The following is a 288,358-nucleotide window of genomic DNA, read 5'->3' on the forward strand; positions in this document are numbered from 1 at the left end:
GATTCCACTGACTGCCTCTTCTTGCTTTGCCTCAACAACTGTTTGGAGCAAATCAGGCAGGAGAGGTCAGTGAAATCAGGCCTCAGGGGTGATGTTTGCCACTGAGGCATGACTCCGCTGAGATCTTCTGCCTCTTTTTAACAAACTCTGCCTCCGAGACATGACTTCGCTGAGATCCTCTGTCTCCTTTCCCCAAATGCTACCATTGAAGGTTGATTCCACTGACTTCCCTGCCAACCTCACCAGAAACAGTTGTTGAGAAGAAGTAGGCAAGGGAGTCATATCTCAGCAGGGTTTAGTTTACACTCCCACTGAAGTATGACTCCCCTGTCTTCTTTTGCCTGCTTCTCCTCAACAACTGTTTGGAGAGAAACAGGCAGGGGAAATCAGTAGAGTCATATTGCCTCAGTGGTGGTATTTTGGAAACAAGTTGGGATGGACAGAGTGAGAGACTACTGGTGCTGGTAAAGTAGTGTGGTGACATTGGTGAATGAGTCTCCAGTGTTACCACCACACTACTAGCAGCACCAGTCCAGTAGTCTCTCTCACTCTGTCCAATTCATGACCTATTTAATGATCCAGAAATCACTTCCATTTTCTTAAACTGTAGAAAAAGGTCTCTAAAGCCTAGAACATAAGACCATGAGTTGCCATACTGGGTCATACCAAAGGTCCATCAAGCCCAGTATCCTGTTTCCAGCAGTGGCCAATCCAGGCTACAAGTACCTGGCAGGATCCCAAAAGGTAGATTCCATGCTGCTTACCCCAGGGATAAACAGTGGAATTCCCTAAGTCCACTTCCTCCAGGAACTTGTTCGAACATTTTTTAAACCCAGCTACAGTACAGCATTTACCCTATCCTCTGGCAATGAGTTCCACAGCTTAATTATGAATTGAGTAAAAAAAAATATTTTTCCTATTTATTTTAAATGTCCTATTTAGTAATTTCTTTGCATGTCCCTTAGTCTTTGTACTTTATGAAAGAATAAACCAATTCACATTTACAGATTCCACACCACTCATTATTTTATAGGCCTCTATCATATCTCCTGTCAGCCATCTCTTTTCCAAGCTACAGAGCCTTAACCATTTTCTTTTGGCTGCCTTTCTCTGTACCTTTTCTATTTCTACTAGGGAAAGAATTTATAAACCTGTGGTTATAGTAATTTACTATAACTAGTATTTTTTGATGATAACCGTATCTTCATTTTGTATTGTGTATGTATGATAGTCAACAACTAAAGGAGGAGTATAATATGTTAAAGCTGCTGCCACCTATTTACAGCATGATAAAAATTGTTCTTTTAGAAAATTTGTTATAGGATATGCTCGAGTTTTTCTCTCTCTACCAAATGTTGGCAATCTGGCCCAGTCCTGTTAGGCATGAGAACCAATAGGGCAGATTTTAAAACATGCGCACAAATGTACACCCAATTTTATAACATGCGCTCGCAGCCGCACGCATGTTATAAAATCAGGGGACGGCCGAGCCCTCGGGGAGCCCCGTTGGCTTTCCCCGTTCCCTCCCCCCACCATCCCCTCCCTGTCCCGGCCCCCAGCCCTAAAGAAACCACCCCGTACCTTTGTTTTGGAAGTTACGTCAACTTGTGCGAGCTGGTCAACTGCCACTGTGCCGGAGTCCTCTGCCACGCCTCCCGGATTGCCACGGACCACCCAGCCATGCCCCACCACACCCCTGGATTGTCTGCCCCGCCCATTTAGAAAAGCCCTGGGACATACCATTGTCCTGGGGCTTTACGCGTGCCACCAGGCCTTTTGAAAATAGGCCCGGCGCACGTAGGTCTTTGAAAATCTGCCCCAATGTGTGTAACAAGAACCCCCTTCCTCCCCTCCAGGAGAAACACTTACATGTGAAGTAGAAAATAATTCATCACTCTTCAATGGTTGCATGCAAGGAATACTATACTTGGGAGGCTGGGATAGAAAAAAATAAACAATATATACGTGATTACATACAATAGACAGAGAGGAAAGGAAGCATATTCAGACTGACTAATACATGTTACTTGCCATCTAAATAATCCTTACATCCCCAACTCCTTCCCAAGCAGGTTTAGTTGACACATCCAGAGACTGTGAACCCCTTGCTGTCAGCTTAGAGGATGATCTTTTGCTATCAGAACATAAGAACACAAGATTTGCTATAGTGGATCAGACTAAAGATCCATGAAGCCCAGTATCTTCTTTCCAACAATGGCCAATTCAGGTCACAAATACCTGGCAGGATATCAAAAAGAATAGATTCCATGCTTATCCCAATGATAAGCAGCGGATTTCACCAAATCCACCTTAATAATGATTTATGGACTGTTCTTCCAGGAACTTGTCCAAACCTTTTTAGTTTCAAATTTTTTTTATTGCATTTCAAGAACCACAGCATAGAATACAAACAATCGCCAAAAGATGCGTGATCTCTGCACATCACAGGGCTCAATGCAATAAGTCTCAAAGTACAGCTTTTTAACTTTTAAAGTTTCCTGTAGCCACCCCCCCCCCCCCCACTATCTCCCACCCCACCCCCATCAATACCTCATTAAACAAAGATACAGCTTTGCCAATTAAAATCAAACCATCCTTGCACTTTCATCACCATAGTAGCCATGTCTTCAGTTCAGGCCAATTTAGAATTAAACTTGAGCTTTACCACACAGACTGTAAAAAAGCATCCCGCCTCTGCAGAAAACTTCAGCTTTTCTTGGTTCCATCAATTTTTTTGACATATTTTTCCATTACACAGACTTGATGTATCAATTTTTTCAATTGAGCTTCTGGTACTGTCCACGTTTGTCATATACATTTTTCCCCAACAATATTATTTCCCTACACCATAATCTTATATGAGTATTTTAAAGGTGTAGCCAGTGAAGTCATCCCACAATAATTCAGGTGAATCTAATTGGAGATAAACACCCTTAAGCTCTAATATATAACCTTGAGCCTTTTTCCAAAAGTGTTGTATATATACTCACGACCAGAATTGTTGAGATTACTTACCTGATAATCTCCTTTTCCTTAGTGTAGACAGATGGACTCAGAACGAATGGGTATAGTACGCTCGTGCTAGCAGTTGGAGACGGATCTGACGTCAGCACGGGTATATATACCCCCACAGGAAGCGTAGCAACTTAGTAATCTTCCTTGCAAAAGCTGTTATGGATGTGTGTACTGACGCTCAGTGAAATAGTGAAACAGGATTCCCCTGACCCATTGATAGTAGCTGGAGACCGCCAGCATTCCCAACCGGAAGGCGTTGACACCTGGTAGAGTGTACGCTCTTATGGAAACAGATGACATGGCTTACCTTGAATCGGTGAAACCCATGTGCACAGGCAGCTGGGCGGGATGCTGAGTCCATCTGTCTACACTAAGGAAAAGGAGATTATCAGGTAAGTAATCTCAACATTTCCTGGCGTGTAGCCAGATGGACTCAGAACGAATGGGATGTACAAAAGCTTTACTCCCAGCCTGGGCGGGAGGCTGCCTGAGGACCATGTAGTACCACCCTCGCAAATGCTCAGTCCTCCCTGGCCTGGATATCCAGATGGTAGAACCTGGAAAAGGTATGGAGGGAGGACCACGTCGCCGCTTTACAGATTTCTGCAGGCTCTGGTAGAATGAGCCTTGACTTGTAGAGGCGGAGACTTCCCAGCCTCCACGTAAGCTGCTCTGATAACTTCTTTAATCCAGCAGGCGATGGTGGGCCGAGAGGCCGCTTCCCCTTGTCGTTTCCCACTGTGCAGGACGAATAGATGGTCCGTCCTTCGTACATCTTGTGTCACTTCCAGATATCTGGGCAGCAGTCTGCCTATGTCGAGATGGCGTAGCAAACGCCCTTCTTCAGATTTCTTCAAACCCGCCGTGGTAGGCAAGGATATAGTTTGGTTAAGGTGAAACTGTGAGACCACTTTAGGTAGAAAGGAGGGAACCGTCCGAAGATGGATAGCCTCAGGAGTGATTCTGAGAAAGGGATCACGGCAGGACAGTGCTTGTAGTTCTGAGATGCGGCGTGCTGAGCACACCGCCAGCAAGAACACCATCTTCAAGGTTAGAGAATGGAGAGACAGACCCCGAAGGGTTCTGAAGGTGGATCCCGCGAGGAAATCCAAAACAAGGTTGAGGTTCCACAAAGGCACTGGCCACTTCAGTGGCGGACGAATGTGCTTAACTCCTTTCAGGAAGCGAGACACATCTGGATGCGTGGCAATGGTCTTGCCATCCTTCCTGGGACCATAGCAAGACAGCGCAGCCAACTGAACCTTGATGGAGCTGAGGGAGAGGCCCTTCTGAAGTCCATCTTGCAGGAAATCCAACACAATAGGGATTGTGGTTGCATGTGGATTGGTGCCATGAGTGTCGCACCATGCTTCGAATACTCTCCAGATCCTTACGTAGATGAGGGATGTGGAAAACTTGCGAGCTCAGAGGAGTGTATCTATCACGGGCTCCGAGTAACCTCTTTTCTTCAGTCTAGCCCTCTCAATGGCCAGACCGTAAGAGAGAATTGAGCTGGATCCTCATGAAGGATGGGACCTTGACGTAGAAGGTCCCAGAGAGGAGGCAGGGGAAGAGGTTCCCCTGTCCGCGTACCAGGGTCTTCTCGGCCAGTCTGGTGCCACTAGAAGAACTAGGCCCCGGTGTTTCTGAATCTTGTGGATGATGGCGCCCAGCAGAGGCCACTGAGGAAAGGCGTATAGCAGAGTCCCTGGAGGCCATGGCTGAACCAGGGCATCGATTCTGTGTGAGAATGGGTTGCGCTTGCGGCTGAAGTATCTGGGTACTTGAGCGTTGGACTTGTCCACCAGTAAATCCATGTCCGGAATCCCCCAGTGATCCACAATCATCTGGAAGGCTGTGGGTGACAGCTGCCACTCTCCCGGATTTAGGCTTTCTCTGCTGAGGAAGTCTGCCGTGGTGTTGTCCTTCCCGGCAATGTGGACGGCGGAGATGTCCTGAAGATTCGCTTCTGCCCAAGCCATCAGTGGGGCGATCTCCAGAGATACTTGATGGCTTCTGGTTCCGCCCTGACGGTTGATGTATGCCACTGTGGTGGCATTGTCGGACATCACTCTGACTGCTCTGTTCTTCAGTCTGTGAGCAAATCGAAGGCATGCCAATAGGACTGCCCGGGCCTCTAGACGGTTGATGTTCCACGCTGACTCTTCTCTGTTCCACCGCCCTTGTGCGGCGAGTTCTTCGCAGTGTGCTCCCCAGCCGCTCAGGCTGGCATCTGTGGTGAGCAGAGTCCACGTGGGTGATGACATCTTCAACCCCCTGCTCATGTGGTTGGACTGCAACCACCACCGCAATTGGGTCCGTACTCTGGCTGGCAGAGGAAGGTGCGTGGAATAGTTCCGCAAGCGGGGGCTCCAGCGAGAGAGTAGGGAGTATTGTAATGGTCTCATATGGGCCCTTGCCCAAGGTACCACTTCCAGGGTGGATGCCATGAGGCCGAGAACCTGCAGGTAATCCCAAGCAATGGGCCGACTGGCTCCCATCAAGTACCGGATACGCATCTGAAGTTTTAACCTTCTCTTGGTAGTGAGACTGACTGTATCTGCCTGGGTGTCGAACTGTACTCCCAGGTATTCCAGCGACTGGGAAGGCTGTAGGCAGCTCTTGCTGAGGTTGATTACCCAGCCCAAGCTTTCCAGAAGGGCGATCACTCTGTCGGTTGTCCGATGGCTCTCCGCTCGTGATTTTGCCCTGATCAGCCAGTCGTCTAGGTAGGGATGGACAAGGATTCCTTCCCGTCTGAGTGCCGCTGCTACCACTACGATCACCTTGGTGAAGGTCTACGGTGATGTGGCCAACCCGAAGGGCAGAGCCTGGAATTGAAAGTGGCGTCCTAGAACCTTGAAGCGTAGGTAGCGCTGATGATCCGGATGGATCGGGATATGCAGGTAGGCTTCTGACAAGTCTAAGGCCGTGAGGAATTCTCCTGGCTGTACTGCGGTCTTGACGGAGCGCAGAGTTTCCATGCGAAATCTCGGGACCCTTAAGTATTGATTGACTGATTTGAGGTCCAGTATGGGCCGAAAGGTGCCCCCTTTCTTGGGTACCATGAAATAAATGGAATAGTGTCCAGAATTCACTTCCCAGGCAGGTACTGGGATGATGGCTTTCAAGGACAGGAGCCTCGCCAGGGTAGCTTCCAATGCTGCCTTCTTGTGTGTGGGACAGGAAGATTCCACAAACTTGTCCGGAGGGAGATGATGAAAGTCCAGATAATACCCCTCTCGGATGATGGCGAGGACTCACTGGTCCGACGTAATCTCGACCCATCTGGGGTAGAAGAGAGTTAACCTGCCCCCTATGGCTCCGTCCCCCAGATGGATCGGCGGATTCTCATTGTGAGGCATGGCCGGGACCGGAGCCCGGGCCTGCTCCCCTCTTGCGCTGCTTGGTCCGAAAGGACTGGTTCCTGGCTTGAGGACGAGGTGCCTGGTAGCGACTCCTGTAGGGAATGAAGCACTGGGAGCTTCTACCCCTGGAGGGCCTTGGAAAGGCGCGCTGGTTCCTTCTGAACCGATCTTCTGGCAGTCGAGGTACTGGAGAAGCGCCCCATGTGCTGGCCAGTTTATCAAGGTCGCTGCCAAACAGGAAAGAGCCCTTAAAGGGCAATCTGGTGAGGCGTGTCTTTGAAGGCGCATCGGCTGACCATTTCCGGATCCAGAGCTGCCTCCTGGCAGCTACGGAGGATGAAATTCCCTTGGCTGTTGTTCGGACTAGGTCTGATGCAGCATCCGTGAGGAACGAGAGAGCAGACTCCATGTCTGCTGCTGGAGCCTTGTTCCTGACCTGTGACAAACAGGCACGCGTCACCACTGTGCAGCAGGTTGCGATCCGCAAAGATAAATGGTTCCCAGAACATCTCCTGCTTCACACTCCGACAAGACCCACAAGAACTCATCACCAGGCTAAACTCCAAATACCCTCTCCTAAACTCATGAAGCATACCACCTTTAGAGAACGATCTTTCATCATCGCAGGAACCGCCCACTGGAACAAAATGCCTTCCCAACTACGCCAGGAACCCTGCCACAAAAAATTCAAACACAATCTTAAAACATGGCTATTCAAACTAGCGTACCCTGACTAACGAACTAACTCTCTCCAAAGATACGTCTTGACCGCCTGACTGATCCGCGACCTCTCCTTTGCTCTCCCTTCCCCCACCCCTGTAGGTATTCTCCTCTTCCTCCCCTCCATCTATTACTTCCCTTTGCTAATTATCTTCACTGCCTTGTTTTAACTCCCTTGTTAAAACTAACATGTACATATGTATATTATTCCTGTATATAATTCCTGTATTATCTTCTCCTGCCCCTGTTAACCCTCTCCCTGTTAATGTTAATATTGTAAAGCTGGTTGCTAAGTTATGTTATATTGTGAACCGAGGTGATGTTTTTCAAACGTGCCTCGGTATATAAGAAACCTTACATACATACATACATACATACATACATACATACATACATAAATAAATAAATAAATAAATAAATAAATAAATAAAGCTGCCACCTCAAAAGTCTGTTTCAGAATGGTGTCCAGTCGCCGGTCATGAGGCTCCTTGAGGGCCGCCCCCCCTTCAACTGGAATGGTAGTGCGCTTGACCACAGCGCTAATCAAGGCGTCCACCTGAGGGCACGCCAGCAGCTCCTGGATAGCCGGCGCCAGTGGGTACATGCCCGTCAGGGCCCGACCCCCTTTGAATGCGGCCGCTGGTGCAGCCCATTCTAAATCTATCAATTGTTGTGCTGCTTGCAAGAATGGAAAATGGTGGGCTGTAGGACGAAGACCTTCCGGCAGGAGGTTCTGCGCAGAGGGCACCGTAGCGCTGGGACCTGTAATATCCAATTCCGCCAGGCACTGAGACACCAGATCCGAGAGATCCTCCTTAGGGAAGAACCGCCTCATGGTTCTATATGGCTCAATCCCTGGGGGAAGTTCCCCCTCGTCCGGGAGTTCGGACTCGTCCGGTGAAACCTCCTGGTCTGACTGGTCTGGACTGTCCAGCGGCGGGAGGTCCCGCTCACGATAAGGGCGTGAGGATCCAGGAACAGGATCCGCTGGAGCCACCACTGCAGCGGCAGCCGCAGCGGCCGCCACAGTCGCAGGCACCGCAGAAACAGCAGGAACAACAGGAACAACTGGAACCGCAGGGCCTGGATGGGAAGCCGTTTGCATCTGTACAAAGGCATGAATCCCCTTAAAGAGATCCACCCAGGAAATTGAAGCAGCCTCTAATCGCCGGGGTACAAGATCCCCCAGGATTCCCGATTGGTCGAGACTGACCGCTAAATCCGGGGTAGCCCCTGGGGAACTGTCAGCAAATCGTGGCTGAGACTGGTCCTGGCCCGAGGGTCCCACGGCCTCCTCACATTGGGCACATAGGGAGTCTGGCTCTTCACTGTGCGTGGCTCGAAGCTGGCATGCAGAGCAGAGGCCGAGGGCTTTAATGCCAGAGGCAGGAGGCGCCCCCGCTGAAGACGCTGAGGCGTTCTGTTCCATTGAAAAGAATGCGCTGAATGAAAAGCGTCAACAATATGCGCTTAGCACAACAGGCGCTTAATAATATGCGGCAGCAATATGCGCTTAATACAACAGGCGCACAATAATAATATGCGGCAGCAATATGCGCTTAGCACAACAGGCGCTTAATAATATGCGGCAGCAATATGCGCTTAATACAACAGGCGCACAATAATAATATGCGGCAGCAATATGCGCTTAGCACAACAGGCGCTTAATAATATGCGGCAGCAATATGCGCTTAATACAACAGGCGCACAATAATAATATGCGGCAGCAATATGCGCTTAATACAACAGGCGCACAATAATAATATGCGGCAGCAATATGCGCTTAATACAACAGGCGCACAATAATAATATGCGACAGCAATATGCACTTAATACAACAGGTGCTCAATAACAATAAGCGGCAGCTATATACGCTTAATACAACAGGCGCTCAGCCATATGCGGCTAACAATATACGCTCAATGATATGCAATATGCTCTCAGCAATATGCGGTCATGAATACACGCTCAATTGTATGCAATATGCTCCTAGCAATATGCGGTTAGCAATACACGCTCAATTGTATGCAATATGCTCTCAGCAATAAGCGGTTAGCAATACACGCTCAATGTTATTCAATATGCTCTCAGCAATAAGCGGTTAGCAATACACGCTCAATGTTATTCAATATGCGCTTAGCAATATGCGGTTAGCAATACACGCTCAATGTTATTCAATATGCTCTCAGCAATAAGCGGGTAGCAATATACGCACAATGAGGAATAGAATAGGCGCAGGTCTATGACTAAGCGCATATCACGGGCACTCAATACCTGAACAAGGCCACAAAATGGCGCCCTTCACGGCGTGCCACGCCGCCGATCCTCGGTTCCTCGGAGACCAAAAGTAAGAGATGTATGCCTTACCTGATCCTCGGCGCTTCCCGGCTGGAACCCGGGCGGTCTCCGGCTGCGGGGGGAGAGGGGAAATACCTTCACCGCCGCGTTTGAGGATATGCACCCACTGCCTCGTCCACGCCGGGACCGAGGCGCCTCGTATGCCTCACCCGAACCTCGCCTGGGGGCTACGTCCCTGCCGCGATTCGGCCACCGGACCGAGGACTTAAACCTCCGGGGGATCATGGAAATCACCCCGGGAAACTCTACTGGGGGAGGGAGCGTAGGGTATCACCGCAGGAGTGCGGGGCTCGATGCTGTAGAAGTTTTAGTAAAAAGAAAGTAGAAAGTAGAAAATAGAAAGTAGATTTGGAAAACACGCTCAGCGAGCGTGCAGGCTCTCCAAACTGCTTTGGAGACGGAAATTACTAAGTTGCTATGCTTCCTGTGGGGGTATATATACCCGTGCTGATGTCAGATCCGTCTCCAACTGCTAGCACGAGCATACTATACCCATTCGTTCTGAGTCCATCTGGCTACACGCCAGGAAATGATGACTTTATGTACTTGCGGCTTCTCAACATTTTTGACATTTGTCAGAAGCTGCTAAACCCAAACAATGTGCTTGTTTCAATGAAATATAAAATCTATACAAAACTTAAACTGAGTTTCTTTCAAGCTAATATTAATAGTGAGTTTTCGCAATCTGGAGAAACATTTAGCATAGTAAAGAAAAGAAAGTGCAACTCCTAGCTCTTGAGTCCATTCCAACCCGGGGTAACCATCTTTTTTTTTTTAGTGTTTTATACCAAAAGGATATAGTATGGTGGAAGAGGATCCTTCAAATCAAATACCTCTGAGAGGAATTCCCACACTAAATTATTTACTCCAGGCAGGTCCAGCGAATGAACATAGTGTCTCGCCTGCAAATATACTTAGAATTGTGTTAGGATTTGTAGATATATGGGCCCTCGGCTGAGGTGAGAGATGGTAACGCCCACAGGGAGGAGCCCTGTGAGCCTCACCGTTGGGAGGCGAGGTCTCAGCGGACGTCAGACCCAGGGGTTCCTGCCCTGATGTGCTTAAGACTGGCCCGTGTGCGCACGTCTAAGGGATTCAGTCTATGAAGTTGTTTCCATTTTCTATAAGGGAAACAGGATTTATAAAAGAATGAAAGGTGCTACATTTATTTACTGATTTCAGTATTTTCATAAGGCAGGAGCTTGTCTAATGTGGGCAGCCAGGACCATCTCTTCCCTCCGCCCTCGCCCTTCACAAATTAACCACACAATAAATACAGCACAACCAAATTGGAATCAACAGGGATCACGTGATGTGGTGAGCGGGGTCGGTCACGTCTGCCTCCGCTCCGAACGGCTCATCCTGCTTCTGACCTCTAAAACCTGCTAAAACCCCGGACATCGACCTCACCTTGGTTGAGTGACATTTTCGCATGTCTATTACATCTTTTATGGCCAAATCGCCGTCAAACATGGCACCAAAACTGGCGAAACGGGACAAGGAACACCCTAAGGCAGCGGAACCTAAAATGGTGCCCGGAACACCAACCATGGCGTCCGGAGGGATCCCTCCGGTGAACGCACTATCTCCCTCTTCTGTGACGGCAATCCAAGAAGCGGTACTAGCGGCTCTCGAGGGGAAGCTAACGGGGATCTCCGACCAAATTGCGGGGCTACGGGACTCCTTTCAGGAGTATGCCCCTCGTCTGTCGCAGGTCGAGGAAAGGACGTCCTCCCTGGAAGACGCGGTCATAGAGCTGCAAAAGACAGTACGTACCTTAGAAACGCAGCTTCAGGAGCAAACAGACAAATCGGAGGACCTCGAAAACCGGGCCCGTAGGTCTAATATTCGTTTTCTGGGTATTCCGGAGACCCTGGAGGATAATGCGCTACGCCCCACCTTGTTAAAATGGCTGCCGGAGGTTTTAGGCCTGCCGGCGCTGCAAGGGCCTCTGGAAATAGAGCGGGTGCATCGTATAGGAGCCAGGGGTCCGACTCAAACGAGGCCTCGTGTCGTTATAGCTAAAATCCTGAACTTCCATCATAAAGAGCTTATTATGCAGGCAGCTCGGAAAACTGAGAATTTACAGTTTCAAGGCACCCCAGTACGGCTGGCCCCAGATTATTCTGCGAAGGTGGCTGCCTACGAAGAGCCTACGCACCTATCTGCAGCACTCTAATCGCTAGAAACATTCGTTTTGGAATGCAGTTCCCAGCGAAACTACGCATCAATCACGCAGGGAAGTGGCAAACATATAACAGTGTTGAAGAGGCCTCAAAATTTTTGGACTCTTTAAACAAATGACATGCAGTGCATTAATGCTCTGTTATGGGGTTTATTCCTGTGTGTTGTTTACCTGATTAGAGAGGTTGGAGGCAGGCTCTGAGCCGAACGATCACTCATTTGGATCTTCGTTCAGTACAAGTGACTGAACGCTTTTGGGTATGGTGAAGGGAAAGGGGGGAAGGGGGGGGTGGGGGCTTTGGTAACTCGGGAATAGTGGGATTTTTTGTTCATACTTCTCTTTTATGTCTTTTTCTAGTGTTTTCCTCATTGGGAAATGGTTGGGAGTTAGGGATGCTGGTTGGCTGGGAGCCAGTTCCCTACCCTAAATTGGTACCGTTTTACCCTTTAAATTGTTTTGCTAGAGCTAATGGGTAGTAAATGTAGGCTCATTTCGTGGAACGTAGCTGGACTGGGTACTCCCATAAAAAGGAAGAAAATTTTCCAGCATTTGCAAAGGTTGCGGGTCAATATTGCTTGCTTGCAGGAAACACACCTCTCCGAGCCTGAAAGTAAAAAACTGTGTAGGGAGTGGGCCTCGGCTTGTTACTTTTCGGAAGCCTGCGGGAAAAAGAGAGGGGTGGCCATTTTAATACACAAAAATACCCCCTTCACATTACACCAACAACTTAAAGACCCGGAGGGCAGGTACGTTGTGGTGGTAGGCAATCTTGCAGGGAAGGAGGTGACTATATGTAACCTTTATGCCCCCAACGTGCCTGACCAAGGTTTTCTCAACCATTTATCCCAGCTCCTATTGACAAACGCACGGGGGGAGTTACTATTGATGGGAGATTTCAATAGCATTGCCAGCAGTGCTTTGGATAAATCACAGTTGCCCGCTAGTTATAAACCCACCTCTGAATCCAGTATCCGACTCCTTTGCAAGCGTCTAGATCTTATTGACATCTGGCGTACCTTACATCCAGAGGTGCGGGAATACACTCATGTTTCTAGAGCGTATGGTACCATGTCAAGAATTGATTACATTCTTACCCCTGCCACCCTTTTTTCAAGTGTCGCAGAGGCGGACATAGGTTCCATTATTATTGCTGATCATGCCCCGATTTGGGTAGACTTGTGGCTGTCTGCATCGCGCTCTGGTCATAGGTTTTGGAGGTTTCCGGGTCAGCTGAAGGAGGACAAGGACTTCCACAGCTATTTAAAGGAGAAGTGGGAGGAATATGCCAAGCACAATGCACAACATTATAGTGACCCCTCTTTATTCTGGGAGACGAGTAAGGCCGTTCTCAGGGGGAAATCATAGCTTACTCTGCTTTAAAAAGGAGGAAACTAAACGCAGCTATCTTGCAGTTAGACACTAAGCTTCAGGCTGCAAAGCTGGCGTTGGCTGGGAATCCCTCGGGTGCACATCGGGAGGCTTATGCGGCCTGTCTCAATGCGTTAAATGCCCTTTTACATGTAAGAGCCCAGCGCTCTTTAAAGGCTTCGGAGCACTTCTTCTTTCGGTATGGCAACAAATCCAGTAAGCTGCTTGCTCGGTTGGTTGCTGCCAAACGGAAGAAAACCTTTATTGGCAGTCTCCACTCCTCAGCTGGGACTCCTTCCCATACAAGCAAGGATATTTGTGAAATTTTTCGCCTATTCTATGGCAGCCTATACAGTGAGGATAGACTGGGGGGGAAAGCCGATGAGAATCAATTTTTTGAGGGGCTCCAACTCCCACAAATTACTTCTTTACAAAAGGAGATGTTAAGCCGACCTATCTCGGCCGGAGAGGTACGTGGAGTAATTAAAACTTGTAAAAATCACAAATCACCGGGACCGGATGGACTGACATCCGAATATTATAAAATTCTCAGCCCTTCCATTGTAGATACTATGGTGTCCTTTTTTAACCATGCCTGGGATACCCAACATTTCCCTGCGAAATTTAATAGGGCGTATATTACAGTATTACCCAAGCCGGGTAAGGACTTGCTTCAGGTGTCATCTTATCGTCCCATATCCCTATTGAATACTGACCTAAAGATCTATGCCCGCATATTAGCAATTCGCCTGAACTCTGTCCTGCCTGCGATAATATCCCCTTACCAGGCGGGTTTTGTGAGTGGCCGGAATGCGAGTGCCCATGTCATTAGGCTTCTCGCCGCCATTGAAGCATCACACACCTGTCAGGTTGAGTCACTGGCTGTGGGGTTCGACTCAGAGAAGGCGTTTGACAGAGTCTCTTGGGATTATATGTTTTCTGTTCTCGCTCGCTTTGGCCTCCCAGACCGCCTCATCACTGCCATCTCTATATTGTATGAGGACCCGATTTCCCAGATTGTGGTCAATGACTCTCTCTCCGATGGGTTTCAGATAAAAAGAGGGGTCCGACAGGGCTGTCCGCTCTCCCCCATACTGTATATTCTGTCTTTAGACCCTTTACTCCGTAAGCTAGCGGACTCACCGGTTATACACGGCATGCCACTTAAACAGACCTCTTTTAAACTAGCGGCTTTCGCTGATGATATGCTGGTCTTTCTTAGTAACCCATCTGTGTCCCTGCCCCATGTGTTACATATTCAGTCCACATTTGGCAAATTTGCGGGTTTAAAAGTAAACGTAGACAAGTCTGAAGCTCTGGATGTGCTGGGAACGCTACAAGCCAAATGGTTGGGAGTTTTCCCGCTGAAATGGGTCTCGACCTCATTAAAATATCTGGGGGTTTATATACCAGCTCTCCCTAGTCAAACCTACATGTTAAATGTTACACCTCTTAAAGTGAAACTCCTTAAAAACCTATCAGCTTGGCAGGGTTTGCCTTTATCTTTGTCTGGGAAAATCTTGTTACTTAAGATGATGGAAATTTCAAAATGGTTATATCTGTTTCATATGTTACCGCTCTGGTTAAAAAAACGTGACATTTCTGACATTCACAAAGGAATTGTTTCCTATTTGTGGAATGGTAAACGAGCCCGCATCCCATTACAGGTACTTATGGCTTCTAGACTGGAGGGTGGTCTGAACTGTCCAGATTTGGAAAGCTACAATCATGCTTGTCTACTGCGCCATGTCAAGGACTGGGTTTGTGACTCGTCGACTAACTCTCCCTTGGACTTCTATAAATGTTGGCTATCTCCACATGCTCCTAGTGCGGTCCTCCAGATGCCAGATGCCCAACTTCCCACGTCTGTTGTGCGCAGTATAGTCATCCGTCCTATAAAGCTGGCATGGAAACATCTTTGTCGTCAGCTGAGAATCTCGTCTGGCCCTCATGCAGGGCTTCCTATCAGAGGCTGCTTGCTGTTCCCCCCAGGGATGACCTATTTTCTCTTCCAACAGTGGTCCCAGATGGGTCTGCGGTTCATGCACCAGCTCTTTGATGCTACTGAGAACCCGCCGCGACTGCACAGTTTTCAGGACTTACAATCTCTATTCCATCTGCCTGCAGCGGACTTCTTTGGATTTCTCCAAATCAGACATTTCATACAAGAGCAACAAAGACTTCACCCGGAATTCCTCTCCCATTACATTTCGGTGCGAACTTTTATGCTTGGGGAAGATGGCAAACGCAACTCATGCTCTCAATTTTATGCAGCGCTGACTGGCCTACATTCTGGACATGTCCTAGATCGAGTAGCTCAACGATGGAATTTGGTACTTTCCTGCAATACTGCCAATTCTGTTTTTAAGAAATGCTTCTTGAGACTACCAGGTTCTGTTGAAAATGTTTTATTGCGTGACAAAGCCTACAAATTTCTTCACCAGGCATTTTATTCGCAACAACAAGCTTTCTACGTGGGCGCCACTCCACATAAGAATTGTTGTAGATGTGGACAACAAAACCCGGACTTTCTTCACTGTTTCTGGGCATGCCCTTGCCTGCAGTTATTTTGGGGGCACTTACAGCACCAGCTAGAGGGACTCTGGGACTGACTCTTTAAAGCTTTAGACCAATACCACTTACTATCAATAACAATCTTGCTATGTTTTTCCTGTAATGCTTTTCCCAGGCTCTCTATGTATTTACTTTGTCCTATTGTTAGCCAATTCTCCCATGAGGTTTTCTTGGTCTCAGATTCATGATTGTTTTCCTTGTTACCAAAGTCTATGGGGAGGGAAGGGGGGGGTTGGGTTGGACTGGAATGGAATGGGTTCTGGGGACAAAACTAAAATCGAGCGGCAATCGAGACCTTGTACGGTATTTATTCTTTGCCAATTTCTGATGTTCTGTGCGCAGTATCTGTGAATTTATCATGTTTTGTTGTGTTGACTGTTGCTGAATAAAAATTATTACACAAAAAAAAAAATTGGAATCAACAAGGCCGCAGCTTTATTTTTACAATCCAGCAGTGCCCGAGCCAAACTGTATCACCCCCCCCCCCCAAATTAGGAACTCCATAGAGACCATCCGCCACCTCCCAGCAAGATGATCGCCACTAGGTCACCAGCCTAGCAATTCCAGCAATGGTCAACACACACAACTCCTGCCGCCGTCCAGCAAGGGGCTGAAACCCTTGACCCCCGCCACCATCCAGCAAGGAGTCATGTGGGAACAACTGAACCCAGCTGTGCCCTTTTGTGACTTCCACTTGGCACCTGCCAAGCTGTACCATCAACCAGCACAAGGCTGCCCCCCCCAAAATAGGCTTGGGCCACCCGCCACAGGTTCAGGTTAGAAACCAACCCTGCGACCCCCCAAAGATGCAGCCCCGGATTCGAATTACAACAGCTCCTCCAAGGCCTCTTGAAATGTATTCAGGAATAAATCCATACCTATAAAGGACAAATGGACTCCATCCTGTCCAAAAAACCTCGGTAACATCTCCTATGACCATGCATGTCTGATGGGGAAACCCCCCACCCATCGTAACCAAGAGCCAATCTGCTGATTGGCCTTCCCCCGACTATTGCGCCATCTTACTTTACCCATTTCAGCAGGCCTTGCAATTATATCAGACCAACAAATCGTGGTACTTGGTGACCAAATAGAAATCAACATTAGGTCCTTGTGAACCATACTAATAAATTTACGACCCGAACCTTTACCCCAGTCATTTCCCCCAAGGTGGATGATCAAGATCCTGGGCTGCCCAAAACTTTCCAGAGCCCAACGTAAACAGGGGATCAGCTCATTCCACATCATCCCACTGAGTCCAATCCAATGAACACATATCCCTTTCCCATGCAAGTCCAAATGCACTCCATATGGGCGACTGCAGGCATGTCGAAATGCTCGGGCAATAAAGGAATGTCCTAGAATCCAGACCTCCTGACTCGAGCATGTACCACCTGCAAAGAGAGTAAAATTAGTATCATGTCTACTGCTCACCCTGCCCCAACTGGATATAGCCCTTGAAGACCACAGACTGCCATTTGCCAATCGAACAAATCATATCTCCAGGCAAACCAGACCTGGCAGCTGAGGTTGCCGCACCAATTCTGAAAGAGTGCGTACCAAAGTTCTTAACCTCTAAACCCAGATCTGTTAAACAAGCTTTCAGTACCGCAGCGAACTGAAACTTGGTCAGAGGTCTGAGGTCCTGATGAATCAGGAAATGATGACCGCCTGCCGGACGAAGACAGGAATATATCTGCGAGTTATGCACCGGGCAGATCACCAAGCCACTGACAGCCAGAAGCGTCACTGAATTGCCCCGTCCCGCTTGGTCAGTTTTGGGCTTAGGAATATATAATATTACATAATCAGGACCCAATGTTACATGTTTATTAAGCAACCCCGAGAATTCAGCTTCCTTCATGGCTCTGTCTACCAGTTCACCAATGCGAAAGGCCCCAAAGAAAACCAGGACGAAAGCTGCCTGGAACAGCGAACTCTCGTAAGAGGATGTACAGATCCTGGACAAAGTATTCCAAAGTTGAATCAACAGGTCATGAGTAATAGGTAAACGTCCATCAGTGCTAGGTGTTAGAGTTCTCAACCAACCAAGTAACACCCGATGAATTACGAATCTCCCCATTGGGAACCCCCAACCGTGAGCCAGCATGAAGGAAGAATAGCCCGCTAACTGCCTGGTCACTACCGATTTAGATATCCCCTCCTCTCTCGCTTTCTCAATAAACTGCAACACATGTCAGAGAACGAACCCCAGCGCCAGCCCATGGACCAAAGGAACGATACCACCTTACAGGAACCATTCATTCATACATTTATTTATTTATTTACGATTTTTATATACCGACGTTCATTTCAAAAAGAGATATCACATCGGTTTACAATAAGGTACAATAGGTAATTCACTATCCCCTAAAAGGGCTTACAATCTAACATTTTTGTGCCTGAGGCTAAATAAAACCATCAAAATCAAAGTTCTTAACAATTAAGCAAATGGTATAACAAGGCGCATATTAAAGAAATAACACAAAGGGTTGCACAAAGGGGAGTGCCTTTCAAACTGCCCGGCTCCGTTTGTGATGATGTCAGGGGAGGGGGCGGGTCTCAGAAGCATATAGCTCGTCCAGCTAGATGTGGCTAACGACGCCCGCAGCAATCTCCATGCCCCGGGGAACCAAAACTCCAGAGGAAAGATGGGACTACAGCCCCGACAGGGTCCGCCTCCGGTGCAAGCTGGTGAAACAAATCCCATTTAGCACGAGAAAGCCTGTTTCTTACTCCAGGTACATGTCGAGCCCAGATAGTGATGTTTAAAGACAAGCATCACAGGATTAGTTCCCGCAGCAAATCAGATATAATCAGGCACTTGGCAGAATGCTTATTTATCACCTCCACTACACCTAAATTGTCGAACCAAAATATAACTTTCTTGTTACTGAGTCTCAACCCCCATAAGCATACCGCCACTACTATTAGGGAATAATTCCAAAAAGGTAATGTTCTTAATAACAAAGGTAGCTGTCCAGTCCTTGGACCAAGGAGCAGCGCACCAGGATCCCTGAAAATAAACCCTGAATCCGACTGAACCCGCCGCATCTGTAAACAATTCCAGATCATGATTCGACATACCCTTAGCTTGCCAAAAGGAGTTCCCATTGAAATCCCACAAGAATCGATCCCAAATCACCAAATCCTCCCTCATGCTTTCAGAAATCCGGATATGATGGTAACTCTTAAGTACACCTCGCATGGCAAAAGAAAATCGACTCTTCCCATTGGAATGACATGACAAGCGAAGCTCAGGCTTCCCACCAAAGCCTGAAGCTCCTGCAGAGTCACTTTAGGACGTCCCAACAAGCCCTGCACCATCTTCCTTAAATTAGCAACTTTATCCTCAGGCAGCCGAGAAACCATCTCAACCGAGTCTAGTTCCACTCCCAAAAACACTAAATTCGTAACAGGGCCTACTGTCTTATTTTCAGCAATAGGAATTCCCAAGCAATCAGCCACCACATGAAAGCATTGCAGCAGCCGAATCATGCACAATAAAGCTCTGGAATTTGTTGCCAGAGGATGTGATTAGTGCAGTTAGTGTAGCTGGGTTCAAAAAAGGTTTGGATAAATTCTTGGAGGAGAAGTCCATTAATGGCTATTAATCAATTATACTTAGGGAATAGCCACTGCTATTAATTGCATCAGTAGCATGGGTTCTTCTTAGTGTTTGGGTAATTGCCAGGTTCTTGTGGCCTGGCTTTGGCCTCTGTTGGAAACAGTATACTGGGCTTGATGGACCCTTGGTCTGACCCAGCATGGCAATTTCTTATGTTCTTATGTTCTTAACCCTTTTGCCCCACTAGGAGGAAATCATCCAGGTAATGAACAATGCATGGAGAACTCGAGCACTGCTCTACCATCCAGTGGACAAAGGAACTAAAAGCTTTGAAATACGTGCACGTAATCGAGCAGCCCATAGGCATACATTTGTCGAAATAGAATTCATGATTGAAGCGAAAACCAAATAAATGAAAATTATCTGGGTGAAGTGGCAACAGTCTGAATGCAGACTCGATGTCCACTTTGGCCATCAGCGCTCCCTCACCCTGCCTTCGGACCAACCAAATAGCGGATTCAAAGGATGCATATTGCACAGAACAAAGCTCCCTTGGGATAAAATCATTCACGGAATTCCCCTCTGGGTAGGACAAGTTATGAATCAACCTGAACTTCCCGGCCTCCTTTTTCGGGATGACCACTAGGGGTGACAGTACAAGGTTCGGGAAAGGAGGCTCCGAGAAGGGGCCCGCAATCCGACAAAGAGCAATTTCAGCTATCAGTTTATGCTTCACTATGTGCGGCATACGGCGGACTGATGGGCAATTGCACCCTCCCCCAACCCCGCTAGGACTGCAGAAAGGAATATAAAAACCCCATTGAAATCCCCTATATAACATGAGGCCCAGGTCGACAACCGGATACTTTTGCAACCATGACCACAGCACTTCAACTTTGATTGGCGTTGGAGCCCTACTAAGCCCGTCACTTACCAACTCCCTTGCCTGGGGGTCTGGCTGCAGGTCCCTCGCGCTTGACACACTTGGTAACTGGGTGACTGGAACCATAGTGGGAGCAAATGTGCTTGAATTTGCAATCAGGGAACACACATCCAGAGCAGTTGAATCACCAGCACACATCTGGAATGTTGCTCGCTGCTCGTCCCACACCTCCCAGTGTGGGACTTGCTCGAAAGGGCCAATTACCCACACTTGGAAGGTTACTTCCCAAAGCCACAGAACCTTCACCCTTCATTTGAGTTAGCCACAGCCCTACATCCCGCGTACCCCACAATACCATTTTGTTCTCTTCCATAGAGTCCCTAAAACGCTCATCATAATTGAGCCAGGACCACCCCTCATATTCTCTGCTGGCTGCCAGGATGGCGTCCGCGTAAGCCAACAAAGGACCATATTGTGATGGGTCGTGATGCCCACCACACTTGCCAGCCAAAGGAACGACCTGATCCAATTATGAATGTTACGCGACACTGTCTTTTGAGTACCATAATGACGGTCGCTATGCCTCTTTCTCCGTTTCTCACGTCTCTTACTCCTCCTCCCCTCTAGCAAGTTAAATACATCTATGTATTTGCACCACTGAATCTTTTTCCTAAGGGATCTGGGAACATCCTCCCAAAGTTCCGTGCATGTTACTAGCGCTGGCGCCCCCCATCACCATGCTGGCCCTTGCCTGGGGAGCGCTCCGAGGTCGAGGAAGAACTAGAGCTGTTAGAGGATGTATGGGAAGATGTTGACGAACTGGATGAACTAGAGCTGCTGGTTTTAAGAACATAAGAACATAAGAATATGCCATACTGGGTCAGACCAAGGGTCCATCAAGCCCAGCATCCTGTTTCCAATAGTGGCCAATCCAGGTCATAAGAACCTGGCAAGTACCCAAAAATTAAGCCTATTCCATGTTAAACTCTTTTTTTTTATGCTTAGACTTTGACCGCTTTTTCGCTGCTTTGCTGACTGTAGTCACAGACCTACCACCCTCCGCTATACTATCTTTCTCGCTCGCTGTAACTGTGCTCCTAGCTTCAGTGCTAATCTTCTCAACCCGTGCCACCTCACCAGCCTGCCCTAATATGGACTGTTCACCCTGTCCCACTAGCTCCTCCCCTCGAGCAACTTCGGTCGTCGCACTCTCACTCCTGGCAACCCCTGCTGACGAGAGCTCCCTAGCTCCAATCCCGCTAGGAGGTAACCCACCAGCCTGCTCCGCTGACGAGCTTGGTCTCGGAGTCACGACCACGGGTTCTGGAGTCGGACCTGGAGTGTTGCGCCACTCTTCTTGCCTCGACATACCTGGCTCGCCTCCTCCGCTGCCCGACCCTGTAACGGCAAACCAGAAACAGCAGCAAACGGACCAGCACTTCCTGCATCTCCATCGGCACCGTGTCCCTCCCAACCATGCGGGTAAAACCCACCCGGGAGAGGTCTCGAGCCAGGATGCCAACCCCATGGCCCAACATTACCTCCTGCTGGATCCTCAAATTCAGGACCAAAAGGCCAGCTCGAAGGAGGAATACCCCAATTCCCCGCATTAACTTGCCGGCTGTGGTAACCAGGGCTGTACCTGGGTGGGAAGTTGCCTTCCCATTGTGTGAACCCGAAAGGATTGGGATCCTCCCAGGGAGCCCTCTCCATAGTGGCAGGTCCTGCAAATCCTGGTCTGTTACCAGCAAGAGGAGATGCAGCCGCAACATTTCCACGGTAGACTGAACTCCCTGCTCTCTCGAATTCTCATGCCACCGAACAGCTTTGCCACGACCCCCACCATTCCGGACCCCAAAAATTAGGAAGGGGAAAAGGTGCCCCCCCCTCACCCAGAGGACCCCTACCAATCTGCCTATTGTCTGCTTGGGGGAGTGAAGCCTCGACCCCCCCCCCTCCTCAGCTGCCACTCGGGCTCTGGATTGTGTGGCAGTACTCTTTTTTTTTTACTATTCCCACCCTTCGGTCCAGCACTCTCTTCCGCTGCCACCCTACGGGAAGCGGCCTGGCGTACAGGTGCTTTTGCCTTATCCAGTGCCTTGGCACGCGATGCAGCAGGCACACTCACCCGGCAAAGCTGACCGTCCTCTTGAGGTTCAGCTGGCTCAGGCTCAATCAATCTCGGGGAATCACCCACATCCTCCGTCGCTACCGCAGCCTCCTCAGATTCCATCACGCGATGCGACACTGGACCGTCCGCTGCAAGGCTCGCTGCCCCACGCTAGGATCATTCTCTTCTCACAGTCCTTTATATATATATATATATATATTTTTTTTTTTTTTTTCTGAACAGTCCAATAGTGCTAGCAATTCAACTTGTAATATTAGCTCCTCTTTCTTTTTTTCTTTTTAAACACCATGATTTCCCTGTTACTTTGTCACTCCACAGCCCCGTCACAGCAAGTCTAACTTTCACCCCTATACAGCCCACACAGGCTATACCCCCCACTCCTGCAAAGCTTAAGGCAATTTTAAAACCAGCCCCCCTCTGCCTTACCCGGCCGACCAATTACCACAGCAACTCTTAAAAACTCTCTAACGCCGGTCGAGATGGCAGAAAAAGAGGCAAGGGGAAGGGAGAGCACGGCAGAACCAACTCTTGACTCCTCCCCTTGCTGCCACCTCATCAGCTGACCACCAATAGGAGCACGAAGCTCCCAAATTCAAAAATTAATTCCGGCTGGTTACCAGAGGGAGCCAGGCAGTGGGTGCGTGCAAAGCAACGCTCCGTCCAGGGCGCCGACTCATATCTCCTCCCCCGACCACCCCGTGACGTCAGCTCTCGCACCGGGAGAGAGCCTAGCGCAACATTAGTGTGTGCCAGCGTGCACAAGGCCCGCTCGCCCGGACAAAACCCTTCCTGGGGGCCCCTCAGCCAGACAGGTTTTTTGGATAACAGCAATGAATGTGCATGAGATTTACATACACTGCCTCCATTGCATGGAAATGTATCCCATGCATTCATATTCATTACAGATATCCTGAAAATCTGATTGGTTGGGGTCCTTCAGGACAGGTTTGGTAACCACTGCCATAAGGAATCAAATACAAGATCAATCCTGATGGAGTTCACAGATACCTTGTAGAAAACTTAGTAATAAATTACAGTAAAATGGAGAAATAAATTCAGATACCAACGCATAAGCCTGCCACCTGTATATTCTGACGACTAAGCACAATTAAAAAAACTTCCAAACATTCTCTTCACTTTATCAGAAGCTTGTTGAAGAATGTATACTTTTAAAAAATAACTTAATGAGAAACAAACCTGCTTATCTTGATTTGAGCATATGAATGTGGTCCCTATGCCACAGGGAGGTGTATAGAAGCTGATTTTGTTAGCAGGAGCACAAGTGAAGGAAAGGTTTCCTTATGCAGGGAGGTCTGTATGCTAGCAATCTTTTAATCTCTAAGTAAACATCTGCTGGAAGTACACAGGAGGTGCAGGGGGCAAGAGGTCAAACTGTAAGCAGCAGAGGAATCTCCCAGTGCCCTGGGTCATCTTCTGTGCCAAGGGTGTCACTCACCTCTCTGACAGACAAGGGGGTGCATCCCCTCAAGGGCCTGGTAATGAGGAGAGATACTGGTAATAAAAAGCCCTGGCTCTCCTGAATCAGGGGCTGTTTGAGATTTCACTGAAAGAAACTGGTTGGAGCTGAGATCCGTTCCAGGGATCCCAGAAGGGAGCAGCCAGGAGTGAGGCTGGGGATTTTCCACCTAAATCGTTTAGATGCCTAAGGAAAAAATGTGAGAGACTGCTCAGAAGCTGCAGGTTACAGCTGGATTTACTAGGGTAAGGACTCTGCTGGATTAGGACCCTACACTGAGGCACAGAATGCCCACCTTGGGCTTGGAGAATCTTGAAGACTCTTCTGATGGGTTTACCCTGTAGCTGTAAAGAAGTCCCAGTGAGTAACCATCCATCTGGTGGAGGAGTGGAAGAAAATACTAGCCTGGTTTTGCAAGAGGGGACAAAGGAGGGAGAGGTAACAAAGTTACTGGAGACCTTGTGCTGCTCCACCAAGAAACCATCATAAGGGGAGTTTGTGAAGAGAGGACTAAAGCTTTCTGTGAACTGTGATTTCTTTTAAGTTGTCCTTCTACCTGCATGTATTTGACTGTCACTATGTTTAATGCTGAAGGCTCGGAATTAAACTCTTTTTTCTTTGGAGCACAGTTAGAGACTGGAGAGTGTTTCATTTCTCGGCCAGGCACCGGCCCTGCAGGAAAACCTGCCCTCCGCTCTCAGTCCTGGAGAACTGTTTCCCCATCTGGGGATTGTGAATACCAAGCACCAGGAGAATGGGATGGTGGCCCTCACGAAAAGGGGGGTTTACAATAGCCTATTGGATTCTTATTGCAGCATTCAAACTCAGACTCGATCCATATTTCACCAGTATAACTGCATCAAGGAGATTTCATAGAAAAAAAGGCTTATATTCTCAAATTAAATGTTTGGCGGGGCGTGCTAGTCGTGCGCCGGCAAACGTAATCAGGGGGCAAGTTGCGCGGCAGCGGCGGACGTGACGGGGGAGTGTTGCGCGCGAGGGGAGGGAGAAGCAGCGTGAGAGTAAATGGGAACGCAGCGATTTAAATTGCAGCGCACCCATTGGCTGGGGGAAGATAGGCTTATCGGGAGGCAGTAACGGCTGGAGGGCAGTTGGATGCGACGATCGGAGGAGCAGGGCACGCGGAGTTCGGCGTGTTCGGCATCATGTTTGTGAATCTTAGTGAGTCTGTCATCGGGGTTGTAGTTAGGAATTAAACAGCAGGTAACAGGCTGTTAGGTGCTTTTCTCAGCCTGCGTTTCACGTTAGCATGAGGCGAAGCAGGGAGCCTAAAGGGCAGCCGAGGGTTCTCACTTGCCCGGAGTTAGCTGGCCCTCCCCCTTCCTGTAGTAGTGGTGCCTTCCTCAGCGGTCCCCGGCTCTCCCATGCCCCCTCCCACATCCCCCGTCGAGTCGGGTGAAAGCGGGCCCAAGGTCGAGGATTCCCCTCCCCCCTTCCCCTGAACAAGATTGCCAAGAGATTTCTCTCCTGGCTGGGGATAGTTTTTCTGCTCCTCCACCTGTTTTTTCATTGGAGCCATGTTTTTCCCCCTGAGGCCACCCTCCCCCCCCCCCCCCCCCGGTCCCCCTCCTGCTGGGCTTAATGCGGGCGCGGTTGCACGCAGCCGGAGCAAAGGCAAGTCCCCCGCCGCCAGGCCGCGTAAGGCAAGTCGGCCCATGAGTAGCTCCTCAGCCCCAGTTGCCCCTCCTTCTGGAGTGCAGAGGGCGTTCATGAGAGGGCCTTTTCAAGCTGGATGGTTGGGGGATGCGAGCCGGAGAAGTCCAGTGCGCAGGGAGACGCTGAGGGCTCCCATGAAAGCGAATGTGGAAGGGTGTGTGCCTACGAGTGTTCGGAAAGAAGGCGGAAGCGGATCCAGGAGTAGAGCTGCAGCGCGGAGGGTGCATACGGAGGATGAGGCACCCATTCAGAGAACCAGCACGATTATTGTTAGGCAAACGGGAAAGCCCCCTCCTTTCCCATATGGGTTAAGGGGTTATTGGAGATGGCATGAAGAACAGGGGTGTCCAGTTTGGTATGAGGATGTCTCTTGGGATGAGGGAGTGTTGTTTGGAGCTGGGGTGGGTAGGCGAAGGAGGGAGGGGGCTGGGTATGAGGGGCTGAGAGATGGGAGGGAGTCTGGGAGAGGGTCCAATGGGCGGAAGGAGGGTGGAACGGCAGGGTATTATCAGACGTCGGGTGCTGCGGTGTAACGCGTTGGATCCCTATAGGACATGGTGTGCCTGAGGTGGCGAGGAGAACAGTTACAACGGATCGAGCAAGTATATAACAGGCTAATAAAGACGGTAGAAAGACAAGGGTTAGACAGGACTAATCGAACTCGGACTCCAGTTCTACATCGTCCTCGTCCACTTCTTCGTGTGAGTTAGCTGGGAGGGGTAATGCGACGATAGGACAGGGCTCGCAGCAGGACATGGGGCATCCTGCCCTGGCATCTTTGTCAGAATTGTGGGAAGGGGTGCCTAGGAAGATATAGTCCTTGATAGGATCACTGATCTTTGCTTGTACAGTCATCCCGATGGGTAGAGCTTTTATTTGGCGTTTGTCCGCGTCAACAGCAGGAGTGCGGGCTAAGCATCATTATATTAGGGTGACGAAGGGGATCAAGGAGGAACTGAGGATATGGGGGAATTTTTTGGAAACTTTTAACGGGGTGCGTATTATACCTGAGCTAGAGACTTCAAATGGGGACTTGGAATTATTCTCAGATGCAGCCGTTGCGTCGGGTTTTGGAATATATTTTCAAGGGAGGTGGTGCGCTGGGTAGAAAGGGGCATGACTCGGAATATTACATTTCTGGAATTATTTCCCATAGTGGTAGCCCTTGAGATTTGGGGGGAGCAACTTAGCAATAGGAGAGTGATTTCTTGGTGCGACAATATGGGAGTCATCCAAGTAATTAATAAGTTATCGGCAAAATGTTTTAAGGATGGCAGCATTGGTGCGAGAGCTAGTGAGCTTGCGTTTAAGAAGGAATGTTACGATTAGAGCCAAACATGTCCCTGGGGTTCAGAATGTCTTTGCAGATGCTCTGTCTCGTTTCAAGTGGGACGTATTTCGGAAGCTGGCGTCTCATGTGGATACGAAGGGAGAGAGTTGTTCGGAACACCTTTGGAAGTTTGGATGGAGGCTGAATGGAAACTAATTCGGCAGTCGGTTGCTCTGCTACTTGGAATGTATACGTAGCAGGATGCAGGGTGGTGGCACATTTTCTGCAAGGACAGGGATGGAGGGGAGGACCAGCGGGGGAGCGTCTGATTGTGCATTTTATAGCGGAGGCGAAGGAACGGGGATATTCTAGATCTGCTGTTAAGTCACAGTTAACGGGATTCACATTCTTTCAAAAATTGAAAGGATGGGGAAACCCAATGGCGAGCTTCGTAGTGAAACGGGTTATGGGAGGATGGCAGTGGGAGAAGGCGGGGGAAGGGGATAAAAGAAAACCCCTAAGGTATTCCGAGTTGATCGAAATAGCTGAGCATTTGGGATCGGTATGTTGGTCAGGATACGAAGTGGTTTTATTTCAGGTGGCTTTTTCTTTGACTTTTTTCAGAGCTACCAGAATAAGCGAGTTGGTAGCGTTCTCTAAGTGCAATGCACGAAGAAAGCAGAACCAGCTGCGAGACAAAGAAAAAAACAGCTGAGCGGGGAGCCCCAGAGGAGAAGTGCAGGAGATCGAAGCCTGCTCTCTCCTTAATCGCTAAAACCAATTCAAAACCCTTCTACATCTTTTTTATTTGTATTATTTGTATTATTTTTTTGAGTTTATTAATAATTATCTCCTCTTTTTTTTTTCTTAACAGGGAAATGAGCATCTCTGAAGAATCACCCGAGGTATGGACGTCCCGGGGCAAGGCAGAAGGCTGAGGGGGAGTGACTGGCACCATCAGTATCTCCCCAGGTAAGAAGGTCACCGGGAAGGGAGCCTAGGCTGAACAAGTCAAGGGGCAAAGCCCCCCTAGGCACCTCAAGAGCGAGGGAGACAGGGCTGTCTCCTTGACACAGTCAAAACAGGAATTCAAAGAAAGATCCTTTTTTTTTTTTTTTTTAAATCAAATCAAATTCAGTCAATACTTGCTTGAGCTTGCCCCACGAGAAAAGAAACAATGAAGAAAACCCCGTAGGGCAGGGGTGGGCAATTCCAGTCCTCGAGGGCCACAAACCTGTCGAGGTTTTAGTATATCCTGATGAATATGCATGACATAGATTTGCATACAACTGAGGCAGAGTGCATGCAAATCTCTCTCATGCATATTCATTAGGGATTTCCTGAAAACCAGACTGGTTTGTGGCCCTCGAGGACCGGAACTGCCCACCCCTGCCGTAGGGGAAGGGCAAGCTAACAGGGAACCACAGGGTGAGCTGCCTGGCATTTGCTGGAGACAGACAAATACTGAAGGGCTGCAGGGTAGGCTCTGTCCTGATATAGGATACCCTTTCAGTTTTGGTCTGTCTCCATCTGCTGGACAGGAGGCTCAACCCATGGTCTGGATTGATCCGGGTACGTACAGGGAACAGAATATTTAAAGATATGTCCGAGAGTCGGGGGATCCTTTTTGGTCCACGAAGATGGATTCCCGTTAACTAATTTTCAGTTCACGAGAATTTTAAAAAAGGTCATTAAAGCGTTAGGTTGGGATGTAGAGCATCATAGTTCGCATTCCTTTCGTATCGGCGCAGCCACGACGGAGGCTGGTCGAAGGGCGAGATAAAAGTAATTGGTAGATGGAAGTCCAATGCTTTCATGTCTTACGTACGAAGATAATGGGGATGGGGGATGGTGGACCAGATTTAATCAAATTTTCTTCTTTTACAGAGCACAGGGGGCAAGGCAGCAGCAAGGATGTGTCTGGGTTGTGGGCCATTCTTTTGTTTACTGGGCACACGACAGAGCAATCGGAAGACCTTACGGGGAGCACCTGCAGTTGGAGCAACAGCAATGGCGGATTCAGTGGTGGGGAAGAAGGGGAATGCGTTGGTTTGAATTGTCTCTCTTGCAAGAGCGGGCGGTGGAATGGAGCATACCGAATATTGTATTACTTCACCTGGGGGGTAATGACATTGGGAAGGGGACCTGTAGGGCACTAATTTCTAACATGCGGAAGGATATGGCCAGGGTGATGGGGCTGTGGCCGCACATAAAGGTCGGGTGGTCAGATATAATTATTAGGTGGAAATACAGGGAGGAGTTGATTTGGAAAAACGGGGTTAAAAAATTAAACAAGCAAATTGGTAGGTGGGTCGTACAAGAAGGAGGGTTCTGGGTGCGGCATGAATGGTCATGGGAGGTTGGGACGGGGTTATTCAGAAGAGACGGGGTTCATTTGTCAGATGTGGGAATTGATTTATTTAATAACGACTTGCAAAAGGGACTTGAAAAAGTGATTATGCAATAAAGGACTGCAGTGGGGGAACAAGGGTGTTTAAGGTCACCCTTGTTTGTGGCGGTAAACCTGAGCCCAAGTTATGTTGTAATAATATATTTTTAAAGGAGATTGAAGGGGAAGGAGAGTCCCATGTAGTTGGGTGGGCTGCTACACAGGACGGCTGGTGAGCGAGGGGCTAAGCTCAAGGCCGAAGCTTACCCACGGTGGGACGAGGCGGGGTAAGCAAAAGTGTGTGTGTGTGTGTGTGTGTGTGTGTGTGTGTGGGGGGGGGGGGGGTCCTATTCCTTAGGCCTTACCACTGGAAAGTGGTGGTTGAGGTAGAATAGGAGGCAAATAAAGAAAAGGGGAGGGGGGTGTTGGATTGTTAATTGTAAGGGCTCAGGTAATAATAATAATAAACTGCGGCCTTTTATAATGCCATTGTCTTTGTGTTTATTGGTACAAGGGAAGGGAGCCAAGCGATGATCTCGCATCCATGTATTAATGTTTGGCGGGGCGTGCTAGTCGTGTGCTGCCAAAAGCAATCAGGGGAAGAGTGGCGCGGCAGCAGGCATGACAGGGGGAAGTGGGAGTGTTGCTCGCGAGGGGAGGGAGAAGCAGCACGAGAGCAAATGGGAACGCAGCGATTTAAGTCGCAGCGCATCCATTGGCTGGGGGAAGGTAGGCTTGTTGGGAGGCAGTAACGGCTGGGGGGCAGTCGGATGCGGCGATCTGAGTTTGGCGTCCCTCCCGCCCACCCGAACGATTGTGTACCTGTAAGGTTGTGGTTTCTTTTGTAGTGCAATATGTTGCAGTGGAGGCGGTAAACCCGAGCCCAAGTTATGTTGTAATAACGTATTGTTAAAGGAGATGGGGGGGGGGGGGGGGGGGGGAAAGAAGAGTCCCGTGTAGTTGGGTGGGCTGCTACACAGGATGGCCGGTGAGCAAGGGGCTAAGCTCAAGGCCAAAGCTTACCCATGGTGGGACGAGGCAGGGTAAACAAAGGTGGGGGGTGGGGGGGGGGGAGGGGGTCCTATTCCTTAGACCTTACCATTGGAAAGTGGTGGTTGAGGTGGAATAGGAGGCAAATAAAGAAAAGGGGAGGGGGGTGTTGAATTGTTAATTGTAAGGGCTCGTGTAATAATAAAGGAGGCCCGCCTCTTGAGGCATGGGCCGTATAACTGGGCAGACGTGCGGCAGGCAAGAGGGAGGGGGGAGGGGGGCACAGCCTAGGTGCGGAGAGGGGCGGACAATGGGATTAGGGGCCAGTTCAAACCTGGGCATGAGCCAATGAGACAAGGAAGGCGGCGTCTCCGAGCTCGGGTACTTAGAGGTAGGGCGGGGTGGGGGGAGCACATTTGCAGCCTGGAAGCGGGAGGGCAGCCTGGAAGCGAGAGCAACAGGCTGACCTCAGCACGGCTGTGCTGTAACAGGCTGACCTCAGCATGGCTGTGCTACAACAGTTTTGCTTTTACTTTCACTTTGCCTCCAGCACGGCCGTGCTGTAAGAGGAGCAGATCAGCTAAAGGAGCAGGAACGATTTCTTTGATTACATCATTGGGTAAAGTACATAGATTTTGTGGCTTATAGGCAAAATGTTGAGAATATTAATGGTAATTGTGTGTTGCTAAGGTCTGGAAGGTATGCTCACCCCCCCCCCCCCCCCCCCCTTTTTGCATTGAACTGGCTCTGCATTACCAGTACTTTATTTATTTATTTATTTATTTATTTATTTTTTATTTATTATTTTTATTATGCATGGCTGCTTCTGCCTGGAATGTTATTTTATTTAAGGAAATGCCTTAGCACATGGCTGGTTTATATATATTTTAACTAATATATATTTAGTGAAATGCCAAGGGCTCACGGCCACACTTTACCTGTTATTATATATATATATATTTTATGAATTCATGGCTGGCTTTCAGCACAATGCTTGCTCTGCATGTTGCTGTATTTATTGAAAGGGCAGCGAGTGCAGGGCTGTTTATCTTTCACTTGTAGCCTCTTAGAAACGCCATTGAAGGGGTCTACACTTGGTGAATGCATAGGTGGTTAGAGCACATGGCTGGCAGCAGGCTTGGTAGCTCAGTGGTTAGAGCACTGATCTTGTAGGCTTACTTTACTTTAAAATCGATGTTTTCTATGTATTGCTTTACCCCCCGCTCTCTAAATTGCTAGGAAGTGGGCAGGCTTCATGTCTACCATGCTACCTCAACATCCTGTGGATGTGCTTTGTTATACCTAAGTAATCTTACAATTAAAAAGTAGCCAGCATTCCGTAGTTGGGAATTCTGATGATATGTCTGTGGGACAGCGGTATGGCATTTGAGTGCTCAGCCAGGTTAACAGGATGGTTTTTATATTAATCCTAAAGGTGATATTTAGCATTCGGTTACCATTTAAAGGGACAGCTGTCCCATGTGCACGTTTATACTGAATTATAAGGGGTACAGGACCCTCAGCTTGATAGATATGATTTAGGCTGCGCTATGCAGCTCTATTCAAAGTAAATTAAAATATTAATGAAAGGTTGGCTTACATCTTAGCATGGTATTGTGGTTCTCATGGGAAGGGCTTGCCAGCAGAGGTCAGCACATGGCAGCGGCCATTTTGGGAGTTTAGCACATGGCAGCGGCCATTTTGGGAGTTTAGCACATGGCAGCGGCCATTTTGGAGGTCAGCACATGGACTTTCAGGATTTTCTTTTTTTTTTTTTTTTTATTACTTTCCTTTTACTCCCCAGGCCCCCCCCCCCCCATGCGCTGGCACTCCCGCCTCCCCCCAGAGTCCGGCCCGCCCCTCGCCCCCCCCTCCACCTTCCTCAGCTGCCCCCACCCCCCATCCTGTTCCCGTCCAGCCCCCCCAAACTTGCCGGGCCCAAACGTGCGCCCAGCCCCAGCCCTCCCCCCCCCCTGGCTCCTTGCACCCCTCCCCCACCCCCCCCCCCTCAGCAGGTGTGCGCACACCCACATTTGGCTACCTATTCATATGCCCCCCCCCCCCAAAACTGTGCGAGATCTAACCATTAATATGTCTACACAGCATGGCTACCACTCAGTTTGCTATGGCTTTTGCCCCGTCCGCACTTATGCCGGACCAGGCTCAGGCTCTAACCAAGCGAGCACGTCGGAAGCCAAGCAAATTGCAGGAAAACTTTGCGGCAACGCCAGAAGTCGAAATACGTAAGACCAAGACACAGAGGAATAAGAAGAGGAAATCCGCAAGCACACGACAACCGCGTAGCATCAGCCATTTGGGCTGCTATGTGCCGGAGCAGCCCCCTCCACGGGGCATGACCCCTGCAGCACCGACCCCTGCAGCACCGCCACGAGAGAACTTCGGCAATGTTACCGAACGACAGCTGCGTCAGCTCATGGACCAAACCTGGTCAGCGGCTGCTATCCATGGCACGGACAGGGTGAAGGCAATGCTGGATGCCTTAACGCATACCACTAGCCCATCCCCTGGCTCAGTGCCCATCGGTCCACAGCACGGTGCAGCGGGCAGCTCCAACAGTTCAGCTGGCAACACCCAGCCACCAGCACGTCAACAGACAGCTCATGGACAACACGGGCAACCGCAAGAAGGACAGAACTGTGAGTACCCTGATTTAAACCGGGGCCAGGGTAATGTGCAGGTACCCCCAACACAGCCCAGTTACCCACCACCAAGGAATGGCAGCGAAGTGTGGCTGGGGCCACAAAGCGCTCCTACTGACAATTTCGCTGCTATGAAAGCTATTTTCGATAACTGGCATGGGCAGGGTAATGCTAACACTAGCCCAACACAGGAAACAGGGCAGTCAGGACGACCCATGGGGGATATTTTACTTGTGACACCAACCCCAGCCCCAGCTACAGCTGTTGGAACACCAACCACAGCTACAGCGGTTGGAACAACGGTGGGTCAGCTGGGGACCAATGGGCACAATACCACTGGTAGCTCAGCCACGAACGGCAATAACGCTGCACAATACACATGTACAGTGGGCTCACTAACCGCGCATGTGTCAGAGGCGTTAAAAGAGAAAATATGGCGCAGCGAATATGTAGATATATTCGAGCTGCTCAGGAAAGAAGGGGAGGGTTCCGATCCCAAATGCCACGAAGCGTGCAAACTCTCAGCTAGGGAGAAACCCTGCATCGCTAAGACGCTAGCTAATTGGTCAGCAGGATTCAGAATTCTGTCATCCATCATAGGTCAAAAATTTCCTGAAAAATGTTGCTCCTTAATTGCTTACCAGGACGTCATTTGTGGTGCTTATCGCACGTATGGCGGTACGGCTTGGTTGGAGTATGGTGCAGGAGGTTGTCCCTGGCTTCGCTGGCAATGCATACCAGCCGAGTACATGGTTAACTCCTCGCCAACATACTTTTACGGGAAGATTTCCATTTCGGCAAGGTCAGCCCTTTCGTCAAGGGCAAAGGTGGGGGCAAGCCACTAGATTTAGGGGTGGGGGGACTCCCAGCGGTAGGCTGTTCAACTCTGGTTTTTGCAGATTCGCTGCTGCCTGCAAATTCAGACACGCCTGCATGGGATGCGGTGCAGGCCACCCTCAAACAAAATGCTCAAGGGGAGGAACCATCCCCCACACAGAGCAACAATAAATTCATTAGAGCACCTACCCCCATTAAGATACATAGCTTGCAGGTCTGTTTAAAGGGTTATCAGCCCAAGGAGGCCAGATGGCTATACGAAGGGTTTTCCCAAGGTTTTCATATACCTTTCATGGGGCCAGAAACCGCCACAGAGGCTAAGAATCTCTTATCTGCGAGGAATAATGAAGAGGTCATTGCACTAAAGATCAAAAAAGAAAGCGACATGGGTAGGTTGGAAGGCCCATTCAAGGACAAACCTCTACCTCATTTTAGGATTTCCCCTCTGGGGGTGGTTCACAAAAAAGAGCCAGGGGAATTCCGAATGATTCACCATTTATCCTTCCCAGAGGGTGGGTCAGTGAATGATTACTTGGACCCCGAAGCATGCTCGGTTGCCTACGCCTCATTTGACCAGGCATTAGACATGGTGAGGCATTGGGGGCAAGGGGCATGGTTGGCAAAAGCCGACATTGAATCAGCCTTCCGCTTGCTTCCAATACATCCAAGCTGCTTCCATCTGTTGGGGTTTCAATTCCGAGGTAAATATTACTTCGATAAATGCCTCCCGATGGGCTGCTCTATATCTTGCGCCTACTTTGAGAGGTTTAGCACATTTGTGCAATGGGCTGTAGAGCAGGACATCGGGAAAGGGAAAATCATACACTATTTGGATGATTTTCTGTTTACCGGCCATAGGGACACACAGGCCTGTGCGCAAGCCCTCGAAGCATTCACCCGGAAAACTGACGAATTAGGCATTCCGCTAGCTAAGCACAAATCAGAAGGACCGTCACACAAATTGTCATTTCTCGGTATCGAAATTGATACTCTGCAAATGGTCACACGCCTACCGCCCGCAAAAATAGCAGCGTTACGGGCCAACATATCTACTACCGAACAATCACGCTAAAACAAATGCAGTCACTCATTGGTCACCTCAATTTCGCTTGCAAGATCATGCCCATGGGTCGCCCCTTCATGAGAAGATTGTCCCAAGCCACAGCAGGATTCGCAGGAGCCATCATTTCATTAGAATCACCAAGGAGCTCAGGGAGGACCTCATAGTATGGAAGACATTCCTAGGGGAATATAATGGGCGGACAGTTTGGAGGGACCCGATCATGACCAATAGGGAGCTGCAGCTCTACACCGACGCAGCGGGGAGCGCTGGATTTGGGGCCTATCTGGCTGGGAAATGGTGCGCGGAACGATGGCCAGTACAGTGGGAAGCCATGGGTTTACTCAGACATCACTTTTCTCGAATTGTTCCCCATTGTTGCAACAATACACATGTGGAAAGCATGTTTCCACAACAGAAGAGTGGTTTTTTGGTCAGACAACATGGCGGTTGTACAGGCGAAAAATTCTCTCACCGCTCACTCCCCTAGGGTCATTAGGCTATTGCGGGATTTAGTACTGCTCTGCCTGCGCATTAACCTGGTCTTTAAGGCTAAGTACGTTCCGGGGGAAGCTAACGGCATCGCTGATGCATTGTCTCGTTGTCAGTGGTCTCGTTTCAGATTCCTGGCCCCGGAAGCAGAGCATCACCCTTATCACGTCCCTCCGAGGATTTGGGAATTAGGGTGCCCGGAATCGCCTCCATATTGAGATCGGCTCTGGCAGAGTACGGGGAGAGCATATGCACGCGGCTGGAGCCTGTTCCAAAAATTTTGCCAATCAAATAACACGCAAGTTCAAGGGACAATGACAGAGAGAAATGTAATGACAGAGAGAAATGTAACAGAGTTCTTGCTCTACCTCAAGAACTCGGGAGTATCAAGAGCACAGGCAGGGCAACATGTAGCTGCTATTGTTTTCGTCTCCAAACTATGGGGGATAGGCTCAATTAGCAACTCCTTTCTCATAAAAAAGATATTAGAGGGTTGGCGGAGACAAGAACCAGTTAGAAGGGACGCCAGAAAGCCTATCACACCAATGCTGCTACAAGCACTGGTAAAGGAGCTCCCCAGCCTAGTTTGGGACAATTATGAGGTAAAGCTATGGACCGTGGCTTTTTCACTAATGTTCTTTGGTGCATTTAGAAACAGCGAGCTTATCCCGAGGGCAAAGGTGACCACCAGGGCATCGGATGGGGGTCTCCTGATAGAAAACATAAGGCTGTTTAATGAGACAGTACAGATCTTTCTCAGGCGAGCAAAAACTGATCAACGGGCAGTAGGTCGCTGGATTACATTATACCCTGCTCATACGGGGGTGATATGCCCCGTAAGGGCTGCAACAGAATACCTCAAAGTACGCCCGCTGGGGGGAGGGCCCTTTCTAAAACACAAAGATGGCAACGCGCTATCGCGTTACCAGTTTGTCAGTATGCTACGCAAAGGCTTGGAAAAGATAGGGGAAGACACGGGAGCTTATCACACACATTCATTCCGAATAGGCGCAGCATCCTTCGCCAGCAACGATTTAAGCGAAGATCAAATTAAGGCGCCAGGGCGGTGGAAATCCGGTAAATTCAAAACATACATACGACCCAATAACCAGACACCCCAATGAACAGTCTCACTGAGAAACATAAAAAGCATATAGTTACCGTCCTGTTGCACATAACCGTTTTATTTTGTCTATCATAGACTCGCCAGCGGGGAGCGCGAAAGTGATATGGATCATGGGGCACTCGTACATTTATTGGGCGCACATTAGAACCAAGAGAAAGACCTCCAGCGAGCAGATGGGCATACCTCGTAGCAAGGCCAGCTTATTCTGGCTTGGTAAACGAGGGATGAGGGGTCCAACTAATGCCTTGCATCCTCCAATACGCCAGGCAACTACCACAGCCTGATATCATCTGTCAATTGGGCGGTAACGATTTGGTCGCAGTCAAAAACATTGACTTAATAATCACGATCAAGAAGGACTTGACTGCAATTAAGGCTATATGGCCAGCCGTGGTATTGGTATGGTCCCACATTATCCCCCGATTGGTATGGAGGGACGCGAGGTCGCATAAATCCATCGCAAAAGCAGGCGCAAATTGAATAAAGAAGTGGGGACGTGGTTGAGAGCTATAGGGGGATATGTCATCAAGCATGATGATATTTCGCTCTCATGTTCAGGCATTATAGGCCGGATGGGGTTCACTTATCAGACGTTGGGGTAGATATCTTCATCCTGCACTACAAACGGCCACAGCAGCTTTAATTAATTAGTGGGGGTAGAAAACAAGTAAGGTTTTACTGTTTCCTACTTTGGCGGGTGCCCTCACCGGAGCATAAGGGGATGTATCGCTGCATAGAGGGGAAGTTTTTGGTGTTGGGGGAGGGGGAAGGGGAGGAGCACAGCACCAAGGACTTTGCATAGGGGGAAAGCGGGGGCATGGATATAACTAAGCATGGCGGAGACCGAGATAATGGCCGGTCTGGGGGTGGCCCAATGAAGGCCTGGCATAAGCAATAACCGCGGCCCGCAAGGCCAGCATGGCGGAGACCGAGATAATGGCCGGTCTGGGGGTGGCCCAATGAAGGCCTGGCATAAGCAATAATCGCGGCCCGCAAGGCCAGGGGTGGGAGGAGGCGGCAGAATACTGCACGGAGCGGCAGTAGCCACGGAGGCGTTCACGGAGCGGGATGCCAGTGGCGGGTGTTCCCCTTCACGGAGCGGAAGGCGGGATTGGCATTCACGGAGCGGGGTGCCAATGGTATACCACCTTCACGGAGCGGAAGGATGGAGGGCTGCCGTCTCCAAAAAAGCATTGGGGTGGGAAGAACAAGCAAGGTACCGGTGAGGGCGTGGCATTTAGCTAATGCCAATTGATTAAGCTGCTGCAATATAAAGTAATAAGGTTATAATGTAAAATGCTGGCTGTGGCCGTTTCTTCCACTTAATAAAAGTTATCTTGGCTTACCTACTCTGTTGTCGCGTGGTCAAGGGTGGGAGGGGCGGTCGTCCGTGAGCTACGGCGTGCCAGAGTTAAGGAGGCCCGCCTCTTGAGGCATGGGCCGTATAACTGGGCAGACGTGCGGCAGGCAAGAGGGAGGGGGGAGGGGGGCACAGCCTAGGTGCGGAGAGGGGCGGACAATGGGATTAGGGGCCAGTTCAAACCTGGGCATGAGCCAATGAGACAAGGAAGGCGGCGTCTCCGAGCTCGGGTACTTAGAGGTAGGGCGGGGTGGGGGGAGCACATTTGCAGCCTGGAAGCGAGAGCAACCCTCCCACCACCCCACAGCGCAAGGGGATACTGGGATTGGGGGGATAAGTTGTCACAGCCATAACAAAAGGAACAGCGGGTGCCCTCACCGGAGCATAAGGGGATGTATCTCTGCATAGAGGGGAAGTTTTTGGTGTTGGGGGAGGGGGAAGGGGAGGAGCACAGCACCAAGGACTTTGCATAGGGGGAAAGCGGGGGCATGGATATAACTAAGCATGGCGGAGACCGAGATAATGGCCGGTCTGGGGGTGGCCCAATGAAGGCCTGGCATAAGCAATAATCGCGGCCCGCAAGGCCAGGGGTGGGAGGAGGCGGCAGAATACTGCACGGAGCGGCAGTAGCCACGGAGGCGTTCACGGAGCGGGATGCCAGTGGCGGGTGTTCCCCTTCACGGAGCGGAAGGCGGGATTGGCATTCACGGAGCGGGGTGCCAATGGTATACCACCTTCACGGAGCGGAAGGATGGAGGGCTGCCGTCTCCAAAAAAGCATTGGGGTGGGAAGAACAAGGGCGTGGCATTTAGCTAATGCCAATTGATTAAGCTGCTGCAATATAAAGTAATAAGGTTATAATGTAAAATGCTGGCTGTGGCCGTTTCTTCCACTTAATAAAAGTTATCTTGGCTTACCTACTCTGTTGTCGCGTGGTCAAGGGTGGGAGGGGCGGTCGTCCGTGAGCTACGGCGTGCCAGAGTTATAAACTGCTGCCTTTTATGCCATTAAGTCTTTGTGTTTACTGGTACAAGGGAAGGGAGCCAAGCGATGATCTCGCATCCAGGTATTAGTTAAGACTTTATATTTACATTAAGCTATTTTTTAAGTATATATTCTTCAACAGATTTCTGATAAAGCGAACTGAATATGTTTGGAGGTTTTTTTTTTCTAATTATTATGCCTAGTCACCAAAGTATACAAGCAGCAGACTTGCGGTTTTGCATCTTAAGTATTTTCTTCCGTTTGTATTATGAAGTTTTGCACAGGGTGTCTCTGAATTTCTTTAGGGCTGCTCTTGCGTTTCTGATTCCATTCAGTTGTGCAATGCCTTTACCTGTTTGTTATATATTATTGGATTAATTCCATAAGGCCAAAGTGTTATAAACACAAAACATTAAGAAGGCATAGCCTTGCAACGTGGAAACATGTTAAAAAAATTAATTAATAATAATAAAAAGCCATGCACGTTGGTGGCAACACGATGATCATTGCTTGGCCGCGGCCTCCGCGCTGGTTGCTACTCGCCAGGTCATTGCATTGGGCACATGCGTATAGCCGCAGTCTCCCCGAGCCGAGGGTTTCCACAGGCGCGCGCGCCTCTTGTTCCTCTATGACGCCGCGAGGCGACGCTTCCTCGGCAGGTGGCGCTACCGGAACGAAGATTGCCGCACCGCCTCCTTTCCGCCTCGTCGGTGGCAGAGGAGGCTGTGGGGTTCCCGGCGGCTTCGCGCTCCTTTTCCATCTTTCATTCTACTCTTCGTTGCTGGCGATAGGGGAAAGAGTCGCCGCCGAAGACAGGCGAGGAGCGTCCATGCTGCCCCGGAGCTCCTGAAGGAGGAGGAGGCGGCGGCAGAGGCGTGTGGACTCCGCCGAGATCGCCAGTACAGCGCAGGGACGGGCGGAGGTAAGTGCCCGGCGGCTGCCGGGCTAAACCCCCACTTCCGAGGGCTAGCGGGGAGCCGCTGGGGCTGATTGGCAGAGCACAAGCGGAAAACAGAACCTGGCTTGGCAGCCCCGCACTCCGCCATCGCCTTCTGCCGAAACGGGCGAGAATTGACAGTTTTTGAAGTGTGATGGAAATGTGCCTCAGTCCTTCTCTCATCGGACTGAAGTTCAGTTTGGGAGTTCGTCCCTTGTTGCACGGATGAAAATTGCCAAAGGGGGGCAGGGTGGTTTAATTAGGTTTAAAGTACTAGAGTAGTTTCCCTGTTAGCCCACGTGGCGACTGACCAAAAGGTCAATAAAGTAATTGCTGATACCTTTTTATAAAAAAAAAAAAAATTGCACTCCGTACATATCCGGTCCATGCAGAACGGTTTTACGTGGTAAAGGAAAAGGCTCCCGTTCTCTCTCAAAGCTGACTAGGGAACACAACTTGCTCATACTTACTTATTGAAGTGCTTACGAGGTTTTTGTTTTTTTTTTGCTTTTGGAACTGGAAAGAAATACTTTCCAAAGTAGATTTTTCCTAAAATATGCATGCAAGTGCACAGACATAGCTTGTTGTTTTCGGTTTGGCTATGCACCTTTTTAATCTAGCACATTGACTAATAGCACTGAAAACATATTATAGACTGGCACAGGGGCTCCATTTCTGTATAAACCTATTAATTTTCGTGCATGCTTTGCTCCATCTTTTATGTCAAAACAGCTTCATGCCCTGCCCTTTATTGTTTGCTGAGTAGTTTTATGATTAGCACTGATAGTCCTGTACAAATCACTGCAAATAATTGCACAGCTGTGAATCCTTTGCCTTTCTCTTCTTAACACCTCACTGCTTTCTAAATGCCATGCATGTGCTGTGCATAATGTGACCATATTTATGATCATAAAGTGGTGATCTTGATGATCACTAGGGGATAGGAATGTGCAGCTGAAAATGTTTCATGACTTTTTTTTTTAATGCAAAAATTGAATAATGTTTGCTAATCACACATCCTATGCTTTCTTTTTTAGTTCTTATTCCCGCCCCCCCCCCCCCAAAAAAAAAAAAAATCTGCACTAAACAAAATACACATTTTGTGTGTTTTGGAAATATGCTTACTGAATAAGGTCTACATATGCAAGGGTTGAGAATACCTTTTAGACATGTGACATAATACTAGTTTTATACTGCACTGGCTAATCCTAGCTCTAGATGTACCTAGAGAGAATATGAACTATCTGTTGTGTTGCATGGATACTATTTGACCTGTTGCCAGTCACTTGTTCTCATAAGTACAATAATGTGAGAATATATATTTGAGTCCAAATTAGGAAAAAACCCAGACTGTAATTTATATAATATGCAAATCATTATCTTGATTATTAAACATTTGTAACTTTTTCACTTGTATACTGTACTTTTAATGTTTGCAGAAACCTAAACATGACAGTATTACTTTTTCTGACTATATTAGCATTAGCATGCCATAGTGGTCTATTTCTACCCTTGGGTTTTACTTAAAATCAGTGTAACTTGTGAAAATTGCATAACAGTAGAACTGGATGTAGTTAGGGAGGAATGAAGTGTTCTAAATATCTGACTTGTTTTACTTTTTTTTTTTTTTCTTTTTTTCCCCCTTGAGCGTTATCTAAAGGTTAATTGTTAGATGCAGTTTACTGCCTTAGCCCTCTGGAACATCTTCTGTCCGATCTATGACTTGACTCCACTGATTTGTTTTGTTCCTGATTATATATTTGACCAGAGGTTTGTGTACTCCAGGCAAGCACATTGAGCAAATAGCACCAATGTGTGGAGTGTGGATCCAGAATGACCTGGCCATCATTAAACTGAAAAACAAAAGTTTGTTAATCTATAATTAAAAGTTTTATATAATGTATAAATGTGTACACATAGGACAGTCTGAAACAGTTGTTGCTGTCATGCCAGAAAGCTATCATGAGGGACTTGGCATGAAAACCCTATAGTTGAGACAATGATTTTAAAGGATCCTTTTTATCCATTTCACTTGATTGATGGAGATGATGTGATAAAAGATTTTAATAAAAGGCTGGCAAAATAAGAGTAAGATGCTATGTGAGTTCTATCTGCTACCAGGGCCTTAGCATCCATTGTGCACAGTAGTGCACAGGCACCACCAACTTTAAAAAGGAATATGCTGTGCACCACAGACTTTCATCACTGTCATTAGTCCCACCATCCTCTGTGCTTCCAAGTTCCATTGGTCCCCCGTCTCAACCGGCACCTCTTAAGTCACTGCACTGAAACTTAAATACGAGCATCTCCTCCTCCTCCCTCCTGCAGCTCCACAATGAAAATATCTCTTGTTTGAAGCAAAAGGCAGTGTGTCTGTGGAGGTCTGCATGGTTCAGACCTCTGCTGTGAGAACTATGCAGCCCTGTGCAGTTCTAACAGTAGATGTTGAACCATGGGTGGGGGCAACCATAGATACAGATTTGCATGGTTCAAGCAAGGAATGTTTTCACTGTGGGGCTACAGGAGGTGGGAGATGCCCATATTAATCTGCAGCATGACAACTTAGAGGTGTTGGTTGGGGCAGGGGAGAGAAGGGACAGTGCAGGGAAAGAATGGAACTGAGGGAGAGAGCAGGGGAAAACGGGAAGCAGGGATGGGGGGGGGGAGACAGAAGAAGAGTAGGAATCAGGGACTGAGGGGTGGTGCAGGGGATGAAATGGAAGGCAAGGACTAAGGGGTAGATCAAGAGGAGAAGGGAATGGGGAGAGCATGGGAAAAATTGGATTTGGCAGCTCAGGGAGAGCAGGGACTTCTGTATAGGGGCAGGATTAAGAGCTGGAACTCAGAGTGGGGGGGGGGGGGCAGCAGGGACTTGGAAATTGGGTGGATACTACTGAGGGGTGTTTGGCTGGGGGGAGAATGAGTGACTTATGATATGGGGTAAGAGAGGGGCTGAAGGGTGGGGAAGGATTGAGAGGTGGTGTGAATGGCCTGGAGGACTGGAGAGAGGGTGAGAGGCAGTGGACAAGGATTGGGGGTTGCGAAAGGAGGTGAGGAAAAGGATGGGTCTGTGAAGGGGTTGATAGAGGGTGGGAATGGGGCTAGGGTTTGGTTGTGATGAAAGTTAATAGGAAGCCAGTAGGAAGTAAGAAACAGAAGAATGGGCTGGAGGCCAGGAAAGGAGCAGGGGCTGGTGAGGGAATGAGAGGCACACGAAGGTAGATGAGAACAGGGTGACTACAGAGTGTGGTGGGAGTAGGTGAAAGACAAAGGGGAATAGGATGCTGGAAAGGGAGTGAGAGTCAGGGGAATGGGAGGGCTAGAGAGGGGTTTGGTTAGGAGATGGAAAACTGGTAGATAGGTGAAACGAGGGAGAATGAGAACTGAAGGTTAGAGAGGGGAGAAGAGGGATGACATTTAATTATGAATGGATAGAAAGACGAAGAGAGAAATGGAGAAAAAGATACACAGGAAGGTTCTATGTCTGAGACAGATGTAGGGAAGGAAGGGAAGAAGACATGAGGAAAGGAGAAATGAGAGACCAGGACCAACTCAATTACAAAAATAAAATGCCCAGACAGCAAAGGTAGAACATATTTTATTTTCAGTTTTTAGAAAGTAGAATATGACAGCTTTGAGACTGCGTATTTCTTATATCTTTGCATTTTGCTCAGTTCAGGAAGAACTGCATTTCTGTTTTTTTTTCTCTGGCGTTCTGCATGCGGAGTCTGACTTCTCAGGGTTTCCATTTTAGTTTTTGTCTGCAATTTTCTGTTCTTAATTTGTGGTCTCTCATTTTGTATTAGGTAAGGGTCAGTTTGTATTTTGTGTGTGTGAATGAGATGAGCGATTCTGCTAGCATGTAGTGCCTGGCTTGTTCACTTTTTCCAGTAGAAAGTATACTGGTGTTCTAGGGTCTATAGTAAAATATACAATGCTGCCTCCTCCCAGGTACAGGTGCTACTGAGACCTGGGAGATAATTTGTTATGGTTTGCCATGTTTTCTATATTAGTTCTGTGTATCTATTTTGAAGTTTTGTGTTGCTTTATAAAGTTTCTAGCAGTAGGTGTGTTAGTGTGGCTATTACTGAAGTAACACCAGAATTTCAATGGTGAGTTGGTGAGGGCCTGTCTCAGAGAGTGTATCCCTTTTGGGTACCGTAGTAGGGGTTTGGGGATGGGGGCCATCTCATCCTATCCTTGCCTCAGGCAGCAGATTGTCTTAAGCGTTCCTGTCTGCTGGCACCAGCTACCAATGAAATAAAGCTCTGCTCCTGCTCTGGGCTGCAGACAGTCTGCACTACCTCCCAGAGACTGACGTGGTCATCAGAGGCTGGCTCAATATTGCACAATATTGCCTTTGGTGATATCAGACTGTGGTGGCAGCTTGAGGGTCGGTCACATGGTAGCAGCAAAGTTTTCTGATATACCACAAGCTTCAGCAGTCACCCCATGCCCCTGCTAGGCATATGAAAGATGCAATTATGGTAGAGTGTACCTGAGCTATTGACCCTTATGTATAATGACTATTTGTGCTGATATGTATCAATACTTAAGAAAATGTTTTTCATGGCTCTTTCAAACGAAAATATCAAAAGTGGCATCAGACACAAGTCATTAGTTTCTTCTTTTTGTGGTGGTGGCAACTCCATTGGGATTGACATAGTTTCCAGCTGTCCCGCAGTACGTCTAGTATAGCTGTTTGATAAAGTGACCCTGTTTTCCCCTTTTTGTGTGCAGGACCAGGCTAGATACATGGTCTACCTTAAATCCCATAGATGACGAGAATTCTGTGGGTGTAACACTGCTGGACAGGGAGAGTCCTGAGGGTGGGACCAGCTGGAGCAGGTTAAGAGTGTAAGACCAGCTGGGTTGAGGAGGCCCAAGGTCTCCAGTAGCAAGGAGCTCCTGACAGTCTCTGAAGGTTGCAAGTACACTGTTCTGAGGAAGGCAGTCGACTGTTCTGTGAAAGCACTGTGTATGAGAATAAAGCTTGAAAATTGATTTCTGCTCCAGCCTAGGTGATTTGCTTGGTCACCCTCATGAGTTTTTAAAGAGTATGAAATTTCAAGTTCAATTGTAGTAGTAAACAAATAAGTGTAGACTTGCATGGCAAGTTAGAAGTGTGTTATTGATACCATAGAAAAAGGAGCTGCGTATTGCAGCCATGCATTTCTACACTTTTTTATTTTTTTAATGTTTATTTTGCTTAGATGAATTTGTTTGCTTTTTTTTAAATTTGATTTTTACCTTTTTTTTTCCCTTTCTCTCATACCCCACCCTAGAGCCTTTCACCACTTATTCCCCCATCTGATCTGCTTGTCATCACCCTCTCCAGCTCCTTCCTCCACTGCCACTTATGAGACTGGGAGAAGCAGAGTGGCGGTGCATTGGGCTGCTTATTTACTTACTTAATACTTTTTTATACCGACATTCATGACAGGTCATCAAAACTTAGAGAATAGGAAAATTATATTGAACAAGGGGTAAAAACTTGGAAGAAGAAGGGTAAAGAAGCTGGCATAAGCTTCTTTAGGAGCCTCAGGGGAGGGTCCCAAGTGAAAAGAATGTAGGTAAGATAGAAACAAGAGTCATAAAACCAGTGTTAACTTGAAATAGCAACGCTAAGGTATTCAGGGTACGTCTCCTTTGTTACTCAGGATCCGACTGGTGCTTTGAACTGTGGCAAATGCCACTCCTTCCATGTAGTTCAAAGCGGCAGTCGGAGCCTGGGAGGCAGAGGAAATGGCTGATGCACAGCTGTTCTTCTTCTGGTCTTCTGAGCAGCGGTAAGAGAATCTAGCAGATGGTTCGATATGATTATTCTGTTGCTGGTGTTTGGCCAAGCAGGGTGACATCTGCTGGGCTTGCTCCGGTGATGGTCTTCCATCTTACCACTTACGTTTTTGCTTTGTGCGCCTGCCCTGCTAATCCCTGCCTGTGATATCAGCAGTCACGGGCAGACAGACAAATTGAAAACATAAGTGCCCTCTTATGAAACACAGTAAAAACGTGCACTCACTAGACCAGTTCACTTTGAGATAAAGGAGGCAAGAGGAGTCGTGGAGGAAATTCAGTTATCATTTTCTGGTACATATGATAGTGTCACTGATGTGGTGGTGGCTGTGCAACTAACTAGGTGCCACCAATAAGGTGAGTTGAAAGAAATGAGACCCATCTTGTTCGTGTTGCCTGTATTAATGTTTGGCATCCCCACTGCCTAATAGGATGACCAGCACTTGGATTCTGCTTTCAGCACTTCACAAGAGACACCAGTGGTGGCTATTAAACATGCAGCAACTGCTTTCTAAACACGTGAGGTCACTCATGCCTTTCATTCCTAGCTACAGCATGAGCCCCAGTGTGTGAGAACTAACAGCATGGATAGGTGAGCCCCACCTTCTGCAGTATGTACACTGCACACAGTGCCACCCCCCCCCCCCCCTCCAAGCTACCTCCTTTGAGTCCTTGCAGCCTGTCCCCAGGCTGAGTGAGCTAGGCAGAGCATGCGCTGAACGCTGGATGTGTCTCACTATGACTTTTGGGAGCAGCAATAGAGGAGCTCTGGCAGCCACATGCAAGAACCAAGGTGACTCATCAAGCCAGTTTCTCATATTACATTGAGTTCTACTTGTGTTCTGCATGGAGAGGGATCTGGAGTCCAACATCGGGGAGGTCTGTGATAGCGAAGATCTGAGGGGATGATAAGAGAGAAATTCTGCACGCGAAGTGAGGAGCTGAGGGTAGGGAAGGAGCATGAATCTGCAGATAGAGGATTGGAGAGAACAGCAGCATCTGAATGCAGAGGAGCTGGAGTTAGGGCTGGGGTAGGTGGGTAATATGCAATGTTACGACAGTTGAGAGTGAATAGAATGAAGTTTAGAGCAGGAGAACTGTATAGCGAGGAAGGAGCACCATGGCAGGATTTTTTTTTTGTACAACAGTGGAGCCAGCTTGTGGCTGAAGTCCAAGGAAGTGTTGTGAAAAATGTGTTGAAGCAATGGGTAACCCACAAATACAACTTTGGACTTCATCCTCCAGTGCCAGCGAAACCATGAAAATTTATTTTTATTTTATTTATTTTGTGTTTTTCTATACTGGCATTCGCGATAGGTATCACATCATGCCGGTTTACAATTAACAAAGGGGTGTCAAAAAAGATACAATAAAAAAACGTTAACAGGTGCTGAACTAAACGTTGCAGTTACAATAAACAGGGAAATACACAACTGGGAGCAGAGAAAAGACAATAGGAATTTAAGAGAGAACAAAATTTACAAAATTTTGGTATTTACTAAGTTATGGAATTTTGCAATGTTATTGTTTACCGTGTTATGGTAAAGTCTGAGAGTGTTACTGGTGAGTTAAGGTTCAGTTGGGGGCTAGAAAGGCTTTCTTAAATAACCATGTTTTGAGTCTAGGAACAAAACTAGCCACATTGTGTATGAATGTGTCTCTCTCTGTCTGTAAAACATTGTTTAAAGTTGGTAGTGTGGGTCAGCCACCAGAACCTCCTATGGCACAGGCGCATTATTTAATTTTAAAATCCCCTAGAATGCTACTCCATTGAGTTTCCACTCCGACTCTTCCTTTATTTTATAGTTTGGAAGAGAGATTGTTGTGGCATTCAGTTCTTCCCTAGCTCTTCTTGACAAGCGATCTATGAACCAGAAGGAGTAGATTTTTGTTAAGATAGAGTTCCCTGCTCCTGTTGTTACCAGAAGAATAAAACAGTTGTCCCACCCATCTACACTTTAAGAACATAAGAAATTGCCATATTGGGTCAGACCAAGGGTCCATCAAGCCCAGCATCCTGTTTCCAACAGTGGCCAATCCAGGCTAAGTAGATCCCATGCAACTGATGCCAGTAATATCAGTGGCTATTCCCTTTAATCTCTCATGCTGCAGAATAGTGATATGTGTGTTTTTTTTTTTTTTGCAGCATGAGAACCCGCACATGCTGTCTGCAAGGAAACCATAAAATATGCTTACATTTAATTGAGGTGGATATACTTCTCATTGAATGAGATACACTTAAATCATAAGACTCATAGACAACTAACAATGATGTGATATTGCACTTAATTATACATCTGAAATATAGATTTCTGAGATATTGCCAACCTGCACCAAAGAATTTCAAACCAAGGTACAGAAAATAAAATGAGTCTGCAAAGAAATGGTTGGGCCTGAGCTACAAATAGAGCCTTGTTTTGTAATAGTTTAAAGATGGAAGCTAGTAACTTTTAATTTTACTGGGCCTCAGTTCCATTTTCATGGTTTAGGCCCTGTTTGGGTTATTTATACCCGCCCCCTCCATAAATGCTAATCCAGACCCCATAGACCTATCTTCACAATTTATTCTACCAGACCCTGTAGCCCTCAGGTAAGATCATAGTCTGGACCTATAGGATGGGTCACCTACTAATGCAAACTCTTAACTCCCTTTCCCCTTGACTCAACTCCAACCCCGAGGCCATTCACTCACCTTCACCCAAAACAACAAGTAGTCAGTATTTAGCCAATATAGATCCACAACAAAGCAGAAAAAATTTAGGAAATAGAAAAATACACCAAAAACAATAGTAACCATAAAATACATAACAAAAAGCTCGGAAGTCCTCTGCAGCCCACTACAATTTGTGTGGTCGACAATAAAAATAAAATTCTGAAATCAGTTTGTGTATAGCGAAAAGCATATAGATCAGATAGTAAAGTCTAGCACTCCTGCAGAAAGAACTGTCTGCATTGCCACAATCCAGACAAGATGTAGCACTGGGGTGAACTGTGTCCAACATAAATGATGCCTAAATGGAAGTAAGTAAAATCCTAAATCGTTCAAGGAAGATATCATATCATATACCCTATCCAGGATATTGAGTTTCATCTATGCATAGCACAGGTTATCAATATTTATAAAAAGGAAAATAAGTACTGCACTGATTTTAAATTTGTTGTTAACTAGGAGCTCAACAAAATTAAGATGAAGGTAGTAGTCTAGCAGCAAGAGGGGGGCATTCCAGTCTTTGGCATTGAGTGTCACACACATGATTTTTTACCTGCTGGGGGGAGACTGTATATGTGCACCCGGTGCAAAGAGCTCCTGGGTCTGATCTCTGGAGGCTAGAGTGGCAGAACTGGAGGAGCTGAGGCAGGTAGAGAGGTACATTGATGAGACCTTCAGGGGCATAGTAGCCAAGTCTCAAATCCAGTCTGGCAGCCCCGATGCTGCCTTGGATCAAAAAAGGTATCCTGGTTGGAGAACATCACCCTGGTGTAGTAGGAAATGATCCTGTAACAAGGACCTGCTCTCCAGGTGATGTGTTGTCTTCTTGCACTGAGGACAAGTCTCCCAGGGCTACTGCCCAGGAGGGAAGAATTAGGTCTGCCATCATAGCTGATGATTCGATTATTAGAAATGTAGATAGATGGGTGGATGTGAAGACTGCCTGGTAACTTGCCTGCCTGGTGTGAAGGTGGTGGGCCTCACATGTCACCTAGATAGGATTATAAACAATGCTGGGGAGGAGCCAGCTGTCGTGATACATGTGGGCACCAACGACATACGGAAATGTGGGAGGGAGGTTCTGGAAGCCAAATTTAGGATTTTAGGTAGAAAGCTGAAATTCAGAACCTCCAGGGTGGCATTCTCTGAAATGCTTCCTGTTCCACATGCAGGTTACCAGAGGCAGGCAGAGCTCTGGAGTCTATAATGCGCAGATGAGATGATGGTGTAGGGAAGAGGGAATGAGTTTTGTAAGGAACTGGACAACTTTTTGGGGAAGGGGGAGACTTTTCTGAAAGGACAGGCTCCACCTTAACCGGAATGGAACCAGACTGCTGACACCAACATTTAGAAAGGAGATAGAGCAGCTTTTAAACTAGAACAGTGGGAAAAGCCGACAGGCATTCAGCAATGCATGGGTTGGAGGAATGTTTATCCCAGGACAAGCAGGATGCTAGTCCTCCCATATGGGTGACGGAGCCCTAATGTGGAAAACTTTCTGTCAAAGTTTCTAGAAACTTTTGACTGGCACTCTGAGCCCACTGAGCATGCCCAGCATGCCATGATATTCTCAGCCACAGGGGTCTCCCTTCAGTCTTCGTTTTTCCGCGCTGCTTTTGACATCGCGGAGCAGGAGCCTGTGTGTTTTCTCACATACTGTCTGACTAAAAATCAGATTAAAAAACAATTATTTCTCTCCCATATCGGGGTCTCCCGTGTTACCACCGGCCGGTGAGTACTTTTTCTCTCATTTTACTCTCTTGAGTAAAAATATTTTTTCTTCTCATTTTCATCGGCTGTCGAAGAAAAATATGGCCACGGGATTTAAAAAATGTCCCAACTGTAATCGGACTATGTCCATTACAGACCCACACCTCGAGTGTGTCCTTTGTTTAGGTCAAACACACGATGTAACATCATGTCCCAAGTGTGCTGAAATGACCGCGAAGGGCCGAAAGGCCCGACAAGAAAAGATGGAACATTTGTTCCATCTACAACTTTAGCCTTCCCCATCGACGTCTACTTAATCATCTCCGGTCGGAGTTTCAAAATGTTTAATCATCAAAAAACGTCGTCCGGAAGGCTTGGGGGATCGTTAATCGCCGACCCCATCCGTGGCATCGACTAGGTCAGCAGCAGAACATCGACCCAAAGCATCGCCATCGGCACAGTCATCCATCGATCCCAGAGGTGCTTCTCTCCCCAGAGAAATCAACTGCAAAACGGCCTCGCCTTCAAGAAATACCGAAGCCTTCGACGCCGAGGCCTTCACCTCTTCTCGATGCGCCAACCATCGAACCTCCACAGGGCTCTGTGGAAGGACCAACAACACCTCCACCGCCACCACGTGTAGCTGCTCTGCCTGCACCAGCTATCATGGAGGAATTGACAGATTTTATCCGTCAAGCAGTGCTCCAAGCTTTGCAGGACCATTGACCACCGATGCCCTCGATGCCGGTGCCTGCACCGATGCCGGTACCAATACCGAAGCCACTGCCTGCACCGGCACCAAAGTAGCCGTCGTTGCCGATGCCCGGCCCGATGCCGGAACCAGTCCAGTCAATACCGACGCCAGTGCCTGGGGCTCCAGCACAGCCAGAATTAGCGTTGTTTCAACTTCTAATGAACAGATTTGACACAATTGTCGGTGCTCTACCACCGAAACCGATTCCAGCCAAACCACATGAAGAAGTCCCTGGACGGATACCGTTTGATGATCCATAGCCAGGTCCTTCAGGGCTTTTTCAACCACCAAGGTCTTCTCCCACTTCTCCATGTAGAGAAGACCCATACGATTCCTGGGAGGACAAACATTCGGATACTTCTGAGTTTTATGTCTGACCCTTCTCCGGAGGAAGGAAGGAAGAAATCCCCACCGGAAGATTTATCCTTCACTAATTTTGTTAAGGATATGGCAGACACCATACCATTTACCTTGGTATCTGAAGAGGACTCAAGACAGCAAACTTTGGAAGTCCTGCAGTTCGTGGACCCTCCAAAAGAAGTCTTGGCCATCCCTGTCCACAAAGTACTGTTAGAATTACAGCATAGACTCTGGGAGCATCCATGCTCAGTACCATCCATTAACAAGAGAGTGGACACCACTTATTTAGTTCAGAATGTCCTTGGATACCAAAACTCTCAACTGCCACATCAATCAGTTGTTGTCGCGTCTGCACAGAAGAAGTCTAAGAGAATAAGTCGTCATTCTTCCACTCCTCCTGGGAAGGATCACAGATTCCTGGACTCCTTGGGCAGGACAGTGTATCAGGAAACCATGCTCAATTCAAGAATTGCGTCATATCAGCTATATATGACGCAATACCAGAGGAATCTGTGGAAAAGATGCAAGAGCTTTCCAATTCCCTTCCTCAGCAATACCAAGAAGCAGCTCAATCCATAATACACAAAGGGCTTGAGGCTGGTAAGCACAAAGTCCGACCTGCTTACGACAATTTTGAAACTGCTTCCAGAGAGTAGCGGCCTCCGGAATAAGTGCACGTCACTGGGCATGGTTGAAGGCCTCGGACCTCAGGCCTGAGGTCCAGGAAAAACTGGTTGATTTGCCATGCGTAGGTGACACCCTCTTTGGCTCAAAAGTGCAGGATGCTGTGGCCCAGTTGAAAGAACATAGGGAAACCTTGTGCCAACTGTCGTCAGTTCTGCAAGATTCTGCTGCATCATCATCTCGACGTCCTCCAAGGAAGGAATCTAGAAGGCCTTTCTACAACCAGAGGCGTTATTACTCTCCAGCATCAAGAGGCAGATCTTCTCGTCCGCAGCAAAGATCTCATCCCAGACAACCTAGAGCTGCTAGGCCTCAACCTCCACCGCAGACGGGACCGGCTGCAGGTTTTTGAGGCCATCACCAGAGACCAAAGCCATCTCCACAACCCAACACTGGTCCTGCCAGTAGGAGGCTGAGTTTCCTCCTTTTACAACCATTGGCTACAGATGATAACAGACCAGTGGGTACTCTCAATAATATCTCGAGGTTACAAACTCAATTTGTCTCATTTCCAAGAGATTCTCCTCCAAGACCTCTTCCACTAAGTGAAAATCACATAACTCAACTATAAGCAGAATTATCCACCCTTCTGAGAGCCAGAGCCGTAGAGCCGGTGCCCCGGACTCAGCAGGGCAGAGGATTCTACTCCCGTTATTTCCTCATTCCAAAGAAAACAGGAGGCCTACGTCCCATCCTAGACCTCAGAAATCCCAACAAATTTCTGAAGAAAGAAAAGTTCAGGATGGTTTCTCTAGGCACTATGCTTCCACTTCTTCAAACAGGAGATTGGCTTTGTTCTCTGGATCTACAAGACGCTTACGCTCACATTCCAATATTCCCTCCTCATCGCAAGTATCTGCGCTTCATGGTGGGTCATCAGCATTTCCAGTACAAAGTACTACCATTCGGACTTGCCTCAGCTCCCAGAGTATTCACAAAATGCCTGGCAGTAATAGCATCACACTTGCACAAGGAAAGTGTCCACGTCTTCCCTTATCTGGGCGACTGGCTCATCAGAAGTCAATCTCAACAAGGAGCACTAACTTCTCTCAACCGAACAATTGCTGTACTTCACTCCATGGGGTTTCTCATCAATTATCAAAAGTCCCATCTCATTCCGTCTCACCTGCTTCAATTCATCGGAGCAGAATTGGACACCATCCTCTCAAAAACCTTTCTACCCGACGATTGGGCAGAGACACTTTCCCTATTGGCAAACTCGCTACACTCAAAGAAAAAGCAACAGCTCATCAATTTCTGACCTTACTAGCCCACATGGCCTCCACAGTTCATGTCACTCCTATGGCAAGACTAGCCGTGAGAGTAACCCAATTTACTTTATGATCACAATGGATCCAAGCCTCGGGATTGGAGGTGTGGCACTTTATGTCCGGGATGGCACAGAGTCCAACAGGAATAAACATCCTTCATGAGACTAAATACAAAATTGAATCTTTATGGGTAGAAATCCCTTGTGTGTCAGGGAAGACTATAGTGATAGGGGTATACTACCGTCCACCTGGTCAAGATGGTGAGATGGACAGTGAAATGCTAAGAGAAATTAGGGAAGCTAACCAAATTGGTAGTGCAGTAATAATGGGAGACTTCAATTACCCCAATATAGACTGGGTAAATGTATCATCGGGTCACACTAGAGAGATAACGTTCCTGGATGGAATAAATGATAGCTTTATGGAGCAATTGGTTCAGGAACCGACGAGAGAGGGAGCAATTTTAGATCTAATTCTCAGTGGAGCACAGGACTTGGTGAGAGATGTAACGGTGGTGGGGCCACTTGGCAATAGTGATCATAATATCATCAAATTTGATTTAATGACTGGAAAAGGAACAGTGTGCAAATCCAAGGCTCTCGTGCTAAACTTTCAAAAGGGAAACTTTGATAAAATGAGAAAAATTGTTAGAAAAAAACTGAAAGGAGCAGCTACAAAAGTAAAAAAAAATGTCCAAGAGGCGTGGTCATTGTTAAAAAATACCATTCTAGAAGCACAGTCCAGATGTATTCCACACATTAAGAAAGGTGGAAAGAAGGCAAAACAATTACCAGCATGGTTAAAAGGGGAGGTGAAAGCTATTTTAGCCAAAAGATCTTCATTCAAAAATTGGAAGAAGGATCCAACAGAAGAGAATAGGATAAAGCATAAACATTGGCAAGTTAAATGTAGGACATTGATAAGACAGGCTAAGAGAGAATTTGAAAAGAAGTTGGCTGTAGAGGCAAAAACTCATAGTAAAAACTTTTAAAAATATATCCGAAGCAGAAAGCCTGTGAGGGAGTTAGTTGGACCGTTAGATGATCGAGGGGTTAAAGGGGCACTTAGAGAAGATAAGGCCATCGCGGAAAGATTAAATGATTTCTTTGCTTCGGTGTTTACTGAAGAGGATGTTGGGGAGGTACCCGTAATGGAGAAGGTTTTCATGGGTAATGATTCAGATGGACTGAATCAAATCACGGTGAACCTAGAAGATGTGGTAGGCCTGATTGACAACCTGAAGAGTAGTAAATCACCTGGACCGGATGGTATACACCCCAGAGTTCTGAAGGAACTAAAAAAATGAAATTTCAGACCTAATAGTAAAAATTTGTAACCTATCATTAAAATCATCCATTGTACCTGAAGACTGGAGGATAGCAAATGTAACCCCAATATTTAAAAAGGGCTCCAGGGGAGATCCAGGAAATTACAGACCAGTTAGCCTGACTTCAGTGCCAGGAAAAATAGTGGAAAGTGTTCTAAACATCAAAATCACAGAACATATAGAAAGACATGGTTTAATGGAACAAAGTCAGCATGGCTTTACCCAGGGCAAGTCTTGCCTCACAAATCTGCTTCACTTTTTTGAAGGAGTTAATAAACATGTGGATAAAGGTGAACCGGTAGATATAGTATACTTGGATTTTCAGAAGGCGTTTGACAAAGTTCCTCATGAGAGGCTTCTAGGAAAAGTAAAAAGTCATGGGATAGGTGGCGATGTCCTTTCATGGATTGCAAACTGGCTAAAAGACAGGAAACAGAGAGTAGGATTAAATGGACAATTTTCTCAGTGGAAGGGAGTGGACAGTGGTGTGCCTCAGGGATCTGTATTGGGACCCTTACTTTTCAATATATTTATAAATGATCTGGAAAGAAATACGAGTGAGATATGTTCTTCTGTTGTTTTCCATCAGGTACTGTTCCTTTTCTCCTCTTCCTGTTTTTCCCTCTCTTCTCTCACCCCTTCTCTCTTACTATCTGCTCCCTCTCCCCCCACCCTGGTTTTTTGTAATTTCCTCCTTCAGTTACATTGTAAACCGGCATGATGTACCCACGAATGTCAATATATAAAAGCTAATAAATAAAATAAATGATAGACTTTCAGATACTTTAAAGGTTTTAATGATTCATAGTCAACATCAAACCTTTTGCAATGGAAAAAAATCAGAACTAGGGGTCACAATTTGAAGCACCAGGGAGGAAGTCTCAGAACCAATGTTAGGAAATATTTCTTCACGGAGAGGGTGGTGGATGCCTGGAATGCCCTTCCGGAGGAAGTGGTGAAGACTAAAACTGTGAAAGATTTCAAAGCGGCATGGGATAAACACTGTGGATTCATAAAGGCTAGAGGATGGGAATGAAGAGTAGAACCATGGGGGTGACTTGCTGGAATGTTAACTACTACCTGGTGATTACTACCCTTACTCAAAAAAAAAAATCCCTTGCACGGTTAATGCAATCCCAACATTGCTCTCTGCTTCAACGGCAAAGGTAAATGTGGAAAAGAGAATTTGCATTCAGATAACAATCAAAAAGGACTGAACTTCACAATCTGGGTAAATAAATAAATGTGGGGGTAGCTTGCTTATTACGGCGGTTACTACCCTAAACCAATTAAGCCTGATACATCACTTTGAATGCATACACAGCGTTGCTATCTGCTTCAACGGTAGGGGGAAGTGAGGAAAACAGGATTTACATTCAGACATCATCCAACAAGGCATTGATCTGTGCAATCTGGGTAAACAAGCATCGGGGTAACTTGCTTGATGCGGCGGTTACAACCCTTAACCATGAGCCTTATGCTTACCTTTGATGCAACTCCAACATTACTCTCCTCATCAATGACAGGGGATGGCAGGAAATTTGAATCAAACAGTTACCAACAAGAGCCTTGAAGTTGGTGGTTGGTGAAACAGATAAGTATGGGAAAATAAGAGTGGAAGCTTGCTGGGCAGACTAGATGGGCTGATTGGTCTTTTTCTGCCGTCATTTCTAGGTTTCTGTGTTACTGATGGTGTACTTAAGTTTTGCAGCCTGGTCAGTCCAAAGGGCCGGGAGTGATCTCTTTCCTTTGCTGAAAGCCTTTTTTTGGCAATAAGAGAGGCTTAAAATAGAAGAAATAGGTGAATAAGAGTAGGTCGTCATGGGCACTATCTCACCCTTCATCTACACAGGTCAGGGCTTAACTGGAATTCTTCATGTCTTTATTGAACCAAGAAAAGGTATGTATTAGTGACTTAAGCATGTTTCCCACTTCATTCTGTTTTTACCAGAAATATAACCTCATTTAGCTGTGTGTGTGGGGGCTTAACATTACACAGAAAATACCATTAAAGGGCCAGCCCTGTGATCTATGCTGCTTGTAAGGGGAGGGCCTTCAGTAGCTAACAGTGTCTTCCCTGCTTATTAGTTTTAAACATAGCAATATCTCTTCACACTTACTGTAAGTTAATTACAGTAAGCTAAGATAAAACATTTATCCAGTGGGCCAACATTGTGTCTCTTTCTTTATAACTATCAGGCATACTTTCCTTCTAAGAAAAGTAAAATGTTATGGGATTGGCGGTGATATCCTTTCGTGGATTACAAAGTAGTGTAATGACAGGGAACAGTGAGTAGGATTAAATGGACAATTTTCTCAGTGGGAACGGGTATACAGTGGAGTGCCTCAAGGATCTGTTCTAGGACCTGTGCTTTTCAATATATTTATAAATGATCTGGAAAGGAATACGACGAGTGAGGTATTTGCAGATGATACAAAATTATTCATAGTAGTTAAATCACAAGCAGATTGTGATAAATTGCAGGAGGACCTTGTGAGACTGGAAAATTGGGCATCTAAATGGCAGATGAAATTTAATGTGGATAAGTACAAGGTGATGCATATACAGGCCGATAAAGTAAAGCGCGGCCGCGGTTACCCTGTTTGTAACCCGCTTTGGACGCACAATTTGGACGCGTAAGGCGAACCCGCGATTCAGTATCCAGTTTTACGCATCCTTACCGCTTGCCAAAATGGACGCGTATCCGTCTCCGCCCGCCGCATGTATATGATATGTTAATGATCGATTTAGCTATTCCCTCTGATACAGCAACATGCACCCAGATTATCGCCTTTTTAACTAGCTTATTTGCCGCGTCTTTAACCTGCATATTTACCGCCTACCCTGGAGTTGTGTGGTAATTATGTTCCAAACTGCCAGTGTGCTGCCTGCAGCAGCTGCTTGGTTTGATTCGCCACGCACCCCGTCGCCAGCACAAACTGGTTGATCATGACTTGGTGCCACAGCTCCTCCATAAGAATTTGCCATACTGGGTCAGTATGGCGAAGGAAAAGTGGAGGAGGGGGGGCGGGGGGAAGAACCGAGCAGGAAGGCAGCAAACAATAAACGCGCAGAGGCGAACGGCGGCCGCCAGTACCGGAGACAGAGTGGGGGTGCAGGGGGGGGTGGAGTTGAACACCCGGCTGGACGTCCAAGCCATGACCTGAATGTCCAAGGTCACTGGTGGATCTGAGTTGGTGGCTGGAGGGGAGGCTCTGGACCTGGACTGTAAAACAAAACAAAAAAAAACAATCTCGGGCTTTTTTTTTTTTTTTTTGAGGTGTGATGCGCATTCTGAGGGGCTGAGGAGCGGGCTGGCCAGCCCGCCCCTCGACTTGACCATGCTGCTGTGCTGCGCCAGCCCAGCGCGGGAGGAGAGCCCATGGCGGGGGAGAGAGAGCCGTAGTGCGATCGCTTCTGGCGGAGGGAGGGAAGGGGGCCGTGGCGGGCGGAGGATCGCAACTCTGAACTAACTTCTCCCGGGAATGAAGCCCCTCTGCTGAGCTTCCCGCCGGCGCCTGGATTAAGGACTCCCTCTCCCAACCTGTCCATGGGGGTCTTCTGGAATGGGCTCCTCTGGCAACCCGGAGCCCATCCTGCCCGACTTCGAGGACGTGTGCTGGCACAAGTCGCTGCCCCGGCCAGTGCAGCCGCTGCTACCGCCCCCCCCATCCCGACCGAGTTTCGGCCACGCTGCACAAGTTCCAGCTCCCCTACCAGGTGACTCCGTGCAGGGAGAGCGGACCCAGCCAGGGGAGAGGAGGTTGGAAGCCTTGAACCTGGAACTGGAGATGGAGCTGGAGCTGCACATGAAAGAGAATTTCGGTGAGTAACTATTGTGTGGTACTTGCTTCAGTGCGGACAAACATTCATGGACCTTCCCGCTGCCTTGAGTGCCCGGCTGGACGTCCAAGCCGCGCGCTCAAGGCAGCGGGGTCTGTAGGAAAGAACCATCCACTTACCTGGTGGAATGACATTTCAAATGACATTTGAAATGACAGATACCAGCGCACCCTGGATACTGTATAGATGCTGTATACAGTAAGATGGATTGCGCATGCCTACTGCTTCATTGACACGCTTTGGACGCCACTTGGATTTGCGTCTAATTTGAATACTGAATCGAGCGGTATGTGAACCAAAATATGCGCGCGGCAAATGAGGGTGCGCCCGGCACTGCCGTACTCTTTCTTACGCGTCCTTACTGTATCGGCCCAATAGGGAAAAATAACCCTTGCTGTACTTACACAATGTTAGGTTCCATATTGGGAGCTACTGCCCAGGAAAGAGATCTAGGTGTACTGGTGGATAATACTTTGAAATCGTTGGCTCAGTGTGCTGGGGCAGTCAAAACAGCTAACAAAATGTTAGGAATTATTAGGATGGGAATGGAGAATAAAACGGAGGATGTCTTAATGCCTCTGTATCGCTCTATGTTGAGACCTCATCTTGAGCATTGTGTGCAATTCTAGTCACCTCATCTCAAGAAAGATATAGTTGCGATGGAGAAGATACAGAAAAGGACAACCAAAATGATAAAGGGGATGGAACTATTCCGCTATGAGGAAAGGCTAAAGAGGTTAGGGCTGTTCATCTTGGAGAAGAGACGGCTGAGGGGGGATGTATTAAAATCATGAGAGGTCTAGAACGGATAAAAGTGAATTGGTTATTTACTCTTTCGGATAATAGAAGGAGTAGGGGGCACTCCATGAAGTTAGCATGTAGCACATTTAAAACTAATCAGAGAAAATTCTTTTTCACTCAATGCACAATTAAACTCTGGAACGTGTTGTGGTTAGTACAGTTAGTGTAGCTGGGTTTAAAAAAAAGGATTGGATAAGTTCTTGGAGGAGAAATCCATTACCTGCTATTAATCAAGTTGCTATTACTAGCATTAGTAGCATGGGATATACTTAAGTGTTTGGGTACTTGTCAGGAACTTGTAGCCTAGATTGGCCACTGTTGGAAACAGGATGCTGGGCTTGATGGACCCTTGGTCTGACCCAGTATGGCAAATTCTTATGTTCTTAATTGTTGCTGGGAAGAATAATTCAGGTTAGGGCATTTGTTCTTTTACAAGTCAAATTAGTGATGTAGTATGAGAAGAGGATATTTATCGATAACTCGTTATATCTTCTTGCATGATAGGTAAAACAAAAATCCAGATAAACTTTATTAGCCTGGTGGCTTTTCACAGGAATGCAGTTTTTAGTTCATTTTCTTCACAATCCTCCAGTCTAATAGTGTTGTGCTTGGAGGTGGACCCTTGTCCTGGAGCTGTGGAGAACGGCTCCCTGGTAGGGACCAGGAAGCACCTGCCCCTAGGGGGTGGAGCACAGGAGGAGACAGGCTAGGATGAGCTTCACCACTGGAAGCCCAAGGATCATACAAGAGGATAAATACACAGTATAGTGATAGTAGTAAAGTACAGTCCACCTGGTCAAAATGATGAGATGGATGATGAAATGCTAAGAGAAATCAGGGAAGCTAACAAATTTGGCAGTGCAGTAATAAATCGGAGATTTCAGTTATCCCATCAGGACATGCTAGAGATGAAAAGTTCCTGGGTGGAATAAAGGACTGCTTCATGGAGCAATTGGTTTAGGAACCAATGAGAGAGGGAGTTATTTTAGACCTAATTCTTAGTGGAACGCAGGATTTGGTGAGTTAATGGTGGTGGGGGAACTTGGCAATAGTAATCATAACATGATCACATTTAAACTAGTGACTGAAAGAGGGACAACATGTAAAATCTATAACTCTAACACTAAATTTTCAAAAGGGGAACTTTGATAAAATGAGGAAAATAGGAAAACCTCAAAGGTGTAGTAGTTGCAAAGGTTAAATTTCCAACAGGCGAGGACATTGTTTAAAAATACCATCTTAGAAGCGCAATCTAGATGTATTCCATGCATTAAAAGTGGAAGGAAGGCCAAACCATTACTGGCATGGTTAAAAGGTGAAGTGAAAGAGGCTATTTTAGCTTAAAAAAACAAAAACATCCTTCAGAAATTGAAAGAATACATCAGAAGAAAATAGCTGAGTGTAAAACATTGATAAGACAGGCTAAGAAAGAAGTTGAAATGATGTTGGCCATTCAAGTAAAAACTCATAATAAAAACTTTAAAAAATATATCTGAAGCAGGAAACCTGCGAGGGAATCTGTTGGACCATTAGATGATTGAGAGGTTAAAGGGGCTCTTAGGGAAGATAAGGTCATCGCGGAAAGGCTGATTGAATTATTTTCTTCTGTGTTTAATAATGAGGATGTTGAGATACCGGTTCCAGAGACGGTTTTCAGGGGTGATGATTCGAATGAACTGAACCAAATCACGGTGAACCTGGAAGATATAGTAGGCCAGATTGACAGACTAAAGAGTAGCAAATCACTTGGACTGGATGGTATGAACCTCAGGGTTCTAAAAACTCAAAAACTGAATTTCAGATCTATAAGTAAATATTTGTAACTTATCATTAAAATCATCTATTATACCTGAAAACTGGAGAGTGGCCAACATAACCCCAGTATTTAAAAAGGGCTCTAGGGGAGATCTGGGAAACTATAGACTGGTAGGCCTGAGTTTAGTGCCTGGAAAAATAGTGGAAACTATTCTAAAGATCAAAATCACAGAACATATAGAAAAACATGGTTTAATGGACACAGCTATCATGGAGTCATCTAAGGGATGTTTTGCCTCACAAATCTATATTTTTTTTTAGAAGGGTTACTAAACATGGATAAAAGTAAACCAGTAGATATAGTATATTTGGATTTTCAGAAGGCCTTTGACAAAGTCCCTCATGAGAGGCTTCTAAGAAAACTAAAATTCATGGGATGGGAGGCGCTGTCCTTTCATGGATTGCAAATTGGTTAAAAGACAGGAAACATAGAATAGGATTAAATGGCCAATTTTCTCAGTGGAAAGAGATGAACAGTGGTGTGCTTCAGGGATCTGTACTTGGACTGGTGCATTTTAATATTTATAAATGATCTGGAAAAGGATACAATGAGTGAGGTGATCAAATTTACAGATGACACAAAATTATTGAGAGTAGTTAAATCATCTGCGGTTTGTGATAAATTGGAGGATGACCTTGTGAGACTGGAAAATTGGGCATCCAAATTGCAGATTAAATTTAATGTGGACAAGTGCAAAGTGATGCATATAGGAAAAAATAACCCATGCTGTAGTTACATGATGTTAGGTTCCATATTAGAAGCTACCACCCAGGAAAAAGATCTAGGCGTCATAGTGGATAATACATTGAAATCGTTGGCTCAGTGTGCTGCAGTGGTCAAAAAAGCAAACAGAATGTTAGGAATTATTAGGAAGGGAATGGTTAATAAAATGGAAAGTGTCATAATGTCTCTATATCGTTCCATGGTGAAGACTGAAACTTGAGTATTGTGTACAATTCTGGTCACCGCATCTCAAAAGAGATATAGTTGCACTAGAGAAGGTACAGAGAAAGGGTGACCAAAATGTTAAAGGGGATGGAATGGCTCCCCAATGAGGAAGGGCTAATGAGGTTAAGGCTGTTAAGCTTGGAGAAGAGACAGCTGAGGGGAATATAATAGAGAGATATATAAAATCATGAGAGGACTAGAACGGGTAAATATGAATATCTTATTTACTTTTTCAGATAATAAGATTAGGGAGTACTCCATGAAGTTAGCAAGTAGCAAATTTAAAACAAATTGTAGAAAAATATTTTTCACTCTGTGCCCAATTAAGCTCAGGAATTTGTTGCCAGAGGATGTGGTTAGGGTAATTTAGTGTATCTGGGTTTAAAAAAGGTTTGGATAAGTCAATTTAGGGAATAGCCACTGCTATTACTGGCATTAGTAGCATGGGATCTACTTAATGTCTGGGTATTTTCCAGATCCTTGTAACCTGGATTGGCCACTTTTGGAAACAGGATGCTGGACTTGATGGACCCTCGGTGTGACCCAGTATGGCAACTTATTTCTTATGCTCTTATATATGTCCTTTGTTTTTAATATTTTGTTTTAATTTATTTTGTTTTTAGGAAATGTTCACATTTGAAGATGGAACCATGAAGAGAAAGTAGAGAAGAAAATAATGCTTTTCCGTAACAGATTTTTGTTTTTGTTGGCCTTGGCTGCCCTGTTAGCCTTCTTGAGCCTAAGTCTTCAGTTCTGTAAGTACATCACACTTGTGTGTGTTTGTGTGTGTGTGTGTGTGTGTTGACAGTGGGAGGAGGTATTACACTGTTCTATGGAGAAAAAAATGAAAATTAAAACTAATATGATTGCAGGTGTGTTGCCTGCAATCATCAGTGGCACTGTTCATCAAGTATGTGGTTTTATGAGTGAAAATAAATAAGTAAATAAAAATTGTGACATTTTATAACAGAAAGAGAGTATACAGAGAGAAAATCAACATCAGATTTGATTTTTTTCAAGGGTTTTTTTTTTGTCATAATTTGTGGGATTCTGTCACTGATAAATGAGATACTTTGGGCTTCATGAGTAGCCAGGGTATACATATAGTATAGTATGACAGTGCTTCTTTTAGGAAGCTCTATAGTGCTATTGACCCTTTCATAAAATCTTTGTTTTTCTTTCAAATTATTTGTATAAGATCCTGTCTTCATGTTGCTGAGAGAAATTGAATTTTTCAAAATGTATCGAGTATTTGTTCTTTGAATCTTATGTAAAATACAAAAACAAGGACAGGTGTGTATTTCAAGAGAGAATAGTGAACTATCTACAGTCCGGAGAATTACTGGACCTGAGGCAGCATGGATTCACCAGGGGAAGATCCTGTCAGACAAATCTGATTGACTTTTTTGACTGGGTAACCAAGGAATTGGATCGAGGAAGAGCACTCAATGTCATCTACTTAGATTTCAGCAAAGCTTTTGATACGGTTCCGCATAGGAGACTGGTGAATAAAACGAGAAGCTTAGGAGTGAGTGCCGAGGTGGTGACCTAGATTGCAAACTGGTTGACGGACAGAAGACAATGTGTGATGGTAAATGGAACTTTCTCTGAAGAGAGAGAGCGGTTTTAAGTGGTGTACCGCAAGGATCGGTGTTGGGACCGGTCCTGTTCAATATCTTTGTGAGCGACATTGCGGATGGGTTAGAAGGTAAGATTTGTCTTTTTGCGGACAACACTAAGATCTGCAACAGAGTGGACACGCTGGAAGGAGTGGAGAGAATGAGACGGGATTTAAGGAAACTGGAAGAGTGGTCGAAGATATGGCAGCTGAGATTCAATGCTAAGAAGTGCAAAGTCATGCATATGGGGAGTGGAAATCCTAATGAACTATATTCGATGGGGGGGGAAAGGCTGATGTGCACGGAGCAGGAGAGAGACCTTGGGTTAATAGTGTCTAATGATATGAAGTCTGCGAAACAATGCGACAAGGCGATAGCAAAAGCCAGAAGAATGCTAGGCTGCATAGAGAGAGGAATATCGAGTAAGAAAAGGGAAGTGATTATCCCCTTGTACAGGTCCTTGGTGAGGCCTCACCTGGAGTACTGTGTTCAGTTCTGGAGACCGTATCTACAAAGAGACAGAGACAAGATTGAAGCGGTGCAGAGAAGGGCAACCAGAAAGGTGGAGGGTCTTCATCGGATGTCGTACGAGGAGAGATTGAAGAATCTAAATATGTACACCCTGGAGGAAAGGAGGAGCAGGGGTGATATGATTCAGACTTTCAGATACTTGAAAAACTTTAATGATCCAAAGACAACGACAAACCTTTTCCGTCAGAAAAAAATCAGCAGAACCAGAGGTCACGAGCTGAGGCTCCAAGGAGGAAGACTAAGAACCAATGTCAGGAAGTATTTCTTCACGGAGAGAGTGGTGGATGCCTGGAATGCCCTTCCAGAGGAAGTGGTGAAGTCCAAAACTGCGAAGGACTTCAAAGGGGGGCGTGGGATAAACACTGTGGATCCATCAGGTCTAGAGGAAGCATATAAAGAGGAGGCAGCAAAACACTGCACGGAGCGGCAGTAGCCACAGAGGCATTCACGAAGCGGGATGCCAGTGGTTGGTGTTCCACCTTCACGGAGCGGAAGGATGGAGGGCTGCCATCTCCAAATTAAAAAAAGAAAAAAACAAAAAAACAGGGATGGGTTCATGGGCTATAGGTATTACCAATTATTAGGCTTATTCAATTACCAATTATTAGGCATTTCAATATTAGATGATAGTTAATGTGACTTTCAAGGCATACTTCACTTTCAATGCATATCCAGCATAGCTCTCTGCTACAATGGCAGGGGAGAAGAAAAACTAATACTCCACGCATATCCAGCATTGCTCTCTGCTTCAACGGCAGAGAGCTATGCCGTTGAAGCAGAGAGCAATGCTGGATATGCCTGTTTTTATTTATTGATTCATATTTATAACTTGCATATTCGATGAATGTGAACAAAACAGGAAACAGCTATAAAAACAAATCTAATTAAATATCTTAAAATGGATAAATATAATACAAATTAAAAACAAAAACTATATAAAATTGTAAAATTAAAATAAGTAAAAATCAGGTAAATATAAAATAAATTTACAAAATTGGGCATATACATAAGTTATTAAAAACAAACAGGGAACTAAAAGGTCCATAGAGACACAACTACACACCAGTAATCTAAAAGGCCCTTAGTGCCAGATATCTATTTAGAAGATTAAAAAAAAAAATCCAAATCAATCAATAAAAGCCTGTGTAAGAAACAACATTTTTTAATCAACTTTCTAAATGCTACAAGATTATTTTCTAATCTGACCTCAGTTGGGAGTAAATTTGATAAATTTGGGGCTGCACATATTTAAAAAAAAAAAAAAAAACCAACAAAAAAAACTCATTCCTTTTATCTAGATAATCGTATTTAGACAGACAATATAAAATGGGTTTCTTTAGCAGAATGCAGTGTTCTAGTTGGAATGTAACTGATTAAACAAGGATTCTTACCAGCATGGTCCTTGGTTTCTCAGCAATCATATGGCCCTTAATCTGTTGATTTTCGATAATAGTCCAAGATCAAGGCCCCTATCAACCCAGACGAATTCTTCTGTATCTGTTGAGCGTAATGTAATGACAAGAGCAGAGTTTGTGCTGACTTTTTGGTATTGTCTAATTTATTATGTATTTTACCTGCCTAGCATGGTAAACAGGTGAGCTATAATATACAAAGTAGGAACAGTAAGACTAATTCAGAATCAATGTGTATGTAAAACCCTAGTTTTATTAGCACAATTAATTGGTTAATTAGAATCAGGTGCTTATATAATTGGATGATATCTCTGCATAGTACATTCATGTAGATTCTGGCCAATACAATGGCCCAGGTTTATTGTTGACTCTTTCTGCATTGAGTATAGCACAGATAATACCTGTCTCCGCCCACCGTGCAGGCCATACCTTAGACCTTTTTAATTCCTGAGACCATGTTAAATACAAGTCTTTAATCTCAGCCCTGCATGTAGAACTTTTATCCTGGTCAGATCATTATTTATGTACTTTTAATTTTTGCTGTAGTATTGCAAGGGAGGGGGGGTATAGCAGGGCTTCTTTACTTAATGAGAAGATAGTGTAAAGGTGAGGTATATAACTGATATGATTTACTGATGAATGGCAGAGGGCTCAGCCCAACTTAAATTATACCACTGCCTTAGCCTTGGTTGACTCCTTTGTCCATGGCCCTTGCTGAGGTGGTACAGAAAGTTGTCCCACTCAGTGACAATGTCATAACAGTGGGTATATCCGTGGGTACTCTGGTTTAACAGAGAACTGATGAAGAAAAAGCATCTAATGCACCAGGCGAAAAGGCATTGGACAAATTCCTAAACGATCAGCATAAAGCTGACCAAATACAGGCAAGGACCAATTATTTTGTGGCCCAGAAGGAGGGTTACTTTCAGACAAAGATTCAGTCCTTTCTAAACATGCCACTTATTTTCTATTGTTAATGGTTTATGCAAATCTGCTAGGACCTCTAGTATTTGTTGACTTCTGTGGTAATAAAGTACTGGATCTTGTTAGCATACCTGAGATCTGAGTTACCACACAGACAGTTCGAGTTCTTGTAGCTGAGAGGAGTTTCAACCTGTTTCTAAAGTGGAAGTCATTGAGATTATGAAGAAGGTAAAGTCTTCGGCTCTCTTATGGATGACTGTCCTTTTTGGATTTTAAAAAAGTTGGACTTGAAAAAGTTGTGAATAATCAACTTTCAGAACATCTAGACTCAAGCAATCTTCTTTTCCCTTCTCAACATGAATTCAGAAGATACTATAGCACAGAAACCTTATTAGTTGCGTTTATATGATACCAGTCTGAGAGGAACGGATAATGGACAAACTTACTTTTTGATGATGCTGGCCATCTCTTCAGCATTTGACACAGTAAATCATTCAGCCTTACTAGATAGACTGAAGGAAATAGGCTTACAAGAAATTACTCTCTGCTGTTTAAATCCTATCTGGAAAATAGGTCATTCAAAATTAGGATAAACAATGCTGAATAAGATCTTTTTAATCTTCCCTATGGTGTACCTCAAGGATCTTCACTTTCTGCTACGCCTTTTAATATTTATATGTTCCCACTATGCAAGCTTTTATCTGGACTTAATCTTATTTATTTTATCTATGCTAACGAAGTGCAGATTTTAATTCCTATTGAAAACTCTATTATTTCCACTTTAAAAATCTGGGATATTTATTTAGGTGCGATTAAAAAAAGTTTTATATGAAATGAATTTAATGCTTAATGACAAAGAAAAAGTGAAATTTTATATATCTGCCCAAAATTAAGTCCATTGAAAGAACTAAAAAATTTGGAAGCTGCAAAAACATACTCTATCACTTTTGATGTTAGAGATCTGGGGATAACAGTATTTACTCTTTTGGATAATAGACTAGGGGGCACTCCATGAAGTTAGCATGTGGCACATTTAAAACTAATCAGAGAAAGTTCTTTTTCACTCAATGCACAAACTCTGGAATTTGTTGCCAGAAGATGTGGTTAGTGCAGTTAGTATAGCTGTGTTTAAAAAAGGATTGGATAAGTTCTTGGAGGAGAAGTCCATTACCTGCTATTAATTAAGTTGACTTAGAAAATAGCCACTGCTATTACTAACAACAGTAGCATGGATTAGACTTAGTTTTTGGGTACTTGCCAGGTTCTTATGGCCTGGATTGGCCACTGTTGGAAACAGGATGCTAGGCTTGATGGACCCTTGGTCTGACCCAGTATGGCGTGTTCTTATTGCTATTATGGCAGTTGTTGACCAAAGTTATTTCAGTCTGTACTGCAATCCCTGCTTTTCAAGCAAATGGACTATTGCAACAGTTTATAGTTGAGCCTTCCTAAATGTTATACAAGAGCTCTACAGCTACTACAAAATCATGTCTAGAATTTGGACGGTGGGGGTGGGGGGAGCATATTGATCATATTATGCTAGTTCTGTACAACCTCAGACTTCCTTTTCAGTGGAGAACTCAGTTCAAAATTCTAGTAATTATTTTTCAGCTTTTGCATAATGACTGTTCATGCTTGCTCATGAATTGTTACAAGATATATTCCTATTAAATACCTGACATTTTTAAAAAAATGTTTACAATTACTTATAATTAAAAAAGTCAGGTATTTAATAGGAGATGGCATGTTTGTGGGCTTAGACAATGAAGGTTTTCTTTATCTGGAACAGAGCAAGATCTAACAATAATGATTAAAATGGCAGTTTATTGGAATATTCTTTAAAATAAGTCGACAAAAAGCTAATGAACTATTCAGAACTGGTGTTTGGATACAGAATTCACAAATTAATATCCCCTGAGAAAGCACTATATATGGGTGAAACAAAGGCCTTTGTTGGGTCTAGAAAACTGTGTTTTAGTTTCACCAGAGTTGTCGTGTGAAGGGATTATTCACAGTTGAGAAAGTTGTGTTACAGATTCACTGAATTCTTGAAGAAACAGCATACATCCCAATTTATTGCTTATATATTGGAACTCTTGGGTATACTGTGATTGGAACCATTGCATACACTGTGAATTTATTGTGTATATACTGTTTACATAGGTTCCATTTAAGCATCCATGTTTACAACTTAGAAGTGCAAAAAGTTTCTTCTGATTGAAGAAATTATTATATTTCAGGCTATTATATGTAATCTGCTGTTTTTATATTATGTATGGATTTTGTGAATGTGAATGAATGTGGTGTGACACACACTAAGGGGTAGCATGTTATAAAATACAGGGTCGGCGCGCAGCCATCCTCTGTTCCCTCCGGCCTCCCCCCCCCCAACCTTTATTTTAAAAATTACGCCTTTTATTACGGTAATTAATCAGCAATTGTAGCTTGTGATCTGTCTAATATTTGGGTACTTGCCAGGTATTTGTGACTTGGATTGGCCACTGTTGGAAATAGGATTCTGGGATTGATGGACCATTGGTCTGACCCAATATGGCATTTCTTATGATGTTAATTTGCTGCTGGCAGCCTAGAAGAAGTTAGAGAAACCACTGAAAGACTGTTCACCAACACCAAAATATGACAACCGATTTAGGAGGACTAATAGTGTCAAAGGGAGACAAGATGTTAAGCAGGATTAGAATAACTGACCCGCCCCAACCAGTTGCTTTTAAAAGCACGTCAAATAAAAAGGCTAGACATGTTTCTGTATTTTGATGTTTACTAAAATCACACTGATAAGGACTCAAAATTTGATGGTCATCTGGACTAGTTTTGCCTTTTCAATAACTTTTCTGATGGAACAAAAATTGGAGATGGTCCTAAAACTTGAAAAACTATAAAATTAAAGATCGATTTTCTCAAGAAATGGGTATACAAAAGGATGCTTCAGGCCATCAGGCATTATGCCTTCTTGCAAAGAAAGGTTTACAATTTTACACAATACCTCTCAAAAATATTCTTAAGACCATATAAAATTTATTTATTTTATTTAGTGATTTTTATATACCGGCATTCATGTAAAAACATATCACGTCAGTTTACATCATACGGCAAATGATAATTAACACATTTGCATTTAAAACAAAAATAAAATCTAAAACATATCCATTTCATTTAAAAGCTAAAATAAGACTAAAACTATATTTCAAAATACATCTTAAATCTATACAATAAAAGAAATAAATACAAACAGAGTCAATCATTGTTGTTAAAAGCTTGGTTAAAAAGCCATGTTTTGACTCCTTTCTTAAAAACTTTGAGATTAGTTTCCATCCTCAAGTATGGTGATAAGGTGTTCCATAAATTGGGTCCGGCAATGGATAATGCTCTCTCTTGAACCAAGTTCATATGTGCAGGTTTCAATGTCAGGATCGGTAGTAACCCAGTATTAGCGGATCTGGTTACTCATGCTGGTATGTGAAAATGTAGTGCTGCGTTGAGCCAAACAACCTTCTCATTGTAGAGATTTATGTATTAACAAGCCGTTAAGCCCGTTAAAACGGGCTACATCCCTCTGTCTCTCACCTCCCCCTCATTCTCCCTCCCCTCCACCCCCTACCTCCCTCCCTCTCACCCACTCCTCCCACTCCTCCCTCTCCTCCCACTCAGTCCCTCCCTCCCCCTCTCTCCCTCCCTCTCACTCTCCCTCAGTCCCACTCCCTCCCTCCCTCATTCTCTCTCCCCTCCACCCCCTACCTCCCCTCCCTCTCACCCACTCCTCCCACTCAGTCCCTCCCTCCCCCCTCTCTCCCTCCCTCTCACTCTCCCTCAGTCCCACTCCCTCCCTCCCTCCCTCCTTCTCTCAGTCCCACTCACTCTCCCTCAGTCCCACTCCCTCCCCCTCTCCCTCTATTTCCCTCCCCTCACTCAGTCCCCCCTCTCCTTCCGTCCCACTCCCTCCCTCTCTCCCTCTCACTCAGTCCCACTCCCTCCTCTCTCCTCCCCTCTCACTCAGTCCCTCTCTCTCTCTGTCAGTCCCTCCTTCTCTCTCTCCTCCCTCGCTGCCACCCGCCGCCACCGGACACCACCGCCACCCAACGCCGCCGCCGCTGGACGCCGCTACCACCGGACGCTGCCGCTGCCTCCCGCCGCCGCAGCTACCACCGGACGCCGCCACCACCCAACGCCGCCGCCGCCGCTGGATGCCGCTGCCACCCGCCGCCGCTACCACCGGACGCTGCCACCCAACACCGCCGCCGCTGCCACTGGACACCGCCATTGTGTTTTCTTTTTTTCTGACGCTGGCTCAGACCGACGTGCTCGCCCGCACATGCGCGGTAGAGCTGGTCTCTACTGCGCATTTGCGGCACGTCGGTCAAGCTTCGTTTATTAGTATAGATGAAAGTGCTTTGTGCTGTGATCTTTATCCAATAGGGAGCCAATGAAGCTCTTTCAGCACGGGAGTGATGTGCTCAAATTTCTATGTATTAGTCAATAACCTAGCGGCAGAGTTCTGCAAGAGCTGTAATGGTCTTGTGGTGCTAACAGGAAGGCCCAGAAGAAGAGTGTTACAATAGTCTAATTTCATGAAAATCAGAGCTTGTAAAACCGTCCTAAAATCATTGGGATATAAAAGATGTTTAACTCGCTTTTAAAATATTCAAATTAAAATATCCTTCTCTAACTATGTTATTAATCCATTTTTTAAGACTTACTTCACAATCTAGTGATTCACATTAACCCATTCTAGATCTCTCATGATTTTAAACACCTCTATCATATTCCCCCTCAGCCGTCTCTTCTCCAAGCTAGAAAGTCCTAACCTCTTTAGTCTTTCCTCATAGGGGAACTGTTCCATTCCTTTATCATTTTGGTTGCCCTTCTCTGTACCTTCTCTATCGCAACTATATCTTTTTTAATATGGGGCGACCAGAATTGTACACAGTATTCAAGGTGCGGGTTCACCATGGAGCGATACAGAGGCATTATGACATTTTCCGTTTTATTCACCATTCCCTTTCTAATAAATCCCAACATTCTGTTTGCTTTTTTGACTACCGCAGCACACTGAACCGACTATTTCAATGTGTTATCCACTAGATCTCTTTCTTGGGTGGTAGCTCCTAATATGGAACCTAACATTGTGTAACTATAGCATGGGTTATTTTTCCTTATATGCATCACTGTTGCGCCTGTCAGTCGCAGTCGGCTGCGACCTCTGATGCTCACCTCTTTTTTTTTTTTTTTTTCCTGCACCAGCTACTCTTGGAAGATTGGCAGTCTCTGTCTGCAAATTCCGCCTTCCCCGGCGTCCCTGGGACAGTGTGGACGATCCTGTTGGCCATCTTGAATCAGGGATTACCTAGGGCACGCGCGCTCCAGGCCTCTCTTAAACACGTCATGGCGGGAACCTCACGGACGTCCCCTCCGAATGACGCCACCCACCAGTGTATTTAAGCTATTCGGACTTTGCTTCCTACGAGTTAGCTGAATTCCACTCCGATCGGAGATACTTCGCTATTCGCTACTCTGAACTTGTTCCTGCTCTCTGGACCTTGAACGCTTTAGGTACCCGCTCTTCGGGGGCCTTGTCGTGTTCTGGCTATCCGCTCCTTGGAGGACCTTCCTGCCTGGAGAAACCATCTACTCAGATTGGGACTCAGTCTTGTTCAGCCTTGTGAGTACGCTACTCTTTAGCTACTATTTTGCTGACGGAATCTCCGGTGTACCCCGTGCCTTGGGCCATTACCTTGCTCACCTCAGCATTCCTGCTTCTGCACTTTGGAGTAAATAATTCCATCTACTCTGCTCTACTGACCTCCTGCACTTCGTTACTTTCATCTGTGTTGATTCTCAATGTACCCCGCGCTGTGGGCCACTATCGGATCTATCCCTGAGAAGTGTTCGTGGGAGGAGGAGTTCCCTGGCGTATCCCGCTCCGCGGGCCACTACCAGGGATCATCAGTGAACCACATTACTACTCTGGACTGTGTCTTTATTCCCATCTATGTTCCAGTCTAATAAAATATCATTATTAACTGTCTGTCTTAGCTGAGACCACGCTTATCGTGGTGAGTCCCCACAGGGCTCTTCCCTGAAATTTGTAGGATTACTGATTGGTGGGACATGAGATGGATGTACAGTATCAGTTTTATCAATATTCAAGACTAGTCTATTAGCTGACAACCACTTTCTGATCTGAAACAAACAGAAGGATCATTTTTGAAAAGCGGATTCCATAGTTGAAGAGACTGGAAAAAAATTATATTTTCGTCATAACACAAAGAAATGTCAAGATGTTATAGAACTGAGCAAAGTGGAGCCAAATAAATGTTAAAAAGAGTAGCCCCCGGACCACCCCGCATCTTTTTTCCAAGCCCCGGGACATATGCACGACCCGGGGGTTGCGCGCGTCTCTGGGCCTATGCAAAATAGGCTCGGCGCGCAGGAGCAGGTTTTAAAGGGTTATGCGTGTAACCCTGTAAAAATCCACCCCTAAGTGTTCTGATACTCAATCCCCGCTTGGTACTCTACACATTTTATGGCTAATTCAGCCTGTTTGACGAAGGAGAAAACAAGTCTTACTGTAAATGGGATTCTCTGTAGACAGTAGGATGTATTATCCATGCTTAATACCCACATGCCTTCCTGGAGAGTCAACTACTCAGCTAAAGCTAAGATGTGCAAAAGACTAAGGGGCTAACGAGGCAGTGCATGCATGGGAACTCCTGCACATGTTCAGTAGTAAAACTTTATTAAGCTAGGTTGATATGTCCATTTGACAGCGTCAGATGGCATCACCCATGTGTCATAACAAATTTATCCTGCTGTTTATAGAGAATTCCATTTATAATAAGCAAACTTGCTTTTTCATCTGAAAAAGCTATCCAGAGCAGCTTATTATACATCCAGAATATGCAATTTCAGAAACTTGCACAAAATTAGAGTATAAAATACAATAAGCATGTTAAAATGCAATAAGCATACAAAATAAAACAGCAAAGCAAGAACATAACTAATAATCAAGTTTAAGCTGCCATTACCCAAAAACTGCTATTTAAAGTCACCAGAATTTTTGAAGGGGCACATAGTTTTTTTTATTGTACTTATATTAACTGGAGCCAATTATTTAAATCCTTATTATAGAAATAAGGGATTTAGAGGGCTCTCAAAATCCTTTGAGATTTGTTGCAATCAAAAAGAGGAGTTCAGTTATGTTTACATAACATGACTATCGATCTGTTAATACCTACATTCTCTCCCAAGAAGCAGGATATGATATAACCTTGTGCTAATATTTGGTTTTGGGTTGGCATATTTGAGTGCAGTAATGCCTTTTTCCAGTGTATGTTTGAATTGCCTGGTGTGTGTTTATAGGAATAAAAGAGACTTCTGTCTTCTAAAAGCAAAGTAATTAAGAATTCTTTGCAAAGTTAAAATATGCAGTATGGGTGTTTCTGTCCTGTGTGCTTAGAATTCATTTCTGAGGACATAAGAAATTTTGGTAGTCTTGCTATCCTTTCGATCAGAAGTCATGCTCTTGCTCGTTCTACTTTTAGGTAAATATTCTTAACTTTGATTTTATTGTTATTAATATGTATTGCATATACGGTGGACTTCAGTATTAAATACTAAATTTACGCAAAATTGTTAAGAAATATATATAAAAAATAAAATCATTATTTTGTGCATTTTATAAATCATAAGTACTTTCATTAATGGCATTCATTTAATCTTGTTATAAAATGTTCTACATCAGATCATAAAGGTTGTCAAAACTGGTATCCATATATCTAGCCTCTATCCTGTCTAACAATGGAAAGCAATGGGTACTTAGAAGTATGTAAGAAGCACAATGTGTAGATATGTTCATTTATTTTCATAACTTCTTGGAACAGTGGACTATTGTTTATGCCTCTTCATTTTTTTTTAATAACTGGAGTTTGAATGCAGATCATATTTATGGAGTATTACTGTTATTGTGGGAAATGTAGACAGTTATTAAAATAAAATGTATTATTAATAGCCCTTCCTTGAAATAAATTGTGTTGATCTTTAATGTAATTCATGAATCATATTACAAAAACAAGGGAATAAATTAAGTAATTCAGAAGACCAGTTAGAAATCAAACTTGAGAAAACATTTATTCTCATAGGACATATGGGTGACATCATCAGGATGGAACCCAGTCACAGAACACTTTTGTCAAAGTTTCCAGAACTTTGACTGGCACCTACTAGGCATGCCCAGCATAGCATCAACCCTGCAGCCAGCAGGGGTCCCTCTTCAGTCTTCTTTTTTCTGCGCAGCAGTAGCCATGTGGGTTAAGGAGCTCTTCCTGACAGGAATTTTCCTCACGGAACTTTGTTAAAAAAATTTCAAAACATTTTACCCCACAGGGATCCCCTTATCGATTTCTTTGGTCCGCGGTTGAACGGGAAGTTTTTTTTGCCCGTTTGTGGTCAATTCCTGTCGAGTTTTTCCCTTGGGGCCTACCGGCCTTTGACCGCACCGCAACTAAATTTTGGCGAAGCCATGGCATCGGGTTTCTGTCCGTGTCCCGACTGCACTAGAACAATGTCCATCACTGACCCTCACATGGTCTGTGTGATGTGCTTGTGGTCCGGCCACGATGTCCTTACTTGCACCAAATGTGCTCAAATGACACCAAAAGTTCGCAAGGCTCGACTCGATAAGATGGGTCTTCTCTTTCGGCCAAAAACCCCGACTCCATCGATAGCTTAGACGTCGTCTGACCCAATGCCATCTACGTCGCGCCAGCACCGGGAATCCGCTGCTATCCGACCGGCTTCAACGACTCCATTGGTGTCGACCCCCCCCCCCCCCCTCTGTTCCTTCTCTGGAAAAACACCTGGGGGAACATCGAGAAAAACATCGACACCTTCATCGTAAAGCTCAGGCCATCGATACTGGTAAACCCTTGACATCGATGTCGTCTGAGCCTCCAACAAAGAAGCCCCATAGAAAAAAAAGGCTTCGTCCTCTTCTGTCTCTGGAACACCGAGGCGTTCCCCACCTGGAGAGGTGCCAGGTTCCGCGATTCCACCTTCACTGGTGGGACCCTCCGGCTGCGCCAGTGCTACCTCCCACTCCAGAACCAGGTATTCATGCCCTAGGTTTCTGTGAGAAATTGGATCGGATGATCCAAGAGGCCATCAGCAAAGCACTCCAGGGCTTCCAATTTCCATCGGTACCGGTTCCTCCTCCGGTACCCGATCCGATACCTATGGCGCTGGCACCGCTATTGGCTAGAATGGACAAGTTAATCGGTGCTCTTCCACCGGTGGAACCGAGGGACCAGACTCCTTCCTCGCCAATTCCCTTGTCATCGGAGGAAGATGAAGAAACACCGCTCTTCATTCCACCATCGGGAGTGCCGCCACTGCCACATCCATCGATGTCACAGATTCCATCGGTGCCTTTGTCAATGCCGCCATCGATGCCCTCGATGCCTCCATTGATGCCTTTGATTCCTCCTTCGGGACCATCAATTCCTAGGCCAGGGTCTTCAGGAATAACCCCGTTACTTCCTTCTGATGACCATTTGGGAGCTGGTGATGACCCTTATAATCCTTGGACCGACGATTCGTCCTAGGATTCTGATGATCTAACTTCCCAGCCCTCCCCTCCTGATGAAAGGAAGCGTTCTCCTCCAGAGGACCTGCCCTTTATTAATTTTGTAAAGGAGATGTCTGAAACAGTCCCATTCCAGCTTCAGATAGAAGAAGACTCTAGATACCAGATGCTAGAGCTTCTACAATTTCTTGATGCTCCAAAGGAAACCATGTCCATCCCTATTCATGACATCCTTTTGAAGAGAAACTGGGAGCACCCTGGCTCGATGGCACCTGTTAACTGAAAAGCAGATGCCACCTACTTAGTTCAGTCAGCCCCTGATTTCCCAAGAACTCAATTAGATCATCACTCAGTGGTTGTAGAGTCAGCCCAGAAGAGGGCCAGACACTCCAAACCTCATTCATCCATTCCCCCAGGAAAAAATTAGAAGTTCCTGGATGCGTTTGGAAGACGGGTATTCCTTGAATCAATGCTTATCTCTCGCATTGCATCCTACCAACTCTACATGACCCAATATAATAGGGCCTTGTTCACGAAGATTCAAGACTTTGCTGAGGCCTTACCTCTGCAGTTCCAGGACCAACTTCATGACCTAGCACAAAAGGGCTTAGATGCTGGCAAACATGAAGTACGATCAGCGTATGACATCTTTGACACCGCTTCCAGGGTGTCGGCAGCTGGTATCAGTGCAAGGAGATGGGCCTGGCTGAAATCTTCAGACCTCAGACCAAGGGTACAAGAAATTGGCTGATTTGCCCTGTGCAGGGGATAATCTTCTCAGTGAAAAGATTCAAGAAGCAGTGGCGCAGCTTAAGGACCACCAAGAGACTCTGCACCAGCTCTCTTTACTGCCTTCTGATCCCTCTTCTTTATCCAAAAGATCTTTTAAGAGGGATTCTAAGAAACAATTCTACCAGCAGAGGAGATACTATCCCCCAGCATCCAGGGGTCGGCCTTCTAAGCCTTACCAAAAAGGCCAACCTAGGCAGCCTAGAGGGCAGAAATCACAGCCAGCCAATCAACCAGGTCCAGCAGCAGGTTTTTGACTCCTTTTTAGAGAGCAGTACCCAGCTTCCACTTCCGACCATTCCGGTCGGCGGCCGGTTGTTCCACTTCTCCAGCCTATGGCACACAGTCACCACAGATCAGTGGGTACTTGCAGTAGTGTCCAAAGGTTACCACCTCAACTTTCTCTCTCTCCCACCGGATTCCCCCCCTCGGCTGACATGGGGAACATCCGATCATTCACCACTCTTGGAGCAGGCAGTCTCCCTCCTTCTCCAGTCCCGAGCAATAGAACCAGTGCCCCTCTCAGAACAGGGGCAAGGGTTTATTCCAGGTATTTCCTGATACCAAAAAAGTCAGGTGGGGTGCGCCCAATATTGGATCTTAGCACTCTGAACAAATACCTACAAAGAGAAAAGTTCAAGATGGTGACCTTGGATTCTCTACTTCCCCTTCTTCAAAGGGGGGAGACTGGCTCTGCTCTCTAGACCTTCAGGACGCCTACATGCACATTTCAATCACTCCATCACATCGCAGATTCCTGCGATTTCTAGTAGGCCCAAAACACTTCCAATAATAGTGTTACCTTTCGGCTTTGCATCTGCCCCACACCTCTTCACCAAGTGCTCGTAGTGGTAGCTGCCTACCTCAGGTGTCAGAGTGTTCACGTCTACCCCTATCTGGACGTTTGGTTGATCAGGGCTCCCTCTCGGCAAGGTGCACTGACTTCCCTTCGCCTCACTTTGCATTCCCTGATCTCCCTGGGTTTTCTCATAAACTATCAAAAATCCAGACTAGTTCCTTCGCAAACTATCGTTCATAGGGGCCGACTTGGTCACTCTAAGAGTGAAAACTTTCCTATCTCAGGATCGAGCTCTCACTCTCGCTTCTCTGGCCTTTCGACTGCAGTCTCGACAACATTCAACTGCACGTCATTTCCTGATAGATTTGGGTCATATGGCCTCCACAGTGCATGTCACTCCCATGGCTCGCCTCGCCAGGAGAGTAATGCAGTGGACTCTAAGATCACAGTGGACTCAGTCTTCTCAGCCAATGTCCTCCACAATCCGCATCACCAAACAGCTCCATCTATCGCTAGCTTGGTGGGCAAACCAATCTAATCTAGTACAAGGCCTCCCATTTCAGATTCCAGAACCTCAAATAACCTTGATAACAGATGCCTCCAACCTCGGCTGGGGAGCACATGTAGCAAGCCTGCAAACTCAGGGTATCTGTTCTCCAGAGGAAGCCAAACACCAGATAAATTTCCTGGAGCTTCATGCAATCAGATATGCTCTCAGGGCTTTTCAGGATCACCTCTCCAACCAGGTCATCCTGATTCAAACAGAGAACCAGGTGGCCATGTGGTACATCAACAAGCAAGGGGGAATGGGCTCCTACCTCCTGTGTCAGGAAGCTGCACAGATATGGGCGGAGGCCCTTACCCACTCGATGTACCTCAGGGCCATCTACTTGCCGGGAGTGGACAATGTGTTGGTGGACAAGCTGAGTCGCACTTTTCAACCGCACGAGTGGTCCCTCAACCACACTGTAGTGGACTCAATATTCCAACGTTAGGGTTACCCTCACATAGACTTCTTTCCGTCAATTCACAACTGCAAGTAGGGAACTTCTGCTCTCTCACTCGCAGCTAAGACCGCCAGCCCAGAGATGCTTTCTCCCTCTCGTGGGCCAGCGGTCTCCTTTATGCATACCTTCCACTTCCACTCATTTCAAAGACTCTCATGAACATGAGAAGGGACAGTGATCTAATTATTCTCATAGCCCCTCATTGGCCGTACCAGGTCTGGTTTCCAATTCTCCACGACCTATCGGTACACCAGCACATTCCTCTAGGGAAGGACCCACTTCTGATCACTCGGAACAACGGCTGCCTTTGTCACCCCAACCTCCAGGCCCTCTCCCCGACTGCCTGGATGTTGAAAGGTTAATATTTCAACCTCTTAACCTTTCAGAGCCGGTTTCCCGTGTCCTAGTAGCTTCACAAAAGCCTTCCATGAGGCAGTCTTATCGTTATAAATGGAACAGGTTTACGGGATGGTGTACTTCCATGTCCATCGATCCCTTCACTTGTCCCACTCTGAAATTTCTGGACTATCTCTGGCACCTGTCAGTCAGGCCTCAAAACTTCTATCAGGGTGCATGTCAGTGCGGTAGCTGCCATCCATAAAAGTGTGGGGAATGTACCCATTTCAGTACAATCCCTTGTCACACGCTTTTTGAAGGGCTTGCTTCACCTTAAACCTCCACTGTGCCCTCCGGCCCTTTCTTGGGACCTCAATATGGTTTTGGGGCGGCTCATGAAATCGCCATTTGAGCCTCTCCAATCCTGTGATCTCCGCTATCTCGCTTGGAAAGTGATTTTTCTGTTGGCGATCACATCGGCTCGCAGAGTTAGTGCGTTACAGGCCTTAATCACCTACCCGCCTTACACTAAACTTCTGCATGACAAGGTAGTACTCCAAACTCACCCTAAATTTTTGCCTAAGGTAGTATCAGAGTTTCATATCAATCAATCCATTATACCACCCACTTTCTTTCTCAGGCTCCACTTAAACCCAGGAGAACAGGCCCTGCATACCCTTGACTGTAAACGTGCTCTAGCTTTTTATCTAGACCGTACAGCTGCCCACAGGAAGGGCACTCAATTGAGCAACCCTGTGGGTAAGCAGACTCTCCTCCTAGTTAGCGGACTGTATTTCCTTTTGTTATCAACAGGCAGGCATTCCGCTTCAAGACCGTGTTAAAGCACACTCTGTCAGAGCCATGGCAACATCAGTAGCGCACCTACGCTAGGTGCCGCTTGCTGACATCTGTAAGGCTGCTACCTGGAGCTCTCTCCACACCTTCGCAGCCCATTATTGTTTATACAAGGATGGCAGACAAGATTCCAACTTCGGCCAGTCTGTGCTACGCAACTTATTTGCGAACTGAGGTACCAACATCCTTCCGCCAACCCGGTAGGGTTCAGGATGCCCTCTACCAAATTCCACTCCAGTTCTTGTGCCTGTTGCACGCCTTTGGGTACATTTGGTGCATTGCTCAGGCATCCTCAGCTTGGTACTCACCCATATGTGAGGGCTAGCATCCTGCTTGACCAGTGAGAAAGCAGAGTTGCTTACCTGTAACAGGTGTTCTCACAGGATAGCAGGATGTTAGTCCTCATGAAACCCGCCCGCCACCCCGCGGAGTTGGGTTCGCTTACGATTATTTTATTTTTCGCATATACTTTTACTATAAGACGAGACTGAAGGGGGGGGGACCCCTGCTGGCTGCAGGGTTGATGCTATGCTGGGCATGCCCAGTAGGTGCCAGTCAAAGTTCTGTAAACTTTGACAAAAGTGTTCTGTGATTGGGCTCCATCCTGATAATGTCACCCATATGTGAGGACTAACATCCTGCTGTCCTGGGAGAACACCTGTTACAGGTAAGCAGCTCTGCTTTTTAAAAGAATAATAGGGTGTTGCTTTCATAATTAGATTAGTAAATGCTATTCATTGCTATATTCACGTCTGGTTTGCTGCACATACAAGGCATTACATTAATAAGCTATTCAAGGCATAAGGGCCTCATTTTCCAAGGAGTTACCGCATGTGATAATTCCGCAAACCGCGCTAACAGCAGTTAACGCGATTTGCTAATGCAAATTTTTAATTTCGTATTCAGGTAGCGCGGCTCCTAACGTGGCCAATAACTACACCTCTTTCATTTGCGTCACGTTGCGTGCTACAGGTCGGTAAAGGTTCATCGCGGTTCATGATGTCTCCTGACAGGCCTGTTTCAGTATGATGCAGGGGGGGGGGGGGGGGGAGAGAGAGAGAATGAATGTGAACATGAAAAGATGCAAATATTTGGCTGCACACCCCTAATTACTTTTGATTGGCTTAACATTCAGAAGTAACCAAATTGCATGCATGCTTGAACGTTGAATAATCATTCTAAGAAAACTTCTGTCTTCATTTAAATAAGTGTATGAATGGGTAAAAAATAATTGCATCTTCCATGGAGTCTCTGTCATTAATCTAATTAAAGTTCTTATAATAGATTTCATTTCATTTATTGGCATTTATATACCGTGACTTCCAAAATAGCTTGTGCTTATACAAATAGAAATAAATCTTATGGTTTTACTTAATTATTAAATATAGCCATTGGTTATAATTTAAATTGTTTTCTTGCTAGATATGACTGTTCCAAAATGTGTGATCTTTGGATTATGATTCATTAATTTCCTGAATAGGGATACACAATTCAGTTGGATTTTTCAGATCCAATCTTGTGATTCACACAATGTTTTGTGATTTGATTCATTTTTGGGAGCTTTTGTCTAATTTACTGAGTAGCAAGTGTTTTGGACTTATTTAAAGCTGATATGAGTACAAGACAGGATGTCATTAATACTGCTCATTCTGACTTGTACCATTTTTTTTCTCTGTTCAGGAAATGTAACCTGAAGTTCAAGATCTGTGACTTTCTCAGTCAATAATCCTTGATTGTTTTTGATTTGTATAATCTTATCCATTGATTTTATAATTTGTAGCTCATGGTTTGAGGGGGATGTTCTGATCAACTAAATATTATTTGACTTACCTCTTTTGCTTATGACTGAACATTTTTAATGAGGGTTTTAATGTAAAAAAAAAAAAAAAAAAAGACCAAGGCAGGAGGAAGCAACTTAGTCTTAACAGATTGATGTCTTTTCTGATTTTATATGAAAAAGTGAGAGAACAGTTATTTCCCTGAAGCTGAGCATTTCACTAATCTACATACGTGGGTCATATGATTATGCTGAACCTCAGATGAACATGAATATTCTAGAGCTTCTGAAAAAAGCAAAAGCCTTACATTACAAATGCCTGGTAAATTTCTCACTGCAGAAGCCCCATGGTTCTCCTCAGTTCATTTGTTTGCTAAGAACTGCAGCTCTACAGATCTTCTGAAGAAAACTCCTTTTCCTGAATTTCTTCCAAAAATCATCCTACTCTTTTTTTTTTTTTTGTCCTTTCTTAGTTGCATATTTTATTCAGTGATCCTACTGTGCCAGCCTCATGTTTTCTTGACATAGCTGAAGTGTTTCTCTCTTCATACCCTCTCTTGATTTTGGCTTATTTTACTCGCCATGCATGAGAGAGAAGCCAAGAGCTTCAAGTTGTGTCCCAAATGCAAGCAGATGTTCATTTCTGACCATCCCCAAGTTTATACAAGTCTTTGGGAGAAGACAATATTAATTCCGGCTATTACGAGTATGCAATAATTTCACCCAGAGTACTTTGGGTCCAGAAGGATAGTCTCTGAACATCTCTTACTGGTGAACTAAAGTCCAGCTCTTCAAAGCAGATGTTGAAGGCACAAAACAAAGACCATGGAGCCACACTGACTGCTGACATCGAAGAGACAGGCATCCTCTTCAGCTCAAGAACAGTGGCGAGAAATCTTACTCCAGTACTCAAGAGAAATCTCTCTCCCCGCCATTGACAGAGACCAGGGTTCTGAGCATTCAAGTAGGGAGCTGAAGAGAACTAGAGGTTGTACATCATCTGAAGCAGCTTAGTCTGTGCTTCTTGGGCACAGACAATGCCACCCCAGTCTCTATAGGTCCAGTCCAAAATGTTTTATAGTGAGATTCAGAGTCATGGAAAACATTAATGTTCCTTCAAGGTTAACCATGATCTAATTTCCTAGGACCCAATCATCTTTCACAATAAGGATGTGCCCCTAAAAACATTTTTTGTATGTTCCCAAAATTTGTTTTGTGTATTTCAAATGAAAAAGTTCATTTATTCATTTCATTCATTTGTTTCCTTTTAAAGTCAATGGGGGATTTTGAGCTCCAAAGTTAGGGTTTTCCCAATTAATTTTAATGGAACTTGCCAGTAGTAGATATCAGGAGTGGGAAGAACATTTCAAAACAACAAGACTGTGTCAGAGTGGCATCAAAAGTGTCATGAATAACCCAAGGCATCATGACAGGGCATAGTAGCCCAAAGAGAGGTAGCCAGGGTACCAAAGGCACCACGAGAGAAGCAAAGCAGCAGCAAGAGTGGTAAGAATACCCCAAGGCTAAAATAAATGGGTAAATGCAGCAGTGAAATGAAGACCCCAGTGCACTAAAAGGAGCACAGTGGCCTGAAAACCCCAAAGCACTATGAGATGTGCAACACAACCACACAGTGACAAGAATACCCCAAAACTCCAAATGAGGGGCAATAGGGTACCTATAAAAGTGGTGTGAAAACACCAAGGCACTTAGAAATGAGTAATGGGAACTGACAACGATGATATGTACTACAAGGCACCTAAAGAAAACAGAGGGTTCCAAGAATAGCGGCATGAGCACCATAGGCCACCTAAAGAGGAATAAAGGGTACCAACTATAGTGTCATGAACATCACAAGGTACAGTGAGAGGATGAGACAGCAGCAATAATGGCATAAACACCCCAAGGCCTAGTGCACAGGAAATGGCAAACAGCAGAATCCCCAACTTTTCCATAGCTACTAGCTGTTCTATCTCCTCTGATTCTGAGAAGCCCAGAGATAATTCCTCTTAAAGAAGTATTTATTTTATATTTATTTATTTTATTTGTGGTTTTTCTATACTGGACTTTGTAGGATAACATTTCTTGCAGGATCTGCTGCAGACCTTTCTCAGGAAGTATCAGGAGTGCTGTGCTGCTTTTGGCTGTTCCACTGCCCGTGCCAATGCCCCACTCCACTAATTCTGCCTGCTGCCGCCCTGCTTTTTAGAAACAGAACTAACAGTAGAATCAGCTTGCACAATTGCTTCTTGCTTGACATTGCCTATGCATGTGATTTCCCCCTGAGGAAAATAACTCTTAAGCTTGGACTAGGGCATGCTTTTAGTACGGCTAGCACTACTGGGATTTTCACTTTTAGGTTCCTTTCCAGAAGGAGGCAAAGCTTTTCTTCTCCCTCTGCCTTTGTTTTCACTGTGCCACCCTCTTCCTCCCAATCACTGTTGCATGATAGAAATTTGACATAGTCACTAAGAGTGTCTACTACCAATGGAAAGGGTTTCTCTTTTTACAAGTACTTACTATTAGTGTCTATCTGTTCACACATACTGCTTGTACCTGGTAGTTGTGGTACTGGGTTTTTTTTTCCTCCAGGGCCAAGGTTTAAGATTTTAGCACCCATAAGTAGAATGCCATAGTTGTACCCCTTTGAAGCTGTAAGGGCACATTACTCCTAAAGTAAGAAAAACCAGGCTCTTCTTTGGCTTAAGTATTTGATGCTTTTAAAATTTGGTGCCCTAGACCAGGGGTCCCCAACCACTGGTCTGTGGACCAGGACCGGGCCGTTGGGGGGTTTTTGCCGGTCCGCGGCGCCGCCAAGCACCGGCAGGTGTCGCATGCTCCTGGTCTCTCCCGCTGCTCTTCCTTCCCTGCTGCCGTTGCCACCGGGCTATCAGCACGTTCAAGCCCAGTGGGAACGGCAGCGGTGCTAGAAGAAGCTGTTGCACCCGTGGCTGGCCTTTTCTTCTTCCCGCGCATGCCCCCCCCCCCCCCCGTGACCTGGAACAGGAAGTGATACACAGAGCGGTGCGCGCGAAAGAGAGAGGCCGTGTCGCGTGGAAAAGTAGCAGCGGCAGCAGCGGCCCCCGAGCAATCAAAGCAGATGGTAATCGGGAAAGGAGACAGCAGCATGAGCCTCCCGTGGCCGATGGGATTCTTCTTTCTTGGCCTGCGGGGGCTGGAGGAGGAGGCTGCTGCATCTACCATTTGTGCTGGAGGGGGGTGGGGGGAGGAAGTGAGTGAGAGAAAGAGAGAGAAGCAGCCAGCCTGCCTGTGTGTGATTGAGAGCATGTGTGTGATTGAGAGAAACTGGTCAGAGAGCTGATATGTGTGTGTATATGTGAGAGACAATGAAAGTGATTGCTCAGGGAGAAGACTGTGTATGTGAGAGTGTGAGGCATTAGTCAGGGAGGTGACTGTGTGTGTGTGAGAGAGAGAAATAGTATGGAAGTGAGAAATCTGGGTATGTAAGAAAGCATGGGCATAAGAAGCCTGGTGTTGTGGGGTGTGTGTGTGAGTGAGTGAGTGTGAGAGAGAGAAAGAAAGCATGGGAGTGAGAAGCCTGTGTGTGTGTGTGCATGCATGAGAGAGAGACTGGTTGGTAAGGTGATGGTGTGTGTGAGAGAAAGAGACTGGTGTGTGTGAATGTGAGAGAGAGAATGTGATTCAGGGAATGAGAAGCCTGTGCACGTGGAGAGTGAGCATGGAAATGAGAGGACTGGTGTATGTGTAACAGAGAGAAAGTGATTATGGGAATGAGAAGCCTGTGCATGTGAAGAGTGAGCATGGGAGTAAGAAACCTGGGTGTGTGTGTGAGACACACCATGGGAGTGAGAAGCCTGTATATCTGAAAGAGAACATGGGAGTGGGAAGCCTGTGTGTGTGTGTGTGAGAGAGAAAGAAAGTGATTATGGGAATGAAAAGCCTGTGCATGTGGAGAGAACAAGTATGGGAGTGAGAGACTGGTGAGTGTGTGTGAGACAGAGAAAGTGATTATGAGAGTGAGAAGCCCATATATGTAAGTAGAACACGGGAGTGGGAAGCCTGTGTGTGTGTATGGCATGAGAGAAACTGTTCAGGAAGGTGACTGGTGTGTGTGTCCAAAGACTGGGAGATGATTGGTGTGTGAGAGACAGAAACTAGTCATGGGAGCATGACTGGTATGGTGTGTGTGTGTGTGAGAGCCATGGGCACTAAGGAAGAGGACCATGAGTATAGAGCTTAGCTTCTACTGCTGTTTCTGGTGTGTGCCACGGCCTGCATGGAAGGGGAGTAGGAGAGCTGCTGGAGGGGGGGTAAGTTTATTTTTCTTGATTGACTGCCATTTTAATTATGTGATGTCTGCTTTTTTGAAATATTTTATTAGTGTTTGGAGAATGTTTAATAGTTTTTATGAGTTTTTAATTGTTGGATGTTATTCTGTTCATAGCTGTTTTGAAACATTTATTCTGCTTATTAGTATAGTTTTACAATTATTTCTGTGTGGGGGTCTATAGCTGCTTGCTAGTTCTGTTTTCCTAATAAGAGGTGTATTGGTTTTTAGGACCTGATTTAATATTTGTAGTGTTGCCTTTTCATAGATAGGGTTGCTCCTGTTTTGAGTGTATTCCATAATACAGGTGTAACTGTGTGCGGATTAGTTTGTGCATTACTACAGATCCTGGGAGTATGTTGGTCGGTTCTGTGTCTGTTACCGAGATGAGATATTTTACTAGCATGTAAGCATTTGTATCAGTCTTATTTGTTGTGTTTTCTCAAGAGGACATGCATTGATGGTAAACTGCTGTCTTTTCATAAGTAGGGCTATTGAGCCTGGAAGTAGAAGGAATTTGAGTTGCTGTTATTGAGATGAAACCAGAACCAGAATATCTTTTTTGTAGGGTGAGTTGTATGGGGAATGTCATAATTCTGCTTTACATCCATTATTGTAGGTCAGGGGGGTTTCCTGTGGATGCAAACTGTACTCTTACATCCAGCCCCGTGACTATCATGGGTCAGTGTGTCATGCACGTGAGAACCTATGGTGAGATGAGTCACATTCACATTATAAATGTCATAATTAAATAAGTATGCACTAAAATGCAACCCCCTCCATAGCCCCACCCCGCCCTGCTGGGCCATGGAAAAATGGTCTTGCTTGAAGCTGGTCCCTGGTGCAAAAAAGGTTGGGGACCACTACCCTAGACAGTTGCCTACATTGTCTATTCCTAAGTCTGGGTCTGGCCACCACATACACAGAGTTTACAAATATTCCCACTCCAGCATATAACTAAGAAAAACAAAATTTCAAGTCTGACTCCTTTGCTTTGTTTTCCTAGTCAGTACACACACTGCAGTGCATGTGTATACTTTAAAAATATCTGTGTTAGTTCACTGACTTGCACCAACTACAGAGAGCTCACACTGAGTTTTCCTTTTCCTATTGCAGTATTACAGTTGCTGTAAAACAGATAAAAGATTAGACATGCAGTAACAAAGTTTGTCTGACCATAAGAAACAGCACAGAGCTAGAATCCACGTCACATTTCAATTCTTCTTGTCCATGCTTTTCTCAGTATTTTTTCCTCAATGCTTCTTTAGCTGTAAACTCTAATGAGTTCAAAATGGTGTTGCCTGCCTAACCTGAGCTAACTTTAATTTTCGGGGGGAAAAAGAGGAAATCACTGGCATTCCATGCAGATGCCAGCTAAGATAGGCTGGTTTAAAAAAAAAAAAGTTTCACTGAATAGTTCCTGATTTGTTCTTTCTTTTGCTCTCCTGGCTGCAGTCAGTCTAGAGTAAAGTGTGACATTACTGGTTGTTAAATACTGCTGTTTGTGTTGAGAAGAATAAAACCCCTGCAGTTTTGCTTGTACCTTACTCTTTAATAGGAAATAAGATGAATGCAAAGTTTTTTTTTTTGTTAATTTTTGGAGCACTGGCCATTTGAATTCATTTTCCATGAACCAAAATGAATCTGCCTGATTTGGTTCAGATTCCTTATTTGTTTTAAACAAATGCTTATCCCTACTTGGCAACAGGACTCAAGTCTTCCTTGTCATCAACAAAGAAACTCTTTTATCTTATCTTTACATATATGCCCTGCCATTTTAGGCCAAAATAGTAATTCACAGTTCCATACTGCCTCACAGTCAAAATGAGGGACACGTTTCAGACTGGCTTCAGAGGAGTTGGACAGAATCCTAGTCTGTTTATTTTGGGAAAGAGCTTGAGGTTTTTTCAAAAACCATTGGCCCATTGTAACTCAGACATCAGAGTTCTAGGGATCATGAAAAAAGATAAAACCTCAACCTCTTTCCAAAAAGAAACAGACTTGGAAAACTTGAGTCTTGTTGCCAAGTACGGATATACGTTTGTTTAAAACAAATCAGGCAAATTCATTTTGGTTCATGGAAAATTAATTCAAATAGCCAGCGCTCCAAAAATTAACAAAACTTCTGCATTCATTGTTATTTCCCATTAAAGACTATGGGGTAAATTTTAAAAGGTTGCGTGCGGGCGTACATGTGCGTGTGCTACTCGGCGCGTGCACATGTACACCCGATTTTATAACATGAGCGAGCAGGAGCGCGCATGTTATAAAATCCTGGGTCAGCGCGCGCAAGGGGGTGCACAGTTATGCACCTTGCGCGTGCTGAGCCGCGCTACCTTTCCCCCCTAGCCCTACTCTAATCCCCCCTACCTTTATTTTACCTTTTGCGCCTGCCGGCCAACACATTGACAAATATAGCCGCTGTGCCAGGAGCCTGACCCCGCCCTGGACTACCCCACCCCTTTAGTAAAGCCCCCGGGACTTACACGCGTCGCCGGGCCTTTTGAAAATAGGCCTGGCGCGCATAAGGCCGGTTACGCGTGTAACCTTTTTAAAATCCAGCCCATGTGTATGTATATGTGTGTATGTATGTTTCTCACAGGACAAACAGGATGGTAGTCCTCCCATATGGGTGACATCGCAGGATGGAACCCAATCATGGAACACTTTTGTCAAAGTTTCTAGAACTTTGACTGGCCCCTACTGGGCATGCCTAGCATGACACCAACCCTGCAGCCAGCAGGGCTCCCTCTTCAGTCTTCTTTTTTCCATGCAGCAGTAGCCATGCGGTTAAGGAGCTCTGCAAGGATTCCTGACAGGAATTTCTCACGGAATTATTTAAAATTAAATTGCCCCACAGGGGTCCCTCGGTTAACTTTTTCAGTCTGCGGTACTCTGTTAAGTTTTTACCTGTTTTCCATCGATTACCGTTGAGTTTGATCCTTGCGGCCTACTGGACGTCGACCGTACCACAGCTCGATTTTTCTACGGCCATGGCGTCGAGCTGTGGTACGGTCTGTGTCTGGACTGTACTCGTACTATGTCCATTACAGACCTGCATAAAGTCTGTGTAATGTGTCTTGTACGAGAGCATGATATCTTGACCTGCACCAAATTTGCCCTAATGACACCAAAAGGTCGCAAGGCCAGAATGGAGAAGATGGGACTTCTCTTCCGTGCTCAAACCCTGACTCAGTCCATTGCATCGACGTCATCTGAACCGGCACCATTAACGTCGTGCCAGCATTGTCCTACGACCGGTAACCACCCGACGTCAATCACTTCCCGGCCTTCAACACCCTCTTCTCCCCCTCAGGATGGAGGGGATCATAAGGAGAAACATTGTCATCGGCATCGAAAGTCTCGGACCATCAAGGCATCGAAACCATCTATGCCGCCATCATCCAAGCCGCCGCCAAAGAAACCCCGTCCAGAAAAGGCACCGACCTTTTCGGCGACCGGGTCACAGAGGCAATCCTCACCCGACAGGGCGTCGGGAGCCGCGACTCCGCCTTTAATGGTGGTCCCTCCGGCTATGCTTCTGCCTCCTTCTTCTGTTCCAGAGCCCCGGGGCTGCTTGCTACAGGTCTCTGAGAAGAACTGGACCGGATGGTTCAGGAGGCCATCGACAAGGCGATGCATTGACTCCAGGTTCCCCCGGCACCGATATCTGTGCAGATAGTGGAACCGAGCACCGACCCGATTCCAGCAGCATTGGCACTGCTGCTATCGAGGATGGAAGCACTTTTTGCTGCTTTTCCACCAGTGGACCCCGGGTCATCGATGGCTCCGGTGCCCTCCCCACTGACTTTATCATCGGGAGGAGAAACACCGTTCCGCATTCCTCCATCGGGTGTTCTGCCTCAGCCATCGAGATCGATACTGATACCTCCATCGGCGCCATCGAGCCATCCACCGATGCCATCGATGCCTGCGCCAGGGCTTTCATTACTTTCATTGGTCCCGGTTATTCCTCCGATGCCTTCGGAGCCTACACCGGGACCTTCAGTTTTCCAACTACCCAGTCCCTTTGCAGTTCCTAGAGCGACAGGTGCTGATCCTTATGATACCTGGACTGATGATTCTTCACCAGACACCGATGACTTGCCCTCACCACCTTCACCCACTGAAAATAGAAAGCGTTCTCCTCCAGAGGACCTTTCTTTCATAAATTTTGTGAAGGACATGTCTGAATTGGTCCCCTTCCAGTTACTGATGGAACAGGACGACAGACATCAGATGATTGAGTTGCTTCAATTCCTGGACCCGCCCAAGGAAATCACCTCCATCCCCTTCCATCAAGTTCTTCTTGACCTTCTCAAAAAGAACTGGGAGCATCCTGGCTCCATTGCACCAGTCCACAGGAAAACTGACTCTACCTACTTGGTGCAGTCAGCTCCAGGTTTTCAAAAGCCTCAATTGATCACCAGTCTGTGGTGGTTGAATCTGCGCAAAAGAAAGCAAAAAGGTCCAAAACTTATACTTCCTTTCCCCCTGGCAAGGAACAAAAGTTTTTGGATACCATTGGTCGCCGAGTCTTTCAAGGATCAATGCTGATCCTCCGAATTGCTGCTTACCAACTATATATGACCCAATATAATAGTCATTTTTAAGCAACTACAAGACTTGACAAACTCCATGCCTCAGTCACTTGCAGAAAAGTTCCACACCCTACTTAATAAGGGTTTGGAGGCAGGCAAACATGAGATTAGATCATGTTACGATATCTTTGACACTGCAACCAGATTATCTGCAGCCGCTATTTCAGCAAGACGATGGGCTTGGCTCAAGTCTTCAGACCTTCGTTCAGAAGTGCAAGAGTGGTTGTCCAACCTCCCCTGCATAGGAGACAATCTCTTTGGTGAGCAGATTCAAAAGACAGTGGCTGAATTAAAGGACCATCATGAGACTCTCAGACAGCTCTTTCTGTTTCCTTCGGATTATCCTTCTAAACAGCCTTTCTGGAAGGACTCTAAAAAGTCTTTTTATAGACCAAAGAAGTCCTACCCGCCAGCAGCTAAATGACGTTCTGCGAGACCATTCCTCAAATCACAGTCTCGTCAAACCCGAAAGCAAAAGCCACAGACAGCCCCCCCAGCCGGGCCCTGCTTCTGGTTTTTGATTCTCGCATAGAGAGCAGCAACCAGATTCCATTACCAAATGTTCCAGTGGGAGGCCGCTTGTGCCATTTCAACAACATATGGCAATCAGTTACCTCGGACCACTGGGTCTTAGCAATAATTGCTCAAGGCTATCATCTCAACTTTCTCTCCATCCCGCTGGATTCCCCACCTCTAATGATGTGGGAAATATCTGGCCATTCATTGCACCTGGAGCAAGAGGCCTCCCTCCTACTCCAATCCAGAGTATTAGAACCAGTACCATTGCCTCAGCAAGACCTTGGATTCTATTCCCGGTACTTTCTAATCCCCAAAAGATCGGGAGGCGTTCGTCCAGTTTTGGATCTACGAGCCCTCAACAAGTACCTCCAGAGAGAAAAGTTCAAGATGGTACTCTTGGGCTCCCTGCTTCCTCTTCTTCAAAGAGGAGACTGGCTCTGCTCTCTCAACCTCCAGGACGCATACACTCATATTGCGATAACTCCATCGCAAATTCCTGAGGTTTCTCGTAGGCCCCAAGCACTATCAATACAGAGTGTTTCCATTCGGCCTAGCATCTGCACCAAGAGTCTTTACAAAATGCCTCATCGTGGTTGCCGCCTTCCTCAGGACTCAAGGTGTTCATGTCTACCCCTATCTGGATGACTGGTTAATCAGGGCTTTGACTCAGCAATCCGCTTTGTCATCCCTACATCTCACCTTACACACTCTTAATTTCACTCTGATTTCTCGTCAATTACGACAGATCCTCCTTAGTCCCATCTCAAACCTTATCGTTCATTGGGGCAGACTTGGACACCTTACAGGCAAAAGCTTTCCTGCCTCGACAACGAGCCCTCACTCTCGTGTCTCTGGCACAACAGCTGCAGTCTCAACGCTCCTCGATGACTGCACACTGCTTTCTCATCCTCCTGGGACACATGGCGTCCTCAGTTCAGGACACCCCAATGGCCCGCTTGGCCATGAGTCATGCAGTGAACTCTAAGGTCACAATGGACTCAATCCATTCATCCCCTGTCGACCATTGTCCATGTAACCGACTGACTCAGTCTGTCTCTCGCCTGGTGGAAAAATCAGATCAATCTCCTCCAGGGCTTGCCCTTCCAGACTCCAGACCCTCGAATAACTCACCACCGATGCTTCCAACCTCGGCTGGGGAGCCCACATGGCCGATCTGCAGACACAAAGATCTTGGTCTCCAGAGGAAGCCAGACACCAAATAAATTTCCTGGAGCGGCGAGCAATCAGATATGCTCTCAGGGTATTTCAGCATCGCCTCTCCAATCAAGTCATCCTGATCCAGACAGACAACCAGGTGGCCATGTGGTACATCAACAAACAGGGAGGGATGGGCTCCTACCTTCTATGTCAGGAAGCTGCACAGATATGGGCAGAGGCCCTCTCCCACTCGATGTACCTCAGGGCCACCTACTTGCCGGGAGTGGACAATGTGTTGGCAGACAAGCTGAGTCGCACCTTTCAACTGCACGAGTGGTCTCTCAACCCCTCAGTAGCGAACTCGATCTTCCACCAATGGGGTTATCCTCAAATATAGACCTCTTTGCGTCTCCTCAAAATCGCAAAGTAGCCAACTTCTGCTCTCTCACTCGCAGCCAACACTATCAGCCAAGAGACGCGTTCTCCCTCTCATGGGCAACCGGTCTCCTATACGCATTCCCTCCACTTCCACTTCTCTCGAATACTCTCGTGAAGTTACGTCAGGACAAGGGAACCATGATCCTGATAGCACCCCACTGGCCGCGCCAAGTGTGGTTTCCAATCCTTCAGGATATCTCCATTCGCAGGCACATTCCTTTGAGAAAGGACCCGCTTCTAATCACTCAAAACGACAGGTGCCTACGCCACCCCAATCGTCAAACCTTGTCCCTGACGGCATGGATGTTGAAAGGTTAATCCTTCAGCCACTTAACCTTTCTAAACCAGTTACCTGTGTCCTGATTGCTTCACGGAAGCCTTCCACGAGAAAATCATATTCTTACAAATGGAACAGGTTTACGTCATGGTGCTCTTCTCAATCCCTTGACCCCTTTACTTGTCCAATCACGAAGTTTCTGGACTATCTCTGGCACTTGTCAGTCAGGTCTAAAAAATTTCCTCCATCAGAATGCATGTCAGTGCGGTTGCCGCCTTCCATAAAGGTGTTGGGGATGTTCCTATTTCAGTACAACCCCTTGTAACACATTTTTTGAAGGGCTTGCTTCACCTCAAGCCTCCTCTGTGTCCTCCGGCCCCTTCTTGGGACCTCAACCTAGTTTTGGGTCGGCTCATGAAACCACCATTTGAGCCTCTTCAATCCTGTGACTTTCGATATCTCACATGGAAAGTGATTTTCATTTTGGCAATCACTCCCGCTCGCAGAGTTAGTGAATTACAGGCTCTAGGTACTTACCCGTCTTACACTAAACTTCTGCAGGACTGGGCAGTACTCCGCACTCACCCTAAATTCCTACCTAAGATAGTTTCGGAGTTTCATCTCAATCAATCCATTATACTACCTACCTTTTTTCCCAGGCCCCATTCCAATACAGGAGAGCAGGCTCTGCATACCCTTGACTGCAAATGGGCTCTAGCGTTCTACCTAGACTGTACAGCTGCCCACAGGAAAAGCACTCAATTGTTTGTCTCTTTCCATCCTATCAAATTGAGGCAGCCTGTGGGTAAGCAGACTCTCTCCTCCTGGTTAGCGGACTGCATATCCTTTTGCTATCAGCAAGCAGGCATTCCGCTTCAAGACCGTGTTAAAGCACACTCTGTGAGGCCTTGGCGACTTCAGTAGCACACCTACGATCGGTGCCGCTTCCTGACATTTGCAGGGCTGCCACCTGGAGTTCTCTCCATACCTTTACAGCCCTCTATTGCTTGGACAAAGCCGGAAGACAAGATTCCATCTTCGGCCAGTCTGTCTTGTGCAACCTATTTACAACGAGATGTACTAACACCCTTCCACCTGCCCAGTGGGGTTCAGGTTCCCCTCGGCCAAATTTCCTCCTAGTGCCTTGCACGCCTGGGTACATTTGGTGCATACACTGACATCCTCAGCTCGGTACTCACCCATATGTGAGGACTACCATCCTGCTTGTCCTGTGAGAAAGCAAATGTTGCTTACCTGTAACAGGTGTTCTCACAGGACAGCAGGATGTTAGTCCTCACGATTTTGCTTTTCCAAAAAGCTATGAAATAATTCATATCTGTTCAATGTTAGTCACGTGACCCACTTTTGACTGGTGCACATATGTCTTCAGAGAACCTTGGTAAGCATCTTTGTTTTATTTAGACAATTGAACAAATAGATGTTTTCCTGAAGTTAATATTTATTTGTTTGTATGTTTGTATATCTCCTAGTGCACTTGATTCCAGTCAACCCTGTTAAGGAGAATGGCACGAATAGTAAGAACCGAAAAAGAATAATGCCAGATCCACTGACAGAACCACCAGCAGTAGACCCGATCTATGAAGCTCAAGTCTACTGCAATACTCCTAGAACAAAAGAACATAGTTTGGAAGGTAGGTTGAATAACTGCAATTGATACTGCTATTTTCAGTATTTTTTCATAAAGTTAGAGATATCCATGGAAGTAATTTATTGTATGTGCAACATTATTTTAAGTAATCATCTATTTAATAGTATTTCAGAAATATAAATTGCGGGTAGAGTTACTCATTGTATATGTAATTTTCAGTCTTGTGGCAGTGCTTGCAGTTGGGGCCTGTATACTGATTTTCAAAGGGAAACTCCCTGTAAAGTTTCTTTTCAAAAATTACCTGGCCAACTGGTGCCCTGAGGATCTCTAATTCCGAAGATGCAAAGTATGAGGTTAAAATTGCAAAAAGCAGGCACAGGGATTTCAAAATCCCCGTGCTTGCCTTGCCAGCCTGTTAACCACATCCCCAACACAACCTCTATTCCACATAGATCCTTTGAGGAAAGCAGTGTTGATAAGAGTCACTGAACTTAGCATAATCGATTTGGATTAGTCATGTCTCAAATATCACATCCCACGCAGTATAAATCTGTGAGAACCCCATCATTGTGAGGTAATTTGCAATACTGTTTCAAATATAGCCGTACCCAATTAAACAATTTCAATAATAATAAATAACATTAAAGCTTTTAATTGATGAAAGATGGGTAATGAGGTGTGTATTTTTTAAGAAGTGCAAAATATATAGAAAGTGTAGTATTATAATAAAATTGAAAGGGTATTTTTTGAAGCTATTTATTGGAAAATTACCTTCATCTGCTTGCTAAAAGTACATAAGGGTTGCCAATTGGCTCCAGATTTTCAGGGCAGTTGATTCAGTCCTGGTTTTACCTCATTGCAGGGATTTGTAGCCTTGCTTTTTTAAAAACTGCAATAAGGAAATCAGAACTACAATTCCCTGCATGCAATTGGGTAAAACCAGGACTGGATCAACCTGTTCTGAAAATCTGGAGTCAGCTGGCAACCCTAAGTATACATGCTCTCATCCTGGGTTTGGTCAGCGGATTAAAACAATACATAGTCTTAACATTCTCTGTCAACATACAGGCATGAATATGGGTAGATATCTCACGGCACTGATGCAAACTTAACTCTTACAGTTTAGCAAAAGTCTTACTAAGTATGTGGGAAAGTTACTGCATGCATGCTGCCTTATAAGCCCCTCAGTCGTTCTTCATCCAAGCTATCGATTAGATGTATTCCTTATGTATGTTTTGGCCTTATTACTGATCTTGTTTTCTGCCTTGATTCATGTTTGTGATTAATTTTTTTCCATTGCTTCTCAGCAGCTCTCAGTAGAATGTTTCAGTTGTTAATTTAAAAAAATAATTAAAAATATGGAGAAATCCAAGGTTCAAGAAGCCTGCGGTTAGTGGGTTTAAGGCCTGCATTTGTGGATACTATGTATGTCCATCAGAGAAAAAAATCCCATCTGTTATTGCTGCCTGGGACTGAATAATAATTCTTCCAACTGTTATACCTGTTGCTATATGTCCATGAGGATGCAGTAATACTGTATCTGAGGAAGGCGCCATTGAGTAAGACAATGAAGCCTTAGCACAGGATGGGACAGTGGAACTATTCCTCCTATCGGAATGAGGCCTGCTCAGATTCTCGGCACCAGAAGAAGCCAAGGCAGGATTTCACTTCCTCTATTTCCTGCAACTCGGGAAAGGTTTCTCTCCATGGCATGGCTCTTGGATCTTCCATATATCAAGGATTGAGTAAGGTATCTAAGATGGGACCAGATGAAGTGCTAATAATAGCCCCTAAGAGATATGAGAGATCCCCTCTGGGATTGTCTCCCTCAGTGCCAACAAAGCCAGTGCCATCCACGCAGGGTTTCAAAGCATGGACCCTTCCTTGATGCTGAGATGGGAGATATTTTAGGAACAGCTGCCTTTGTTTTACATGACATGGAAATTTGTATGGTGCTGAATCATACAGGACACTGTCCATCTCATGGATGGAGAGCGTGCACTCTAAAGCATAGTCAACCTTCACAGTGCAGAATGCTAAGGCTCCTATGATCTCATCAGAGTAGAGAGCCTTGGCGTGCAAACTCAAAGACAGAGCTGTGGCGCTGAATATGGTTCTACTGACACAGATGATCAGATTTGGCACCAGTTAGCGAGAGGCATCTGCAACCAGTGCGAAGTGAGTCAGATCCCATAGCTTCTACAGTTACAACCAGTGTTGCTCTGAGCTCCTTCTAAACACTGCCACCTTCAGCAGTCTTTAGTGAGGATGAGCCAATCTGGGTTTCTGAAGGGGATGAAGTTCCTCCAACACTGGTACGAAAGGACCCTTAATCAGTGGAAGCCCAGCACTTGGAGCTAGTGAAAAATGTTCTTGCCTCCAAGCTCTAGTTTCCTATTCACCATTCCTGCTTTTTTTCTTTTCTAGAGTTGTTCTTGGAATATATTCAAAGTTCCAAAAGTAGAATATGCGTCCTACATTAACCAAGCTATTGTGCTACTTATTTTCTTTCTGAGGCCGCATGCACACAAAGGAGAAGAGATTCTTTGTTCATTGGACTGTGAGACAGCCCTAGTGTATTACTCTTAGAGAACTCAACTTCACGGTCATGCTTCTCATCTGTCTGACCTTTAATCCCAATAAGGCCAGCTGTCTAACTAGCTAAGGACTGTATAATGCATTGTTGCATGCTGACTGATAGATAAATTATAGATTTTCTCAAAGCTCATCAAGTGAAAGCCATGTGATTTCAGTGACTCATCTTAGGGCCATTTCCATTGAGACATATGCAAAGCTGCTGCTAGGTCACTAATCCACAACTTTTATGTTCCACTAGTGTCTTGGCAACATGCCCTAAAAGAGACAAATTTTGGATAAACAGTTCTGCGCAGCTTTCACCCAGTAGTCCACTCTCCACTGGTGAGGTCCGGGTTGTCTAAACACTAGTTGCTCTGCAATGCAAACCTCAGCTTGGGAATCACCATGCATTATGACTAATTCATGCCTGTTTATCACAGAGAAAGTAAGCTTGCTTATTTGTAAAACTGGGTTCTGACAGGACAAGCAAGATGGTAGTCCTCATATGGGGTGACATCATCAGGATAGAGTCCAATCATGGAACACATTTGTCAAAGTTTCTAGAACTTTGACTGGCACTACTGAGCATGCCCAGCATGCCACCAACCCTGCATCCAGCAGGGGTCCCCCTTCAGTCTCTCTTTTTTTTTCCACGCAGCTTTCGTCACGTGGAATTAGGAGCTCTCTCACACATTCCTGACAGGAATTTTTCTTCAGGAATTTGTTTCAAATTTTGCAAAAGTTTTCACCCCATCCGGGGTCCCTCTTCGCTGTTGATAACCACAATTGTAGGGTAAGTTTTTACCTTGTCTTCGGTCGGTTCCCGTCGGTTACCAGTTATAGGCCTGACCGACACCGACCGCGCGCGGCCTAAATTTGATGGCAATGATGGCGACGGGTTTTCATCGATGCCCTGATTCTCCTAGGACAATGTCTATCACAGACCCTCACCACGTTTGTGTTCTTTGCCTGGGCCCTACCCATGACGTGGACTCGTGTACCAACTGTGCCCAAATGACTCCTAAGGGATGCGGGCTCGGTTGGAGAAAATGGCTTTATTTCATACAATATTCAACAACCAACCTCGTTTCCTTAGTACTATAATTCTACAACCTCCAAGAAATCAAGGAAACCTCTTGATTTGTGGTTTTTGTGTGGTTGCTATCTATGGATCAGCCACTTGTCTTAGCTGGCCCATTAGGATAGCTTCCGTGTTTTATTCTTTAATTTTCTTAACAAGCAATTTTCTTTTTTTGTTTTTTAAATTCTCTTTAAAACTACGTACTTCTGTTCTCCCGATATGCGGTGCGACCCCTCATTTATTGTTATCTTTCTTAAAAAGATTAACTTATCTTTTAGCTGCTCAATTGCTGCTGCTATTCATGGGACCACCTCCGCATAGTCTCCCAAAGCCATCAATGCCGATATCTGTTCTCATGCCAACTCCGGAACTGATGCCACCGATGCTTGCTCCGATCCTCAACAAACTAGATATCCTTATCAGTGCTCTGCCATCAACACCGGGGAAAACACCGATACCGCTCGGTCCATCATGCCCATCTATCTCTCCTCAGACGACAAAAGTCCTTCGATGCCAGACCCGGTTCCAGGGCCTTCTGGAGCATTTCCACCGAGGCATCCACCGAGGTCACTGACTCCTTCGGCGCCCCTTCGTCCTTTGCCGATTCAAGCCCCGATGCCACCGATGCCTCGACCTCCGGCTGTTGAAAGTCCCTTACTGCCAACTGGGCCACAGATGGATGCGGGGGATCAACCTTACCAGCCATGGTCCGATGACTTCCGATTCCCAGGAAAACAACAGGAATTAGATGCCACAGTCTTTTTCAAAACTTTATTGCAGTGGAGACGTATATATTTCTTAAAGCCAGACTCTGGCCAAGTTTCACCGTCTATGGAACGGCTGCCTCAGGGGCTTAGATGTATTTGGACTCAGGTTGATAAAACTGTGATCTTGTGTGAAACTCGTCTTTCCAAGTACAATACGCTGTATCATTGATGCTTTTTATTTCATGTGCACTTCGTGGAGACAGGGATTCGGAAAGAGACATGCAAGCTGTTCTAGTCGCAGTACATGATTAATGCGTTGTCTGAATTGGGAATCCAACAGACGTATCGCATTCACAAGACTATGAAGTCTCATGAAGCTATGTTGGGACAAGGGTCTCATGATTCTCATAGCCCCCTACTGGCCGCATCAGGTGTGGTTTCCCATCCTTCGCGACCTCTCAATCCGCCAACAAATTTGCCTAGGCACAGACCCGTCTCTGATATCTCAAAAGAACGGACAACTGCGCCATCCCAACCTCCAGGCCTTGTCGCTGACAGCTTGGATGTTGAGAGGCTAATCTTACAGCCTCTCAATCTCTCGGACTCTGTATCCCAGGTCCTGGTAGCTTCACGAAAGCCTTCTACTAGAAGGTCTTATCACTCTAAATGGAACCGGTTTTCATTATGTTGCACTTCAAAGGACTTAGATCCCTTTACCTGTCCCACAATAACGTTTCTAGATTACCTCTGGCACCTCTGGGAGTCGGGTCTACAAACTTCCTCCATTAGAGTGCATGTCAGTGCACTCTCTATTTCGACACAACCCTTAGTAGTGCGCTTTATGAAGGGCTTGCTGCACTTCAAGCCCCCTCGCTGTCCTCCAGCCCCTGCTTGGGACCTTAATGTGGTATTAGCGCGATTCATGAAACCTCAGTTTTGAGCCTCTGCACTCCTGCGAGTTACAGCATCTCACTTGGAAGGTGCTCTTCCTTCTTGCTTTGACGTCCGCTCGCAGGATTAGTGAGCTGCAGGCGCTGGTTACTTTACCCCCCTTACACAAAATTTCTTCTTCATTGGGTGGTCCTTCACACTCATCCTAAATTTCTACTGAAAGTAGCCTCTGAGTTCCATTTAAATCAATCCATAGTTTTGCCTACTTTTTTTCTGAAACCCCACCCTCTTCCAGGTGAGTGGACTCTGCATTCCTTGGACTGCAAGTGTGCGCTAGCATTTTATTTGGAACTCATGGAAGGCCATAGGAAATCCACCCAGCTATTTGTTTCCTTTGATAAAATTAAACTTGGAAACCTGGTGGGAAAGCAGACCCTGTCCTCCTGGCTGGTGGACTATATTTCCTTCTGCTACCAGCAAGCAGGCCTTCTGCTCCAGGGACGCGTTAAAGCGCACTCCATTACAGCAATGGCAACGTTGGTAGCACACCTTCATTCTGTACCTCTTGCTGACATCTGCAAAGCATCTACTTGGAGTTATCTCCATTCTTTCTCAGTTCATTATTGGCTGGACAAAGCTGGCACCCAAGATTCTATCTTTGGCCAGTCTGTTCTGCGCATAAGAACATTAGAAATTGCCATGCTGGGTCAGACCAAGGGTCCATCAAGCCCAGCATCCTGTTTCTAACAGAGGCTGAACCTGGCAATTATCCAAACACTAAGAAGATCCCATGCTACTGATGCAATTAACAGCAGTGGCTATTCCCTAAGTAAACTTGATTAATAGCTGTTAGTGGACTTCTCCTCCAAGAACTAATCCAAATCTTTTTTGAACCCAGCAACACTAACTGCACTAACCACATCCTGTGGCAACAAATTCCAGAGTTTTGTTGTGCATTGAGTGAAAAAGAATTTTCTCCGATTAGTCTTAAATGTGCTACTTGCTAACTTCAAGGAATGCCCCTAGTCCTTCTATTATTCGAAAGTGTAAATAACCGATTCATATCTACTCGTTCAAGAACTCTTATGATCTTAAAGACCTCTATCATATCCCCCCTCTGCTGTCTCTTCTCCAAGCTGAACAGCCCTAATCTCTTCAGCCTTTCCTTATAGAGGAGCTGTTCCATCCCCTTTATCATTTTGGTTGCCCTTCTCTGTACCTTCTCCATCGCAACTATATTTTTTTGAGATGCGGCGACCAGAATTGTACACAGAATTCAAGGTGCGGTCTCACCATGGAGCGATATAGAGAGGCATTATGACATTTTCTGTTTTATTAACCATTCCCTCCCTAATAATTCCTAACATTTTGACTGCTGCAGCACACTGAGCCGACTATTTTAAAGTATTATCCACTATGATGCCTAGAACTTTTTCCTGGGTGGAAGCTCCTAATATGGAATCTAACATCATGTAACTACAGCAAGGGTTATTTTTCCCTATATGCAACACCTTGCACTTCTCCACATTAAATTTCATCTGCCATTTGGATACCCAATCTTCCAGTCTTGCAAGGTCCTCCTGTAATGTATCACAATCTGCTTGTGATTTAACTACTCTGAATAATTTTGTATCATCCGCAAATTTGATAACCTCACTTGTCGTATTCCTTTCCAAGTCACTTATATATATATTAAAAAGCACCGGTCCAAGTACAGATCCCTGAGGCACTCCACTGTTTATCCTTTTCCACTGAGAAAATTGACCATTTAATCCTACTCTCTGTTTCCTGTCTTTTAACCAGTTTGTAATCCACGAAAGGACATCGCCTCCTATCCCATGACTTTTTACTTTTCTTAGAAGCCTCTCATGAGGGACTTTGTCAAACGCCTTCTGAAAATCCAAATACATTACATCCACCGGTTCATCTTTATCCACATGTTTATTAACCCCTTCAAAAAAAGGAAGCAGATTTGTTAGGCAAGACTTCCCTTGGGTAAATCCATGTTGACTGTATTCCATTAAACCCTGACTTTCTATATGCTCTACGATTTTGATCTTGAGAATAGTTTCCACTATTTTTCCTGGCACTGAAGTCAGGCTGACTGGTCTATAATTACCCGGATCGCCCCTGGAGCCTTTTTTAAATATTGGGGTAATATTGGCCACCCTCCAGGCTTCAGGTACAATGGATGATTTTAATGATAGATTACAAATTTTAAGAAATAGATCAGAAATTTCATTTTTTAATTCCTTCAGTACTCGAGGATGCATACCATCCGGTCCAGGTGATTTGCTACTCTTTAGTTCGTCAATCTGGCCTACTATATCTTCCGGGTTCACAGTGATTTTGTTCAGTTCGTCTGACTCATCACCCCTGAAAACCATCTCTGGAACTGGTATCTCTCCAACATCTTCATTAGTAAACACGGAAGCAAAGAATTCATTTAGTCTTTCTGCAATGACCTTATCTTCTCTAAGAGCCTCTTTAACCCCTCAGTCATCTAATGGCAATTTATTCTCAGCTTAATACCCAACTTCCTTCCAACGGCCTGCTGGGAATTCCAGGCTGCCTGCTTATCCAAAGCCACCCCTGTTGTTGTGCCTGTTGCATGTCTTTAGGTGCTTTTGGTACATTGGTTGGGCATCCTCAGCTCGCTACTCACCCATATGTGAGGACTACCATCCTGCTTGTCCTGTGAGAAAGCAGAGTTGCTTACCTGTAACAGGTGTTCTCACAGGACAGCAGGATGTTAGTCCTCACGGAACCCACCCGCCACCCCATGGAGTTGGGTACGCTTGCGATTTTTTTATTTTATTTTTCGCACGTACTTTTTACTATATATGAGACTGAAGGGGGACCCCTGCTGGATGCAGAATTGATAGCATGCTGGGCATGCTCAGTAGTGCCAGTCAAAGTTCTAGACACTTTGACAAAAGTGTTCTGTGATTGGGCTCCATCCTGATGATGTCACCCATATGTGAGGACTATCATCCTGCTGTCCTGTGAGAACACTTGTTACAGGTAAGCAACTCTGCTTTCTCCATAGACAGCATGATGAATCAGCCATACTTAATATTTGCCTCTCTCCCTGTAGAGTTCACTACTTTGCTAAAGTTAAGCTCTAGAAGAAACAGAGACCATGGGACTGAGCAATGATCTCCCAGGCTTGGAGACATAAATATAGCCCAACTCCAGCCTTTCTTAAAACACTATCTTTATTCAGCTTCACAAACAGTAGACTGTCTTTCCCTTCAGACAAGTGTACGTCAGTTACTCCCAGTTCAGTATTGCTTCCGTCAGTACTCACAGCTCAGCTTCGGCACAGCTTAGTGTTTGGACAGTATTAATTACAGAGCTGCCTTCCTCCTGGAGACCGGGGCCTGGTCTGACTATTCCCTCCTGGGTCCCAGCTGTTATTCCTCCACTGCTGGGCTTTGCCCACAGAGCTCTCTCTCTCAAGTGGAATTAAATGGGACCAAGCACCTAGCCTGGTCCTGTATTGGTTTAAGGGGGAATATAGGGGCACTGCCTCATGGGCTTGCAAAGCAGTATACTCACGCAGGAACTCCTGTGCTTGCTCAGTAAGATTTTTACTGAGCTTTGAGAGCTGGGTTCTTGTTTGTCTTGTCAGATGATGTCACTGCACTTGTTATGGCTGATTCATCCTGCTGTCTATGCAGAACCCTGTTTACAGGTAAACAAACTTGCTTTTTTAAAATGATGCACAGTATTTTACCCTTCCTTGACTACCTACAAAAATAGCAGGTGCAAAGTACACAGACACTTTTAAGAAGTACTTTACTCTGGCTAGTTTTCTAAGAGAAACTTCTCAGGTTGTTTCTGTTTGACAATTAGCTGCAAAGTACACACAGTAAAAGTACCCGCATACTTTGCAATTGTGCATGCCAGTGAAAATGTCCCCTTTGAAAGTAAATATTACTGCTGTAGTGGCAAATGTAATTAACTCAAGCTATATAATGTGGATACATGATTTTTTTTTATGTTATAATTGCCATTGTCTTCAGTGCTAAGGTAAGAATTACACATATTGGGGCGGATTTTAAGAGCCCTGCTCGCCTAAATCCGCCCAAATCCGGGCGGATTTAGGCGAGCAGGGCCCTGCGCGCCTGTGAGCCTATTTTACATAGGCCTACCGGCGCGCGCAGAGCCCCGGGACTCGCGTAAGTCCCGGGGTTTTCGGAGGGGGGTGTGTCGGGGGCGGGACCGAGCGCAGCGCCGTTTTGGGGGCGTGTCGGGAGCGTTTCGGGGGCGGGTCCGGGGGCGTGGTTACGGCCCGGGGCAGTCCGGGGGCGTGGCCATGCCCTCCGGACCCGCCTCCAGGTCTCGTCCCGGCGCGCTAGCGGCCCGCTGGCGCGTGGGAATTTACGCCTCCCTCTGGGAGGCGTAAATCCCCCAACAAAGGTAAGGATGGGGTTTAGACAGGGCCGGGCGGGTGGGTTAGGTAGGGGAAGGGAGGGGAAGGTGAGGGGAGGGCAAAAGAAAGTTCCCTCCGAGGCCGCTCCGATTTCGGAGTGGCCTCGGAGGGAACGGAGGTAGGCTGCGCGGCTCGGCGCGCGCCGGCTATACAGAATCCATAGCCTTGCGCGCGCCGATCCCGGATTTTAGCGGATACGCACGGCTCCGCGCGTATCTACTAAAATCCCGCGTACTTTTGCTGGCGCCTGATGCGCCAGCAAAAGTATGCCTATTCGCGCGGTCTGAAAATCTACCTCATTGTGTAAGGATGCCCATAGTATATTATTGGAATTGTGTTTTATCAAGTAATGCTTGATAAGTGATAGACTTGTCATTAAGATAGGTCACTGGTCAGTTCTGAAAAATAGATGTATTCCATGTGATTAATATAAATTAACTATGGGGTCCATATTCAGCCACTATGTGTCTGTGCTAGTTAGTCGGTTATACATAACTGGCTAACTAGCAGTGTGCATTTGGCAGTGCAGCTATGTATAACCAACCAACTATGGGACAGCCCCAGGGCCCCACCAAAATTAGCCGGATAAGTTAACCAGCTAACTCTGAATATCAGATAACTGTGAATATCAGAGTTATCCGACTAACGCTGCTTCTCCCAAGAATATCTCCCACCTTGCCCCTGGAATGTACCTGATTTATCTGGCTAAACTTGAGCTGGGGTAATTAGTTATCCAGCTAGAATTTAGTTGGATACTGGCTGAATATAGCCCGGGTAAGCCATTTAGATGGATAACGATAATGTTATTCATTTAAATTGTGTTTAAATATGGACCTCACTGTGAACACTTTAAACTCATATTAGATGATTTTTTTTGATTATATAATTTTATTAGAAAATTAGAAAAGAGCCTGACAATGTAAAATGGCTCCTATTTGTTTAATTTTTCCTTTACCTCTAATTTAGGTCATGCACCTCATAATTTTAAACTGATGTCTGTTCATGTGCTGATCCGTCATGGTGATAGATATCCACTTTATGCCGTTCCCAAAATGAAAAGACCAGACATTGACTGCACCTTGTTATCTGACAGGTATGTTTTGATTTTATTATGTTGATTTTAATTTAAATTGGTGTACAGTTCAAAGACAAGCTATTTCTTCTTCCTTTCCTATGTTAACTCTTTTAGATCATATATCTTTGTTTGTTATAGTATAACCATGTTTCTGTCCTTTGTGTATTGCTTTTCCCTGTTTAGTTCCCTCTCCTTAGATTATTTCATTTATTACTCTCAGCTGTCATCTTATAAAATCATGTCTGTCCATTCCACTTTCTTTCCTAAGTAGTGTTGGCCCCTAATACCTTTTGAATCATTCATTTAATTTCATTCAGATTTATGCCATAGGTAGTAGGTCATCCAGTGACCCCTTGTCCACAGTTATTGTGTTCCTGGACTCCCTTTACACACTCATGCTCTCTTTCTCCAAATCACTTTTGTTTTTTTGTTTGTTTGTTTTTAACAGTTTATTATAGGGAAACAGGCAAGTTCAGTTATTATTTAAGGGATTTCAGAGCGCTATCAGGCCGATGCAATATCGGTGCACATAAAACGGGTGCTCATGATTGAGCGGCCACTCTCCTAACGTGTGTAGATCCACCTCTCCCAGGCACCCAATTTAACTTTTAAATGGATGCCGCAGTAAAACTGAGGCGCTAGGGACTCACAATTTCCCCTAGTGCCTCCTTTTTACCGCTTGTCTCAACTCATACAAAGAGTCTCATAGAAACATAGAAATGATGGCAGAAAAAGGCCAGTCAACCCATCCAGTCTGCCCAGCAAGCTCTCACACTTATTTTCCCATACTTATTTGTTTAACCAACCACCAAGTTCAGGACCCTTGTTGGTAACTGTTTGATTCGAATTTCCTGCCACTCCCTGCCATTGATGCAGAGAGTAATGTTGGAGTTGCATCAAAGGTAAGCATAAGGCTTAATGGTTAAGGGTAGTAACCGCCGCATCAAGCAAGTTACCCTGAGTCTTGTTTACCCAGACCGCACAGATCAATGCCTTGTTGGCTGTTGTCTGAATGTAAATCCTCTTTTCCACATTTATACCTGTCGTTTAAGCAGAGAGCAATGCTGTATATGCATTCAAAGTCCTGTATCAGGCTTAATTGGTTTAGGGTAGTAACAGGCGTAATAAGCAAGTTACCCCCACGCTTATTTGTTTACCCAGATTGTGAAGTTCAGTCCTTGTTGGTTGTCTGAATGCAAATCCTTTTTTCCACATTTCCCTTTGCCATTGAAGCAGAGAGCAATGTTGGAGTTGCATTAACCGTGCGAAGGCTTATTGAGTAAGAGTAGTAATCACCAGGTAGTAGCCTTCATTCCAGCAAGCCACCCCCATGGCTCTTCTCTTCATTCCCATCCTCTAGCCTTTATGGATCCACAGTGTTTAACCCATGTCCCTTTGAAATCCTTCACAGTTTTAGTCTTCACCATTTCCTCCGGAAGGGCATTCCAGGCATCCACCACCCTCTCCGTGAAGAAATACTTCCTGACATTGGTTCTGAGTCTTCTTCCCTGGCGTTTCAAATTGTGACCCCTAGTTCTACTGATTTTCTTCCAATGGAAAAGATTTGTTGATGACCATGGATCATTAAAACCTTTCAAGTATCTGAAAGTATGTATCATATCACCCCTGCTCCTCCTGTCCTCCAGGGTATACATATTTAGATTCTTCAATCTCTCCTCATAAGTCATTTTATGAAGACCATCCACCTTTTTGGTCGGCCTTCTCTGGACCGCCTCCATCCTGTCTCTATCCCTTTCGAGATACTGTCTCCAGAACTGAACACAGTACTCCTGGTGAGGCTTCACCAAGGCCCCGTACAAGGGGATCATCACTTCCTTTCTCTTACTAAATATTCCTCTCTCTATGCAGCCCAGCATTCTTCTGGCTTTAGCTATCGCCTTGTCACATTGTTTTGCCGACTTTAGATCATTAGACACTATCACCCCAAGGTCTCTCTCCTGCTCCATGCACATCAGCCCTTCACCCCCCATCAAATACAGTTCTTTTGGATTTCCACACCCCATATGTATGACTCTGCACTTCTTGGCATTGAATCTCAGCTGCTATATCTTCGACCACTTTTAATAAATCAAGCCTTAAGTCTCATAACTCAAGGCTTGATTTAATAAGCAATTTGCCATAGACATAGAATGAGAAAAAAGCCTTAGTAAAGCAGGCCTTTAGTTTGTAGGGGCTTAGGATACAGACAGTTTGACTGATCAAAATAGGACTCCTTGCTATCACATACTAAGCAAGGCCTCCTTAAGTACTATGGAGCACCTGGTTCTGCTATACAGGGGTTACACATATATTAAATATAGCAACATTCTACTCTAGCGAACCCCATCAGCTCCACTACACTGACCATCGATGACTTTGCACCAACAGTTATGTTATCTGTCTGATAACCTGCCTGCTCCTACCCACTGCATCTGTCATCAGTGTCATAGACAGGTGCACAGATAGACAAATCAAAAGCATAAGTACTTTTCTTTGTTTTTTTTTAAATGCACTAAAAGAATTTGAAATATTAGTGAGATTAGAGGGCATTGAGTTGTCATTAAGCAATTTTAGCTACCCTGGCCTGGTTAGTAGTAATAACCATATGCAAACTTCTGTTCCAGAGAAGTAAGCTAGGTATCCTAAGAACATAACAAGTTGCCATACTGAATCAGAGGATCCATCAAGCCAGGCATCCTGTTTCCAACAGTGGCCAAATCCAGGTTATAAGTCCTGGCAAACACCCAAACATTAAATGGATCCTGTGCTACTAATGCCAGTAATAGCCTCGGCTATTCCCTAAGTCAACTTGATTATTAGCAGTTTATGGACTTCTCCAGGAACATATCCAAAACTTTTTAAAAACCAGCTACACTAACTGCTCTAACCGCATCCTCTGTCAATGAATTCCAGAGCTTAATTGTGCGTTGTGTGAAAACGAATTCCTGAACAGATCAGTCCAGAAAAGTGGGTTGTGTATCCCTTACCAGCAGGTGGAGTCAGAACAATTAGAACTTTGGGCACTGCTACATAACGAGAGTGCCACCTGCAGTCACTCAGTATTGACCTGTACCCAAGCCCATGCTAACAGAACTAAATAATGAAGGGTAGCACCAAACCAAATTTCTGGACTACCACTTCGTCTCCAGCGGGTGATACAGATGCACACCTGCAGTCTTTAGTTATATTTTTTATTTAGCTGTATGCCTTCCCGCCCTGGCCCCTCATAGGTCGGCTTCTCCGTCGCATAGAGCGGCACCCGTGAAGAGTGATTCTGGTGGCGCCAGATGACCACATTGACCGTGGTTCGCGGATCTGGTACACTTGGCTCTAGAGGGTCCACTTCAGCTGGCACATCTAATGCATCTTCCCCGTCAGGGGCCCATATTTTCGGATCGGGAGGATTGCTTTTCTGTCGCGGCTTGGCTTTTGAGAGGCGACGTTTACGCTTGAGGGGTTATTCAGAACAAGTCATTTCCACCCTCCTAAAGGCGAGACGTCCAGCCACCTCTATGGGCCTATGTGAGAGCTTGGAAGCTTTTTGAGACGTGGTGTCATCAGCGTTCCTGCGTTTCTATAGAGGTGAATGTTTCTCATGTGCTTGACTTTCTGCGACAGGGCCTCACTAAGGACTTGGCATTCAATTCCCTTCGTGTACAAGTTGCAGCTCTAGGTGCTTTGCGGGGAAACTTTGACGGCTGTTCGCTAGCAGCGCATCTGGACATTGCTCGGTTTCTTAAGGGGGTCAAACATTTGCGCCCTCCCGTCCGTTTGGTGTGCGGATTGCAGTTTGAATTTAGTCCTGCGAGTTCTATTTGGCGCTGCTTTCGAGCCTCTTCGTGGAGTTTCCCTGAAAGATCTGACTTTGAAATCAGTGTTTTTGGTGGCCATTTGCTCGGCCCGTCGGATCTCAGAGTTGCAGACGCTGTCTTGTAGGGATCCTTTTCTTCGGATTTATGATGATCGGGTATTGTTACGTACTGGTCTGTCCTTTGTCCCTAACTAAGGTGGTTTCAGCTTTTCATGTCAATCAAACTGTGGAGCTTCCGGGGTTCCCTAACTGGTCCCGGGAGTCTTCTCAGAACAGAGACCTTCATCTTTTGGATGTGCGGCACACCTTATTGCGTTATCTGTAGGTTACCAATGACTTCAGACGTTCTGATCAATTGTTCGTTCTCTTTGATGGCCCAAAGAAGGGGGACAAAACGTCAAAGGCGATCATATCTTGGTAGATTAAGGAAGCCATTTGCACGGCATATATAGCCCGAGGGCGTCGGATGCCTTTGGGTCTCAGAGCTCATTTCACTAAGGCTCAGGTTACCTCCTGGGCAAAGTGTCAGTTACTGTCACCTCAGGAGATCTGTAGGGCGGCGGTGTGGTCGTCTATTCATACTTGTATGAAACATTACCGATTGGACGTTAAGGTTTCTGATGAACCATTCTTCGCGGAGTGTGTGCTTCGTGCGGGTCTTTTGGGTTCCCGCCCAGTGTAGGGTGGCTTGGGTACATCCCACTTTTCTGGACTGATCTGGGTATGTTCAGGAAATGAAATTTGGTTCTTACCTGCTAATTTTCGTTCCTGTAATAACACAGATCAGTCCAGAGGCCCACCCCTTTCTTCAGATACCGAAAGACTGTCTTGGTCAGAACCTGCTTAAGTTTTTTATTGTTGAAGCTTCTTTTTTGCAGACATGATTCATGGAGCAGTTTTAGCAGTTGTTCGGTCTGGTTTTTTGCCAGCGACGAAGTGGTAGTCCGGAAATTTGGTTGGGCGCTACCCTTTGTTATTTAGTTCTGTTAGTATGCCGCGCGCATGTTATAAAATACAGGGTCAGCGCCCACAAGCTTGCGCAAAATCGGCAGCCTGTGCGTGCCGAGCCGCATAGTCATCCTCCGTTCCCTCTGAGGCCGCTGCGAAATTGGAGTGGCCTCGGAGGGAACTTTCCTTCCAGCCCCCCCCCACCTTCCCCTATCTAACCCACCCCCCCAGCCTTAACTAATTCCCCCCCCCCACCTTTATTTTACAAGTTACGCCTGCCCGAGAAAGGCGTAACTTGCGCATGCCGGCCGGCTGCAGGCGCGCCATGTTCCGGTCCAGGGGCTGGTCCGGAGGCTGCGGCCCCGCCCCCGGAACGCCTCTATGACGCCTCGGGACTTACACGCGTCCCGGGGCTTGCGCGCACCGTCGAGCCTATGCAAGATTTATTTATTTATTTATTTAACATTTTTTATATACCGAAATTCTAGCAACAATGTTGCTAATCATTTCGGTTTACATATAACATTGGAGTGACTAACATGTGAGTCTTACATGGAACAGGAAAATGAACTTGGAGAAAATTGAATAAATACTAATTTAAGATAACAAGATAAGCTCGGTGTGCGCAGGGGGTGGAAGGGGCAGTTTTTTGGGGGTTACGCGCATAACCCTTTGAAAATCTGCCCCTAATTATTCTCTGACTCCACCTGCTGGTAGGGATACACAACCCACTTTTCTGGACTGATCTGTGGTATTACAGGAACGAAAATTAGCAGGTAAGAACCAATTTTCATTTTTCTCTAATTTGTTTTAAATATGCTACATGCATACTTCATGGAGTGCCACCTAGTCCTTCTATTATCTTAAAGAGTAAATAACTGATTCACATTTACCTGTTCAAGTCTTCTCATGAATTTATAGTCCTCTAACATATCTCTCCCCCCCCCCCCCCCCCAGCCGTCTCTTCTCCAAGCTGAACAACCCTAACCTCTTTAGCCTTTGCTCATAGGGGAGCTGCTCCATACCCTTTATCATTTGTCACCCTTCTCTCTACCTTCTCTCGTGCAGCTGTATCTTTTTTGAGATGATGTGACCAGAATTGCAACAGTATTTAAGGTGCAATCTCACCATTTAGCGATATAGAGGCAATATGATATTCTCAGTTTTATTCACCTTTAATTCTTAACATTCTGTTTGGGTTTTTTTACCACCGCAGCGCACTGATCCAACAATTTCAATGTATTATCCACTATGATGTCTAGATATTTTTCCTGGGTGGTAAATCCTAATGTGGAACCTAATATAGTGTAACTACAGCATGGGTTATTTTTTCCCACTATGCATCACCTTGCACTTGTCTACATTAAATTTAATCTGCCATTTGGACACCCAATCTTCTAGTCTTGCAAGGTCCTACAATTTATCACAATTCGCATCTGATTTAACTACTCTGAATAATTTTGTGTTATCTGCAAATTTGATTACTTCACTCATATCCCTTTCCAGATAATTTATAAATATATTAAAAAGCACCTGAAATATTTATATCTCTTTGTTCTATACTTGTGACATTGTGTCAGTGATCTTATACAGTGTCTTTCGCAGAGTGCTGTCACAGAGTCAGCTCTTAGGGGTAAGAACTTGCTCTCCCTCCTTTTCCCAAAGATGAGTTAGGACACATAAGCACGTTTGATCCTGTAACTGTAAATAAGATGCAATCAAGGCTTCCTTTCCATTAGAGACCATTGGCTTTTAGTTTAGTACTCTGTTTTTGGCAGAACACACACAATTGTAGGCCAGTTTGATTCCTCATACTGCAAAACATAGCCTTTGCACTTTAACCTGTCTTATGCAAGCTTCCAAGCAGCTGGCTGCTCCTAAATGGAGTACCTACCATTACTGTTTATTTTCAGTTTCCTAGTTATGCTCAGGGTCTTGTCCTCCTGAAATTCTTAGGCACTTCTCTTTTCCTCCTTCATCTCCTGGCAGTTTGGCTTTTCAATCCAGCTGCAGCTTCCTCATTTGGCTTCCAGCTGGCATCCAAAGGCAGAACACCTAGGGTCCATGTTCAGCTGCTATGCAGCTGTGCTAGTTAGCCGGCCATACGTAACCGGCTAACTAGTAGTGTATATTCAACAGTGCGGCCGTTCAGCTGAATATACACATCTATGTAAAAGTTAGTCGGTTCTGTTCAACCGGCTAACTTTGGGACAATCCTACAGCACAACCAAATTTAACTGGCTAAGTTAATCAGCTAATTCCGAATATCAGTTAGCCAGTTAACTTATCTGGCTATTTCTGCTCCTCCTGCCCATCCATGGAACACCCCCTACTTATCTGGCTAAATTCTAGCCGGGTAAATAGTTACCCGGCTAGAATTTGGCAGGTTAAAGAGTTGAATATAGCCGGGTAAGCCATTTAGACAGATAACTATTACTTGATCCATCTAAATGGTGCTTGAATATGGATCTCCTAAAGACGATGCAAACCAGGAGAGTGTTCTCAAATGTGACCTTACTTTCTCTCTCTCATGCTCCCCCTAGAGCAGAGCTTCTCAAGCATGATCTTCTTCCCGTGGCTCATGGCTGCATTCTGTTGGACGGTGTCCCCAATTTCTTGCTTGTAGCTTCAGCAGCTTCTTCCTGTCCCCATGGTAACCAGATAACACTGAGGAAGGCCGAGCGGAAGGGCAGGAGCAGGGAGCCCAGACAGCAGCAGTAAATACCAGTGAAGCATTTTTGCTCCAGCCCTTCCACATCCCCACCTCCACCTGCTGCCTGGAGTACAGGTCTCTTCTATGCTGTGCTCTGTTTACTTGGAGAGTCACAGGCCCAGGCTTCAGATGTCTGTGCTGCAGGGATTTGGGACTCTGAAGCATAGAGATGCAGCCAAGTGAAAATTATTTGTAGGAAAAGAAGTGTGGTAAGGTAACATAATTCAGGTCCCTGCCCTATGAGCTTTTATTGGTGATTAGACTGAGCAGTGCATGAACAGTGATTACTAATGGACTGCTACACTAAGCCTCACGGCTTTGATAAAGGAATGCTCTCGCAATCTGCTGGCACTCCCCTGCTGTAAGTAAAGGACACATTAAACTGAAAGGAATTGTTAGTAAGATAAAATAATTGTTTCTGACACAGCTGGTATCTCTTCAGCACCAAGAATTACAGCTTTAAATTTAAAGAGCCCCTCTTCCCCCCCCCCCCCCCTCATTCAGGATTCATAAGTTGCTACAGATACATGGTGCCTGCAGTACTATGTATATTAATATTTACCATATAATTTAATTCTAGAGTAATGACATAGATCTGCGTAATAGAATATTGCTATTATACTTGTTATATAGAGACTTGCCATATTTGTGCCCTTTTGGATGTCATTGCATGTATTAGTTTTTTTCACAGGACAAGCAGGATGTTAGTCCTCACATATGGGTGACATCGTCAGGATGGAGCCCAATCACGGAATACTTTTGTCAAAGTTTCTAGAACTTTGACTGGCACCTACTGGGCATGCCCAGCATGGCACTAACCCTGCATCCAGCAGGGGTCCCCTTCAGTCTCTTTTTTTTCGCGCAGCAGTAGCCACGCGGGTTAAAGAGCTCTCTAGAGATTCCTGACAGGAATTTTCCTCACGGAACTTATTTCTAAAATTTCAAAAAAATTATACCCCATAGGGGTCCCCCTATCCATTCCGTAGTCCGCGGTCATAAGGTAAGGCTTTACCCTCATTTGCGGTCGATTCCCGTCTAGTTTTCCCTTCGGGGCCTACCGGCCATCGACCGCACCGTGGCTAAAGTTTTGTCGAAGCCATGGCATCTGGTTTTTGTCGGTGCCCCGATTGTCCTCTGACAATGTCCATCACAGACCCTCTGTTAGGGCCGTGGCAACCTCAGTGGCACACCTTAGTTCGGTGCCACTTATTGATATATGTAAGGCAGCGACCTGGAGCTCTCTCCATACCTTCGCAGCCCATTATTGCTAGGATAATGCTGGCCGGCAAGATTCCATTTTTGGCCAGTCTATCCTACGAAAAGTATTCTCAGCTTAACTACCCAACATCCTACCAGCGACCCGTTCAGGGTTTCCAGGATGCCCTCCTACCCAATTCCACCCCTGTTGTGCCTGTTGCACGTCTTTGGGTGCATTTGGTGCATTGCTCAGGCATCCTCAGCTCGCTACTCACCCATATGTGAGGACTACCATCCTGCTTGTCCTGTGAGAAAGCAGAGTTGCTTACCTGTAACAGGTGTTCTCACAGGACAGCAGGAAGTTAGTCCTCACGAAACCCGCCCACTACCCCACAGAGTTGGGTTTGCTTGCAATTTATTTTATTTTTTGCACGTACGGGGACGCCGTCATCACGCTGTTCCTATTCACTCTATTGGGAGTTATTGCAACAGTGTAGTGCAGAATGCGTGGCCAGGTACTGCAGGGGTCATCTATTCCTCCAAGCACATCGGGTGATGCAGGTGTCAGCACTGTACTGTCTGTGCAGTACACAGCCATGCTAGGGTTTTGTCGTCATCGTGTCAAGGTATCAGTTTCCTCATTGTTCTGCTTCAGAAGGTGCTAGGGAACACTAAGAACATAAGAAATTGCCATACTGGGTCAGACCAAGGGTCCATCAAGCCCAGCATCCTGTTTCCAACAGTGGCCAATCCAGGCTACAACTACCTGGCAAGTACCCAAAAACTAAGTATATCCCATGCTGCTGATGCTAGTAATAGCAGTGGCTATTTTCTAAGTCAACTTGATTAATAGCAGGTAATGGCCTTCTCCTCCAAGAACTTATCCAAACCTTTTTTAAACCCAGCTACACTAACTGCACTAACCACATCCCTGTAAACAAATTCCAGAGTTTAATTATGTGTTGAGTGAAAAAGAAGTTTCTCTGATTTGTTTTAAATGTGCTACATGCTAACTTCATGGAGTGCCCCCTAGTCCTTCTATTATCCAAAAGAGTAAATAACCAATTCACATTTACCCATTCTAGACCTTTCATGATTTTAAAGATCTCTATCTTATCCCCCCACAGCCATCTCTTCTCCAAGTTGAACAGCCTTAACCTCTTTAGTCTTTCCTCAAAGGGGAGCAGTTCCATCCCCTTTATCATTGGCAAAGAAGGTGCCATCACACACTCTGTGATTGCTTTTTGGCAGTGCGCAGCCACCGACTCTTAGCAGGTCGCCCTTGCTGTACCATGTGCTTCTACCCACAAGCACAACAATAGGGCTCTAAGGTTTGTCACCATCCGTAGGATGGGTTACTACTGTATGAGTACTGATCAGAGTGCTTTTACAGTGAAGGACACTTTTCTTCCAGTTTCCCTCTACTGTATGGATGTGTGTTTCTCTTGTGGCAAGCACTACAGGTTCTGTGCCGCAGCCACAGGAACGACCTAAGAATGCGTTCCTGGTCGAACCCCTATGAAAGTGGATACCAGGAGGGGTAGTGTCAGGAATCTTTCCCTTCCTCAGAAGAGGACTATGTCTTTTGACCCTTCCCGTGTTTGAAATCCCCTTTGTGGGGAAGCCCCTGCGGCTCCATCTCCTGCAGGTTTATCACCGAACTGGAGCCTCAATTCTTTTGAATCGGTGCTGCATCTCCTCGTAGATCAGGACTGGGGGACAGCAGCAGCAGCAGTCATTGATCCTTCCATTGATTACCATGCTAACCTACCCCACCTGAGGGTGGCTGCAAGTGGCACATTTGGTCGCTTGTGAAACTCAGCCTTCAGTAGCTGTAACGCAGTTCTCACCTGGAGAGTTGCAAGATTTTTCGGGATCGGGATGCCCCGATTCCCGTTGCTTTCCTGTCCCTTCAGGAAGGGGATATATGACTGGGTTTCCAGGGCGAACGTTATGGGTTCATCCCTACAGTGGGCATCCCTTTATCTCTGTTTCCCGGAGAAGGGATGTCACTCTTTCTGACAGGCAGTTGCTTTCTGTTCCTCGTGGAATCAGAGAGCCAGTCAGGTGGTAGCACTCTCCTTACGTGGTCCTAAGGTACAGCAGGTCTATTTCCCAAGGGAGCCATTCCAGATTCAATCTCCCTGTCGTACTAGGAGTCTCTTCGGAGTAGCTCCATGCTGAAGATTAGGGGTGTCTCCTATCCAGGAGTCACCTTTGATACCTGCTGAGCTCAGTGGACGTTTTTTGTGGAGGACCACCATTGCCAGTCATTCTCGCCTGTGGGACCTTTCCTCAGTGAGGAAGGATCTAGTCCATGTAATTGGCAAGTATGCCTTTCAACCTCTCGCCGTATCCATGGCTGAGGGAGTTGGGGGATGAGGAACCCCACAACAGGGATTCTACTCTTTGGTAACTCCCTATTGGAATCGAGAGTGAGTTATTTGCTTGGGGTTGAGAGATACCACATAATGACTTGTTCTTACCCCTGCAGTCCAGCAGTCTGCCTCATTATGATCTTCTCTCCTTCTGACATCCAGTTATATTGTTGAGGGGAGGGCAAGAAAAGCTAGGGCATATGTGGTATACCTGCATGGAATGATACACCACATTTTTCCTATTTTTTCATCAAGTTCTGGCCAGTGCTGCCTTTATCTTTTCTTACTTCACTGGGTTGTCCAAAGTGCCTTCCTGCTCACCTGAACTATTCTGTAGACAGGATGGATAGCCCTGCCCTTGACAGGGTGCAGTGTTGGGTGAGTTTCAGGTCTAACTTATCTCCTTTCTTGGGGGTTTAGCTAGTGATCCCATTAAGGGGGATCACTGAAACTCATGATGCTGTCCTGTAGGGTCAGCTATGTCTGGTACTTTGGCACATAGGGGCTGCTATTGCTACTGATTATTCTTCCAAGAGTTTGGGTTTTTCTGCCCATAGTGCCTATCAGCCAAAACTATGGCACACTTCTGCAGATGCATTCTGTCCTTCAGATGCCAGTGGACCACAGTTCCTTTCTGGAGAGTTCTTGGGCCCCAGTTAGTTTTTCGGTTGTCTTGTAACGTCAGTGGAAACTGTGATCGTCGTCTAAGAGTTCTTCTCTTGTTTGCATCGCTAGACTTTTTCCTGTATCCAGGGGGATCTAGACCTACTGTTGTCGTCAGGATTTACTGATCCGAAACCCTGATTGTAATGTTTTTCCGTGATGCGGAGTATTGTTTTTTGCTGGCATTCGCAGTACTCCCCTGCCTTAGGCACCTCTGCTACACATTGGAGTTTTATGTCTGTCTTTTCTATGGTTTTCTCTTGGTAGAACCAACTCGTTTCCTGCCTGGACCCCTTTGTGGGTTGGCTGCTTTACAGGCAGAAGGGAGAGAGGTAGTGCTTTTAGCACTGTGCCGTTTCCAGCTTTGGCCTGCTCGTAGAGCCTATAGCTCGGAGAACACCTGTTACAGGTAAGCAACTCTGCTTTCACTTTGAAATTTTTCCAGGGAAGAGTATCCATAGAGATTTCCTTTTTCTGTTCTGTGCTTTTCTGATCTGTGACCATTAATAGTGCTAGAACTTGTGTACAGTTAAGCTGTTTTAAAACTGCTGTTAATAGCATTTGCATAGCACTCAGGGAAGTGGAGGAACTCAAAAAGCGAGATGAGCACAAGTGGTCCTATAAGATTGTCATGATCTGGCGCTGTAAGAGGCATTTATGGAGGTCAGTGGCCTAGAGTGCTCCCTATAGAGCCATGAGAAGTATAGTACCACTTTATTAGGATCTGAGTTGGATTTGCAAGTTTTCCTGTCCTTTTAGTATTTAGGCTGGTTATATCTCAGTAGCCTTTGTATCTTAATCATCTTTCCAATCCCTAGAGCCATGAGGGTTGAGTGAAATCCTTGCTGTAAGTAATGGTCTGTTCTTCAGTCAATGTCCTTGCAAGTTTTTCTATCTCCTTTGAAGTTGTTATATTTATTTGCATAAAAATTACCCAGTGCTTCTATTGTGCAGCAGTAACAGGATTGGTATTGATTTAGCTATCTCCTTTACATGCAGTCTTTATCCTATTATTTACTGAAAGGCGTTAATTCTTTCATGAGATCAAATGCTATGGTGGAGACCTATGTATTGAATGTGAGAGCTTAACAAGAAATGGAATGTATTTTCATATCTTCCAGTTAACCATTATAATGTTATGTTTCATAGATGCTTAATTTTCTCACAGTGGAATGGCAGGTTATATAAAAATTTTGCTGTTTGTACATATGTTTCCTTTTTCTTTTTCTTTTAATTTTAACTATTTATAGAATTTTAACAAAAGTATAACAAAATATTGCAGTGCATGCAAAGTTTTCTTATAAGATGCAAAACAAACAAAACCAATAAGAAGAAATATCATAAGAAAAAATAAAACTCCATAATTGGAGAGACAGATGTGCAAGTTTATGTTGAAGACTCTATTAATCCTCTACAATTAAACAAAACTTAGATTTCTATACTGCATTAATTTTATCAAGGAACCTTTTTAATTGTACAGAATATTAAAAAATAAACATATTCCCATTCTATAATGCACTTGCAGGAGCATTTAAGAAAAGAAATGCTCAAGTCTAAAACCTGCAATTTTAATTTTAAAAATAATTTTCTATTTAATAACTGTGTACATTTGGATAGGTCAGAAAAGAAATTCACTTTGTATCCTAAAAAGGAGAATATTCTATGTCTTAAACAAAAGTTTCAACACTAAGGCCTGGATTTTCTAAAATCGCAGGCCTTTGAGAATCACGCTGTACCGGGGGGGGGGGGGGGGCGGGCCTGTGAAAGCCGGCAGCGATCGCACCACCGCGGTGTTATCGCTGTCATCTTTCGCACCCGATAGCACGCTACTGGCGGAAATAAGGAGTCTTACCTTTCGCCGTCAGCGAAGTCGTCGAGGAGTCCACCCCGGCGCCGCCCTGACTCCTGCACTTCCGATGCGGACTCCGCCCCAATATAGAAAATGACCCCCTAAGTCTCAATCCATTTCCAGGGACAAAGCAAATATCAGGGTATCCCTAGCGACAATATCGTCTTGAGAATTTTCTAATAAAGAAGCAACATCTAACCTATCAGATTAAACCAATGTCTTCTTGAGAGGCAGACAATCTTTTTTGAGGAGAATCATAATATACTTTATATACAGGAGACATATTTTGAGACAATCCCTTCAAAATCTCAGGAAAATATTTTGTAACCATCTCATGAGTGATTCGTATCTACTTCTAGGAAAATTAACAAACAGATTTTTGTATCTAACAGAATTTTCAAGCATTTCAAGTCTAGTGTAAAGAAACCTATCTTTAACTAAGGCTTCTTCAATAGATGAAACTTCTGAAACCTGATTAGAAAGGGATCTTAAGAGGGAAGAATGATTATCCAACAGAGATTTATGGGACTCAATTTGCAAGGAAGCATCAACTGAAAATTTACAAAGTTTAGCCACGCATCCCTCTAGTATATCTTCAACACACTGTAGAGAGAGAGCTAACTCACCTAAGGAAATATTCTTTGAAAAAGAAATGTTTTTTGAAAAAGAAATATTAGTATTCCTCTGAGATTCAGTGAAGGCAGCTGGAACCAAAGGACTTTGTACTAATTCTCAAAGGAAAAGTATGAGCATACTTTCCTTTGAAAATTGTCCCAGGAAAGGCTGTCTGCAGATATTTCCACCTGCTCTTTAAGTGGGTATTAAAAAAAAAAAAAAAAAAAATAGCACACTGAACCCTATCCCTTGGGATGCTTCCCATGTACTAGGTAAAAGTACATGTTGTAGCAAGCAGTGTGGAGGGTCGGCTAATCTCCGAAGACAAGCAGGATGGCAATCCTGACACATGGTGACAGCAGCAGATGGAATTTGGTGCAAAACTTTGACTTCAAAGTTTCTAGAAGCTTTGAGCATGCCCTACTGGGCATGTGCAACCCTAGCTAACTCCCTGCCTCCCAGGCAGGGCCCACAGTCTCATCTTTTCCCTGGAGCCTGCTAGTTGCAGTTCTTTTCTCTCTCCAGCTGCTTTAATGAAAATTTCTGGAGCTAAAGGATTTGTTTCTCGCAGGGCCCTGCAGGTTTTACTCCCTCTAGACCTTTGGGTAAATATTTTGTCCATTTCAAGTTTTTCTTGTTTTCTTAACACTTTAATTCTGTTGACCACATGGTGCACTGGCCCAGTGCCCCAGCATAGCCCGATTTGAGAATTTGTCCAGCCTATAAGTTGTGTTTTTGCCTTTAGTCAGGTACCTCTGGGGCCCTGGATGATGTGCCTTCCCCTCCTGCCTACCAGTTTGTCCTGGCAGGACAATCTTTCAGGAGCTGCTGGAGGGCAAACCCCAGGCCTGGACATGGGAGCAATCAGTAGTGGCTGATGCACTTGTTGCGTTTACGGTCTCTATATGACCTCCCCTCCACCAGATGACCCCAGTGAGTCTGGCACCAAACTGCCAGCATGTCTTTAGTCATGGGCCTCTTCCTGTCCTGCAGCCTCCATGCCACCAGAGGTCCTCCATGAGCTCTTGGTCTTGGCTGGCCAAGCCCTTCTCTCCTGCCCGCACCACACCCAGACCCCTGCCCTATTTTATCCTGCCTCTCCCATGCCTCAATGCTTTGGCATAGAGTTTCCTTGGGCTCCTTGCTCTAGCTATCCGTGCCTTGTGACCTTTCCAGGCCATTCTCTGTATTTCCTTGTGGCCTCCGGGCCTTCCGACTCTTGTTCTTTGGCCTTGGGGCTACTGTTTCAATTCCCATGCCTGTCCTGTAGACTCCGGCCTTCTGTCCTGTCCAGGCCTACTTAAGACTCCCATATCTCTTGTTTCCAGCCTTCCCTGTTTCCTAGCCTCTGGCTTAACTCTGAGAATCCTAGGTCTCTCCTTGTTTCTAGGCCTCTCTCAGCTTTGCCGCTCAGGTCCTTCCTTGCCTACAATGCCTTCAGACATTCTATGTTCCATGTTCTTTGTAGTCCTTGTCCTAGTGTGATCTATCTTGTCCTAGCCTGTCTTGTCCCTGTTCCAGTTCAAGGCTTACCTGCATTCAGTTCCACATGTACCCGCTCCCTGTTCCTGTATTCTAATCCATGCTTATTTGTACCCAGTTCTAGTCTGTTGCAGTTGTTCCAGTGCACGCCTGCCTGTATTCGGTTCCACGCTTACCTTCACTTTGATCATGTGTTCAAAACCCACTCTTACCTGTATATGCAGTTCCAGTGTTTGCGTTTCAGTTCAACCTGCATCTCACTTCAGAGCTCCACTCCAGCTTCACTTTGTCCCTGAGCTCCAGCACAGCCTGTATTTGTTTCTGTTCCAGCCTCTCAGGACCACCCACACTTAGCTGCAACCTTGCCCTCCTGTGCCACTCTCTTGCTACATCCCAAACCCACAACAGAATGCTGAAGGGGTAGGATCTTGCACTACCCCGGTGAGTCCACTTCTGTTTCTAACCAGGAGTGTAATACCACTCTTAGATATTATTCCTGCATTACCTGCCAGGCTTTGAACTATTCACATGAATCTGAATGCCTAGCATGTTGATTTCTGACCATCAATCATGGTTATGCAGTATGGGGAGAAAAAAATGTTCTTTTTTACTGAAACTGAATTGCAATTGCTCTCCACAGGGCTGGTGGAATTGCCCCTGCATTCCCAAACTTTTACCCCCAGAGAGAACCTGTGCCATTTGTGGGGCTACTAAGCCAATTTCCAAGATCCAAACGTTGTTAAAACCTGAACCTTTGCCAATAAAGAAAATAATTGATACTTGTGTACAGTCTACTGCAAAAACCCTCTGTACAACACTTCAAAAGATATCAGCTTGTTTGGATAACTTGAATCCTGTGCCTAGTCAGGCAAAATCTGTTTATGGAGAGAAAAAGCTCGTGGTTTCCACTCCCTATACAAAAACTGTGAAGCTGATGGCTCAAAAATCTTTAAATCTGCACCAATGGAGTCGAAAGAGAGAGAGCTAATCACTACTGGAATTACTATTGTAACTCCTGCAAAAATTGTAGCAGAAAGGACTATTACTAATCTTGTTGGCAGGGGTCTAGTGGGTTCCTTGCTTGAAGTCCGGATATCCGATTGCCTGAAGTAGCAGGGATTAATTAGTCCCATCTGTGGGGTCATCAAGCCAGCCCAGGGAAAAACTGTAGCAATTTTTTTTTAAATTTTATTTTTAATCATTTTAAACTTTACAGCAAGTCAACAAACTTACTTACAGAAAATGAAAATGCAGCATGTATACAATAATTAAAGAATTTTGACTAAGTTTATATTTAGCAGAAATCAAATATAATGCATTCCCCTTTAAAGAAACTTATACAGAAGGGGGGCAGAAAAGGGAAGAATTTAAAAATGAAACAATAATGCAAGTAACTAGCAATAGCGTAAAATAAAGACCGTCATTTATAGTAAGATCCTTTCTCTAAGGCTTTACTCCGGGGGTAACAATTACCCTCCTTGCATTTAGGAAAGATTTTAACTGCTCGGGGTAGTAAAAAATATAACATTCCTTTGGAGATTTTACTACACATTTGCAAGGATATTTTAGCACCTATGAAAACCCTAAGGCAAGCACTTGTGATCTCATTACAAGAAATTCACGTCTCCTGTTTTGAGTAAAAGGAGCGAAATCTGGAAATGCACATATCTGCGATCCCCAAAATTGGAGATCTGTATTTCTAAAATATCTTTTCATAATTTCAGTTATATCTTTTTCAGTTATAAAAGTCACTATAAGTGTTGCACATTCATAATATTCACTAGTAGAGTCCTCCAAGAACTTAGTCAGATTCCCTTTATTCAGCACACCTTTGCTACAGTCCAAATCCACAACAGCACTGATGGTGCCATACCCCAAATACGTGCCAGCACACAGACAGGTGCTGGTGCACTGAAGGGAATCTGTCGGGTGCCACCCACAGAATGGGTATTGAAGTCAAGTACCACCAACTAACCATGAAATCGATGTCGGCAATCAACTTGGGGTGCAGCTGTGCTGATATGACTGAGGATGAATGAGATCCCACCCACTCCTAGTTGTGCCATCCAGACAGGTTGTCCAGGGAGTTGGGGCTATGGATTAGAGCCCGTGATTTACCTCTTCTGCAGGAAATGGGAAGGTCATCTTAGAGTATTTCTCCTTTGATAGCTTGTGACCTTGTTTCCTTGTTACTGAGGAGCTCCCAGGAGTTAAACTATCCTGAGCTCTCTGGTATGGAAGCTCTATTAATAGGGCTATACCTGATGATGGCACAGCCTATGTTTAGCTAAGAGGTTGTCAGATCAGCTCTTTGCATGCTCCCTGACTCTCTGGATTCACTTATGTATTTATTTATTTATTTTTAATTTTTATATACCGATGTTCCTGTAAAGAATACATATCGCACCGGTTTACAAGGAACTGAACAGTCGCCTCCAGGGCGGAAATACATTAAAACAGTCACGCTTGGGGATAAAGGGCTGTAGAACACTTGGGGATAAAGGGCTGTAGAACGGAATCGTAGGATCTATTAGACCCCTAGTGTTGTTAGTATTAGTTACTGGTGAACTCCTTTGTTGGAAGCAGTAGTAGGTTAGTGTTAAGGTCACCTCAAATCTTCTCCACTGTCACTACTGCTGTCCGATCGCTGCCGCCTATGCAAATGCAGCCAACAGATTCTGGCCAATGCAGCTTTGCTGTTAACCATGCCCAGAATTCTATCATATTTTATGTGCGGAAAACATGTTTTTTGCACACACTTCATTTTCCATGCATATTTTGTGTGCATATATCTTATTAATGAGTGGAAAACTTGATTTGTGCGCACATTTTCTGATTTGTGCGCTTTTTAAAAATTCCCAATGCATAAGCATACCACTAACTTGCTGGATCAGGATTTTAACCCCCCCCCAAAAAAAAAAAAAAAACCAAAACATAATAATTTGCTTCTGCATTAGGAAACTGTGCCCTGAATTTCAGCACATGGTTTTAAAGCTTATCTCTTTACATCAGTCCCATAGATAGAACTAATCCTTTTTTTGGCACATTACCCTGCAACTGACACACTTATTGGGGGTTCCATCAAAAGGTGATCCTGGCCACACTATCTAACATGTTTTGGTGTTTAATATTACTAATATTTATTTATGAAACACTGCGAGTCAACTTCAATTTTTGCACAATGCCTTATTTAATTTAAATTTACAGCAAAATGAAACTCAAACTCACTTTATAAAAATAATGCAAGTTTTAGGGCACTTTTGCTCCTTGTGACCTTGTGCAAGTCACTTTACCCTCCATTGCCTAAGGTACAAATTTAGGCCTAGATTCATCAAACTATCGCATGCGATAGGAGGAGGGGCGTGCTTTATGGTAATAGCTTATTTATCGCAAAGTGCGCTATCATAGCGCTTCGCATAGGTATTACCGCAGAGTGCGGTAACTTTTCACACTTTGCGGTAAGTGCCACAACTGCTGTAATTCCTACCTATAACTACTGGGGAGAGAGAGAGAGAGAACCTAGCCATAATGCCCTCATACTAGGTAGGTATTTATACCTCTATATGAGGCCCACATAGTTACTCGAGGTGAGGTTTAGGTAGGAGTATAGGGGTTAGGGGCCACTTCGGAAACTCACCCAAAGATGAGATTTGTGCAGTGTTCTCTCAACCTAGCTTGATGGACTCTCTACCTGGGTAAAATCAAGCTAGGTTGAGAGAACATTGCACAAATCTCAAGTTTGGGTGAGTTTCCTCACTCCGAAGGTCATCAAATCTTCACAAGAGAGCACTGTTCTGTTTGTATGTCTCACTCTGAATGTCAAAGTGGCTCCTAACCCCTACACTCCTACCTAAACCTCACCTCGAGAAACTATGTGGGCCTCAGATAGGTATTTATACCTCTATCTAGTATGAGGGCATTATGTCTCTCTCTTCCCCCCATGGTGGCAGGTAGCTTAAAAGACTAACAATGCTATGAGCGAAAACATTGCAAAGTGCTATAAAGCCATATCACACAGCTTAACGCAGATGAAAGAGGTGTAGTTATTTGCTGTGTTAAAATTGTGCGATATGGCTTTGCAGCTTGGCCAGAAATCCCGCCCTAAACTCCACCCCTTTTCTAAATTAGCATCGCACCATGCATTATGGTGCTTTTTGCATGCGAAAAACACCTTAACGCACACGAAAAGCCCATAATGCAGCTTGGAAAATAACCCCCTTAGATTGTTAGCCCCCTGGGGATAGGGAAATACCTAAAGTACCTGAATGTAATCGGCTTTAATATGCTGAAAAAAGTGTGACAAGCGGAATATAAAAATCTAAATAAAAATAACCAGGATTATCAGTTTTGTAAAAGGACAATAAGGAATATTTAGTGATCACTTGAATGCTGAAAGTGACAAAAGGTCTTTTATTCAATAGAGATTTTCTCTGTAGAGACAGAATAGGAAAACGTCCTGTTTGAATAAGGCCCAAAGTGTGATAATAAAGTACTAATAACCAAAAGCATGAAGACTAGACTGAAGCAAAGGATGGGGTGAAATTCTGCAGCATGGCAACAGTAGAACTAAGTGGCCTGAGTGATAAATAGGGCAGGTTTTAAAGATCCTGTAATTACTGAATTAGATCAGTTCTCAGTGCCAGAATTGGCTTTTTGCTGCTGTTTGTATTTTTTTTAGTACTGCTGTGAATATACTTGCCTTGGGTTCTCTTTCAGTGAATTTTAATGCTATAATAGAAGTGAACGTGCTAGAGAAGCCAGGGATGCTTCTGACAATATTTTAGGAAGTAGTCATTTTGATATTATAAATAATTTAACAGTAACTGTGGACAAGGTAGAATTGTGTTTGGATGTTTTGATGATGTTGACTATGTACCATCTGTGTTAATATATAAATCAGCATGTAAGAGCAAACTGAGGGGAGCCCTTTGATTCATTCCCTGTTATTATCTTTACTCTGTATTCCTCAGGATCACCTCAATTATTTACAGACAAAACATAAAACGTAGTTTATATAGGGCAATTATTTTTTTATTGTAATTACTGCAGCATTAACTACAGGCTAAATCAGGGGTAGGCAATTCTGGTCCTTGAGTGTCACCAATTGGTCGGGTTTTCAGGATATCCACATTGAATATGCATGAGATGCAGTTGTATATAATGGAGGCAGTGTATGCAAATACATCTCCTGCATGTTCAGTATAAATATCTTGAAAACCCAGCTGGCATGCAGCATTCAACTTGAGCTGTAATTCCTCTTAAAGGTTTTCTTCTTTTGAAGGAAATCAATTTTTTGAAGGGAAATCAATTTTTGTCAAGTTGTGATATTATACTTTTGAAAATAGCAATTCTATATATTTTTATGTCAAGATTTTTTTATATTTTATCATTTAGTTACGATGCATTTCCTTAGTGTTCAGATAGGTAAGTCCCAATGAGTGGGTTATGCACCTCTGCCAGCAGATGGAGACGGAGCAAAAGCTGACGTCATGGCTATATAGCCCTACCCCAATATCAGCCCGCCAGTATTCTCCATCTCCAGCAAACCTTGGACATGCATTTCCCTTCAGGGGATTGCCTGTGAGTAAAAAAAAAAAAAAAAAAAAAAAAAGTTGGAAAGGAGATATCAGAAAGACAAGCTCTCAATGAAGCACCACTTGCCTCCTGAGGTGATACTGTGCGGTCTCTCCCTCAGTAGAGTGCCTTCAGTCCGGTAGGTAGGCTGCAGGGTAGATTTGCATGCTTTTTGCTGTAGGCCGTCTTAGACCCTGAAGACCTTCAGATTGGCTGGGCCTGACTCCTTGGGGACGCAGAAGGAAGATCCTGTTTTGGTCACTCTTTCTTTCCCCTCTTGGATGCAAGATTTGATTGATCTGGAATGAAGTGTGCTAGAGGCATCTTAAAGAGGGACTCATCTTGGCAGGTTTATACCCCTTGGATCCACAGGCCAGAGAGCAATTGTGTTTCCCTAGGGTGGATGCTTTAGAGTTTTCTGTCATGAAATGTACCACCATCCCAGTAGAGGGAGATGCGGCACTGAAAGATGCTCTGGATAGGAGGATTGAGGCTATTATGAAGCAAGCCTTTGAGGCAGTGACAATGAACTTGCAAATTGCTTCTTGCTGTTAACACTGGGACCGATCTTGGACCTCTGATAGACCTGGGGACCGTGTTCTTGGCTGATGTGGGCTGTGACTTGGTACGCACAGCCACCAGAGTAGCTGCTTCAGTTATTCTGGCCAGGCTGTAGTTGTGTCTGCGCAGCTGGTCTGCAGACACCATTTCAAAGTCCAACCTTACTAAGCCGCCCTTCAAAGGCTCGCTTTTGTTTGTCAGTGATTTGGAAAACATGCCAAGTAAATGGGGAGAGACCCAGGTCCCTCTTTTGCCAGAGGACAAGAAACCCATTGCCCGATCTTTATGGGTGACTGACCACGCTCGAGACTACTGGCGTTTTCGACCTCATAGGGGAGAAACTTCCCAGAGATCTCTTCCCTTCCGCAGGTCTCAGTCCTTTTGCTCCCGAGGTCCTCAAAAGGATACGGCCTGCATGATCTTAGGGGGGATATGATAGAGGTCTTTAAAATCATGAGAGGTCTAGAACGGGTAGATGTGATTCGGTTATTTACTCTTTCGGATAATAGGAGGACTAGGGGACACTCCATGAAGTTAGCAAGTAGCACATTTAAAATTAATCAGAGAAAATTCTTTTTCATGCAACACAAAATTAAGCTCTGGAATTTGCCAGAGGATGTGGTTAGTGTAGCTGGATTTAAAAAAGGTTTGGATAAGTTCTTGGAGGAGAAGTCCTTTAACTGCTATTAATTAGGTTGACTTAGGGAATAGCCTCTGCTATTACAGGCATCAGTAGCATAGGTAGGTAATAGGTGGTATCGCAGTTTCCGTCACCTTAAGTATATCTATTAGATATTTCTGAAAGACCTCCCTTGGAGATCTTAAAGGTATCTGAGGAAAATTAGTAAAGCTCAGGTTTCTGCTTTTCACCATATTTTCTAGATTTTCCATTTTCAATGCTGTATTACTTCTGTCTCTCACCATCACTGACTGAGTTTGTTGGATTCCATTTATCTGAGTCCTGATAGAGGAGATTTGCTGTTCCAATTCCGAATTAACATTTGAAACTTCATTAATTTTCTCATCTTGTTTAAATTTTTCCATAACTGAGGACAATTGTAGAATGGACAGTCTCATATCACTGATTGCTTCCCACAAAGTCTCAAGCGAGAAAACCCGAGGCCTTACCATTGGTGGTATTTCTATTGTGGGGATTCCCCCAATGGCTCCCACAGCTTCTCCCCGCGATACTCCTACCTCCATGCCGGTTTGCCCTGGCGTCGTTCTCGGCCCCTCAGTTGCCACAGTCGCTCCATACGACCCCGCAGGAGACAACTCTTCCACACTTCAGTCGAAGAGTTTCTCCCTCGTTTCCAGAGCTTCTCTTTTGGCAGCTGGATTCGCCGGTGGGGTTCCCTCAGCCCTGGCTTTGTTATAGGGGAAGAGTCAATGGAGGGCCTTTGTCTTCCCATCCAGATGTATCCCATATTCTGCAGCGAGTTAAGCATCTTCACCCCCTCTTGAAGCTTCTGGTGCCTCTGTAGGATCTTAACTTGGTCCTCAAGTTTTTGGCAGTACTAACCTTTTGACCATTGCAAATTCTTTCCTGTAGCTGCTAACCTTGAAGACAGTTTTTCTGGTAGCAATCTGGTTGGCATGTTGGGTCTTGGACCTGCAGGCTCTTTCCTGCCATGAGCTTTTTCTCCTTATGATTCCTGGTGCGGTTCAACTTCAGACTTTGCCCTCCCTTTTGCCCAAAGGGGTTTCAGACTTTCATTTGAATCAGTCTATTTCTCTGCTTGCCTTGGACAGGGACTGAGATGCAGCTGAGTACTGCCTTTTGTGTTCCTTGGACGTCAAGCGACATTTGCTGCGGTACTTGAACATGACTAAGACTTTTTGAAATCTGATCGCTTGTTTGTGCTCAATGGCGGAGGTAAGCAGGGAGCACTGGTGACTCAGGCAGCGATTGCCTGCTGGGTTAAGGAAGTCGTTATGGCAGCCTATGTGGCCACTAAGATTGCCTTACCGAAACTGATTAGACCGCATTCCACTAAGGGCTCAAGCGATTTAATGGGCTGAACTTTGTTGTTGCCTGCTGAAATTTGCCAAGCGGCGACATGGTCATCTCTGCACACCTCTTCCAAGCATTATCGCTTAGATTTTAGGGCTAGGGAGGACACCGCATTTGCACGAGCAGTATTGACTGGACCGCTGGCAGCTTCCTGCCCTTTTCGAGATTAGCTTTGGTACATCCCACTCATTGGGATTGACCTACCCAAACTTAGGAAGGAGAAAGTACTACTTACCTGATAGTTTCCTTTTCTTTAGTGAAGGGTAGGTCAATCCAAGACCCGCCCTTGGCTGCCAGTGTTTGAATTTGTAGTTAGCCTTTTGTAGGGCGAGCTATGCAGAGTATGATTCCTGCTTTTCTCTGACAACTGGTAAGTTCCTTTTCTTGCCCTTAGTTTGCTAGATATGTTCCTTCTTTTGGTTGAGCTCAGTGTAGCCTGTTGCTAATAATGTTCAAATATAATCAGTTTTGTTCACAGTTTGTCTTTTCCAGATAATACTGGCAGGCTGATGTCGGAGCAGGGTTATATAGCCATGACATCAGCTTTTGTTCCGTCTCCATCTGTTGGCAGAGGTGCATAACCCACTCATTGTGATTAACCTACTCTTCAGTAAAGGAAAGGTAAGTAGTAATTTCTTCTTTATTACTCTTGCCATCAGAGACATGCATATTATATTTTTCTTCAATGGAACTTACCTAAAATAGCAGTTTATAACTTAGAGTATCATCACTGCCAAGACAGCCCAGTGTCTTATGCCCTTTCTCTGGTTGCTGCTGTTGCGTCCGTCGGTCTTCGACTGCTTCACCCCGCTTGCCTCACCTTAATCTCGGCGGCTCCTGCTTACCTGGGCAAGATGGCTACCGCAGCGTCGTCAAGCCGACCTCTCTGGCGTCCCCAGAACGGCTATGGTGCAGCCTTCCGCCATCGCTCCTCCCAGGTACCTACTAAGATGCGCGCAACCCACGTCTTTATACAACCCTTGGCGCAAACCTCGAGGGCATTCCCTCATGCTGACGTCACGCCATCTGGGTATATCAGCCTCATTGATTTGCTAGCTCCCCGAGTTAGCAAGGACTCTAATCTGTTCCTGTTGACGCTACTCTGCCATTTCCGTGCTGCCACTGGAAGCTCTTTGTGCCCTTCGGGGTATCAACTAACCTGGGTACCCACTCCTCGGAGGCCCTCTGCTTTATTTCAGGTGCCTTTCAGGGAACAGGTACTTCCTCCTCGAGGGCCTGCTCTCCCTGCCTCTGTGCCTGTACCTTCATCTACTTATCTGGTGGAATCGCATCTGTTGTCAAATCAACTTCCTGGAGCTTCAGGTGATCAGGTATGCGCTATGGGCTTTCAGAGATTGGCTGGCCAATAAAATTGTCCTGATCCAAACCAACAACCTGTGTGGTATGTCAACAAGCAGGCAGACACGGGAGTCATGCCTACTGTGTCAGGAAGCGGTCCAGATCTGGTCGTGGGCCCTGTCACACGGGATGGTGCTCAGGGCCATGTACCTAGCCGAGATTGAGAACATGGTAGCGGACAGGCTGAGGTCAAGCCTTCAGACCCCACAAGTGGTCCCTGGACCAAGGGGTAGCAAATCGGATATTCTGCCTCAGGGAGAGCCCAGACGTAGATCTATTGCAACAGGAAGGTTCCTCTATTCTGCTCTCTGTACGGATCAGCCTTGGACGCCCTTGCCCGTCATTGGGGCAAGGGTCTTATGCACACGTGTCCTCTGATTCTCTTAGTGATGAAGACTCTCTTGAAGCTTTACGAGGGCAAGGGGACTATGATCCTCATAGCCCCTTATTGGCTGAGACAGGTCTGGTTTCCACACCTACGAGAGTTGTCCATCCGGAGATCGGTCAGTCTGGGAACTTTTCCAGATCTCAACATGCAAGATCAAGGTAGGTTGCAGCATTCCAACCACCAGGAACTGTCTCCTGGATGTTGAAAGGTTAATTCTACAGCCGCTCAATCTCTGTGGATATTTCTCGGGTCCTGGTGACTTCTAGAAAGCTTTCCACTAGAAATTCCTACAGACTGAAGTGGAGGATGTTTTTCCATGTGGTGTGAGCAGAAGGCTTTAGATCCATTCTCCTGCCCCACACAAAAACAGCTTGATTACCTTCTATACCTATTGGAAGGTGGCTTAAAAAACAATTCCATTAGAGTTCATCTCGGTGCAATTGGTACATACCACCAAGGTGTAGATGGTACACCCATCTCTGTACAACCTATATTTGTACGATTCATGTGGGGCCTGCTTCAATTGAAGCCTCCCATAAGACCTCCCTTTGTGGCTTGGGACCTCCACATGGTGTTAGTTCAGCTGGTGAAAGCTCCTTTTGAGGGACTACACACCTATGACCTGAAGTATATGACCTGGAAGGTGATTTTTTTGTGGCGGTCACCTAAGCATGCAGGTCAATGAGCTCCAGGTCTTAGTGACTTATCCACCTTACATTACACTAAGTTTTATTCCTGCCTAAGGTGATGACTGACTTCCATCTTAACCAGTTCATCGTCCTGTCAACATTCTTTCCCAGGTCTCATTCGCACCAAGGCAAGCAAGCACTGCACAATTTGGACTGCAAGTGAGCCTTAGCCTTATATCTGGAGAGGACAGAAGCTTAAGAACATAAGAACAATGCCATACTGGGTCAGACCAAGAGTCCATCAAGCCCAGCATCCTGTTTCCAACAGTGGCATTCCAGGCTATAAGAACCTGGCAAGTACCCAAAAACTAAGTCTATTCCATGTTACCGTTGCTAGTAATAGCAGTGGCTATTTTCTAGGTTTCCTAGGTTGTAGCCAGATGGACTCAGAACAAGTGGGTATAGTGTGCTCGTGCTAGCAGTTGGAGACGGATCTGACGTCAGCACGGGTACATATACCCCCAGAGGAAGTGAAGCAACTCAGTAATTTCAGTCCCCAAAGCAGTTTGGAGCTCCTGCTCGCTCGCTGAGCGTGTTTTCCAAATCTACTTTCTACTTTCTACTTTTGACTTCTAAATTCTTGAGAAGATACCGATGAGCCCCGCACTCCTGCGGTGATACCCTCGGGTCCCTCCCCCAGTTGAGTTTCCCGAGGTGATTTCCGCGATCCCTCGGAGGTCTAGGCCTCGGTCCGGTGGCTGAATCGCGGCAGGGATCTAGCCCCCGAGCGAGAAGGGCTCGGGCCTGGCTGAGAGGCGCCTCGGTCCCGGCGTGGACTTAGCCCCGAGCAAGACGGGTTCGGCGGCTTAGAGGCAGCGGGTGCACCTCCTTGAGCGCGGCGGTGAAGGTATTTTCCCTCTCCCCCCGCAGCCAGAGACCGCCCGGGTTACAGCCGGGAAGCGCCGAGGATCAGGTAAGGCGTACATCTCTTACTTTTAAGAAGGTCTCCAAGGTGCGAGGATCGGCGGCGTTGCCAATAGGCAACACGCCATGGAGGTCGCCATTTTGCCTGCCTTGTTAAGGTATTGAGCGCCCAGGATAGGCGCCTGTGGAGAGGCTCACAACGCAGCATATGCATATTGTATATTATTGAGTGCATAGTGCTGAACGCATATTCTTGAGCGCATATTGTATATTATTGAGCGCATAGTGCTGAACGCATATTCTTGAGCGCATATTGTACATTATTGAACGCATATTGCTGAACGCATATTATTAAGCGCATATTATTGGCATAAGCCGGCGCCCCGCATTCGCAAGACGCGATGGAACACTTGAACGCCCCGGCATTTCCGGAAGTGGCACCTCCTGACTCCGGCGTGAAAGCTCTTGGCCTGTGCTCAGCGTGCCAGCTTAGAATCACGCAGAGCGAGGAGCCAGACTCCCTGTGTGCCCAATGTGAGGAGGCCGTGGGAGCCTCGGGCCAGGACCAGTCTCAACCGAGGTTTACCGACAGTTCCCCAGGGGCCACCCCGGATTTAGCAGGGTGCCCTGAACAGCCAGGAATTCCGGGGGACTGGGATTCGGAATTGGTCAGCCGATGCTCCTTCTAAGACACCACAGGGAGGAACCAAGAGCCAGCAGGTGTCTCTAGAAATAGACCCCCTCATGATGTGGGCGGAAATAAATCAACAAGGAATCTCGGCCTCCCACATCGTGGGAAAAGACAACATCTCTGTGGACTTATCTCAGCAGAGAAAGCCTAAGGGGAATGGTCGCTGGCGGACACAGCCTTCCAGCTGATAATAAATCGATGGTGTCTCCCAGCCATGGACCTACTAGCAACTTGTCACAATGCCCAGGTCCTCAGATTCTTCAGCTGCAGACGAGAACCACAATCTCAGGGAATTGACGCTCTTATCCAGAACTGGCCAGAGGAAAGCCTCTTGTATGCCTTCCCACCCTGGCCACTACTGGGCAGGGTCGTCCACAAGAAAGAACACCCTACTAGTCACCCTGGACTGGCCAAGAAGACCATGGTACACGGACATGCGAAGACTATTGGTGGGGAATCCTCTAGTCTACCGCCATGCAGGGACCGATCTCTCATGAAGACCCGGCTCGATTCTCTCTTACGGTATGGCCCTTGAGAGGCCTAGCCTAAAGAAGCATGGCTACTCAAAAGCCTTGATGGACACCCTGCTTCGAGCACGCAAGCTCTCTCCACATCTGTGTCTTACATATGGATCTGGAGAGTATTCGAAGCTTGGTGTGAAGACCTCTGTCTCCTCCCAAGGAAAGCCAAGATTCCCACGATCCTAGAATTCCTACAGGACGACAATCGCAATGTGCTCAGCCCGGCGCATCTCCGAACTTCAAGCATTATCCTGTCGGGAACCGTTCCTCAGGTTCACCCTGGGCACCATACAGTTACATATGGTACAATCCTTATTTATTTATTTATTTAAGGTTTTTTTATACCGGCATACATGAACTCGTTCACATCATGTTGGTTTACAGAAAACAGGGGTGCGGATAATACAACCAAAAAACATAAATAACGTGATGAAGAGAAGCAGTTACAATTAACAAGGGCTAATGAACTGGGAATGTAAGAAATAGAAAGAGATAGAGGAGAATAATTATGTACAAAAGTTCAATATAAATATGGTGTCTCATATGTACAGTCTCTGAGTAGAGAGTTTGTTTATGGTGCATATTAGGTAGAGTTCGAGAAGGCTTGCCTGAAAAGCCATGTCTTGAGTCTTTTCCTAAAGGTTAGGAGACATGGTTCGTTTCTGAGTTCCGGAGGGATGGAGTTCCATAACTGTGGGCCTGCGGTGGAAAGGGCTCGGTCTCTTAAGGTGCTGTGATTAGTGGTTTTCGTGGGTGGAACAATGAGGCATCCTCTGTAGGCTTCCCTGGTCGGTCTTGTGGATTTGTGGAAGCGGGGAGGAATTTGTAGATCGATTGTGGTATGTTGGTTCCTTCCGAAAGTGGTTTCCCAGTTCCATATGAACCAGACTATATCCTTACCATCACCAGATGAGCACAGGGATTCGAAAGACTCACACCTCCTCCGCCACCTGAATGTCGGCAGAATTCTAGTCCGATACCTGAAGAGATCGGAACCCTTGCACAAAACTGACCACTTGTTCGTTCTTCACAGCAGGAAGAAACAAGGGGAAGCGGCATTGTGGGCCACCGTAGCCCGCTGGATCAAAGAAGTGCCTACATAGAGGCAGGAAAACCATTACCTCGACAGGTCAAGGTGCATTCTACAAGGGCCCAGGTGGTCTCCTGGGCTGAAACCAAGCTGCTATCGCCAGCTGAGTTCTGTCGGGCAGTGACATGGTCCTCCCTACACCCCTTCTCCAGGTTTTATCGCTTGGAAGTCCAGGCCAGGGAGGATACAGCCTTCACAAGGGCAGCACTAAGTGGGTCATGGGCAGCCTCCCACCCTATAGGGGAGTAGCTCTTATACATCCCATTGGTCCTGAGTCTATCTGGCTACACGCTAGGAAATGGAGAAATTACTTACCTGATAATTTCGTTTTCCTTAGTGTAGACAGATGGACTCAGCATCCCGCCCATGGCTGCTCCAGAAATCAAGAACCTCACATATCAGATCTCGAGACTGAACAAGTATGGATAAGCCACGGCCTACCTCTAATCCAAGACACCCGCAGTTGCCCAGGTATCGGCGTTTATTGTTTCAGTGCACTGGCAATCTCCAGTTCCAAAAGTTTTATATATATAATCAGTTGAACCAGTTCAAAGTTAATCAAGTATAATCATATATTAAGCAACATATATCCACACTGGCTTTTCGAAGACAGTACTGAAGAGCTAAGCACGCTGCATGGGTATATGTAGTCTGACGTCAGCTTTGAAATCTGACTCCATCTCCCATCTGCTATCAGGAGAGCACAATACCCATTGGTCCTGAGTCCATCTGTCTACACTAAGTAAAACAAAATTATCAGGTAAGTAATTTCTCCAATATGGGCACACGGTAATGTACTACTATATTTTATAATCTATGTGTGCACCTATGCTTGTGTACATAATGTTATGTTTGAACTGGGTTTATGGGTCCTTGGGTTGTGGAGAGAGCTGACTCCACCCACAGGGAGGAGCCCTGTGGGGACTCTCCAAGACAGGCGGGGTCTCAGCAGTGATGGACACAGGAGTCAGAGAATATTTATTATACAGCAAGGAGAAACCCGAGGACAGGTTTGTAAACTCAGTCCTGGAGTAGGAAGACCTGGGATGGATTCTCCGGTAGTGGTCCACAGAGCGGGGTAACCCAGGGAATACTTGCTTCTTGGTAGGCCTTGTGTGTGGTAGCTCCGGTAGTGGTCCACAGCGCGGGGTAGGCCAGAGATAGATGTTGGCAACTGACACAAGACAGCAAGATGGAAGCAGTAATGTAGAACAGGTCTAGTACTCACTCCGTGGTGTTGCATCTAGTACTCACACTCCGTGGTGTTGCAGTAGAGAATTCTTAGTAGCAGCAGCAGAGACCCGAAGCAGGAACAGTGAAGGGTCGTCCGAGGAAGCTACAAGAGGAACTCGCCAGCTGGTGAAGGTGAGACAGGCAGATAAAGCTCTCCGAGGAGCGGATAGCCCTATGTGCAGCAAGGCCCCCGAGGAACGGGTACCTGAGTCACTCAGTCTGGAATGCAGGAACAGCGAGGCGAAACATCTCAGAGGAAAGGAATTGAGCAAGATGGAATCCTTGCTAACTCGTAGGTAGAAAAGTCCGGTAGGCTTAAATACACATAGGCAGTGACATCATGCGGAGGGGACGTCCTCAAGGTTCCCGCCATAACGTGCATAAGAAGGAGGCAGGCGCGTGTGCCTTAGGTCACCCCAGATTCAAGATGGCGACCTGGATCGCCCACGCCGTCCCGGAACGCCAGGGAGGTCGGCAGGCAGAGACAGAGGCGGCCATCTTAGCCAGAATCTGAGCTACTGGGCAAAATGAGGTGAGCATCAAAGGTTGCAGCCATCTGCAACCAACGGGCGCAATACATAAAAGCCGTGAGCCATGCAAATTCAGACTTTTCTAGAAAAAGTAATGGTATTTATGCAGCTAAGTAGTGACATTTAGCCAGATAAGTCTGAAAATGTGTCTAATAAGCATTTTTCCAACTTATCTGGGTATGCAAGATAGGCAGATAAGTCTAAAACAAAAGCGCTATTTATCAAGATAAAATCAAATTTGTCCATCGAAGTAACAGCAAAGGTACTATTTAGCCAGAAAAGTCATAATTTAAGCAGAAAAATGTGTGCAAGTAATATACCCACGTATTTGTACTTCAAATTTTAAAGGGATATGCAAATATAATTTATGTGTGTTATTTAGGAGCATTTACCCCTGTAAATCAGCTATTACACATGTAAATCAGGGGATTTTTACAATATATGCATGGCAGATTACCAGTTTACATAATCCAGCTGCTGCTCGTAAAGACCCTCCTGGCTCTTCAGCCTGAAGTCCCCCATTTCACTCAGACCCCTCCACCCAATCATTTTTTCACTTTTAAGATGTTTATGATCGCTTACACCAGAAATTAAGCAGGTGTAAATATAAGCAAATAACAGATGCATCATTTTAGCAGGTTTTAAAATATCAATTTATACATGCCCTGGCCCTCCACTTTTTGTTTTTTTACATGTGCACATTTACTCATGTACCCCGATTTATGCCTGTATTTTACCTTATACTCGAATATGCGCTTTTGTATGTGCACATAAGCTATTTTGTACATGTGCATCTTTTGAAAATGTATCTCTAAATTTAACGGTTGTCATTGAAAGAGAAATTGTGATAATCTTGTCTGAACTGAGTTCCTTCTTTATAAACTGTATAATAGTAGCATATTTTTGATTGCTAGTATTTATTGAAATGCTGGAGTTTTCTTTTGTTATATTTTATAATGGGAGATGGTAGCAGAGTTTAAATGTCTGGCTTGCAGAATGGTACTGCTAGCAATTCTGGATGCTTCTAGTTGCCTACTGTGGTATCAGATTGCCCCCTGTAAATAGTTTTGTTATGAGATGTGAATCTATACTGTGAATAATTTAAGGCAGACAATTTTTTCTCACTGTATATGAAAATGAAATGTATTCTTTCCATGATGATCAATATTTCTCCTTGTGCTAGAAATGGTATCATCCCTTAATTAGCATTATTTGAGCTGAAGTGTCAGGAAAAATAAAATTTTCCAGCTTGAACAAAGTGAAACATCATTATTCTTTACTTTAAGTGTAATGTTTATTTTCATGTGTGAGTGTCATTAAGTTTGAGCTATCGGCATTCCCAGCCCCTGAGGAAGGGAAGGCTCAGCTATTGCACAGTGGCAAGACTCAGGGTGTAAAAATATAAGACATGCCATGCTGAATCAGATGGCAGGTCTATGGAGCTTAGCATTCTGACTCCAACATTGGCCAATTTGGATTGCATATACCTGGCAGATCCCATAGAGTTGCTCACTCCCAGGGATAAGCAGTAGCTTATCAAAAATCTACCTGGCTAATAATGATTTATAGACTTTTTCTCCAGGGACTTGTACAAACACTTTTTAGATCCAGCTATGCTAGACAACTTGACCATGTTCTGCAGCAACAAATTCCACAGCTTGATTGTGCATTGAGTGAAAAAATGCTTTCTTTGATTTTTCTAATCTGCTTCCTGTTAGATTCACGGAGTCTTCCTTAGTCTTGAAAGGGTAAATAACCATCCCCAATTTAGCAGTTCTACCCCACTCATGATTTTATAAATTTCGCTTTTGTGCCCTCTTGGTTGTCTCTTCTCCATGCTGAGGAGCCATGACCTGTTCTGCCTTTCTTCATAAGGGATCCGTTCCATCCCCTTTTTCATTCTTGTTGACCTTCTCTTCTTTCTAGTTCCGCTTTATCTTTTTTTGAGATGGGGTGACCAGAACTGCACACAATACTCAAGAAGTGGTCAGAAGCATTTTGATATCCCCTGTTATTTTCCATTTCTTATCAAATCATTCCTAAAATTGTGTTTGCTTTTTTTGATCACCACTGCACACTGACCAAGGACTTTCACTTTGGCTGAACTATAGATAGAGGAGGTCCACAAAACAGGAAAAAAACAAACCAGGTAGTTTTAGAGGCTTATGGTGTTATAGCCAGTTAGATTCTGGTTCCATTTCAGGTAGAGGAGCCAAAAATGTTTTCTTACACTATAATATGTTTAGTAGAAGGAATCTTTTGTCTTTTTTGGTGATACCTCTTGAAGATCTTTCAACATTTAGGATGAAAAAAGTAGATTGGAGAGGGCAACTGGCAAACTGTATCCTGCTGACTACCAACTTTGATCTATTCCAAGACCACCTGCATTATGCCCATAGAAAGAGCAGCAGCACAAGGAGCCAGTGAAAATGCTTTATCCTGTCTCTGCAGGTGCTTCTTTTTCTTTTCTCGCATAGGGCTTTTTGTGAAACATGACGTTCGCACTGCAGGGAGAAGAGCCCTCACAGAGCCAAGAATGTGCTCTTGCTCTCTGTGGCTACACTGACAGACTCCAGTGCTCACTTCTGCAGCTCAGTGGGGGTAGAAGAAACTTGAATGCCAGGGAACAATAGAAGTAAGATAGGGAAGAAAGGAGAATCGTGACAGAGTTAAGGGGATTTAGAGAAATGTGGGGGAGGGAGGGGGAAGAGGAATACAGGAGAAATTGAGAAGAGGTAGATACAGGTGAAAAATGGAAGGTAGAGGAATACAAAAGAAATGGAAAAGAGGCACAGGGAAAGGTGGAACAAGAAATGAAGGTGGAAGGTGATACAAAATGGAAAGAATGAAGTAAGTGAAGAGAGATGGAGAAAAGTCAGAGGAAAGAGGGTGAAAGAAGAATTTAGTTATGTGTTGGAGACTGGAAGGATGATTGGAAGATGTGATGAAGATAGTACCCTCACTGTGTTTTTTCCTTTTCAGCCATAGTACAGAGGATAAGTGAAACAATGGTATCTAGTTAAAGATGGGATAAATTTAAGAACAGTAGATAAGTAACTTGACCCTCCTTCAGGCATTTGGCAGCAAAGAAAGGCTCTCTTTTTTTTTTTTTTTCAGTATTCCTCCTGACTCATATTTTAGTAAGTGCTATAGACATTACAACATATCATCTTCCTAACACTTATTAAGGGTGTTTTCCATGTAATGGCCAAAATATTGAAAAAAAAGATTAATTTGATAACAGGAATAAATCTGTTACGTTAATCAGGGTTGGCTCAAGGCAATCTGCTGCCTGAGGTGAGGGGAGCGATGTCACTGACAGGGCCAACAGTGGGGGGAGGGTCCCCCTTGGAGTTTTGTTGAGTGGCAGACCCTTGGATTCTGACTTTTCTGGTGATTTGAAATACTAAGGAAAAGAGGGGTTGGTAAGTGTCGTGGTTGCCAGAGGTATGGCACATAGAATATGTGTGATAATAAATCTTGGAAGCTGGCAACCTTGCCGTACGCCCTGGAACCCTACCTCCTGCCTCCCACCATTCCCCAGCATCTGCCCCTTGGAGAAGTGGGAATAATGGTGGAGGGTATGTGTGGTGCATTCAACTGACAACTGACACTGATACAGTCTTACTCTTTCTGTACTTCCCTCCCAGTTCCCATCTTTTCCTCTCACTTCCTTCTTTCTCCTCAGTCACATCCCCTTCCCTTTCCTTTCTTCCTTATCATTCACAACCCAATTCTCCTTTCCTTTCATACACTCACCTCCTTTCCTCCCCTCTTACATCCAACCTGGACTGATGCTAGCCTTTTCTTGCTGTCCTGTGCGAACAATAATAATGCTGGCCCCTCATTCTGTTTTTCTTTTTCTTTTCTTTGACACTTCGTTTTTATTGTTTTTCTAATCAGGGCTGGTACAAGTGTATTAGGCTCCCTAGGCGAACCTTACTGCCTTGAGCATCACCATGCCTTCTCCACACATAATTAAAAATTATTCATTTTTAATATGTTACATGAAAAAGGGAATTCAAAATACAGTCAGATAAAATATCACATGTACTGCAGTGGTGCCAACCAGAAAAATCTGCAAAAAAAATGTAAGAAAGACACTTGGAACCCATATGGTTTTAGACCCATCGTAACATGTGTTGGCTTGGCCCTCAGAAAGCCATGAATAAACTGAATTACAATTACAATGTAGTAAGCCTCCCATACCATAACAGCACTCACTAGCAGCAATCAAAACAGTAACAACTCTATCTATGAAAAGACAGCACTGAAAAATATTACACCAGACCCTAAAACATCAATACACTTCATGTTAGGAAAACAAAACAAGACAGGCTGATATATATATCCCTTCACAGAAACTGCAAGCTAACAGAATTCCTCACCTCAGCAACAGATTCAGAATACTGACAAACTATCACCAAATAAAAAAAAATAGAGACCATAAAGTATTATTGTGCGTAAATAAAATAAATAGAAATGTACAGACACAATGGGCTAGATTTTAAAAGCCCTGCGCGCGTAAATCCTGCTGGATTTACGCGCGCAGGGCACTTGCGCGCCGGCGCACCTATTTTGCATAGGCCGCCGGGGTATGGGGTCAGGGGGCAGTCCGGGGCGGGTTTGGGGGCGGTCCCGAGTCCCCCGGCACTGCGGGCAAGTTAAGCAGGCGTAACTTGCACAACAAAAGGTAGGGGGGGATTTGGGTAGGGCTGGGGGGTGGGGTAGATAGGGGAAGGTGGAGGGAACGGAGGCAGGCTGTGCAGCTCGGCGCGCGCAGGCTGCCGATTTTGTGCAGCCTTGTGCTCGCCGACCCTGGATTTTATAAGATACGTGCGTATCTTATAAAATCCGGAGTACTTTTGTTCGTGCGCGCTTACATTTTTAAGATCTACCTCAATCTGAGCTAGAAACCACCAGAAGCCAGACACTCTATGCAGTGTAACAATGGAAAAGCAGTTTGATCAAGTATATTAGTGTTAATCACTGAATGCATAGCCAACTTGTTTGAGCATGCCTTCAAGATAAGACTTTTGTTTTTATTTCTTGAATTGTGTGGCACTGTTTTATACATACAGTTTTATTTAAAAAAAAAAAAAAGTTTTGCACAAAAGGACACCTATTATTGCCTATGATTATCTCTGAGGATTATGGAAAAGTGAGGTGATAAGCTGTTTGCTAGTTTCTATCTCTTGTTATGATTGTAATATAACAATTTTTATTATTAAAAAGAAAATTTTTAAATTGTGTTAGAATCATGTGGTCAGGTATATTTCATGTTTCTTTTTTTAAGTTTAAACGATTTATTAAACATTTTTTTTTTAAACATAAGGCAGAGAGATTACAAAATAAAAGAAGAGACAGGATTCAACATAATGGAGAGCAGCATATAAGAAATTCGAACACAATAGCACATTGCAATAGATATCTAATTGGCAGGACTCAAATTAAGCATACATTCCAAATAAATAAAGAATCCACATTTACTGTATTAGCAAGAATAATGGAGGGAGTAAGCATAAAGAACAGTACAAAGTACGTTGTAAGAGAATCCTGAGATAAGAAGAGACTAAAACAAAAGGTAGAGAGGGAATAAGAGAGAGGAAAGATAAAGAGAAAAAGGTAAAAGTGCAAGGGAAAGTGACTTGTGGATATGGCAGAGAAAGTTGGAATATGCAAGTAAGCATCAGGTTATCAAGATAGAGAGGTGATATAATTTTCAAGCGGTTTCCATACTTGAGCCCAAGAAGCAAGCCGATTACACTTTATAGCCATGGCTTTTTCATACTTATAATACATACACACAGAATTCCACCACCAGGCTTGTGAAAGCAAATCACTACGCTTCCAGTTAGATAGTATTGTGTGAATAGCAATGGCAAACAAGAAATCCATTAATTTCCGATGAGGAAGAGACAGGGAAAACGTAGGATTGGAACCTCGAAGAAAAAACACAGTATACGTAAAGGAGTGGGAGATGGGGATGATGGAAGTGATCGTTGACCAAACTTGGAGCCAAAAAGTTCGTACATATGGGCAAAAAAAGAACATATGCTCAAAAGTCGCTTTGGGTGCTGAGCATGACCAGCATTGATGGGAGGTAAGTAAACCGGCCCTATGTAATCTCCAAGGTGTCCAAAAAGCTCTGTGCATGAGAAAAAAGGAGGATTGCGTCAAGCTGGAGGATAGTGTGATGCGAGTTGTTATGGTCCAAAGATATCGCCATGTAGGTTGACCAATATGGGCGTCAATTTCCTTAGACCATGTGGAGTAAAGCCCATTTCGAAGAACATGAGCATCAGTAGATACAAGAATTTTATATAGTTTCAATGCTAAATGCCTCTGAGGCCCATGCTCCTGGAAAACTTGCAATAGATAGGGGGATGTATTGAGTGGAGTGGAGGAGTATGAGGAAGCAGCTATGACATTTCGTAATTGCAACCATGCAAAAAATTGAGAGGTTGGTAGGCCGTATTTTGCTCGCATTCGAGGAAACGTATGTATCGTAGCATCTTCCAGAATGGAGGCCAAGAACCAAATGCCTTTTGTCTGCCATAGCGGCCAGTTGAGAGGGTGTTTGTCAATGGTCAATCTAGAGTTACGCCATATGGGGGCCATGTTAGAATAGCTCCAAGGGCAGATATGTTTGGGGCGAATGGAGTCGAAAAGGGAGTATGCCTTGTGTAGTGAGCGTAAAATTGCATTAGATTCAAGTTGTTTGGATATTTTCATCCCTGGGAAACAAGTAAGTGGAAAAGGGGATACTAGTGAACATTCCAAATCTAGCCATCTAGGTCTTTCCCCTTGAGTAGCAGAGGGAGAGAAATGATGCTGAGCTTGTTGAAGCATGAAAGCTTGATGGTAGGCATAGAAGTTAGGGAAATTGACACCTCCCTCAGCCTTAACGAGCTTGAGTTTGGTTAAAGCAATTCTGGGGGTCTTATTCTTCCATAAGAAGGAAGATAGTATCCGGTCAATCTGCTTGTAAAAGGCATAGGAGAAGAAAATAGGAATCATTGATAATGCATAAGTGATCTTAGGGGCAATCACCATTTTTATAGTGTCTAATCGTCCCCACCATGTGAGATGTAGGGGTGACCAGTGGATAGTGAGATCTTTAATCGCTTGGAGAATACGGGTTTCAGCATTAGAAATTGTTAATTGGGGCTCGGAGTAAAAGTAAATTCCCAAATATTTAATACAATGGGGGACTCTTTGTATAGTAGAATTAGTGAGATCAACCAAGGAACCTAAAGTATTGAGGGGGAGGAGTTCAGTCTTGTGCCAGTTAATTTTATAACCAGAGAGAGCAGAGTATGAGGCAATTTGCTGGAGGAGATGTGGAATGGAGGAATCAGGATGAGACAGAAAAAGCAACACATCATCTGCATAAGCTGATAACTTATATTCTTCCGAACCAATTTTCACACCTGTAATTAACGAATTTTGTCGGATGGCAAGAAGAAGGGGTTCCAAAGCCAGGTTGAAGAGCAGAGGAGAGAGGGGACATCCTTGGCGAGTTCCTCTATGAAGAGAAAAAATTGGGGATCTGCGGTTATTTAGATATAAAAAAGCAGTGGGAGAAAAATAGAGGAGTTTAATCCATGAGATGAAATTGGGGCCAAAACCAAATTTATGTAAGGTGGAGAAAAGAAAAGACCACTCCACACGGTCGAAAGCTTTTTCAGCATCCAGAGAAACAGCTATGACCGGGGAGGGGGTAGAGGATACCGCTTCATGAATGTGAAAAAAAAGTCTAGTGTTATTTGTTATGAGCCTATTTTTAATGAAACCAGATTGGTCTGGGTGAATAATACTAGACATTATACGGGATAGTCGAGTTGCTAATATTTTAGTAAAAAGTTTGTAATCTGTATTCAGTAAAGATATGGGCCTGTAGTTGCCAACTTCCGTTGCATCTCTACCTGGCTTTGGAAGAACCACAATACACGCTGTGGAGAAAGAAGAGAAGAGTTCCGGTTGATCTGGGGCAATCAAATAATACTGTTGTAAATATGGAACTAATTCCTTGCTAAAAGTTTTATAAAAATCAGTAGTGAAGCCGTCCGGTCCGGGGGCTTTCCCTGCTGGGAGAGCATGAATCGCACATTCAATTTCCTGCGTAGTAATGGGAGACTCAAGGTCCTGAATTTGTTGCACTGATAACGAAGGGTGGGAGATTGTGGGAAAAAAAGGAATGAAGATCTTCTTCCGAAAGATGAACTTCTTGCTGGTAAAGCTTTTCATAAAAGTCTCGGAATTCACGCAGAATATCCACATCTTGAGTAAGAACCTGATTTGAAGCAGATGTGAGATGAGTGATACGTTTTTTTTCTGCCTTCTTCTTTAAGTAAGAGGCCAGAAGATGTCCACATTTATTGTTTTCCGCATAATAAGTAGCATTCGTGTGAAAAGTAGATAAACGAATAGATGTGCTGAGAAGCTGATTATATTGAAATTTTGCCTTTATTACAGCTGCTAGAGAGGTGCTGGTCGGCCGTTGAATGTGTTCGGATTCCAAAGAGGCAACAGAACTCTGAAGTTTAGCTAATTCTGCTTGTTTAGTTTTCCGCTGATGCGCTGAGTAGCTGATGATAATGCCCCTAATAGTGGCCTTGTAGGCCTCCCAGAGGGTTGAGATTGAGACGTCTGAAGTGTCATTAGTAGAAAAGTAATCCATAGTATGAGTACGAATGTGGTCTACAAAGGCTGAGTCTGCTAATAACGAAGAATTGAATCTCCATATTTTGTCCGTTATAATAGGTGATTGTAAAGTGCATCGAATAATAATGGCAGCATGATCCGAGACCAATATAGGGGCAATGTCAGCTGAGAGGATCTGCGGGATTAAGGAATGAGATGTTAAGAAGAAGTCAATGCGAGAGTAAGAGGAATGTGGAGCAGAAAAGAAAGTGTATTCCTTGTCCCCAGGATGAAGAAGACGCCAAGGATCTGATAATCCAAATGAAGACATGAGATGTTTGAGAGCTTTGCTTGATTTTGATATGGATAAGCGTGCCGTCGATTTCCGATCTATAAAGGGGTCTAGGACCTGATTAAAGTCCCCTCCAACGATAATCTGTGCAGAGTCAGTAGCCAGGAGATGCGAAAACACAGTGTGAAAAAAAACAGGATCATCTTGATTTGGAGCATATAAGTTGAGAATATTGTAAACTTCTTTATGTATAGAAATTTGAATGATATTCCATCTACCATCAAGATCCGCAGATTGCTGAAGAATCGTTGCATCTAGTCGTTTATTGATAAGTATAGCTGTTCCCCGTTTTTTATGAACTGCAGGACTGAATGAAATTTGACCCACCCAGTGCCGCTTCAGTTTAAGGGACTCAGCTGATGTCAAACGGGTCTCCTGCAGGAGAGCGATATCTGCGTGCAAGGAATTTAAATAAGTGAGAACTTTTTTCCTCTTGATGGGATGCGAAAATCCTTGGACATTGAGAGATACCACAGTAAATGAGGTAATGGCGGTAGTCATGAGCAAATATGAAGAGGAGCGATGTAAAAATAACCTGAAGTATGCCTTTGTAGTTTAGGAAGTAAGAGCAAACAAGAAGAGAGATAGATAAGTAAAGCTGACAGAGAGGAAGAAAGAAGAGGCTAGAAGGGGATTTAGAAAGAATATAGAAAAGAGTAGCAAAGAGAAAAAGAGAAGAGATGAGAGAGAGAAAAAAAAAAGGAAAAGGAAAAAAGGAAAAAAAAGATGTCAAGTGTTAGCACTATCCGTGCTATTCTAGAAAGTCCCTGCAGGGACTAGTGATGGGTTTCCAGGCGGACCACTGGCCTTCCAAACGATCCGCTCCGCTCATCTGAATATGCAAAAAGTGAAATCAATCAAGAAGGGGAAAGGAAGAAGCATAAATGTCAACTGTACCAGCGAAGTTGACGGCCTTTCAGCTCGAATCAGAGCTATTGCAAAAGGAGTGCCACTTTAGGGCTAAGAGTAGCCTTATACAGTATCAATTCAGGTATTCATATCTTGGCTATCTTCAAGGGATTGAAGGAAGACCTCCAGGTCATGAGGTTGTTGATATATCCTGGTGTGATTAAGGTGAGTAACCTTCATCTGCGCTGGATATAGTAGCCCATATTTCGCACCTACGCGCTGAAGCCGTGGTCGGAGGGCGAGAAAGGCTTTTCGCCTCGTAGCAGTTTCCTTGGCTAAATCGGGAACAAAAAGCACATTATGGCCTTTATATTGAATAGGTGCCTGAGTCCTGGCAGCCGCCAGTATTTGAAGGACTTGCGGATGGCGCAGCAATTTAAAAATAATGGGCCGCGGATATTTAGAGTTATGAAGAGGTTTAGCGGGCACTCTATGGGCCCTTTCAATTTCAGCAGGATACTGAAATGCGAGATGGAGGCTAGTGTTAAGCAGTTTAAGGATAAAGCCGCCGATATCGTTACCTTCTTCTCCTTCTGCAACACCGAGAATCCGTATGTTATTGCGGCGATTTCTGTTAGAGAGGTCTTCTAGAGAATTTTGTAAATGTGCCACATCTTTTGTAAGTTGGGGGACGGAAGTAGCTGTTAGTAACAAGGAGGAGACTTGAGTTTCCACATCGTCAAGGCGGGAGCGAAACGTGTCAAGTTGGGTGGAAACCGCTTGCAATTCGCCTCGGATTGCGTTAGTGGCATCAATATTAATATTAATCAAGTCTTTGAGTTGTCGCAGCTCGATTAATACAACATCAGCGGACGCCATGACTTTCGCCGGCGGGGCCTTGCCTGGTGACGGAGGGTCAGCCTTCGATCTTTTTGTTCCGGCCGCCGCCGCAAAAGCTGCCTCTATTTTCCCGGTTTTGTTCGCTGCCATCGGGTGCAGTAACGATTTAGGAGCCGTAGGATCTGAAAATTAGCGCTGGAAAATATTTTGGAGTATAGTTTCCCCAGATTATTGGAAAGACTGGAGCGGAGACATTCGCTTAGGCGGCCATTTTGATCGCTGCGCTAGAGCGCCCCCCATATTTCATGTTTCTTTAAGACTGTTTGGCAAATGACTTTTGCTTCTTGAATTAGTATATTTGCCTTTCTAGGTCTTAGACTTACTTATTTAGTAGTAAAGCAGAAACATTAACATTCCTCAAAAAAAAAAAAGAAATCAAAATCAAGAAATATAAATCAATAATAGTAAAACTTTACTAATAAAAAGAATAAATATTTCTAAATAGCTGATGAATAGAATATCCAATAATTAAAAACTTATTTAACAATGTTTAAATATTTTCCTAAAATCAGTAAGATGTTTTAAAACAGCAGACACATCAAATAACATCCAATCATTAAAACTAATAAAGATGTAAAAATATTCCGTGCTCTCAATGACTGAAAGTTTTGGTTTCCAGTCACTCTGAGACTGTCATGGATTTGTTGGTAGGCTCCCTTGTGCTTTTTCCTCTTTATTGCCACTGCTGCTGCCACCTTCTCCCTGGTGTGCCGCCCTGTGCAATTGCTTGGTATGCACACTCGGTAGCAAGAGGCTTGACTCCCATATTGCTTTCCCGTCCCTTTCCTTCCCCTTCCCTCTCAATCACTCTCCACCACTTTCCACTTCCTCACACTTCCCATTGACACCTCCCACCCCAGTCTCCTTCATCCCACTGGCAAATTACCACACCGTCACTCTTAAGTTGTCCTGCTAGTGAAAGTAGGAACCCCACCCATGCACAAGTCTTCCTTCTGCTGATAGGGCATGGAAACCTTTACTGGCCACAGCTATGCAGGACATTCTTCCTAGTGGCAGGGTTGGGAATCTCACTGGCATGTCATCAACCCACATCACTGCGCCAGAGTCTCACTTTCTCTCTGGCTGGGAAATAAGGCACTTGCCGCGGAAGATGTTTTCGGCGGTACTGCTGCTGCCCCAAAAGTGTGCCACCTAAGATGACCATGTTGCCCCTATTTTTAGAGCCACCCATGAAATTAATACTTTTTTGGTCTAGCAAATTAAAATGCACAAGTATGTTTCATATCAGAGGAGCTAACTTGACACTATTTAAACATTTATGTACAGTGGTTATATGTCTGTTTATTTAACATCCAACACCACACACAAAAATTATTTAAAAATTAGCCCCTGAGAACTGATGGTTGGCATGTGCTACATGAATGTTCCTACTTATTGTACTGTAAGGAAGAAGTGGAAGCAGCAGTGATTGAAAGAAGCATTTAGAACCTTCCTTCTCCGCTGACCACTCATGCTGTAGCATTGGTGTGATACTATATATTTGTATAGCACAGAGAGAAGAAGAATGGAGCAAAGGAGGGCTGAGGAGAAATAGAAAAGGAGGAAAAAGCTGGGCAAGAGGAGCAACAGTTTGCATCTCGATAGAGTAAAAGAACCAGGGTTTAGCATAGCACAGACAGGAACTGGCACACAAGCAAACCTGAGGTAGATTAGAGCTCCTAGGGAAGGATAAGGGGTGGGCAGGAAAATCTAGAATTTTCTGAGGACAAGCAGGATGATAGTCCTCATACATCATTGGATGGAGCCTGGCCCAGAACTTTGATCTTAAAGAATTTAGAACTTTCAACATATCCTACTGAGCATGTGCAGCTGTAGTTATCACCCTGCCCCCTAGACAGAGACCCTCAGTCCCTTTTTTTTTTTCTGCCGAGCTGTGTGGTTGTGAGAACCGTGTGTGTCACGGTATTCAGCTTTGCTCTCTCCTTACAGTTTTTATAAGTGATTTTTTTCCAGAGCTGCAGCTGTTTTCTTTCCTTTACCTTAAGATACTTTTATTTCTTTACCTTTTTCTTCTTTCCTCTGTCTGCCAGCCACATGGTGGGCCTTAGTTGCTGTGCAGCAGAGTCTATTTCTATCCTTAAAAAGAAGAAAATTACATAAATACTGCACCAACAGTTTAGTATCTGTGTCCTCTCCTTTGTCTGTTTTTGTACCTTTGTCAGGTGCGGGCAGTACTGACTGAGTCCATGGGTGATTAGTGTAGGCTGCTTAGCCTGAGTTTTACCCGGGCAGGAGTTCCATGTTGTTTCCCTGATCGATCGGCGTCGATGGAGATTCAGAAAATGCAGATATCGAGGACCACACTGTTCCTGTGGGGGAAAGAGGTCATCCTCCCCATATTCAAAGGAACTAATCTCTATGGGCAGGAGCCCTGGATGATGTAGCTTCTCCTCCTGCTTGCTGATGATGGCAATGAGTGCAGCTTGCTGCCGCACCTTCAGTGCCATGCCCATTATCCGGTTGCCTGTGGACATCTGTGATCAGTGCACCATTGATCTGATACATCGATGTCAGGACCATGTCGGGGAACAGAACTGCCATTGTGCACTATAGTCACCCTTGTTGCTGTCAAGGTGCTGGTGCGCCCTCAATGCCTTCGGGGTGTATGACCACCCTCGATGTCATGAGGGCCTTCTGTGCCATAGGCATCTGTGGACCTCAAGGTGGTGAGTAACAGCACTGACCTTTAATGCATCGATGCGTTGGTTCCCCTCCATGCCATGGATGCCTCGGTGCTATCAATGCACTCGATCCCATTGAGGTGCATGAGTGGCCACCCCCAATACCATCAAGGTGCAGGGCCTCCGTGGAAGCCATCGGGAGTGGTGGCCACGGATGCCTTTCATTACCACCCTCAACAGTGTCAAACACCACCAATGAGGCACTGGGATCATCACTGAGTACACTGGCCATCCCTGAGGCCGTTGCCTGCCAGGGCTCTTGAGAGCCATTGAGCGACAGGGATTTTGGCCTTGAACAGATCGAGCGCTGGGGTCGCCATTTACTCAAGGCACTCTGGTACACAAAGGCATCCAGGTACAGAGTTCTGATGCCCTCGAGGCTCCTTGACGGTGTCCCGAAGGGGCACTGAGAGGCATTGTGCTGTCCCATGACTAGCTTATGGCTATCGGGCACCATGGATGCCGATGATCTCGGGGGTTCTAGACCTGCTGTTGTTGTCAGGGTTTACTGATCCATAACCCTGCTTGTAATGTTTTCCGTGATGCTGAGTATGTGTCTTGCTGGTGCTCGCATCACTCCCCAACCTTAGGTGCTTCTGCTACTCAACGGGGATTTGTCTCTGTCTTTCTATGGCTTTCTCTTTGTAGAACCCAACTCTTTTTCTGCCTATTTCTCTTTGTGGGTTGGCTGCTTTACAGACAATTGGGAGAGAAGTGGTGCTTTCAGCACAGGGCGGTTTCCCATTTTTTCCTGCTCAGACAGCCTATAGCTTGGGATTCACACAGAGGACTACCATCCTGCTTGTCCTCTGAGAAAGCAGACTTGATATCCTGTAACAGGTGTTCTCTGAGGACAACAGGATGTTAATCCTCATGAAACCCATCCGCCTCCCCTTGGAGTTGGTTTCTCCATGTATTAGCTATGTTATGGACTGAGGGACTCTGCCAAGGGAGCAGGGTGATCACTACAGCTGCACATGCTCAGTAGGGCATGTTGAAATTTCTAGATTGAGTTCAGAGTTCCGTGCTTTGCTTCATCCGATGATGTCACCTGTGCATGAGGACTAACCTCCCACTGTTCTTGGAGAACACCTGTTACAGGTTAGCAACTCTGCTTTACTTAATAGGCGTTTTTTATTCTTGATAATACGAAAATTGACATTTAAGTGCCCATGCATCTTCCATACAGTTAGATGCCACCAAGGTGGGTCTCTTTTCTGTTTCTTAAATCCTTATCTTCCGACGAAAATTTAAGACTTGGCTTTTCCTCTAAGCTTTCCCCTAATTTCTAAAGTGTTCAATCCAGACTCAGCCCAACTGATGGGACATTTGCACTAGTTTCAGTACTATTCATATGTATTTTTACCCCTAGTTAATTTTGTCTTACTACTTCCTGGCTACTCTAGCCCCCAAGTTCAATCTCCTTGTTATATGTAACTTTGCTTCGGCTCTCTTGTTTGGTTAATTAGTTATTCCCCTAAGTTCCATGTAAACCGGCCTGATATGAATCCCTTCATGAAGACCGGCATAGAAATATGTTAAATAAATAAATGTACCTCCATGGTGTTCAATGTATTATCATGAGTATTAAAAAGTGCTGATTCATATTCATCCTCAATCTAATAATCTCAGGGGGAGCAAATTGAGCAAAACCCCCAAGTTTTCTCCTATAGTAACTTCACAAATTTCTTCATTTTGTTTTCAGGATTTCTTAATTTTTTTTTTTGGCTAGTTCATTTGGATATGCAATTTCATGCTCTGATTTAGCAATGTCATGTTTCACAGTTGGTATTTTTTCTTCTACATCATTGCTGACAGCTAAGTGTAAACAGAAACATTAATCTGTGCAGTCAGCTTGTAAAAACCAATGAATGTGAGATCACACTCATTTCCTGCTCAACTATGGTGTATGGAAAAGCAGAAAGATGTTTATTTTTAAAAAATTATGTACAGAAATGTTCAATGTTTAAATTAAAGTGATGAAAGATAAAATAGAGACATGACAATTACAGTAATTGAGATTTTGGTAAAATGCTATGTTTAAAAAGTATTGTTAATGTGCTAGTGGCCCATTAAAGCCTGTTTTCTTTTTTTTTTTTTTTTTTAATTTAAAAACATAGAATTAACACTTTTCCTACTAAGAAAGCACTGTTGCTATTGAATAATTCTTTAATTTGAGGGCAATCCAAACTGAACTAAGGTATTTCTAATTAAAATTCATCCTTGCTTAAGTTGTTTTGACTTTATTTTATGATCAGTATTCTACTCACGTTCAGTCCATTCTTTGTTGGTTTGTGTTTGTCTTAACATTCTGGTGATGGAGCTCATTAATTACACAGATTATTCAGCAGCCCCTTGCGCATTAGAATAGATATGCAAAACAACTGTGAGGGAGAGGGCTTCGTGTCATAAGCTTTCAACATTTAAAAACTTCTGTTTTAATAAGGTTTGTGGGATGAATGCAAGATAGTGAATCAGGAACCACGGGGATATAGAAACATAGAAATGACAGTAGAAGAAGACCAAATGGCCCTTCCAGTCTGCCCAGCAAGCTTTCACACTTTTTTTTTAAATTTTTTCTCTCTCTCTCATGCTTATCTGTTACTCTTGGCATTTAGTAACCTTTTGGTTCTATTTCCCATCCACCCCCGCCATTACTGTAACATTTTGGTTCTATTTCCCTTCCACCCCCGCCGTTAATGTAGAGAGCAATGCTGGAACTGCTTCTAAGTGAAGTATCTACTTTAATTGGTTAGGGGTAGTAACCACCGCAATAAGCAAGCTACTCCCATGCTTGTTTACCAGCCTGTGCAATTTAGTACTTGGTTATTATCTGAATATAAATCTACCTTTCTTCATTCCCCCCTGCCGTTGAAGCAGATAGCTACTCTGGATATGCATTGAAAGTGAAGTATCAGGCTTGTTTGGTTTGGGGTAGTAACCACCATAACAAGCAAGCTACTCCCCGCTTTTTTGTGAACGCAATTCCTTTTATCCACATTTCCTCTTGCCATTGAAGCATAGAGCACTGTCGTAGTCGCATTAACCGTGTGTATGTCTATTGAATAAGGGTATTATCTCCAGTTATTAGCTGTGATTCCCTCAAGCCACCCTCTCTTCATTCACATCCTCTAGACTTTATGGATCCACAGTGTTTATCCCACACCCCTTTGAAGTCCTTCACAGTTTTGGTCTTCACCACTTCTTCTGGAAGGGCGTTCCAGGCATCCACCACCCTCTTCGTGAAGAAATACTTCCTGACATTGGTTCTGAGTCTTCCTCCTTGGAGCTTCAAATCGTGACCCCTGGTTCTGCTGATTTTTTTCCAACGGAAAAAGTTTGTCGTTGTCTTTGGATCATTAAAACCTTTCAAGTATCTGAAAGTCTGTATCATATAACCTCTGTTCCTCCTTTCCTCCAGGGTGTACATATTTAGATTCTTCAATCTCTCCTCATAAGTCATTTGATGAAGACCCTCCACCTTTTTGGTCACTCTTCTCTGGACCGCCTCCATCCTGTCTCTGTCCCTTTGGAGATGTGGTCTCCAGAACTGTGCACAGTACTCCAGGTGAGGTCTTATGTTCCAGGGATCTATTGAACAGGTCACTCAGCGGAGCCGCTGGCACATCTGAGCTTTTTCAGTATCCTGGGATGAACCTCATCAGGCCCTATGGCTTTTTCCACTTTCAGTTTCCCCAGCTCCTCCCATACATTCTCTACTGTAAATGGAGTTACATCTACTCCACTCCCCTCTGGTTTCTCGTTAACTAGTGACGGTCCTTCTCCAGGGTCCTGTTTAGTGAACACCTAACTGAAGTATTTGTTTAATATTTCTGCCATTTCTTCGTCTCTCTCCACACATTGATCTTTTCCACCTTTCAATTTCAATATACCACTTTGGACTTTTCTCCTTTCTCTGGTGGTATCTGAAAAAATGTTTTGTCACCTCACTTTACCTCTTTGGCAATCCTTTCTTCCGCTTGACTTTTTGCCTTCTTGATTACTTTCTTCGTCTCCCTCAGTTCCACCAGATATTCTTCTTTGTGCTCCTCCCTTTGGGATCCTTTATATTTCTTGAATGCTGTTCTTTTAGCCTTTATTTTGTCAGCCACCTCCTTTGAGAACCAGATAGGTTTCATTTTTCTTTTGCTTTTCTTTACCTTTCTAACATATAGATTTTGTCTTGGTAATTGCTCCTTTTAATTTGGTCCACTGTTGTTCCACATCTCTCTCGTTCTCCCAGCCTTCTAGTTGTTCCTCCAGGTACTTCCACATTTCAACAAAGTCCGTGTTTTTGAACTGCAATACTCGGGTCTTTGTGCTTCTTCTCCGAATCCTTTGTGTGATATGAAACCATACTGTTTGATGATCACTGGTGCTGAGGTGGGCTCCCACCTGGACATCAGAGACATTATCTCCATTAGTGAGCACTAAATCGAGTATAACTCCCTCACTTGTGGGTTCTATTACCATTTGTTTAAACAAAGCCCCTTGCAGGGCATCCACTATTTCTCTACTATTGTTAGATTCTGCAGAAGGGATACTCCAGTCTACATCCGGCATATTAAAGTCTCCAATGATCACCACTTCTCCATTCTTTCCCATCTTTTGGATGTCTTCAACCAGATCTCTGTCATGCTCTTCCTTTTGAGGCCTGTAATCCACTCCAATAAAAATGGATGCCCCATCTTTTTTTAGGTCGGCCCATAGTGCTTCTTCATTGCCCCTTCTTCCTTGCAACTCAGATGCTTGGATATTGTTTCTGACATAAAGAGCCACTCCTCCCCCCTTTCCTATCCTCTCTGTCCTTCCTTAACAAGTTATAGCCTGGTATTGCTGTATCCCAATCATGTGATTCCGTGAATCACGTCTCCGTGACAGCAACAAAGTCTAAGTCTGCCTCCACCACTAGGGCTTGCAGATCTGGGATTTTATTGCACAAATTATGAACATTTGTGCTCATAGCTTTCTAGCTTTTCTCGTTCAGGTTACTGCTTTTCCTGGACTCCTTTTATGACTTTAGTTGAGTTTTGTTATCCACTTCACCCGTCACAATGAGCTTTTTCCTTTGGTTACTGATCTGGAATTTCTGTATGCATTGGGTTTCTTCTCTCTTTTCTGATAACACTTCAATCTTTTTTTCAAGAACTTTTTTAGTATTTAATACAGAGAAGGCTTTTTGCACTTTTTGCACTTGATACAGTGTGTGTCTCCGCATCACAGATCTAATTCTACCGGAGCCCACTGTAATCCTGTTGTTTTTGAGTTCCTTAATGCCCTGTGTGAGTGGGGGGGGGGGAGTAGACTTGTGGGCTGCACAACTGTCAAGAACGGGTGTCTGTGGGTCACAGGTCTTATCCTACCTGAGCCCACTGTAAATCTCATTTTCTTTGACTTTTGGTGTTTGTGGTAATGGGGGATTAATTCCTGAATAATGTAAAGTGGGTGAGGCTTTCTTATTTGAAGCTAATTCAGCTTTAACTTCAGCCAGCTCATTTTTCAAGGAAGAGAGTTCTGAGCAAATGGGGCAAGTCCTAAGTTTCCAGATGATTTCCCTCAGAATAAAGGCTCCACAATAGTTACATTGGATAGTCCTCATTTTGGTAAATCTATTTGATGGATAAGGAGATATCAGTTTACTAATTCATCTTATTGTCAATTATATATTTAGGCAGAGTATATCAGAAAAACAAACCTAGGGGTGGGTGGGCAGAGGAGCAGGGTGGGAGGGAGTTAAACAGTTAACCCTTGGTAAAGGTTGTTCTCAAGACTCTGTATCTGCAATTGTGTTGGATAAGACCCTCTCCCTGTTTGGCTTACTAAGTTAAAACTTTACTTTGCTGGACACAAGAAGCTTTAGTGCTTCCTGTCACCTGGCTATGCATAGCCCAAAGTATCAGATTGACCCTGAGACAAAATAGCTCACTTTCAAGTTTCAATACAAATCTGCTCTTTACAAACAGAGCAAGGCACAAACTTTGGCAAATAGACAGCTCTAATACAGTAAAGCACAAGTAAATAAAATATAATTGCACTTAAATTCAGCAGAGTTCTGGTTTCTCAGAATCCCAGCTCCAAAGAGTTTGAGTTAGTTTGCCAGCATGCACTATTGTCTGAACACAAAGCAATTAGCCCCACCTCAAGCTGGTTACTACCAGGTCTGTTCAATTCTTATTGCTTCTAAGTCTTAGAAAAGTATTCAAATTAACACACTTTCAGGTTTCTACACAAATCTGCCCTCTAACGTTTCATTTTTAATCTGAGAAAATTATATTTTTTGCCCTTAACAAAGGTTCCATTTTTCAAAATAAAGAAATTACTCAGCATTTAGGATGAAACCACTGTGGTATTATATCAAAAACAGACAGACCAGATAGGCCTTGAAGTCCTTATCTGCTGTCATATAGATGTAGATAGATATCAGCAAGCAAGGACCAACTTGTTTGTCCATTCTCAGTCTCAAACTTTATCTTCAAATCCTTGTCACTGAGGATTCTCTGTGTTTATCCCCCTACTTTATTTCGGTCTTTTACTATTTTGGCTACCTCCACGTCTTCCATTGAATGTATAATTCACCTTCTTCTATGAATAAATATTTCCTTATGGAATGTGTATTTATGCAAGTAGAAACAAGGAGCTGTTTTTATTTTTTATGAAAATGGACCAAGACCAGTCCTTCTTTCAAAATCTTCTGCTAGTTTTGTTTAATTTCCACAAGATGCTAAAAAAGGATAATTAGAAAGTCCAATTCAGTACTGTGAGGGGGGTATGCTGAATATTGTAGATAGTACAATACTGTCCTGAGATGCTTGGTTAAAATGTTTACAAGCTGATTTTAAAATGAAAAACAAATAAACTTCAGCACATGCCTTTCAAACTTGTTTCATTATTAGAAAATCCCCTGAGAACAACAGTATCCTATGGAAGATAATTAGAATGACTTACTGAAAATTTGATTCTTTAGGTCAATGATTCTCTTTCCCCCAATTCCATGCACTTCTTAGATTTAAACAGGATTCTTTCAGTGAGGCAGAATTTTCCTCCAGAGCACTGTACACTAGCATCAAAGCATAGAAGTAGGGGAAGTATTTTGTTTTTCTATCTGTGTTTGAAAGGCTGCTTTTAACAGTACTTCAAGCTGCTTTATGATCAAATTAAAACATCCGTTTGGCTATTTTTACTCAGCAACAGTGTATTGGACACCCAGGTGCTAGATAGGTAAGTGAAGTGGTACAAGGATATAAAGAATTTCATTTGAGCCATTATTTGAAATCTGGCTTAAATTGGTAGTTAAAGTTAATAACATCTTACGGCTATTCACTGGCCTGTGTGAAATAGAATGTCAGTTTCAATCCACTCCACAGTGAATGGATGTTCATGCTCAGTATCTGACAAAAGTGGCACCCTACTTGTCATTTTCTCAGTCAACAGTTGAGAATTTAACAAGAATGGAGATTCATCTACCCTCTCATTCCTTCAAATGGTCTATCCATAACAGGGTTAAGGCACATTTTGATTGGAGAGCAATTCAGAAAATAACACACAACAAATACCTTTGATAAATGTGGGACAGAAACAGAAGGCTTTGCTTTCTTATACTGTTAATGTAGTACATTATATGATCAAAACTTTCTCTTGAAACTTAAAAAAAAACCCAAAACTTAGGTTATTGTGTAATGACTATTTTATGGAAAGCAAGCTAGATGAAATCTCTTTTGAAAAAGGGGAAGGGTTGGAGAAATCTTCATAAGGGATTAGGAAAATTTTGGTATATAGTACAATAGGTACTGTAAAACAGAGGATAAAGAGGGTTCGATTAGCTTATGGTGACTGTAGACTCCATTGTTATACTGAGGAAGTGGGGTAGGGGTCAAAGTATTGGATGGAAATGAGAAGATCAAAGTTCAAATGCAGTTTAAACTCCTTGTGCAAATCATTTTGGGTCTGATTTACTAAGCTTTGGTGAATCAGACCCGTTATCTCCTATCATGTCAAGTAAATACTTGGATTGGAAGCTCTCTAGCTCAGTGACTTGTACCTGTATGTAATTTGTTGACAAAGTAAATACTAATTTGGATATGAATGAAATCCTTTGAGGATTCTGTGACTTTGTTTCAAACTTTACCCACAGTATCCCTACTTAGTGTAAAGGACTTTACCATTGGTTGGTTTAGAAATTTATTTTATTTTTCTCTGTGAAAGAAATCTGTATAATTTATGAATGTTATTATTTTAATTATTTAAAGTATGTAAGGAAGAAGCATGATTTTTTTCTGTCAAGATAAATGACTTTTATTGAGACTTCAGTAATGAATGTTGTACTCTGTTCATCTTGACCATGTTTTTTCCCCCTTTCGTGTTTCTGTTTAATGATTTGTTGATTATAATGTCTTTTGATCTCTCAATGTATTGTTGCTGATAAATAGCCTGCAATTTGTCATAAATATAAATTTATTGTAATAAAGCAGAGCTATTAGATTGGCTTAGATGTATGTAAATTCTATATGCTGTTACTAATGCATTTTAATCTGTATTTTAAATTACCTGTGTTCTTTAGTTTTATTTGTGTAGACATTCCCTTATTTTACTTTGACTATGAAAAGGACATGGTGCATCTAAGATCTTGTACAGAGTATCTTGGTGCAACACATATTTCAGCATCATTACCCAGGAGAGTAGACATCTCATGATCATCACTTAATGGCAGAGTTTTATTAACTGGTAAGCTCCAGAATGTAATTAAAAAGTTGATGTTGAAATTAAAGAGCGATTTATTTTTCTAATACATTTTTTGTTAAATTTCATTGCAATATTTCTGATTTAGTTGAGGACCATATATTAATCCTAGACTAGTTGTGAACTCTCCTTTAGAGGCTGATGTAGTAATCTGTGGAATTTACCACAGGTTAGTGGCTGTTTTGCATGCAATTTTGTTATAGATGCTAGGGAGCTTGCAGGGGTTTGACACAGGGGTATAATTTTTTCCTGTTGATAGCAGGGCTGAATTAGCCACACTGTCATTGGAACTGTTATTCAGGGCCCGGGAGGCGGAGCTTTTCAAAGCAGAGGTTAGAGTTGTTGAACTCTGCAGCTGCTCGTGTGTTCCCACTCAGGAAAGTAACATTCTCCTCAGTCTGTATTTTTCCGTGCGTGGGATCGCACGCGGAGCTTTTTTCTCCTCAGCGACTTTTGAATAAGAAGAGAAGAAATGTCCAAAAAACCAGAGCAGGCAGTCGGGGTTTAAACCCTGTTTGTGTGGCAAGATCATGGCCATCACCGATGGACATGATCGCTGCTACTGCTGCCTCGGGCCCAACCACAACCAGGGCGAATGTGAGCACTGTGGCCGCTTGTCGCCGAGGGCCCGAAGGCAGCATGCACATAAAATTAAAGATATACAAATGCATCCTATGCACCCCCATCTGAAGCTCACTCTTCTCCGGGGCCATCCAAGCAAAAGACCCCAGCAGTCAAGCGGGCCTCATCGCTGGATCCCAAATTTTCCAGGACTGGAGCCACAGGAGAAGAAGGTACAGCAAAGTCCAAACATTATTTGAGGTCTCCACAGACCCATGAAATCGATTGGGGATAAGTAGGAAATCACCCGAAATGATCCCAACGCCAAAATCGAAGCCTCTAGCACCGAAACTGGCACACCTAATGCACCCAGCACTGAAGCCTGTGCAACCGGCGCTGAAAACACGCCGACCATCGAAGCTGGCGCATCATGCGCCAAAGCCGCCACATCCACCGCCAGAACCGTCGCATCCGGCATGACTAACCGAGCCATAAAGTGGTCTTACAATTTGAGAATTTGGCTCTGTTTAAAATTGGTGCGGTATGGTGATGCACATAATGATCAATAACGATTTGGGTCTATAAATGTTTTACAGAAAAGAAACTCAAAAAACAAATTTTTTTTCAAAGAATTTGCCTCGTGATTAATAAACTAATTTTGGACCTGCACACTACAAGTGAGTCTGTATGTGTAACAGACTCATGTAGATCAGAGGCCCTACAAACACATAATTAACTGCAATTAGTGATTTCATGTGGTTCCACATTGTCATTGTTGAAAATTAGAATACCAGTTGCCTTTGTTTAGTTCAAGGTAGACCACAACATACAGGAGATCTTGAAAGATTTCATTTACCATATTTTGAAATACTGCTGGGGCATTGCAGAGTCTGAATGCCATGATGGGGTATTCATAATGACAGACTTGAGTATTGAATGCTGTTTTCCACTCATCTCCCTCCCTGATGCAAATGAGGTTGCATGCTTCCCCCATAGATCTAACTTGAAGGCCTTGGCCCTTGCAGGCAGTCAAACAGTTCTGATATGAGAGGAATTGGGTACTGATTCTTTTTTGTGATGGCATTGAGGCCTCTGTAGTTGATACTGGACCTGAGAGTCCCATCTGTTTTGCCTATGAAAAAAACCTGCTCCAGCAGAGGAAGAAGGCCAAATAAAGCTCTTTGCCAGGATCTCCTCAATATACTGGCTCATGTCCTTGGTTTCTAGAACTGACAACAGAATTTTCCCCTCAGAGGCACCTTATCAGGAGGGAGGTCTATGCCACAATCATAGTAGCAATGCGGTGGAAGGGTTTCAGTCCACTTTTTGGAAAGCACATCAGAAAAATCAGCATATTGTGGTGGGAATCCAGGTATAGTGATCGCCAGAGTTAAGCAGGCCAGTGATCAAACAGGGGTGAGACAGAGCAAGCAACATGCTGGTTCCAAGGATTGCTAGTTGGTAACTGGCTGGTGGTGGTGTAGCCAGGTCAAACCTAAGATGACAGAATTTACAGCTTGAGGAATTCCCCTTTGTGGAGGAGTCTGGTAAGTGGGGGTTTAGATAGTCCGGGGGGGTGGGTTAGGGAGGGGAAAGTGGGGGGAGGGCGGAGGGAACAGGCAGCGCGCGCTGGGCTCGGCGTGCGCAGGTTGCACAAATGTGCACCCCCTTGCACGCGCCGACCCCGGATTTTATAAGATACGCGCGAACAAAAGTACGCGATCGCGCAAATTTAGAAAATCTACCCCCATGTGTGTAAATGTGTAATTAAGAGCCTATATAAGTGAGAGAAAAAGCATGTGTATATATGTAAGTGACTGAGAGCATGTGTATATAGGTGTGTAATTGAGAGCCAGTGTGAGAGAGAGCGCTGGTATGTGACTGAGAGAGAGGAGAAAGTTCCAAACAAACCACCCCTCCTCCTGCTAATTCAAAACAATCTCAGGACACCTGGTTATCAAACGTTTCCAGGTATGCAGAGCAAAAACATTTTTGTATCCTTATTTTTCATTACTGGGTCTTTGTGTCTGCTATTTTGAAATATTTTATTGGTATCTAGAAATTTTTTATATGAGTTTTTAATTATTGGATATTCCACTCATCAGCTGTTCGAAATAATCTGTTCTTTTTGTTAGTATGGTTTTATTGCTACTGATTTTATATTTCTTGATTTGTTTTATAAGGATGGGTGATGTTTCTTTTTTCCTTTATTACACTGCACACAGAGACTCTGGCTTGTTGCAGTTTCCAATTCATTTTTTCTGCATGCTTCTAGTTATGCGTTTTGGTCTCTTTATTCTTTGTTAGGTGAGGGTCAGCACGTGTGACTCAGGTGAGGTTTTCTGCTGGCGTGTACTTTCTGTGTAGGGCTCTATAGCAGCCTGACTTGGTCCGTTTTCCTAATAGGAGATGTATTGGTGTCTTAAGGCCTAGTGTAATATTTCAGTGTTGCCTTTTCTTAGGTAAGGTGGTTACTGTTTAAGTGCTGTTTTGGTGTGGGATGTTTACTATTTATGCAATTTCTGTTCAGACAGAATATGTATCTTTTCCTTGTGTCATTTTAAACAATAAAAATAATTACCGGACCTTTACTTTTTATTTCCGCCGTGAATTGTAATGAGCAGTGTGTCACACGTGAGCGTGGCCTGTCCGGTGTGTCACGATGGGAAAAAGGTTGAGAACCACTGTCTTAATAGATAAATCTTTAGTGGGTTCAGTGCAGAGTGCTTATATTGGAAATATAGCATGGTCTGACCATGCTCACATAACCCTTGCACTTCTGGTGATTAAATGGCTCACTATTGGAGGATAAGTCATATACCAATCTCCTGACCTCGGAAATTGAAGATTTTTTTTAAACCAATGATAATGGGGAGGTATTGCCTAGTATTCTTTGGAAGATTCTGAAAGCCACGGTCAGGGGTAAATTAATAGCCCAAGCTACATTCAGATCAGCAAATAAAGGACTTCTAAAGACACCTCCCACTGGCTCAAAAACAACTCACCTCAACCCAAAAGAGAGCAATCTCTCTAGGAAGCCCAAATCTCTGGAACTCCCTCCCAACCGAACTCAGAACTCAAGAAAACCTAAAAACTTCCAAAAAAGATCTAAAAACATGGATGTTCACCAAAGCATACCAACTCACCCAATGAACATAACGCCAACCCACTCTGGTCTAACCTGAAGAAAAATGAAACTCAACACAAGTATATTTTACAACAAAGAATTGAAACGTAAAAAACTGAACAGCAACTAACTTGTATATGTTGTCCCTATGTTAACAACCTTTTGAACATTTTTGAAAACCTTGTTATCCTCCTTAACCTTGTAAATCTTCATATTTTTTATAAACCGTTATGATGGCGAAACCGAATGACGGTATATAAAACTCGATAGATAAATAAAAAGAGAAAGGGAAAAAATTGCAGAGTTATAACTGAGCTATAAGATGACCCCAAAATCAGACATCTTACAGAAACTTTAAAACTTTAAGAGGCTCGGAGAGCTTTAAATGATTTATAAATTGCCAAGATTGCATTTCAGCTAGATCTCCTTAAACAAAAGCATTTTGAATTTGGAAATTAAGAGAAATTTTCCCAGAATCACGTAATGAAAATCAGGGATAAAACGGGGAATTTAGTATACACACAAGCTGAAATCAGCAGGCGTTTTACACAGTTCTATAGGGATTTAAATGATTCCTAGAATGCAGCTACATCTTTGGAGATAACTCAATATCTGGAAACTACACACCTCCCTTGTGTGCCTACGGAGGGCAGAGTACAATTGAATGCGGAAATCACATCTGGGGAGGAATCACACTCCTTGAAGGAGTTGAAAGTAGACAAGTCACTGGGCCTCGATGGCTATACTGCAAAATTCTATAAGACCCTCAGCAGAGTGTTAGTGCCTCCCTTACTTAATATGTTTAATGTACTGAGAAAGGGGGGCATCATTGATGCATCCACTAACACAGCCGGGATCAAGTATTAGCCAAAGCAGGCAGAGACCATATGCTCTGCGGGTCATACATTCCCATTTCCTTGATAAACCTAAACCTGAAAATCCTGGCCAAGATACTAGCAGAAAGATTGGGGAAGGTGGCACCACTATTAGTAGCTCCAGATCAGTCCGGGTTCATACCATCAGATTAGCATCTGACGATGTAAGGCCGGTCACTGAGTTGATCTGGGTCTCACAACAACGCCAAATACCAATAGCCCTGTTGACTGTGGACGCCAAAAAGGCCTTCGATCGAGTCTACTGGCCATTTCTACTTCAGGTTCTAGTGAAAATGGATATAGGAGATGATTTCATAACATGGGTCTGAAGGCTGTATGACACACCAAAGGCCCGAATTAAAATTAATGACTTTTATACCGATCCCTTTGAAGTTAAGAGAGGCACCAGGCAGGGCTGCCCCCTATCACCATTGTTGTTTGCCCTATCATTAGAGCCGCTGGTGGAAAAGATCCATAGGAACCACCAGATACAGGGCATAACAGTGGGGAAGAGAGAATATAAGATTACTCTATTTGCAGATGATCTCCTATTCACCGCTGCAAAACCAGAAATGTCCCTACCAGTATTGTTATCAGAATTAAGATGCTTCGGTAGACTATCCGGGTTCAAAATGAATGAGGAAAAATTGGAACTGCTGAATATATCAATGACGCCTGAGGATTTTGATAAAGTAGCTTCCGGACTGCCCTTTAAAATCACAAAAACATCAATAAAATACCTTAGTGTGAAGAAACCCCACGTCTTGATGAACTCTTCACATCAATTATGAACCCCTCATCAAGGCTATCCATCAGGACTTAGACAAGTGGAATAGATTAGAATTCTCGTGGTTAGGGAGAGTGGCAATAATAAAAATGAATATCCTCCCATGCTTTTGTTACCTCTTTTAGACACTACCGATACAGGTAACCGAGGGGCAATTAAAATTATGGCAAAGAAAACTTTTGAGATTCATATAGAAACATAGAAATAACGGCAGAAAAGACCAATTGGCCCATCTAGTCTGCCCAGCAAGCTCCCACATTTATTTTCCCATGCTTATCTGCTTCACCAACCACCAAGTTCAGGGCCCCTGTTGGTAACTGTTTGATTCGAATTTCCTGCCATCCCCTGCTATTGATGCAGAGAGTATTGTTGGAGTTGCATCAAAGTTGAGCATAAGGCTTAATGGTTAAGGGTAGTAAAAGATTAAGGTATCAAATTGAAGGTTGAACATGTCAGAAATGAGATTTGAACCCATGACTCCATAACACATAGCACAGAGAAGAAGGAACATTTAAGTTCGGCACCTTAGACCACTCAGCTATCAATGTAACTGACTAGAAGCAGGAGCCTCCTAGGGGGTCTCATAGAGTGCTATACCGCAATATTTGATATGGTGCTATAGCACATAGCACCATATCAAATTTGGAACATTAAGCACACAGTAGAGGATGTGAAATCATGGATTTCGATTGCACAGGGTGTAGCAGAGTAACCCCCATTGACCATTGTCAATGGGGGTTACTCTGCTACACCCTGTTTGGAAGACCAACAATATGAAACTTTCTGGGGAAACCCCCTTTACTAAATTGGTGCTGGCTATTTGGAAGAAATGGAGGGCCAGGTTAGTGGGGGATAGACTGTTACCACCACACCTCTCTCTTTATATTCGAATTGCTTCCCACTGGGGATGGTTAGGGCTGAAATAAGGCGATGGCGGGAGAGAGGTATTACTAGGCTTGGGCAAATTTGGGATGGGCAAACAATGATTTCCTTCATGGAATTGCAGAAGCTGTATCCTCTGATGCCGAAAGACATCTTTGCATATAAAGTTGGTCCATTATTTCATTACAGAGAACGTTCTCAAGATTTATCAAAAGGGAAAACTGTTTGTAAAATTCTGTGAGCAAGCCAACCTACTTAAAAGGCCCCTTTCTCTTATATATGCCCTCCTAGCGATCGATTCAATAACCAAGATGCCATATCATCTAGCCTGGGAAGGGGACCTTGGTGGCCCACTTGATGATGACACATGGGTTCAGTGCCATATGGCCATCAGCTGTAGCTCGGTATCCTCCTTAATTAATGAGAATGGGTATAAGATAATGTATTGGTGGTATCTGACTCCTGTTAGATTATTTAAAATATCTCTAGTTCCTGCTGAGAACTGTTGGAAAGAATGTGGCCATTGGGGGCACATTCTTGCATATGTGTGGGAGTGTCCAAAATTAGGAAAGCTCTAGGAAGAAGTGCTGTTTTTTGCAGGAAAGGTACTAGCTCTCACAGTACCTAAAAACCCTAAATTGTGTCTGTTGAATATTGTCCAAGATGTAGGTTCAGCCCCACAATCTGGTCTGATTACATAGATAGTGACCACAACACACTGTGAAATTGCAGCATGGTGGAAGAGGCAAGATATACCAACATTATCTGATGTAATATTATGGGCCATCTACAGCCATACGCAATGATAGCTTGCCTGCATTCTGGAAAATCACGGCATAATAATCAAGGCACAATTAGGGAAAGGGGGGGGGGAGGACTAGAGGGGGGATATGGGATGAAGGGGGGATTGGAAAATGAATAGAATGAATAGGAAAATAATACTGAGACTTAAGAGATAGCAGCATACCTGCATTAGAGATGGGTAAGTGTTTATTATGTCACTTGATGTTACTTATGACTCGTTACTGTATCTCTTGTATATTCAATATAAATTTAAATTACAAGAAAAAAACCACCTCACTGTGGAGATTGCTGGGGTTAATGTGGCATCTTTGGTTAATCATTTTCAGTATAAGATCACTGAGATTCAAAAGATGTTTGGTCAGGAAGGTGGGTAGTGTAGCTATATTTCAAGTCAACCAGCCCTAGCTCTTGGACCAAATTTTTATAGTATTAGTGCAGCTTTAAATCACCTTACTTCCTTAAGTCAGGATCAATGGACCTTGACCCTGCTGACCTGACGTGGTACATAAACATGCAGGGGGGCTCCATGTCTTCCTCCTTTGTTAGGAAGCAGTGCAGATCTGGAGTTGGGCCTTGTCTCAGGGATGTTACTCCAGGCAGTGTACTTGGCCTGTGCGGAAAACACCCTAGCAGACAAGGTCCTCCTGCAATTTATCACAATCTGTTTAAGATTTAACTACTCTGCATAATTTTGTGTCATCTGCAAATTTGATCACCTCACTCATCATACCCCTTTCAACATAATTTATAAATATATTAAAAAGCACCGATCCAAGTACAGATCCCTGAGGTGCTCTCCACTGTTTTCCTTTTTCCACTGTGAAAACTGATCATTTAATCCTACTGTTTCCAGTCTTTTAACCAGTTTGCAATCCACAAAAGGACATCACCTTCTATCCCTTGAATTTTTAGTTTTCTTAGAAGCCTCTCATGATGGACTTCGTCGAATGCCTTCTGAAAATCCAAGTACACCACATCTACCGGTTTACATTTGTCCACTTGTTTATTTACCCCTTCAAAAAATGTAGGAGATTTGTGAGGCAAGACTTCCCTTGGGTAAATCAATGCTGGCTGTGTCCTATTAATCTATTTCTATCTACATTTTTTGTGATTGTATTCTTTATAAAAGTTTCCACGATTTTTAGTGGCACTGAAATTAGGCTCACTGGTCTTTAGTTTCCTGGATCACCCCCGAAGCCCTTTTTAAGTATTGGGGGTTACATTGGCCACCTTCTAGTCTTCAGGTAGAACAGATGATTTTAATGATAGGTTACAAATTAATTGAAATAGGTATGAAATTTTGAAATAGGTTTGAAGGTTACTTAGTTAATTTTTCCATAACTTATATCACTTCATGACCTCTTAAATCTTCTAGGAAATTGTTATTGGCATTGCTTTTCTTCAGAATGCTTTATCTGATTAAGACAAATTATACAATATCAATTACAGGCGTAACAATAGAATACCTTACCTTTAGAATTAAATCAGGAGGAAGATGATTAACTGAATTTTGGGAAGTATCAAATCTTTCTTCTTCACACTTGCCTTTAAAATTTTATTTTTATTCATTTTAGTTCAGGGTTAAAATACACCCAGAGTAAACTGACTTTATAATGTTCATATTACATGTATTGGTTTGTTTGTTTGATAAAGATGTTGATGGTATGATAATTCATTCTGTTAAACTGTACTTCACTGAGAACATAATTTGTATCAGCAGATTACAAGTGACTTGATATAAACTTAGCAAAATATACATTTTGGGAACCATTAACCCATATTGTATCACAATTACAAGTCTCCAACATATTCTCTTGACGTTCCTTGTCCTTAGATGCAGGATCTTCTTTTCAAAATGGCTCTAGGGATTTCTGTTCTAAGAAGGACACCCATTGTACCTGAGTTCCAATGTGCATACTTGCTTGAAAATAGAGGAAGATAAATAGTGGAATGCCTCAGGGATCTCTATTGGGTCTAGTGCTTTTTAATACATTTATAAATGATCTGGAAAAGGGAGCAAGAAGTGAGGTGATCAAATTTGCAGATGATATATAATTATTCTGAGTTGTTAAATCAGAAGCAGCTTGTAAGAAATTGCAGGAGGCCCTTATAAGACTGGGAAACTTGGCATCCAAATGGCAGATGAAATTTAATGTAGACAAGTGCAAAGTGATGCACATATGGAAAAGTAATCCAAACTAGTTACACAATGTTAGATTTCATATTAGGCATCACTACCCAGAAAAAGTATCTATGCATCATCATGGACAATTGTTATGGTTATTGATATTTGGGTGGATCCTTGGACACTGTGGTGGCTGACCACGCCCATGGGGGGGCAGTCCCATGAGGGACCACAGTGTCGGGCTAGACTCTGGACACACAAACACAGATTTGAATCTCTTATTAAACAGTTTTGGAAACCAGAGGTGGCAGTAGTGAGTAGTGGATGTTGAGCCCGGCTGGGCAGGTCTCCCACAGAACGCTGGAACAGCGACTCCTCTGCTAGGCTGTGCTGTAGTGGAAAGAGACTGAGAGTTATGAGTACACAATGAGAAGCATTCAGAGTCCCAGGTAGAATTAGGAGAAGCTCCGAGACAGGGAGAGCAGGCCCTCGGAGCGAGTACCTGATCCCTTAGAGCAGAGAGACTCAGTTGTATTGTACTCACGTAGCAGTAACAGACATTCCACTAGACGAGAGGTCTGGCACCAGAACAGAGGGCAGGCCCTCGAGGAGCGAGTACCTGGTTCCAGTGAAGCAGTACTGTGGAATAAATGGTAGTTGTACTCAAAAATGGAAACTGTTAGTGAAGTCTTCCAAGTAGAAAGGTTTGAAGATGCAGGCAGCGACTCAGGGAGCATGGGCCCTCGAAGAGCGAGTACCAGTTTCCTGATAGCACCTGAAAGAAGCAGAAGAGGCCCCCGAGGAGCGGGTACCCCGTTAGCAACCCCGAAGGGTGTAAGAGTTCCAGATAGCGCTGGAGTGGCAGCGCAGCTTCGGTACGGAGAGCGAATCCCAGCCGTAGAGTTACCGTTGCTAACTCGATGAGCTAGCAAATACTGTAGGCTTAAATATCCGGGCAGCGTGACATCATATCAGGGGGATGCCTCTGAGGTTCGTGCCAAAGTGGAAATCAAGAGGGTGGCGTGTGTGCGCGCGCCCTAAGGTACCTTGGAGGAGCATGGCGGGAGGCAGCATCAAAGCCAGTCCGGGGACGCCGGAGAGGATGGCAAACAGACGCTGCAGCAGCCAGTAGTCCGAGGTGAGCGGGAGGATCTGCAAGTAGTGAGAGGTAGGCGGAGCAAAGCAGTCGAAGACCGACGGTCGCAACAACAGTACGTTGAAATGTATGGCTCAGTATGCTGTGGTGATCAATAAAGAAAACAGAATGTTAGGAATTATTAGGAAAGGATGGAGAATAGAATGGAGAATATCATAATACATCTGTATCACTCCATAGTGTGACCATATCTAGAGTACTGTATGCAGTTCTGGTTGCCACATGTCAAAAAAGAAATAGCAGAACTTGAAAAGGTTCAGAGAAGAGTGACCAAAATGATAAAGGGAATGGAATGATTCCCCTACAAAGAAAGGCTAAACATAATAAGACTCTTCAACTTGGAGAAGAAATGGCTAAGAGAAAATATGATAGAATTCTATAAAATCATGAATGGAGAGGAATGGATAAATGGAAATCAGTTGTTTACTGTTTCAAAAATAAAAAGACACTCCATTGTTAATCATGTCAGTTAAGTTCAAAACTCAACTGCGCAACTTCTCACTAGCTTTAGTTTACATGCCCATATCTCCCCATTCCTATAGACTCTTCACTGGTTACCTGTCCGGTGGCAAATGTACAAGATTGTAGTCATAGTTCATAACCTCCTCAATAATGTTATTAGCCCATGTATTAGCTCTTCACTTTTATGTCCCCACTAGAAACCTCAAATCATCAAGCCAATTCCTGCGTGAGGTCCCAGTTGCAAGGCACACAAGACTGTCCATGACATGCAAAAGGGCTTTTCCATTGCTGGCTCCACAGTTTGGAATTCAATCCCCCTCTCTGTTAGATCCATGACTGAGCCAAAAGAGTTCGAGAAACCTCAAAAAACGTATTTATTAAGGTAGGAATTTCAAGAATAGAGTACCTTCCTGTGACAGCATTCCTTAAAGTTTTCGAATCATAGCAAGTTTTAGCAGTATCTTATCAGTTTTTTAGTCTTCACTGTATTACGATTACTGCGTGTGTTTTTTATGTAACCCGCCTCAAACTTTGGAGGACATGGGAAATAAATGCTTTAAAATAATAAATTAATAAACATATTTAAAACAAATCAGAGAAATACTTTTTTACACATCACTCAGACTCTGGAATTCATTGCCATTAAAATAGCAGTGTTTAAAAAAGTATGTAAAAGTTCCTGGAACGAAAAGTCCATAAACCGTTATTAACCAGGTAGACTTGAGAAAAGCCACTGCTTATCCCTAGGTGTAAGCAACATGGAATCTATCTATTCTTTTGGCAATCCTGCTAGTTATTTGGATTGTAAACTGTTGGAAATAGGATATTTGTTATGCGTCCTGGCCGTATTGGTGCCGCGACCGGGCCTGCTCACCTTGCACTTCCATCCACCAACTCGGCTCCCCATCTCTAGCTGCTGTAGCCAGCTCCCATAGCCCGCAGTGCTCCCAGGCGTCCCCAGGCCGGGGACGGGATAGAAGGTAAGGTTTGTCTTTTTGCGGACGACACTAAGATCTGCAACAGAGTGGACACACCGGAAGGAGTGGAGAGAATGAGACTGGATTTAAGGAAACTGGAAGAGTGGTCGAAGATATGGCAGCTGAGATTCAATGCCAAGAAGTGCAAAGTCATGCATATGGGGAGTGGAAATCCGAATGAACTGTATTAGATGGGGGGGGAAAGGCTGATGTGCACGGAGCAGGAGAGGGACCTAGGGGTTATAGTGTCTAATGATATGAAGTCTGCGAAACAATGCGACAAGGCGATAGCAAAAGCCAGAAGAATGCTGGGCTGCATAGAGAGAGGAATATCGAGTAAGAAAAGGGAAGTGATTATCCCCTTATACAGGTCCTTGGTGAGGCCTCACCTGGAGTACTGTGTTCAGTTCTGGAGACCGTATCTACAAAGAGACAGAGACAAGATGGAAGCGGTACAGAGAAGAGCGACCAAAAAGGTGGAGGGTCTTCATCGGATGTCATACGAAGAGAGATTGAAGAATCTAAATATGTACACCCTGGAGGAAAGGAGGAACAGGGGTGATATGATTCAGACCTTCTGATACTTGAAAAACTTTAACGATCCAAAGACAACGACAAACCTTTTCCGTCAGAAAAAAATCAGCAGAACCAGAGGTCACGAGCTGAGGCTCCAGGGAGGAAGACTAAGAACCAATGTCAGGAAATATTTCTTCACGGAGAGAGTGGTGGATGCCTGGAATGCCCTTCCGGAGGAAGTGGTGAAGTCCAAAACTGTGAAGGACTTCAAAGGGGCGTGGGATAAACACTGTGGATCCATCAGGTCTAGAGGAAGTGTATAAAGAGGAGGCAGCAAAACACTGCACGGGAGCAGCAGTAGCCACAGAGGCATTCACGGAGCGGGATGCCAGTGGTTGGTGTTCCACCTTCACGGAGCGGAAGGATGGAGGCCTGCCATCTCCATATTTAAAAAAAAAAAAAAAAAAGGGGTGGGCAAGAGTATGTAAAATTAACGAAGAGTTCATAAGCTATAGGTACTACCAATTATTAGGCTTATTCAACATTTGTTGATAGATAATGTGGCTTTCAATGCATACTTCACTTTCAATACATATCCAACATAGCTCTCTGCTTCAACAGCAGGGGAGAAGTAAAACTAATACTTCACGTATATCCAGCATTGCTCTCTGCTTCAACGGCAGGGGAGAAGTAAAACTAATAGTTCACGCATATCCAGCATAGCTCTCTGCTTCAACGGCAGGGGAGAAGTAAAACTAATACTTCACGCATATCCAGCATTGCTCTCTGCTTCAACGGCAGGGGAGAAGAAAAACTAATAGTTCACGCTTATCCAGCATAGCTCTCTGCTACAATGGCAGGGGAGAAGAAAAACAACCAATAAGGGCTGAATAACATAGTCTGGGTAAAACAAATAAGCATGGGTGTAGCTTGCTTATTGTGGCGGTTACTACCCCTAACTAATCAAGCTTGATTTTTCACTTGGATGCAGCACCATCACTGCTCTCTGCATTAATGGTGGGTGTGAAAGGGAAATAGAACCAAAGGTTACTAGGAGCCAAGAGAAACAGATAAGTATGAGAAAAAAAGAAGTGTGAGGCTTGCTGGGCAGACTGGATGGGCCGATTGGTGGTCTTCTGCCGTCATTTCTATGTTTCTATGGTACATGGAGCAAATTCTGACCAACTAATCTTAAATTACAAGATGGCTGGTAAATTTTTAGCAAAGAGCTAAAGCATTCTGGAGCTTCTGAGCTTGAGAGCCTTGTGGATCAACATTAAAATTTTAAATATAATATGGAAATGAATGGGTAACCAATGATGAAAGAACTGAGGTAATGTGTTCCATGCGGCCTACTCCTGAATACGAGCCTTGCAGCAGCATTTTGAGTAAGCATTAATTCTTTAATAGTTATAGATATTAACTCTAAATACACAGAATTGGCATAGCCAACATAGAGTACCAAAGCCTATGGAACTGTTCTAAAATCCTTAGCAGGGAGAAACTGTTTGATTTTACTCAATAATCGCAACTTTAAAAAAGGATTCTTTACAGCATTTTTGATCTGAGGGTGAAAACTGCTGAGAGATGTTAATGTGTTGTCCCTTAGCCAAAGAACTCAGGGACTTCCACAAAATGACCTCAGTCTTAACGATGTTTAAGGTTAATCTGCTCTTATACAGCCAGTTACTGATAGCAGATAAGCATGAACCAACTTTCTGAAATGCAGCAAAAGATGAAACTGAGGGTACAGAAACAAAAAATTGGATATCATTGGCATAAAGCCAGTACCCAACGTCCAACTTAGCTATAACCTTACACAATGGTGACAAATACATATTAAATAACATGGCCAAAAAAGAGGAACCTTGCGGACCCTGGTTTTCAAGATTCCGGAGAAGAAATATCTGCCTCAACTCAGATATACTGTGATCTGTCCTCCAGATAAGAAGCAAACTATCTCAGTGCCACATCTGATACTCCAAAACTCTCCAGGTTGGATAACAATATACAGTGATCAGCTATATTAAATCTGGCTGAGATGTCAAGCAAAAGAATGAAACTAGTTCCACCATCAGAGCCGTGGTGAAAAACATCTAAGATGGAGAGCAGCAGAATCTCTGTACTATGGCCAGGTTGAAATTCAAATTATAGTGGTCAAGAATATGATTGATGTCAAGTTCTGTAATTGAAACAAAACATATTTTCCTAATTTAGCAACAAAGAGTAATGTAATTGGTTGATAATTTGTCAGAACAGATGGATTCAAGATAGGTTTTTTAAGTGTTGGGCGGACAGATACACATTCCAAGAATGGGAGCCCATCCAGCAGATGATGCATTAATAATAATAAGAGTAAGAGATTTTGCAATATCCAAACATAAAGCTTTCATAATAGTAGCAAAAACAGTCATAGAACAAATAGTGTTATTCATAAAGCCGATCAATTGACGTACCTCCCCCGAAGAAACTAACTCAGAATTGAACCATTTTGGATATCTAAATCAGCAAACACCATATCAGGATAGGCTTGGCAGGAAAAATTAACATAGATATTATTGACTTTATCCTTAAAAAAAAAAAAAAAAAAAGCATGCAAATGGATCACAGGATAGTGACTACTGAATAGTTTTGTCTGAGCAAATATTTCTTGACAAATATCAGACAGTCCAAAGTAGCTCTCTAGGACGATTAACAGAGGAGCCAATACAATTTAGGTAATATTGTTATAGGTTGAGCGCTTGCCATTACTAGGAGTATACACCTAAGAAAATTCCTGTTCCTCCCTTCCTTCCCAGCGCTATGTTGGGGCTGTTTAACCTGGCTAAGGTTTTCCCTCTCCATCCCATTTGGGAAACTGCTTAGGGGTGCATGGGATTCCTGCTGTTCTTCGTATACTTTGTTTACCAGTTATCTGGAGTACACCAATTCCCTTTGGCAACGGTGCCATTGGGTTCTTGGTGACAAGCTATCTGGCCTGGCTCGATTTATCCATAAGTTGACTCAACAAGTTTTTTAACTGGAGGCAATCCCTCCCTAAAACTACTGTATATGGGAGCTTGAGACGCATTCCCACATCCATAATTATTTGCCCTGCCATAGTCGACACCAGAATCAAACTAGTTGGGTGTTGCTGCTGGACTCCATTTACACAGGCAAGTGTTGCCTTCCTCGTTTAATTAATCTGTCCTCTCAGCTAAGTTTTTATGTATGAGGGTCTTTCTACATCCTGAATCCATTGGGGCCTGAGTGGGCACCTCATTCAGCTCCAGTGAAATTACAAACAGGCCGATAACAGTAAATCCCGCGGGAGAACCGGCACTCCGAGGCGACCTCCACTCTCCCAACGCGCTCCCAGGCCACTCTCCTGGGCGCGCAATCAAGTATTTAAATGAGGGCCCATGGTAAAAAGAGGCGCTAAGAACACTAGCGCCTCCTTTTTGACAGGAGCGGCGGGTTTGACAGCCGATGCTCAATTTTCCCGGCGTTGGTTCTACGGGTTCGGAAAACGGACGCCGGCATAATTGAGTGTCCGTCTTCTAACCCACGGGTCGCGGGCACATTTTAAATTTTGGGTTTTTTTTTATTTAAAATTTGTTTTATTTTTGGGGCCTCCAACTTAATATCGCTATGATATTAAGTTGAAGGGTGTACAGAAAAGTAGTTTTTTTTCTGCTTTTCTGTACACTTTCCCGGTGCCGGCAGAATTTCTGAAAGCAAAATGTGCTTCTTGGCTGCACATTTTACTTTCTGTATCACGCGGGAATAACTAATAGAGCCATCAACATGCATTTGCATGTTGCGAGCGCTATTAGTTTCGGGGGGATTGGCCGCGCATTTTTGACGTGCTATTACCCCTTACTGTATAAGGGGTAAAAATAGCACACCGAAAACGCGCGGCCAAACGCGGGCTAACAGTGCGCACTGCACTGTATCGGCCTGAAAGTCAGAAAGTTCTCTATATGGACATCTATGAAGTTACAGCTTTGCATCTTTGCAAAAGATCAGGCCCATTCACACTCCCATTCTTCAGCTGCTTGTAGGTCTTCGCCATATAACCCACTTTTTCCAGGATAGCAGTTATGACCGTGGAATAATTAGCTCTCTCATTGGGATTGACTGCTTGAAAAGTTTCTTGACTCTTGCCTGTGAGTAGATTTGCTGGGTTCATAGTGTAGCTGCTTCTGGCCAACCCATCAGGTGGGCAGTTTTCAAAATTCTTCAAGAATATATCCAGGTCTTCCCCTGCCTTCATCTTAAACAGCACAGGAGGTAGTAGCCATGGTTGCGTTATTCTGGATTGCAGTGCTTGTGCTATCTGGGTCACTACTGGTTGCTGGTTGCTCACCAGTGTCAGCTGCTGGGCCACTTGTTAAGTCAGGGTGTGGACTGTCCCCCAAATTTTCTGATGCCTCTCAGCAAGGGCCTGCATGGCTCTGCTCCATGCCAGCTCACTGGCTCTGGTTCCACAAAAGTCCTTGTTATGGAACACTCAAATAAAACTCCCTTTCTCCTTATAGAGAAAACAAATAAAACAAGCCTGCCTGTTCAGAATAGATTCACTATGAATATAAGACCTTGAATCCAGGTGAAGCTATCCTTCTCAGCCTATTTGTAAATTAAACTTTCGGCTGCCGCTGCAGCGAGGCCCAATAAAGAAGAAAATGATGGAAGGGGGAAAAAAATTCTCCCTTTTTTAAAAAATTCTTTTCACGTGGTTTCTCTGCATGTTGAAGGTTTTAGTGCAGAAATCCCACTTATAACACCATATATGGCACGGAGAGTGGTCTTAGAGTAGAATAGATTTAAGCTGGACTCTGTCAGAAATGTTACATAAAGTTCTTTATTAGTAACAAGAAAACAAATAAAAGCAGCTTTGCTCTTCTTCGCAGTTCAACACAAAAGTAGTATTATAGCTTACAGTTCAGTAGCATTTCTTTCTCTAGGCTTCCTTCTTTCCCTTGGGTCTCTTGATCCCTTCTGTGCCTCTCTAGTCAGAGGGCAAGCAAAAACCAGGATTTTTTTTATGTTTGTATTAAATAGATAGAGGGCAGGCAAAACTAGGAGTTTGTGTGTTTGGAAGAGCTGAGGCAGACAGAGAGGTATAAAAGTCAGGGCACTCAATTGCTGTTTGAATCCAGTTCCCCGTTACCTCCCCCCCCCCCCCCCCCCGTGCTTATCGGTTTCCCACACTAGCCCTCGTTGTTGACCCAGCAACTGTAAGATGACGTGATCTGATTTTGGAATGACAGTATATAAAATAAATAAATGAGACCTTCAGAGACATAGTAGCCAAGTCCCAACTCCAGTCTGGCAGCCCTGGTGCTGCCTTGAACAAGGAAGGTATCCTGATCAGAGAACATCAACCTGGTACAGCAGGAAATGATCATGTTGCAAGGACCTTCTCTCCAGGTGGTGTATTATCCTCTCATACTGAGGATGTCTCCCAGGGCTACTGCCCAGGAGGGAAGAGTTAGGTCGGCCATCATAGTTGGTGAATTGATTATTAAGAATGTAGACAACTGGATGGCTGGTGGGCGTCAGGATCACCTGGTAACGTGCCTACCTGGTGTGAAGGTGGCAGACCTCATGCATCACCTAGATAGGATTTTAGACAGTGCTGGGGAGGAGCTGTGAGCACCAATGACATTGGAAAATGTTGGAGGAAGGTTCTGAAAGCAAAATTTAGGCTCTTAGAAAGCGGAAATCCAGAACCTCCAGGGTAGCATTCTCTGAAATGTTCTCTGTTCCACGCACAGGTCCCCATAGGCAGGCAGAGCTCCGGAGTCTCAATGTGTGGATGAGATGATGCTGCAAGGAAGAGGGATTCAGTTTTGTAAAGAACTGAGGAAACGTATGGGGAAGGGGGAGTCTTTTATGAAGGGATAGGCTCCAACTTAACCAGGGTGGAACCAGGCTGCTGGCGCTAACCTTTAAATAAGAAAAAATAAAAAAAAAGGATAGAAAATCTTTTTATCTAAATCAAATGGGGAAAGTAGACAGTCATTTAGCAATGCATGATTCTGAGGGAGATATCTGCGAAGGATACTAATGAAGCATAATAGTCCAAGTGCCTATAATTAAAGATTCACCTGAGCTAAAAGATTCCAATTTATCTCTGTCAACTGAAAAGCAGAATGTTAATACAAAGAAAAAAGACACTTTGAAATGTTTATATGCTAATGCCAGAAGTCTTAAGAAGTAAGATGGGAAAGTTAGAGTGTATAGCAGTGAATAATGATATAGGTTTAATTGGCATCTGAGTCATGGTGGAAAGAAGAAATCCAATGGGATAGTGTTATACTGGTATACAAATTATATCGTAATGATAGAGAGGAGCAACTTCGTGGCAGGGTGGCACTTTATGTCCTGGATGGCATAGAATCAAACAGGATAAAGATACTGAAATAGATGAAATGCAAAATCAAATCTTTATGGGTAGAAATCTCTTGTGTATTGGGGAAGAGTATAGCAATAAGAATATATTACAGTCCACCTGACCAAAATGATGAGACACATAGTGAAATGCTAAGAGAAATTAGGGAATCTAACCAAACTGGTAGTGAAGTTATAATGAGAGATTTCAGTTACCCCAATATTGACTGTGTAAATGAAACATCAGGACATGATAGAGAGGTAACGTTGCTGGATGGAATAAATGACAGTTTTATGGAGTAATTGGTTCAGGAACTGACTAGAGAGAGAGCAATTTTAAATCTACTTATGAGTGGAGCACAGGATTTGATGAAAGACATAACGGTGGTGGGACCATTGTAATAGTGATCATAATGTAATCAAATTTGAATTAATGACTGGAAGGGGGACAGTAAGTCAATCCATGGCTCTAGCACTAAACTTTCAAAAGGGAAACTTTGATAAAATGAGAAAACTAGTTTAAAGAAAGAAAAACAGAAAAGTGAAGCTACAAAGCTTAAGAGTGTGCAACAGGCATGGATATTGTTAAAAAAAAATAAAAAATATCATAGTGGATGTGCAGTCCAAATGAATTCCATGCATTAAGAAAGGTGGAAGGAAGGTCAAACAATTACTGACATGGCTAAACAGTGAGGTGAAAGAGGTAATTTTAGCCAAAAGATCTTCATTCAAAAATTGGAAGAAGGATCCATCAGAAGGAAATAGAATAAAGCATAAGCATTGGCAAGTTAAATGTAAGACATTGATAAGACAGGCTAAAGAGAATTTGAAAATAAATTTGCCCTAGAGCAAAAATTAACAATAAAAACTTTAAAAAATATATCTGAAGCAGAGAGCCTACAAGGGAGTCTGTAGGACTGTTAGATGATGGAGGGGTTAAAGAGGCACTTAGGGAAGATAAGACCATCGTGGAAAGACTAAAGAAATTCTTCGCTTCGGTGTTTACTGAAGAGATTTTTGTAGAGATAGCCGTTCCAGAGATATTTTTCAAGGGTAATGTTTCAGATGAACAGAACCAAATCACGGTGAACCTGGAAAATGTGCTAGGCCAGATTGACAAACTGAAGAGCAGTAAATCACCTACACCAGATGGTATACACTTCAGAGTTCTGAAAGAACTAAAAAATGAAATTTCAGACCTATTTCCATTAAAATCATCTGTTGTATCTGAAGGTTGGAATATGACTAATGTAACTCCGATATTTAGAAAGGGCTCCAGGGATGATCCGGGAAAGAACAGACTAGTGAGCTTGACTTCAGTGTGGGAAAAATCATGGATTTTAATCATGGAATAATATCACAAAACATTTAGATAGACAAGGTTTAATGGGACATAGACAGCATGGATTTACCCAAGGGAAGACTTGCCTCACAAATCTCCTACATTTTTTTTGAAGGGGTGAATAAACATGTGGACAAAGATGCACTGGTAGATGTGGCGTATTTGGATTTTCATAAGGCGTTCAACAAAGTCCCGCATAAGAAGCTTCTAAGAAAACTAAAAAGTCATGGGATAGGAGGTGATGTCCTTTTATGGATTGCAAACTGGATAAAAGACTAGAAACAGAAAGTAGGATTAAATGGGCAGTTTTCACAGTGGAAAAATAAAAAGAGTGGAGTGCCTCAAGAATCTGTACTTGGACTGGTGCTTTTTAATATATTTATAAATGATCTTGAAAGGGGTACGACGAGTGAAGTGATAAGATTTGCGGATGACACAATTATTCAGAGTAGTTATATCTCAAGCGGATTGTGATAAATTGCAGGAGGACCTTGCAAGACTGGAAGATTGGGCTTACAAATGGCAGATGAAATTTAACATGGACAAGTGGAAAGTGATGCATATAGGGAAAAATTACACTTGCTGTAGTTTCACAATGTTAGGTACTATCTTAGGAGTTATCACCCAGGAAAGAGATCTAGACGTAGTGTATAATACATTGAAATCATAAGTTCAGTGTGCTGTGGCGATCAATAAAGCAATGTTAAGAATAATCAGGAAGTGCATGGCAAATAAAACGGGAGGACGTCATTATGCCTCTGTATCGCTCCATGGTGAGACCTAATCTTGAATACTGTGTACAATTCTGGTCACCGCATCTCAAAAAAAGATAGAGTTGCACTGGAGAAGGGTGACTGAAATAAGGGGCATGGAATTGCTGCCCTTTGAGGAAAGCTAAGGAAGTTAGGGTTGTTCAGTTTGGAGAAGACACGACTTTGGGGGGGGGGGGGGGGGTATGATAGTGGGAGTATTGAGAGAAGAGGATCACGTTGCTGGTAGCGGAAAGGAATCAGTAAGTTTTTGCTTGGGATATTGTCTTTTTTAAAAGTATTGGGGCAAAGTTAACTATTTGGGAATATTATTTAGTGTGTTTGTGCTTTAATAGTCAGTAAGGCAGCAAATAAACAGAAGTTAGACTGTATTTTTAAATAGTCAGTCAGTAAGGCAGCTAGTAAGCAAAAATTAGAGTGTTTGTATATTAAAAACAAAAAAAAAAAAAAAGTAGCCAGAAGCTAGAAATAAGCTAGGAGCAGTGTATACCTAAGTAAAAAGGTTGAAAAGTTCAGTTCAGTTACTCACCTTGGAAAGGTGTTGGGGTAGTGTGATTTGGTTTGATTAGGTATCAATATTTGTTAATCAAGAGAGCAGTGAGTCACTCTGGCTGACAGAGTAGGAATAAATGGACAATTTTCGCAGTGGAAGGGAGTGGGCAGTGGAGTGCCTCAGGGATCTGTATTGGGACCCTTACTTTTCAAAATATTTATAAATGATCTGGAAAGAAATACGACAAGTGAGATAATCATATTTGCAGATGATATAAAATTGTTCAGAGTAGTTAAATCACAAGCAGATTGTGATAAATTGCAGGAAGACCTTGTGAGACTGGAAAATTGGGCATCAAAATGGCAGATGAAATTTAATGTGGATAAGTGCAAGGTGATGCATATGGGGAAAAATAACCCATGCTATAGTTACACAATGTTAGGTTCCATATTAGGAGCTACCACCCAGGAAAAAGATCTAGGCATCATAGTGGATAATACTTTAAAATCGTCAGCTCAGTGTGCTGCAGCAGTCAAAAAAGCAAATAGAATGTTAGGAATTATTAGGAAGGGAATGGTGAATAAAACAGAAAATGTCATAATGCCTCTGTATCACTCCATGGTGAGACCGCACCTTGAATACTGTGTACAATTCTGGTCACCGCATCTCAAAAAAGATATAATTGCGATGGAGAGGGTACAGAGAAGGGCTACCAAAATAAGGGGAATGGAACAGCTCCCCTATGAGGGAAGACTAAAGAGGTTAGGACTTTTCAGCTTGGAGAAGAGATGGCTGAGGTGGGATATGATAGAGGTGTTTAAAATCATGAGAGGTCTAGAACTGGTAGATATGAATCTGTTGTTTACTCTTTCAGATAATAGACTAGGGGGCACTCCATGAAGTTAGCATGTGGCACATTTAAAACTAATCGTAGAAAGTTCTTTTTTACTCAATGAACAATTAAACTCTGGAATTTGTTGCCAGAGGATGTGGTTAGTGCAGTTAGTATAGCTGTGTTTAAAAAAGGATCAGATAAGTTCTTGGAGGAGAAGTCCATTACCTGCTATTAATTAAGTTGACTTAGAAAATAGCCACTGCTATTACTAGCAACGGTAACATGGAATAGACTTAGTTTTTGGGTACTTGCCAGGTTCTTATGGCCTGGATTGGCCACTGTTGGAAACAGGAAGCTGGGCTTGATGGACCCTTGGTCTGACCCAGAATGGAAAATCTTATGTTCTTATGATACCAATTATAAACCTATTGGATATCCTGCCAAATTGTAGTGCATGTCCGTTTTGGGGGACCAGTAATGCATCAGAAAGTACTGCTTGTGGAGCTCTCTGCCCTCTTAACGACCAGGGAGGTTGAGCCTGTTCCACTAAGGCAGAGAGAATGAGGGTTCTTGCTTCAGGTATTTCTTGATTCCAAAGAGAACAGGGGGTCTCCGACCCATCCTAGACCTCAGGCCCTTGAACAAGTTTTTAGAAAAAGAAAAGTTCTGGATGGTTCCCTGTGCATGTTGATCCCCCTTCTACAAGACGGGGACTGACTCTGTTCCCTCATTCCAAAGGATGCATACACGCATGTCGAGATCTTCCCAAGTCACAGGAAGTATCTCCGATTCATGGTGGGGAAACAGCATTTCTAGTAGGAGTGTTGTTGTTTCGGCTAGCGTAAGCCCCATATGTCTTCACAAAATGCCTGGCTGTGGTGACGACACACCTCCTTAGGCTTGGGAGTGCATGTCTTCCCCTACATATCTGGCAGGTACAGAGAATGTTGTGGCGGACAAACTGAATCATGCCTTTAGACCCCATGAATGTTCCCTGAACCAAGAGGTGACAAATCGGATTTTTCGCCTCTGAGGGAGCCCAGACATAGATATGTTCACGTCATCCTGGAACAGGAAAGTAACTCGGTTCTGCTCCCTGCATGGGAAGGACAGCAAACCAGCCTTGGACACCATTGCCCAACATTGGGGAAAGGGTCTTATGTATGCATATCCTCCAATTCCTTTCCTTTCGAAGACTTTTGAAGTTTTGTGAGGACAGAGGGACTATGATCTTCATAGCCCCTCATTGGCAGAGACAGGTCTGGTTTCCACTCTTACAGGAGTTATCCATCAGGAAACCGATCAGTCTGGGGACTTCCCTAGATCTCATCACACAGGATTGAGGGAGGTTGTGGCATCCCAACCTCCAGGCCCTGTCGCTCATAGCCTGGATGTTGAAAGGTTAATTCTGCAACCACTCAATCTCTCAGAGGATTTGTCTCAAGTCCTAGTGGCTTCTAGAAAGCCTTCCACTAGAAAGTCCTACAGACTGAAGTGGAGGAGGTTTTCCATGTGGTGTGAGCAGAAGACCCTAGATCCATTCTGCCCCACGCAATAACTACTTGATTACTTTCTACATCTATCGGAGACTGACTTAAAAATAAACTCCATTAGGGTCCATCAGAGTACAGTTGGCACATATCACCAAAGTGTAAATGGTACGCTCATCTCTGTACAGGTTATAAGGGTACATTTTATGTGGGGCCAGCTTCAGCTGAAGCCTCATCTAAAGCCTCCTGCTGTGTCTTGGAACCTCAATATGGTTCTAGCTCAGCTGATGAAAGCTGCTTTTGAGCCATTGCATACCTGTAACCTGAAATACCTGACCTGGATGATCATATTTTTGGTGGCGGTCACTTCAGCGTGCAGGGTCAGCGAGCTCCAGACCTTAGTGACTTATCCACCTTATACTAAATTTTATCATGACAGGTAGTCTTGTGCATGCACCCTAAGTTTCTGCCTATGGTGGTGATGGGCTTCCATCTTAACCAGTCTATCATCCTGCCAGTTTTCTTTCTCAGGCCCCATTTGCACCAAGGAAAACGAGCCCTGCATAGTTTGGACTGCAAGCAAGCCTTAGCCTTCTTTATGGAGCGGACAGAAGCCCATAGACAGTTCACCCAACTTTTATTTTTTCTTGTGTTAGCAATAGGTTGGGACTTGCCATTGCCAGACACTATCCAGTTGGCTAGCAGATTGCATCTCCTTCTGTTAAGCGCAGGCGGGACTGTATCTTTGAGGGTCATGTCAATGCTCATTCTGTTAGAGCCATGGCAGCGTCTGTGACCCACTTGTAAGCAGTTCCCATGGAGGAAATTTGCAAGGCTGCAATGTGGAGTTCTCTCTACACATTTGCATCTTACTATTGTCTGGATAGGGTTGGCTAATATGACAATAGGTTCGGCTAGTCTGTTGTTTGTAATCTCTTTGTGGTATAGATCCCAACTCTCCTTTCCTAGGGCCCTTGTTTGGGTTCAGGCCTGTCTCCCCCTCTGTTACCAAGAGCACTGTTGGTGTCTTTTGGTCCCTTTTTATAGCTAGGGATTCACCCATGTGTGAGGACTACCATCCTGCTTGTCCTTTGAGAAAGCAGAGTTGCTTACCTATAACATGTGTTCTCCAAGGACAGCAGGATGGTAGTCCTCACAAAACCTGCCCGTCACCCTGTGGAGTTGAATTTCTCCTAGCTGTAATTAATCTATTTGTCTCTTACTTTTGTAAATACTATTAATTTGCTTTTAGATGTTTGCTGTTCCCTAGTTCACAGTTTCTGTTCCATGTAAAGGCAATGCCTAAAGTTTTTAGTTATCTGTAAACCGATAGGATGTGCAAACGGCTGTCGGTATATAAAAGTTTCTAAATAAATAAATAAATAGTTCTATGTTATGAGACTGAAGAGGGTTCCCATGTGGATGCATGGTAAAGAGCATGTTGGGTATGCTCAGTATGCCAAGTCAAAGTTCTGGAAACTGTGTCAGAAGTTTTCCATGGTGGGCTTCATCTGATGATGTCACCCATGTGTGAGGGCTAACATTCTGCTATCCTTGGGGAACACCTGTTACAAGTAAGTAACTCTCTGCTTCATCCAGGCCATCCATTCCACCATTACCATTGTCAACCCAGGCACTAAGATATGTGCAAACCCTCCCCATGTACGAACCTTAAGTGGATGGGTACTGAATTGCACCAAAGCTGAGGATTAATCAGTGTTTAATGGACTGGTGATCCTGGAATTGGTATGATTTGCTACCACCATAATGGTTATCCATTCTGACATTCTCAATTAGGAAGACTTCTCCATAATTACAATCCATGAAGGAGCCATCGTGACAGATGTGTCAGCCTGCCCACAAGTGGAAATATAGGACAGAATCTTTCCCCCTTTCTCTTTGGTGTACTCAGTCTCCTCATTGTGGATCCCAGTTGGGGATGATCTTTCACTTGCCCCAGTTCCTAGTCAAGAGGCTCCTAGGGCGTTTCCGACTCTGGGTCTATCTTCCATGGATTTTAGTTCCTCCACACTTTGCTAACTGTCCTGTAGGCTTCCCATTTGGATGCTCTCTCCTTTAGCTATTCCCAGTTTACCAGAATTTCAGCATCTAACTTACACTTTGTCAAAGCAGCTGCTTCAATTAAGGTGAGCATGTGCTGTTTTGGAACCACTCCTGGACTTGTCTGATATGGTTATTGTAACACTTTGTTGGCCGTGGGCTGCCCCGTGACCAGCCTCACTCACCCTGGAAGCCACTAGGATCTCTTCACATCAAGGATGCTGCCTTCACGCTCCCAGTTGGCTGCACCACTTCTTCCCCTAGGCACGTGCACACATCTACTTCAGCTTTCAAGGCCTCATGGCAGGAAGGAGACTCGCAGTACTCTCTGATGACAGTGCGGCTAGGTATTTAAACCCCAGCTGTGCTCCAAGCCAATGCCTCAGCAGCAGGTCCTCCTTTCGTACTTCTGCCTGCAGTGTGTGTTGCTTCGTTCCTGTTACGGTCCTGGGCCGTGCCCTGGTCCCTCCACCTACCTCGGGGGCAGCCCGGGCCATTTTGGGGGTTCCACAGGCCTGCAGGCCCTCTAGTGCGTCTCTCCCTCCTCAGGAGAGACGCCGACGGTCCGGCACGGCTGGCCCCGCCCCCCGACGTGCGCGCACGGGAAGGAGCTCCACTTAAAGGGACCAGCGCGGGAAAACCTCAGTCCTGCTGTGGGTGACGTCAGATGCCCTCAGGGTATAAGTACCCTGCACCTAGATCACTCCAGTGCCTTGCAACGAGATTCCTCAGGTTCCTTGATAACTAGTTGCTGCGTTCTCCTGGATTGCTCTCTGTTCCCGACCCGGCTTGACTCCTGACTCGTTCTCCGTCTTCGTCCCTTGGCTCTGATATCTGCTTCTGACCTCTGGTTCCGACCCGGCTTCGTCCACGACTTCACCTTCAGCTTCCGTCCCTGGCTTGGCTCGCTCTGACCTCTGGCTCCGACCCGGCTCCATCCACGACTCCGTCCTCTGTCTCATCCCTGGCTTGGTTTCTCCTCCGACTCCCGGCTTCCGACTCGGCTTCCTTCCTGGACTCCATCCTTGGGCTTTGCTGCTCCTCTGGTACCTGGTCCTCGCTGGCCCAGAAGATTTGCCTAAGTCCCAGCAGCCGGGCCCTTACGGGTGCCTCCTGGGGGAGTACCGGCTTCCAGGGTGAAGACTCTTCAGCCACCAGGGCCCAACGTCGTCCGTCCTCTCAGCCATTGCCGAGTCCTTGGTCGCATAGGACTTCACCTTGTCCCAGTGCTGAAGCCTTCCCTGAGTCCTCCGAGCCACCTCCCGGTTGGGACGGTTGCCGTGGTCCTCCACAGCGCACCATCTTCTGTCCCAACCGGCCCAAGGGTCCACAACCGTAACAGTTCCTGATCCTGTTCCTGCCTGTCTTACCTCTGCTCCTGCCTCACTCCTGTTTGCCTTGTTCTAGTCCAGCCCTTCTTTGCTCCAATCCTAGTCTTCTCCTGGCCTTGCAGTCTTCCTCACTGCTCTCCATCTCTAACTGCCTCTTGGATTTGACCTTTGCCTGGATTTCGACAATGCTTGTCCTGGTCTTCTGTCTGGATACTGATACTGCTAGATCTCCGCCTGCCCTGATCTCTTGCCTGGATACCAACACCATCTGACCTCTGCCTGCCCAGATGGTGGCCTGGTTACAGACGCAGCTCTCTGCAGAACTCTCACCTAAAGTCTTGCTATCCTCAGACCCCAAGGGCTCTGTGGAAGAAGAGTTTGGTGCAAGTGAAGCCTGGCTTCTGCCCCAATCCAAGCGAGTCTGCTTCTTGTCTGTGGAGACCCAGCTGGTTTGCTAGCTGAGCAGTGCCAATCTCATCACAGCTGAAGGGCTCACACTGCATGAGAGTCATTATAAATTGCTCTATCATAATCTGTTTGGCACAGGCATAAACATTATCCCCTGGAGCCGCTGTCTGCAGGTCTCTGGAATGAGCTCCAGATAATCAAAGATGGCACCTTTAATTTTGTCATAATCTAGAGCTCATATCCTACCCAGTGACCTATAGGCAGCTTGAACCTCTTCGGTTATACCCAGGGCCAATTAAAGTATGTACTGGTATGTTGACCAGGCCTTGTCTTTTCAAAGATGTAAAGGAATACTCCTGGTCATTTTCTGGTCCTTGTTCTTGTTGAAGGCCGGACCCCATCTCATGATTCCGGGCTTCAGGATATAGCAGCTTTTCCTTGCTGTAGGGCTTGTTGTTAGTGCTGCAACAACCTGTTGGATCACTCATCCTTGAGCCTCTCCTTAGAATTCTCCTAGGGCCTTCACTGTTCTTAAAGTGGATTTGCCCCTTTGCTTATTTCTTCCACATCTTCCCATGGGAGTTTCTCCTATGTCCCTGGCTGCCCAAGCTGGCACTTTCTTATTTGCTTCTTGCTATGCAGCATATAAACTCCACCACAACTTCTCACTAATCATGGATTTCACAGTCTATTCTGTATACTTTGTTTTCAATTTCTTGCTTTTCATAATAATGAAAAGCTACTACAGCTGCTCATGTCTCTGACAATCGTGCTGAATGAGGAGGAAGTATTACATGACAGTGATGTAATCGGGCAGAGACCTTGGTCTCTGGGCATAAGAGGGAGCCTGCAAGGTAGGCACCTGCCTGGTGGACATTCGCCTAAGGGCTCACCAAGGAGGCCTGTCTCTTGATGGGCCCCTGGATGCTGGGCAATTAAATTTGTTGACTGCTGAGTGAGTGTTATCTTGGTATGATGTATTTAAAGTTATTGTTTAGTGTGTCTATGGTCATTGTTTTATTAAGTATGATGATTCTTCTAGTAATGGGAAGGGATTGTTATGCTGGTCTTTGGAAAGAGTTTGTGAGTAAACAGCTAACAAGTTTTAAAAGAAGTGCAGGTTATTAGACCAAATATGTACCCATTACTGGAGTCTAACAGAGACTGTCTCCATACTGGCTCTGTAAATGTGCAGTCAATAAGAAATAAGGCTGAGATTATTATGGATTGTATATTTACCTATCATTTGGACATATGGTAGTGGAAACTGTTGCGTCCGTCGGTCGCAGACAGCTGCGACCCGCTCTGCCTTACCTATTTTTCTCCCCTTTCACTCTCTTTGGGGAAGATGGCTGCCTCCGGTGCCGAGGGTCTCAGCGTTTCCAAACCAGCATGGGCATCCCCATCCGCCATGCTCACTCCCATGACCTCCTAGGGCGCGAGCGCACACATCTCCTATGCTCAAATACACGTCATGGCGGGAACCTCAGGGGCGGCCCCACCGCATGACGTCAGTACCTCTGGGTATATCTAGCCTCCGTTTCCGATACCATCTTCAGTTAGCAAGGACTTTGGTTTTAGCTACTCTGACCGCTCTAATCTGCCACTTAGAAGCTGCTTTCACTCCAAGGGCTTCGCTTCTGTAGAAGCTCTAGATACCCACTCCTCGGGGGTCTCTCGCTTCCAACTACCCATCGGGGTCCTCTCTAAACAAGACAACTGCTCCTCGGGAGTCTTTCTCTCTCTCTTCTACATTTCAGGATATCGGGCTATCAGGTACTCGCTCCTCGAGGGCCTACCAGCTATTATATCCTGCTCCACGGACTTTTGGTCCCAACTTTCCACCATCAGGAAGACGCCATTATTCCTGGAGTACCTCTATGATCCGGTGCTCCAGCTCCACCTACCAGCCGCGACGTCACCCGCACTGCCGGGTTCCGCCTATTGTGAACATCTGAGAGACACTTCACTTCTGAGCCTGTTGAACGTACTGGCACTTCTTGGATCAGTGCCTTACCTTCCTGCTTTCACCATCTGTCTACAGCAGTACAATAAAGACTCTATCCATACAGTGTCTGCTATCTGAGTTCAACCTATCGCAGTGGTTCCCCATGGGCCCCTCCCTGTGGGCGGAGTCATCTCCATTGCGACCAAAGGTCCATTATGCCACAGACACAACAGAAACCTGGCATCAGGAATATGATAGTGTCCTTATGAACAGGGCCTGCCTACCTGGTTACTTATACTTCCAGCAATTACGAGGTAGTAGGCAGGGAGGCGGCAAAATCGTGTTTTTTAAGCAACATATCGGGCTCATAGGGTTGCTCAAGATGTGAATTTTCCCATTGACGCCTTATTGTTTAAGGTTCAGGCTTGGACAATTTGTACTTTATATTTTCCTCCAGGGTCAAAGAGTAGCTGATTTATGCCTGCCCAATGAATTTATGAATAATTTAGCATTACGATTTAAAAATTTGATTATAGTAGGTGATTTTTATCTGCATTTTGAAGCATGCGATGCTATGGGAATGCAGAATTTTGCTTCATTATTGCAAGTTGTTGCATTAGTACAACTAATATCTGAACCAACTCATAGGGCAGGGCATACTTTGGATATGTTATTGTGTAGGGATTTTAATGTTAGCTCTTTGAAGAATATAAATATACAAAAAGTTGTTTGGTTGGACTACTTTTCAATTTACTTCACTTTAGGGGTGAAAGTGAAAGGTAGAGATAAGGGAGCTATGAGCGGAAAAAAAGGACAAGACGTCCATTGGTTGATAATGAGCAATTTACGCAGCACTGGCTTGTGCACCATGATTTGAACACATGGGATACATTGTCTTTGGACAAAATGGTTGACAGATGATTGTAACTTTAAAATTATTGTAATATAATAGTGAAATTAAATTTTTCCCTTCTATTTGTTGTTATAAAGCAGGTAGTCTAAAGTCAGTGGTTGTTTCTTCCCTGAATAATTTGTGAACTGAGTTTGACTTGACTACATTACAAGATGTTGACATAAAGGTGTCTGGCTTAAAATCAACTTTTTCTATACTAGATCCTTGTCCATTTATGATTGTAAAAAACTTGAAGGATGTATATTTTGAAATTATGACAAAAATGATTAATAAATCTTTAGTTGGTAGTGAAATCCTGGCAATTTGGAAGCAGGCAACAGTAAGACCAATTAAAAAGAATGATAATCTCATATATACTGATTTGGGAAATTATCGTCCAGTCTCAAACTTACCGGCCGTTCCAAAAAGTTTGGAAAAAATAGTATTGGAGCAGCTTAAGGATTTTATATCTGAGAATCAGTTTCTGAATCCAAATAAATTGGATTTTGTAGGCATCATAACACATAATATCTGCTTTTAAGTTTAGTGGATACTCTTGAAAAGTTTGGATCAAGGATGTGCAGGCATTGTGATTCAGTTAGATTTGTCTTTGACATTCGATACGATTTATCATGAGACTCTGATTGGGAGGCACAATCCTGAGCTGGTTTCAGGTAATTTTTGACAGGACAAATGCAGAGTACATAGAGGTATGCAGCATTCCACATAGCATTGTAACCGATGGGGTGTGCCATAGGGATCAGCACTTTATTCAGTGCAATTTAATTTATATCTTTTCCCTTTGGCTTCACTGCTACAGTCATTGAATATGCAATTTTTTTATGTATGCGGATGACGTGCAGTTTTTCTTAGCATGTGGACTGAATAGTGAATCCAGAGACAGAGCTATAAGTTATTATGAAGGGATGGCTGATGGATCATCATTTGTTTTTAAATATTGAAAAAAAAAACAATCTCTAGGTGGGAAAGGGTTTTAATAGGAGGTCTCTGGTGAATGCCCTTTTGGTAGACAGACTTTCTGTTCCCATTCTAAAGGAAGTAAAAAGCTTGGGATTTTTTTTGGACACTCAGTTGACCATGAAACAGCAAATATGTCACATTACAAAGATGGTTTTCCACAAGCTTAGGGCTGAATTTATCAAAATGCACTAAATATTGCCTGCGATAGGAAAAGGGGCGTGTTTTATGGTAATAGTACACTTTGCGATAAACTATGTTAGCGCTTTGCATAGGTATTACCGCAAACTGCAATAACTTTTTTGCACTTTGCGATAAGTGCCAGAATTGTATTTCCTATGTACAGCCACTGGGGGGACCATTTTAAGCTGCTGGAGATCCAGCCTAGTTATCAGGGGCCTCCTACAACCATTGGTTGGGGGAGAGAGTGAGCCTAGCCATAATGCCCTCATACTAGGTAGGTATTTATACTTCTATATGAGGCCTACCTAGTCACTCAAGATGAGGTTTAGGTATTAGTGTAGGGGGTTAGGGGCCACTTTGACATTCAGAGTGAGACGTACGAACAGAACGTCTTGTGAAGATTTGATGACCTTCGAAGTGAGGAAACTCAAAGATGAGATTTGTGCAATGTACTCTCTACCTGGGACTAGGTAGGCTTCATATAGAGGTATAAATACTTACCTAGTATAAGGGCATTATGGCTAGGCGCTCTCTCTCTCTCTCTCTCGTAGAAGGGCCCAGAATGAAGCCAGCCTGCTTGGCCACAAAACCCACCCCAAACTCCTCCCCTTTTTCTAATTTGCATCGCACTATGTGTTATAGCATTTTTGCATGCATTAAAGGTGTATTTTGCATGCAAAAATGTCATATAGAAGTTTGATAAATGACCCCCTTAAATTGGTGAGGCCACTGAAGTATCTGTTACCATAAGATCTTTTCCGCACAGTGATACAGGCTTTGGTTTTAAGCCACCTCGATTACTGTGGTGGCCTGCATTTGGGACTACCTGAGAGATTAATATATGCTCTTAAGTTGGCTCAAAATGTTGCCACTCGAGTGCTGACTGGTCTGTCAAGAAGAGCATGTTTCTCCTGTTTTGCTAGATCTCCACTGGCTTCCCGTCAGGTGGAGAATAAAGTTTAGGATGTTAAATATTGTTAAAAAATTTGAAAAAGCACTTCCCGTTCTTAAGAAATTATATTGATTGGTATATTCCAAAACTGTTTTTATGATCAGAAGGTGCCAGTTGTTGGCTATTCCTCCTGCTAATATAAATGGGTTCAGACGAGAGCACAGGTTTTGAGTTCTGTAGCAATGTTTGAATGGAATAAATTGCTATTAGAGCTCCGTAAGCAGGGGGATGAAAAACTGTTTAGGAAAGGTCTGAAGACAATGTTTTTGAACAGGTATTTGGATAAAGTTGGAATGTTTTAACTTTTTATGTCATATTTTGTTATGTTATTGTAATGTTTTATGATTGTATTATTGTGATCCATGCTGGACAGATACTAGGAAGCTACAGAATAAAAGGTTTCAAATAAATAATCATTTTCATTGCTCTCTTAAAACTGTGAAGTATTCTAAGGAAATCATGCAATTCACTTCTTAATACCATCTGACAAGATTGCTTTATCTTATATTTTTAAAACATTGAGGCTGATATTCAGCGCTATTTATCTGGCTAAGTTTAGACTTAGCTAGACAAATGGGATTTGAAAATGCTGCCACACTGATGGGCCCTGAGATTATATTTTATTATATTTTATTTATTTATTTATTCAATGCTTTTTTATACCGACATTCATGAAAAATCATATATCAGTTTACATATAACAGGGGTATGATAACAATAATAACAATAGCAAAAGCAAACAAGCAGCAATGAAAGTTACATTGAACAGGGGAGACGTAACTAGGGAGAAGAAGAAGCTAGAAGTGGAAATATAACTCAATAACTAGAACAAAGTGAATACATCGTATGAGATAGCGTGTAATGGGTGGACGGAACTAAGTATGCGACTGAGGCATGATTGACGGTGGTCTAGGTTGGGGGAAAGGCTTGTAGGAACACCCATGTTTTGAGTTTTTCTTGAATGTCAACAAACAAGGTTCCTGTCTGAGATCAGGAGGGATGGCGTTCCAGATGGCTGGTCCCGCTGTTGAAAAGGCCCGTTCTCTGGTGGTTGTCAGATGGGTGGATCTTGTGGGAGGGGTGTGTAGAGATCCTTCGTAGGCTTCCCTGATAGGTGTTGCAGATGTATGGCTTCTGAGAGGGTATTGCAGGTCACCAGCAGCAGGTCACCCACCAGCAGCAGGTCACCCACCAGCAGGTCACCCGATGGGGACCTGCTGGTGGATGGATTTATGGATGATGGTGAGGGATTTGTGAAGGATTCTGAAACTTATTGGAAGCCAATGTAAATCTGAGGATGGGCGTGATATGCTCTCTTCTGTTCGTGTTTGTCAAAATCCTGGCGGCCGCGTTTTGGAGCATCTGAAGGGGTTTGGTGGATGAGGCAGGAAGAACCAAGCAGAATGGAGTTGCAATAGTCTACCTTGGAGAACAGAATGGCCTGGAGAACTTGGAAGTATAAGAAAGGTTTAAGTCGTTTTAGAACATGTAATTTTAGAAGCAGTCTTTGGTGGTGTGATTGACTAACTTCTTTAAATTCAGATGATTGTCGATTATCACTCCCAGGTCTCTTGCTTGAGTGATTAGGGTGTTGGGTTGGGTCTGCTGAAGTGTATCGCTGCTTTCTGGTGAAATGAGGAGCAGTTCTTTCTTGGCAGAATTAAGTATCAAGTTGAGGCTGGTGAGGAGGAGGTTGATAGACTGTAGGCAGTTGTCCCAGAAATTGAGTGTTTTAGTGAGTGATTCAGTTATAAGGATTAGAATTTGCACGTCGTCTGCATACAGATAGTGTTTTAGCTTAAGGTTTGTTAGCAGTTGGCAAAGGGGAAGAATGTAGATGTTGAAGAGAGTGGGAGACAGCGATGAGCCCTGAGGAACTCCAAGAGATGAACTGATGCATGGGGACTCTTTATTATTGATTTTGACTTTAAAACCTCTACTACTGAGAGAGGATTCGAACCATCTAAGGGCTGTTCCTGTTATCCCTATATCGGCTAGTCGTTTTAGAAGAATGGTGTGGTTCACTGTATCGAATGCTGCCGAGATGTCGAGGAGCACTAGTAGGAAGGAGTGCCCTTTGTCTAGGCCCATGATGAAGTGGTTGGTGAGAGAGATGAGGAGTGTTTCCGTGCTTAGCAATTTGCGGAATCCGTATTGGGAGGGGTGGGGTATTTTGTGGTCTTCAAGATAATCCGAGAGTTGAGCGTTGACTAATTTCTCCATGATTTTAGCGACAAAAGGCAAATTGGAGATAGGGCGGAAGTTGTTCGGATTGTTAGGGTCTAGGCTCTGTTTCTTAAGCAGGGGTTTGAGGGTGGCAAGTTTAAGAGCGTCTGGGAATATTCCTTGTGACAGGGAGCAATTTATGATTATATAACTATAATCTCATAGAGATTATATAACTATAATATCATAGATAATCAGCTTAACTTTAAAAAATTCATAAACACCACTACCAAAGAATGTTTCTACAAACTTCATGTACTTAGGAAACTCAGACCCCCTCCTCTACTTCAGTGACTTTCGCACTGTTCTCTAGGCCCTCATCTTCTCAAAAACAGACTATTGTAACTCCCTCTTGTTAGGCCTCCCCAATTAGTCCATCAAACTACTCCAAATGCTACAGAATACTGCAGCCAGAATCCTCACCAACACATGCAAAATGGACCACATCACTCCCATCCTAAAAGGCTTCCACTGGCTCCCCATCTCGTTCAGAATCCTGTTCAAAAGTCTCAATATCATTCACAAAACCCTGTACAACCAGGACATTAACTGGATGAATGACTCTCATTTTTTCACTCTTCCAACAGACCTACTAGATCCGCCTACAAAGGGACCTTACATACACCTACACCCAAACTCACACGCCTCGGCTCCACAAAGGATCAGGCGTTGTCTATTGCAGGACCCACAATTTGGAACTCAATGCCTCCTAATTTATGTTTGGAACCAAACTCACATATGTTCAAAAAACGATTAAAGTCCTGGCTCTTCCAACAGGCATTTAACTAGCTTCCAAACCCCCCCCCCCCCCCCTCAATCAGCTTTTCTCCATGTATTCTGAACGCCTCACTTTACCTAGTCTCTTGCTGCTGTCTAACGCAATTTAAAATATTGATTTTTAACGTATTTAAAATATTCATATGTCTTGTAATTAGTTATACACTATTATGTTTCCCCTGCTTTATTTCCTTGCTTTAGTTCTATAACTTCCTTATCCCTCTTTTCCTGTCTATTATGCACATTATGTTTGCATCTCCCAGTTGCTGCTCCCTGTTTATTGTAACTTATTTCTCTATGTTGTTCCCCTTTGTTCGATGTAAACCGGCATGGTGTCTCCGACGCATGCCGGTATAGAAAAGCCTTAAATAAATAAATATAACTAATTTATAGTCTGCCGATTCACAAATATCGGTGGATTACAATGAACATACACAGTTTTACAAATAATTATCAAACAAAACAAAATATACAATTAGAAGTACAATGTGGTAAAGCAATAAACATTACAAAAAGCACCAATTCATAATACCTTTTATCCAGGTAAAAAATTATCCAACTATCTCTGGGGAGGGGGTGTTCTAGGGCGTAGTCAGTTACCCAGCTAGGTTAGCTGGGTAAATGTCAATTTTCAGCCGAAGAGGTGTCATAACGGTAGCTGGATAAATTTAGCCAGCTAACTTTGATAGCCAGGGATATTGAACTGTGTACCCGTGCCACTGAATATCCCTTTAAAATTATCTGGATAAGTTTATCCAGCTAATTGCTAGCTGGCCAGCAGATAAATATGGACAACTTTTGGTCTTTGACTGTCCATTCTGCTCATTTCCCCCTAGCTTGTGGTTTGATTCTCATGTAGTTTGTGGCTAGATGAATGGGTGGAGAATAAGAGGATCAAAAGGATTTAGAGTAGATTGATCCTAACAAGAACTATTGGGCTCAACCTGATAATTTAGCAGCAGCCCTGCACCATGCCATAGGGTAGCCATGTTCAACTCCAGAGCACAGTTTATGCTCTTTGGATCAGTAGACTCTGAGTATGTTGCAAAAGCCATATTTGCAGCCCCTGGGATAGAGCACTACCAAATCAGATTCAGGGAACACTTGTACTAGGACCCTAGAAGTAGCTGAGTATGTCACTGCAGTAGCAGGTTTGATGAGAATGGGGAGAGATTTAAAAACAATGAAGGAAAACTCTAGATAGTTGCATATAAAAGCTCATGATGCTATAGCTCAACAGAGAAAGTTTGAGAAAACTAAAAGCAAACAAAAAATTGTCAGTGATTTGGGTGGGTAAGAAAGTAGGCATATTTTAGTGGCTCATGTGATGAGTATTATTTATAAATTGCCCCAACAAAATTGTTTTTGTCATAACCTCATGGTGCGGTAAAACAGTGCTATAGTCCTATAACTGTAGGCACTCATGCTGTTGATCATGTATTCATTAGAAGTTATTACATTCTAAAAAGAATTCTGCTAAATGTAGATCTGGTAATTTTCTTTACTTTCTGCTGTTTTCAACTGCCTGAACCCAGTTGCTTGGATACGCAGAATCCTTTTGAGACATCTACAAATTGACAAATTGTAGAGCTAAATTGATAATCTAAATCCAGAAATCCCTGGCAAAATGTGCTTTGTTGAGTAGCAGCAGGTGCTGCTTATACCACTTACTCTAGGTCGCTGTGATGCTTTCCCATACAGGGTTGAGTTCTTACCGCCTGCTTTTTTTTTTTCTTTTTAATAGAGAATGGAAACACATTCATTTCTGTTGACTGTTTTTCTTCAGACTAACACTGATTTTGTAAATTTTGTTTTTATGTATATGTAATTACAAATAGCAGGGGTTTTGTTTGAAGTTTAGTATATAGCCTAGACTTTTTAAATGGGTTCAGCAGAGTGATCTTCTGTTCTGATGCTATGTTCATGTATTCAGAATGACAAATATTTGAAAAACGTTTTTCCCAGTAGCAGTCTGTGTAAATAAAAGGCATTGGTACTGGTACTTAAATATAGGGCTGTTCATCACAGGGGGAAAGGGGGGAGAGAGAAGGAAGGGTGAATCGGTGCAACTGCCCACCCAGGGTCCTTCCCTCTACAACCAACCATTGAGCCTATGAAAGAGCAGCATTGCAGATATTACAGTGGTCCCTAGAACACCAAAACACCACCACCTGCAAACACAAAATAAGATGGACTGCTATGAATCCCTACACAGAAACTACAGATTAGCAGAATACCTAACTTTATTCCCACATACAGAACATAGTCTATTTATCCCTTCTGCTCAACATTCCCTTCCTTTTCTCCCCATTGTCCTGTCAACACCATTATCTGCCCTCATCTCCTCTCTCTCTCTCTCTCTCTCTCTCTCCTGGGCCCCACAGCTCCTTTTCTTGACCTCTCTACCCAACAGCCATGTTGCCCCCTCCCCTCTTCCTTCCCTTTGACAAATATCATGCTTCCTCTCCACCACTTTCGTAGACAATCTTAATGCACCTTCTCCATCTACTTCCCCTGAAAGTCAGTGATGCCCCTATTGCATAGATAATGTAAGCCATTGGCTTATGTTATGTATTTATTTTACCTGGTACTGCTCCTTCGAGGCACTCAGTAATTGGTAGTAGCCTCTATGGCCCACTGTTTTATTGCTTTCTGGGCAAGCATCCAGTGCTCAGCTAAGCTGCTTATTTTCCTGGTCAGCTGCTCAGAGGTTCCTAGTCTGTCAGATTCAGAAGTATTCAATCAGCGATGCTAAAGAGCTTACTACTGGGTACATATGCAAGAGAGTTGCTTTCTAGGGATGTGCAGAAGAACATTTATTTTGGTTCATTCATTCATTCATTCATTTCGTGGGAACCCCAATTGTTTAATTAGTTTCAAGATTTTAAAAGTTTCATTTTTTTTTGTTTGCCATTAAAGTCAATGAAAGAAACATTGCAGATATTTATGGCTATAGAAATATGGTTTTCTCATCAATTGTGCTGAAATTTGTGGGAAGAAATCATCAGAAGGGGAAAATAACTCCAAGGCAAAGAGGCATGAATAGCCTAAGGCTCCATAAATGGGCAAAGGGTATGAGCAGTGGCAGGAGTTCTCCAAGGTATCATTAGAAGAGCAAAAAAGCAATGTGAAGGGGAAGAACAGCCAAGGCTCCAAAAGAGGATGCTAATAACAGTGGTATGACTCTTTGAAGGAAGCAGGAGAGGCAAAATGACATACAGAATGTCATCAGCATCCTAAGATATCATGCAGGGGGAATGAAGCAGAAAAGGTGGCAGAAAAAAACCCCAAGGTTTTAAAAAAGCAATCAAGCAGCACAAAGAGTGGTATCAACACACCAAGGAACCATGGTAGATGCAAAGCAGCCCCGCCCTGCCCCCCCACTACAAACACACAATGGCAAGAACGCCCAAAAGTGTATAGCTTGGGGTATGGAAGTCAGGCAGAGTGGTAGAAAGTACTCTAAGGTGTAAAATCGGGTTATGACGGCAAGTCTGAGTGTTATAGACTCCTAAGGTATAGCATGTGAGATAGAGCTGCAAGGCAGAGTAGTGGCATAAGAGATGTTTGTCTTCCTGTGGATGTTCTTGCAATTTGTCAGGTTTAGTACAAGGTAAAGATCTATAGGCAGCATAACTTTTGTGACGTGATTTTGTTTCATTTACTACTTGAGCTTGATCTTGCTATTGGGTGGAATTATAGGTTCCTTGTAAAATGAGCTTTCTGAATGAAACTTTTACTACATTCAGAACATAGACGTAGTTTTCCCTCACTGTGTTTTTTTTCTGGTAAGTGGTGAGGTTTGCTTTATTAAGAGTATTTCCCATATTATGTAGCTGAACTCGGGCTGTTCCTTTTCTTGATTTTGTGGTTTTGCATGACTTCTCTCTCCCTATTGAAACTTTTACCACATTCTGAAAATCAAAATGATTTTTCCTCAGTATCTTTTCTGTAGTGCCTATATTTCTTCATTCTCACTGAGGGCTTTTGTAGACAAACCACATCAGTGTAATCAACAAATAAACAGAACCAGGCAGGGATTGTAGAGAGAGAAGAAAATTAAGAACCATAAAATGGCTGGAGTATGCAGGAAAATCTTGTATTTTTTCACATTTTTGTTCTGGGGACAAAACAGCCCAATATAATCAATAAAGAAGAAAGCTAGAGTGGGAAGACCATTCCAAGACAACAGTGGCATTGTACTCTTCAAGGCTGTATGAGGGGGCAAAGTGGCACCAAGTGTGGCATGAATAGTTGAAGGCTCCATGAAGAGGGAACAAAACACCAAAAGAGACAGAAAATCCCCCAAGTCAGTAATAAAGGGTCAAAGCAAGTGAAAGAGAGGACTGAAGACCCCAAAACATCATGAGATGCAAAGCAGTCATCCAGTGGCAAGCACATCCCAAAGCTCCAAATGAGGATTAAAGAGTACCAACTAAATTCATAGAAAGCCCCAGGCAGGAAAAGATACAGGAAATCCCTGGAGGAAGCATGATGTTATTTCTGAAGTTGTTGACTGTATGGGTGGAGAGTTGATCTTCACTGGAAGTTAAGGTGCTATTGAGCAGAGGCATGAAATTGCTGCTCTTTAGCCAGAGCCACTAGATGTTTAATATCTGTGAGTCAGGAAACAAGAACACAATTTTCTTTCTGAATCGGTGTTTGCAAATACTGTCTCTATTACCTTAGAAGTAAGAATCATGGAGGAATGCAGTCCTGCATTTCTGTAACCTTTTCCTTTTGCTGTGGTATAATCCATTGAAGACCAAATACTGGATGATACCATAATTGTAGGAACTGTAAAGGTACAGAGTCTGAAGCAAATGTCCAAGAGACTATGAAACTGTTCAAGAAAATGGGATGGATAAGGCCTTTGTAAAACAGCAAGGGCAAAGAGCTGGCAAGTACCATAGGGGAAGGTGATTTGGATTAAACCGTTATGATGGCGTTATTTTAACGTTTCCGAATGACGGTATATAAAACTCTTCAAATAAATAAAATAAATAAAAAACTATAGACTGCTGGAGTGGGGGGTGCCTTTTCCAGTTAAAGGCGTTATGTAGGTCATCCTATCAGTAGCATATGTGTCTATGAAATAGTACAAGTCCAGCGACATCTGGAAGGACATGAAGGGCCCAAAGAGTGTTGTAGCAAGCGTACAGAGCAACCGACATCCAGGAACGAGCAAGAGTTGTCAAGTACCATAGAGCAAGGGGATTGGGAATGAGAAGGAATCATGTAAACAGAGTGGGGGGATGCCTCTCCCAAAAAGAGGTATGGCTACACATGGTGGATCTATCAATACAGTAGAATATGCTTGTGCTAAAGAGTAAGACATGTACTGTATAAGTATAAAAGGCCAGCACAGTGAAACTGCAGATGGCTTATGAAATCAATTATGGTTCTATGGAGTTGTACCTCAAGCATGCAGAAACATGGATGCCGGAGCAAGAGTAATAGTCAACAAGTATCATAAGGGAAGGGGATTAGGACTGGCAAAGGAACCCTGTAGACAGCTACAGGTAGGGATGGCAGTCTCAGTCAGAGCTATGGCAATCTGGAAGATCTAATAGAAGATCCCTTACACCCAAATTTATTCCTCCAGGATTAAAAATTATACAACCCCTTTAAGGAGGAAAAAAGACCTCAGAACCCAAGTGTAAGTTTTATACAAAACTTATACACATTTACGGGTAGGTCAATCATCGGTCTTTAAAAAAAACCTCCCCAAATGCCTTTATTGCTATATTTAATTTTTATTTTAATATTTCTTCTTGTTTGATAAAAATCACTGTTAGATTCTTCCTGTGATATCCAAATGAAGTTGCTTTTTTATAAAACTTCATCTGAAATCATGCAAGACTTGCCAATAAGTTCACATTTTTTTAAGGCTCAATATAGCTCAAACTTTTAAAAAAAAACAAAAAAAACCCACAACTTATCTTAAGGTCTCGAAAGACTTTTGATCCAACGTTTTCCACAAGAACCGCAAGAAGAAAAGTAAGAATACATTGGATAAAAACCATAAACATGGTAATACGAGGAGGTATTGATTTTTAAAGACAATTTTGTGCATTGTGTTGTAAGATGGATTACACTATTTCTTGTTTTGTAGCTATTGCCTTGAAACAGCTTAACAGCAAAACGCTAGCTAACGTCAGCATTTGACAACATGAGTGGTTGCGTGGAGTGACCTCTGGTATGAGAAGTTCCGTACAACGATTTCATGCACTGAATTTTCATGCAGGCCATTGAGAGAAATTGGATTCAAATCAATAGACTTTCGAGACCTTAAGATAAGTTGTGGGTTTTTTCAAAAAACGTTTAAGCTATATTGAGCATTGAAAAACAGTGATTTTTATCAAACAAAAGAAGAAATATTAAATATAGCAATAAAGGCATTTGGAGCTGTGGGAAGCAGCAAGCCGGACAGAGACCAAGACATCGGACGTGGCAAGGCGGACGAAGACTCAAGGTACGGATAGGCAAGGCATGACAAGGCAAGACTAAAATCAATGGTTAAAAGTCCAGAACCTCCAGGCAGACAATGTCCATTCTGGCACCCTACTCAGCCCAGCCTGGCAGAGTCACGGACCACACAAGAAGGCATCAGAGCCACAGAAATCCAAGGACAGGAATGGGCAGGCAACCCGGTCCCTCAGGCACCCTACACAGTCCAGCCGGACTGGTCACGGACCACGCTGCAGGACAGGACCTGTCCAGGGAAGGATACATCAGGCAAGAACATCAAGGCGAGGCAGACATCAAGGTTATGGACATCAAGGCAGACTGATGAGGGAAGAGATGACTCCTCAGCGCCATCTGATGGAAAGGCCCACCAGCGCCCTACACATCCCAAGCGGGATGGTTGCGGACCACTGGGCCACTATGCGCCCTACCAGCCCAGCCGGGCTGGTCACAGACCACAAGGGATGGGTCAGGCAGGGCTGAAGACATCTGGAACAGATGGACATCTAGATGTCAGGAACAGATGGACAACTGGACATCATGGATGAGCAGACAACTGGACATCATGGAACATCAAGGAATTGCAGAGACCGGAACATGGAACGAAGACACAGGATCCCACACGGAACAGAGTTCCTAGGAGGAGAAGCAGACTAGGAGTCCTAAGAAGGACTTACTCCTTGCAAAGGCAAAGCTGGAATGAAGATTGAAGCTTTTTATACTGGAGAAGAAGCGGATCCAATGATGACATCAGTGAAGCACCACTCCCTCGCTGTACCTTTAAATATTGGAGAGAGAGCCGGCCTCATTCCCTAGGAGGAAGCAGGAAGCAGTACAGGACTCAACAGCAGCCCTGCTGCACAGGAGACTGCAGAGCTGAATAGGTAGGCCTCAATCCAGGCCTAGGGCTGTCAGCTGCTCCCAAGCCGCAGGGAGAGCACCGGAGGCGGTTTCAGGATGCAGGCAAGACCGGGAATGAAGGCCCTCTTCCACAGAGGGCCCACGGTAAGGTTAGCGACCTCCGGGTTGCATGAGGGTGTTGTAGGCGGCTCCATACTGCAAAGGAAGGCAAGGGAAGCCGGGGATGAAGGCCCTCTTCCCCGGGGGGACCAGAGGTAAGGTTGTTGGCCTCCAGACCACATGGGAATCAGCACGGCTCCGGCCGCGCAGGGAGAAAGCTGGCAGCCTCAAGGCCGCAAGAAATGCAGTAACGCGGCTCCAGCCACAAGGGACTGCGTCGGCGGCCTTTTGGCCGCAAAGGATATTGCAGCACGGCTCCGGCCGCGGGAGAGAGCCCTGGCGCGGCTCCTGCTGCGCCAGCACGATGGCAGCCTCCTGCCGCTGCGGGGAACCCCAGCATGGCTCCTGCCGTGCCGGTAGAATGATGACGGGGGACGGGCCGGCTGGCCAGAAGAAAGGTGAGAGCCCTGCCGCGAGCAGGATCGCAACCTCCCTTCTTGCTGCTGGATTGCTGCCTTCATCTTAATTTGTTGAGTTCTTAATTAAATTTAGGTTGCTACGGGTGTAGGAATGTGTAAATGTCCCTGTAAATTTACTGGTATATTCACTATTAATCTGGTAGTGACCTGCAAAGGGATAATTAAATTCTTGATAAGTCCAGGGGCAATCCTGTGTTTTAGATCAGACTGATCGATTTTTAACGTGAAAGTGTCTCCTGCCTATAAATCAAAGAATGAGCTAGTGATGGGTGGGATGGAGGGAAAGACAAACACACACAAACTCTAAGCCTTTACCTACCCTTTGGCTAGATTTTTTTTTTCTTTTTTAACAAACACCCAAAAGAATATATCCCAATAGTTTACCTCTCCCCAAAATTTTTTAAGATCTAAATTTTCCCAAAGCAATGCTAACTGCTCCTTTCCTTTCAGTGTTCATGGCGATATTAAGTCGGAGGTCCCGAAAGTTTAAAAAACTTTTCAAGAAAACGGCTACACATGGTGGATCTATAATTAATTTTAAAATAATTTAAAAAAAATAATTTAAAAAAAATGTTAAATCGGCCTGCGGCTTGTGGGTCGAAAACCGGACGCTCAATTTTGCCGGCGGCCGGTTTCTGAACCCGTGGCTGTCAGCGGGCTCGAGAACCGATGCCGGCAAAATTCAGCGTCAGCTGTCAAACCGGTGACAGCCGCCGCTTCCGTCAAAAAAGAGATGCTAGGGACACGCTAGTGTCCCTAGTGCCTCTTTTTACCACCGGGCCTAATTTAAATAAACTAAAATACTGTATCGCGCGCATAGGAGAGCACCCGTATCGACCTGTTTGTCCTTGGCCATTTGAAAGAGCATGGTGACAACTCTGGACATAAGCCTCCAGGCCTTTCCTGCAGATCGCCTGATCTGCAGCGGGCATCTCTCCACCCTCCCCAGGTGAATGGCACAATGATTTTGACTAGTACATCACAGACTAAATTAGAAACAGACAAAACTGTGGCATCTCCTCTTAGATCAAGCCTGAAGAGGAAATGCAGTGCTGCTTGCAAATGCTCAAAGCAGAAGAGGAAGGACCCTAAGGTACCAAGACTGGCTTGGAGCTGCAGCAGCAGCACTGGTGCTCGGGATTGAAAACTCAAACAGTAAGAGCAAAATAATGCAGTGAGAAGAGTAGTTGTAAGACCTCTAAGATGTATCTCAAGGGCTGAGGTGGAGGATGAATGGTATGAACAGCCCAAGGAGGGGTGCAGCAGACATTCAAAGCAACAGATGGTCAGGGCAAGGGAAAAGCAAGAATCACCCTGTTCACTGTGTACAGTAGAGAAAGAAGAATTGGAAGGAACAGCATAGATAGCTGGAATGGAGGATGCCTGTCCTAATCAAACAAAAAAATAAGATTTGGTTATAGAAAAAGAACTCTATATGTATTCCCAAGCAACCGTCATATTTGGCCACAGTGAGCTGGTGGCTTATATGTGCAAGCTCGTATAGCTACTGGGCTTGACTAATCATAGGTTGCTGAGAAATTGAGAGTGCTGACACTGTGCGCAAAGCAGACTACTGTGTAAGCACTTATCTGGTTCCACAGAAGACGAAATGTTGTATATGCTCCTGAAGGACAGCTCCAACACTGCGGTGTTTCGGAGTATTGGACTCCTTCCTCAGGGACCCTCCAGGTAGAATTACATTAATCGTTCTGTGTGGAAACAAAAACAGTTCTTGATAATGCCTGCGAGGCTAACAATGACAATGGTATAATTTCAGGCTGGTTAGAAAAGACTTACGAAGCCTGTTGATTGCAGTCACTCAAGACGCTCATGAAATATAGCTAAAATTACAAGAAACAGTTCAAAGTCCAGAATTACTGAGAGTATGTGCCAGCAGGAGACAAGGAACCAAGTTGCTTCGTGTAAAATTACTCCGTGTAAAATTGAGTACTTACGTGCACATTAAACTGATGCAGCCTGATGGCGACTGTACTGCTTAGTGACAGGCGCGAAACTGAGAACAAACGCCGGTTTTAAAGGCAAATCCTGCGAATAGAATTGAGCCAACCGGAAATGACGAAAAAGCAGGAGCTGCTAATCAGTAACTACACTCCATAAAAGGGTAGTGACGTCGACAAAGAGGCCATTTTGGAATGGGGAATACTGTGCAGTGCTTATGCTCCATAAAAGGGCAATGACGTCGAAGCGGAAGCCATTTTGGGATGGAAACTACTATGTGATGCTGGACTCTCCATATATGGAAAATGACGACACAAGGCGGCCATTTTGGAAATGACGCGAGTGTGGGGAATACTGCTTTTGATAGACACTCCAGATCAAAGGCATTATGTGGTTGATCCTACCAGTAGCATATGCTTCTATGAAATAAAATCAGTTATGGTTCTATGTGTAATCTGTATAACTGATTATACAGGTTACAAATAGATACAACTTGTAATTCTAGAGCTAACATATGCTGATAAGTATTAACCCCCAAGACATAGTTCAGGGAATCACAAACAGCACAGAGTTGGCAAACACCCCAAGTATATTTTGAAGACAGAGGTCTCAGGAAGAAAGGCAGCAAAAGCCGAGGAGTATGGCAGCAGGTGTGCAAAGCAATGGATTGCCGGGGCAGGAGCAAGGGTTGACTTGTACTGTAGGAAACGAGAATTTGGAAGGAACATTGTAGACGTCCGTAGCAATGGAAGAAACACCCGAAGTACCAAGATTGTCTTTTGAGTGGCAGCAGCATCAGTGGAGCTAGTAATTTATTAAAACAAAACTGAAGCAATAGAGGCAGAGCAACACAGAAGTCAAAAAAGTAACTATAAAACCCTTAAGATGAATCTGGAGGGCAGAGGCGGAGGAAGAAGGTGCAGCATTTGTGCAAAGAAATGGATAGCCAGGGCAAGATGAAGAGTCACTACCACTGTTCTTCTAAGCTGTGTGTGTGGGCATGCGCACACAGCCAAACATAGTGGGATAGATTTTCAAAGGGGTACATGCATACCCCCCCCCTCGAAAACCTGGCCGAAGTACCCCCTGCGCGTGCTGAGCCTATGTTGAGTAGGCTCAGCGCGCGCAAGCCCCGGGGCTTTCCTTGGGGGGGGGGGGCGTGGTTCCGGCCCAGGGGCGTTTCGGGGCCGAGGCCTCCAAAACGGCTCCCAGGCCTGGGAATCGCGCACCGGTGTCCGGCCCAGCCTTGCGCATGCCGACCTTGGATTTTAATGGATACACACAGCTACACGCGTATCTATTAAAATCCCGCATACTCTTGTTTGCTCCTGGTGTGCGAACAAAAATACGCACAGGCGCAGATTTATAAAATCTACCCCAGTGAATACAAGAAAGCTCAGTATTATTTATATTATACTGGCTCATAGTGCGCAAATTGGCTTATTAAAAGTTGCACAAATTGAACTTTTTTGTGCACACAGTTTTTCAAAATGTTGAGGGAATATTGGTTGCCATGTGCCATAGGGGAAATGGACAGCCAGAGTGGGGTATGCCTGTCCCACTTTGAGCTATGGCTACCTAGCTACTGGAAGTATATGCTTCTATGAAATAGTAAAGGTCGAGTGGTGCCTAGAATGGCATGAAAGGCCCAAGAGTGATACAACAAGCATACAAAGCAATGAATGGCCAGGGTAAGAGAAAGAGACAGCAGGTACTGCAGAGGGAGGGGATTTGAAAAGGATCTGACAGGTGGAGTAGTGGAGGAAGTTCCCTAAGGTACCAAGAACGGCTTGGAATGGCAGCAGCAGAGGAGTGTTGGTGATTATTAAAAACTGAAATGGTAACACATTCTCCAGTGTAAAGAACATTGAAAGACCAATTTGCACAGTCTGGAAGAGGGACTTTGGGATGATAGTGTCTGTTGACTTGAAGGAAACCAAACAATATGACAAGGTGGTGGTATAAGCCAGAGGGATGCTGGACTGCATAGAGAAGGGAATAACCAGCAAGAAAAAGGAGGTGATAATGCCCATGAAGAGGTTTTTGGTGAGACCTCACCTGGTATACTGTGTTCAATTCTGGACTCCTTATCTCAAAAAGAATTAAGAACAGGGTGGAAGCAAATGGTCTACAGAAAGGTGACCAAAATGGTGTTGAGTCTCCAATAAAAGCCATATCAAAAGAGGTTGAAGGACCTGGAGGAGAGGAAGAGCAGAGATCTTCAAATATCTGAGAGAGATTCATGATGCACAAACTTCAAACTTTTTCCACTGGAAAGGAAACTGCAGAATTAGGGGACATGATATGAAACTTATTTATTATTTTATTTATTTTATTTTGAATTCTTATATACCGACATTCCTGTATGAAATACAGATCACACCGGTTTACAGTACAACAGAACGGTCGCGGGTGGGCGATACATTAAACATTAAGTTAAGGTACATTAAACAAACATGAGAAACATTCAAAAGGAAACAATTGGGAGAGCCATTAAACATTCGAGCATTAAACATTGGGGTATTAAACATTGGAACATTTGAACGTTAAAACTTTAAAGCGTTAATCATTAAACTTTAGAGACCTTCGCTGACTTCGGAGGCAGGTTAATAAGGAATGAGAACAATGAAGAAATTATAAGAGAAAACATGGGGTAAAAACAGGGGGTCGGGGCGAAAAAATGTATTAATAAGAGAGGAAGGCATGGGCAGGAGGTCATGAGATAGGGGGTGAGAAGAACGGGTGGAAGTAACTAAGTAGGGGACCTCCTTGAGCCCTGGTTGTGTCCTTTGAACGGTGTCAGAGAGATCTTATTTTTCAGGGAAAGCTTGTCTGAAAAGCCACGTTTTTAGGTGTTTCTTAAATGTTTGATGGCAACGTTCTTGGCGTAGATCCGGTGGCAGAGTGTTCCAAAGAGTAGTCCCTGCAATCGATAATGCCCGCTTTCTTAGAGTGGATTTGGCTGGAGGGGCATATAGGGAGCCTTTGTACGCTCTTCTAACTGGTCTGTCTGAAAAATGTGGACGTAATTGAGAGCTAAGTTTAAGTGGGGCGATGTTGTGTAAATCCTTGTGGATCATCATACAGACTTTAAAAGAGATCCTAAATTTGATATGTAGCCAGTGCAGGGAGTGAAGGATGGGAGTGATATGGTCTCTTTTATTTGAGTTGGTAAGTATCCTAGCAGCGGCATTCTGGACCATCTGTAAGGGTAGATGACTCAATCAACACCTGGAACTATTTATTCCCAGAAAGTGTGGTGGATACATAGGATGCCCTCCTACAGGCTAGAGGATAGAAATGAAGAAATGGGGTAACCTGCAGGTTATCCCCATACAGAAGTATTATACGCCCTGTATTTCTTCAGTGTGGACAAGTGCATGGTGATGCATAAAGTAAAAAATAACACATGCTTTAGTTACACAATGTTAAGTTTCATGTTAAGAGTCACCACCCAGGAAATAGATCTAGGCATCATATTGGACAAAACATTGAAATCATCAGCTCAGTGTTCTGTGGTGGTCAAAAAAGCAAACAGAATTATTAGGAAGGGAATGTTGAATAAACGGAGAATGTCACAATCCTCTGTATCGCTCCATGGTGAGACTGCATCTTGAGTACTGTATTTGATTCTGGTCGCCACATCTCAAAAATATATAGATGCACTGGAGAAGGTACAGAGAATGGCAACCAAAATGATACAGGGAATGGAATGTCTCCCCTGTGAGGAAAGGCTAAAGAGGTTAGGGCTGTTCAGCTTGGAGAAGAGACGACTGAGGGGGGAAATGATGGAGGTCTACAAAATCATGAGAAGACTAGAATGGGTAAATGTGAATTGGTTGTGTACTCTTTTAGATAATAGAAAGACTAGGGGGCACTCCTTGAAATTAGCAAGTAGCACATTTAAAACAAATCGGAGAAAATGTTTCACTCCGTGTACAATTAAGCTCTGGAATTGGTTGGCAGATGATAAGAACATGCCATACTGGGGTCAGGCCAAGGGTGCATCAAGCCCAGAATCCTGTTTCCAACAGTGGCCAATCCAGGCCATAAGAACCTGGCAAGTACCCAAAAACTAAGTCTTTGAATCAGTTTGTCTTTCAGGAGACTGGGGAAGTTGCACTGGTATTTCTGCTACTAGGTTGAGCATTGAAGTGGCCCCTGAGTGGAAGATGAGGTCGCTCACTAAGTCAGAGTGATTGGCCTCTGCTTCTAACTGCAGGTTCACATCAGCATGATGCAACGTCAGATATATCAACTATGATGGCAAGAGCACCTTAATGGTGAATTCTTTGGAGTGGGAACAATTCGCCTATTTCTGCAACTGGGTCAACAGACCTCTTACATTCTATGTATCATCTAGAAAACTTAGATTATCTTCCCAATCTTTATTGGAAATTCCCCCCATGCGAAGCGTGAGGTTGTCATCAACCCATGAAAAAGCATTTTCACTGACTATCCCTACACTCTGGAACCTCCCTCCCTCCATACATACGACTCCTAACAAACAAAAGATATTTCAAAACAGCTTTGAAAATGCATCTTATCACAATTATTTTCTCTTTAACACCTTCCCAAATTCCTCCTCAAATCAGGCAGTCGCCATATGGAATCATAGGCTCACATTTCTTTCCTAAACTATCTTCTATGGATAAGGCCAGAATCTAAGCAGTGAAACACAGCCATGGTTTCAAATGTAATAATCAGATTGTAATATAAGATCATTGTCTTACTAAGTCTTAATGTTGCCATTTGTTTTTATACGGAATATATATCTGATAATTTGTTTTTATGTTAGTGACTTTATAACCCGCCACAAAAATTGGAGGGTGTGGGATAAAAAAATGTTAAATAAACATGCCGATTATTACAAAAGCTACAGGAAGCTCTGTTGCATCCACTGCTTTGAGAACTATAGTGCATCTGGGGCCAGGTCAGACAGGAGAAGTGAGTCTTAAGGCAGTTATTTCCACTACTGGATCTCTAAGGTCATTCTGACCCACCGTTTTCAAAACTACTGGTAAACAGAGCAGTGCCATGATCAAACCATAAGTTATAACCCACACAAAAAGGAGTGTTTACCAATGGGGACAGTATCTCTGATGATGTAATTATAGCCATCTATATCCATCTATATGGATGGTGTGGTTCAGTATTAGAGAACAAGAAATGAAGATTCATTCAAAAGCAAGGGTCCTAGACTTCAGGAACACTAATTTTGTTAAAATGGGGGAGTACCTCAAAGAGTTGTTAGCTGGATGGAAAAATCTAGAGGAAGTAGAAATGCATTGGGAAAAACTTAAAAGAAAATAAGGGCAACTAAACATTTTGTTAGGAAAATAAAGAAAAGAGGAAAAAGGTGACTATGGGTTTCTAAAGAAGTAGCTGAAAAAGTAAAGGAGAAAAGGTTAGCATTCATAAACTACAAGAGATCACAGAAAGTGGAAGGCAACAATATCTGGAAAAGCTAAGAGAAGCTGGGAAAGTATTCAGCAATGCAGAAATTCAAATGGAAGAAAAAATAGCAAATAAGGTAAAACAGGGAGATTACTTTTTTTGGATATGTTACTGATAGAAGAAAGTAGAAAAGTGGTATTGTGAGACTCAGAGGTGAAGGGGAGGAATATCTAGAAGCTGATAAAGAAAAAGAAAAATTGCTTAACAAATATTTTTATTCAGTGTTTACTGTGGAAGGGCCTGGAGCAGAACCCCATAAAATAAACACAACTAAGATTGGCAGTGAGATAAATCTCAAATGATTTTCAGAACAGTGTGTGAGGTGCTAACTAAATTTAAAGTAGATAATGTGATGGGGCTAGATAGGATACATCTTAGGGTATTGAGGGAACTTAGAGAAGTCCTGGAGGCTCCACTGGCTGACCTTTTCAATGCTACCTTAGAGTCAGGAGTAGTTCCAGAGGACTGGACAGGTGCAAATGTGCCTCCTGTTCATAAAAGTGGAAGTAAGGAGGAGGATGAGAATTATAAGTCAGTTCGTCTGACCTTTGTGGTGAACAAATTAATGGAATTGCTGCTGAAACAGAGGACAGTGTAGTTTCTGGAATGCAATAGATTGCATGATCCAATGTAGCATGGTTTTAGTAGAGTTAAATCTTGTCAGACAAATCTAATCAATTTGTCTGATTGGTTGACCAGAGAGTTGGATCAAGAGAGCACGCTAGACTTAGTGTATTTGGATTTCAGTAAGGTCTTTAACACAGTTCCACACAGGAGATTTATAAATATATTGCGCCCTTGGTATGGAACCTAGAGTGACTGACTGGGTTAGAAACTGGCTGAATGGGAGGCAACAAAGTGTAGTGGTAAATGGAGTTTACTCAGAAGAGGGTGGTGTGTCTCAGGAATCAGTCCTGGGACTAGTTCTTTTCAACATTTTCGAGACCAATATAGCGGAAGGATTGTCAGGAAATGTTTGTATTTTTGCCAATGATACAGAAATCTGCAACAGGGTAGACAGAAAGGAATTTGTAGAAAACATTCAGAGGGATCTAGCAAAGCTCAAGGAATGATCTAGAGATTGGCAGCTAAGATTTAAAGCTAAAAACTACAGAGTAATTTAGGAGCAAAAACTCAAGGGAGAGTACAGTATTGGAGGTGAAATTTTTCTAAGCACAAAAAGAGTGGATTCTGGTTGATTGTATCTGAAAATCTTAAGGTGGCCAGATAGGTGGATAAAGCAATGGCAAAAGCCAGAAAGATGCTTGGCTGCATAGGGAAAGGAATTAGCAGAAAAAGGGAGGTGATATTGCCCCTGTATAAGTCCCTGATGAGACCTCATTTGTAATACTGTATACAGTTCTGGAGATTGCACCTTCAAAAGGATATAAGTTGGTTTGAGTCGGGCCCAAAGATGGCTACGAAAATGATCAGTGGTCTTTGTTCTGTGAACATAGATTTAAAGATCTAAACAGGTGTATCCTAGAGGGAAGGCGAGATAAAGGAGATATGAAAAACACATTTAAATATTTCAAAGGTTTCCATGCATAGGAGGCTAGCCTCTTTCAGTGGAAAGGAGGCTGTAGAACCAAGGGATCATGGAATGAGAGTGAAAGGGGATATACTCAGGAGTAATCTTAGGAAATATTTCTTTAAAGAGGGAGTTGCGGATACATGAAACAGCCTCCCTGTGAAAGTGGTGGACAAAAACAGTATCTGAATTTAAGAAAGCATGGGATAAATACAGGGGATCTTGCATTCAATTTATTTCTTATGATTAATAATATGATATATCAGGTTGGTGTATTTTTAATGTTCTTAATAGACGCTATAATTAGACTTTTATTTTACTATATATATTTTTTAATTTTAATTCTTTTTATTAAGTTTTAAAATGCCAAATACAGAATATGCAACACATACCAGTATGCTACTGGTCCAATAATATTTTGAATAAATGTACAATAAAACAGAACATATCAAAAACTACATTGCTCTACTGATGTGCAGTAACTTATTAGCAGTTACTACCCAGTGGCACCTAGATATGGCTTAACATTTCCCTCCCTGAAATGCTTCCCCTCCCCCCTCCCCTCCCGTTCATCTGGAGCTTAGCAAAGAGAATATAAATTATAAAAATAAGGATAATGTATAAAGTTCACAAACTAAAGAGAACAGCTTCATGTCAGCAACTGGTCTTCTTTCAACAATTGGTCTTGACTCGATAGTTGATCCGGACTCAAGTCCCCCCAGGAAGACTGGTTAACAGTGGGTATATGATGTGTAGAGTCTCCTGAACTTTCTGCGGTTGAGACTGTAGGAACGGCTCCCACACTGCTTTGATCGCGGCCCGCTGTGCCCCTGTAGCTTGTCTGGCTGTCATAAAATCATGTGTTGCCAGTCGTAACATCTTATTTGTCCAATGTTGAAGTGTAGGGGCGTCTGCTACAAGCCAAATAGCCAATATGGTCTGTTTCGCCATTGCCACAGCTTTATCTAAGAACTGCTTTTGAGCCCCCCAAGATCTCTCCTTTACATCAGGATAACAGCCAAATAACCACACTCTAGGATCCTCCGGTATAGAACGACCATATAGTGCGGAGCATAGATAACATATTTGGGACCAAAAAGAGTGAATGATTGGGCACTCCCAGAAAGAATGGATATAATCCCCTTCAGAGATTCCACATTTGATGCAAGTTGGAGATTGACATAATTTCATCTGATAGGCGGTGGTTTTTGCATAATAAAATTGCCAAACAAATTTAAAAAGAAGTTCTCGTATACTGGAGTTCTCGGAAGCCTTAGGCACGGACATGAAGTACTGCCGAATATCTTCCACAGAAATTTGTAAAAAGTGGTATTTAGCCCATCTTTTAACAATCATCAGAAAATGTTGAGAAATTGAGTGCACCTTTAGTGCTATTGCAAACTGAGAGCATGGGATAGGTCCTAAAGAAGGACTTAAAAGCAAGGTCTTAAAATGACTGGAGTAGGCATTAGAAAAATTTTTAAAATGTAAGGATTCAACATAATGCTGGACCTGCAAATATGCATAAAATTCAGAATGGGAAAGATCATATGACATCTTCAACTCCTGGAAAGTGTATAATTTAAAGTATTTCCTTTTCTGTCTAGAAAACCTTCCCATCCTCAACTGGCAGATTTTATCAGTCATATGTTGAAGGGATCAGAAGCTCAAATGGATGGTACCTTAAGCAGCCTTCCACGTTATCCTAGTCATTCCTGGTGTGAAATGGGAGAACTTACACAAACAGGTATAGTATTTTACAGTATTTCATTTCAAATTTTTCCATGTTCCAGAAAAATAACTCTGTATTCCTCAGCAGCAATATTGAAAGTTAATAATTTGATGGCGAGATTGAAATCTTGGAGGAGAATAATCATAAGGTTTTATTGATTATATAACAGTACTTCAGTAGTATAATATACTTTGCTGAGAATTAATTTGTAGAACATTTACTTTAGGCAAAGAATGGGATAAACTTATAAATAAAGTTACTATGTTGTGGACTGTTTCGAAGGACTTCTGAAATAAAGTAATGTGGTTCGTATGTTAGTTCATTTGGATATATGGAAATAAAAATCAGCTGGAAGTACATCTGCAACTTGTTTAATTTTCAATTCTATGTTGAAGGTTCTTCACCTTCAATATACCTTTCAATTCTATATTGAAGGTTCTTCACCTTCATTTTGTACTGATGTCCCTTACTCATGTTAAGAGGGCCTAAAAAACAAGGGCCAATTGTACTAAGAAATTTCTGTGCCAGCTGGATGAAAGCATTTGAAATTTGACTGGCTAACCATCTACATTTGAACCTAAGGGGCAGATTTTCAAAGGCTAAGTGTGTGACATATGCACGTAACCTGAGAAATTATGCCTCTGCGCGTGCCGAGCCTATTTTGCATAGGCTCGGCAGCACGCGCAAGTCCCGGGGTTTTCGAAAGTGGGCGATCCAGGGGCGTGACGGCAGTCAGGGGCGGTCCAGGGGGCGTGTCCCGAGCCCTCCTCCGTTCTGGCTGTGTCGGGGTTTCGAGCGCCGGCAGGCTGCTGGCGCACGCAAGATATGCCTGCTGCTGGCAGGCGTAAGAAATAAAATAAGGTAGGGGGGGGATTTAGGTAGGGCTGGGGGGTGGGTTAGATAGGGGAAGGTGGGGGGGTGGGGTACCCGGAAAGAAAGTTCCCTCCAAGGCCGCTCCGATTTCAGAGCGGCCTTGGAGGGAACGGGGACAGCCATCAGGGCTCCCCTCAGGCTCGGCACGCACAGGGGCGGATTGACCTATCGGGGGATCGGGCTTCCCCCGGTGGGCCGATCACTCCTGTCACGTGATTTTTTTTTTTTTTTTTTAATTATAAAGTTTCCAGGCTTCCAGCCAAAGTATTAGGGGGCGCCGTGAGCAGTGGTATCCCGAGGGGAGCCAATGCCCCCGGGCGCAGGGAGACTCATGCGGACACACATGGCCGTGGTGGAGCTCACGTCATCACGGCCCGAAGAAAAAGATCGCGTTTAAACGCGCTGATGCTGCTCCTCCTTCCTGCCCGCGCGGTCCCAGAAGTAAACGTTGCCGGAGCCACATGGGCAGGAAGGAGGAGAAGCATCAGCGTGTGTAGAAGAGGAGCAGCACTTGCGCTTACTGGCCGCCGTGAATCATCTCAGCAGCCCGAGAAGAGGAAGAGGCCCGGTAACAGGGCCGCTGCAGAGCCCATCCTGCGGCGATCCGCAAAGAAGAGGCCCAGAGGTGAGAGAGAGGCTGAGGGTCTGTAGAGTGTGTATGTGTGCGTGCATGAGATGAGTTGAGAGACTTTGTGTGGGAGTGAGGACCTGAATGTTTGCAGAGACAGCATGTAAGAGCCTCTATGTGTGTGAGAGAGACAGCATGTGACAGTGAGAGCCTGTGCTTGAGCAAGATAGCATGTGGGAGTGAGAGAGAGCCTGTGTGTGTGAGAGACAGCATGTGAGAGCCTGTGTGTGTGTGAGACAGCATGTGAGAGCCTCTGTGTGTGTGTGTGACAGCATGTGACAGTGAGAGCCTGTGTGTGTGAGAGAGGCAGCATGTGATAGTGAGAGCCTGTGCTTGAGCAAGACAGCATGTGGGAGTGAGAGAGCCTGTGTGTGTGTGAGTCAGACAACATGTGACAGTGAGAGCCTGTGTGTATGAATGATTGCATGAGAGAAAGCATGTGACAGTGAGAGCCTGTGTGTGTGAGAGAAATGCATGTGAGAATGAGAACCTTACTGTGTGTTTGAGGGAAGAAGATGGAGAGAAAAAAAAGATAATATAAAAGGAATTGGAAAAAAAATAAGAAAGGGAAGGTGGGGAAAAAAGCCTGTGACCAACCGATTAGAAAACTAAGATCAGCCAGCAAAGGTAAAATAAAAAAATAATTTACCTTTTAGTGATTGGCACATGTAATCTTTGGGAATGTGCAACAGTAGCACTTTTTCTATGTGGATCTCACAATGTACGAGATCAGCATTGAGAAAGTGGAAGCCCACGGGGCCTGCACAGAGGAGGCAGCAGGATGGGCTTCAGTGTCGGTAGCAGCAATCGGCACCTCCCCAATAGTCATGTGGCAGCAGTGACAGTGGCAGCAGAGGAATGAGAGAGGTTCTGAGGTTGCTGGCAAAAGAGAGGGGGATCTGCCTTTAGTGTGTGCATGTATATGAATGGGAATCTGCTTGGGAGTGTATGTGTGCGAATGCATGGGTGCCTGCCTGGGGTGTCTGTGTGTATGAAAATGAATGTGTGCATGCCTGGGGGATGGGGAGGGAGTGGTGTGAAAATGAATGGGAGCCTGCCTGGGTGGGTGTGTGTGTGTGTGTGAGCCAGTGAGTGTGAGAGCATGAGTGTGTATGAGAAAATTCAAGGGAGTAAGAGTTTGTGTGTGTGGAGGGGGAGAGAGTGTCTTAGAGCCTGTCAGTGAGAGCGAGAGGTTATGGTGGATATAAGAGCATGAATGTGTATGTATGTGACAGTGTATGTGTGAGAGAGAATGTACATGTGAGTATGTGTGAGAGAGAGAGGATAACCTCCTAATCCTCGACAATATGAGGGTGACTGGAAATCAAGAGCTCCCACAGAAGGGGACAGCAGGGGCTTTTTAAAATCCTTACTAGTTTTAATTATTGAATGTTATTTGATATATGTGCTGTTTTGAAATATTTTATTAGTGTTTGGGATATTGTAAAAAATGTATATGATTTTAATTAATATGAATTCTATTTATCAGTAGTTTTAAAATATTCTTTTATTATGGTTTTACTATTATAACTGATGCTTTGTTTCTTGATTTTATTTGTTTTATGAGGAATGGTGGTTCTATTTTTCTATTGTTAATACATGGAGTCTGGCTTCTTGGAGTTTCCATTTCAGTTTTTGTCATTTGTGCTCCTTCATTTTGTATTCTGTATTTGGTGAGAGTTTGTGTTCTGCATGCAAAGACTGAGATGAAGCATTCTTTTAGCATGTGGTTTCTCTGTAGGGATCTGTGTAGTAGCTTGGCCTGTTCAGTTTTCCTGATAGGAGGTGTATTGATATTTTAGATTCTGGTGTAATATTTGTGGTATTCTTTTTCATAGGTGGGGGTTGTTATTCTTTGAGTGTTGGCAAATAGTACTGTGTTGATACAGGAGGACCATGCCGAAATATAGGGGTGTGTACATATATATGTAAATTATATTGTATATGTAATTGGGTACCCATGGGCCAGTATGGAGAAAAATCCCCCAGGCCACTATTTTCCCTCAATCCGCCCCCTGGGCGCGCACAAGGTGCACATGTGTGCACCCCCTTGCGCGCGCCGAGCCTGGATTTTATAACATGGGCGTGGCAGCTGGCTAACCATCTCAATGGTCTCTTCCTTCCCACTTGTGATATTTTTTTTAAAAGTGCATGTAGCATATTCAAGCCAGCTGCAGCCGCAGGAACTGTTTCAGGAATACCACAAGATTGGACTAACTTGGTTCGGGTGCAATTATTTATGGTGCATCACAAGTGCATAAATCAAAGTAAAGCTCACCCTGCATCAAGCACACATACAGCATACAGATATCCAGTGAGGTCGTTCCAGCTCCCCCTGAGGCCTCCTCTAGGCCTGGGTTCTTATGGTAGGGTGAAGGGAACCTCCATTCACCCAGATTCCCTTGCGGCATTCTGCGTTAAGGAGGACTGGATTAGATACCTGAACTGGGCTCCTTAAGGTAGAATGTGGGAGTTGTCAGTACACTCAGTCTCTTCCCCTTCCCCTCAGCTTGATCTTGTTGGGTCAAGCTTCCAGACATGCCCAGGGTACACTCCCCCAATGATCGAACTGCCCCCACTACCCACTAGTTGTCTCCATATGGATACAAAATGGGCATAATCTCAACTCAGGATTACTAGGTATGGAAGTTTAGGGACATCGACTTCTAAAATGGCTTGTCCTGCGGCCATCATCAAGAGGATGTGGGAGGTTGAACACTTTTGTTTGTCTCTATGTATACACGTTAATGTCTCCTTTTATAGTTGATTTGTCCTTGACCCAGTAAGTCCAGGCGAATGAGCGTTTTGCTATAGCCAGAATCCACCAAGGCCTGGGTAGAAGCTTCCTCCAGTTCTACCTGGATTATAAAGTCCTTAAGTTGTACATGCAGGACATTCACAAAATTGCAGCTTTGGAGTTTTGATAACTTGTGCTTCCAAATGTGTTCCCACATGTCATCATTCTGGGGCTCTCCCTGGGCTGTAGAGGCCGCCCGTTGGAACTGCTGCCAATAGTATTCTGGGGAGTGCCCCGCTCTCTGTAGTATAGCGGCCTAGACGTCCTCATAGGAAGCCCTTCCATCTGGATTAGCGGCCTGGAACACCACTTGACTTTTGCCTGTGAGCAATTTAGCCAAGTAAGTTGTTCAGCTGGCCTCTGGCCAGGCTGACAGGTCGGCAGTCTGTTCAGAGATCTTTAGAAAGTCCTCCAGGTCGTCCTCTCCCTTCATCTTAAACAGGATATGCAAAGGTAAAGGTGCCTGAGGTATTCTGGACATAGCCAATTGCAGGACCTCAGCTAACTGACTTAAGATTGTGCCTTGTTGCTTTAATTAGTCTTGTAGCCGCTGCTATTTATCTATTTGTGTTTGTACAGCATTTTGTAGCTGTATTTCTTGCTCTATTTTATCTCCCTTTGAGTCAGCTCCCAAAAGGATAACTCACACGAGGCAGAGAAAACAAAAACACCTGCTGGCCAGTCCAGCCCTAACTTATCTGGACCCCTGACTGCCCAGGTGGGGATAGCTCCCTTGGCCTGCTGTAATAGAAACCAAAGTCAGAAGGCCCCAAGAAATAAAACTCTGCAAGCAGGGATTTTTTATTCTTTTTGGAGGCTATGGGTTTTTACTTGCGCTTCCCGCTTAAGCAAAAAAATTTCCCGAACTGACATCACATGTAGCATATTTGGGATGGCTGCGACTGCAAGAACAGTTTCAGGAATACCACAAGACTTGACTAACTTGTGGTTCGGGTGCAATTATTTATTTACAGTGAGTCACAAGTGCATAAATCAAAGTAAAGCTCACCTTGCATCAGGCACACATATTAGGTAGACATACAGCATATAGTTATCCTGTGAGGTCCTATCAACTGCCCCTGAGGCCTCCTCTAGCTCTCTAGGCCTGGGTTCTTATGGTAGGGTGAAGGGAACCTCCCTTCACTCAGAATCCCTTGCGGCATTCTGCCTAAGGAGGACTGGATTAGATACCTGAACCGGACTTCTTAAGGTAGAATGAGGGAGTTGTCAGTAAACTCACATCTTTCCTGGCGTGTAGCCAGATGGACTCAGAACAAATGGGGATAGTATCCGCGTGCTAGCAGTTGGAGACGGATCTGACGTCAGCACGGGGGTATATAGCCCCACAGGAAGCGCAGCGATTCAGTAATTTCCGTTTCCAAAGCAGTTTGGAGTGCCTACACGCTGGTTCAGCATGCTTTCCAAGACTACTTTAATTTTTCTCTTTTTTGCTTTCTTTTCTAGATTTTTGTCTCTACTATCGAGTATTTTGCCCCGCGCTCCTTCGGGGACGTTTCCAGCTCGCCCCCGAGTTGAGCTTCCCGGGGCGCCTACCGCGGCCCCCCAGTGGGAAAGTCCTCGGTCCGGCCGAACCGCGGCAGGGACATTGCCTCCCGGGGGAGACTCGGGGTGGCGCCGAGGCCCTCGGTCCCGGCGTGGACGAGGTAGCGGGTGCAGTTCCTCCCTTCGCGGCGGTGAGAGGTACCGGCCCTTCCCCCCGCTGCCGGAGACCGCCTGGGTTCCAGCCTGGAAGCACCGGAACGCGGGTAAGGCGTACATCTCTGCGCACAGGTCTCCGAAGTCTCGAGGATCGGCGGCGTGGCTTCTTCCTTCTTGTGCGCCTATGGTATTGTTTGCGCGTATTGGCTGCCACTGTGAATGTTTGCCGCATACTATTGTAAGCTCCTTCTTCAATGCTTATTACCGCTGGGCGCCTGGTATATTACGCGCTTATTGCTGCCGCATATTATTGCCACTGTGCGCCTGGTATATTGAGCACTTATTGCTGCCGCATATTATTGCCACTGTGCGCCTGGTATATTACGCGCTTATTGCTGCCGCATATTATTGCCACTGTGCGCCTGGTATATTGAGCACTTATTGCTGCCGCATGTTATTGCCACTGTGCGCCTGATATATATTATGCGCTTATTGCTGTCGCATGTTATTGCCACTGTGCGCCTGGTATATTACGCGCTTATTGCTGCCGCATGTTATTGCCACTGTGCGCCTGGTATATTACGCGCTTATTGCTGCCACATATTATAGCCACTGTGCACTTGGTGTATTCAGCGCCTATTGCTGCCGCATATTATCACCACTGTGCGCTTGGTGTATTCAGCGCCTATTGCTGCCGCATATTATTACTGTTGTGCGCTGGTTCTCTTACGCGCCTATTTCTGCCGCATATTCTTGCCATTGTGCGCTTGCCGTATTAAGAACCTATTGCTGCCGCATATTATTAGGCTTGTGCGCCTGTGGTATTGAGCGCCTATTATTGCCGCATACTCTTACTATTGTGCGCCTGCTGTTTTCCGCGCCTATTGCTGCCGCATATTGCTAGGCTTGTGCGTCTGTTGTATTAAGCGCATATTACTGCCGCATATTCTTACTATTGTGCGCGCTTCTTTTCTTTGGTATGGATCAGCACGCAGCCACGTCCTCGGCGGCACAGCCGCTTGTCTCCGGCATTTCAGCCCTTGGCCTCTGCTCGGTATGCCACCTTAGAGCCACGCGCAGTACTGAGCCTGATGCACTATGTGTCCAATGTGAGGCAGCAGGGGGACCCTCTGGCCTGGACCAGTCTCAGCCACAGTTTCCTGACAGTTCCCCTGGGGCTACCCCGGATTTGGGAGGAAGTCTTGACCAATCCGGCATCCCGGGGGCCCTTGTACCCCGGTGATTGGAGGCTACTTCCATTTCCTGGGTGGATCTCTTTAAGGGTATTCATGCCTTTGTCCAAATGCAGACGGCTTCCCGTCCAGGCCCTTCTGATCCGGCCGCCCCTGTGGTTCCTGTTGTTTCTGCGGTTCCTGCGGTGGCTGCATCTGCGGCGCCTCCTGTGACCGCTGTTACGGTGGCTGCGCCTAGGGATCCTGTACCTGGACCCTCACAGCCTTATCGGGAGCGGGACCTCCCGCCACTGGACAGTCCGGATCAATCGGACCAGGAGTTTTCGCCGGACGAGTCCGACCTCCCGGACGAGGGGGACCTCCTCCCGGGGATTGAACCTTATAGAACCATGAGGCGGTTCTTCCCTAAGGAGGACCTCTCGGACCTCATGACTCAGTGTCTGGCGGAGGTGGATATCACTGGTCCCAGCGCTTCGGTTCCTTCGGCGCAGAACCCTCTGCTGGAAGGTCTTCGTCCTACAGCCCGCCATTTTACTTTCTTGCAGGCGGCTCAGCAACTCATAGAATTGGAATGGGCGGCGCCGGCAGCTTCCTTCAAAGGGAGCCGGGCCCTGAAAGGTATGTACCCGTTGGCTCCGGCTCTCCAGGACCTGTTGGCATGTCCTCAGGTGGGCGCCTTAATTAGCGCTGTGGTCAAGCGCACTACAATTCCAGTGGAAGGGGGGACAGCCCTTAGGGAGCCCCATGACAGACGAATGGACACCATTCTGAAGCAAACGTTTGAGGTGGCGGCTCTTTCTTTGCGGATTGCGGCCTGCTGCACTGTGGTGACACGTGCCTGCTTGTCTCGGGCCAGGAACAACGCTCCAGCGGCCGACATGGAGTCCGCTCTTTCCTTCCTCACCGATGCCGCATCGGATTTGGTTCGCACTACTGCTAAGGGGATTTCATCCTCCGTAGCCGCCAGGAGGCAGCTCTGGATCCGGCCATGGTCAGCTGATGCGCCTTCAAAGTCTCGTCTCACCAGGTTACCCTTTCAGGGCTCGTTTCTGTTTGGCAGTGACCTTGATAAGCTAGCCACTGCCTGGGGTGCCTCTCCTGTGCCTAGACTTCCGGAAGACCGATCCAGAAGGGGACAGCGCTCCTTTCCACGGCCCTACAGGGGCAGGAGTTCCCAGCGCTTTGTTCCATATAGGGGGCGCTATCAGGCGACTCGTCCTCCGGCCAGGAATCTATCCTTTCGGACCAAGCAGCGCAAGCGGGGGGCGGGCCCGGGCTCGGGCCCCGGTCGCGCACCACAATGAGAATTTGCCCATTCATCTGGGGAACGAAGCCATAGGGTGCAGGTTGACCCTCTTCTACCCCAGATGGGTCGAGATTACGTCGGATCAGTGGGTCCTCGCCGTTATCCGGGAAGGATATTATCTGGATTTTCGCCTTCTTCCTCCGGACAGGTTTGTGGAATCTTCATGTCCCCGGCACAAGGAGGCAGCATTAGAAGCTACCCTGGCGAGGCTCCTGTCCTTAAACGCCATCCTCCCAGTACCTGCCTGGGAAGTGAATTCTGGACACTATTCCATTTATTTCATGGTACCCAAGAAAGGGGGCACTTTTCGGCCTGTACTGGACCTCAAGTCGGTCAATCGCTACTTACGGGTACCGAGGTTTCGTATGGAAACTCTGCGCTCCGTCAAAGCCGCAGTCCAGCCCGGGGAATTCCTCACGGCCTTAGACCTGTCAGAGGCATATCTGCATATTCCGATCCATCCAGATCATCAGCGCTACCTGCGCTTCAAGGTTCTGGGCCGCCACTTCCAATTTCGGGCTCTACCCTTCGGGTTGGCCACGTCCCCACGGACTTTCACCAAAGTGGTAGTAGTGGTGGCTGCGGCCCTCAGGCGAGAAGGGATTCTGGTCCATCCCTACCTAGACGACTGGCTGATCAGGGCGAAATCTCGAGAGGAGAGCCTGCGGACAACCGACAGAGTGATTGCCCTTCTGGAAAGCTTGGGCTGGGTCATCAACCTCAGCAAGAGCTGCCTATTGCCTTCCCAGTCAATAGAGTATCTGGGGGTGCTCTTCGACACCCGGGCGGACACGGTCAGTCTTACGACCAAGAGACAGTTGAAACTTCAGCAACATATCCAGTATCTGATGAGGGTCAGTCGGCCCCTAGCCTGGGATTATCTGCAGGTTCTGGGTCTCATGGCATCCACCCTGGAAGTGGTGCCTTGGGCGCGGGCTCATATGAGACCTCTACAGCATTCCCTGCTTTCTCGCTGGAGCCCCCGTCGACGGGACTATTCCACGCACCTTCCTCTACCGGCCAGAGTTCGGATCCAGCTGCGGTGGTGGTTGCAGTCCACCCACCTGAGCAGGGGGTCGGCGATGTCCTCGCCCACGTGGACCTTGCTCACCACGGATGCCAGCCTAAGCGGCTGGGGAGCATACGGCGAGGAGCTCACCGCGCAAGGGCGATGGAACAGAGAAGAGTCAACGTGGAACATCAATCGCCTAGAAGCCCGGGCAGTCCGCTTGGCCTGCCTTCGACTCGCTCACCGACTAAGGCACAGAGCTGTCAGAGTGATGTCCGACAACGCCACCACGGTGGCCTACATCAACCGGCAGGGCGGAACCAGAAGCCGACAAGTCTCTCTAGAGATCGCCCCACTGATGGTTTGGGCAGAGGCGAATCTGCAAGACATCTCCGCCGTCCACATTGCCGGGAAGGACAATACCACAGCAGACTTCCTCAGCAGAGAACGCCTGGATCCGGGAGAGTGGCAGCTGTCCCACACAGCTTTCCAGATGATTGTCGATCATTGGGGGATTCCGGCCATGGATTTACTGGCGGACAAGTCCAATGCTCAGGTACCCAGATACTTCAGCCGCAGGCGCGACCCGTTCTCACGCGGCATCGATGCCCTGGTCCAGCCGTGGCCTCCAGGGACTCTCCTGTACGCCTTCCCTCCGTGGCCTCTGCTGGGCGCCCTCATCCACAAGATTCAGACTCACCGGGGCCTAGTTCTTCTAATGGCACCAGACTGGCCAAGAAGACCCTGGTACGCGGACATGAGAAGACTACTGGCAGGGGAGCCCCTTCCCCTGCCTCCTCTCCGGGACCTTCTACATCAAGGTCCCATTCTACACGGGGATCCAGCTCAATTCTCTCTTACGGTCTGGCCCTTGAGAGGGCTAGACTGAAGAAACGTGGTTACTCGGGGCCCGTGATTGATACACTCCTCCGAGCTCGCAAGTTTTCCACATCCCTCACATACATCCGGATCTGGAGAGTGTTTGAAGCCTGGTGCGACGCTCACGACACCAATCCACATGCCACCACCATACCTATTGTGTTGGATTTTCTGCAGGATGGGCTTCAGAAGGGTCTCTCCATCAAGGTTCAGGTAGCGGCACTGTCTTGCTATGGTCCCAGGAGGGATGGCAAGACCATCGCCAAACACCCAGATGTCTCTCGTTTCCTGCTGGGTGTCAAGCATATTCGCCCGCCACTAAAGTGGCCTGTGCCCTTATGGAATCTTAATCTTGTTTTGGATTTCCTCGCGGGATCCACCTTCCAACCCCTTCGGGGCTTGTCTCTTCGGTCTCTCACCCTGAAGTTGGTGTTCTTGCTGGCGGTGTGTTCCGCACGCTGCATCTCTGAGCTACAGGCACTGTCCTGCCGTGATCCCTTTCTACGAATCACTCCGGAGGCTATCCATCTTCGGACGGTTCCCTCCTTTCTCCCTAAAGTGGTTTCACAGTTTCATCTTAACCAAACTATATCCTTGCCTACCACGGTAGGTTTGAAGAAATCTGAAGAAGGCCGTTTATTACGCCATCTCGACATCGGCAGATTGCTGCCCAGGTATTTGGACGTGACACAAGACCTGCGAAAGACGGACCACCTGTTTGTCCTCCACAGCGGGAAGAAGCAAGGTGAAGCGGCCTCTCGGCCCACCATTGCCCGCTGGATTAAGGAAGTTGTCAGAGCAGCCTACGTGGAGGCTGGGAAGGCTCCGCCTCTTCAGGTTAAGGCCCATTCCACCAGAGCGCTCGCAGCGTCCTGGGCGGAGTCCAGGATGCTATCACCTGCAGAGATCTGTAAAGCAGCGACATGGTCCTCCCTCCATACCTTCTCCAGGTTCTACCGCCTGGATGTACAGGCCAGGGAGGACTCTGCTTTTGCGAGGGCGGTACTACATGGTCCTCAGGCAGCCTCCCGCCCTGGCTGGGAGTAAAGCTTTGGTACATCCCATTTGTTCTGAGTCCATCTGGCTACACGCCAGGAAATGTTTGGATTACTTACCTGGTAATCCCCTTTTCCTTAGTGTAGACAGATGGACTCAGCATCCCGCCCTGCTGCCTGTGTACATGGGTTCACAGATTCCAGGTAAGCCATGGCTTTTCTTTCCATGAGAGCGTACGCTCTATCCGGGTCCACGCCTTCCAGTTGTGAATGCTGGCGGTCTCCAGCCACTGTCAATCGGTCAGGGGGATCCTGTTTCTCCTTTTTACTTTTCACTGAGCGTCAGTACACACATCCATAACAGCTTTTGCAAGGAAGATTACTGAATCGCTGCGCTTCCTGTGGGGCTATATACCCCCGTGCTGACGTCAGATCCGTCTCCAACTGCTAGCACGCGGATACTATCCCCATTTGTTCTGAGTCCATCTGTCTACACTAAGGAAAAGGGGATTACCAGGTAAGTAATCCAAACATTAGTGCACCTGTGGCCTGATGCAAGCACCCTCCTTCACTCCCAACTGTGAATTTAAAAAAAAGTGTCACTGCGGTCTGATGTCATCCTTTCTACTAGAACTTTTAAAATTTAAAAAAAAAAAATCCCTGTGGCTCAGGTTTCTTCCCCCCTCCCTGTCTGCTGTCTCAAAAGCTGCTGCCACCTGGGTATCCCTCTTCCTTCTTCTCTCTCACTTCCAAAAAAGGCTAAAATACTGGCCAGGGATTCCTGATCAGTACTTTAGCCTTTTTTGAGCAGGAGAGAGGGTGGGAATCCTCACCTGGGAATAGCAAATAGGAAAGGGAAGAGGATCCCCAGCCCTGGATACTTACTTTTTTTTTTTTTTTATTTGAAAGTCAGAAGGGGGCATGGTGCCACAGGAACACTTATTTGAAATTTCATAGTTAAGAGGGAAAGCGGGAGGTTTCATTGGGCTATGGTGTCACTTTTTTGATAGTTGTGAGATACAGCACTAATAACATGACCATCCTAGCAGGCTAAGTTTTAGCAAATGAGATTTAACCAGGTATAGTCAGTTTAAGTTAGGGGCTCAACCATTTTTTGAAAATTGACTTCTAAATATTCTTTCCTGGCTCTAAAAGTGAAATAATGGATACTTTAAACATTTATAAAGATCACTCACATTCAAATTATATATACTTTTCTTCATTAATAACGAATGGAATAATATTTTTAATTTTACTGCATTATCATTGTTTTTTTTAACTGCTACCAATTGTATATTAGATATAAATCAGCTTTAAATGAATACCATAATGCTTAAAGACCATTCATTTTACAGTTTAGAACCAGTCTGAAAGTAAAATAAAGATTATTTTAGGTGTATAGCTATGTAAAGGTAGATAATGTTGCTTCATGCATTTTTAAGATCAGAAGACCATAAAATCAAGCTATTCTTACATCCTTAAAATATGAGGCAATAACTTATCTGCATAAAGTAGTGCTCAGTATATTTGTACATGTTTTATTAATCAAACAGGAAAAATAATTCTGGAGATTTGGTGGTGAGAGAATAATAGGGGTGGGATATCTAACATGTTGAAAAAATATGTATATATAAATTTGCCATGTTTTTCCTGTTTGTGTTGTGATAGCAATTTACAGCATCATAATCGCACTACAGTAATTCACTGGTGTTACTCAAGTTTTAGAATCTATCACGTTTTGTTTTACAGTCTTTTCTTCTGGAGCATGAATAACTACAGAAGGGACTCAGGGAAAGGAGATGTTTAAAACAGGGAATATGGTTTTAATAAAACTTGCTCATCTTTTATTCTTAAATAATTAATGCAATAAAATATATTGGTTAATAAAACCGATAAGACTTATGAATGAGGAAGCAGTAGAGTCAAGAAACATAGAAGGAGGCATTTTCCAAGATCAAGCAGAATGCAGCTTGGGTTGGAGCTTTTCCCAAGCTGAACACTTTTAAAAATGTTTTACTAAAGCATGGACGGGAATTACCATGTCAGTGGAGCATGTATAGGGCCCCTCTAAGTTGCTTCCTTGCCAGAACTAGTGATAGGTTGATAGTCAACTCCACAGAGGAAGATAAAGCTGTCCATTTTTCTCTGGTGCTGATTTTTCAGTCATAGGTGCTTCTCTCTATCTCTCTTCAGTCCCTCTTTAGTGTCTAGGCAAGTTGGGTTTGGTTTTTTTTGGTAGATTTTAAGTCTTTCATTTTTCACATCAACTCTTCTTGAGGACCAGTGGCCCAAAGAGCTGTCCTTTTTTCTTTATACCACAGTTGATGTCTTTGATTTCACGGCAGCCATTTTTTGGCCAAAGGCCTAAAAGGAAGCAAAGATGAGCGACTTCACCAAGTGTCCTCAGTGCAGCCACACAAATTCAGTCATATATCCATATGATGTCTGTGTGGTTTGCCTGGGGGTCAGACACAATCTCTCTAGTTGTAGCTCTTGTAAGATGACCCTTGGAGACTGTTGGACCCCTTAGAGCTCATGAAGTAGATCTTTGATTTGAGTGAGACTGGCCCATCAGCATCAAATGCATTGACATTGAGCATCTCCAGATTTGCATTGGACACTTGTGGTGCATTAACTATTGATGGAGCATCACTCTTCATGGACATAGTGCTCCAGTAAGGGCTAAGGAGATAGACCTTTATATAGATCCTCCCAACTAATGAAAGTGAGAAATTTCACTGCATCAGTACAAGCATTTGAGAATTTGGCATCAAATGAAGGCAAAGAAACATTAATCCCTTTTGATGCATGGTGCTGGGAGCAGGGAGGTAATGGATGCAGCTGTATATCCTCCCAAGCAACCCTGCAGAGAGGGATGCTCCCTGTCAAGACACTTGGGGTATGCGACACTCTCCAAAGGCTCATGATACAACCACCAATATGTCCCCAAGTGATACAAGAGAATGTGACCACTCTTCCTGCTTTCCATATAGTTTTGGCATCCATAACTTTTGAGGAGGAGTTGATTAGAAGAATAGAGGAGGCAGTCAACCAAAATTTGATTAACATTGGTGCATCAGCAGCATCACTGTCAATGCAGGCTGATGTTCAGCCAATTCTGGAGACCCTAGAAGCACCTGGTAGGGTGGCATCCATGCAGAGTCCTGGTACACAGATGTCTAGTGCCAGCATATTGGGGAAGGAAGCTCCTCCTAAATACAGAAATTCATTGGGAGCTAGATGCCAGTAGTCAAGAGGAACCTCTCACAAAGACCTTGTCTGATTGCCAGTTACAGTCAGGCAACCCATGTCTTATTCTGACTCAAAATATGAGTATTCTTGGGGTTATGATTGTGAGTCTGAAAGGTGCTCTGAAAAGGAGGCATCTATAGATCTGCCCTAAGACTCCTCTGCTTCACAAGAAAGAAGATTCTCATCTGGAAAACCTCTCCTTCATGGACTTTTATTAAGAAAATGACAGAGACTATTCCATTTGAGTTTCCAAAGGAGGTTGAGCCCAGGGCACAAATGTTGGACACCTTCCAGTCACTAAATTCCCCTAAGGATATTGTAATTGTGCCTGTCTATGACATCCAGAAAGACTTACTGTTAGGGATCTGCTGCTCGAGTTAGCAATCTGTTAGAGAACTGCTGCTGGATGCTCCTGTAAAGGGAGGAGATAGCAATCTGTTGTGGGGTCGGCTGCTAGAGAGAGCAATCGGATAGGATCCTGCTGCTGGACCTCCCACAAGGGGAGGAGCCAGCAATCTGTTGTAATACTGCTAGCGGTTAGCAATCTGTTGCAGGGTCTGCGATGCGGATGGGAGGAGCGAGCAGATGCGAATAGCAGTCTGATGGAAGTCCCTCCCCTAAGGGAGGAATAGCAATCTGTAGTGAACTGCCTCCTATAGGTCTGCTAAGGAATGGCAATGTTAATGTAGACTGCAGAATTGCCAATCTGTACCAGCGGAGTACTGGAGATGGTGCTCAGCTGGACAGAAAGTAAATAGGTGAATCCTTGGGCCGATGGCAGATGACAGTGCCCTCAGGAGGGAGTCCCGAGAGGGACCACCGGCTAGGCTGGAGTATGGAGACAGACACAGATAGTTCTTTATTAGATAAGCAGTATAACCACCAGAGGTGGCAGTAGTGAGCTGGTATGCCTGGCAGGGTTGAAGTCCCTCAGATACTGGAACTGCGATTCCCAGGTTGCTGAGCTGCAAAGAGACTGTAGATAGTGAATAGACCGGATATGTAGATAAAGATAGCCAGTACTAGATGATATCTCACATAAGGTCTTGATATGGCTCAGTAGTTGGAAAGGGTTAGGCCCTCGAGGAGCGAGTACCTGGTTACAGGGAAGCTCTGAGAGTGGTGGTCACACACTAATCTGTATCTGGAATAGCTTTTAGTCATAGAGAATCTTCAGAGTGTTCAGGAACATAGGCCCTCGAGAAGCGAGTGCCGGTTCCTATATACCATCTGAAATAGTAACTCAATGTCTGTAGATGCAATAGCCTCTGGACATGGAGAATCTTCAGAGTATTCAGGAACATAGGCCCTCGAGGAGTGAGTGCCGGTTCCTGTCTGTAGTCTGAGATAATAACTCACAGTGTCCATCTCTTGTGATCGCTTCCAGGCAATGGAGAGTCTTTAGAGGGTTTTGGAACATGGGCCCTCGAGGAGCGAGTACTGGCTCCTTTCTGTAATCTGAAATAGAGAAAGAGAATGAGGCCCCCAAGGAGCGGGTACCCCTAGTAGGTCCGGAGAGGCAATGCTGCAAGAGTGAAGCGGGTCCGGAGGAATCCCACAAACAATCCTGTGGTGCAAGGTAGTCTTTGGACAGCCGGAGCTAGTCCAGTCGGAGTCCTTGCTAACTCGAGTTGTTAGCAAAAGTAAAGACCTTTTATGTTGGAAGCGGATGACGTCAACACAGGGGGACGCCCCTGAGGTTTGCGCCGTTGCTGGTACATACTTCGGAGCGAGCGTGCCCTACGTCATCAGGAATATGGCGGATCCGCAGCGTCGAGCCGGACCGGGGACACCGGGCAGAAACGACATGGAGACGCTGCGGCATCAAGCCGTTCATCAGGCATAGAGGGACTCACCACACAGGTAGAGAGGGTGGAGCGAGGGGGAAAGCAGGCACGAACGCAACACTTACACATGAGAATATGGGGTTCCCCCTCCCCCGGTACCTCCAGTCACTAAGAAGGCAGACTCAATGCATTGTGTCGAGTTTGGACCTCGCAGCCTACTGGCCGTCAACCGTACCGCGGCTCAATTTTTTCATGGCCATGGTGTCGGGGTTCTGCCGGTGCCCGGACTGTAATCGCACCATGTCCATCACAGACCCTCACAAAGTCTATGTAATGTGTCTCGGAAGTGAGCACGATGTCCTAACCTGTACCAAATGTGCCCTTATGATACCAAAAGGTCGCAGAAGATGGAGCTTCTCTTCCATGCTCAAACCCCTACGCCGTCCATTGCATCGACGTCGTCAGAACTGGCACCGTCAACTTCGGGCCAGAATCGATTACGTCTCGGCCTTTGACACCCTCTACTCCCCCTCAGGACAGAGGGGATCGTAGAGATAAACATCGCCACCGGCATCAAAAGTCTTGGACCATCAAGGAAGCAAAATCATCGACCTCGCCATTGTCCGAGCCGCCGTCGAAGAAACCCCATCCAGAAAAGGCACCGACCTTTTCGGCGACCGGGTCACCTAGGCAACCCTCACCCGACAGGGTATCGGAAGCCACAACTCCGCCTTTAATGGTGGTCCCGGCTATGCCTCTGCCTCCTTCTTCTGTTCCGGAGCCCGGGGCTGCTTGCTCCATGTCTCCGAGAAGAACTGGACCGGATGGTTCAGGAGGCCATCGACAAGGCGATGCATCGCCTCCAGGTTCCTCCGGCACCAACACCTGCACCGATTGCAGAACTGACCACTGACCCGATTCCAGCAGCATTGGCACCGCTGTTCTCGAGGATGGAAGCGCTCATGGCCGCTTTTCCACCGATGGTCCCCAGGTCACCGATGGCTCCGGTGCCCTTGCCGCTTGCGTTGCCATCGGGAGGAGAAACACCGTTCCGCATCCCTCCTTCGAGAGTTCTGTCGATGCCGATACGTCCGGTGCCACCGATCCACCCATTGGTGCCGACGCGTCCATCGGCACCACCGAGCCATCCATCGATTCCCTCAATGCCTGCACCGGTGCCTTCAATGCCTTCATCGGTGCCTCCAGTTATTCCTTCGGAGCCTCGACCAGGACCTTCAGGGATCCCACCGCCCCGTCCTCCTCTAGTCCCTAGAGGAGCAGATGCTGATCCCTACGACACCTGACTGATGATTCTTCACCAGACACCGATGATTTGCCTTCACCTACTGAAAGTAGAAAGCGTTGTCCTCCAGAGGACCTTTCCTTCATAAATTTTGTGAAAGAGATGTCTGAATTGGTACCCTTCCAATTGCAGACTGAACAAGATGACAGGCATCAAATGATGGAGCTGTTAAAATTCCTGGATGCTCCCAAGGAAGTAACCTCCATCCCTATCCACTAGGTTCTTCTAGATCTCCTTAAAAAGAACTGGGAAAATCCTGGCTCTGTGGCTCCAGTCCACAGGAAAGCTGACACTACCTATCTCGTTCAGTCAGCTTCAGGTTTTTGCAAACCTGAATTGGATCACCAATCTGTGGTTGTCGAATCTGCCCAGAAAAGAGCTAGGAGAGCAAAACCTCACACTTCCTTTCCCCCAGGCAAGGAACAGAAGTTTCTAGATGCCATTGGTCACCGTGTCTGCCAGGGATCAGTGCTCATCTCCAGAATTGCCTCTTATCAGCTGTATATGACCCAGTATAATAGGGTCTTATTTAAGCAGATACAAGACTTAACAGACTCCCTGCCTCAGCACTTTCAAGACCAATACACACTGGGAGTATTCTGATTTTTCAATATTTATTTATAACAAACTTTAATTTATCATCAATTCTATCTAGACAAATAAAAACTCACTACCACACTCAACACATCCACACACACACCTAAAAACATATTAAAAACATTTACAATACATTGTGATTGCGAAAATACTTTTAACAATTTTTATAAATTTCAATTTATCATAGCATCATTTATTATATTAACAAATCCTTATTCGCCGTTCACAATGTTCATTTCCATCAAAATGTATCCTCAATGTTAATCGCAGTATGTCCATACATACTGCGATTAACATCTCCCCCTCTGCCACCTACTTTCAAACCTCAAACTCAAATTTTATATTTACGCAGATGACCTTCAAATTTTAATCCCTATATCCAAATCATTGGACTCAACACTCAAGTTATGGAACGCTCATCTACAAACTATAAACCACTACTTATCCAGCCTCAACCTTGTGCTCAACACTTCTAAAACCGAACTCTTACTAATTACTCCAGAAGGTAGTCCCATACTTCTCCAATCACAAAATATTCCACATATATCACACGCCAGAGATCTTGGAGTCTTAATCGACAGTCACCTTAACCTAAAGCATTTTATAAAACACACTACTAAGGAGTGCTTTTACAAGTTACAAGTACTCAAAAAAACTCAAACCGCTCCTATTCCACTACGATTTCATATCCGTCCTCCAAGCCATTCTGTTCTCTAAGATCGACTATTGCAACTCCATCCTGCATGGTCTTCCAGCCTCTACCATTAAACCGCTCCAGCTGCTACAAAATGCAGCGGCAAGGATTTTGACAAATACCAATCGGAGAGAGCATATTTCTCCTATTCTAAAAGATCTCCACTGGCTCCCAGTAAACTTCCGGATCCTCCATAAATCTCTCACAATTATTCATAAAAATATCCACCATCAAACCCCGCTTGATCTGTCTCATCCTCTCAGACTGCACTCGACAGCCAGGCCTTTAAGGGATGCTTACAAGGGATCTTTACACGTTCCTACAATCAAATTAGTGCACCACGCAAACATCAGAGACCGGTCACTCTCTACAGCAGGCCCTTCCATGTGGAACGCCATGCCTCCGGACCTCAGACTGGAGACTTGTCTAACAACTTTTAAAAAGAAACTAAAGACATGGCTGTTCAGCCAAGCCTTCCCCACCACAAACTCCATTGCCTGATCTAGAATTGTTCACCACACATCTCTGTAAACAAAACTTTTCCAAATTTTTCATGCCTAATATCCATTAAAGAGAGGTTGGCTCCTAGCCCCCTCCACTGTATATAGTATTTATTCTATTTTATTGCACTTTATATATTTATTGCTCCATTCACCCCTTCTTTATTTTCCTACTCCAAGTTAAGGCTTCCTTGTTATAATGTAACTGTATGCTCTGTATCTCTTGTTGATTGGTTAATTGTATATTCTACTTAGTTCATTGTAAACCGAATTGATTTGATTTGTATCAAGAAATTCGGTATATAAAAGCCTTAATAAATAAATAAAAATAAATATATACACATACACACACACACACACATATATACACACACATATATACACACACACACACATATATATATATATATATATATATATATATATATATATATATATACACACACACACATATATACACACACACACAATATATATATATATATATATATATATATATATATACACACACATATATGTGTGTGTGTGTGTGTGTGTTTCTCACAGGACAAGCAGGATGGTTGTCCTCACAAATGGGTGACATCGAGGATGGAGCCCACCACGGAAAACTTCTGTCAAAGTTTAAACAGAACTTTGACTGGCCCCTACTGGGCATGCCCAGCAAGGCACTGACCCTGCAGCCAGCAGGGGTCTCCCTTCAGTCTTCTTTTTTCCGCGCAGCAGTTGCCACGCGGTGAAAGGAGCTCTCTTACCACTTTCCTGACAGGAATTCGGTATTTTTCTTTCCGAAGAAAATTTGCCCCTCAGGGGTCTCCCTTCGACAAATTTTTGTCACCTCCGCGGAAACCGGTAAGTTTTTTGCCTTTTTTCTTCGACTACCGTCGAATTTGGCCCTCGAGGCCTGTTGGCAATTACCGAGCCCGCGACTAAATTTGGCCTTAAGCCATGGCGACGGGGTTCCGTCGATGCCCGGATTGTACCCGGACTATGTCAATCACAGACCCCCATAGGGTTTGTGTTTTGTGTTTGGGTAGTGAGCATGATGTCCTGACTTGCACCAAATGTGCCCTAATGACACCTAAGGGTCGCAAAGCCAGGATGGAGAAGATGGGGCTCCTCTTCCATGCACCCACCCCAACGCCATCGATTGCATCGACGTCATCGGAACCGGCACCGTCGAAGTTGCACCACCATCGTCAACCCTCCGGTGACCGTCCACCATCGATGACTTCTCGGCCGTCGACTCCTGTCCCCTCCCCGGATGGGCGAGGAGACCGGAAGGACAAGCATCGCCATCGACGGCACAAGTCTCGGCCTGTCGAGGATCCACAGTCATCGACCTCTGAGCAAGCCGAGCCACCGACTAAGAGGCCTCATTCAGACTTGGCACCGTCCACGTCTCGTTCGCAGGCATCGAGGAAACCCTCACCCTCTCGGGGTGTGGGAGCCGTGATCCCACCGGTTACGGTGGTCCCTCCGGCTCTGCCTCAGCCTCCCTCTCCCGTCGAGCCGGGTATTGTTACCCCTGGTCTCCGGGCAGAACTGGACCGGCTGGTCCAGGAGGCCATCGAGAAAGCGATGCAAAGATTCCAACCTCCATTGGCACCGTCTCCGGCACCGATTCCGGCACCGCCACCGGCATCGACCCCGGCACCGACTCCGCCACCGAGGAAGGAACCGACCACCGAACCTTTGGTGGAAGCGCTGGCACCGCTACTACAACGTATGGAGGCACTTGTACATGCCCTCCCATCGATGATTCCAGTAGCACCGACAGTGCCATCGTCTCCGACTGGATTTTCATCGGCGGGAGAAACACCGTTCCTGATTCCCCCTTCCGGGGTGGTCCCATCGGTGCCTTCTCGTATATCTCCACCGATTTATCCTTTGGCTCCATCGGTTCCAAGACCGGCACCGACTCCATCGGCAGCACCGAAACCCTCGATGCCGTTCCCAGTACCGATTGTACCACCGGTTCCTCCAAGGTTTCCTTCGATGCCTTCGGATCCTCAACCAGGTCCATCGGGGCTTCAACCCCCAAGTGATCCCTATGATACCTGGGGTGATGATACATCTTCTGACACAGATTTACCATCACCGCCTTCTCCTACAGAGAGTAAAAAAAGATCTCCTCCAGAGGATCTCTCCTTTATTAATTTTGTAAAGGAGATGTCCGAAATTGTACCTTTTCAGCTGCAATCTGAGACCGATGACAGACACCAGATGATGGAACTGCTTCAATTTTTGGACGCTCCAAAAATCATCGCTTCCATCCCCATTCACCAGGTGTTTCTCGATCTCTTAAAGAAAAACTGGGAATCTCCTTCATCTGTATCACCAGTTAACAAGAAGGCTGACTCCACATACCTCGTCCAGTCAGCACCAGGCTTTCAAAAGCCTCAACTGGATCATCGCTCTGTTGTGGTGGAGTCCGCACAAAGTAAAGCCAAGCGTCTCAAGCCACACTCCTCCACTCCGCCGGTCAAGGACAATAAATTCCTAGACAGTGTGGGACGGAAAGTGTACCATGGAGCTATGCTGATTTCTCGCATAGCCTCATATCAACTCTACATGACGCAATATAACAGAGCCATCCTTAAACAGATGCAAGATTTTGCTGACACATTACCTGACCAATACCAGCCACAGCTTCAGGCCCTTCTTAACAAAGGGTTTGAAGCGGGGAAGCACGAGATCAGAACGGCTTATGACATCTTCGATGCCTCCACAAAGGTTTCAGCTACTGCCATCTCGGCCAGACGTTGGGCTTGGTTAAAGTCATCCAACCTTCGCCCAGAAGTCCAGGATCGTTTAGCGGATTTACCCTGCTTAGGGGACAATTTGTTTGGAGAACAAATTCAGCAAATAGTAGCTGAATTGAAAGATCACCACGAGACGTTGAAACAACTTTCTTCTGTTCCGTCTGAGGTTTCCTCCAAACAACCACTTAAGAAGGACTCTAAGAAGTCGTTCTTTCGGCCACGCCGTTACTACCCTCCATCGGCCAGGCCTCGTCCAGCTCGATCCTCTACTAGGCCTCAGCCGCGTCAGCCTAGGAAACAAAGGCCTACTGTAGCCCCTCCTCCTGGGCCTGCGGCTGGCCTTTGACTCCCCTGTAGGGAACACATGCCAAACCCCTCTTCCAGACATTCCTGTAGGAGGTCGACTGTACCATTTTCTACAACCTTGGTTGCAGATCACCTCAGATCAGTGGGTGCTAACAATTATCGCACAGGGTTACCACCTCAACTTCATAACTCTTCCGGCAGACTCCCCGCCTCTTCAAGCGTGGAGTCTATCCACCCATCTGGCTCAATTACAACAGGAAGTGTCTCTTCTGCAATCAAATGCTATAGAACCCGTTCCTCCCTCTCAACGAGGCAAGGGATTCTATTCCAGATACTTCCTAATACCAAAGAAATCAGGGGGACTACGTCCCATTTTGGACCTTCGAGCCCTCAACAAATACCTTCAAAAAGAGAAGTTCAAAATGGTAACCCTAGGCGCGCTGCTCCCTCTGCTACAAAGAGGGGATTGGCTGTGCTCTCTCGACATCAAGGACGCTTATACCCACATTGCGATCACACAATCCCATCGCAAATATCTGCGGTTTCTCGTAGGCCACGACCATTATCAATATCGTGTCCTACCCTTGGGTCTGGCTTCTGCCCCACGAGTCTTTACCAAATGTCTCGTAGTGGTAGCGGCATTCTTAAGGAAGGAAGGTGTCCACGTCTACCCCTACCTGGACGATTGGCTAATCAGGGCCTCCACCCAACAGATAGCTCAATCCTCCCTAAAATTGACAATTCAAACACTCCTTTCCTTAGGGTTTCTTGTCAATTACGAGAAATCTTGCTTAGTCCCGTCTCAAACCTTATTCTTCATTGGAGCAGACTTGGACACCTTACAGGCAAAGGCTTACCTTCCTCTTCAGAGGGTCCACACCCTAATGTCCCTGGCTCGCCAGCTCCAGTCTCAGAACACTGCCACGGCTCGCCAGTTCCTCATTCTCCTAGGACACATGGCATCCTCGGTTCAAGTCACTCCCATGGCCCGACTAGCCATGAGAGTAACACAATGGACTCTACGACACCAATGGATTCAAGCTTTTCAGCCTCTGTCCTCCATAGTCACAGTCACACAAGCGCTGCGCCTATCCTTAACCTGGTGGACGACTCAGGTCAACCTCCTTCAGGGCTTACCTTTTCTTCCACCGGATCCGCAAGTAATCCTAACCACCGACGCTTCTCACATCGGTTGGGGAGCCCATGTGGACGACTTTCAAACCCAAGGGTTATGGTCCAGAGAGGAAGCCGAACACCAGATCAATTTCCTGGAACTTCGAGCAATCCGCTATGCGCTCCGCACTTTCAAAGATCATCTCTTTCATCAGATAATCTTAATCCAGACGGACAACCAAGTGGCCATGTGGTACATAAACAAGCAGGGAGGCACAGGCTCCTTCCTTCTGTGTCAGGAAGCTGCGCAGATCTGGGCGGAAGCCCTCTCCCACTCCATGTACCTCAGGGCCACTTACCTGCCGGGAGTAGACAATGTATTGGCAGACCAGCTGAGCCGTGACTTCCACCCACACGAGTGGTCACTCGATCCTCTGGTAGCGACCTCTCTGTTTCACAAGTGGGGTTCTCCCCGCATAGACCGCTTTGCGTCCCCTCAGAACCACAAAGTGGACGATTACTGCTCTCTCATTCGGAGCCAGCACTCTCGGCCGAGGGATGCATTCTCCCTCAAGTGGACAACCGGTCTGCTCTATGCATTCCCTCCACTCCCTCTTGTGTCAAAGACTCTCGTGAAGCTACGCCAGGACGGAGGAACCATGATCCTGATAGCACCTTACTGGCCACGCCAAGTATGGTTTCCAATACTCCAGGATCTCTCCATCCGCAGGCACATTCCTCTGGGAAAGGACCCGCATCTGCTCACTCAAAACGACGGATGCCTCCTTCATCCCAACCTCCAAGCCTTGTCCCTGACGGCATGGATGTTGAAAGGTTAGTCCTTCAACCATTTAACCTTTCAGATTCCGTTTCTCGGGTCCTGATAGCTTCACGAAAGCCTTCCACAAGAAAGTCTTACTCATACAAATGGAAAAGGTACACATCATGGTGCACTTCTCAGTCCCTTGATCCCCTTTCCTGTCCAATCTCCAAATTCTTGGACTATTTATGGCATCTCTCTGAATCAGGTCTTAAAACCTCTTCTATCAGAATGCATGTCAGTGCGGTAGCCGCCTTCCATAAGGGTATTGGGGGTAATCCTATTTCAGTGCAACCCCTAGTAACACGCTTTCTTAAGGGGCTTACTCCATCTAAAGCCACCCTTGCGTCCTCCGGCCCCATCCTGGGACCTTAACCTGGTTCTTGGTCGTCTAATGAAACCTCCTTTCGAACCTCTGCACTCCTGTGACTTGAAATATCTCACTTGGAAAGTGTTATTCCTTTTGGCTGTTACTTCAGCTCGCAGGGTTAGTGAATTACAGGCCCTAGTTACCTATCCGCCTTACACTAAGCTCCTGCAGGACCGGGCGGTACTCCGCACTCACCCTAAATTTTTACCTAAGGTAGTTTCGGAGTTTCATATCAATCAATCTATCGTACTACCTATCTTTTTTCCCAGGCCCCACTCAAACTCTGGAGAGCAGACCCTGCATACCCTAGACTGTAAACGGGCTCTAGCTTTTTACCTAGACCGTACAGTTTCCCACAGGAAGAGCACTCAATTATTCGTCTCTTTCCATCCTAATAAGTTGGGACAACCTGTGGGTAAGCAGGCTCTTTCTTCCTGGTTGGCGGACTGCATTTCTTTTTGCTATGAGCAAGCTGGCATTCCTTTTCAAGACCGTGTTAAAGCACACTCTGTGAGGGCCATGGCGACGTCAGTGGCACACCTTCGATCGGTGCCGCTTCCTGACATCTGCAAAGCTGCAACCTGGAGTTCTCTCCATACTTTTGCAGCCCATTATTGTTTGGACAAGGCTGGAAGACAGGACTCCATCTTCGGCCAGTCTGTCTTGCGTAACCTTTTTCCAACCTGATGTACCAACACCCTTCCACCTACCCGGTAGGGTGCGGATGCCCTTTCCCAAATTTCTCCTCAGTTGTTGTGCCTGCTGCACACCGTTGGGTACATTTGGTGCAGGTCGGGACATCCTCAGCTCGGTACTCACCCATTTGTGAGGACAACCATCCTGCTTGTCCTGTGAGAAAGCAAATGTTGCTTACCTGATGTAACAGGTGTTCTCACAGGACAGCAGGATGTTAGTCCTCACGAAACCCGCCCGCCTCCCCGCGGTGTTGGGTTCGTTTTATTTTTACTTTCTAGGCACTGCCTGTAGCTTTGAAAATCAGACTGAAGGGAGACCCCTGCTGGCTGCAGGGTCAGTGCCTTGCTGGGCATGCCCAGTAGGGGCCAGTCAAAGTTCTGTTTAAACTTTGACAGAAGTTTTCCGTGGTGGGCTCCATCCTCGATGTCACCCATTTGTGAGGACTAACATCCTGCTGTCCTGTGAGAACACCTGTTACATCAGGTAAGCAACATTTGCTATATATGTGTGTGTGTGTGTGTATATATGTGTGTGTGTGTATATATGTGTGTGTGTGTGTATATATATATGTGTATATGTGTGTGTGTGTGTGTGTATATATATATATATATATATATGTGTATATATATGTGTGTGTGTGTGTGTATATGTATATATATTATCATTGCTCACCTAATAATTCCACCCATGGAACCAGTAGACACTTGTCACTTTCGATATCTCTCATCGAAAGTACAGCCAGGGAAAGGTGATTACCAGATTTTTTTTTCCACATTAACCAATCATCACCTTCCCCACCTTCCCTTCGAATCCTCAAGTACATAAGAATGAAGGAAAGTTCCATAATTTGGACTATAAACGTTTGCTAGTCTACTAAAAACAGCGCACTCGTTCACCTGACAGACCTTCACAGCTCTTTCTATCGTTCACCTGAACGTTCAAAGGCGTCCTGTGACAATAACACTCTATCTACGTGGATATCAAACTGTATACAATATTGCGATCAACAATGATCACAAACGCTACCTACGAATCCAAAGGCACACCAAGTGCATGCCATTGCAGCCCGATGGCCCATCTACATGAGTTTCCCATTATAGACCTCTGTAAAGCGGCAGCATAGACATCGCTGCACTCTTTCACATCCTATTACTGTTTCCATAAATAAACTGTGGATGATGCATTAATGGGATAGACTATCCTACAGAAGAGCACATGTTCCTCACATACACAGCTTTCATAGAAACTTTCTGCCTCAATCTCCTGTATTGAGCAAATATACTAAATTACACACATTAACAGTTCAATACGTCAGCTGGGGACTCCCAGACAGCATGGCTAATTCAGCTGCTTATCTACGTGAAAAGAGCGAGTTTGCTTTCTGTAAACGGTGTTTTCCGTAGATAGAATTAGCCATGCTGACCCTCCCCAGACAGTTCTAGCATGCATACCTTGTTTTGATACTGACTGAGGAGCCTGAGGTGATCCTGTCAAGAGTACAAGAGGGAGGCAGTACCTGGCTAAAAGACTTTGCTAGACTTTGAGAGCTCCGCCACCTAGTGGCATGGAGGATATAGCCAGACAGCATGGCTAATTCATCTGCTATCTACGGAAAACAGTTTACGGTAAGCAAACTTGCTCTTCTTCAAGGATAGCAAGATACATAGTCCTCACAATCCCACTTTCTTCCCATAGAAATTGGCTTTGAATTTCTACAGTTTTATACCAAACTGAGAAGTGCCCTACATGTGTTCCACTGACACAGGAAGTCCCACACATACTCTTTAGAACCTTTTTTTTTTTTTGTAATAAAGTATTGGGCTTTGGAAAAGCTTTGATCTGGGCTGTTTCAGCTGCCTCCACCATGTGTTAGGACTATATATCCTGCTATCGTCTGAGAACACCTGTTAGAGATAAACAAATTTGCCTTTTTCAGCAACCCAGCTAGTATTAGTATTGTAAAACACATGTTTTGTGTGGAAATAAGTAATAATTTGAAACTAATGTAACCATGGTATAAATTTTGCTTAAAAATTGTCTCTGCCAATCTTCCTTGTTCTAAAATTAAACAGAATGAAATACTTACCTAATAAACTATTAATTGTTACTTATGTAGCACCATCTTTTCAAACATGCAAAGTCAAGGTTGCATAGCATATGATTTTATTAAATTATTTAGTATAGCATATTTGTAGGAAAAGTCCTCCTTTATAAAGTTGTGTACTATTTAACATAAATCATAAAAAGTTTTTCAATCAATAGTAGTTAATAATTCTTGATGTGGACTTGAAAATTCTGCAAAAGAATTCCTCAAATTTTAACAAATGCTGGCTTGTAATATGCAAGGTAATTCTAGAATCTGCTTGGAGAGCTCTTTTTTCATGACTATACAATCTGAATCTGATCAAACTATGATTTTCTTTAAATCTTTTTCCATGATAGTAAATGATTCTTCACTTTTGTTACAGGTGTTGTACAGCATCTACAGAATGGGAACCTCCTAAGGGAAATATATTTAGAAAAACATAAACTACTGCCCAGTCATTGGACAGCAAAGCACCTTTATATAGAGTCTACTGGTAAAAGCCGGACTCTGCAGAGTGGACTGGCTCTGCTTTACAGCTTTCTACCTAACTTTGACTGGAAGAAAATTAACATTCGGCATCAGTGGAGTTCTATCTTCTGTTCTGCAAGTTGTGATTGCCCAATGAGGAATCATTACTTTGAAGAGGAGCAACGTCGTCAGTACAGTTTCCGTGTGAAAAACAACTACTTAGAGAGAACCTATGTGGACATGGCAAGAGTAGTAGGCATTCCCACCAGACAGTTGAGAGCCTCTAACCCAATAGATTCTTTACTATGCCATTTTTGCCATAATATCAGTTTTCCGTGTACTAAAAATGGCTGTATTGACATGGAACACTTTAAAGTAATTAAAACACATCAGATAGAGGATGAGAAGGAAAGAAAAGCAAAGAAACTTTATTTTAAATATGCTTTGTTGGCTACTCATCCTCTTTTGAACCAGACTGTCACCCGGATGCAACACATTGCAGAAGGCAGGAAAGAAGAGTTGTTTGCTCTCTATTCTGCTCATGATGTCACTTTATCACCGGTCCTCAGTGCTCTGGGCATAACAGAGGCCAGGATTCCCAGATATGCTGCTAGATTGATGTTAGAGCTGTGGCAGGATGTTAGAAACAAACAACATTTCATTCGTATTCTATACAATGGTGAAGATGTTACATTTCAGACCTCATTCTGCAGGGAACATGACAGACATTCTAGCAAGCCCATGTGCCCTCTGGCCACATTTGTTCACTTTGTCAAAAGAGAGATGTTTGCAATTTTTAATAGCACCAATTACTATGATGCCTGTCATAGAAGAGTGTTTTAAAAAAACTGGATCATTTACTTGTTGACAAAAAATATCAGAATGCAGGGGTTGTTTACTTTGATAATGCCTTCCTGTTCCAGTACTTACTGGTGTAAAAGGTGATTGAAGCGCTTTGAAAGTGTGTTTGTTTTGGAGGGGCAGGTGGTGGTTATTTCTGAGAAATGTAATTATTTAATGGTCTGAAGTACAGTATATCTTTACCACTGGCTGTAAGAATCTGTAAGTATAGTATGGTGAATGACAATTTCATTATAGTACTGTTTACAATTGAGCATTTTAACATGAAATCACTGATTAATACTAGAGGGGTGGTACTGTAAACTGGACATTGCTTGAAAACTGTGCAAGTATACTGCAGGTTTTGTACATGTTACAAAGTTGGTGGCTGAGGAGGCTTTCTGATTGCAGTCAAAACAGTTTTATCAGATATTTGTACAAGGTAACATTTTTATATAATATGGCCAGAATACAGTATGGTAATGTATTAGATGTAGCATTTAATGTCACTGTAAACTGAAATGAGAAAGTTGTATTACTAATCAAGGGTTATAGACATCTTTTCTCAGACTCTTGAGTTGCAAAATTGAAAACCCTCTGAAAATGTTTTTTTTTTTCTTTTATCAACACATCAGAGACAACATACTGGTAAACTCAATCTCTCCTAAAAGGAATATTCTTGATTAATTCTATTAAAAATGTTATAAAACCTAGGAAGTCTTACTGTTGTATATTGGTTATTTGAGGATAAGTAGGAATGGCAATCCACGTGGTTATTTCATCAGATGGAGCCTGGCACAGAAATTTTAGTTCAGAGTTTATAGGAACTTTGAGTATGCCCTATTGGGAATATGCAGCATGCCTTACTACAGTGTATCCATTCACAGGGGACACTTCAATCTCATCTTTTCCAAGGATCCTACAGGTCATAGTTTTTTGTTTCTGTTAGGAAACCTTCAGCTTCCTGAGAATACAGGATTCATTTTTCACAAGGCCCTGTAGTTAATTTTCCCTTGTAGTCATCTAGGTAGGTTTATAGGTCTTGCATTATAAGTTTTCTTTCATTTTTGGCAACCATGTGGTGTACTGGCATCAATACATCAAGGCAGCATTATTTGTGTGTGTGTGGGGGGGGGGGGGGGGGGAGAGCTTCATCAAGTTGTTTGATTTAGCTGTGCTTATTTTTTGTTTTATGGTGTTACCAGAAAAGGCCAGCAGCTTCAACAAATGCCTGCTGTGCGAGAGCTTCTTGCTATCATGGATCCCCATGATGGATGTATCCTTTGCTTGGAAGCCAACCATGACATCAGGGGTGTCCCCTCTCTGCAACTATGCCCCTAGTGGGACATAGATCCCAGCTCCAGCTTTTGGAAAAACACTTCATGATGTATAAGTGTGGCCCATCAGTATGGGCATCAGAGATATAAATACCAACCACTGGCAGTGCATCAAATTGGGAGGGCATTGGACCCCTTTACATCAAGTGCCAGGAAGGACCGGGGTGGGGGGTGGGGGCACAGATGATAATCTCTCCTCTCCCACCCAAAGAGGGGAAAGGATTCAGCCTTTTTGGTTCTGGCAATGCGGAGCTCTAATTACATGCATCGGTTAAAAGCCATAAAGCAGCGACATCCTTCTCTGTCAATGCATGATCCCAGGAGCAGGGACATTATGGCAGTACCCTTCAGTCCCCCATAGCGTTCCTGTGGTGAGGAGAGCTCATTCTCTGTACAATCCTAGGAATCATGTCAATCTCCAAGGGTCTAGGTGTCAGCCACCAATACACATCTGGTATCCTAGAAAGATATGTCCTCCCCCTCTGCCTCCCAGGCTGTGTTGGCACCAACAATCTGGAGCAGAGCTGGATAAGAAAATCCAGGAAGTCTTTGACTAAACGATGCAAAGCATCGATGTTCTAGCATAGATGGCATCCCTGTCCTTGCAGACTGATATGCAGCTGATGATGGAATCCCTGCTGACGTCCAGCAAAATGGCACCAATACCAGTCCCTGAAGGGGAATCTGTCAGTTACTGTTATACTTATGGTGATTTCCTGCCATTTGAGGGAAGAATCTTCTCCGAAGTTCATTGGGTCTAGGATCCAACAGACAAGCACTTCTTTCTCTGAAGCCTTATCTGCTAGCCAGATGAAATACAGGTGCATGCCTTTGACTTGCCAGTTGGACTCTGACTATTCTTGGGGCAATACTATGGATCTGAAAACTTCTCTGTTCGAGAGGAGTAAACAAGTCTTCCCTCTGACCTCCACAGGAAAGGAGAAAGTCTCCTCCTGAGGACCTCTCCTTTGCTAGCTTTACCCAAAGAATTGTGGAGGCCATTCCATTCATGTTGCAGAAGGAGGAAGAGTACAGAACAAAGATGCTGGACATTCTCCAGTTTGCGGAGTCCCTTAAGGATATCGTGGAAGTCTCAGTTCATGAAATCCTTCAGGAGGTACAGACAATGTAAGAGAGTCCCCTCGCTGTGGTTCCAGTGAACAAGAATGTGGATGCGATATATCATGTCCAGAAGGCTCCAGGATTTGAGATGCAGCAGCTGCCTCGCCGATCTGATTTGGTCTAATCCACTCTCAAGGAAGCCCAGAGGTCTAGAACCCATTTCTTGATGCCCCCAGGGAGGAGATTCTCATAGTCTGCTCTTTCTTGGGAGGAAAGTTTTTCAGGGGACTATGCTCAGTGCCCACATAGCATCCTATAAGCTGTTCATGAGCCAGTATATGCAGGACACTCAGAAGAAGGTGAAAAAAGCAGCAGAGCAGCTTCCTTTAAAAGCAGTGTAACAACTTTGAAGCGCTGATGGACAAGGATGTGGAGTGTGGGAAAACACATAATCTGTTTGATCTTTGATGTTTTCAAAATGGCATTTAAGTTTCTGCAATGTGTATTGGTGGCCACAGATTCACCTGGCTATGGGTCTCAGACCTCCAACTGGATGTCCTGGAAAGACCTGCAGGACATGCCCTTCAGTGAAGAGAAGTTGTTAGGAGAGAAGATCAAAGAAGCGGAGGATCGTATAAAATACCAGTGTGCAACACTTCAGATCCTCTCCATTGCCACTCCAGACTCATCCATTCTCTGGAGTTACCTGAGTAGAGCACAGAAGAGGCAATTCTATCAGCTAAGGAGATGTTTTCCTGCATGCCCTCAGTCCCATCAGCAGTAGTCATTGGGCTCACCCTTTCCAGCAGAGAGCCCCAAAGCCATAGCCTGCACCTGGGATAGGGTTTTGACTGAATCATAGAGATCCTAGCTGATCATAGAGATCTCAGCAAGGGGGGAGATCCAAGATGGCCGACTGCTCGCTGATCTGGAAGCACTTACCTTCATGTTTCTTGTGTATGGGGAGGAAAAGGAAACCCAGGGCGCCTTTCCCCGTTGCACTCTCGGGGCAGACTTTGTCTGGACCGATAGATGCCCATGTCACCCGCAGTAGCCTGATACCGGGGAGACAGCCGCTGGATGGAGGGGGAGGAGAATACGAGCTCCCCTCTATCCCTGGCTCTTTGTCACCACTGAGCCCGATAAGAGGAACGCCTCCTAGCAATCCGGCAGCCGAAAGAACCACTCCAGATGCTGTTGAGATGCCGAGAACCCAGGAGGGTGAGTCAGTCAGCCCAACGGGGAACAGTGGGGCGGAGGAGGAAGCTGCAAGCCCGGTAGCCATCTTGAGAGGCACAGATAGGAGGAATATTCGAGACTGAGAAGGGGGAAACACAGAGAGAGCAAATCAGGAGCTATCATGGTCTGAACTGCCAGTTCCAGAGCTGCCTCCAGTTCAAAGACTGGGTGAGATTTCTTTGTTATCTGTATAGGAGGCAATTGCTGAGTTGCGAAGCTCTATAACACAGCAACTATCACCTATAGTAAAGAAGCATAATGAGATGGGATAGAAAATTACCATTATGGAAAATACTACAGCAGATATGAATCAGCAAGTTTCTAATTTTCAGGTTGAAATGAACTCTATGCAGCAGTCCCAACATCTGGTTAAAGATAATGCTAATTTAGCCTTAAAAGTGGAAGCTCTGGAGAACATTACTAGAAATAAGAACTTGAGGATTATTAACTTTCCTAAAGTCCCGTTAGTCCCTCCGAGGGATATGTTCAAAAGGTACTTAATAGAAATATTAAAAATACCTGAGAATGCTATACATCCAACTTCTAAAGTATTTTATTTGCCACCTTACAGAAGGGAGACGGGAACTCAGAGAGAAGGAATGGAATCTCTGCAGTCTATTGAAACACCATTAATGGATCTAACAACCATTATTGAGACTTTGGACTCGGACATTGCAGTCCCCGCTACATTGATTGTCTCATTAGTCTTAGAGCCTGATAGAGATTGGCTTCTGAAACTGTTTTTCCAACATAGATTAGAAATGTTTATGCAATTTAAAGTAAATATGTTTCCTGATGTATCGCGTCAGATGCAAAAAAGACGAAAACAATTTCTATTAATGAGAACTAAGGTACAACAGATTGGGGGTCTCTTTATTTTAAAATTTCCTTGCAAATGTTTGGTAAAATACCAAAATGTTTCCTATATTTTTTTCGACCCACCTCAGTTGTCCCAGTTACTTGTGGGGAAAACTCCTGTGGCTATCTCTGTTGAAATTCCCCCAACCATGGATACTTGAAATAATGTTCCTTAATATTTAATTGCTACTGCAACCTAACAGTCATTTATGCCTTTCCTTTTAAGTATATTTGGAAGTTACCTAGAATTGTTTTGGTTCTCCTCTATATTGAGGACTTAAAAGTGTAATGCTTATTGGAATAGTAATTTTTTTTCTTTCTTGCTTATTCTTTATTTGTGGTTTGGAAATGTGTTATAAGCATTATTGATTTCAATCAAGAGTTTTCTTGTAAATGTATAAAAATTCAATAAATAAAAAATTGGAAAAAAAAAAGAGATCTCAGCTAAGACCTCTACAATCCAGTCAAAATATGGGATGGGGTTTTGACTGAATTGTAGAGATCCTAGCTGAGACCCCAGTACCTGTGCCAGAGGACTTTTTAGTCAGAGGCAGGCTAGGGTTTTATGTAAACTGTTGGGCCAGTTTAACTTTGAACACTCTTCAGTCCTCGGATTAATATTAAAAAGATAGAAACTACTTATTGGACATCCCTCCAAATGTGCACTGAAACATGCTTGGTTGTTATCAGTATCAAGAACTGCTGCAGATGGAGTTTTCCTCCCTCTTCTAGACCAGAGCAGTTGAGCCTGTTCCACCATGAGAAAGAAGGCATGAATATAATTACAAGTATTTCCTAATCCCTTGGTACCCTCGTTTTCACTTTTTATTTTATTTTCTCTGGGAATCTATCAGGGTTTATTATAACCCTGATAGATTGATTATTTGTTATTTGTAACTGCTTCCTTCTACACAAATAGGTTATTGAATTGTTTACTGTACACCCCTGTTATATGTAAACCGGCATGATGTGTTTGCAACATGAATGCCGGTATATAAAAATTTTAAATAAATAAATAAATAAAATAAAATAAATAACCAACCAAATGGCAGTGTTACGGCAGTGGACCCTTGAGCTGAAGCAGAGTTGGCACCACCTACAGGGCAGGGCCCTGAAGGTCCCCGCTGTCAGCATGCGGAAGTTGGAAGGTGCAGAGGCTTAACAGGAACTTCACCACTACCAGTCCTCGTTCCCCACAGGTTGAGCCTTTGGGTACTGGGACTGGCTGAACTTAGGCACAAGTCTCTGAAAAGCGTGGTATCAAAAGAAAGGAGCAAGCTAAGAGGAGGTCCAAGCAGGCTAAGGTTGGGACAGGCAGCAGAACAGCAACCGTGAAGATGAACCATGGTCAGGGCAGGCAGCAGAACAAGCGAAGTTGAGAGGAGATCCAAGGTCAGCCAGAAGTCAATCCGGAAAGAAGATGAGTCAAGGCAAGCCAAGGTCCAAACCAGAGAATAGGTCCTGGGAGGAGGGAGCCAAAGACAGGGGAGAAGGAACACCAGGAGAAGACCAGAAGAGGAATGCAGGAACCAGGGTCACAGGAACACAACCAGCTACTCGCAAGAGTGGAGACTGTTGCAGAGGCATCAGAAGCCGATTCAGGCTAACTTAAAAAGAACATCTTGATGATGTCGGTGAGAGGAGCGTAGTAGAGGGTTCCCACCACGGGCACTTTAAGAATGGGGTGCCGCACGCACGCCTAGGGACATCTGCTCAACTGAGCGGCGTCCCCCACACGGCCTGGACAGCATTGCGTAGCAGCCTGCCGCGTCTTTGTCCAAGAGGGCATCTTGCCAGTGATTCCCGGTGTCTGAGGTAGGGACGACCAACAGTAGGAACAGCCCTTGTCAGCCACATGTAACTACCCCCACTTCTAGCCCCCCTCCCAGGAGGCCAATGTTTTCTGGGATGAGATGCATGGAATGCCTTTAAGAGGTCTTTGTCCAAGATGTTCGAGGCGAGTTCCCAAGTATTCTTGTTCTGGCCATACCCTTCCCAGGAGATCAAATATTCCCATCTCTTGTTTCATCGGCGGACGTCCAGTATCTCTTGGACTTGATAGATCTGGTCTTCCTCAGAAGATATTCCTTGTGGTTCTGTAAGTTTTCGGGTTGGCCATGATAGTACCAAGGGTTAGAGGAGAGAGACATGAAATACGTTGTGAATCCTCAGTGAGGTGGGTAGGCGTAGTTGATAAGTAATGGGTTCTATTTGACAGATGATCGGAAAAGGACCAATGTAGTGAGGTGCAAGTTTCATAGAAGGTACACAGAGTCAGATGTGGTGAGTACTTAACCAGACCTTGTCCCCTGGTTTGAACTGTGGGGCTGATCGCTGGTGGTTAGCTGTCGTTTGTTTTGCTCTTTGGGCAGCCCTTTGGATCACTGCCTCTGTTCGGACCCATAACTCTTGAAGTTCCTGCACAGTTAACTGAGCTGCTGGGGAAGAGACGGTATGGGGTAATAGAAGTGGGGGAGTCAGCTGTCTCCCATATATGATCAAAAATGGAGAGGATTCAGTAGCAGTGTTGATTTGTAATAGGCCATGGTGAAGTCTAGTTTGATGTTAAACTTATGGCAGAGAGAGCACCAATATTTAGCCATGAACTGAACGCCTCAGTCTGAGACAATATGCTATGGTAAGCCATGTAGTCAAAAAAATGTGGGCAGTAAATAACTTCACTAATTCTGGTGCCGAGGGAAGACCTGAAAGGGCGATGAAGTGAGCCATCTTGGAGAATCAATCGATAACTACCCAGATAATGCGGCAGCCGCTTGAGAGGGGGAGGTCCACCACAGTCTGTGAACAGGTAGATCCAAGGTTCCTTGGGAGATGTTAATGGCTGTAACAGCCCCCAAGGTCGTCCTACCAAAGGCTTTTGTTGGGCGCAGGTAGGACATGAGTCCACATCCCTCTGCATCTTGGGCCACCAATAATACTGCTGGAGCAGTGCGAGGGTCCAAGCTCGGCCAGGATGACCTGTGACTTGAGTCGTGGGACCCTTCTAGTACCTTCTGCCGGTGTCAGCTGGGGACCACCATTTTTCCTGGAGGAGCAGTCTGAGAAGCGGCCAAGAGGATTTATGATATAGCTGGGGGGGATCAGGCGTGTCTTCCACTTCAAAGGACCATGAGAGGGTGTTTGCCTGGGTATTTTTGGTTGCCAGCCTGTATCTTACCACAAAGTTGAAGCAGCTGAAAAACAAGGCCCACTGGGCTTGACAGGCATTCAGCCTTTGGGCGTGGTGGAGGTGCTCCAGGTTCTTAAGGTCTGTGTACACCGTAATGTGGTGTTGTGCTCCCTCCAACCATTGCCACCATTCCTCGAATGCCATGTTTATGGCAAGTAATTCCTTGTCCCCGATGCCATAGTTACATTAAGCAGGAGAACATTTCCAAGAGAAGGAAAAAAAAGAACAAAGAACTCCTCTGTCTGAGTGTTGACAACACAGCTTCTACTGCTGTGGAGGATTCATCGACCTCGAGAATGAAGGGATGTATAGGATCTGTGTGGCAGACACATGGTCCCCGAAGGAAAGCCTGTTTTATCTTGAGAAAAGCATTGACTGCTTCTGGAGGCCATACCTTGGGGTTTGCCCCTTTCGTAGTGAGGGCCGTGAGAGGTGTGACTGTCTGAGAGTATTTAGGAATGAGGTGCAGAAATTTGCAAATCCCAGAAATTTCTGTAGGGAGCAAAGACAGAGGATTGGGGGCCAGTTCTGGATGCAAGCTACCTTCTCTGGGTCCATGCGGAAACCGATGCTCAAGATGATGTATCCCAAGAAGGGAAGGAACTCTCTCTCAAAGATGCACTTCCCTAACTTTGCTTAGAGTTTATTGTCCCATATTCGTTGGAGGACTTGCCGGGTGTTACGACAATGGGATTACAGGTCCTTGGGACATCATCGAGATATATTACCACACAGATTTTTGGAGGTCCCAGAAGATCTTGTTCATCATATTCTGGAATACTGCAGGAGCATTACACTAGCCGAAGGGCATGACCAGGTGTTCATAATGGCCGTCCCGCATGTTAAATGCAGTTTTCCACTTGTCATCTAGTTTGCTCCGGATAAGGTTGTACGCTCCCCAGAGATCCAACTTTGTAAATATTCTGGCTCCCTACAGACGGTCAAGTAGTTCTGAAATGAGGCATGGGGTAGCGATCCTTCTTGGTTATGGCATTGAGACCTCAGTAGTCAATACAAGGCCGAAGTATGCCATCCTTCTCGGCCATGAAGAAAAAAACCTGTTCCCACTGGGGAAGTGGAGGGTTGAATAAATACTCTTTCAAGGTTTTCCCACATATACTGGGACATGGCCTTAGTCTCTGGGAGGGATAGGGGATATACCCTTCCCCGCAGTGGTGTAGTGCCTGGGATTAAGTTAATGGCGCAGTCGAAGGGACAATGTTCCGGTAGTGTGCCTACTTTTTTTCTTGGAAAAGACTTCTGCATGTTCAGCATTTTGCAATCGCAGGTCCAGAGAAGGCGTAGCAAGAGGAATGGACAATGGGCATTTGATTTGGAGGAGACTAGGTATGACAGCACGGGCTACAACTGGTCAATTGTAGAGTCCCCCGGTCAAAGTTGGGGGAATGGTGTTGTAACCAAAGTAGTCCTAGTACAGTGCGAAGTGCTGCCTTCTCAATGATGTGAAAGTTGATCTCTTTCACATGCAGGATGCCAGTTCAAAGATGCAATGGAGGGGTAGTCATAGTGATCCGACCCAGGAAGGGTTTCCCAGAAATAGATGAAATAACTAAGGGAAAGTCCCTGGGAATCGTTGGAAGCTTCAAGTGGTCCGTCAGGGTTTTCATGATGAAGTTCCCACCAGCACCAGAATCTATCAGCTTGAGTGTGGAGAACTTGTGCTTTCCCACGGTGATAGTCACTGGAAGTATAAGTTGGGGAGCAGGGGTAGTAAAGCCTTGGGTCATCTCCCCACTGGCTCCTAGGTTTATCGGTTTCCCTGCCTCACTGGACATTGCGCAAGAAGGTGCCCCTTCCCGGAACAATAAAAACATAGACCCTGGGTGTGACAATGGTGCTGCTTCTCTGGTATGAGGTGACTCTGCCTAAGTTGCATGGACTCCTCGGGTTGTGCAGTTGCGGGTGCTGCTGCAGGTGTTGGAGTGAAGGGACAAGAGAATGATGGGGCAAGCTATAAATGCCTTCACAGGGCTTGCAATTCCTGGGCCCATTGCTGGAGACGGCGGGTCTATCCTTCCGGCTAGGTCTATAAGAGCGTCAAGTGACTCTGGAAGCTCCCTTGCCACTAACTCATCTATTATTTGGGAAGATAGTCCTTCCAGTAAAATGCTCTGCAGGCTGTCTTCACGCCAGTTTAATTCGGTGTCTAGAGTATGGAACTCAATTGTGTAGTCCATCAGAGGTCAGGCACCCTGTCGAAGGTGCAGGAGATCAGATCCTATGGTAGCCAAACGGCCGGGTTCATTGAACACCTGCTTAAAAGATTTAATGAACTGCTGCAAGTCCTGGAGTAGTGTGTCTCCTTGCTCCCAAAGGGGGGGAAGCCCATGCCAAGTCCTTCCTATCGAGAAGGGAGAAGATGAATGTGGTCTTGATGACATCACTGGAAAGCTGTGCTGGCTGGAGGGTGAAATGCATAAAGCACAGATTTAAGAACCCGCAGCACTGCTTGGGGGTCTCCATTATACCTAGATGGTGCCGGGAGTCGTACAATTGGTGTAACCACCACAGGTGCTGGTGTTGCAGAGGTTGGAGTATTGGTCATGGCCAGAGAGGCATCAAGGCGGGCACTGAGGCGTTCAATAGAGCCGGCCAGCACTTCCAAAAACTGCTGTTGCTGCTGGATCTTCTGAGCCAGCATTGGTATGGCTTGGAGGCTGGAACGATCTGCTGGGTCCATGTTTTCTGCAAACTGTTATGTCTGTGGACTCTTGAGCCGAAGTGGATTTAACATCACCTACAGGGTAGGGCCCTGAAGGTCCCTGCTGTCAGGAGGCTTAACAGGAAATTCACTACTACTAGTCCTCGTTCCCCGCAGGTTGAGCCCTTGGGTACCGGGTCTGGCTGGACTTAGGCGGGAGCCTCTGAAAAGCGTGGAATCCGAAGAAAGGAGCAAGCTAAGAGGAGGTCCAAGCTGGCCGAGGTTGGGGCAGACAGCAGAACAGTGAACCTGAAGACGAATTGTGGTCATGGGAAGGCAGCAGAACAAGTGCAGTCAAGAGGAGATCCAAGGTCAGCCAGAAATCAATCCGGAAAGAAGTCAAGTCAAGGGAAGCCAAGGTCTAAACCAGTGAATTAGTGCTGGGAGGAGGAAGCCAAAGACAGGGGGGCAGGAACACCAGGAGAAGTCCAGAAGAAGAATGCAGAAATCAGGAAAGCAGGAACCAGGGACACAGGAACCAGTTACTGGCAAGAGTGGAGACCTGTTGCAGAGGCATCAGAATCCGGTTCAGGCTAGCCTAAAAAGGACGTCCTAATGACAGGGGGAGGAGCATAATAGAGGCTCCTGTCGCAGGCCTTTTAAGAATCGGGCGCTGCGCGTACATGCCTAGGAACATCTGCTCAGCTGAGCTGCATGGCACGGACAGCGTTGCACGGGAGCCTGCCACGTCTTGGTCTGGGAGGGCATCTTGCTGATGATTCCCAGCATCGGAGGTAGGTTCGACAAACAGCGGGGACAAGCCATGGTCAGCCGCGTGTAACAGGCAGAAAATCAGAGGAAAAATCACTGTTTTCTTCACCAGTGATTTTCTCCAGTTTTTCTTGGTTATGATAAACACTGATAAATTCTTGGAAAAATAAAATAAAACCTGAAAATGGAAGGTCCCTATTGATCCCCAAAAAAAATTGGGGGGGAGGAACTGTGTTCTATCTTGGATCTAAATACATTGATCAAGTTACTAAATGGAAAATTTTAAGATGGTTTCCTTAGGCACCCTGATTTTCTTTCTAGGGTGCTCACTATCCTCTCTAGATCTAACGAATGCATACACCACTATAGTAATATTTCCAGGTCACAGAAAATATCTCCAATATCACATAATGCCCTTTGGCCTGGCATCCATCCAATGCATTGCACAAAGTATTTGGTGGTGGTGTTACATCTACACAAAGTGATGGTGCATGTGTTCCCCTATCTGGACAATTGGCTGCTCACGACCACATCTCAAGGCGGTACCATAGAATCAATTAGAGATCCTTCTGGGTGTTGAAGTTAGTGGAACATAGAACATAAGATATGCCATTCTGGGTCAGACCAAGGGTCCATCAAGCCCAGTATCCTGCTTCCAACAGTGACCAATCCAAGTCACAAGTACCCAAAACATTAGATAGATCACAAGCTACTATTGCTTATTAATTACCATCATAGCAGTTTATGGATTTATCCTCTAGGAACATATCCAAACCTTTTTTAAACCCAGACACACTAATTGCTGTAACCACATCCTCTGGCAATGAATTCCAGAGCTTAACTATGTGCTGAGTGAAAAAGAATTTTCTTTGATTTGTTTTAAATGAGCTACTTGCTAACTTGATGGAGTGCCCCCTGGTCCTTCTATTATCTGACAGAGTAAATAGCCGATTTACATTAACTTGTTCAAGTCCTTTCATGATTTTGTAGATTTCTATCATATCCCCCTCAGTCGTCTCTTCTCCAAACTGAACAGCCCTTAGCCTTTCCTCAAAGGCCAGCCATTCCATGCCCCTTACCATTTTCGTCTCTGTGCACTTTCTCTAGTGCAGCTATATCCTTTTTCAGATGTGATAACCAGAACTGCACCCAGTATTCAAGGGTTTAGTCCCTCTTGGCTCCCTTCCACAAAGTGAACAAGACTCAATTTCAGTACAATGCTGCTTTCTTTATTCTGCAAGTAATATTACAGAAGGCTATACTTTGAGTAAGCTTCAGTGGGCATTCTGGCTTTCATTACAATTTATCAGACTTATATGATTCTATAGAGAAAAGACTTTTTGACAAGCTTACATTACACAAATTAGCTGAAGCCTTAAGTTTGAGTTATTCATGCAAACTATGTAACATGTCTTTACCTAGCATATCTATTAAAGATAAGAGGAGCAACACCTTCTTGCTTAATTTGAGACCTTGAGTGAGGTTTGTTCCCATGGTTCATTAAGAGGAGAACAAACTGAACTAGTAGTCTTGTAATGGGATAATTCTGAAATAGTGAGCTAAATTGAACGGAGAGGTACAATCACAGGTCCTAGGACCTACCAGAACCTTTACAAAGGGTTTATCATCAATTACCCCAAATCCCACTTGAGCTTGACACCTCAATTGAAATTATAGGCGCGCTCCTAGCCAAGACTCGCGCACGAGCCTTCTTCCACAGGAGAGGATTATCACATGGATATCCACAGTGTAGAGTATACGAATGAGTCAGCAGGAGTTGGGACGTATTGAGGTTACAAATTGTTTGAGCAATAATAAAACTGCCTATGCTGCTGAAAACTGAATGGGAAGTTTTTACCCCTAGGGTTTAAACCGATAATCACGCCCCTTAGTTGACCTAGATCTCTCACCCAGTTGTTTTAAGCCTTAACAGAGATTTATACAGACTGCTACCTTATCAAGAGCAGAAGTAAATATGCACGGCTAACAGCCCACCACACTCTGTGGCCGCTGGATTTAAAATATGAATTTATGTGCAAAATTGTTGGGCCCGCACCAGAATGTCCCCGAGATGCCTTAACTCCACCCTTTGTTTTTTGGTTTGGTTTTTTTACTCACACCCATGTATGTACACACAAAATTTGCAACTTTTAAGATATGCTTTGCTCACATGTGGCCCATATACTTGCTTTTAAAACTCACCTCTAGATTGCAATGGGATCAGGACACTCTGGGACAGCATCCTAATCTTTCAGCCTCTGAAGAACTCAGTATCCTGGTGCCAAAATTATTGTAGTCTGGCCAAAGGTATATCTTCCAAATTCCTCAAATGCAAATTGTCCTAACCACAGATGCATACTACCTGGGCTGAGGAGCCCATAGAGAAGTAATCTGCATTCAGGGCCTTCTGGGTAAGCTTCATCAAATAAATGTCCTAGAGCTAAGGGCAGTTCAGCTTGTTCTGAAGACTTTCAGAGATTGGTTGGCCAACATTTACCCATGTCCAGAGGACAATCAAGTGTCAGTGTTTTACATCAACGAGCAGGGAAGAAAGGGATCATACCTTCTATCTCAGATCACTGTTCAGATGTAAGACTGAGCAATCCAAGAATGGTCCTCAGAGCCACATATCTGTATCGAGCAAGTGAGGAGAATGTCCTAACAGACAGGCTGAGTCAGGTCCTGAATCCCCATGAATGATCTTTGAATTACGTGAGTGGGGAACACCTGTGGTTTTGTCTGAATCCCTTCTGAACAGAAATGTCTCACTCTTCTGCTCCAAAAATGGGACTCAAGGCAAACCAGCCTCTGTCATCTTTGTCCTAGATTTGGTCAAGGGTCTTCTGTATGCATATCCTTCAGTTCCTTTCATTACAAAGTCTTGTTGAAACTCAGAGACCAGGGGCCTATGGTTTTCATAGTGTCCATTTAGCTGAGATAGATTTGGCTCATCATTCAAGTTCAGGAGCTGTTGCATCATCCCATCATGTCCCCTGGCTCTCACAGCCTGGATGTCAAGATGGTAGCTCTACAACTTCTGAGCCTGAGGATGTCACTCCACATCATCTTGCTTCCAGGAAGAACCTCACAAAGAAATCCTATTGTTCAAAATGGAGGAGGTATGCCTTTTGGTGTGAGGGAAAGGCTTTAGATCCTTTTTCCTGTTCCACACAAAATCATCTTGATTACCTTCTATATCTTTCAGAGTCTGGACATAAGACCAGCTCAAGGTACACCTTAGTGCAACTGGTGCTTGCCACTATGTAGAACAAGGGTAAGCAACTCTGATTCTGGAGTGCTACAAACAGGTCTGGTTTTCAGGATATCGACAGTGAATATGCATGAAGTATATTATCTTATACTACCTCCATTATATACAAATATACCTTATGCATATTCATGATGGATATCCTGAAAAACCGATCTGTTTCTGGCACTCCAGGACCAGAGTTGCCTACCCTGATGCAGAAGGTACCCAGCCTTTAGCTGAAAGATTCAGCTGGGGTCTCAACATGTTATTAACTTAGCTGATGAAAGCTCCCTTTGAGCCCATAGGCTCTTGTAAGCAGAAGTATCTGACCTGGAAGTTCAGATTCTTGGTAGCAATCACATTGGCCCATAGAGTCAATGACCTCTGGGCCCTAGTGAATTATCCACATTATACCAAGTTTTTCACACTAGCATGGTTCTGCACATGCATCCTAAGTTTCTGCATAAGGTATAGTTGGACTGCGACCTTAACCAGTTTATTGTCTTTTCAACATTTTTTCCCAGGCCATGCCTGCAAAAGTGTACAACCACTCTTTACTTTGGATGGAAAGAGAGCCTTAACTTTTGTTTTGAGTGGACTGGAGTCCTTAGAAAGTCCACCCAGCTTGTTGTTTGTGTTGACTCGAACAAACCTGGAATTGTGAATGCCAAACGCACTCTATAAAATTGGCTAACAGATTGCATCCCTTTCTGTTATGCCCAGGCAAACCTGAATGTAGTGGGCCATGTCAAGGCTCATAGTGTCCAAGCCGTCGTGGTGTCAATAACTCGTATAAGATCGGTTTCCATAGAGGAAATCTGCAAGACTGTGACATGGAGTTCTCGCCACACATTCACATTGCATTATTGCTTGGACAGGAAATGCCAAAGCAACAATAGGTTTGACCAGTCTTCTTGAGTCTATTTGAAATGTAGAACCCAATTTGATCCCTTCTAGTGCCCATTATTTTTGTTCCAGGCTGCCCTTATAAAAAGACTGAAAATACAAAAATGGTCTATTGGCACTGTTTTGGGGGTTTCTCCTTTTTTATTTGGGGCTGTCTGTACCTAGAGATTCCCCATGCATGAAAACTGCCATCTTGCTTGTCCTCATAGAATGGAGAGTTGATTACCTGTAATAAGTATTCTCCCAGGATGGCAAATCTGAACTAAATTATAGACTAAAGGGGCCCCTGCAAGGATACATGCTTAAAAGTTTTTAAAACTTTGAAATCAAATTTCTGTGACAGGTTCCATCTGATGATGTTGCTCGGTGAGGTCTGACATCCTACTGTTCTCGAGTACACCTTATTGCCTCTCAAAAAGTACAATATAGAGAGTTGTATAAAATCAGGTAAATAATGTCTTGCACTCTTGTAGCTGCTAACTTTGCACTTTCATTAGCAGCTTGAACTCCATGAGCAGTAGTACCGATTGGGAGATCCTCTGTCAAAAGCAGATTAGAAACTAATCGTTGAATCAGAATATAGTAGAATCTTAGTGAGTTTTAGTTGCTACAGTAAATGTAGACATCTTTGTGATATGTAACTTGTCCTTCCAGTGATATAACTATGGAAATGAGCTTTTATGCCAGACAAATATATTTGGTCTCTCACTTTCAGATTGTATTTTCTCAGTTAATAGTACTATTTGAAATCACTTCTTCACAGATTAAGTTGTTCTGCCAGTTAATTGGTAACTGTCCCATTTCAACCTAATAGAGAAAACCCAGGAGGAGATTTATAAACCATTTGTAGCCTGCAGTAACTGAGAGACTTAAACTTGAATGGAGCAAATGTGACTTAAACGTTACAAAGCAACTGTAAATTGCCCAAAGCATTTATTTTTACAGAGTGACTTAGAGCTATAAACATTTTCTGGTGATTAGATAGTCAAATTAATGGATTCTGATACCAATTTGTAGTGAAGGACTGGAAAAATAGATGATTTGACTGACACTTGTGTAATTGTTAACATTTTTGTAGGTGCCAAAGGTATTTGTTTTTAATGGGCACACCCTCTACTGTATATGGTATGTATTGTAAAACTTTCTAACTTGGTTTACAAACAGGTGTCAAAAGGTGAATTGTAAGTCCTTTCTCTTGACCAGCATAAACAAGACTCATGATCAACTTTACATTTATTTGTCTCTGTGCTGCTATAATACAATGGCAAGTACAGAAATGTTTTAAACCATTAGGAATAGTACATTTTATTTTTGTTTCTTTTTCTTAGTACAATACTGGTGCTTGTCAAAGTATTCAATGATATTGTAATATTAAGTTTTTATTTCTAGAAATAGCTGAGTTGATGTCGGTCTACTTTGTGATGCAATGGTGCTATATATAACCGAGGAAATGTAACTCAATATGAAATTAACTATAAATTTGACGTTCTATCTGTATTGCTTTTCTTCTAGTTCATTTCAACAAATTTTTTTCTGTAAATAAAATAATGCTTTGCAGAACATGTGCCACTAGAAGCATATTGCATATTTGATGTTCTACCATTTTAAATTATTTTATTCTGTGTACTACACTATACTGTACATATCACAGTTTGTTTTTAAGATTATTTTAAGACTCAGCAACTATACTAATTCAGTTTGTATACAGAAAAATAGGACACTGCATACATCAAGGACAAACATAATTCAGAAACAATCTTTGAGAAGTAGAAAAACTTTTTAATAGATAAGGTATAATGAATAATTCTTTCTCTGGCTACAATTTTACTACTCATGTTGGAAGAAAATGTAAATATTTTTAAGGAAATAAATCTCTCATAATCACAATTATGGTACTAGTGCTATGCACCGTATCATACCCTGGCATATCAAGGGGTCCACATCATTTCATGATATTTTAGTGTGGATATTATTAAAGCATGGATAGAAAGCAAGACAGCAAAAAAAAAAAAAACTGTGCAAATGCTGACAGACTTGATACCCAACTTCAAACAACCCACTTCATGATACACAGAGCTGTCACTTGGCTACTGTCATGTTGCCCTTTCTGCCCTCCCTCCTCCTATGCATGGGTGTGTATGTGTGTGTGTTTATGTATATATATTTATGTCTTCATGGAAAAGCAAGACAAATCCAGCCACATAAGTAGGTAATGTCATCCACCAGCAATGCCATGAAACATTCTCTCTAGAGCCCAGAATGACTTAGAAGTCTTTCTGAGCATGCATGGGTGTTCCCACATAGCTGTCACCATGCTAACCTCAGTCTTTGCTTCTCTGAAGCAAAAATGTGTTTTACACACTTTCAGCTATTGCTGTATGTTTTTGCAGGCATTTTTCCTGCCATTTTGAATTCTTTTACTTCATTTCTTCACATCTTATTTCATTGAGCATCCTCAAAACAAAAAAAGCAGAGTTCTTCGAGGACAAACCAGATGGTTGTACCATTCTGTATGCTAACATAGTCTCTTATCAGCTCTTTATGGGCCAGTACTTTTGGGACTTATTGAAGCAGATGCAGGAGGTTGCTGAGGAGTTTCTTCATGTTTTCTAAACAGCATCAAGTTTTTCCCGTGGGGAGTGGTGCCCACAGTTTTGCCTGGCTGCAGGCTTTAGACCTTTGATCTGAGATCCAGGAAAGACTTGCAGATGGGCCGTGCATTTGAGAGAGCATCTTTGGAGTAGTAGTATCTGGATTCAAAAAAGGTTTGGATAAGTTCTTGGAGGAGAAGTCCATTAACTGCTATTAATCAAGTTTACTTAGGGAATAGCCACTGCTATTAATTGCATCAGTAGCATGGGATCTTCTTTGTGTTTGGGTAATTGCCAGGTTCTTGTGGCCTAATTTGACCTCTGTTGGAAACAGGATGCTGGGCTTGATGGACCCTTGGTCTGACCCAGCATGGCAATTTCTTAAGTTCTTATGGAGATAGGGTTATGAAAGCAGTAGTTCAGATCCATGAATACTGCACAATGCTTCAGCAACTCTCCACAGCCATTTCAGACCTGCCCTCTTGTACCAGGAGATAGCCAAGTATAGGATAGAGAAGGCACTTCATCCAACTGATGAGGCAATATCCTCTACCTCCTCAGTCAGATGCAGAATAGATCCTTCATGTCCATCCAAGGCTGCAGAGAGTCCCCTAAGCCAAAACCAGCACCCCAGTCAAAGCCTGGGACATGGTTTTGATTGGATTGCATAGAACATGGTCTGCATCCCTATAGCTATTACAGAGAATATTTTTGTCAGAGGCAGGCTGAGGTTTTATGTAAACCATTGGCCTAGTGTAACTTTGGACATATGGGTCCTTGGTATCATCAGAAGAGAGGATATAGATTATATTATTAGGTCTTCCTCCAAATCTCCCTCTGGATCCTAGCTGGGAGGTACTCTCCATATCAGGAATTACTTCAAAAGGAGCTCTTCTTTTTTTAGATCAATGCAGTCAAACCTGTTCCACCAGGGAAAGTAGGCATAAATTCTACTTCAAGTATTTCCTGATTCCAAAGAAATCCACATCCTAAACCTAAGGACCATAAGCGAGTTTCTGAAAAGAGAAAAGATAAAAGATGGCTTCCCTGAGTACCTTAATTCCCTTTTATAAAAAGGGACTGGCTATGCTTTCTTAATCTCAAGGAAGTTTACACCCATCTAAAGATATTCCTGTCACAGGAAATATTTCAGATTTGTAGTGGGAGACTGTCACCACCAGTATTGCTTGCTACCTTAGTAGCAGCCAAATGTCTTGCTATGATGGTGGCACAGGTCCCCAAACTAGGAGTGCATGCATACCCCTATCTGGATAATTGGCTAATCAAGAGCACATTATATGTGGGTGCCACAGAATCAATGTACAAAACCATCCAATGTTTGTTACTAGAGTTCATCAACTATTGATATCTCAGTTGGAGTTTATCTGAGCTCTTCTAGATATGACTTGGGCAAGAGCCTTCCTTCCAAAACAGAGGGCTATAACCTTGTTATAAACAGTGGAAAGAATTTAAGTGAGTCAGCAGACATCATCATGGGACATATTGAGGATGTTGGCCCTTATGGCATCAACGGTCCATGTAACTCACTTGGCACGTCTCCACATTAGGAGAACCCAATGAACCCTCAGATCTCAGTGGCTATAAGCCACCCAGGATCTTTGTGACACACAACCGCTTAAGAACTTCTTGTCCTTGTGGTAGGACAATTCCAATCTGACTAGAGGTATACTTTTTTCAAATTCCTACCACAGATGTGTATAACCTGGGTTGGGAAGCCAAGTTAAGAATGGTACAGCATAATTTGAAGGCTTTCAGAGATCAGTTGGCAACAGTTGGCCTCGTCCTAATGGACAGCCAAGTTGTCATGTTTTACATCAACAAACAGGGAGGCTCAGGCTCATTCTTCCTATGTCAGGAGACTTTCCATTTGTGGGACTGGGTCATCTCTCAAGGGATGGTCCTCAGGGTCATGTATCTAGCAAGTGTGGAGGATGTCCTGGCAGACGAGTAAGATCCTGGAACCCCACAAATGGTCTCTGGACCGGGGGAAGCAAACCAGATAGTCTGTGAGTGGGGCACTCCCGTGATGGATCTGTTTGTGTCCCTTCAGAAGGTTCTACTCTTCTGTTCCAGGAAAAGGGCAAACTAACCTCATATGTGTATAGCCTCAACTGGGGCAAGGGCTTACTCTATGCTTTTCCTCTGATACCACTAGTCACAAAAACTTTGAATCTGGAAGAAGACCAGGTGACCGTGATTCTCATAGCCCTGTTTTGACAAAAATAGATTTGGTTCCCACTCCTGATGAAGATTTCTATCAGTGAACTGATTAGGCTAGGGAATTTCCCAAATCTTATTACACAGGGTCAAGCAGATTATGCCATCCCAACATCAGGTCTCTGGCTCTCACTGCCTGGATATTGAGAAGCTGACCTTGCAACCTCTTGATCTGTTAGAAATTGTGTTTCATGTTCTTTTAGCTTCAAGAGAGGATTCTACTAAGAAGTCTTATGGACTAAAATGGAGAAGATTTGCCTTGTGGCACAAGCTCACGGCATAAACAAGCCACAACAAATCTACGATGAAGAGTGTCTTTCTTTTAGTCCCAGAATCAGATCCTCTTTGTGTGGCACATTAACAGACTATATGTTTATTCTTTGTTCACAATTACATATAAAAGATGCCATGTATTTCTTTTCCATCTTCAATAATAGAGCCTATTCTAGATAAGTTTATAGTTGGAAATAGTCAACCATCCCTCCTTTCCAAAAGCCTGTAGAGATACAGGAGGGAGAGTCCTTATCAAGAGATAAACCATCTTCCAAAGAAGCTCCAGTGCTAATCTCGGATTCTGAAGAAGAAACAGTTTTATCATTTAGGATGTAGCCCTTCCAGTCCTTTGAAGTTTCTGTAGAACTACCAGCTGATCCATCACTAGAGCTCCACCAGATGACATCTTGCCCAGCATTTATTCAAAAGATGGCAGATCCCAAAATATTTAACTATGAAGGAAGAAAAGTCCTCCACAACATACATGGGTGAGCTTATGAACATACATGTTTCTAATCTTTGCTCTTAAGGCCATAATGATGGTGCTCTCCTGCCTCCCGATCCAACAGAGGCTTCAACCTACGCAATTGCTTTCCCATCTCTTGTTCTTTTTCTTTTTTCTCCCTCACAGGTTACCCAATGCTCCTGAGGCCCCTTCGGTATTCAGGCCATGCTCTGCCCCCTCAGCGATGCGACTGACATCATCAGAAATGTGCCGAGGATAAAAGCGAACAAGAATCCTGGGGGGGACATGCTCTCCTGCCTCCTGATCCAACAGAGGCTTCAACCAACGCATTTACTTTCCCATCTCTTGTTCATTTTCTTTTTTCTCCCCCTTACAGGTTACCCAAGGCTCCTGAGGCCCCCTCGGTATTCAGGCCGTGCTCCGCCCGCTCAGTGTTGCGACTGACATCATCAGAAGCGCACCGAGGATAAAAGCGTGCCAGAATACCGAGGCACCGTGCACCAAAGTGGCGCATCAAAGGGACATGCCCCTTTGTATGCCCCTTTGTACAGCCTCTCATGCACCCCGAGACATTATTAATGGACAAAGACCACCACTCACCAAACACCAGAACCATGCCAATGAACAAATATTCAACATTCCCCATCCAAGTATGCACAGGAAATGGTAAGTATGGAAATAACACAATGAGAAAACATTGTAAAAACCATTATACAAAAAAAGAAAATATTGATCCAAATACAAATAACCTAATTCCAATAAAGCGAACCAACAGTATCAAATTAAACAGCCTACTAATGATCACTTTCCTGCTAGTTAATGCACAATCAGTGACAAAAAAAATTTCCCATCACAAAACCTAACTTTATAGCAATAACAGAATCTTGGCTAAAGAAATCAGATGAAGTATTAAAAAATCAGCTACCTAACAAAAACTACAAGGATTTCTCGATCCCTAGAATAAATAAAACATGGGCTGGATTAATATTAATCATTGAAAAGAAATTCGAAACTAAACTGCTCTCAATCACGACACCAGCAAATCATGAAATTGCCTTTTTCGACACCAACCAATTGCAAATCTGTCTGATCTACTGCCCACCCAGCCTCCTCGAGCTAAACATCTCCCCACTAATATAATTTTGTACAACACATCTAAACTGACCATAATATTAGGTGACTTTAACCTTCACATGGACGTTCACTCCCTATTAAATATCTGCCAAACGTTAATCGACATAATGACTGCGCTAGGTTTCAAACTTATCACAGATAAGCCAACTCACAAAGCAGGCCACTCATTAGACCTAATATTCATTAACAGTAATCTCTTAGAAAACATAAAAACTGAATACACACAAATCCCATGGTCAGACCATTTCCTCATTAATTCTCAGATCAAACACAGGCCCAACAAAGGAACAAAGCATGGAACCAACTGAATTCATATACCTCCCACCCTTTAACACAGATACTCTAAAAGATAAATTACATGATGAACTAACACACATCAACTTCACAAACAGCCATATCACAACAACCGATTGGATAAACAGAACCACAAATTTGGCAAATGAAATAAATCTACAAAAAAAGGTTCACACTAAAGAACCAAAACAGAAAAATCCATGGTATATCGAGCAAATCAAAGAAGTAAAATGGATACTTGGAAAGAAAGAAAAAGAATGGAAAATTACCAAAACAACTGAGAGTCTAGCAAAATATAGAAAACTGGCCTACTACAAAAAAATAACTCTTGAAACTAAAAAGAAATATTTCAGCTCAAAAATAGAAATGTTTGCAAATAATGCTAGAACCCTATTTAACATAGTCAAAAACCTCACCAGTGACAACACAATCACCAGACATTACGAGAAAATCAATGCAATGAAGTAGCTCAATTCTTTAAAGATAAAATTGAAAACTTAAGATCAAAAATCCCTAACACAACCAAACAAGAAATGAAAATGCCCACAAGGGACGTCAACATATGGTCAGAGTTTGCAGAGATATCACACATCGAAGTTGAGAACATGATAAAAAAAACAAAAAACTGAACCCTGTCCCTCACTCAATTGACATCATACCCATAATGGAATTTAAAAAAACTAGCCAACATAGTAGCTCCAACACTAACTAAAATCATCAACCTTTCCTTAGATGAAGGATCAATGCCAGATACTCTGAAAGGAGCCATAATCAAACCAATCATTTAACAGATTATCTCTAAGAAAATAATGTTCTTTATCCTAACCAATTTGGATTGAAAAGGAACCATAGTACTGAAACATTCTTACTATCTATGATAGACAAAATCTTGTGAGGTTTTGTTAAGGACAATCCTATATTTTGGTACTTCTTGACCTGTCTGCTGCCTTTGAACAGTGGACCATGCAATACTGCTTCATAGTTTAATTGAAATTAGCATTACAGGTAATACTCTCAATTGGTTAAAATCTTTTCTAGAAAGTATATCTTTTCAAGTAAAAGTAGGAAATAAACTGTCTGAAATCAACAATATGAAAGCTGGTGTCCCAAAAGATTCAGCATTGTCAGCTACTTCATTCAACATCTACCTTTTACTACTATGTAAACTACTATATCGTCTAGGTCAGTATTAAACTTCCATATCTATGCTGATGATGTCAAATTCTTCATACCAATACATAATGCCATTGATCACAAATTTAAGTCACTAAAAATATATATGTCAGCTATAAAACAGATAATTTGGTTGAGCAGGAAATCAATAACTGGCAACACATGTTTCATGACTGGATTAAATAAAATCTTATCTGAACATGTACATGACATGTATAATACTGGACAATAATCTTTCAATGACCAACACATACAAACAATTATCAAATCTGGTTACAATATATTACATCTACTCCAACAATTAAAACCATTATTTGAATTTTAGGATTTTTGCATGGTCTTACAAACTCTAATTTTTTTACAGTATTAATTACTGCAGTTCTTTATTTTCCAATTTACCAGCAAGTACTGTAAGATCTTTACAAAAGCTACAAAATGCCACATCTCAAGTCCTAACTGATCAAATCTTTGCTGCCTAATAACCCCTTTATTAATGTCTTTACACTAGCTCCCAATAAAATTCTGGATACAGTATAAAATATTACTTCTTATCCATAAAATCAATAATAAAAAAGATACCGACTGGCTTGGAGCAGCACTGCATCTTCATACCCCTCAGAGAGCTTTGAGATCAGGTAGCAAACTTTATTAAATATTCCATCTCTACAAAACACACACTTAAGTGAAGTAAGAGATCATGTGATTTCATTAGCAGGACCAAAATTGTAGAATATGATGCCAGAAGCACTTCATACCTCAACAGAAATTAAAGGCTTTAAAAGAGAGCTAAAAACCTGGCATTTCAGAATGGCTCCCGAAGTCCCATGAATGTACAAATTGAGACAATCAGTTGTTATTTGGTTTTGCTTTATGTTTTAATGCTATATTTTACTTTATTTTATGCATGTTTTATTATTGTAAACTGCCCTGATCATATATGGAAGAGCAGTATATAAATGTTTGTAAATAAATAAATGTAGCTTAAAATGTGTGTACTTTATTGACTTTTTGTATCACAGCTGTTGTGTACCAGTGCCAATTTACATTTCAGATACAAAACAGAAAAATGTATATAATTACTGTACACAACAAAGGTATTTTCTCTATGTCTAATAGCAACAAGTATAGGCAGAGCATAGACAACAAGGAACACATCATGTTGTCCTTATACATGCTGATTATCACAAAGCAAAGTGCACACCTTATAGAAGGGCAGCCACAATTGAAATAGTGCTAATACATGGAACAGCAGAGACAAGTAGTACTTGGGCCTATGCAGCACACCTCTATTTGGTCTATGTAATTAAGCCAGAGATGGCGGACAGGCAGCCAAGTCAATGAAGGCTGATTTAAATGGAAAGGATTCTTGTGGAGAAGAACCCCACCAGTGACCAGCAAGCTAATGATAGGAGAATAGGAGGCAGGAGCAGGCTGATGACTGGAGAGCAGGAGGTAGGAGACTATCCGGCTGGACAGATGGGAACTTTGTATAAAGCACTTCCACTATCAACAGCTTTAAGTAGGACAGCCTACTCTGAAGGAAGGATGGATGAATGTGGCAGCTATTCTGCACCCCACAATCAACAACAGAGTCCTTCAAACATGATGCGGTCAGCTTCTCTGCCAATGGGACCTCTGATTGCATGGCAGGACCTGTCAGGCTAGGCAGAGAAGGCAGGAGCTGCATTCATCTCACAGAACCCATTCCTATGACTTTGGTAGTCCAAGCAAACCAGGCACAGGGAATCTTCAGCCAGGACTTTCTCAGCAAATTGCCTTCCAACAGCTTGACTGGGAGAGGGGGGGGGGGGGGGGGGAGGGCAATATTCAGCCACTGAGAAGTTTGGCTAGTTAGCTGGATAAACCTATCTGCTAAATAGAAGGGTATATTAAAGTTAGCCAAATATGTTTATCCAGCTAGCTTTAGGACAGATTAGTGGCATGACCAGTTAGCCGCATAAATTTAACTTTTAACCTTTGCAGCTGCACCTTTCAGTTTTTTCCTAACTATTTTCCTCATTTTCTCAAAGTTTTCGTTTTGAAAATGTATGGTTAGAGCAGTAGATTTACATATTGTCTCCCTTCCAGTCATTAGTTCAAATTTGATCATGTTATGATCACTATTGCCAAGTGGCCCCACCACTGTTACCTCTCTCACAAAATCCTGCATTCCACTAAGAATTAAATCTAAAATAGCTCCCACTCTTATTGGTTCCTGAAACAATTCTTCTATGAAGCAGTCATTAATTCCATACAGGAACTTTATGTCTCTAGCATGTCCTGATGTTACATTTACCCAATCAATATTCGGGTAATTGAAATCTCCCATTATTACTGCACTGCCAAATTGGTTAGCTTCCTTGATTTCTCCTAGCAATTCATCAACTGTCTTACCATTTTGGCCCAGTGGACAGTAGTATATTCCTATTACTATACTCTTACCCAACACACATGCAGGTCAATTATGTAAATCGCACTCGGCAGTTTAACACAGGTTTGGCCACTTGTTTTCTAAGGGCGTCTATTACCCCTTATATTGTAAGGGATTTAGCACCTCGAAAACGCGCATCCAAACCCCCTGAAAACTAAGGGCCAGATTTTAAGTTTTACGCTCGGGCGTAGAATTGTGCGCAACCCGGCGCACACAAATCTATGCCCGATTTTATAACATGCACACGCAGCCGTGTGCATGTTATAAAATCTGGGGTCAGCACACGCAAGGGGGTGCACGCTGAGCCACGCAGCCTTCCTCCGTTCCCTCCCAGGCTGCTCTGAAATCAGAGCGGCCTCAGAGGGGACTTTCCTTCCACCACCCCCCACCTTCCCCTCCCTTCTCCTACCTTACCCGCCCCCCAGCCCTACCTAAACCCCCCCTTACCTTTATCTGATAAGTTGTGCCTGCCTCCGGGTAGGCGTAGGTTATGCGTGCCAGCCAATGGCCGGTCCCCGATCCCGGGCACAGCGGTAAATGGCCGCTGTGCCTTGAGGCTCCAGCCCCGCCCCCGTCCCGCCCTCAGACCACCCTGCCCCCTTTTTCAAGCCCCGGGACATACGCACGTCCCAGGGCTTGTTCGTATCGCCGGGCCTATGCAAAATAGGCTCAGCATGCGCCGGAGCGGATTCTCGGGGTTACACATGTAACTTATGCACGTAACCCTTTGAAAATCCGCCCCAATAGCGCTTATTACATGCAAATTCACATTGATGAAGCTATTATTTAGTCATCCAGGATACTGAAAGTAAAATGTGCATCCAGTCCACACATTTTATGCTCATAAAGGGCAGTGTTAATTTTTGAGCAACATGTAAAAGTGTACTAAAAAGCAGAAAATACTGCTTTTCCGTACACCCTCTGAGGAACCTAAAATGTAAAAAGAAAAAAAGTGCCGGCCAGTCCGGTTAGGAGAACAGACGCTTAATTTTAATGGTGTCTGTTTTCCTAACTGATTGCTGTCAGTGGGCTAGGAAAAACACCGCTTGTAAAATTCAGCATCGGTTTCCTGAACCCACTGAAAGATCCATCTCTCCTAGGCCAAGGAGGCACTAGGGGCACGTAATCATCCCTAGCACCTCCTTTTAGCATGACCGCTCATTTAAATATAGAATTGAGTGCCGGGAGAGCAGGCCCTCAACAAGGAGCACCCGTTCTCCCGCGTTTCTTACAGAATCGGCTTGATGGGATTTCTACCCATATAGATTCTACTGAGCATTTAGTCTCTTGTATGATCTTTATTCTTTTGTTTATAATTTTATCTTTATTAACTTTTTCAAACTATAACAAAGTAAAGTCTTTGTAATGGTAATTGAGAGAACATAAAAAGAAGAAAAATTTTTTACAATCAGTGAAAATCACTCTCAGGAAAACAAAACTCTCATCCATCATAAGAGAACATTTGAGGGGAGCAGATAAACTGAGGAGAAAAATTAGAAATATTTAAATGTGGAAATTACACATGAGATACTCCGAAATAATTACAATGACCCAAGTATAATACTAATTGTTAGGAGAGATAATCACTCTGGCATTCAAGAAATCCCATAATTGTTCTGGACTAAAGAATATATAGGTATGTTCTCTAACTTGATTATGCACTTGCATGGCTATCATAACATAAAGCTTGTTCCTAATTTATAAACTTCAGAATGCATATTCAAAAAAGCTTTCCGACACAATTGAGTGAGCTTAGCTAGGTCAGGGTAAATACGAACCCTGTCTTAGCATTTCATCATCTGTCTGACCATTTTGTTCAGTTGGACGGTAACATACTCCTATCATACTCTTACCTAACACACATGGGATTTCTACCCATATAGATTCTACTGACTAGTCTCATGTACGATCTTTATTCTTTTGAACTCTATACCCTCCTGGACATAAAGAGCCACACCCCAACCAAGTTGATACTCCTTATCATTGCGTTGTAATTTGTACCCTGATATAGCACTATCCCATTGGTTATCCTCCTTCCATCAGGTCTCTGAGATACCAATTATGTCTATCATCTTTCACTGCTATACACCTAACTGTCCCATCTTACTTCTTAGACTTCTGGCATTGGCATACAGACATTTCAAAGTACGTTTTTTGTTTGTAGTAGCAAACTGCTTTTCAGTTGAAAGGGATAATTTGGAATTCTTTAGCTCAGTTGATTCTTTACTTATATGCACATATACTACGGTTGTATTTAATGGAACCTCTCTGTTGCTATGCCCTAACTCTCCTGTTTCATTAGTATCCTTCAAAGATACATTCCTGTGAACCATGTACTGCTGAGTGACTGTCAGCTTTCCCCCTTGTTCTAGTTTAAAAGCTGCTCTATCTCCTTTTTAAAAGCTAGCGTCAGCAGCCTGGTTCCACTCTGGTTCAGGTGGAGCCCATCCTTTCAGAAATGTCTCCCCCATCCTTACAGCCTTGCAAAACTGAATCCCTCTTCCCTGTACCATCATCTCATCCACGCATTGAGACTCCGTAGCTCTGCCTGCCTGTATGTGGAACAGGAAGCATTTCAGATAATGCCACCCTGGAGGTTCGGAATTTCAGCTTTCTACCTAAAATCCTAAATATGGCTTCCAGAACTTTCCTCCTACATTTTCCTGTCATTGGTGCCCACATGTACCATGACAACCGGCTCCTCCCCAGCACTGTCTATAATCCTATCTAGTTGACATGTAAGGTCCGCCACCTTTGCACCAGGCAGGCAATTTACCAACGGTCCTAACATCCATCAGCTACCCAGCTATCTACATTTTAAATAATCAAATCACCAACTATGTTGGCCTACTTAACCCTTTCCTCCTGGGCATTAGTTCTGGAAGTCTTGTTCTCAGTGCAAGAGGACAACTCATCACCTGGAGAGCAGGTTCTTGCTACAGGATCACTTCCTGCTGCACCAGGGTGATGTTCTCCAATTATATACAGCACCAATAAGCGCAGAGGCACAGTTACTGAATGCTATCTGTAAAACTTCAAGGGTTTTTGGAGAGCTAGGTTTTCAAGCTGCCATCTTCTGGCAGGCTTGTGAGTGCCCACAGAAATATTTATAAAGTTATTCCACTTTCTCCTCATCATCCCATGCAGAAGTATCCAAAGGTGAGCTGGACATTGTAAAAATTAAGTAACAAAAAAGCAAGGTTCAGACTATTGGTAAGATTTGCATTTTAATTTAATTATAAAACTTCTTAAGAATTTTAAAATTCTTATTTTAACAGTAGTTGGATTAGATCAGACTGAGACACCTTAATGTTAAAGTATATTGCTGGCATAGACTGAATAAAGGGAGACTTGGCACTGCACTTTTGAAAGGTTGACCACCTCTGTCATAGTACACCACAAAAATTTCCACTCCTTTATCACAACTACAAATATTTCTTTCTACATCTTTCTGTCCCTCCTGAAACTCCTTGAGTATCATCACAAAACTTAGTATACCCATGATGTACTTCACAAAACAAATACTTACATCCATAGCCAGAAATAGTTAGAGAATGAGAACTGCTCAATTTCACACTCTGTGCATGTCAAAATGAAATCTTACAGTACTCTTTTACGGGGCTATGGAAGTGCTCTGGACCATTTATAAATAATTCATATTGTTGATGAGCAATATTCATTTCAGATAGCACATTCAGTGCTCTGATGATTAATTAATTGGCAAGCTTTCTTTTCTTCAAGGAAGGGTGTGTGGAGGGGTGGTGGACAGAAAATAAGTATTTCAAAAAAGTTAAATTTGAAGAAGGAACCTATGGAGTCTTGAAAGGCCTTATGTTCCAATAGCTTTTGGTTATTCTTGTTGGTACAATGAAAGGGATCATAAATTATAAAGAATTCAGTTTTTCTCAGAACAGAACAAGTACGAGAATTCCATACTATCAAAAAGGTTTATAACACATTGGGGTCCACTGTATCATTTGCAAAGTGGACAAGACATGGAAATTCTTGGGTAACAAAAAAAAAAAAAAAAAGTGATATAAATACAATAAGGATTGGCTAACTCATTTCCATGAGTTTCAAATTATTGGGCTTTCACATTCATTTTATGGAAATTTATTCATAGAAATAAAAGGGCAACATTCTTAATAGTGCCCCATAGATGTGTAGCATGTGAATACATTTGTTGAGCTCTTTTGATTTAAAAAAATAAATAAACTGGAGAGATGGAATAGCAAACAAAGGAGCCAGTGTATTAAGGAACATTATAATTATTTGTTAATGTACATTATTGGGGCCTTTTACATGTGTTGATGGCTAAATCTAATGCAGTGTGTGCAAACTAATGGGATGAAAATAAATTTCATATTAAGTGGTAAATACCCATATGCTAATGTTCTAAGGCCATATGTTAACAAGCTTATGTTTTGGCTAATGCATGTTATTGCCTTCCCTTTCACTTATTAAGCAATGCTGATATCTGCATTTCTATTTTCTATTTGGATTTCTGTATCAATCTTCACCAAGGACTCCAAAGACTCAGAGCAGTTTATAACAAATCATATAACATCAGGAAAAACATAATTTATAATGATCCAACAGTACAACATACATGAGCATAAAATATATAATCTATAGAACAATTACATCATTACAAAATATGTTAGCAGTTTTTATTAGTATGTTCAGTCTGTATTTCTAAATGTTCTATTATGAAGTTTGTTTTATGGTTTTGTTATAATCTATTGTTTTATGCATCGTGATCCGCACTGAATGCTTATAGGAGCTAGCGGAATATAAAATTTTAAATAAATAAAATATATTTTACCAAACTCAAGAATTACCTAACCATCACTAAAATTAGCCTAACTTACCAACCCCTCTCTCTCTAAATTTCCTCTAGCCCAGAGAAACTGCCAGGAATAAATAACAGTAGAAGCATTCTATTGCCCTGAAAGGCTCCCAAAGGGGGTAATCCCCTTTAGACGTGACCAGTTGGGCCCCAGGCTGGTATTGATCTTAAAGCGAGCTCAGTTAACATCACTGAGTGGCAGGGGCAGGGAAACCTTAAGACCAAGTCCACACAGCTTCAGCTAGCAATGAAATCCGTTCTGATTTGAAGAAGAAAAATAGCTCTCTCCAAAGGGCTTCAAAGATGTAGGTTCTGGCCCTGTTCAAAATCATTTATGCAATTGAAATCCTTTTTTGCCAATAGAATCATGACAACAGTGAGAATGGGCAATTTATTTCCTTATCACTTGATGAAAAAAGCAAGGGATCTGGAATGAGAGATCTCTCTCTCTCCTCTCTATTTAAGCTGCATGTCCTGATGACTGAATGTTTTGCTTATTTAATGCAGATTTGCCCATGATATTTGGTCAGTGCATAGCTCTTCCCCCATCCTGAAACAAATGTAAGGCTTGATCCTGCTGCTGCTCCTCCTCCCCCTTTGCAACTGTCAGTGCTATGAGTTGGGTGAAGCATTTAGGGTTTTGATGCCCCTAGACCAGTGGCTCTCAACCTTTTTTTCTGTCAGGACACACCTGATAGATAGTTCTCACGTGTGTGACACACTAAGCACATGACAGTCACAAGGCTAAATGTAAATGTACACTTTGCATCCACAGGAACCCCAGCCCCGACCCTCAGCAATGAGTATAAAGCATACAGCTCACCATACAAAAAATATATTCTGGTGTTATCGCAATAACAGCAACACAAACTACTTCTACTACCAGGTGCAACAGCCCTTCTTATAAAGAGACAGCAGTTCACCACCAATGCATGTCCTACTGAGAAAACACAATAAATAAGGTGAGGTATTTTACTAGCCTACATGCTAGTTAATACCTCACTTCAGCCGTAAACACAAAATCGGCCTTCACCAAGTACAGAAAGATCACAAATTACAAATATGGAGACAAAAACTGGAGTGGAAACCCAAAAAAAGCCATTCTGCATGCAGTACAAAACTGGAGAAATGGAAACAGAAATATAACACCTAATACAGAACCAGGATCTGCAAACTAATCCGCACAAAGTTATACCTGCATTATGGCATGTACTCAAATGGAACAACCCTACCCATAACAAGACTCAAAATAGGAGTAGAAAATTAGCAAGAGGGTCGGGTAACAATCACACCAGTGTCCATCCATTCAGCAAAGGGCAATAGAACAAATAGATAAACTGAGTCCTGGTGGTGTTCAATATAAATAGCTTAACTTATAGATGAGTATCCAGGCCAAAACTGGGAAAATCAAGAAGAGCATAAAAAATATCCATTCTAGGTCTTCTTATCAGTTTCCCCTCTCCTGCACCATCATCCATAAAAAAAAATATCCCCCTCTTGGAGGGTAGGATAATTGGAGTATAGTTCCAGCATACACTGGTCCAAGTTGGAACAAGATCTCCCAAGCTCAAAAATATTAAAGTTCAACAAATCCAAAACTCTTAACTGTAATTAAATTTCAAATATCCTCTGGATCTCTTGGATTCCTTAACCAAGAGTCCTAACTTCTCACCCTTATTTTATCTGGTAGCTCAGGCAAAAAAAATCTTTGAAACAGCCCTTCAGGATCTAGGGGGCAATACCCTTTCCTCCAGACTGAATCAATCTTCTCAAAAATCTCCAAAATCAATTCAACTCCAAAAATCCAAACTCTTCAACTTCAGAACCAGACCCCCAGGGATGAGGAAAAGATCCCACAGTCAATCTACTCCTTTTCTCTCCAACCCACTCACTTGAGATCCTGAGATGATCTCTAGCTTCTCTCCTTTCTCTAGTCTCCTTGCCAGTGAATGACTGAGCTTGCTCCAGGGGATTTTATACTCCACTGAAGACTTACCCCCCCCCCCCCCAAAAGGTAGGCTTAAAACAAGGGGAAGAATCCTGAATATCAAAAAAAACCCTCCCACTGACCATTGCTGGAAAAAGTAAATGGGAGCAAATGTTAGTGATTGGCAAAGCTCCTATCATTCCCGTTCCCCTCTCTCTCATACACAGATACCCCCTGTCCCAAACAGATCTCCTCTCATCTCTAGTGTCTCTCCTCATTCCCCCCAATGATCCCCTACTTTCCCCTTTCTTACTTCCCCAAAATGATCCCCCTTTGCTCTGAGTACTCCAGGCTCCCCTCCCCCACCAGGCTCCTGAATAGCAAGAGGAGAGAGGCTTAACTAAGGAGAAAAGTAACCCTTTTTTTGTTCTGCTATATCTGCACCAGGCTTACCCCCTCCCCTTTTGTTCCCTGCAGCTTCCTGGGAGACGTAGTGCTAGATAGGAAACAAGGGGCTGTTCTCTGCTACGTGCAGTTCAGCATAGCTGGAAGGCAGCAGATCTACAGCCAGCATGCTTCCCCCAGATTTTTGCCATCCTAGACATAGGCCTAGTGTGCCTATTGATAAGTCCAGGACTGGGTGGAGCCTATTGATAAGTCCAGGACTGGGTGGAGCACTGGGCTCAGAAGTAAACTTCTTTTAGGAGAGGAGAGATGATTAGTGATTCTTTTGTGACAACTGCTTGGATTGTTTTCTGTCATACTTGTTTAATGGCGAGAAGAGTTAATGGCTGTTTGAGATGTGCTGCTACTTGCTGTGGACCTTTTAGTGCGGAGCCTGTGGCTTGAAATTTGTTGAAGTAAACCTAAGTCGGTTTTGAATAAATTGGCAAAATGGAACCACAATTAAATGCATTGGCCTGAATGCATTTCCAAGATAGGGTTTGAGTGAAGTGAAGGTTGCCAGCTACTTTGTATTTGTTAAAAGGGGTTAATTTTGTAAGCCACAGGGGGGGATTAGTTCTTCCTGTCCTGTGAAGAGATCACTTTGGGCCTGATCCACTACTGATTCTCAGAGAATCTAGTGATAGGGAGGGCTTTGGAACTCGCCCATCAGATATTGGTTACATGTTGCTTTTCACTGCACTAATAGATAATGTGGTATTGGGTATAATTTTATATCTCATTACCTCATTAGCACAGATTTAGCAATATTGCTAATGCAACTCTTTTAGCGACCCTTCAGACCATGTTAAATGCCTGCATTAAGTAAGTGCAGGAATTTAGCATGTACAAAGACTTTAGTTAATTGTAGTTTGCTTTAGTACATTGGCCCCAAAATCTGCAAGTATGTTAAGGAACAAACCCAAATTCAAATCCTGAAACAATCTTTTGGGCTGACATAGCTACATTTTTTTCATGGAAAGAATGTACAATGTTTGGTGTAATTTGGATTTCAAAATTTTAATTTCTTCACCCATCCCTGAAATTCAACATACACTGTTTATTTTAGACAGGTTATCATAACTGCCAATATGGTGTACAGTCATGCATTCTCTAGTGTCTGACATCTGATACATTTACATAGTGTTTATGAACCTTTCAAAAGTGATTTTAGTTTCTAATGGATTGCTTTATGTGCTTCAGTTGCCTGTTGGGAAAGAATATGATATGGAAAATATGGAGAAGTCTATAAAGTTAGGTTCTTTTTTAATTTGGCACTCGAAATGTTGAACACCGTTAATCTGGAATTGAGATCTCAGAGCATTTGGGCTGCCAAAACAGTGCTTGCCTGTCTCTGAAAGACACAGGCAAGCACAGAATAGACATAATGGAGAAAGATGCTGTCTATTCACATTGGGCAGCTCTGGATTTAGCTGTTTAAGTCATTCCAAGAAACAATTTAAAATGTTTAAAAGGATGTTTTCTTTTTCACAGAAAGCCTGCAGCATTTTTCAATGTCATTGCACATTAGTTTTGAGATGCCCACAGTACTAGGTTAATCTTACTATATTTAAAGATCTTTTTTTTTTTTTTAACCATAAATATGTTTATTGCACACAGAACAAGGTCTCTTGTATGATAGGAAAATATAAGAGTTATTCCACTTCATCATTTCTTGGCATATGGTGCTTTATGAGCTGTGCTCAAACTCACATGGGCATCAGTGATAATGTTTGTGTAACAGTCTGCAACCTTTCTTTTTCAACAGTCAGTGAAAAGTCCTTTTTATTTGTGTTTTGTATCTGATGCCTATGCATCCACAATTTAGACTGCTTCACTGCTGTATTTGTTCAGCTCAGAAAGCAGGCTCTAATGGGGGTAATTTTCGAATAGTGTGTATAGCTGCAAACTACTCAGGAGCTATTCATGCACAGAGTTTACAATCCAGTCACCAGGCAAAACTGTGATTCAGATGATTCAGGCGAATACTATCAGTTGGCCACTGAAGGCCTTGTCCTTGGACTTCCCCAACAATGTACAAACCCTCTCAAAATTCACGTCCACCTCCACCCCAATGCAAAAATAAAGTAACTTCTTTACCCCTTTGATTCTCCCCACACTCGTCCCAAAAAAGTCAAACAACCAACTTTGCAATCCCATAAAGGAAAGTGCCAGTGCACGGATGTGTGTGTGTGGACTGATACCTAGAACTGACCTCTGCTTGCCTCTGACCACGCTTGGACTGATACCTGGAACTGACCTCTGCTTGCCTCTGACCACGCTTGGACTGATACCTGGAACTGACCTCTGCTTTCCTCTGAACGCTTGGACTGATACCTGGAACTGACCCTTGCTTTGACTGACCATCCTCTGACGGATACCCTGGCTTTGACCCTTGCGCTCCATTCGGACACTCTCTTTGCTTCTCCTGTGACTACCAGGTCCGCCTGCCTTGACACTGTCAGCGGTCTTCCTCGAGCTAGACCACTAGGCGCTGCCTACCTTGCCCGGAGGACCTTCAGTTCCTGCCTCGTACCTGTGGCCTCCGGTACTCTCTGTTCCAGTCTAGCTCGTCTGTTCACCATCAGCCATGCACCTCTACTCTTTGTGGGCACACCTCACCACCATCTCTCCGGGAGACCCCCAGAGACCCACCTAAGCCCAGGCAGTCCGGGAATCCAAGGGCTCAACCCGCAGAGCCCCCGGGCCGTTATTGGTGAAGCTCCAGCTTGCCTCTGTCTCCTGGCGGCAGGTGCCCTCTGGGTCCTCTCAGAGGGCCGTACCAATTCTGCGCCAGGCCAAGGGTCCACCTCCAGCGCAACAGACCCTTTGGGTCCAAAAGGCTGTAGTCAAATCTTTTGAGCTAGGAGAGGTAGCAGTAAAGAATAGTGGATGCACCATTCTGACCAGCTCCTCCTTTGAGCCTCTGGGAGTATAAAAGCAGCTCTCTCCTTTAGAGAGTGGGAGAGTGTAATTTGAGTTTGAATGTTAGAGTCAGGAGTTTTTGCCTCAGTTTATTTTTGGGCCTACTTCTGGGACTCAGACACCCTGCTTGGTGAAAAGGTTGGGAAGCTGCTTTTCCAGTTTGTTCCTTGTCTGGTTGGGTTTGCCTTCCAGATCGTGTTTTGGGATTTGTTCTAGTTTTATTGTTAGGAAACCTCGCGAGACCCTGGTTTTATTTTTACCTAGAGAGAGATTATGGGGAAGTCCCTCCCGGGAGGGAAGGGGTTCAGGATAGGGAAGGAACTACCCCTCTTTACCCTCCTTGAGAACAGAGGTATGATGATGACCTCCTGAGAAATAATGACACCTTCTGGAGAGAAGAGTAAGACCCAATTAAGATATTCGGAGCACTTGGAGTCTTCAGCCTGTGAAGAGCAATTTTGGGATACTGTGCAGAGACTCAGTTTTTACCATTTTTCTTGCCAGTTTGGAGGTTTTATTTTCCCCAAACAAGAATACTCCATCCTACTTGAGAAGCCTCACTTGTCCGTACTCTGGAGGGTGAGTGTCTCCCTTGCACAGATAGAGAAGAGACTGTAAACTGTATTCCCTCTTTTATGCCAAGAGCTGATGCGAGCTCTGCCATTTATCTATGCAAGAACTTCTGCAGTAAAGTTTTCGTTTTGGGCACTCACCCAGAATCTCTAATGTGGTTAACTGGCACTCACATCCCTGAAGGTGGAAAGGGAACGTTTACCTCTCCCAGCTGGAAGGAGATAGTTTCAGAGCCTTGGAGAAGAAATTCCTCCCCTCCCCAGTAAAAGAACCTGGCCCTGGGGCTGAGAGTATTTGATTTTGAGGAATGGTCCTGAGAGCCCTGTGTACCTTTGCACTACTGCGAACTTGCAAGGAAGTTTGTAGTCAAACGCATACCCTTGATACCTCATACAATACACTTGAGGCATTTAATTGGAGGCATGCCATGTTTTATTGATATAAGATTGTGAAATACATATTTTAATTGAATCCTGGAAAATGAGGCTTTGTGCTCCATGGACCAAAACTCATCATATAATCAAGAATATTTTCCACTGTTGTCTCAGCAGAGGTCATTAGTCTGAACTCCACAGTCATCTTAAGTTTATTGACTGCTGTCATAAAGCTTTCTCAATCAATCAAGCATGAGATATTTTCTTGCTGTACGGAAATTACATTTTTCTGATCCCTCCCCCCCCCCCCATTCACAGGCAGCAGGGTTGATTTTCTGCTGCCCTAGGAAAAACAAAATGTGCAGCTTCTACTATGTCACCTGCCCCTCTACCCATGCCCAAATGTAGGCATAAGCAATATAAGCAATTGCCTAAGGCACCACATTTTGAAGCCACCAAATACCCAGGCCAAGAGAGGAGTGCAAATGTGCAAAGGAAGGAACCTTCTTCCACTGTACTCTTTAAAGGGGTGCTACTAAGGCAGTCTGGGATGGGTTGAGAGGGAATTTCCAAGGTCTCCCACCCCAACTCTCCAACCCTGCATAGAGGTGCCAAACTTTTTCATTCACCCTACTCAACAACTCTTTGAAACCATGCGACTGTTAGTCCTGGGGGAATTCTTCACTACTGTGGAGCGCAGAATTGACAAATTCTGCACAGAAAATGGCAGAGGAGACCTCTGCATGCCACAAACAGAGCACGCGAAGATGAAGGCCCCGGCACTGTGCTTACAGCAAAGATAAAGGCCCTGGCATGCCATTCGCAGTGAAGATGAAGGTCCCCATGTGCTGCGGGATGTGCTCCGCTCGCAGAGAAGATGAAGGCCCCGGCACTGTGCTTGCAGCGAAGGTGAAGGCCCTGGTGTGCCGTTCATGGCGAAGATGAAAGCCCCCATATGCTGCAGGACGTACTCTGCTCGCAGCAAAGATGAAGGCCCTGGCGTGCTGTTTGCGGTGAAGATGAAGGCCCCCCTCATGCCATGGGACGCGCTCTGCTCGCAGTGAAGATGAAGACCCCAGTGAGAGTGAATGTGCATGTGAATCTGTGTGAGAGGGAGAGGGGAGTGAGAGAGGGAAGGGAAGGGGAGAGGGGTGTGAGAGAGGGGAGGGGAGGGTGAGAGAGCAGGGGGAGGGGGTGTGAGATAGTGAGAGAGCAGGGGGGTGAGCAGGAGGGTGGGAGAGCATGGGAGGTGAGAGAGCAGGGAAGGGGATGCTTGATTGTGGGTGCCAGAGAGAGAGAGCCTATATGAGGAAATTGTGAAGGAGTGTGTATGTGTAAGAGATTGGGAGCTGGTGTGTATGAAAAAGGAATCATGTGTATGTGAGGGTGCTAGCCAGTGTGAAGGGATTGTGTATGTGTGAGACAGAGCCTGTGTGAAGGGCTGCGTGATAGAGAGACATAGGTAGCCTGTGTGAGGATGTTTGTGTGAGAGAGAAAGGGAGCTTGTGTGGGTGTGTATGCAAGAGATAGGGAGCCTGTATGAGGGGATGTGTGTGTGCGAGAGAGTGAGGGAGCCTGTATGAGGGTGTGTGTATGTGTACTAGAGAGAGGGTGTTAGGATTCGTGGGTTTGTGGGCCCTTGGCCTGAGGTGAGGGTTGGTACCACCTGTGGGGAGGAGCCCCACAGGTCCTCACTGTTGGGAGGCAAGGTCAGCTGCAGCAGGAGATGATGGTAGTGGTAGAGGAGGAGAACGACCTGCGTCACTGCCATGTGACCGCAGGAGCCTGTAGAGAGAGTACTGTGAGCGATCCCAGGGAGCGGGGTAAGAGACACAGTTCATAGAGGAACTCACAGTAGTCAAGGAGAGCTGGAGATGCAGGTGCCAGAGCAGGAACCTCCAATGGTGAGGCACTGGGGAGCGCGAGACAGGAACTTCTGGAGGTAGGCAGCAGAGACTGTCCCGAGGGGCGGAACTGCATAGCGAGAGAGGCTCTGATGTAATGATGTAGGCCGTCCCGTGGAGCGGGGAAACCAGAGTCGAATCTCCGAAGTAGTGACATCAGCAACCCTGAGGAGCGGGGTATGCGCACTAAGGAATCTCCAATACAGAAACTGAGGCACTGCCCCGAGAAGCGGGGGAGGTGCAGAGTACAGTCACTCACTGATGTAGAATGTAGGCACTGCCCCGCGGAGCGGGGAAGTGCAGGCACAGACACCGGTGTAGAATTTAGACACTACCCCAAGGAGCGGGGAGGCGCAGGTGCGCTCACTGGTGTAGGCACTGTCCCGAGGCACGGGGAAGTAGCGCATCGAATCTCCATACCAACAACCAGGATATCTGGGAGGCGCAGGGCTAGCCCGAGGAGCGGGGAAGCCAGGAGACCAAGTCTCCGAGTAGAGTGCAGCGGGCCCCCGAGGAGCGGGTACCCGAGCCCAGGTCCAGAGTCGCAGGGAGGTCTGAGCAACAAGGTGGTGCTTAAGAATCCCAACCTAGTGATGTCATCCAGTGGGAATGCCCCTGAGGTTCCTGCCATTGGGTCTTCAAAGGAAGGTCCAGGAGCTTGCACGCGTGCCTAGGTAGGCCCGGAGTTGGCATGGGTGGCTGTGGTGTCCCAGCTGCGAGAAGACCCGGAGAGGAGAGCAGGGCAGCCAAGATGTGAGTTGAACCGGTCATAGCCATCTGCGACCGATGGTCATAACAGAGGGAGCATGTGTGTGAGAGGGGGAGGGACAGAATAGCCTGTGTGAGGGGCAGTACTGAGAACGGGATCAAACTCTGGGACTGGTGATAGAGTGGAAGGGGTTGAGCCTAGAGATACTGGCAGGTGGAGGAGCTGGAGCCTGAGAGGGCAAAGTGGCCAGGGAAGTAGGGAGAGTGAGTGGAAGGGACATTCCTACAGTGAATTTCTACGGAAATTCTGCTCAAAATATTTAAAATTCTGCATTTCTAATAATAACTTTTTTTCTGTATTAATTTAAAATGTAATTAATTAAAGACTTTCAGGTAAATTGTGTTATTTTGACCAATATAAAGTTTGCAGAATTTTAAGTTTTTGTGTGCAGAATTTTACATTTTTTTGTGCAGAATTCCCCCAGGAATAAACTGTGATGGACAGCTCTGAGGCCGACTGCTAGCGGAAGCAGCAGCAAAAGTCACAGCACTCAGTGTCTTGAGGGCGAGGACTGTGTACTGGTGCATGCGCACAATCCCTGTGGTGGTCCCTTCCCTTTTTCTGCTGCTGATTTCCTGCCCAAACAGAAAATGTGCAGGAGGAAGGGGAGCACCAAAGGGACTGAGTATGCATTAATTCAAAGTACCTGGGCATGGCAGGGCCTGCTCCTGACTTGAGGCAACAACTTTCTGGTTCTGCTACTCTAGGAATTTACCTGCTTTGCCTATGATTTGATCCAGCTCTGACAGGAATTTATATCTATAGCTAATGAAAAACAGACGTCAGTATAATACTTTTCAAAATGTTTTAAAGAGCAAACAATTTTAAAAATTTCAATTATACGGGGGCCATCATACTACCCCACGGATACTGAAGCGAATGTTTTAGGCTTTCAGTTTTTTTCACCGCTTTTGTGTGCACTTTAATCATAGGTCCAAACAAATATTTAAACAAGTTTTTTTGGCTTTAAAATTTTTTTTTTCTTTCCAACTGGTTGCCTGACAAGCACACTGTCTGTCGGCTTAGCATGCTGAAGATTAAAAGCCACGCTCTTTTTTCAGCAATTTTCCTGAGAGATACACCTTACTGAAGTTGTACCGGCAAGCCCCTGAGGCAGTGTGAGCGAAACGTGATGTCACGTCGGGTCATGCCAAACGGGGGAAGTACCTCTTTTTTATTGATATTTCGTCCGTATGGTTTTTGACTTATATTGAGGAATTTATATCTAACATGCCTTGTGTTATAAAATCCTCAGAGCTGTGGTGGTTCAATTTAAGTTTCATAATTTATGTGATGCAGCGAACCCTTGGTTCCCTTACTAAAGGAAGGAACCAAGTTGTTAGGGAGAAACAGAAAGACTAATGAATAGAGTTTGGGGTCCAAGCTCCCCCATGGGGGAGAAAGAGATGGTGAATGCTTGATCCTTTATAAATCCCTGCCACCAGCTTAAGGCTTGAATTCCTATTTTTCCTGAGTTATCCTATTTAGGAACAGCCCGGCCTGTGCAGTCCCTCTTTTGATTCATTTTTTCAGTAAAGAACTCTGAGGGTCTTCTTCACAGAGACCCTGGGTAAAGAGAGTGGGAAACAGTTTTGTCTTTGTCCTATTTCAAGGTCCAGAATTTTTGGAGGCCATTTGGAGAGGGGTTTTTTTTCTACCATTCCTTTTTCTCTTTTGGTTCCCCTCTTTATTGTCCACTGAACACCCTAGGGCCCAGGGCCCAGGGTCTCAGAATTTCTTTTGGAGCCAGAGGAGGGAAGATTTTTGCGCGGAAAGACCCCGAGGAGTAGCTGCTTTATCGAGAAGGAATGGATTCCTATCTGTTACAAGAGAGAAGATGATATGGTACTTTTTTTTTTTTTTAAAGAGTGCCCGCTTGGTATTACCAGAAAGAGATGTGTGAGATCAGATAAGACTTCAGAAGAGGTATGAGAACTGAGACTTTTTGACTATTTCACAGTGGGAGAATCTGTTGTAAATTTGGGAGATCTGAAGATTGTAACTGGCATGTTCATTTGGAGACTGTTTTTTTATTTATTTTGATGTATTTTAATTGATGATTATTGCTGTATTATGATTTTATGTTTGGACCCTATGCCACAGAGAGGTGTTTAGAAGCTGATTTTGTTAGCAGGAGAGCAGGTGAAGGAAAGGTTTCCTTATGCAGGGAGGTCTGTATGCTAGAAATCTTTTGCTCTCTAATTAACATCTGTTGAAAGTGCACAGTGGCAGGGGGTCAGTTGGAAATAAGGAAAGCAATCCTCCAATGCCCTGGCTCATCTTCTGTGTCAAGGGGTGTCTCTCACCTCTCTGACAGACAAGGTGGTGCATCCCCCTCAAGGACCTGGTAATGAGGGGAGATAATAGAAAGTCCTGGCTCTCCTGAGTCAGGGGCAGTTTGAGATTTCACTGAAGGAAATCTATTATGGTGATCACCATGCGCTTGCGTTTTCTCCCACTACTCCTTCACTCAGCTCTTTACTATTTCTTCTGTGTTCTCTAGTACCCTATATCCCCGCTGAATGGAAATTCATGGGTGAGTGGTGTCCTACGAGTAGTGCAACCTGTTAATAATACTCATGTATGCTTGGTATGTGTTCTCCACCGTTTCACTTTGGGACAGGTGGAATGTATAGTCATTGGAGCCGAAAGGGCAGATCTATTTAGCCCTATGCCCAACTTCCTACTAACGAAACATGGAGCGCACAATATCCAAAGATAAAGTTCCCCCCTTTAATGGGCAACGCCCCAAGCACTTCATATCTATTTATTACCAACGATGCCACCAGTCACAAGCTCCCATCTGCCCCCAATGTCTCCTGCAATTTCACCTACTCTCTCAACAATAAGACTTGGAATCTGAGTGGAGGTACAAAACATTTTTGTGCAACTTTACGAATGGTTTTGTTTATTATGGATCCTTTAGGGATCGTCATTTAGTTGAAAAATTTACTATACAGTTTAGAGTCAATGCAAAAGGTGAGATGGAATCGTACGGTGGGTGCAATTCAGAACCACTCTGTAATCCCTTCAAAAAAAAAATCAGTGTTGCTATCCCTACACCCCCTGCAATGTTACACAATTCACAACGCCTTTTATCCCGCTCCTTTTCCTATATGGTACATTGGCATACTATTCACCTGGTGCTTCAGCTTATGTAGGCCAGTATTGGTGGTGCCATGGTATGATATACACTCACCTCCCCCAGCATTTTAACTTTTGTGCCCTTGTTATGGTCTCTCCCCTCACAAGGATTATACCCCTTTATCCCCCCGAGAATGAACGGACACACTCCCAAGTTAAGAGGAGCATTAGTCCCACTTCTCCAGTTGCTCCCGAAGATGAGGCAATACACCTAGCCCTTGAGTACATCAACAGCACGTACCCTCTAATGCAGTGGTCCCCAAACCTGTCTTGGGGGCCCACCAGCCAATCGGGTTTTCAGGATATCCACAATGAATATGCATGAGGGAAAATTTGCATGTTATGGAGGCAGTGCATGCAAATTTTCTCTCATGCATATTCATTGTGGATAACTTGAAAACCCGTTGGCTGGTGGGCCCCCAGGACAGGGTTGGGGACCACTGCTCTAATGAAGACCCGGTTAGATGCCCTGTCATCCACAGCCTGGCTACCCTTTGGCCAAGTAGCTGCTACAGCTGAACTAGGCATGTCCATCCGCCGATTACAATCACTCTTACATGTTATTGTCATAGAATTAAATAGCGCAATTAATGCCCTACAAGATTTATTTATTTATGGTTTTTATATACCGGGAGTTCCTGTATACAATACATATCACTCCGGTTCACAATTTAAAACTACTGCCACCCGGCAGTAAAAACTACTGCCGGGTGGCAGTTTACATGGAACAATCTTGGAACAAATCAGAACACTTGATCTAAATGAATAAGGAAAGCAAGCTAACTTCAACTTTAAACATATAAATAAGGCAATTGATAATCTTGAATAAATAAGGCAGAGATCAGTTAAATGAGGTAACTTTAATGGCCCAATATAATAGACAAGGTCTCGATTACATCCTAGCAGTCAAGGTGGTCTTTGTACTGTATTTAACAGTTCTGAATGTTGTACCCTTATTATAAACCACTCACAATAGTCAAGAATGCAATGGATAAGATTGCTAACTTGGCCAAGCTTGATGTTGCCACTATGAGTACATTGTGATGCCTTTCAGTCTTTGCAATGCCCCTGTGGTCTTTCAATGCTTGATGAATGAGATCTTCCAAGACCTACTATATTCATTTGTAGTTGTATATCTCGATGACATCTTGATTTTCTCAAAGGACCTGAAGTCCCATCACACTCACGTCAGGACAGTTCTTCAACACCTCCGAGAGAATCATCTCTATGCAAAACTTAAAAAGTGCATCTTTGAACAGAACCGACTGCCCTTCCTGGGATAAATCATCTCTGATCGAGGATTTATGATGGATCCGGAAAAACTTCAAGGGATTCATGATTGGCCCAAGCCAGTAGGCCTCCACACCTTACAAAGAATCCTCGGATTCACAAATTACTATAGAAGCTTCATCGCAAACTACTCTACATTAGCTGCTCCCCTCACAGATATGAGAAAAGGAACCAATTTCCGGGTTTGGAGCACCAAGGCTCAAGCTGCCTTCCATGCCTTAAAAGAGGCCTTCTGTTCCGGTCCCTGTCTGTGACATCCAGACCCAAACTGCCCATTCGTCGTTGAGATCAACGCGTCCAGCATCGGAGCCGGGGCGGTGATGAGTCAGTACTCCTCCAAGGGTACATTGCTACCATGTTCATTCTACTCCCATAAATTCTCACCCGCAAAGCAGAATTACACGATTGGAGACCGTGAACTTCTAGCCGTCAAACTAGTGCTCCAAGAGTGGCACCCATGGTTGGAAGGAGCACAAAACAAGTTTACTATATTCACAGATCATAAAAATCTTGAGCATCTTAAAGAAGCACAATACTGAACCCAAGATTTGCAGTAGAGGAGGACCGGAAGGCTCATCTGCATACTGCTCCCAGCATCCCCCGGGAGAGGAGTCCAGAGGTCACCGCAAGCGATCCAGGGATTGGCTTCCAGAGGCCCCACATGGTTTGTAGTAGGGGAGGACCAGAAGCGCGTGCCATTAGGCACGCGAATCTCAAATCCTTTCTTTGACTGAGTGAAGGTTAATTTAACCATGGTTTAAGAAGATTGGTAAGTATAGTTTTCAGAAATTGTTGGGCTTATAAAAGTTTTGGTGAAAGGTGAAATTAAGGGATATATTCCTTAGAGTTTGTGTGTTTCTGAAGTAGAAAGCAAGCCAGAGATAGTTAATTCTAGTGTCTGTCTTTCCCACCCACTCAACCCCTGATTTTTAGGCACAAGACACTTTCTCATTAAAAATCAATCGGGGTCTTATCTAAAACATAATATTGTACCAGCCCTTATTGAAAGTTTAATCATCCCCTTGTAGGACACTAGCTGATTAATTACTAAATTCACCTGTAAATTTAAAGTACTCACATTCCAACTCCCTTAGTATCCTAAACTTAACTAGGAACTCAATAATACTAAGATGAAGACAGCAGTCCAGCAGCAAGAGGGGGGCTTTCCAGTCTTTTGCATTGAGTGTCACATGTATGATTTTTTACCCGCCGGTGAGAGATTGTATGTGTGCACTCGGTGCAAAGAGCTCCTGGCTCTCAGAGAACAAGTCCGATCTCTGGAGGCTAGAGTAGCAGACTTGGAGGAGCTGAGGGAGACAGAGAGGTACATTGACGAGACTTTCAGGGACATAGTAGCCAAGTCCCAAATCCATTCTGGCAGCCCCAGTGCTACCTTGGATTAGAAAGGTCTCCCAGTAGGAGAACATCACCCTGGTGTAGCAGGAAGTGATCCTGTAGCAAGGACCTGCTCTCCAGGTGATGTATTGTCCTCTTGCACTGAGGACAAATCTCTCAGGGCTTCTGCCCAGGAGGGAAGGGTTAGGCCGGCCATCATAGTTGGTGATTCAATTATTAGAAATGTAGATAGCAGGGTGGCTGGTGGACGTGAGGACCGCCTGGTAACTTGCCTGCCTGGTGCGAAGGTGGCAGACCTCACGCGTCACCTAAATAGGATTATAGACAGTGCTGGAGAGGAGCCGGCTGTCGTGGTACATGTGGGTACCAACGACATAGGAAAATGTGGGAGAGAGGATCTGGAAGCCAAATTTAGGATTTTAGGTAGGAAGCTGAAATCCAGAACCTCCAGGGTGGCATTCTCTGAAATGCTTCCTGTTCCACGTGCAGGTCCCCAGAGGCAGGCAGAGCTCCAGAGTTTCAATGCGTGGATGAGACGATGGTGCAGGGAAGAGGGATTCAGCTTTGTAAGGAACTGGGGAAACCTTTGGGGAAAGGGGAGACTTTTCCGAAAGGATGGGATCCACCTTAACCAGAGTGGAACCAAGCTGCTGGCACTAACTTTCAAAAAGGAGATAGATCAGCTTTTAAACTAGAACAAGGGGGAAAGCCAACAGTCACTCAGCAGTGCATGGTTTGGAGAAATGTATCCTTGAAGGATACTAATGAAACAGGAGAGTTAGGGCATCCCAACAGGGAGGTTCCATTAAAAGCAAACATAGTTCATATGCCTATATGTAAAAATCACCAAAGCTAATGATTTCCGAATTATCCCAAACAACTGAAAAGCACGTTGTTAAAACAAGCAAAAACCACACTTTGAAATGTTTGTATGCCAATGCCAGAATTCTAAGAAGTAAGATGGGAGAGCTAGAGTGTATAGCAGCAAATGATGAGATTGACATAATTGGCATCAAAGAGACTTGGCGGAAGGAGGATAACCAATGGGACAGTGCTATATCAGGGTACAAATTATATCGCAATGATAGGGAGGATCAACTTGGTGGGGGTGTGGCACTTTGTCCGGGAGGGTATAGAGTCCAACAGGATAAAGATCATACAAGAGAGTAAATGCTCAGTAGAATCTATATGGGTAGAAATCCCATGTGTGTTGGGTAAGAGGATAGTGATAGGAGTATACTACCATCCACCTGGACAGAATGGTCAGACAGATGATGAAATGCTAAGAGAAATCAGGGAAGCAAACCAATTTGGCAGTGCAATAATAATGGGATATTTCAATTATCCCAATATTGACTGGGTAAATGTAACATCAGGACTTGCTAGAGATATAAAGTTCCTGGATGTAATAAATGATTGCTTCATGGAGCAATTGGTTCAGGAACCAACAAGAGAGGGAGCCATTTTAGATTTAATTCTTATTGAAACGCAAGATTTGGTGAGAGAAGTAACGGTGGTGGGGCAAACAGTGATCATAACATGATCAAATTTAAACTAATAACTGGAAGGGGGACAATAAGTAAATCTGCAGCTCTAACACTAAATTTTAAAAAGGGAAACTTTGATAAAATGAGGAAAATAGAAAAAAACTGAAAGGTGCAGCTGCAAAGGTTAAGTGTTCAACAGGCTTGGGCATTGTTTAAAAATACAATCCTAGAGGCGCAGTCCATATGTATTCTGCGCATTAAGAAAGGTGGAAGGAAGGCAAAACGATTACCGTCATGGTTAAAAGGTGAGGTGAAAGAGGCTGTTTTAGCCAAAAAAAACATCCTTCAAAAATTGGAAGAAGGATCCATCTGAAGAAAATAGGATAAAACTTAAGCATTGTCAAGGTAAGTGTAAAACATTGATAAGACAGGCGAAGAAAGAATTTGAAATGAAGTT

General features: G+C 44.5%; 2 protein-coding genes across 5 annotated transcripts; one reads left to right on the forward strand and one right to left on the reverse strand.

The window, feature by feature from the left end:
• Positions 1-16,103: 16,103 nt before the first annotated feature.
• Positions 16,104-22,369, reverse strand: LOC115099316. 2 transcript variants are annotated; one of them, XR_003858743.1, is made up of 2 exons: positions 21,315-22,369; positions 16,104-18,279 (listed from the first exon to the last, which is right to left on the reverse strand). XR_003858743.1 is itself a non-coding variant. In XM_029616896.1 (2 exons), the coding sequence occupies exons 1-2, from the start codon at positions 21,809-21,811 to the stop codon at positions 16,823-16,825; spliced, it is 657 nt and encodes a 218-aa protein (XP_029472756.1). In that variant the 5' UTR covers positions 21,812-22,369; the 3' UTR covers positions 16,104-16,822. The 2 variants fall into 2 exon arrangements, 1 of the variants encoding a protein (XP_029472756.1); XM_029616896.1 differs by having other exon boundaries at positions 16,104-16,982.
• A 7,868-nt stretch (positions 22,370-30,237) lies between these two features.
• Positions 30,238-242,042, forward strand: PXYLP1 (2-phosphoxylose phosphatase 1). 3 transcript variants are annotated; one of them, XM_029616194.1, is made up of 6 exons: positions 30,238-30,592; positions 62,074-62,205; positions 93,890-94,051; positions 104,669-104,795; positions 211,927-212,066; positions 240,059-242,042. In XM_029616194.1, the coding sequence occupies exons 2-6, from the start codon at positions 62,127-62,129 to the stop codon at positions 240,985-240,987; spliced, it is 1,437 nt and encodes a 478-aa protein (XP_029472054.1). In that variant the 5' UTR covers positions 30,238-30,592; positions 62,074-62,126; the 3' UTR covers positions 240,988-242,042. The 3 variants fall into 3 exon arrangements, with proteins under 3 accessions (XP_029472054.1, XP_029472055.1, XP_029472053.1); XM_029616195.1 differs by lacking the exon at positions 30,238-30,592 and adding an exon at positions 38,413-38,574; XM_029616193.1 differs by lacking the exon at positions 30,238-30,592 and adding an exon at positions 39,191-39,414 and having other exon boundaries at positions 240,059-242,041.
• The last annotated feature ends 46,316 nt before the right edge of the window (positions 242,043-288,358 follow it).

Source organism: Rhinatrema bivittatum, chromosome 9, assembly GCF_901001135.1.
Source record: "Rhinatrema bivittatum chromosome 9, aRhiBiv1.1, whole genome shotgun sequence".
Lineage (NCBI taxonomy): Eukaryota > Metazoa > Chordata > Amphibia > Gymnophiona > Rhinatrematidae > Rhinatrema > Rhinatrema bivittatum.

Coding starts and splice junctions, on each gene's coding strand:
- PXYLP1 (XM_029616194.1), top strand. CDS start 62,127: ATGCTTTTCCGTAACAGATTTTTGTTTTTGTTGGCCTTGGCTGCCCTG. Junction 104,796..211,926: donor TGCACCTTGTTATCTGACAG/GTATGTTTTGAT, acceptor TTTTCTGTCTAG/AAAACCTTCCCATCCTCAAC. Junction 212,067..240,058: donor GGGAGAACTTACACAAACAG/GTATAGTATTTT, acceptor CTTTTGTTACAG/GTGTTGTACAGCATCTACAG.
- LOC115099316 (XM_029616896.1), bottom strand. CDS start 21,811: ATGTTGCGGCTGCATCTCCTCTTGCTGGTAACAGACCAGGATTTGCAG. Junction 16,983..21,314: donor CTCGTCAGCGGAGCAGGCTG/GTGGGTTACCTC, acceptor CTCTCTTTGCAG/GTGGTACATGCTCGAGTCAG.